Source organism: Choloepus didactylus, chromosome 5 (assembly GCF_015220235.1).
Source record: "Choloepus didactylus isolate mChoDid1 chromosome 5, mChoDid1.pri, whole genome shotgun sequence".
Classification (NCBI taxonomy): Eukaryota; Metazoa; Chordata; class Mammalia; order Pilosa; family Megalonychidae; genus Choloepus; species Choloepus didactylus.
Window position 1 is genome coordinate 47,845,358 of NC_051311.1, and position 262,593 is coordinate 48,107,950.

General features: G+C 40.6%; 3 protein-coding genes, 1 long non-coding RNA gene, 1 pseudogene and 5 gene segments (V, D, J or C); 2 read left to right on the plus strand and 8 right to left on the minus strand.

Moving 5' to 3' along the window:
• Positions 1 to 5,597: 5,597 nt before the first annotated feature.
• On the minus strand, positions 5,598 to 198,602 carry LOC119533990. The segment is given in 8 exon segments: positions 5,598 to 5,835; positions 6,120 to 6,226; positions 6,370 to 6,387; positions 6,897 to 7,283; positions 10,988 to 11,033; positions 191,004 to 191,008; positions 198,074 to 198,361; positions 198,464 to 198,602. Coding segments are annotated over 8 exon segments (921 nt in total).
• Positions 14,790 to 224,445, minus strand: LOC119533988. The segment is given in 10 exon segments: positions 14,790 to 15,049; positions 15,358 to 15,464; positions 15,607 to 15,624; positions 16,122 to 16,508; positions 19,378 to 19,425; positions 95,021 to 95,030; positions 151,209 to 151,217; positions 223,946 to 224,027; positions 224,169 to 224,241; positions 224,332 to 224,445. Coding segments are annotated over 10 exon segments (798 nt in total).
• On the minus strand, positions 28,332 to 32,176 carry LOC119533991 (anionic trypsin). Its single transcript, XM_037835984.1, has 5 exons — positions 32,137 to 32,176; positions 30,972 to 31,131; positions 29,346 to 29,599; positions 28,808 to 28,944; positions 28,332 to 28,511 (listed from the first exon to the last, which is right to left on the minus strand). Exons 1-5 carry the CDS (start codon positions 32,174 to 32,176, stop codon positions 28,359 to 28,361), a joined length of 744 nt encoding a protein of 247 aa, XP_037691912.1. The 3' UTR covers positions 28,332 to 28,358.
• LOC119534739 (trifunctional enzyme subunit beta, mitochondrial-like) lies at positions 34,207 to 36,387 on the plus strand. The gene is made up of 2 exons (XM_037837346.1): positions 34,207 to 34,224; positions 34,740 to 36,387. The coding sequence occupies exons 1-2, from the start codon at positions 34,207 to 34,209 to the stop codon at positions 36,156 to 36,158; spliced, it is 1,437 nt and encodes a 478-aa protein (XP_037693274.1). The 3' UTR covers positions 36,159 to 36,387.
• On the minus strand, positions 81,655 to 82,956 carry LOC119533995. The segment is given in 2 exon segments: positions 81,655 to 82,482; positions 82,616 to 82,956. Coding segments are annotated over 2 exon segments (453 nt in total).
• On the plus strand, positions 129,594 to 156,039 carry LOC119534001. Its single transcript, XR_005216941.1, has 3 exons — positions 129,594 to 129,838; positions 130,029 to 130,437; positions 155,215 to 156,039. It is a non-coding gene; the product is annotated as an uncharacterized LOC119534001 (long non-coding RNA).
• LOC119534000 lies at positions 160,281 to 160,953 on the minus strand. The segment is given in 2 exon segments: positions 160,281 to 160,732; positions 160,824 to 160,953. Coding segments are annotated over 2 exon segments (390 nt in total).
• Positions 162,530 to 162,936, minus strand: LOC119533999 (HIG1 domain family member 1A, mitochondrial-like). Its single transcript, XM_037835987.1, has one exon. The coding sequence runs from the start codon at positions 162,934 to 162,936 to the stop codon at positions 162,655 to 162,657; it is 282 nt and encodes a 93-aa protein (XP_037691915.1). The 3' UTR covers positions 162,530 to 162,654.
• Positions 209,017 to 209,649, minus strand: LOC119533996 (annotated as a pseudogene).
• Positions 224,446 to 231,536: 7,091 nt separating the features above from the next.
• On the minus strand, positions 231,537 to 232,397 carry LOC119533994. The segment is given in 2 exon segments: positions 231,537 to 232,000; positions 232,102 to 232,397. Coding segments are annotated over 2 exon segments (594 nt in total).
• Between the last annotated feature and the right edge of the window lie 30,196 nt (positions 232,398 to 262,593).

The window sequence follows — 262,593 nt, forward strand, 5'->3', positions numbered from 1 at the left end:
CAGGCCCATACAGCTGGGACAGAGTAGGTCCAGAAGCTAATTCTCTGCGAGGCATCTGTACTTCAGTAGCTCTTGAATTCTTAGCAAAGTTTGGGGGAATGGGGACTCTATATTGAGCTGTAATCTTGCTATAAATTTTATAAATCACTTGTACAAGGATAAGTAGGAAAAAATTATCTGGTCTGAGATGGCATGAGGCAAGAGGGATAAACTATGGTGAACCCCAGAATTAGAATCCTTAGAAAACTAAATAGGATATGAGATGAGAGATGAGCTGAAGAAATATGGTAAAATTAAATAAGCCTTCCCTGGCCCCTAAAGAGAGAAAAACATCTGTATGAACACAGGAAGGGGACTATGTGGCTCATAAGCAGTCCATATGAAAAAAGACTCAGCGTTTGAGTAAAAAGTGAGCTCTGTAAGTTAACGGTGCAATGTGGGTATAAAAGGTTGAAATGTTGCCTCAGTAGAGCTCAACTATAAGATATTTAGAACAAGGAGGTAAAACTCCTCTATCCTATATAGGTCAGAACCCACCTGGTGCTGTGTCCTGTTCTGAGCACGACGCTTCCAGAAAGATAGAAGGGATAAAAACAAACCAATGTTTTCAGAAGAGAGTGGCAGGGCTGTGGAAAATAGAAGTGCTCAAACCTGTGCTACATAAGAAACAAATTGATATAACTAGAACTGCTTAGCCTGAAAAAAAAATCCTCTGACTAATAATAATCATAATAACAGCTAATATTTATTGATGCTGTATGAAGAGCTTTACATGTTGTAAGAATTAAATAACATGAAATCACCTTATGAAGTAGGGGTTGGCTTTGAGCCCATTTTAAAGAAAAGAAAGCTAAGTCTCAGAGGTGATCACTTGCCCAAGGTCTCATAGCTGGTAAGTGGCAGAATTAAGGCTGGAATTCAGACTTCTTTGACTTAACATTCATATTCTTTGTTATCCTTCCATTCTGCAAACAAGCTTTTCAAAGGTTCTGTTTATTCTAACTCTCAGAGATTTGTGGATTCTTACCTGAAGTTAAGCACACTAGCTGAGTTATGAAGGGCTTTCATAGGTATATAATTATGGCCAAATGAGAGGCTCATCAGTAGATTTACAGATACTCAAAAAGGATGAAGCTCAGGGAGATTTCCAGTGGCAAAATGACCTACTCACTCAGGTAGGGAGTTCTCTGCCACTAGAGAGTCCAAGCATAACTGGTGGAAATTTGTCTGTTTATGCTTCTCTCTCAACCAGAGTGGCTATGATTCCAAGATCCTGTCAAGATCAAGTCCCAAGATAGGAGTGAGGGTGCGCTGGGAGGAGCTTCAATTCCTGGAATGGCTTACAGCTTGGGCAGCAGAGGTCACACCCAGAATCTCTCTTGGGTCACTATTTTAAAACTCATCTCCTTATTTCAGTGAAGAAGTTGTGGATATAGTAGGGGGCTGGGCCCATGGGTAGCTCTGGAATATAGTCTCCCTTTCACGACCACCCCTCATACTCAGAGAGGACAACTAAGATAAATTGCAGAGCAGGCTGATGGAACTTCTTTGGAAATAGTCATGGTTGTGGGCTCATTTTCACATCCTTCTTATTGACCAACAAATGCCATTTATCATCTCTGTAACTCCATACCTGCCAAGAAGCTCTCTTTGAAGTTTGTGTGTTCCAGAGGTAAGGGTTATGGATAGGAACAGAAGAGAAAGATACACAGTTGGGACTCCAGGGGAAGGGTGTGGTGGTTTGAGAATATGTTATCTGTCAGAAGGTGTTGGTTCAGGGCAAGACTAAGTACTGTCAAAATAAATCTTAAGGAGAGGCAGAAAGATAGGATGTATTAAGTCATTCAGGGACTTCAAGATCTACAGACACACCCATGCAAGAAAAGAAAGGTTTCAAGTTGAGAGGGAATAATATCTAAACTGAGGCCTCAAAATCTTTGTGTTTGGGACCCAGATAGGGGCAACAAAATCTAAGATTAGGGAGCTCCACTCCCCAGAAATAATTTTCCCAGAAACCATGGGGGATTGCTACAAGTAATGGCAACGCGTAGTAATTAAAATTGTTAGCTGGGCTTGGTGGGCTTCTTATCATGAGTTGAGCATGGGAATGGGGATAGGGTATTTTCCATGGATATGATAAAAGTGAACTTGGTGATGAAAATTTAAGGAAGAGGTCAGTGGGGAAGCAGAAGACAGGGTCATCCATAGGTCAGTGGCAGTGCTATGGACTGACTTGGGGATTTCGGCCATCTCTGTGATCTTCATCAGCATCTCCCAATGCTCCAAAATGAAAATAAAATCAAGGTGTGAGTATGTTTTTGTTTTAGCTGTTTGACTTCAACACAGGTCTCCAAGTACCAATCCTTCATTCCCACGTCCATAAACAACGCGACTGATCTCACTAAGCTCTTCTATATGGTACATTTTGGAGCTGTTTGTCCCAGACTGTTAGGCGCTAAGATAGATCAATCTGGCTTCTCCTCTTTGGGTCACAACAGAAAGAATGGTGAAATGGCTTAGGTCAGGAAATGGTGATATTGGTATCTCTCAGGGCCCACAGCTCTTATCTCAACCTCTTTTTTTTCTAAAATCTCTTTTCCTTTCTTCTCTTCCTTACTCTCCCCTGATGTCCCCTAATCCTGGAAAAGAGCAAAGTTCTTTGTCTCATGGATGGTCCCAGCAGCCCCTCCCCTCTCCCCAGCCAACCTCATGTTGGATGAGGGCACAGTAGGAAAGGTTGCAAGATGCTATAGCAGATATTGGTGCTGACACGAAAGTTCTTTTAGGTAAGTAACAATGACTTAAGCAATGACAGTGACATGCAACCCCTTCCCACAGAAAGCCAATTCCCTGACCAGGAAGTTCCCATTACTATATGACCAGTTGGATGCTCCCTTTCACCTCTGAATATCTGTATGAATTTGTGAAGGACACAGAGTTGACATTCTTCTCTTGGGGTACTACTCATGGTGAGGACATGGATACTCTCGGCATTCTTCTAGAGATGCTTTGCTTGTAAGTGTCTTTAATAAGCAAGCTTTGTGGTTTCACTGGAGGTCACTCGTGCACTTCTCCTATATTCTGCCCACAAATTTCCTTATTGGGACAAAGCTTATGTCTACCTTGAGGTTAGAATAGGTCTACAGGTCCAGATTAATGAGGAAGCTCTTTTGAGCCTTCCATTTCAGGAATGAAAATTCTTCTAGGTAAGTGACAGTGACTCAAGCAGTGATAGGGAGCCAAGCAGCCCTTTCTAAGCTGGACTTGCAGAGTAGAGTAGTAAGTCAGAAACTGCCCCCTGAGCTCCTTTATCTGGAGTGGCCGTGTGTCCTGGTTCACCAGGATGATCCCACTTTGTCTCCTGTCTAGGTGTCCCATTGAGTTATCACCCCCTTTTACTCTCAATAGTATCCTGATTTGTATTAAAATACAATATTACCCTATTTTTAACCCATATTTGCTTGGTTTAACATGAGTAAAAGTGGATTGCAGGAATTGGTCCAGGAGGATGCTCTTAAATTCTAGAGAAAGGCTGAGGCAGAAGAGATTAACTTCCCAATGCCTGTGAGGTGAATGTTGGGAGCAATGTTGTTTGGGAAAGACCAGGAAATGGCTGAAAAGACATGAGGAGAGGGGCTTTCCCCCAGTCAAGTTGAGGGTGGGTGCCACACGGAGTTTGTAACTGTCTCCTTCTCTATTACTCCCCTGGATAGAGAGAGTGAAATGCTTCTAATAATTTATCCTCCAGATGAGAGTCTTTCTTTCTTTGCCTTGGCCTGCTTGCAGATTCTAGGTACCGACAAGTAACTCTCACATCCTCCCCACCTGCTAATGCCAATGCTTTCAGCATCCCAAAGATGACAATTTTCAAATCTGCAGACCCTATTTCCCTTTGGGAGTGGTTACCTTCTCCCCACCTTGACCTTCATCTTTGCCCTACAGTTGCTCAGCTCCCTCCCCACAGCTCTATTGTTGTCCTTCAATACCACACTCCGGTCTGGTCTGTTTCCTCTGGCCAAACAACACCCTGTTTTCGCCCAGGCATTTACTTATCCCTTAAGCTGCATCTCATCCTGTGGGAAACCACCAGAATGTGTCAGTTGCTTCCACAAAGTCTAATGAATGGGAAAATCTTGTGTGGGTGGTGGTCTAGGGCCTAAAATCTGTCCCCTAAAGCCCCACCCAGTTTTGGGGCTTTCTTTTAGCTATTATAAAAGCAAACAGCAACAACAAAAAATAATAAAACTACTGCAGTTTGAGAAATCTAGAGATAGATATGACTGGCAGGAAATGACAGGCATGTGATGTGTTTCATAGGTCACCCCGGCCCTGGGCCCTGTCCTTTCCTGGCCTGTGAGAGTCGGGTCTGGGGAACTCTCAGCTTCAGTTCCTGGACCTTCGGGAATTAAGGCCTTTTCAGCCTGTCACTCTAGGTCCTACCCTGGGGTTCAGGAGCAGCTGCTATAGGGTCACCCCATGACGTTATAAGCCAGCACATCTTTCTGGTTGCTGACCAGAAAAAGCTTCCTGAATTGTCATCTTTCAGGAGAACATGCATGAAGAAAAGAGTATGGGCTTGGCAGCCACAGTTTCATGGCATTCCAGTAAGTTGCTTTATGAACTGGAGTTTCTTCACCTATAAAATCGGGAGATACTACCTGCTCCTAAGGGCACTGTGGGGATTAAATAGGACAACACACATCACGCCTGGTCCTAGGCCTGGAGTCTAGCAGACTCTCATTAAGGGTCTCCTTGTCTTTCCTACCTGTCACAGCTTTCAAACTTCCTTTCTGCCTCTCTCATTGTTCTATACCTCCTTTTCTCTAATTGTATTCCTTCCTTCCCCAAGGTGCCTGAAGTAATGCTTTTCCTCCATTTGCAGTTTTCTACCACAATGAATCAAACTTCCGCGCAGCATTTACACTAGTAAGAGTAATCAATTTCCACCCAAGGGGTCACACATAATGCGCTGCATTTGAGGAGCCTTTGGAAGGGTTCCTCTGGGTCAAGTACCTCAGCCTGCACTGGATCCTGCTTCCCTTCTCCACTCTTCCCTGAGGGCCTGACCCCAAGGGCCCTGCCCTTGGGAAATTGCTCATCTCCAGGTTTCACATAGAAGTTTTCTTTAGGACTCTAAACTGGACTTGCAGAGTAGAGCTAATCTTAGGCCCAACCCCTGAAAGGCGGTAAGCTGGAGGAGTTAAATGCAACTTAAATGCATAATAAATGAAGCTTCAACTGGACTCCAGGAATGACCAGAATTCTGACCCCTAGGTCAGCCGTGCCCTCTGTCCTGTGCTGGGGTGAGGGTTATGGTTTGCCTGTGCTCACCCTTCCCTGTCCTCATTATGCTGGTTTCCCATAGCCCAGCTCCTTCCCCTTCAGACTAGTTCTACACACTGGGGACTTGGAATGACGGGCTATGGACCTGTGGGTCATGGGTTTAGGGGCCTCAATCAGGATGAATAGGAGGAAGCAACATTGCTCAAACAGGAGAATACTCTCACAAAATGCCTGCAAGGATGGTGTTATCCCAAAATCAGAAGGTAGGGCGGAGACAGACGGGCAGAATTCCATAAGACTCCTGAGACACACCAGGCCCACAAAACCATTTTTATTGGTTTAGTCTATTTCATATTCAGGGTTGGGTGAGCTCAGTCTGTGGGAAAGCAGACAGAAGGGACAGATATCCTTGTAGGAAGGAGACGAGACGTGGAAGGAGAATCATTCTACCGGAACTCAGATTGGGAACAGGTAAAAGAGAATCCAGGCTGAGGAAGAGGAGTGACTCTAGGATGCACAATTGGAGCTGCCTCAGGAATTTTTCTTCTTGACCTGGGGAAGAAAAGACATTGTCAGAGGCCCAGGGGCCATGGAGCAGTAGCAATAGGTCAGAGGAGGCCTGATTTGGGGTAGGGTTGGTTGATTTTCCCCACCCTCCATAGATGCATTCTGTAAGGCATCTACCTGCATTTTCTCCTCAGTATGGAGTCCTACTATGGTTTTGCTGAGATGATAGGATATATCAGGGCTGAGGTCTGGCTCTGAGATTACCCCTATATCCTATGTATGATGATTCCCCCCTCCCTCCAATCATCTGCCCATCCTGCACTCCTTACCATGGCCATCAGCACGAGGGCGCTGACCAGCACGGCATACACGGTGGCCTTCCCCAGCAGGATCTCATACAGGATGGTGGCAGACAGGACCCCTTGCTGATAGGACACTGTTGGGGAAAAGTGAGAGCCCCCAACCTCATGAGCCAGTAGCTCTGGCCTCTCTCATCTCCCAGTGTCCATGGGTTCTCCATGCACTGGTTCAAAGCAAACACCATGGGAGATGGAGACAGAAGAGGGGAGGCTCACTTACCTGAGGTGAAGCCACAGTCTGAAAGAAAAAGAGGTAGGAAAAGGAATGAGAAATTCCATCACTTGAGCAGACTAAGCCTGTTCATAGACTTTAAAGTCATAGTTTCATAGGCTACAAACAGATAGAAGTCAGACAGGGCAAAGTCAACCTCTGCTGACAGCTCTGATGCTATCTTTCTCTTGCTTCTCCTATCTCAAGGACATCATCATTAGGATCTTAGGAAACTAGGACCAGTGAAAGGGCTGGGGAGAGCAAACTACTCAGATGCTAAGCTGTGCAGGTCACTGGTAAGGAAAGCCTATCAGCACAGCTTTGTTGGGTTGATCATCTGGGGCAGGAGTTAGCCAGACATGTCCTGTTCATCTTCTATGCTCCATGGGGAAGAGGTGCTATCTTTAGTTTTCTGGCATTGTGGGTCTTGGTCATTCCATCCCATCCACTCTGGCATTCTAATGGATCTAGTCTGTCTTGTATTGTACCTGGATCTTTGAGTCAGTCTTGTCTAAACCCTCCCAGGCCCTGCTTACCTGCTCTGCCCCAGGCCTCAGCACTGATATTCTGGGTGATGGGTTTGTCCCAACCCTCTGTCCACTCATCTTCGACCCCGAGCCCATAGAACTGCACTTGGCAGCGGAAGTGGTTGCGGGGGTTGTGCCAGAAGGTGGCAGAGACCCTCAGGCGGCTGCTCAGGCAGTAACTGGAGTCGTTGCGGTCAGGCTTCTCCTTGTAGGGTTGTGGGTCTGTGCTGAACCCACTGTGGACCTCCTTTCCGTTCACCCACCAGCTCAGCTCCACGTGGTCAGGGTAGAAGTTTGTGGCCAGGCACACAAGTGTGGCCTTCTGGGTCCGCGCGATCTCTGCTTCTGATGGTTCAAACACGGTGACCTTGGGGGGTTTCACCTTTCTCAGGTCATCTGGAAAGCGAAGGGGGGTTGGGGCAGGGCTGGTCAGAGAGCTGTAGGGGACTGGCAGCTCTGTGTGTGTGGAGGGGAAGGTGGGGAGGTTGGGGAATGAGGTTTTTTGGGGGATCATTATCCCATTCTTTTTCTAATATTCTCTCTTCCCCCTTCCTTCCTATGGACATGCACCGTTGACTGTTTCTCTGTCTCCCTAAAGTGGCCATTATGTCTGGAACTGCCTTACATTCTGGGTAATGTCCCTTCATCTGATGTTACTTGATTTCTTCCCCACCAATAAAAGCTTATCTGTCTACTTCTTATCATTTTATACAGCAGTTATCTAAATGGAACCCTGAATTGGAATCAGAATACCTGGGTCCAAATCCTAGAACTGACTTTGTCCAGCAATGTGACTTTAGGAGATCTTCTTTAATTTCTGTGTCATTTTTTCTTCTAATGAAGTAAGAATCACAAAGAGACTTTCCAGAGTGGTTATGAAGAGGAAATGACATAAGGATGGAGAAAGCCCTGGTCCTAAGCTGGGGTATTTATATCTGAATCTAAAGGGCTAAGGAATAAAGGGAGTTTGGGGTAAGGGAGATATTTGGGGGCTGGAGGCTTTCTTCAGATGACACTATTTAGGTAGCCTGTTTTTGTGTACTCAGGTGAGGACATCCTTTCGTATCACTGTGTGTTCCCAGGAATGTGAGTCTTCTGACTTTCTTGAAGCTCATGAGATCATGCTGTGCATTCCTCTACCTCCAGAGACCACCCCAAGTTTGCTCAGCTCAGAAAAACGGTAATCTCCCCTTATTTCAAATACAGGGAATCTTTAACTTTTTTTTCCCCTTGTTTCTGTTATAAGCACATTTCCAAAATAAGCATCTGAGATCATTAGAGCAACTTGTTACTAGTTGTCTCCACATCTCCGTTGTAGATACTTAGAGAGCCTCTGCTGAATGCATTCAGTTCAATTCCCATGTAGCCTTCTCGTTTGGCTGACTCATTTCTTCAGGGCCTGTTCTCCATTCATTTCACCCTGCTCTGGGCTTTCCATTGATTGTTTTTGTTTCTAAGCAATTTTGTTAAAATGAAGAAACCTCATTACTATGAGAGCCTACTTTAGCCTGGAAAATAGACGAAAGATTGTTCTGTCACCCTCACCTGTCTATGTAGGTGACTTCCTTCAAGTGCTGGTTTATGAGAGTTCCACAGGACCCCAGCTTAGAAGGGCCCTGTGCTTGGTTTAATGCTCTGCTGTCACCATCTTGAAACTCTAAATAACTTTTAAACAAGGACACCCTGCATTTCTATTTTGCACTGGGTCTGCAAATTCTGTAGAGGGTCCTGCCTATCATGTCAGCACCCCCAGCCCTCTCCTCCCAGCTCCTACCTTGCTGAATACTACTGTGCTTCGATGTCTTAACTGGCTGAAGAGGGGCTGAAAGGGTAATTTCCTAATTTCCTTCTTCAGTACTTGGCTCCATCAATCTTTCTGCTCTCAGCCTGCTTATTTTACTCCAGTCTGAAAGACCCTGGCTCCGAGATTCTACCAGCTCTTCAGGAGCAATATAGAATTTACTCCCTGTGACTTCCTCACCCAGCAAATACTCAGTCCTTATTGTAAAGATTAAGATGGTCCCCCGAACCCTGTGCGTAGCTTCTTTTAATGCTTATTGATGCAATTGGCAGGACAAACAGAAACAGGACGTAGCTATACTCTGAAGCACTGCCTACCTCCTCCTCCACTGACAGGCCAGGGCCAGTTACCCTTCTGTGTTTTTGTGTCCCTGTGGGGTGTTGGTGGGCTTGACCAGGTAGGTGTTACTGTGTATACTAGTGAGTTTCTGTTTGTATGTGCTCTGCTTGGGGTTGAACTAGCCTCAGGCAATATTGTGAAGCTTATCTTTCTTCTTCCTCACCTACTTTTAACACATATACAGCCTTCCACTCCACTTTGCACAAAATCCTGTCCTTCCTTTGGCAATGGGCCCACCCTCTCCCCACTGACCTTGTAGGGGAGAAGGTGTAAAAGCAGAGCACTCATTTACCACTCTGATCCACCATTTGCTAGATACCCCATAGGCAGCTTCTCTTTTAATCCTCAGAGCAATTTTAAGTGGTAGACATGGTTAATTATATTTTATAGTTGAGGGGACTGAGCTTCATACAGATGAATTTATTCAAGCCCACTTAATCATGAAAAAGCCAGGTTTGGGACCCAGGTTTATCTGGCTCCAAAGTTCTGGTCTTTTCTCACACCAGCTGATTACAGGAACCCAGCATTTCCTCTGGGCCTTACATGCTTTTCTCTAGCTGAGCCCCAATGGATTCCTTCTTAATGACAAACCAACTGCTAATGGTGCCTGTTGTTGTTATCCTTGTTGTTTATCAAATTATCTGGATTAATATATAAGTATTGTTAATTGGGAGTTATTTACCTTCTCTGGTCTCAATTCTCTCATCATTAGGTGATGTTTACATCCCTTTCCAGTTCTAAAATTCTAAGATCTTCTAGAGAACTCTCTTCTCACAGACCAAATATCTGTATTTTGATGTGCATTTGCCAAAAAATGGGCTTCCTGTGTCAACTGGGCTGTTTAATCTAGAGTACTTAGTTTGATGGTGGAGATTTCAGGCCAGTGGACATATATATATATTGGGGGTATAGAGCCCCCTAAATTTACCCCAGTGGTGGAGGCTAGTGTCCCTGCTGCAGGGCCAGCACAGTCTTTGCTGACTGGCCCACGCTGTACACCCTTCCCTAGCCCTCAGGGATTTGAAGGTTAGGAGGAGAGAGGCTGAGAGGTTTTAAATTTACATGTCTAAACAGTAAATCAACAAATTCAAGCTTATTTTGATTCTTTTCTTTACTGATTCATGTCTGTCTATCTCTTTGGCCTCCCTGTTATACACTTTGTTCCTCATCCTTGTTTGTCTCCTTCCCTATTCACCTGCATCCTCCCCCTATATAATTTGTGTCCCCATAAACTCACAGGGAGCTGGGTTCCCCAGAGGGTCTGCCATCCTGCACTCCTGCCTGCTTTTCCCAGCCCACCCAGCTCTTTTCTTCTCTATGTAGCAGCTATACGCTCCTCCTAACCTTTTCCCAAGACAGGTTTTCCCTTTTCTCCAGTTAAGCGGCTTCCAGAATCCTCATAAATCCTCTCCTCCACTGCTCACCCTGACCCTAAATACCTCAGGGAAAAGAAGACCAAAAACTGCCCTAGTCCTCTGCGCGTGTTCCCGGACGGTGAGCAGCCCCCACCCCGCAAAGTCCTTCGCGAAGCCGGGAGGCGCGGAAGGTGCAATTGCAGAGCTGACCCCGCGGAACACCAGCTCCCCGCGGGTCCCTAGCTTCGCGTCTCATCCCCAACCTCTCCGGACTAACCGCGTGGGCTCAGCAGGCTGGGGGCGAGGGGCTGGAAGGTGGAAGGTGGGGAGAAGTCCGAATCTCACCTGTAACCGTGAGCCGGGTGCCGGGGCCGAAATACTGTTCGTAGGAGCACAGAGGCACAGCCTCGCATACAAACCCCGCAGCGCGCGCCCCTCGGCTCCGAGCTACCTCCCACTCCCAGGTTCCCAGCCCGGGTCTCGGATCTCGAGGGCCGGTCGTGGAGAGAACCAGGGCGCAAAGAAGAGGGAACGCCCCCCCCCCTCCACCCCCCGACTTCTATCGGGACCCGGCCGCTGGGTCTGCTGGTGCCGCGGAAACTCACCCAGAACCGTCAATCGGCTGCCGGCTCCAAAAATCTGGGTGGCTCCAGAGCACAGCCCCAGGGCTCCTCACCAAAACCGGATCCCGAGCCGCCCCGCGCCCCGCATCCCGGACCCCCTCACGCTCACCTAATACCAGCAGCCGGGTGCCTGGCCCGAAGTACTGAGTCTCTTGGTTCACGGCCCCCGAGCCCAGCACAAAAACGTGCGCGGCGACTCCCTCCCTCCCCGCCGCGGCTCTCAGGCTCGCCCGGGTGGTTCCTGCTTACCTAGCACCGACAGCCGGGTGCCCGGGCCGAAGTACTGAGGGTTTTGGCTCACAGCCTCCGGACGTGGCACAGTAACAGGCCCCACCATCTCCGCCCTCCGCTCCCCAGCCGCTGATCGCCGGCTCTTCTGGACGTCCCCGCTTACCTAGCACGGTCAGCCGGGTGCCTGGGCCGAAATACTGAGTATCTGTGCTCACAGCCTCGAGGCTTAGGTCAAAAACCCCGGCGCTGCCCTCTCCTAATGTCGGGTAATCAGTCCTGGTCCCCATCAGTCCTGAGCGCTCCCTTGCTCATTAGGCGCCTAGAAACAGGCGCTAGGCAGCTGCCCACCTCTCTCCATCCCGCCCCTCCAGGATTCCCAATTGCTTCTCTCCTTACCCAGCACGGTCAGCTTAGTCCCATTTCCGAAGTACAGCTGGGCGGTGTTTGCACAGCCCTAGGGACCCCCGCGCAAACCTGAGACAGAGGAGCATAGCTTCTGTCCCAGCTCGCCCCCTTCTTCCCGGACGCAGGGCCCTGGATGGCCCAGCGCCCCTTCCCCCAGGGCCAGGGTTCAGGGGTTTCTCCAGGGTGAGCAGCTCAGCCTCCCTCCCACCTGCAATAGCCGTCTTACCTAGCACGGTGAGCCGAGTCCCTGGCCCAAAGTACTGCTCACTGTAGGAGCACGGTGGGAAGGGACTGGCAAGAATTCCTCCTGACTCCCCATTGTCCTTTGCCACAGATTGAGGGTGGGGTGCACCCTCTCCTTCCTGGACTTTTCTTTTCCCACCCTCCAGAATCATCAGGACACAGTAAATGGGATATCACAGCAGGTCACCTCCAATTGCAGAGGAGCATCAGCTGGACTTGGGGATGAAACAGTGGACTTGAAATTGGAAGGGGTGTGGGTGGTGATGGTTGGGGAGGGGATGGGAAGTGTTCCAGGCTATGGCCTTTAGCCTCTCTGGCCTGATTCTTCATCTGAAAAAGTGGGATAATCTCTTTTCCACAGGGTTGTTGTGAGGGTTAATAAATAACAAGTGTACACATTTCTTTATCAAAGGGCAAGCTCTGTGGAAAGCCCTGGATGATGATTCCACCTTGATGCCTGACACCTTCACATTCATGAGAAGCTGAGTTTGGAGGATGGAGACACAGAGCCATACACTGAGTCCAGGCCTGGGCAAGGCCACATCAGGGACCAGTTCCAGAGACCCATCCCAGCTTCTCTTCCCTCTTGCAGCTGCAATCCCTCATCTGAGTGGGGATATTTTCTGAGACAAGGCTTTTTGTAAAAGCACCTCCTTGACCTGAATCATTGTGCCCCCCCCCAGTCCCCACAATGTTACATCATGATACAAAAATGTCCCCTCCTTTTTGCCTCCCTCCCCCAACAACAGGGCAGAGGCAGGAAGCACAGGTGGCAGAGGTTGATCTGACTGAGTGGGGCAGGGAAGAGACAATTCAGGGTAAATCTGAAGTGGGGAGGGGCTTGGGGAAAGTCATGGTGCTAGTGGTGAGGGGGAGCAGAGAGGCCCCTCCTGGAAGACACACCACCCTAAAGAGACCATCTGTCATTAGCTCTCCCCTCTGGGTCTCCTGTGCCTACCTGTTCAGACTGGCTTTTATAGTGAAATAGGGTGGGAGGGACAAAGGGGGAAAGGACAGCTCTGACAGGGGAATCCACAGAGCCAGAGATGGCAACTTGTGGCATGATGACAACAGCTCAGAAACCTCTACAATTCCCCACTGCTTCCTGAACAAAGTCCAAACTCCTTATCAGTCCTTCATTCATTCCACAAGTATTTAAGTGCCAGACCCCATACTAGTTGCTAGGGATATGAGTTTATCCTCAGAGTGGCATGCACCGACCTGCCTTTCCAGACTTACTTTTGATTACTCTTTTCTCTGAACCTTGCAGCCCAACTAAACAGAAGTACCTACAAGTCTCCAACCTCTCTTTTTGCTTTACCTCTTTGGGCTTTTGCTTATGCCTATGACTGGCATGACCATTCTCTGGGTGGACATTGGAGAGCAACACTTCCTTGAAAGTTTGCCACCTCCTCAGATGCTTCCATGAACGTCTCTGCAGACTCTTTGACTGCATTTTAGTAGACAGCTCACATTGCTATTTCAAGGCATTGCCTTGTATTTTGGCTATTTCAGTACATGATGTATCTGCCTTAGGAACAGTTATGCTTCTTGGGGACACTAACTTGAATATCTTTGCTTTTTGAAGATCAATAGTAATCCATTGCAATGATATGTGTTCAGTGAGCGTGTCTGTGGAAATATATATACATGTGAATGCATGAATTTATTGCCGTAGAGAGGGGAAGCTGTATGGTGGAAGGGTACATGGCTATTTCAGGCAGATTTTATAGTGCTGACTGCTCTGGAATTGGGTTACCTTGGGTTTGCGCATTTATCAAAGTTCATTTATTGTGTATTGATTGACACTGAACCAGGTACTATGCTATATCCTGTCAATAATATAATAAAATGCATCCCTGTTATCCAGGAATTCACAGTTGGATTGCAGAGGAGTGGGGGTTTCCATCAACTGTGATAAGTATCATGAAGAAGGTGTACACAGGGCAATATGACAGCAAAATAGAGGCTGTATGTAATCCAGCCTTAGGAGAGTAGAAATGGAGAAGTGGCAGGGAAGGACCAGGGAAGGCTTCTTGGAGGGGTAGATATCAGAGCTCAATCATTAAGGACAAGTTGGGGTTAACAGGAGAAGACGAGTGTCATTACAGGTGGAGGAGTAGCACGTGCAACGGGACCTGAAAGCAAGTAGTTCAGGAGGTTTAATGGGATGAAAGGAGTGAGAAGAGTGTGGAATAAGGAAGTAGAAGTCAGCCATGATGTCTTATATGCCATCTAAGTACTTTGAACCATATCACCATAGTGGTAATGAGGCAATGGAGTGCTATTGAAAGGTTTCTAGAAATAAAAAAAGTACTGATTCTTGGTTGTAGAGAACTTTCTTCCAATCCTTCTAGGAGTGACAGAAGACTTTTTCATACCTATCTAATTATCTAGAGAGAAATTTATAAACTGATTTGAAACTTAGGCTGGAAGACACATCTGTCTTTAAGAATACACTTCCAAAACAATGTATTCTCTTCTTCTTTACTGGGAAATCTACTTGGTGAACAAATGAAGATAAGTAGTGTACTCAGTGAGATGGCTTAAAGAAATGTGAGTGTATATAAAACCAAGCTTTGTTCCCCAGAGGGACATGGCCAGTTGGCAGGTGGACCCACTAGAGCACCCTGGTTCTGGGCAGGACAGGAAATACCCGTTTCCACATCACTATTTCTCTAAGCTGTCCTTGGAGTAACCTTTTTAGCTCCCATCACCACCTTATGCATTTAATTAACTTTTCATAACAAGAAATAACTGTGTCAGTCCAGGGCTGGGGCCCTTACTCCTTGTAACTGAGAGGACTGCACATTCATTGAACACCTCTTTTTTCTCTTCTGCTTGAAAAAGAAGAATCGCAAGGGAATTAAGAGATAGGCAGAAGAGATATCCAGACACTCACAAGTCAGAATCAAGTCATTTTTATTGGTTTAATCTAATTAGGATTCAGGCATGTTAAGGTCCCTTGTGGGTTAGGGAAATTCCAGCCATGAGTGTATATGCATAGAGGGGTTAAATCCTGGGATGAGTAGAGAAATGAGAGCAGCTGGTTTAGAAACACTGGCTGGGAATGGGGAAAAAAAGAAGCCATGGTGGGAGTGATGAAAGGACTGGAAACTCCTGGCTCCACCTTCAGAGCTGGCTTCAGGAATCCTTTTTCTTGATCTGAAGAAGACAAAGTTTTGGGATTTACCAGGAACCAGAAGTTGTGGAGATGGAGAAAAGTAGGAGGTCCCACTTGGCAAGACATATAGTAAGGCTCCCCCCAAAGCCAACTTGGTTTTCAGGTGAGGCCCATCCACTTTGATCCCATAGAGATGCAAGTTGTCTCTGGGCTGTCTGAAACGTAGGTGAAACTCCCTCCTCCACTATTGCCACCTCTGACATTGGAAGCATCTCTATATTCCTGGCTCTGAGTTGCTGTGTCTTATGTGTCACCTCCAACCTGTCAGCCCACCTGCGCTCCTCCTTACCCTGGCCATCAGCACGAGGGCGCTGACCAGCACGGCATACACAGTGGCCTTCCCCAGCAGGATCTCATAGAGGATGGTGGCAGACAGGACTCCTTGCTGATAGGACACTATTGGGGGAAAAGGAGAGCCCCCAACCTTGTGAGCCAGTAGCTCTGGCCTCTCTCATCTCCCAGTGTCCATGGTTCTCCATGCACTGGTTCAAAGCAAACCCCATGGAAGATGGAGACAGAAAAGAAGAGGCTCACTTACCTGAGGTGAAGCCACAGTCTAAAAGAAAAAAAGGGGAGGAAAATCAATGAGAGACTCTATCTTCTTAAGTAGATTAAGCATTAAGTTAGCCTTGTAGTTAGCACAGAAACCCCCCCTCCCCACTGCCCCAGGCCCAGGCCAGTCTCTTCAGACAGTCCTAGCTAACACCCTTTTTTTTTCTGCTTTGCTAATGTCAACCACATCATCCTTAAAATCTGCAGAGTGGAAGCACTGAAGGGTGTGGGGAGGGCATACTACCCAGATGCTAGGGAAGGAATTGGCCAGATGTGCCCTGTTCACCTCCATGGTGGACTTCATTTCTCTGCCCCCCTCCTTTTTGTATCTAGTATTCCTGGTCTTCTATCTGATCTTCCCCTTTCTCTCTGGTGACTGTCAACCCTACTGTCCTGTGCCTGTGTCCCATCTGTGTCTCTAACCCTCCTGTCAACCCTACTGTCCTGTGCCTGTGTCCCACCTGTGTCTCTAACCCTCCTGTGTCTCTAGGCCCTGCTTACTTGCTCTGCCCCAGGCCTCAGCACTGATGTTCTGGGTGATGGGTTTGGCCCAATCCTCGTCCCACTCATCTTCGACCCCGAGCCCATAGAACTGCACTTGGCAGCGGAAGTGGTTGCGGGGGTTGTGCCAGAAGGCGGCAGAGACCCTCAGGCGGCTGCTCAGGCAGTAACTGGAATCGTTGCGGTCAGGCTTCTCCTTGTAGGGTTGTGGGTCTGTGCTGAACCCACTGTGGACCTCCTTTCCGTTCACCCACCAGCTCAGCTCCACGTGGTCAGGGTAGAAGTTTGTGGCCAGGCACACAAGCGTGGCCTTCTGGGTCCGCGCAATCTCTGCTTCTGATGGTTCAAACACGGTGACCTTGGGGGGTTTCACCTTTCTCAGGTCGTCTGGAAAGCAAAGGGGGATTGGGGCAGGGCTGGTCAGAGAGCTGTAGGGGACTGGCAGCTCTGTGTGTGTGGAGGGTGGGAATTAGGGTCACATTAAAGCAGGATAATATATTTTAGGTTCTGTTTGTTTGGGGGTCATCATTCCATTTCTCTGTTGTTGCTCTCCCTCAACTTTGCCATTATCTCTCAGTTATCCTATGATTCATACTTCCTACTACCTCCATATCTCCCTAAGGTGACATTATGCCCTGATTTTCTTGGCTTTTTCTGCAATATCTCATTCTCTGGGCTTTGTTTAATTCTCTGTCTCTCTTCCTCATTCAAAGCCCTTTTGAGTGCATAGCTAGTGAATCATTTAGGCTTACATGCCATTGTGGAAGAGTTGAATGAGCATTGGATTTGGAGTTAGAAGATTCTCATTAGCAATATGATTCTAGCAGCTAAATTTATGTTTTCTAATTATTTTCCATTTTGCAAGGTGTATGTGTTTTTCTGCTTTGGTCGTATCCCATATTAAAATTAGCCTTTCTTGCCAGAAGTAACACTTCGGCCATTACATGTGACTACATTTTTTACCATATATTCTACCTGATTCACATATTTTTACATATAACCTGTTTTGAGGAGTTAGGGTGCCTCTGGCTCTATCATGCTATCAGATATCCCGCATTTATTCCTAAACTTGTCTCCATGGGGTGTGCGGTAGCCTGCCCAGGCTGGCTGTAATCCTCTCTTCTTTCCAGGGCCCAACAAGTCTCCTGGGCCAGCTTTGGAGTCCTAGCCCACAGCAAAACCTTGCATTCTCAACAGCAGTAAAAGCTGGTTGCCGGGTTTGAACAGATCCCAAAATCCAAGGGCCGTTTCAGCAGAAGGTTCACGTTGTCAAGTCCTGGGCCCTTTTACATGCCTGATGAATGTGAGAGAAAGAATTGCTGAGATTGTTGGGAGGCATGTCCTCATCTGAAAGCATGCGAGGGGGTGGAAGGAACCACGTCCATCATTTGAGCAGGCACCCTCCATTTGCCTCTGTTTTGACCATGGGAGTGAGTTTTTGGAGCGGAAATGTGGCAAACCCAGGCATCTCCACTTTGTATATTTGGGAAACGTTTCTGATGGGAAAATTGAAACACAGGCCTGGAAAGAGGAAAACCACGTGACTCAGTAATGATAAACAACTATCAGAAAAGCAGGGCCAAAGTACCCTAAGTCCTTTCCAAAGTTTCTTCTCATATTGGTCCATTACTATTGAAGGATACTCAGAGTGTGGTATTGTTATCTCCATTTTTTATGTCTTAGATATGCTGAGACAGCTTAAGCAGCTTATCACGTTATGTGGGTAAATGACAGAGTCCCTCTTGAACCCAAGCCTTCTGAATCCTGGTGATTTGTACTTTCCATTTTACTTCCCGGCTTGTGCCCCCACCTGCAGAACAAAGCCTGCCCAAGACCACCAAACCTGGCCAAACCCATGTGCTCCATTCCTTAGTCCCTTGCTTATATCTCCAGCCCAGGCTCCTTCCCATCTTAACTCTACTCCCCCCACCTGCCATCTTCCTTGCAATCATGGTATTGGTTCATGGTGAGCTCCCTACCCTGGGGTAAAAGCCGCTCAGCCTATTATTCCAGCAGAGATCCTGAAGTTAGAAAATGGGGTCTCCTATCTATTGTCCCTTCTTAAACCTGTGTGTTAATGAGATGGTGTGAGTTTCCAGTTGAAACGTCTTATTCAGACCTGTCTCCCCTGACACCCACCAAGCACAGTGAACCACAGAGACTCACCTGCAGCTCCTGCGATGCTGTTACACGGATCTCTGCCCTCAGGCCTTGGGAGCACCCTACGGGTCTCACCAACCTGATCCCCCACTGCATCCTAATCCCTCAAACCACCTCAGGATGACTAAAATGGACCTTAGGTGATTAGAAGAGATGCACAGAGGAGAAAGATGAAGGCAAGGAGAGTTCCAAGCTGGAGGTAGATATTGAGAAGGGTTTTAAAATAGAAGACAGAGAGCTAGTCACCAAAAAGCAATCAACAATGCTTAATTGGTGTCAGAACAGAAAGGGAAAAATGGAGATCTAAAACAAAACAAAACAAAAAAAGAAAAGGAAAGTGAAGTAAAACAACACACCCTCTAAAAAGTAGAGATGAGAGGAATCCTGAAGAACAGCAAAGAAAGAGAACTCACAAAGCCCTGAAGACTAAGCAAGGAGCTCTGTGGCCGAGGAGGCTCAACAAACATAGCAGAACAACACAGTGGAGAAGCTTTGGAGAAGGTAGGAGAGGGCGACAGGGCTTCAGGTGAGAGGGGGGACTCAGATTTATATCTTTACACCCAATTCCCTTTCTAGGAACTGATCATTGCACCCCTCTTACCACTTCCCAGTCAGGAGTGGAGCCCCAGTACTGTCACAGTGAGCCTGGTGCTGATCCCACAGTGGAGGGGCTCAATTATTGGAACAAAGCCACCGATGCCCATGGTAAAATCCACACTGGGCCTCAAGTCAGAGGGGAGGACCACTTTTCTCTCCCTGGATTCATGGACCTGGACCCAAGAAAATCTATTAGTTGAAATACCTAACTATACTATGGGGAAAGAGGGGGAAGAGTGTGAGGCTGAGGAAGGGCAGAACCACACACATAAGAAAGATGAACAGAGAAAGCAGTGAGGAGGCAGATTATAGAGATGAAGACTTAGGAAGATATAGAGTCCATCAAGCCGCACTAAGAGTTTTGGCAGACAAAACTCCATGGATCCCGCACAGGGATAGGAGTGTTTATTCAACCCCATTCTGCCAGAGCCTGAGTAGGGAATCACAGGCTCCAGCTCTAAGAGACATTCGCCCCTCCACATTTAGTCCTGTACCTTACCTAGGACAGTGAGCCGAGTCCCGTCTCCAAAGTGCAGTGGCTGATTGTTACACAGTACAACATGAGAGTGGAAAACCCCAGAACAGCTGGTATAGGCTACTCTTCCTTCCACAGGCTACATTTCACACCGATCTCCTGGGAGCTGTACCGTATACCCCACTCACCCATATTCTGAGTCTTTTCTCGACTGTGTTCTCAGTCCCTGCCATTCTCTAAGGAGTCCTTCTGGAACTCCAACCTCATCCCAAGAGAAACCATTTTACTTAACTTAAGATAGAGAGCTTGGTTCTGCTGCTGAAAATAGTTTTTCATTAGTTGCACAACATTAAAGCCTGGGAGGAAAACCGCCATCTGCTGCCTTTTGTCCCCTTTTCCCCCAAGTCTGCCTGCCAGTTCTCCTCTCCATTACCTTAGCTGAATTTAATTTGGGGGTAGGGCGGGGAGGGTGGACAACTCTGCAGCCTGTAATGTTGTGGTCAGAGGACCAATCCTGCCCTGTGTGATTCCCTGGCCCCACTCCCCCTGTGGCCATCTCTTCTTTGGGTGAGGGAGAAAAACGCAAGAGCCATGAGCAGCTCTGAGGCCAGAAGCTTTCCCATCTCTCATGGCAATCATGATGGGACATACTCCTTGGAGTTAGTATTTGGACAAGGTGACCCTGGATTATCTGTTTCTCCACACAGTAAGCCAGGGTGGGCACAGCCAGTCCATGAAATTATTGGAGATAGAGGCTGCCCCTCTAGTCTGCATCAAAACCAGAATTCAGATTTTCCTGGGAAAAATGCTTGTTCATCAAAACACCCTCAATCCCTGCTCCTCCTGGCAGGTTTCTAGTCCTCTAGTGCTGATTCACTCACTTACAACAGTGAGCCGGGTTCCCTCCCCAAAATGGAGAATGTTTCCAGAGCACAGTCTCCTGGATCCACTTCAAAACCCCCCCATGCCTGTTTAGCACGAACAGCAGAGCTGGGATTCAGGGAGAGATTGTGACGGTTATAGACCTCTTCCCAGACCTGCCTCAAATACTCCATATACCCTTCCAGAGCTTGCCTAGGACCCAGAACAGCTTGGGGCTGGGGGTAGAGGTGGGGTGGGGTGGAGGACGGGACATACAGCTTGGCTGCCTGTGAAATCCAGAGCAAGGGAAGGCATGAAGCCCTGATAGAAAGCCTATGCCAGTGAGGTAAGATGGACCTCCATGGCTCATCTAATTATCCTCCAAGCTTTCTCTCAGCTACCCTATTTCAGGTAACAGCTCGGAGGGGACAGCACCATCTCTTTTCCCATCTCTGCTCTAATTCCAGAGGCTCATCTTACACCCAGCCTCCCCTGAACTTGTTTCCCACAGATAGAGACGACATCTCCCTCAAGCTGGACCAAGGAGCTGGGTCTCTCTCCCTTCCAGTTTTCCCGAGAGAGAGTCCTCTCTCATTGTACCTACCCTAGAGACCCCCAGACTTACCTACAACCGTTAGCTTGGTCCCTGAGCCAAAGGTGTAGTCATAGCACATCCAAATACAGCCACTCTAAAATGGACCCTTTGGAACAGCTTCCCCCATGAGGAGCCTGGAAATAAAGCTGGAAGATGTCTTACCTATAACAGTGAGTCTGGTGCCTTCTCCAAAGAAGACTTCAGTGTTCACACAGTGTCACGGGGCAAGAAGGAAAACAAATGTAAAGCATGGGGAGAGGGGGGCCCTGGCTTAGTGTCTAGAGGACCCTGTAATAAGAAATTGCCTCCTGTGCTCTAGAAGTTCTCTGCAGAAGAACACTTTCAACTTTTGACTTCTTGAGGCTATGACGCGTGGCCTGAGTCCATCCAGAGGGCCCATTCCTCTTTCTCGAAGGATTCTTCATACAAATGCTCCCTCTCAAGGGTCCATCAAAGGGGCATGGGGCTTGGAGAGGAGGGCAGGGCCCCAGAACCTGACTCCATTCATTGAGAGCCAGGATACCTCTGGCTTCCTCCTGACTCCTTCAGTAGAACCGGTCCCCTTCCACTCGCCTTCCTGCGTTTCACTGGGGGTTGGGATTAAGGAGTCTCCTTGAGTCCTTCACCTGTAAGGTGACCTGTGAGGTCACAAAGACATTCTTCTCAATCTGGCTCTGTCTGCCTGGAAGCCTGAGTTCTCATCCAGGGCCTGTCCTTATCCATGGCCTTGGACTGATATGTGGACAGGACAAGGCAGAAGCAGTCCGGACAGACCCAAACCACCCATGGGTCTATGTCCCAGGAGAAAAGTGGGGCACTGTGGGCTGTGGAACAGGCAGAAAGGTTTTTGTAAAGATTTCCCATAGGGTTGAATCACTGTGGCCCCCTGTCCCCACAATGTTACAGCTTAGTACAAAAACAGCTCCTCCCATGGGCCCGCCCCTCAGAGTCTGAAAGAAACCACCAGAGGTGCTGCTCCCTGGAGGGTAGTGGAGGGTGGGGGTGGGGGTGCCTGTGAGGTGGTGGCTGAGTGTGAACAGGGCCACGGCGTTCCCTCCTCATCCCCAGTGTCATTTCTTCAGGATGTTCTCAGCTCCTCAGAGCGGTGTGTATTTGAAAGGCTGTATGCAGAAGGGGCTGGTTTTCCCCATGGTGGCTGCCCCTCTCCAAGCTGTCGTCATCGTGGGGAACCACCACGGGAAGAACCCTCCCCTTTCTATCATGGCCCCGCCCCTGAGAGTGGCAGGGGAGACTGTGCGTCACTCAGAGGCCACACCTACTTTTCACTGAGAATCAGAGCCCTCAATACCGAGCCTCTGTCCCTTAGGCCCAACTCTGAGTCTTTAGGGTGGTTAATTGGGTCTGGAGGTCCCTAGGGAATTGGCCATGAGCTAGATGGAGCTAGGGTTTTTCTGGATGCGGACAAAATGATAGCTGAGAGCTTGGCTGCATTTTTTATTTGTTTTTTTTTTGTTTTGTTTTTTAGTTTTATTTTTTATATACAATTTATTGAGATATATTCGCATAGCATACAATCCTCCAAATCGGCTGTATTTTTAGAAGTGAGGATGGGCTGAGGGAAAACTACATGTATTGTCAGCCGTCTCATTTCACATTGTAGCTCTGTAGTCCTGTGCCTCAGAAATCACAGAAAAAAATGGAGTTGGGGAATTGGCTAAACAGAGGAAACCTCAAAAGCATTCTTCACGTACAATTGAATGGTCACGTGATCATGGTCACAGTCTTCTCCCTCTCTTCCCTGTAGGGTAGGAGATATGAAGTTGTTTGTAGAGATTTTGTTTTCCCTCTACAAGATGACTTTGAAGTTTAACCTCCAAGTGAGTGGCCTAGATATCATTTCACCAGATGGTGCTTCCTTTTATTGTAATTGGTTTGTGAACATGCTTTCATTTCTGCTAGAGTAAAGACATTGTGAGGGCAGGGATGATGAAGTAAACATGCTTGCGTCTCTGTTTTTGCTTGCCCTCAGCTTTGTTTGAGATTTTCCATGTAAGCATCCCGTTGTCTTGGGACATGGGACAGCCCGGGTGGTGAAGTGGCTGCAGGTGCTCGGTGCCGAGGGTCACAGTCGTGAGTGGTTCTGACAGTGAGGGAAACGTGTCAAAAACCTTCACTACCAATCACTCCACTGCAAGGTCTGAAGGGTGGGATCCAAAGCACGAAGATATCCAGGTCATTTCTTTCCTTCCCTTTCCATGCCTCCAGTCCCCAAGTCCCTGAAGGCCTTCCTTCATTATTCTTTTAGTACCAGAAACCAAGGACCTGTATTTTATGAAGTTAAAGTTGGGGAAAATTAAGTATAAAGGTTTTTCTTTGTCGCTATTAGAGTCATCAGGGTCACCCCTGGGACCTTGTAGAATTTGTTTCACTCTAATCGAGATGCTTAAAGGAGGGAAAGCTGAATGCCATGTCACATCTTTCCAAGCTCTATTCTTGAGGTGGCTGGATTCATGACAGTGCCTCATCTCAAAGTCCTTTACCAAAAGGCAGAAGCTCTGCCGGATGGAATGATTCGCTGAAGATCTGACCAAGGGATATTATTTTACTACCGCTTGCCATGACAGAAAAGCTATTTATTTGGAGAAACTATTAGATAGTTTTATTTATTTATTTTAGTTGGCAAAATGCCAATAAATTTTTCTTTCCTTCCTTCATATTTGATTCTAAATTCATGAGGAAATGTATACAAATAATGCACAGTCAAGAACATTCTAAAGAAGAAAAGCAATTGGAAAGAGTAGAGACTTGTTCTACTATGTATTAAAGCATTCTAAAGCTTCAGTGATTAAAGCCACACAGAACTGGTATTTGAATAAACAAGCAATGTGGCAAATTAGAAAGCCTAGAAAGAGACCAAAAAGATACTGAAATTTAGAATATGTTAGAGACATTATCAATAAGGTTAGACTGGACTTTTAAAATAAATTGTGTTTATAAAACCAGGTAGCCCCGAAGAAAGACAAAGTTGGATCAATTCCACATATACACGTGTATCTCTCTCATAGATCAAAGATTTGAATGTTGAAAGACAAAACCATGGAAGTGCTGAAAGAAAATATGGGAAAATCCCTCTATCACCATGGAATAGGATGAACTTTTGATTTATGCTTTAAAATCTAGAATTAAAAAGAAAGCAAACTTGACTACATACGGTGACACGCTTTAGTGGGAATTATAAACAAAATCGAAAGTCAAGTCTCAATGTGGGAAAAATATTTGCAATTCACATCCTGAGGGCTAATCTCCCTAACATGATGAAGTCCTAGAAAAGTGAGAAAATAATCCAGAAATCCGATAAAAATGGGCAAAGAACAATGGTTCAGAGAAAAAGAAACCCAAATGACACTTAACAATAGGGGGAAAATACTCACAATGATAAATGCAAAGTAAAACCACTTTTCCCTACTTTTCACCAATCTGATCAACAAAATCTCAAAATAAGGATGGATCATTCTACTGGCAAGTTTGTAGTGAAATAAGCACTTGTACGCATTGATTGCTGGTAAGCATGGAAAATCATATAAACTTTATTGGGAGCAATTTGGAAATGTGTAGAAAAATAACAAATGCATTTACTTTTAGTAATTCCACTTATGAGAACATATCTCTGTAAATACTTATGCAAAGAAATGAGAAAAAGTGTGCAAAATATTTGCATTATTTGAAATAACAAAACAGTGGAAACAGCTCAAGTGTCCATCAGTGGGAGACTGGATAAAAAATTGTGATATACCCACACAATGGAATATTATTCAGTGCTAAAAAAGAATGAGGATGTTTTCTGTTGCTGTAGAAAGATTTCTAAGATATATTGTTAAATGGAAAAAAGGCAAATTGCAGAAGAGCATATTCTGCATGCTACTTTTTGTATAACAAAGGGAGGAAATAAGAATATATACTTTTGTTCACTTGCTTTTGATTTTTAAAAAAAGCACTGAAAGAGTACAAAAGGAACTGATAAAAGTGACTACCTAATGGGGATAAGAAGAGTAGACAGTATTCCTGGAAGTAAAAGTAACATTTCTCAATCCTAACTTTATTATATTGCTTCAATTTTTGAGTGATATGAATAAATTATCTATTTAAAATTAAAACTTAAGTTCATAAAATAGAAAGAGGAAAATACAAAATAGTGTTTAAATAATATTCCAAAATCCACTGCTTAAAAAAAACTACTTGCTTAATTTACAAAGTCACTTTATTTCCAAAGATCAACTTATTTTAGAAACTATTTTATATTCCTGAATTTGCTCATTGGTTCCAAATAGGGTGCTTGTTAAAAATGCAGATTGCTGAGTAGTTCCCATAGCCTTCAAGAACTAGGTCTATTAATTTGTGTTTAAACGAACAAACAAACAAGCAAACAAAAATTACACTAGGTCTTTCTGTCACAGAGCTAGGCTTCAGACTCTGCTTGTCTACGGACTAGAAAAAGGGCACGTAGATCGTGGAAGCCATGGAGAACACTCGAGTGCTGACTAGTGGTGCCATAAGCTGGGTGTAAGGGCATGCCTCTTAGAATTTTGAGGGAAAAAAAGAAAAAAGGAGATGGTCTGTCTAATTAATGATAACAGATCTTACAATACACTACCACAAGTCTGAAAATAGGTCATCAAGTGCTTTGATCTATTATTAGAATGTGACACGGCCTCATCTTTATTATATTTTCACATTGAGACACACCATCATCAATTTAATCAATTATTTTGACCTATTTCTTTATGTTTTTTCTGTCTTAGTCACCTCTTTTACCTTTCAATAATGTGTCTTCTAGGTAAAATTTCCTTCTGATCATATAGCTGGGGACCAGGTTTACTTTGAATAGAAGCCTGACATTCATCCCCACTGGCTTTACAAAACATAATACCACCTTGTTTTGGTATTACAGCTACTTTTAATCCCGATGGGGTTTGTTGCAGTTTTGCCACCCTGGTCAGTATGCCCAAATGCAGTCAGCAGTTTTCTGTAAAAGGTGAGAACATGTATACGGTAGGGGGTCATTCATCATCTTGGACAGCAGGGGGCAGCCTTTCCTTACTTTTTTTTAGACCTAAGTAATTGCAATCTCAGCTTGGACCCTTGAGGCAGAGAGAACAATGTGCATAGTGCTTATTCAAACAGGAGGGGGAAGCAGAGTTGTTTATGTATCTTTTTCAAGGTATGTGTTGGTGTGGGAGAGACCCACAGATAACAGTTTATATATGTGTATTCCTTGAAACCTTCCAAGGCATGGTAATACACTCTCTAAAAATTTTCTCACAATTTCCTCAAATGAGAAACGGAGAATTGAAGAGGCTGAATGAGTTGACCGAAGTCATACATCATGAAAAGGAAGAGCTGGAACCAGAACCCAGGACTCCTTAGTCAGGTTCTGTGGCTTTGGTAGACGCCATAGCTTGCAGCCGAGGCTCGGTCATGCCCACCTCCCGGAGCCAGATTAATCTGCCCAAATTCCAATGCAGGCTCTCCAATTCCGTCTGAGACCTCAGGCAAGCTACTAACCTTTAAGCCCCAATCTCCTCATCTTTAAGTGGGAATAATAATAATACCTACATTAAGGGATTGTTGGGAGAACTAAGTGAGATAACACATGTAAAGGTTTATCATGTACTTGAGTTTGGTTAGCAAAAGTTAGTTACTATCATTTTCACAGTACATATTTGTCAGGTTATTTCTCAAATTTTCGCATGCATCAGAAGGACCTGGACAACTTGTTAAAATGCAGGATTCTAGGTCTTCTCAGAATTTCTTATTTACTCGTTCTGGGGTGTGGCCCAAGAATTTGCATTTCTCATAAATTCCCAGGATTCTGATGCTGTTGGTCTAGGGATCATACTGGGAGAATCAGTCTTCTAGAAGCTCATTCTTTTCTCACTACATTGCTCTCCACTCCTACCTGACCTTTTCTTTGTTCAATCCATGGGCATTCACCGAGTCCCTGTTATATTCCAGGCATTGTTTTAAGCACTGGGGACTACTGGAATGAACAAGACTAGATTTCTTCCTTTAACGAGCTCAAGTGGAAAACCCAGATAGACATGCCCAGTGCTATCAAGCAACATGGACGGTGCTCTGACGGAAGGAAGCATGGGCAGAAGGAGGATTGCCAACTCAGACCAGAGGGTGAATGTCCTCAGCACATGGTGGGGCAAGGAAGATGGGGAGCAGATGAGTCAGAAAAGACTTTCCTGAAGAGGGTAAAGAGGAGGGTGGGAAGTGCATCAAATCTGACAAGACCCTTGTGTTTAGAGCCAGATGTCCAAGGTGCGCGGCGTGTTGGACAGAGCACCAGGACTCCTGGTCATTGGAGCATGGCAGAGAGGAGAGGAGTGGAGAAGTGCAAGGCTGGAAACACAGGTGGAAGCTGGGCATGAAGGACCTCATGTTTTTACAATAAGGAGCTTGGATGCTATATTGAAAGCTGTGGGAGGTCATGAAAGGCATTAAAAGGGAAGCAATGCCATGTGAAGGACCTCGAGGAGCAGTATTGGACATGGTTAGGGGAGTGGATATGCTGCATGGAAGGAGCCATTGGGAGCAACCCTCCAAGAAGGGCAGTTGAGGCAGGGAATAGAGTGGAAGTAAGAGTGGACTGGAAAGATGCCGAAGAGCAGACTTGGTGGGCCACATTATCATCCCAGACCACAACCTTACGTTGTAGCAGGAGAGGCCAGGAGGCAGCAGAGAGAGAACATGGGCTTTGGAGTCAGGCAAATGAGGAATCAAACCCCAGATCTACCATTTGCTGGACATGGGACATGGGTAAACTAATAATCTTCTCTTAACCTCTATTTTCTTGCCTGTGCCACTGGAATAAAAACTACCTCTGAGGGTTGAGGGAATTAAATGTGAGAATGCCTATAAAGCAGTTAGTATGGTGTATATTATTGGTAGTATTCTGTGGGATGAACAAAACAGATATCTCAGGAGACTGAGGGAGGGGAGACCCAGGGAGCTCTCTTTTCCCCTTCAGACATACTAGCAGGTTGTTACAAAATTGGGGTCAGTGGAGTCTTCTCTAAGTGGGACATCTGCCACTAGGAGGGAATCCAAGCTGGATTAGCGAGAACAGATGTAGAAGGTGGATCAGAAGAGGTCACAGTGATCGGTATAGATGTTTCCCTAGATGTGTTTGCTCTTGCTATAGGAAGGCTCACTCCAAGTCAAGGGAGGTAGTAGAGTCCTGCAAACCATGCCCAGTGCGCACATATGAGCACATTTGAGACCCAGAGGAGGACTACGGTGGAGTCACATTGAGTCAAGCTTGTTTTCCTCTAGAAAACACCCCCTCCTGCCCCCCTACTCTGCTTTTAAAAAAATTCACCTCTTATCATGCTGCTGAATTAGTATTTCTTGACACACATTTTTGGAACTGGGGAACTCTACTCATCTCTAAGGGGTAGAAGCCTTTCTGAACTCAGACTGGATGTTTCCCAGAGTGATGGGGGAGGAAAAGTAGACAGACACAGGTGGTGAGAGCAGAATCACTTTATTAGCATCATCATGTCAGTGGGACTTAGGGGGGCTTTTAGCTATTGGCAGAAATGGTCTCCTTAATCCAGCTCACGTAGTTGCAGACTTTGGTGTAGACTCCAGGCTTGTTCTTTTGGGCACAGCCATAGCCCCAGGAGACGATTCCCTGGAGCTTTCCATTGCAGACCACAGGACCACCAGAGTCACCCTGGGGAGCGACAAGGCAGGCCGAATTGTATAAAGAGGGAGACAAGGGAGAATAGAGCCACAATCTTAAAACACCCTGTTCCTGGCCAGCTCTGTGGGCCCACATCCTCCTCATCATGGCCCATTCTCTGTTGTTACTAAGGAGACAACATGCCACACAAATGAGCCTTCTTCCTTCTCTATGGGGAACTGCAAGGAGCCCTCCTCTCACAGCCCCACAGGCTTGGGGGTTCAAATCCCACTCTCATGTGGGGTCTGTGTTGGGCTGGGGCCTCAGCATGCAAGGGGTTAACTCACCTGGCAGGAATCCTTGCCACCCTCAAGGAAGCCAGCGCAGACCATGTTACTGGTGATCTCTCCAGGGTAAGAGGATTTACACTGGCTGTCACTTAACAGGGGAGCATCCAGGCACTGCAGCTGCTCTGGGTAGTTGGCTTTGAGGAGCAGGAAGAGATAAAGGAAAGGAGAAATGTGGGTGAGGTCAGGCTGAGGGATGGTAAATCAAAGCTGAACACTGAGGGCAACCCCAGGGAGATGGAACCCCAAGAATGTAAGCACCAGCATGGAAGAGTGGTTTTCATCCCCTTCTCCAGAATGATCATTGCTGAACCCCTCCCTAGAAGTGATAATAGCAAATTCTGTACTTGTTTTATCTTTTGACTATAGGAGTCATCTCCTTGAGACTTTGCACCTCTTGGTATCTTGTATTGAGCCTTGAATGTAGTGCGAGCTTGAAATGAAGCTGCAGGCTGGAAGCAAAGGGGCTCAAACCAGGGGCATCCTTGGTTATGGAAGATGTGGGGACAGCAGAAAGTATGAGGGTGAAGGTTCTTACTGCCAGAGCTCAGGGTGTTGCCCCAGCCGGAGATGAGGCAGACGGTGCCAGCAGATGCACAGGAGGAGGGCAGAGACACAGTGGACACCCGGCTGTTGAGGGCGGCAGCTGAGGAGAGCTTGATCAGCATGATGTCATTGTTCAGGGTTGAGCTGCTGTAGCTGGGGTGGCGGATGACCTTGGACGATTCGATGAACTGCTCACCCCCCTCGAGGACGTCGATGTTGTGCTCTCCCAGTCTCACCTCGATGCGGCTGTTGGGAAGGAAAGCAGGATGAAGGCATCTGTCCTCGGGTCAAAGCGCTGATGCCTGCTCTCCTCTGGGGATCTCGAGCTCACTGCTCATGGGTGATTCCAGAGGCCTAGGGTAGGGTTGTGGCCCTATCCTGTGGGTTAGTATCGGTGGGTGGCCGGGACCGAGGGTGGTGGTGGAGTTGGGGAATGAGGTAAAGGGATCCAGCTGGGGAACTGTTTCTCAGTCTGTTTTTCCAGACTCTTTTCCCAATCCCACCTCCCCCCATCATGCATCCAGTATCAGGGGCACAAAAGAGCTACTTAAAGTTTCCCAAGCATTCTTCATCCTCTGTGCCTTTGCTAACTACATGCAATGGCTTTTACTTCTTCCCTTTGCCTGATAAGCATCGTCATTCTATATGATCTAACTTAATGGTCTCAAAGCGGGACCCCAAGGTCTGGACTTCAAGGCTGCCCCAGACCCCAGGAGCAGCACCTCAGAACTTGAAGAGATACAAATTTTCCAGGCCCACACCAGACTGACTGAAACAGACACTCTAGGGACTGTGTTTTAACAAGCTTTTCAGATGATTCTGATGGACACTCAGGTTTAAGAACTTCTGGTCTAGGGGTTCTCAGCCTTAGCTATGCAGTAGAATCAGCTGAGGTGGAGAGCATTAAGAAACACACTGATATTCAGAGCCCACTCCTGAAAATTTGAGTTAATTATTCTGAAATAGGACCCAGTCATCAGTATATATTACATTTTTAAATTAGAGGTTGTAGGTTTACAAACAATCATGCATAAAATACCACCCTATTATTAATACCTTGCTTTACTGTGGTACATTTGTTACAATTCATGAAAGAACATAGTGCATCATTTACAAAATAGTTCACTGTGTTGTATGCTTGTTTTTTAAAAAATTTTATTCTAGTAACATATATACAATTTAAAATTTCCCCTCTTCACCACAAATATATAATTTACTGCTGTTAATTATGTTCACAATGGTGTGCTACCATCACCATCATCCATGATCAAACATTTCCTAGGTGGTTTTAATGTCTAGTCAACTGGAAAAGGTCACTTTGTGAAGTCTTTGCCTGCCTTTTCCACCAGGCCTTATCACCTACTCAAAAATAATTAATACCTGCTGTTATAACCCATAGACTTACTGCTTTATGTATTTGTTTTGGGCTTGAGACTTCTTATTGTGTGCCCCTCTTCATCCTCAGTTCCTACAAGTCAATTGCTGTTGACAATTTCTCTTCTCCATCATCTTAATTTCCCATCCATCTCACCCAACTTCAGCACTGCCCTTGGCTATACCCAAGCTCTCTGAGAGAGCACTAGGCTGTGAGCTCTGCAGTCAGGGGCCCAGCACTTACGACTTGTAGCAGTGAGCAGCAGACACCACCCACTGACTTTCGATGAGGGAACCTCCGCAGAAGTGGTAGCCAGAGTTCAGGGACACCTGATACGGGACAGAATTCCTCTCACAGGTGTAGCCCCCAACGATCTTGTCATCGTCATCAATGGGGAAAGCAACTTGAGTGGAGATAAGAAAGGAGAAGCCATTTCAGAAGGATGTTGGAGGGTGGAACCCAGAGCTCTGTGACTGATTCATGCTAATTAGGATTCTTTAACAAGCACAGTGATAATACGCAAGCGAAGGAGCACTGACAACCCCAATAGGTATCACAGGCTGTGGGTCCCCTGAGCCTTTGGGTCTCCAGCACACATAGTAGGAACTTTTCAGGAGCTCAGGCCCAGTCCTCTTTCGGGGGCACCAGGTGAGGACACAAGAAATGCCTTCACAATGAATTCAGTGGGAGGCAGATGGGAATGTGGTTTTCTAATCCACTGAGTGATTCTCTATTTTTCAGTATTGGTCTACTTCCCGAGGTTATTGGAACTTCAGATTGTCAGGATGGTTTGGTCTAACTAAGGAAATATTCTGGTTGGGTAGCCCTGCCTATACCCTACTGCTCCCATTGCTGAAACCTGGGCATTCAGGCCAGGGTGGTGACCAGCCCCTAGACCCATGTAGGCAGGACAAGGTAGGCTCTGTTATTGGCCAATAGGACAGTGATTTTCAACCTTGGTTTCACAGCTGGGAATCTTAAAATCACCCGGGAAGCTTCGAAGTCCTATGCTCAGGCTGAACCCCTCACCAATTAAAGTCATAATTTCTAGAGGTAGAGCTCTGAGCGCAGTGCTTTTTCAGTCTCCCCAGGTGATTGCATTGGGCAGCCATGATTAACTCAACTATAGAGGGGCTATCCCAGAGTTGTCACGGCTACACCTCGAGCTTCCTGGTTCATTTCACAGACCACCTTCACCTGGTCTTCCTTTCCAGCCCGATGTGGATGAGACATGGTGGAGGGAATGGAGTCAGAAGGTGAGAGAGGTGAGAGCCCCCCAAAATGGGAAGGAGGGGTGCTAGACAGGGACAACAGAATATCAGAGCATGGGTACAAGAGGAGAGGCAGCAGAAGGCTAGGGCAAGTGTTTCTGCCAGGAGAAGGAAGGGGAACAATCCATGCAACTCACCAGCAGCTCCCACAAAGGCGAGAATCAGGAAAGGATTCATGGTAGCAGAAGTGTAATTGGGTGGTTGAGAATCCGTCTTTATACCTTCCAAGGGGAGCGAGAGGAGGGGTATGTGAGGTTGGAGGATTACTGTTCCTCCCAGTACAAACACCTGCAGCTTTCCCCTTCCCAGGGTCTTGCATCACCTCTGCTGTTTGGACTTTCTGTGGATGCATGACTTACAGGTGATAAGGGAACTTTCCTTCTGGGTGCAGCTGATTTCTGGAAAGGGGAAAAATGGGGAGGCCAAGCCCACACATAGCCCAGCTGGGCTTCCAGGAGGGGAGAATGACCTGAGCCCTTAGAAATCCTCTTCCCTCTTGGGGATTTATCTAACTTACTTTAAGGAGTAGTTGGTATTGGTAGCAAACTTGGCTACTCAGTGTCCTGGATCCACCATGAGGGGAAAGAAGTCTTGTCTAAGCTTTCTACCTGTAAGCATGAAGGCCGTTCTCTCAAGTCTAATCCACTGGGCAGGGAGATCAAATTTAGGGCTTTGAAGAACCAGAATCTCAACATAAAATTTCCCAGGGAATCTGCGTTTTCAGCTGGTTCTCCTTTCTACCAAAGTTTGTGCATGGGAGTAGGGAGTGTTTGGAAGCATGAAGGCTCAGGGGTTATATAGGAGTTTATCTGATGCATTTGGAAAATAGAAGACCAATACCACATTCTTCTCTTCCTCACTGTGAAGACACTGGTCTCTCACTCACACGGCCATGGGTTCTCTTTAAGCAGTCTCTTAGTTACCCTGTGTCGAACGTGATGAGAATTGCCCCCATCTATGGAGAGCTGGCAGCCTGATCTAGAAGCACATGCACCAGATCAGACATTAGGAGGGGACTGGACAATGGATAAATTTGGGTTCTGATCATAGAATTAGCCCCAGGAAGAGAGATTAACACATAGGAAAGGGGTTGAGTGTTAGGTTCATTAACAGAGACGTGGAGGGGAATTCCTGGAATTTTCTATTTTAGATGTAGTGCGACTATCATTGTGCTGGGCTTCCTAGCTACAGAGTGAAATTCTCTAATCTTCCCGGAGAGGATCCTAATTTGGAACTTTCCATGGCCACCAAGACACAGCCCTGCATTTTACTGAAGCACATCCTTGCCAGAAGGTGTGTCAAGATGGAGCTGGTATCTGTGCTTAGTCTAATTATATGAGCCAATTGGAGGAGGCTTCTTATGAGGTGGCTTCTATTCTGCTCCTCTGAGCACAGGGTTGGTGAGGAACAGGAGTAGGCAGAGGCCACATTTGAATTCTCTGAAAGCTAGAAAAGGAGAAAATTTTCTGGAGACGGTGAATGACATGGGAAAAGCTCAGGAATTGGGTAGTAGTACTGGAGACAGCAAGCAGGCTAGTGGGAGGGAGTAATTGGGAAGCTAGAGTGGATTGGGGAAAGTGCTGACATAAGGTTCACGGTTTGGAAGGGACACTAGGTGACTTTTGGTGTGGTCCCTAGTGTGGCTGCCAAGCCAGCTTCTCCACAACCACTTCTCAGCTTTTTTACTTCTCACTGCATTTCCTCCAATCCCTAAAGGGTCGCATACCTAGATGTGAATAGCGGTATATCTGTACAATGCCTGACAAATTTAAAGAGATTTCTCACACAGACACACAGACACACAACAGCAGTACACAGATTTTCTTTTGTGTTAAGTTTTACAGTCTAACTTTTCACAAATATTTTTATTCTGAGATGTGCATAATGAAATCATTTCCATTTACAGAAGAAGAGACTAAGACTCAGAAAGATTCTGTCTTTCCCCAGACTGCAGAACTAAAAATCACAGAGCTGGCTTCAAGTATGTAGAAGGCTTGGAAAGTGTTGTAAGTTGTGGGAATCACTGCAGGTGGCATCTAAGAGAAGGTTTATTGGAAAATCAAGGCCCAAGGTCCTTTGAGGGAAAGCTGTACATCCTGCCCCTCCTGGCAGTTGTGTCCCTGGAAGAAATGGAAGATTGGATTGATCTTTTACCTGCCACCTGGTCTTAGAACCTTACCTTGGCATGGCCCCGTCCTATCCAGGCCATGTCCAAGGCTTGGAGGGTAAATCTCCCTGGGCCTCACCTGTAGCTGTGTGAGTCTGTGGGAGCCAGGTTGCAGGCCATCAAAAATAGGGACTTTTTCTGTGATGTGACTAAACACCCTGATTTTCCCCTCTGGTCATGGGATCTTTATTGAGTTTCTATGATGTTCCAGAAGTTATTCTAGGCTCTATTAAACAGCAATGAAGAAGGTAGAAAAGGTGCTTGCTCTCAAATGCGCTTACCTGCATGTGTGTTTGTGTGTTTATGTGAAATTTAGAGATGGGAGGCAGACAATAAATAAGATTGCGTAGTATATATACATGTCATAGTAGTATATAATAGTATAGTGTAGTATAGAGTACAGTATATTATAGTACAGTAAATATAGTACATATATAGTATATATGTCATTCTACCTCATTTTAGACAATGATTAGGTATTATTAAATAAGGTAAGGTATGTAGTGACTGGTGGGTGGGTTGATAAATGCTATGTTAGGTAGAGGGTCAGGAAAGTTCTCTCTGAGGTGACAGTATTTGACTTATACCTTTAAAAATTTTCCCACTACATCAAAATGTGCCCTCAGATTTTCCATCAGACCTCTGAGCTGTTCCTCCCGGCTACAGGCTGCCCCAGCTGCCCAGACTAAATCGAAGAAGACCTTGGCCAAGCCCAACATAAGGAATGTCGTGGTGGTAGATGGTGTTCGCACCCCATTTTTGCTGTCAGGCACTTTATATAAAGACTTGATGCCCCATGATTTGGCTAGAGCAGCACTTAGGGGATTGCTTCATCGGACCAGTGTCCCAAAGGAAACTATTGATTATATCGTCTTTGGTACAGTGATTCAGGAGGTGAAAACAAGCAATGTGGCCAGAGAGGCTGCCGTTGGAGCCGGCTTCTCCAACAAGACTCCTGCCCACACCGTCACCATGGCCTGCATCTCTGCCAACCAAGCCATGACCACAGGTGTTGGCTTAATTGCTTCCAGCCAGTGTGACGCGGTCGTGGCCGGTGGTGTGGAGTTAATGTCTGACGTCCCTATTCGACATTCAAGGAAAATGAGGAAGATGATGCTCAATTTCAATAAGGCCAAGACTCTGGGTCAGCGCCTGTCTTTAATCTCTCAATTCAGATTGAATTTTCTATCACCCGAGCTCCCTGCCGTGGCCGAGTTCTCCACCAGCGAGACCATGGGCCACTCCGCAGACCGACTGGCTGCTGCCTTTGCCGTGCCCCGACGGGAACAGGATGAGGACGCGCTGTGCTCCCACAGCCTGGCCAAGAAGGCACAGGATGAAGGGCTCCTGTCGGACGTGGTGCCCTTCAAAGTGCCAGGAAAAGATACAGTTACCAAAGATAATGGCATTCGTCCTTCCTCCCTGGAGCAGATGGCCAAGCTGAGGCCCGCATTCATCAAGCCCTATGGCACGGTGACGGCTGCAAATTCTTCATTCCTGACTGATGGTGCCTCTGCCGTGCTGATGATGGCCGAGGAAAAGGCTCTGGCCATGGGCTACAAGCCCAAGGCCTATCTGAGGGATTTTGTATATGTATCTCAGGATCCAAAAGATCAACTTTTACTTGGACCAACATATGCTACTCCAAAAGTTCTAGAGGGAGCAGGATTAACAATGAATGATGTTGATGCTTTCGAATTTCACGAAGCTTTCTCCGGTCAGATTTTGGCTAATTTTAAAGCTATGGATTCTGATTGGTTTGTGCAAAACTACATGGGCAGAAAAACCAAGGTTGGCCTGCCTCCCATGGAGAAGTTTAACACCTGGGGTGGATCGCTGTCCCTGGGGCACCCGTTTGGAGCCACTGGCTGCCGGCTGGTCATGGCCGCTGCCAACAGGTTACGGAAGGAAGGCGGCCAGTACGGCCTGGTGGCCGCCTGCGCGGCTGGAGGGCAGGGCCATGCTATGATAGTGGAAGCTTATCCAAAATAATAAATCAAGAAGAGGTGACCTGAAATTTTTGTGAAACACTCACACTAGGCAATGCCATTTCAATGCATTACTAAGTGACATCTATAGTTCCCAGCTTCTCTTAAGAAAGCAAAATTTGGGGCCTTCTGTTAAATATTTTCCAGTTAAGCCTTGCCAGTGTTCTGAGCTTTTCAGTAATCATGGCTTACTGCTCTTTCAGGGATTTCTTACTCACCAGAATCTTACCCATCGATATACTCAAGCTTCTTCTCTTTCTTCTTCTTCTTTTTTTTTTTTTTTTCTTCTCTATTTTCATTAATGACTAAATGAGCAGTTGCAATTTGGGAAAGAAGTTGGCTAAGATTTGGAATCATCTTTTATAACATTTGCAAATTATACTCAGTCCTATTTGTGTCCTAAAGATAAGTGTTTTCTGTAAAATACAAACCAATGTGCCTAAATTAACTTAAAATAGAAAGATAATTCAGAATCTAAACCACACTGAAAACTAACAGTAAATGTATAGCTATATAAATGTCATCTTGGTCAACTTCAATAAAGTGGAGAAGTATAAGAAAAAAAAAGAAAGACCCAGGAATGTGAAGGGGGGAGTGGTTACGAGGGCTTTCATTATTCTCTACTGAGTTTGTAACAGAAATAAATCAACACACACAACCTCTGGCCTTCTGGAAGTGAACCCATTTGTGAATAGAATCTTTGAAGATGTTATTAGTTAAAGTTTGTCTGTATCAGTCAGGGTTCTCTAGGGAGAAAGAACTGACAGGAGATATGTGTGTATGTGTGTGTATATGTGTGTGTGTGTGTGTGTGTGTGTGTGTGTGTGTGTATAATATGAACATTTTGAGATTTTTTTATAGGAATTGGCTCACAGGACTGTGGGGATGGGCAAGTCCAAATTCCACACGTCAGGCCAAAAGCTAGTAACTTCAGTGATGGTTTTTGATGAATTCCCCGGGAGAAGCTGGCTGGCTGAAGTAGAGACGGAAATTCTCCCTTCTCTTCTGGTTCCACTGATGTTCTGCTACTTGCTTCCTGTGACCTTCTCTCTCTCTCTGTTTGAATTTCATTTCACTTATAAAAGAGTCTAGTAATAGGATTAAGATCCAGCCTGATTGAGGTGGGCTACACCTTACATGAGGTAACCTCATTAAAAATTCTTACAATGGATTCACACCTGCAGAAATAGATTCAGTTTAAGAACATGTCTTTCTGGGGTACATACAAGTTCAAACCACCATACCTCACCCACTGGCCCCCCAAAAAACATGTACTTTCTACATGCAAAATACATTCAGTCCATCACAATATCCCAAAATCCTTAGTCATTTCAGAAACGATGCTAAGTACAGAGTCTCATCAAAATCGGTTATGGGTGTTGTCCTCCCTGGGGCACAGTTCTCTGTCTGTGGACCTATGAAACCTAGAGAATAAGTTGTCTGCTTCTAATATATAATGGAGGTACAGGCATAAGATAAACATTCCCATTCTATTAGGGAGAAACTGGGAGGAAAACAGGGGTCGTGGTCCCAAACCATTCTGAAACCCAGCAGGGCAAAGCCCGTTAGATTTCAAGGTCTGGGAGTCATGTATAGATCAATGTTTTGTCCTCCAGGTCGGATGGAGCAGCTTGTCCACTCCTTCTAAGTGCTGAGCAGCAGCTGTGTTTTCCGTGAACACTGGGATAAAGGTTCCCTCTTCTCCAAGCATCTGGATGGTGACCAGGCTCTCTGCAAACCCAGGGGCACAGGCTCTGGTCTCTGCAGCCACTGAGGGGATTCAATATTATTTTTGGTTTACTTTTTGGAGTGAGGGTAGTTCTGTGACAGGCTGAAAAATGTACTTGCAAAATATATCCTTGTCTTTATCTTTAGAACATGTGAACATTACCTTATATGGGTGGGGATGGGGGTGGGTCTTTTCTGAGGTGATTAAGTTGAGGGTCTTGAGATGGGAGATTATCTTGGATTATCTGATGGACCCTAAATGCAGTCACGGATATCCTTATGAAAGGAAGGTAGAGGGAGATTTTACACCCACAAAGACAATGTGAAGACAGAGCAGAGAGATTTGAAGATGCTTGCCGGAGTGATGAAACCACAAGTCAAGGAATGCTGGCAGCCATCAGAAGCTGGAAGAGTTAAGGGACCAATTTCCCCTAGAGCCTCTAGAGGGAGCAAGGCCCTGTCAAAGTGCCCTTGATTTGGGGCAAGATACTAATTTCTAAATTGAGGCTTATGTTGTTTTAAGCCACTAAGCATGTGGTAATTTGTTACAGCAGCCACAATGAAAGTTCCAAGAATTTTCATTGGACCCTCTTATGATTCCAGCTTTCACATCAAGAGTTGGTGTATTAGCTTTGGGTTTAGTTTTCTAAATGACTTAGATTTTGGCTTCTTCTGCCATGAACATTAGTAAAATCTGCATTCTAGCTATTAGTGCCTATATTTAGTTCAGAGATCACAGTGGCCTCCTTCTTATTTAGGGCCTTCTCATTTTATTTTACTTCTAGCATTTAGATGTTTTTTTGTTTGTCTTGAGCTCAACTAGGTCTTTTAAAATTTATTTTGATATATTTTATCTAGAATTCCTATTTGCTTTAAAAGAGTGGGGTCTCCTACTCCATTAGATAGATCCCTTAATTACTGGAAACCTGTTAGAGATTTAAGAGGGGAAACAAAAAAATTAAGATCTTTGCTTCAATAAGACATAACATTTCCGGAATTTTGACAAAAGAATTATCAATTAGAGAAATGTCCTGGGCATCTATCTATCTATCTATCTATCTATCTATCTATCTATCTGTCTGTCTATTTCATCTACTTCTGTGTAATATTTCCACCTCATCTATGTGTAAAAGTACATTTTCCCTCTGTGGTAATCAAATCCAAGAGTCATCACCAATGTTGAACTCCCAGAATTAAAGTGTGGATGTGACCTTGCTGATAATGTCCTCCAAAACGTCATAAAGGCTGTTAATCACGTGTATCCTTAATGATTGGATCAAAATATTTAGTTCCAGGTTTATAACTGTGTTTTTGTAGAAATAAAACTGCTTACATTCCCTTTTTTAGCTTTTAAAGCATTGTTGCTTAAAAAAGCAATATTTTGAATAGCTAATACTGTGCTACATTTGATATCCATTTTTTAAAAATAGGTGCATTAGGAGCATCAATGTCTCTATGGAGTGTTTTTAAACACTCTTCTGGAAATAATTTACCCTCAGCCTCCCAGAAGCTTGTTTTCTCATCTGTGGTTGGAGTGCACCACCTATTTCTTAGTGTTTTCCAGTTCGAGTCCCAGCCCCATATAGATCTCTCCCCAACCCAGTCCACACATTCACACCAACACACAGGCACACAGTCCCCAACACACAGGCACACAAACAGCTGCCTCTGCCCCGGAGCTGTGGTTTTCCTCCCTTCAGCCCACCTTGCAGGGTCCTTGGGCTCCTCTGGGTAGGAACTGGCTAGGAGAGGACTGAGGTTCTTGCTCAGGTGTTTGATCTGTGCCCAGCACTGTGCCTCCAGAGCTGCAGAGGTATAAGCCACTGTCTTCGTGACTGGCATTGCTCACAGTCAGAGTGGAGAATGTCAGGTTCGGACGGCTGATGGGATACTTGGCATTGGTAAATCCACTCTCATATGTGGCCTTGGAGTCCTGATTTGCAGCTGCAACCATTAGCAAGCTCTGTCCTGGTGGCTGAAGGTACCAGAACATGAAGGTATCTTGACGATCGACCTGATGACACTGGATGGTCACAGAGGTCCTGCTTTTACAGATGTCCCTGCTTGGCCTTTGAGAGAGGAGAACACCGGACACAAAGCCTAGTTCCAGACAAATCAGAGAGACCCATGAGGGCTGAGAAGCTTGAGGTCAGAATGTACCCAGGCAGGAAGGTCACTACACTATTTGCTCCAATATTTCCTGGCTCCCACAGAACCCCGTAGCACTGCCTCCCTTTTGTTTTGCCAACTGGTATTCTGTGAGAATCCTCCCATCCAACAAATCTTCCTCATCCCCTGACTAGTGGCCTCAGGCCCTCTGGAGAGAAAGCCATACCTCCCCTCCCTTCTGCTCAGCGTTAAGGCTAACCCCAAATCCCCCCACGTGACAGGCTCATACCTAGTCCCAGGAGAAATAACAGGAGACCCAGCATCTTTAGTGGATGGCCTCTCTCCTCCCCTAAGGAAAGTCACTAAGTAGTCAAACTCAAGTTTGTCTTTCTTCCCCACTGTGTAGTTCCTTTTGTGCTCTCTGTTTCTGTCCTCAGGATGGTGGGTTTCTGCAGACTGTGGAAAAACTAATCAGCCCCCTAGTGGAGCTGTGTGGCCCTTCACTTAAGATGGATCTTCATTCAGAAGTCATCCCAGCATACAACTGCCACCCACCCACCTTTTATCCGCCACTTCCCCATCAGTCATTGAACACCATAAATATGCTACCCTTTGGGAATATAAACAAGAATGGGATGCAGTATTGACCTCAAATAAATTTTAGAATTGAAAATTTTAGAATAGGAGGGAGTCTTATAACTCAGAATTTCAAGTCTATGCAGGGTCCTCATCCAGGCTGTCCCATCAGCCCAATAGAAGTAAATCCCAAACTGAACTCACTACCCCTTCCCCAACACACACACAAGCAAACTGGTTCCTACACCTGAATTCCCCTTTCCCAATAAATGGCCTGCCTTCTCTTCTTATTTGCTAGGCTCAGAAATTCATCTTTATTGCCTCTTTTCTACTCCTCTGCCTTTTTATCAATTCAAAATTTAAATGCATTATATCTATGTATTGTCTCTCATATCTCTTCCCTCCCTTCAGTAATCACAGTCATAACTACTTTTTTCCTCTTACTTAATCCTTGGACTTTTATGATAAGGTTTCTTCTATTCTAATTAAACCCAATATGAGCTATGGAACAGATTATCCCTCTGTAAAATGTGACCAAAGTTCTATGACCCTTTTCCATCATCCAATTGATTTATTCTATCACGTAACTACTGAAAATAGATGGGTTTTTTTTTTTTTTTTTTTTTTTTTTTTGTACTAAAGTTGAGCTAATTTTCTGGAGCTCTTTGTGCTTTACATGCATTAGTTCAGTCTAACTATGGGAAAGGCCAGGTGGATGACAATTATCACCCCATTTTTACAGTTTAGGAAATTCTGCAGAGAAGACCTACTCAAATTCCTACCCAAATCACATATCCAAGAGTGACATAGCCAAAACCCAAATCCATGTCTATGTGACCCCAAAGCTCAAACTGTATTATCAATATTATTAAAGATTGCCTCACTTTTGCAGTTGCCTGTGCATTAGTAGAGTAGAATCTAGTGGATGAATGAGAATTGTATGCCTAACATCTGAAAGGAAGCCAGGGACCTCTAGAAAGCAAGCCTTGCCAAACTAGCCCACCTGCCTTATTTCTTTGCTTCTGAGATTCCATCCATTATAAAATGCACCATTAAGTACATATTGTTATATTTGGGAGTGGTGGTTAACACTACCACATTAAAGGTGTACATTTCATATGATTTAATTTATATTTTAGAATAATAAAATTATGAAAAACAATTTACCTTATAATAAAGGAAATGTAGCACATAAGCAATAACAATATTCTAGTAACACTTTCACATGGTGTGTATGTGTATGATTATGTGTGTGTAAAGCCTCTGTATCTGTGGTAAGTGACAGAGGTACCCTGCTAAGTAGTCTAACTTGTAAAAGGTATAGACTATCCCAATTTTCCTTGACATGTAAGGATACTTTGAAATTTTCATTTAGTCAAATATATCAAACTTTCTGCCAAAATAACCATGAATCTTTTTCTATTTCATTAATATTAAATCCTTCTGAAAAGTAGCAAATGATCCCTATCCTTCAAAAAATTCTAACTTGTTCCCATCTCATCAATATTCTCTTTGTTTAGAACAACAGCAAGGATATTTCTCTCCCTTTTCAAGTTCTTCAAACTTCAGTGATTGGAGGGGAAGTCAAAGACATACTCAGTGACCATCTCGCTGTCCTTGCCTATCCCCTCCTTGCCCTTTTTTGGCTTGTTTGCATGCAGGTGTATGGTATGTTTCTATTTAGCGTCCTGGGAAGCCATTAAATCTTTAATCAGACCCAGCTGCTTTCCAGGGCACAAAGGTTGCTTATTGGCAGATCCCCTTTCTCATGGAGTGTATTAAAGCGCAGTACTCAGTCAGTGCAGGTGTTCCTCATCTCCGACCCAAAGAAGGGCATGCGGAGCTGCTATTAGCCAACCTTCACCCAAGCAGTTGGCTCCTCCAGGGGACTGGCTAAAGTAGAATATTTCCCCCTGCACTTTTGGGTCCTTTTTGCTGTGCCAGCAATAAGGCAGTCAGTTGCTGGGAGCCTGTGTTCCTATGATGCACCATGTAGTAACTAGCTCCACAGTGGTTTCTCTAGACTTTTCTTTCCTGGGATATCATGGACCTTAAATTATCACATAACTTTAAAGTATTTACTTATTGGAATTAATAATTGCTTCTACTTGGTTAAACACTCAAAAAGAACAAAATTGAGCGGAGAGCAAAAAGTGAGTTATCCTCTCCAGAAGTAACCATTCTTAATAAGTTTCTTATATATGGTCCTAGAAATATTCCTTGCTTGTACAAGTTTACACATATCTGACTCCTTATTCTTTTACACAAATAGTAGCTCATTGCCCACTTTTTCTACACCTCACTTCTTCTTTTTCTTAGCAATATATTCTTTTTTTTTTGTTTTGTTTTGTTTTTTGTTTTTTTTTTTAGCAATAAGAAAAAATGTTAAAAAGAAAAATAACATGTCATACAATACAATATACTACTAAGGACAGCAAATAACACCACTACCAAGAATCCCATATTACTCCCCTATATCCCTTTCTCATATACATTTAGCAATGGCATATTGCCTTTGTTACATTTAATGGAGGTATATTACAATGTTACTGTTGACCATAGACTCCAGTTTGCTTTGATTATGTTTTTTCCTGAATACCATCCCTTTTTCAAATTTCTACATGGTTGACATTCATTTGCTTTCCCACATGCAAAAACATTTTTATATTTGTATATTTAGTAACAGTCATTGGCCACTCCAGTTTTTGCCACGTTATACAGTCCCAGTCTTTATCATCTATCGTTACCTCTGGTGTCATACATTCTCCTATCCCACCTCTTTCAGCTTTACTCACAGACATCTTTGTTCAGTGTACTTACAATACCGTGCTACCATCACACAGCATTATGCTATCTATTTCTGGATCTATGCGATCAATCCTAAACATTCTGTAGTCCTTCAGCATCAAATGGCTGATCTCTGCCCTCTTTCTATCTCCTGGTCGCCTGTTTGTCAGCTTTTAACTCCCAAAGTTTGTTCATTAATATCTGTTCATATTAGTGAGACCATACAGAATCTGTCCTTTTGTTTCTGGCTAACTTCACTCAACATAATGTCCTCAAGGTTCAGCCACATTATTACATGATCCATGTCTTTGTTCTGTCTTACAGCTGCATAATATTCCATCATGTGTATATACCACAGTTTGTTTATCCACTCGTCCTTTGATGGACATTTGGGCTGTTTCCATCTCTTGGCAATTGTGAATAATGCTGCAATAAACATTGGTCTACAAATGTCTGTTTGTGTCTTAAGTTTCAGTTCCTCTGAGTATATACCCAGCAATGGAATAGCTGGGTCATATGGCAAATCTATATTTAGCTTCCTGAGGAACCTCCATACTGTCTTCCAGAGTGGTTGCACCATTCTACATTCCCACCAACAATGAATAAGTGTGCCTCTTTCTCCACATCCTCTCCAGCACTTGTCATTTTCTGTTTTTTGGATAAGGGCCATTCTGGTAGGTGTGAGATGATATCTCATTGTGGTTTTGATTTGCATTTCCTTAATAGCCAGTGAAGTTGAGCATTTTTTCATATGCTTTTGAGCCATTTGTATTTCCTCTTCAGAAAAATGTCTGTTCATGTCTTTTGCCCATTTTTTAATTGGATTGTTTGTCTTTCTGGTATTGAGATGCAGGATTCCTTTATATATTCGGGATATTAAACCCTTATCTGATATGTGGTTTCCAAATATCATCTCCCATTGTGTAGGTTGCCTTTTGACTTTTCTGACAAAGTCCTTTGATGTACAAAAGTGTTTAATTTTGAGGAGATCCCATTTGTCTATTTGTTCTTTGGTTGCTCGTGCCTTGGGTGTGAGGTCTAAGAAACCACCTCCTTTCACAAGATCTCTAAGATACTGTCCTACATTTTCTTCTAAGAGTTTTATGGTCTTGGTGCTAATGTTTAGGTCTTTGATCCACTTTGAGTTAATTTTGGAATAAGGTGTGAGATGGACATCCTCTTTCATTCTTTTGGAAATGGATATCCAGTTCTCCAAACACCATTTATTGAACAGGCTGCTCTTTCCCAGTTGCTTTGGCTTCACTGCCTTATCAAAGATCAGTTGTCCATAGATGTGAGGGTCTACTTCTGAACACTCAATTCGATTCCATTGATCAGTATATCTGTCCTTATGCCAGTACCATGCTGTTTTGAGCACTGTAGCTTTGTAATATGCTTCAAAGTCAGGTAGTGTGAGACCTCCCACTTCATTCCTCTTTCTCAAGACATTTTTGGCTATTCGGGGCACCTTACCCTTCCAAATAAATTTAGTTATTGGTTTTTCTGTTTCTGTAAAGTAAGTTGTTGGGATTTGAATTGGTATTGCATTGAATCTGTAAATCAGTTTAGGTAAAATTGCCATCTTAACTATATTTAGTCTTCCAATCCATGAACATGGTATGTTCTTCCATTTTTTCAGGTCTTGTTCAATTTCTTTTAGCAGTTTCTTATAGTTTTCGATGTAAAGGTCTTTTGTGTCCTTGGTTAAGTTTATTCCTAAATACTTGATTCTTTTGGTTGCTATTGTAAATGGGATTTTTTTCTTGATTTCCTCCTCTTGTTGCACATTACTTGTGTATAGGAACACTACAGATTTTTGTGTGTTGATCTTGTAGCCTGCTACTTTGCTGTATTCATTGACTAGTTGTAGTAGCTTTGCTGTAGATTTTTCCGGATTTCCTACATATAGAATCATGTCATCTGCAAATAGTGAAAGTTTTACTTCTTCCTCTCCAATTTGGATGCCTTTTATTTCTTTTTCTTGCCTAATTGCTCTAGCTAGAACTTCCAGCACAATGTTGAATAGCAATGGTGATAGTGGGCATCCCTGTCTTGTTCCTGTTCTTAGAGGAAAAGCTTTCAGTCTCTCCCCATTGAGTGTGATGTTAGCTGTGGGTTTTTCATATATTGCCTTTATCATGTTGAAAAAGTTCCCTTCTATTCCTATCCTTTGAAGTGTTTTCATCAGGAAAGGATGTTGAATTTTGTCAAATGCCTTTTCTGCATCAATCGAGATGATCATGTGGTTCTTCTGCTTTGATTTATTGATGTGGTGTATTACATTAATTGATTTTCTTGTGTTGAACCAGCCTTGCATACCTGGAATAAATCCCACCTGGTCGTGGTGTATAATTCTTTTAATGTGCTGCTGGATTCGATTTGCGAGTATTTTGTTGAGGATTTTTGCATCTATATTCATTAAAGAAATTGGTCTATAATTTTCTTTTTTTGTAGTGTCTTTGCCTGGTTTTGGTATTAGGGTGATGTTGGCTTCATAGAAAGAGTTAGGTAGCTTTCCCTCTTCTTCAATTTTTTTGAAGAGATTGAGCAGGATTGGTACTAATTCGTTCTTGAATGCTTGGTAGAATTCACATGTGAAACCATCTGGTCCTGGGCTTTTCCTTTTTGGGAGCTTTTTGATGACTGACTCAATCTCTTTACTTGTGATTGGTTTGTTGAGGTCATCTATTTCTTCTTGAGTTAATGTTGGTTGTTTATGCTTTTCTAGGAAGTTGTCCATTTCATCTAAGTTGTCTAGTTTATTAGCATATAGTTGCTCATAGTATCTTCTCATTATCTCCTTAATTTCTGCAGGGTCGGTAGTTATATTTCCTTTACCATTTCTGATTGCATTTATTTGCATCTGCTCTCTCTTTTTTTTTGTTAGCCTAGCCAGTGGTCCATCGATTTTATTGATTTTCTCAAAGAACCAACTTCTGGTTTTGTTGATTCTCTCTATTGTTTTCCTGTTCTCAATTGCATTTATTTCTGCTCTAGTATTTGTTATTTCTTCCCTTCTGCTTGCTTTGGGGTTAGTTTGCTGTTCTTTCTCTAATTCCTCCAGGTGAGCAGTTAACTCTTCAATTTTTGCTCTCTCTTCTCTTTTAATATAGGCATTTAGGGCAATAAATTTCCCTCTCAGCACTGCCTTTGCTGCATCCCATAAGTTTTGATAAGTTGTGTTTTCATTGTCATTTGCCTCGAGGTATTTACTAATTTCTCTTGTAATTTCTTCCTTTACCCACTGGTTTTCTAAGAGGGTGTTGTTTAGCCTCCATATGTTTGTGAATTTTATGACCTTCTGCCTTTTATTTATTTCCAACTTCATTCCATTGTGGTCTGAGAGCAATATATTCTTATCAATGTACTTAAAAGTTTATTTCATATCAGTACATACAGATTTGCCTCATTTTTTCATATTGATGAAAATTTTCAAACATCTGAAAAAGTTGAAAGAATTGTCTTGTGAACATGTATGTACCCACCACCTAGATTCTAACACTTAGATAAAGCAATTATTGCTTTATCACATAACTGTCCATTTATTCATCATCCTATTCAACTATCAATCCATTTAATTTTTTATCACATTTAAAAGCTGAAGACATACTTTACCCCTAAACCGTTCAATGTGCATATAATTAACTAGAGTTTCATACTTGTTTATGGTTCTTTTTTATGTAGGCAAAAATTATGTAGAGTAGAATGCAAAAATATTATAAATACCATTAAATAAGTTTTGACAGATGCATCCACTTGTGTAATCTACTAGGCTATAGAATATTACCGTTATCGCCTAAAGTTTCCTCAAGCTCCTTCTTAGTTGGCCTCAACCTGTATTCCCCTTAGATGCAGCCAGTGTTTTGATATCCTCACTATAAATTATATTTTGTTTTCTAGAATATCATATAAATGGAATAACAAAGTGTATACTCTTCTGTGTCTTCTTTCACTCAGAATAATGTTTTTGAGATTTATCCATGTTGTATATTTCTGTACTTCATTGCTGTTTAATGCATGATATTAATATATCATTGTTTAGCCATTCCTCTGTAGATGGACACTTGAATCATGGCCTCCAGGTTTTGGCTATTATGAATAAAATTCCTATAAGCATTTTAATTCAAGTCATTTTTTTGGTAGATACATACTGTCATTTCTCTTGAGTAAATACTTAGGAGTAGGATTGTGAGACCATAGGAGTAGTTGCATGTTCAGTTTTATAGGAAACTGCCAGATCTCTTTCCAAAGTGGTTGTATCATTTTCCACTTTCACCATCAAAATATGAGAGTTCTGTTTGCTCCAAATTGTTACCAGCATTTGGTGTTTCCAGGCTGTTTAATTTTAATGGGTGTGTGGTTATTTAGTGGTACCTCATTGAGGTTTTAGTGTACAGTTCCCTAGTAACTAAAAATGTTGAACACCTTTTTATGTGCTTATTGGCCATCTGCGTATCTTCATTTTAAAACTATCCATACAATTTTTCCCATTTTGTAAAAATTAGACTGTTTTAAAAATTGATTTGTTGTTAGACATCTTTATATACTCTTGATACCAGTCTCCTGTCAGATATATCTTATAAGTCTGTGGCTTGCCTATGCATTTTCTTAAAGGCATCTTTTGTTGAGTAGAAGTTTTTAATTTTAATGAAAACTACTATATCACTTTTTCTTTTATGGCTATTTTCTGCATACTGTTTAAAAAATCTTTGCATAATAGAGCAGTTTTTTTATGTTTAGCTTTAATGTTTTGGTCTATGATCCTTCTCATATTAATTTTTGGGTATGGTATCATTTAGGGTCAGAGTTCTTTTTTTTTTTTTCCTATATGGATATCAAGTTGTTCCAACACCATTAGCTGAAAAGTCTTCCCTTTTCCCAATATATTTCTTCAGTGCCTTATCAAAAGTAAAATGACTCTATAAGTGTGTGTCTGTTTCTTCAACTGTATTCCATTCCAATTTTCTATTTGTCTATCCTTATTCTAGTACCTCTCTGCCTTGATTACTATACTACCTTTATAGTAAGTCTTGAAGTCATATAGTCACAGTATTCCAACTATGTCATTCTCTTTAAATATTCCTTTGGATATTGTAGTGCCTATACAATATACATTTTAGAATCAGCTTCCCAGTTTCTAAAAAAAAAAAAGTCCAGTTGGGATAATAACTAGGATTTCATTGAATCTATAGGTCAATTTGGGGAGAATACTAATTTAAAAAATATTTAGTCTTCCAATCCATGAAGATGGTAAATAGCTCCACTTATTTAAATCATTTTTAATTCCTCTTAGCACTGTTTATTCAATTTTCAGTATACAGGTCTTGTGTAGCTTGTCAAATTTATTCCTAAATATTTTATTTGCTTTTTAAACTATTATAAATTCAAGCTTTAAAATTTCATTTTCTAATTGTTTGCCATTAGTATATAAAATGCAATTGACTTTTGTATGTTAATGTTTTAACCCATGACTTTGATAAATTCATTTGTTAGTCTTCATGGTTATTATATAGATTTCTTTTATTATTTAAATGTAAACCATTATTTTGTCTCTTATTGGAGAAAATTTTATCTTGTATTTTGCTTGTTAGCCTTTCATTATTTTTCTTATCTTAATGCACTGCCTAGGAACTCCAGCACAACGTGTAATAGAAGTAGTGAGGGTGAATATTATTGACTTGTTCATAATCTTAGAGGGAAAGTGTTTAATATTTCTACCATTCAGTAGGATGCTAGTTGCTTGTTTTTGTGGATTCCCTTATTTAATTGAACAAGTTTCCTTCTTTTTTTTCTGAGTGTTTTTGTCATGAATGGGTGTAGAATTTTATCAAATGCTTTTTATGCCTCTATAGAGATAATCATATAGCTTTTTTAATGTGTTGATAAGTCAAATTACATTGATTGTTTTTTAAATGTTAAACCAAACTTGTTCCTGAGATAGACCCTACTTAGCCATTAATATATTCATGAATTAAATTTGCTGATATTTATTAAGGATTTTTGCATCTGTTACCATGAGGAATTTTTTTTTATTAGAATGTCCTTGTCAGGTTTTGGTGTCAGGGTTATGCTGGTCTCTTTAAACCAGCTGGGGCATTTTCATTCTCCCTGTATTTTTTAAAATAGTTTGTATGAAATTAACATGCTTTATAAACTTTACTAGAGAAATCATCTGGTCTGGGAATTATCTTTGTGGGAATTTAGTTTGATAAAAAATACAATCTAACAGATGTAGGGCTATTCATATTTGTTATTTCACTTTTTTTTTTTTTTTTTTTTTAAATACTGAAGATTATGTAGGGGAGATGAGGAAGGGCTTTACATCTCACCCACCATAGCAAATTACTTAATGTTTCTTTCCAGAACTCCCCTTCCCTGCTAACCTGCCACAGGAGTGAATGAGGTGAGGTGAGGTGGTGATTTGAGCTCTCTCTCTCCATCTCCCTTTCTTTGCCCCAACTTCATACGTTCTTAGCCTTCAGTCTCATCCTTTTCCCTTCAAGATCTTCCACCCCTAGCAACTCCATCATACTTTTATTTCATACTACTTTGGCTCTGAGACAGCTCTGAATTCTGGACTCATAAACTTGACACCCTGCTCGGCAAATGAAGGTTCCTCCAGTTATTTTACCAGGACCCACTATTTTGGTTATCTATTACTGCATAACAAACTGCCCCAAAAACTTGCTGGCTTAAAATAACAACACACATTTATTATCTCTCACAGTTCTATAGGTTTACTAAGTTCGGTCAGATGGTTCATCTGCTCCACGTGGCGTCAGCTGGGTTGCCGTCATCAGGAGGCTTGACTGGGCTGGAATGTCCAGGACAGATTATTCACTTGTCTGGCAGCTGAGGCAGGCTCTCTGCTGGGAATTCAACGGCAGCAACTCTATTCTCCAAATGATCTCTCCACTGGCTTGGGTTTCTCAGAGCATGGTATGGTAGATTGAATTATGTACCCCCTCAAAAGTCATGTTCTTTATCTTCATCTGAGCCTTGTGGGTGTGAAACCATTGTAAATAGGATCTTTTAAAGATGTTACTTTTAGTTAAGATGTGATTCTTAATTTGTATTACTGGAGGCCTTATGTAGAGAAGTCAGAGAATGCCACAGGGAGGAGCCAGAAGCTGGAAGTCAGCAGAGAAACGAAGAGCAGACACCAGGAGAGAGGGATGGCCATGTGAAGGGGAGACAAGAGATGCAAGCAAGGAGTCCCAAGGATTGCAGCAAGCCAGCACCAGAATGCTACAGAATCTGGACAGAAAGGATGGCCTTGCTGGCAACTTAATTTTGGACTTCTAGCCTTCTAAATTGTGAGCCAATAAATTCCTGTTGTTAAGTCAACCTGTTGTGTGGTATTTGTTATAGCAGCCCGGAAACTAAGACATGTGGCAACTGGGTTCCAAGCACTTGAAAACTTAAAAATGAAGTAGAAGGTATCTTAAGGCACAGACTTGGGAGTTCCACAGTAAAATCTTCCACCACTTTCTATTGGTCAAAGCCACAGAAGCAGCTTGGAGTAGCAAAATATTTGTGGCCACTTTTAATTCACCACATGCATCGTATTGTAAAAGGGTTATTAACAACAAAAATATTTTTCTGTTACCTACTCCAGTATTTGGCATACCAATGCCACAATGAAGTTTTCTGAATTTTTCTGTTTCTTGCAATGAAATGTGAGCATTGGTAGGTTATAGTGGTAGGAATGCAAAGGATGGAAAGCATTGTCTAGGAATTTTCATATCTGAATATAAGTGCCTTCTTTTGCTAAATATTATGCCATAAACTCTAAAACATTTAAGACCATGTTTATAGACAGCCCTTCGTTATCTCCTCTCCATCTATGGGGAATTGTTCATCCCTTCATCCACCCTAGAGTGGGCCAGAGTTGGGGGAGATACCCCTACATCTGCTGGGCTCCCAGCTCCCGGGGGCAGCAAAACCAGCATCACACCCATGTACAAATCTCTGTGCCAGGACACTGATTTGCTCTTCTTTTCTTCATTTGCAGATGAAGTTTATTATCACCTGAATTGTTAATAAACATTTTTTAGCATAAAATACTCTTTTTTAGCATAAATACTTTCATTTCTTTATAGTCAGCACAGGGCTCGTATTCTATTTCATTTCGTGACAGTTTTGGTAAGTTGAATTTTTAATGAATTTTATAAGTTGTTGAATTTTATGCATAAAGTTTTTTATACTATCCCATTATTTCTCTCTTAATGGCTTTAGGACCTGAATCATGCCCCTTCTTTCATTCCTGATATTGGTAATTTCATTTTGTTCTTTTTTTTCTTCTTGATCACATAGTCAGAGTTCTATCTTTTAAAAGAACAAACTTTTGGTGTTGTTAATTTCCTCTATTTTTTGCTTTCTATTTCATTTGTTTTTTTTTCTTACCTTTATTAGCCCCCTCATTCTACTTAATTTTGATTTACTTTACTCTTTTCTAGATGGTTAAGGGGAAAACTTGGTCATTTAAATTAGACCTTTCTCAGTTTCAGTACAGAAATTTAAGGCTCTAAGTTTCCCTCTAAACATTGCTTTAACCACATCACAGAAATTTAAATATATTGTATTTTCATTATCATTTAATTTGATATGTTTTTGCATTTTCCTTGTGATTTCTAATTTGATTCATGGATTTTTTGAGTATTTTATTGTTAGAGATTTCTATTTAATTCCTTTTTTCCCCCAAGAACATGCTCTGTAAGATTTCAATAGTTTGAAGTTTTTGAGACTTGTTTTATATCCCAGCATATTGTCTATCTTGAATGTGCCACTATTCTTGAAAAGAATGTGCAATGTGCAGAAGTAGGGTTTGTAAATGTTAATTATTTCTAAGCACTTGATAGTTATATTCAGATATTCTAGATATTTATTGATTTTTTTTTTGTTTAGCTTTTTTATTAGTTGCTGAGAGAGGGATGTTAAACTCTTCAGGTATGATTGCAAATTTGTGTATTTGTCCTTTTAATTTTGTAAATTTTGCTTCATGAATTTGAGAATCTGTTATTAGTTACAGACATTTATGATTGCCATGTTTTCCTGATGACTAGATTCTTTATGATTATAAAATGTCCTTTTTTATATCTTTATCTTGAAATCTACTTGGTATATTATTGATAAAGACACTCCAGACTTCTTATTCCATTTTTATTCTTATTCCATTCTTATTCTGTTTGCATTATATATTTTTCCATCATTTTACAATAAATATATTGGTCTGTAAATTTAAAGTGCATCTGTGGCAGACAGCACTTGGTGGAGTTGGATTTTTAACCCACTATAATACTCTTTCTCTTTTATTTGGAGTACATAGTACATTTACATTTAATGTAATTATTGATCTGGTTATATTTAGGTCTACACTTTAATAATTGATCATCAAATTATCCCATCTGTGCCAGTTTGCCTATATTATGTCCCCCAAGAAAAAGCCATGATCTTTTAAACCAATTTCTTGGGATACTGGAATTGGGTTGTTTCCATGGAGATGTGACCCACCCAACTGTGAGTGATACCTTTGGTTAGGGTGTGACCTCTGATTGAATGTTTCCATGGAGGTGTGGCCCTGCTCGTTCAGCATGGGTCTTGATTAAATCACTGGGGTACTTTAGAAAGAGCCACACAGGCTTAGAAGTGTGCTGCAGCTGAGAGACACATTTTGAAGATGGCTGTTGGAAGTTGACAGTGACGTTTTGGAGAACACCATTTTGAAATGGAACCTGGGAGCAAGCAGACACCAGCCACGTGCCTTCCAAGCTAACAGAGGTTTTCCAGATGCCATTGGCCATCCTTCAATGGAGGTACCCTATTGTTGATGCCGTAGCTTGGACACTTTTATGGCCTTAAGACTGTAATTTTGTAGCCAAATAAACCTCCTTTATAAAAGCCAATCCACTTCTGGTATTTTGCATAATGGCAGCATTAGCAAACCAGACACCATCCTTTTCTTTGGGTGGGAAGGTTGTTGTTACGCTTCTATTTCTTTTATCCTGCCTCCTTTTGGTTTATTTAACTATCATTTGGATTCTATTTTGATTTTTATCTATTGGCTTTTTGGCTATACCTCTTTAATTTTTTAGTAATTGCTCTAGAAATTATAATACACATCTTTAAATTTTTATAATCAATTTACAATTAATATAATATCACTTCACTTACTTAAAATATAAGAACTTTGCAACTAAGTCTGCTTTCCCAACCCTCATCTCTATAGTTGTCCTCTGTATTATATGTATCTGTTACATACCCCACAATGTGATGCTAAAGTTTTTGCTTTAAATAGTCTTATCTGTTATGAAGAATTTGAGAAATAGCTTTAATACCGATCCACATTTCATCATTGCTTCCTCATAATCCAAGCTTCCAATTGGTATCATTTCATTTTCACCTGAAGAAATTCCCTGTAGTTCAGGTCTGCTGTTAACGAATATTTTAGTTTTAATTTATCTGAAAATGTCTTTCTTCTGTCTTCATTTTTTTTGTGAATATTTTCACTGTATATCAAATTATGGGTTAACTTTTTTCCTGGTAACACTTTAAAAGCTGCCATTATCATATTTGATTTTCAGCAATTTGACTGTAATGAGCTAAGTGGATTTTCCTTATATATTTTTCTTCTTGGCATTTTCTGAAATCATAAATTTATTGCTTTCAATAATTTGGGAGAAATTAGGCTATTATTTCTTCAAACAATGTTTTCCATCAATGCAGCAATTCTTTCTACCAGGGGCTCAGTTGAGGTGATGACGAATGCTATGTTTGTCCCACAGAGCACTGGGAATGAACTAGCAGTGCTAGTATCCATTCCTCATTTTGAGCTGGGACAGTGCTTACTGTGGGAAATAAAACAGTCGTGGGAAACTGTAGGATTGTCAGACATCCTGAAGGCTTACTAAAGAAAAAAGTTTATAGACGTGGAATTCTTGTTATTTAATGTTATTTCTATGAAGGTGTGCTTTCTCTTTCTGGATGTTGATCTCAGCCAGGAGAACGGTGATTCTTGCCTTTTTTCAGGGAAAGACTCAGTCCCTTGTCCCTTGTTCCACTGGGATCTCTCACAAAACATTACATGGTATTTCTCTCTTTTGATACTTCCTGTTTCCTTGTTAGATTTTATCCAAAATCAGCTTGCCATATTTCTTATGAAATTAATCCTGAATATTGTAATATGTATTGATTTGCCTTTTCTCTGAATTGCTCTACATAAAAATTTAGCACTGAATCAAAATCTATTTTCATATGTTTCTATTGTCTCATTAATAGCTTTGCAAATTCCCTGAAGTTTGGGATTTCTAATACACTTTAGCCTCTTTTGTATTCCTAAAGCAGAAAAGGTTCTATCAATATTTGTTGACAGGATAGTATATGTTTTATTCTTAAAAACAAACTAACAGACACTTTCACCAGATGATTGTGTGGTGTAGGTACAGCCTGACTCAATTTTACCACTTTCTGCATCATATTTTACTCCTACCCTGGCCAGAGTTTCCTTAAAACTTGATTGATCTTTAAGAGAACTTGGAAAAGGAATTTTTAATTGATTTTTTAAAATTGACGTACAGAATTCACAGTCTACCAGCGTTTTCTTGCATCAGCAAGAGGGCAATAAATTTTATCTAAGGAAAGAGTTTAGAATATGATAGTGCCCTCTAGTGAAATATCAACCAAATGAAAAAACACTGAGTAAAGTAGAAAACTTAAAATAAGAGGGACTATCATAGGAAAGGAAAGGAAATATTTTTATTATTTTTTTTAAAGGCAGAACAGGGCTTCAATGTGAACATGTGTGGGTAACTTTATGTTGGGGTAGTCTCATGAATTCAGGTTTGGGATAGCACATAACTTTGGACAGGGTAACTTTAGAATGTGGTTGACTTGGAAAGAGGATGGTCAGTGGGACCTGAAACATATCCCATGTTCTGCTTGCCAATATGTGCATTTGTTGGGGTCAGTTTCCCCTTAGTGGTCTTTTTCTAATTGACCCAATTATACCATAGGAGCCTACATCAGACCTGAATAAGATTTCCTTCCCCCTCATATCTGCCCTTTTTTGTGCAGAGAGGATGTGGTCGTGCAACACTGTGGATAAACTGCTGGTGCAGAAGTACACAGATGTCTGGTTGGTGCTGGGAGACTCCAGGGTCAGGGTGAATTCCTCCCTCTTCTTCCTAGAAACGCTGTACCCATTAGGGACATCTCCTTTCTCCTTACTGTCAACATCATATGAGGAGTAGATCAGCCGTAGTCCCTGGGCTGGATCTTGTCGATACCAGAACATTCTTTCATGACCCATGTGCTGCACACATTCCAATGAAACTTTGTTTCCTATCCTTGTGATCAGATAACTTGGTGTCTGGGTCACTTTCGCATTCATGAGGCCTGTGAGAGAATAGAGGAGGTGAAGAAAGAGGCCACCAGGAAGACTGATGAGGGAAAAGCTGTGTTCAGAACCTAGAAGTAATAGAATAGGGTTTTTTCTGTAGACTCCCAGGACTCACCTACTCCCAGGAAACAAAAGGCCACACCATAGAGGAGCCTGCTACCCATAGCAGTGTCAAGGACAGAATGGATCTTCTCCCCCAGGCTATAGGTTCATTGTCTGTGATGTCATTGTCCCAGCCCATTCATCTAGACTCTATAGAGGCAAGAGAGGTGAGAGAGGCGAGGCGAGAGAGTGAAGGCCATCCCCTTTCATCATGGATATCACTGTATGTGTGTGCTTGCATGCAGCAAAGAGTTAACATGGCAGATCCGAGGCTGCTGTCCTTCGAAAGCCCTGCTTGCAAGGTTGGCTATAAGCTGGCACCTGGGAACTTGTATTTTGGGAGTGTTGCCACCATTTAGTAACTGATAAGGGTGGTTCATTGGACCTAGACTGTTTGCGCAAATAATGTGGTTTATGCCAAGCACCTGCTTCACTTCTTTGAGTCAGGAATTTTGATATGTTCTAGGCCGTCAGTGCCTATGTGAAAAGTCTCCCCCCAAAAAGTTGTGGGCTCTGAGTCTCCATTGGGTGTCTGCGGGCAGAAGCATCACACACATGTTGTTGCATTTTGCTGCTTGGAGAAGAGTTCTCTCCCTCTTGGGAGGGAGAATGCATAAGGAATTCTCACATGGATTCTGCTGGACTCCATCTGTGTCTTTTTGCCTTATGATTGAAGTATATCCTTACTATATCTCTGTAATAAATCTTAGCTGTTAGTACAGCCATATGCTGAGTCCCATGAGCCCTTCTAGTGACTCTCTAAAAGTGAATCTCCAAAAGTAGAGATGATTTTTTCCTGAACAACTCTGATTAGGGAAACTTTACCATTTTCTGGGTGTCCATGTGCATGTGTGTATGTATTCATACATTGTTTTCCTTCACATCAGTTTTAGTTTTTCATACAACATTATTTAATAACAATAGTTTCTGCAATTAGTGTATTGGTTAGAAGGGCAGACTTTAAAGATAGACCATCTGGTTTGAATCCTGGTTCTGTTGCTTATTGGCTGTATAACTGGGCAAATTTGGGGCCAGTGTCCTTAAATGTAAAAAGGGATAATAAAAGCACCTGCCTTACAGGGTTATTGTGAGACTGGAACAAGTTGATAATCTAAATTGGTTAGAACCATGCTGGCTCAATAAATATAGCTATTAAAAGCATTGGCTGTTATCACTGCAACAATCATTTATCAAATACTGTTTTTTTTTTTTTTTTTTTCCAAGAAGTATGTTAAAACACTACCCCAACAGAAGATTTCTTTTATTCAGTATCCTATGTCAGACTTTCAGGGAAGTCTTTGTCTTTTCAGATTTGTCTTCCCAGTATTTCTGCAAGCATTGTTTCTCAATGAATTTTAATCTACAGAACTAAAACTAATATGCCTTCTCCAGCACTGTGGATTTTAAAATGCCATCCATTACCATGCATCCTGTGCCATCTCCATTCCTTCTGTAAGCTTTGCAATACTTTAATAATAATTACTTTGCCCAAGCAGCATCAGGCCCTACTTACCTGCCAAGAAGAAGAAGCTACAAACTCCAGTGTAATTTTGACATTAACCATCAAGTCCATTACCCTGAATTCCTGGAATCTCTTTACCACAGTGGTCAGAAGAAATATGCCTGGGTTTATATTCTGGCCCAAATTCTGTCTTCCTGTTCTGCTGTTCTCTGTTTTCAGAATGGATTTGCTTTAGCATTATTGGATTCCCAGCAGTTCCCTGCCATTCTTGAGCACATCCTTGCATCCAGGATGGCATCTTGCATTGCAAATTATCACCAGCCCCTCAGTCCTAATTCCCACCTGTCTGTCCTTAAGCACACATTGCTGAAAATATTGAGTTCTAACTATTTGAGTTCCAGTTGTTACAGAGTTGCTTCCACAGGAAAAGGTTCTTAGGGAGATGTGATTCTTCCAGTGGGCAAGAGGCTAATTCCTTTTACAAAACACCTTCCTTTTCTGTGCTGCAGCTTTAGTGATGCTGATAGCAATGGTGTAAGTGGCCACATGTGTCCAGGTTCACCTGGCAGAGGCAGGAGGTGGAGACATGGGTGTATAAAGTGACAGGAGTTATGGAGCGGCTCAGCCCTGGGTGCAAGCAATAAGGGGTTTTATTGTCTGCAGAGAATTTAAAAGCAATTCTAAAACCTGGTTAAAATATGTTCTCCTTTTATTGTCAGCATGTGGCTGCAATTCAAAAACACATTGTTAATAAAAGACTCCTAGAAAAAACATCTTTTGCTGGTCCAAGACCTAATCAGTTGCCACATATATGTATAGTTACATATGTAAAAGACTGTATCTATGTATAACGTTTATTACATATACTTTAATAAGCATTGTTTCAACATAGAAATTAATTTGAAGAGCCCCCAGTTTAACAGTAGGCCCCTGACACTCCTGGGCTCAGCTACAAGCATTTTTTTCTAGTGTAAGTTCCTCAAAGTTTAGAATCACTCACTCCCTTCAGGTGCAGTTGCTGTCCCCAACCCCTGTAGTACTATTTATTTCTGCATTTAAACATTCAATTCAAAATAAGGTTGAGGATTATAAACACAAAGAAACAGAAATTAGGTCATTTCAATTCTGTCACCATAGTATGTGACCACTTGAAGATTTTATGCATGTTTAAAATGCAAAACAGTGAAACAGAGGGTTTTCTCTGAGACGTAATATTTTTGTTTGGTAAATACAAATTTTGGTTCATACATGAGATACTTTACCAAATTTGAATAAGATTTTTAGCATTTAAATGTATTCTTTTTTTGTAATTGTTAATTGTATTTTTAATCTAAAGAACAAATCAAGAATATGCTGATTATTAGTGATTATCACCTGATTATTAATAAAATGTTTTTGTTGTATACAGGAAGGAGATCCTAAAAAGTTATTTGTGCTGGCTATCAAATTGACTAGGTAAACCATGGGTGGGGGGCAAAGTGTTATGGACTTTCCCATTATTTGTTATGAAGAAGAGAAATTCCAAACTGAGAGCTGCTCAGAAAAGGGTTACTTGGAGCATCCCTTTGTAACAACCCCTTTCTCTTCCTCACAGCAGCAGCTTGGCAGCACCGTGTTATGGGCAGAGAGTCGGCACCCCGCTGCCAGGCCAGTGACTGGCAGTTCCTGAGAAAAGCTTCTTCCCAGGAGAGCTTCCCATGGTTGCCATGGGTCCACTCTGGGGCAGAAGATGCCTGGGGAGTCCCTTGCTGGAAAGTTCTGTCTCTGAACCTGTGGAGGGGTGACTTTTGCAGAAATGGGATAGATCTGGAGCAGAAATTGGCAGCATCTATGCTTAAAAATAACATCATCCAAGTAAAAAATATGCCTCTTCTTAGACTCCATCTCTCAGAGACTTAATTGAGCTTCCTTCTCTTGGCTACCTAAACAAAGGCCCTTGGCTGGGAAAGAGAAAAGATTGGATCTTTTAAGAAAACATAAAATTTTGCTGGTGTTGGGGGAGTCTTTCTAAGGCCTCTTAAAATCCTTGATAAATATTTCTCCATCACCTGCTGTATGCCAGGGCCTGGGCGTACGTCATGTACCACATGAAGTTATATTCAAATTGTCATCCAATATATCAGGCAAAATGACGGTTTGGTGATACAAGGTGGACATGTGCATGACCTTAAATCAAGAAATAAACAGCCTGAAGGGAGAGTTATGTGAAATGAAAACTAAGGACAGTTAGACTGTTGTAAAACTGAAGTGTGAAAGAGGCGTTGTGTGTGCACAGGAAGTGATCAGAGACCTCCCAGGAAACCTGGGATGCAATCACGAGATCTGTGGGGCAAGAATGGGTTTGCCAGGTAGACTGGGCAAAGGGAGTGGCATGTGCAATTGGAAGTTACCTTGGGGGGTAGGTGGCAGTAGTCACTGAAACACAGTTATACAGTCATTCACAATAAGATGTTAAGTCCTCAAAGAGTGATATCCATGGACCAACATCTGAAATTTGAAGGCAGTTTGAATGGGACATAGTAGGGCTGGACAAAATGCTGTTGGGGTGAGGGTGGTGAGGAACAGGGAAACACAATCCTATGGGTCCTTGGAGAGAGAGAGAGTCTGAAGCCACATTATGTCCAAGTTAAAATGAAGCTCCCTCTAGGAGATGGTGTGAGGCTGGGTATGACTCAGGTCAATCCTGTTAAAGAGCCTGGTCTTAGGAAGCCCCATTGAAACAGCAAAAGATACAAAGTGAGGGAGAGAGAGGATGGGGACAGCACATTTAGAGGTGCTGACCTCTACCCTGACCTGGAGATGGACTCCGATGGATTGGGGGTCCGCAGAGCACAGTGTGGGGGCAGTAGCTTCCTCTAGTAGGGGCAGGCCTCAGGAATGTGGGGCCACCCCTCCACTTGTGCACCTCTTCTGTGCAGACAGGAAATAGCTGTGCTGTGTCATGGGCTAAGTGCTGGCAGAAATGGCTGAGAAGGGTAGGATGTCTGAGGGTTGGGAGAAATTCTGTTTTATTTTGAGAGATACTATATCATTTATCGGTATTCCTGGCAGCAACTGTGTAATAGAATAATTGCAGCCTCATTCCTGGCTCTTTTCTAGATCTGCACAAATAGGTCATGGTATATAATCTGATCACACCTCATTGTCACCTTCTTTTCCGATCTGAAAACCTGATGTGCTGAGGTATCAATGACACAGCATCTGTGGGCCTTGTGGATAAGAAGAGATGGAATGTGGTGAAAGAGCTGAGGAGGGATCCTTGTATATAACCACCAGAGAAAGGCTTAAAGTAGGAATCTGGCAAATCAAACTCAAGGAAATCCAGTGCCCTTGGCAGGTGAGGCCAGATATTGGGGGATATCTGGATATTAGTGTTAGCTCTGATGTTAGTGAAACAAGACCTGAGTGCCAGACAGTCAGTCTATTACATTGTCATGTCTTGACAATTACTTGTGACCAGAAGCACCTTTTGGAGACAGATACTAAGCCTATTGACTCCATTGGGTCTAACATGTACTACTGGTAAACTCAGAGTGAAAAGTATTTGGTGGTCTCTATCTACCTAAGGCCTATAATGGTATATTCTTATCTTTGTTCTCTTTAGAAACCTCTTCTTATCTATGTATATTATTGTTGTAGCATAACACAATTTTTGTATGTATGGGAGTTATGGGGGTCAGATTTTCTAATTATTTCCATGGACTAGATCATTAGTCATTCCTAATGTCTCCCTGAACTCCTCTTCAAAATTGCTTTTACTAATTTGCCTAAATCTCCAAATTTTTAGTTATTCCACTGACTCTCCTGTTCCAAAAGATTTCCATCTTCAATAATTCTCCTTAGGGGAATGCCTAAGATTCCCTAGCCCTGAGCCTGCATTAGTTGTGCTCTGTTCCACTTTATTTTGATAACTGAAGCCAAAGTACTTGTCTGTGTTGTAGAAGCAGGGAAATGCCTGTAATATCCCTACCCTTCTTCTCTTTAATTCTCAGTCTCTAAAAACATATAATCATTCGGCCCACTCATTCTGCTGTGCAACCCTTGGGCTCTCTTTTTTGCCTTCTTTAATTTAATCCAAATACTGAGATGCTTTTTTTCTTCAAGTTTAACCCAGGTCTATAATATGTTTTTTATTTCATACCTTCATATTTTATTATTAGAAATTCCCTTTAACTCATTTTTACATTTGTTCATGCCTGTTTCTTACATGCAAGGAACTATTGTAGAAAACCCCAAAAAGGCTAGGAGAAAATTGTATTTTCCCCCCTTCTAAAAGGAGAGGAACTTGGATTCCTGGATGGGCAGGGAAAATGTAATATCTGATATGTATGTTTGTGTGTATGGGTATGTCCAAGTGGCTGTGTTTTTCTCTAGATATGTTTTTTTCATTTTTAAAAAAATTTTGCATTCAATTTGGCCATAACATTTGTGCCTTCTCCAAGGGAACATCAAAACTCAGTTATTTTCAGAAACCTTTTTAAAGGATTGCTGCTGAATTGGGCTCCCTAGTCATCCTCTGAAATTTACTGGTTATAGACTTGAAAAACTGGATGAATTACATTGGCTCTCATAAAAACTGGCAATGTGAGTAAGTTTGTTGAATATGACAGTGAGTTTAATTAAAGACAACAATGGAAATTCCAAGTGACATTATCATGTAGGAAGTTGTATAAATTGTGCTGGAACTCAGAGTAAATAACTGGCTAGAATTTTTGAGAGTCATTAGAATATGTATTTTTGCTAAAGTAACAAACTTGGATGTTATTGTTTAGGGAAAGTGTTTAGAATAATGAAAAAAGAGGGAAAAGGACAGAATAATGAAGAAAACAATTTTTTAAAGGAGTATTGGAATAGTAGTCTACAAAGGTTATTGGCAATGAGTGAGGCAAAAATTAAGATGGTAACAAATTGTGAATTATGTCCCAAATCTGAAAATTTACTAAATCTTGTAAATATTTCTTTAGAATATGTGAGGCTAGTTGAGGCATGACTCAGGCATTGGGGATAGATTCCATAAGGAAGACTGAGACTAGATTCCTCTAAGGAATGGTTTAGAACTCTCCTGATACTAGGAAACAAGGGACTAAAAAGTAGAGGAATCTGGTGCTTAAGGCAGGTACAAGATAATAATAAGGATATCCCAACTCAGATATCTTGATTCAAGTATAACAGAGGGCTAGCACTGTGGGATTCTACAATGTAAGTAGGGGTCCATCTATATCATCATTGTCTCACAGGACCCCATGGGATGGGGTCACTTTTGAGGATTTCCAGGAACTAAGAATAAGTCATTAGTTGGAGGATCCATTTCACAGGGAATGTAGTCTTTGGTCTTTTAAACTTCACTTACATTTAGGATTTAGTTGGTATAATTATGCATATTGAAGGATTTGATAAAAGTTATAGAGGAAACTCAGATCAGATGTAAGGAGTAGCACTCTTTGTACTCCATACATATCTGGGCAAGTCTTTCAACAAAGAAGGAACAGTTTACTGGAAGTTTATGTGTATGAAGGCCTGAGAAGCTTCCAGGCAGAGAGCTACCCAGAATAAGGGAGAAACTTGGCAAAGTGGACTGACTCAGCAACAAAGCCATAGTTTTGGGAAGGAATGGTGGATTCTGAGCAAAGCTGAGGTTTTGTTGCCAGAATTCGTATCCAGATGAAGTTCACTGCATTCTCTTATTCCATGTGCTAATGACTATTTTAGGGGTTAGTAAGGAATGTATGTAACTGAGTGAATATTTATGCTAAATTCTCCATAAGATATTGCAGATCAAGATTGAAAACTGCATCTTGGTCTTCCAATGTGGAGAAGGAAAAAGAAAAGCTTGAGCAAAAAGTCTTTCTCATGTACTTCTTTAACAGAGGTACCACTCCACAGCAAATAGCACCCACGAGGGATGAAGGAACCAGGTAGGAGAAACAATAGCATCTGCTGGATTGTATTGCTTAGAAGATGAAATGGTACAGAGCAGAAGCTTCAACAGTGGCTGGCAACACTTTAGGGTCCAGTATAAAAAAAAGAGGAGCTCATGGATGCAGTGGCACCCAAGAAAGGCAACCTCTTGTCAGGATGACAGATAGCACCGACTAACAAGGAGTAGAGTACAAGAAGAATAAAACTCTACCAGAGTATATGATTTGTCTGGTTTATAAAAACATGTGAAATCCCCAAAATATGTGTGTGGGAGGACTTTACAGACAGATTAGATCCAGGACTAGTTGGAGGGGTATTGGAGTGATGATCTAGAAGAAGACTGATTCATTCCTTAACATATATATATAGCATGCACTACTCTCTTCAGCTCTCTGGTAATTGAGGAGATGCAAAAAAACTGAGCAATATGGACATATTCTCTGTTCTCACTAAGCCCAACATCTATTAGTGTTACTTTTAAAAAGCAAGTAATTTAGTGTTAGTGCTATGAGATTAGATGTCCAGGCTGTTATAAAAGTACATAGCAGAGGCCACTAATCTGGTCAAGGATTTGAGGGGATCTTGGAAGCAGTGACTTCTAAACTGACATATGATGGCATCATTAGTTAGGTATCCAGGTGGATAGCGAGAGTAAGGGTGCTGTAGGTAGAGTAAACATGTGTGAATCAGCATATGACACATTTGGGGACATGAGAGAAGCTGACTATGGATAGAGTGCAAAGCAGTTGTGGTAACAGACAGGAAAGGGAAGTTTGTGTTAGGAAAGTGGGCATTTTTACAAAGGCCAGATCATAGAGGTCTTGAAAGTCTTGTAAATGAACATAAACTTGAGATATTAGCTGAAGTTAATGCACAGCTACTCTAGGGTTTTAAAACTGTGAGAATGGTTTGTGGGTGGGACCAAGTAGCAAGCTTGTAGTCAGAGAGACTTCTGAAGGACTGCTAGAGGATTCCCGGTGAGAGAGAACATTTGCTGAGCCATCATGTTTTTAGTGAGCTTAGATTAGTTAAATTTGCAAATAATTTAATAATTAGAAATGTGAGGGACATGGTGATTATTAGGGGTGGAAGGAGAGTGTCACAGAGATGACAAATGCATCTCTGGCTTGCGTATTTGGGTGGACGGCAAGACCATTTACTGAGATGAGAAAAGAGGTGTGGGATTTAGAATATAGCTCAGAATGTGCTATTCCCCCATATAATAAAATACCCAGGAACAGGACCTGGAATAAGGGATGCAATTTTGTTGAGAGCGATTGGTTGGAAATGGAATGTTCAGGTTGGGCAGCAATGAAACTCAATAGGGGAGAAATAAACTATACTGTGTGTAGACTCTGAGCTAGGAAAGGAATCCCTTACCCTTTGCACTAGAACTAACACAGCTTGTCCTTCCTGAACTTGGAGGATTTCACTGGTACAGCAAGTGAGACGACTGGCCCATGGGTGCTACACATTGCAGAGAGGCTGCATTGCTCAGAGTCTCTGAAGTTGAGGATTTGGGGAAGGGCTTCAATTGCTACTGGCACCCCTCCTTGGGGTGGGCTTTCCTAGGGGTGGAGCCTCTCTGCTCTTGTGGCTGCCTTTTTGTGCAGAGAGCAGCTGGCTCTGCAGCACTGTGGATAAACTGCTGGCGCAGAGGTATAGAGAGGTCTGGTTGGTGCTGGAAGACTTCAGAGTCAAGGGGAAATTTCTCTTTTCTTTTCGAGAGACATTATATCCGTCAGGGACATCTCCATCATTAATAATGTCAACATTATTTGAATAATAGATCAGCTTTAGACCCATCCCTGGGTCTTGTCGATACCAGTACATAGCCTCGTGGTTCATATCCTGAGAACAAGTAACTTTCACCTCCTTTGTAGTTCCTATGATGAGATGTCTTGGGGACTGGGTCACTTCAGCTTCTGTGGGACCTGTGAGGAAAGGAGAAAGAAGCTGGAGTCAAAGCTGAGAAGGGTACCTAATGACCAAAGGTTGCCCATGTGTTCTGGGACCCACCTGCTCCCAGGAGGAAAAGGACCACACAGCTGAGAAGCCTAGGGCCCATGGTAGGGTTAGGCAGATGTTTAAGAGCACTGGGGATTCTAGCCCATTTCTGTAATGTCGTCATCCCTCCAGCTACTTGGGCCTCAGAGACATTTCCTGGAGAGAAGCCACACCCCTTTCTCAGAAGGCTGAAGTATACAAAGGCAACACTGGCCAATTCAGAATAGAAAGTTTTTTTTTCTTTTTTAATTTTACTTGTGGGTGTTTTTGTTTGTTTGCTTGTTTTTGTTGTTATTTTTACAGAAAAATCATGCAGAAAACATAGAGTTCCCATATACCACACTATTTTTAACACTTTGCATTAGTGATACATTTGGTGAAATATTATTATAATTGTACTATTAACTATAGCCAATAGTTTAGGTTAGAGTTTCTGTTTGGGTTCTACTGTCCTAAAATTTTTTTGGAATTTTTATTTCATATATACAACCCAAAATTTACCCTTTTAATCACATTCAAATATGTATTTCAGAGCTGTTAATTTTGTTCACAATATTGTGCTACCATCACCACCATCCATTACCAAAACTATTCCATCATTCTAAATAGCAATTCTGTACAATTTAAGTATTAACTCTCAATTCCCTACCCCTACCCTGGCCCCTGATAACATATTTTCTAGTTTCTGACTCTATAAATTTGATTGTTCAATAAGTGCCTATCAGTGAGATCATGCAATATTTGTCCTTTTGTGTCTGGCTTGTTTCACTCAACATGATGTCTTCAATGTTCATGCATGTTCTCCAGAACCTGATTCCTTTTCACCTTTTATGGCTGAATAATATTCCATTGTGTGTATATACCATAACCATATTTTGTTTATCCATTTATCAGTTGAAGGACACTTGGATTGTTTCCATTTTTGGCAATTGTGAATAATGCCTTTATAAACATTGGTGTGAAAATATCTGTAACATACCAAAAATACGATAAAATAGTACTGATATTTATAATTGTCCATATGGTTACCTTACTGGATACTTTTATTGCTTTATGTCATTTCAATCCCCTGTCTAGTGTCCTTTCCTTTTAGTTTGAAGAACCTCCTTTAGCACTGTTTGTAGGGCACATCTTGTGGTGACAAATTCCCTTAGATTTTGTTTATGTAGGGATAGCCTCATCTCTCCTTCATTTTTGAAAGAGAGTCTCACTGGATATAAAATTCCCTGTTGGCAATTGTTTTCTTTAACTATTTTGTTCCACTGCCTTCTTGCCTCCATGGTTACTGATGAAAAATTGGCACTTAATCTTATTGGGACTCCCTTGTACATAACACATTGCTCTTTTCTTACAGCTTTCAGAACTCTCCTTTTCCCTGGCATTGGACAGTTTGATTGCTATGTATCTGGGAATGGTTGTCTTTGAGTTTATCCTTTTGGGGTTTGTTGGGCTTCTTAAATGTGTATATTCATGTCTGTCATTAAATTTGTGAAGTTTTCTGCCATTATTTCTTTGAATATTCCCCCTGCTCCATTCTCTCTTTAACCTCCTTTTGTGATTCCCATAATGCATATATTGGTATGCTTGATGGTGTCCCATGGGTCTCATGGGCTCTGTTCACTTTTTAAAATTATTTTTCCCTATACTCCTAAGTCTGAGTCATATCAGTTGTCTTGTCTTCAAGATCACTTGTTCTTTCTTCTGCCAGTTCCAATCTGCTTTTGAAACCCTCTAGGGAATTTTTTACTTCAGTTATTTTGGTCTTTACCTCCAATATTTCTGTTTGTTTCCTATTAAGAATCTTGCAGAGACTCTTGTTCATTAATTATTTTCCTCATATACCATAGTTCTTTCTCTATGTTTTCCTCTAACTCCTTCAGCATATTTATTCTTTGTCTAGTGTGTTCCAAGTCTGCTCGTCTTCATTGATGGTTTCTGGATTTTTATCTTCTTCCCTTGAATGGACAATCATTTCCTGTTTCTTTGTATTGTAATCATTTTTTGCATAATGTGTATTTTAATATTTTAAAGTGTTGACTCTGAGATTTAGGCCTCCCACTCTCTGTTTCTGAAGTTTGTATCCAGCTAGTGATATTACAGAGATTTTCTTGAGTGCCCAGAGCTAACAAAAACAAACAAACCAAAGCAAAAAGCACTTTTCACTGTCTTTGCAAATCACCTCTGCTTTGGCCGGTCATCTCCTTCAGAACTCAGCTCTCCTATCAAGAATATCATCCAGAGGTAAAAGTCAAGTACAGGGTCCTCTCTTTCTTATCTGAGCCTGCATGGAGCCATGGAACCTGCTTCTTTTTCTGAGCTTGTGCTTTCCAATGTCCTTAGGAATTCCTCAGTTTGCTGTTACAGGACTTTTTTTTTTTTTCTTTATGAACAAGAATATTCATTTGTGTAATCATATTAAGTGTAGTTAAGAAATTCAAGAAATTTAACATTGATATAAAGCTTACATTCTATATTTCATTTTTTTCTTATGTCCCAATTGTGTCCTTTTTGGCCTTTTCTCTCTATTCTTAGATCACATCCAGGATCATCTATGGCATTTAATTGTCATTATCTATTTACATTGTCTTTTTTTTCAATTGTGGAAACATATATACAGCATAAATCTTCCCATTCCAACCCCTCCCAAACATTCCATTTAGTGGGACTGATCACATTCACAATGTTGCAATGCCATCAACTTCCTACCATCCATTACTAGAAATTTCCCTTCACCCCAAACAGAACCCTACACCCATTTCTTAACTCACCATTGCCCCTTCCCCCACTTCTCATAACCCATACTCTACTTTTCATCTCTATGATCATATTCTCCGATACTTTCTTTGTGTTTACCATGGGGCTTAAATTTAACAACTTAAATCTATAACAATCTTGTTTTTCTTTAATACCAACTTAACTTCAATAGGACACATAAACTATGTTCCTATACTCCTCCATTCCCCCACCTTTATGTAGTTCTTGTCAAAAATTACATATTTTACATTAAGTCCAAAACCACTGATTTATCATTACACTTTATGTATTTTAGATCCTGTAGCAAGTAAATAGTGGAGTAACAAATCAAAAATACAGTAGTATTGGTATTTATATTTACCATGTTATCTTTACTGGAAATCTTTATTTCTTCATGTGGTTTCAGTCAATTGTTTAGTGTCCCTTCCTTTCAGCCTACGCAATTCCCTTTAGCATTTCTTATAGGTCTGATCTACTGGTGATGAAGTCTCATAGCTTTTGATTATCCAGGAATGTTTTCATCTCCCCTCATTTTTAACCTCCAGGTGTTTGTGAATTTTCTAAGTCTCTGATGGTTATTGACTTCTAATTGCATTCCATTGTGGTAAGAGAATGTGCTTTGAATAATTTCAATTTTTTTAAAATTTATTGAGGCTTGTTTTATGTCCCAGCATATGGTCTATTCTGGAGAAAGTTCCATGAACACTAGAGAAGAATGTGTATCCTGGTGATTTGGGATGTAATGTTCTATATATGTCTGTTAAATCAAATTCATTTATCAGATTGTTTAGGTTTTCAATTTCCTTATTGGTCTTCTGTCTGGTTGATCTATCTATAGGAGAGAGTGATGTGTTGAAGTCTCCCACAATTATTGTGGAACCATCCATTGGTTCCTTTAATTTTGCCAGTGTTTGTCTCATGTATTTTGTGGCACCATGATTGGATGGATAAACATTTATGATTGTTATTTCTTCTTGTTGAATTGCCCCTTTTATTAGTATGTAGTGGCCTTCTTTGTCTCTCCTAACATCCTTGCATTTAAAGTTTATTTTATCTGAGATGAATATTGCTACTACTGCTTTCTTTTGGCTGTAGCTTGCATGAAATATTTTTTCCATCATTTCACTTTCAATTTCTTTGTGTCCCTGTGTCTACGATGAGTCTCTTGCATGCAACATATTGATGGTTCATATTTTTTGATCCATTTTGCCAATCTTTATCTTTTAATTGGGGAGTTTAATTCATTTACATTCAATGTTATTACTGGGAAAGCATTTCTTGAATCAGCCATCCTATCCTTTGGTTTATGTTTGTCAGACATATTTTGTCCCTCGCTCTTTTATTGTCCTTTAATGAACCAATATTGAATCTCTTTAGTACTGAACCTTTCTTTTTCTCTCTCTCTCCTTTCTTTGTTTCTCTGTCAGTAGGGTTCCCTTTAGTATCTGACGTAGGGCAGGTCTTTTATTAGCAAAATCTCTCAGCATTTCTTTGTCTGTGAAAAATTTAAGTTGTCCCTCAAATTTGAAGGAGAGCTTTGCTGGATAAAGTATTCTTGGTTGGAAATTTTTCTCTCTCAGAATTGTACATATGTCATGCCACTGCCTTTTCGCCTCCATGGTGGCCACTGAGTAGTCACTACTTAGTCTTATGTTGTTTCCTTTGTATGTGGTGAGTTGCTTTTCTCTTGTTGCTCTCAGAACTTGCTCCTTCTCTTCAGTATTTGGCAGTCTGATCAGAATATGTCTTGGAATGTGTTTATTTGGCTTTATTCTATTTGGAGTTCACTGGGCATTTATGCTTTGTATATACATATTGTGTAGGTTTGGGAAGTTTTCCCCAACAATTTCTTTGAATACTATTTCTAGACCTTCACCCTTCTCTTCCCCTTCTGGGACACCAATGAGTTTTATATTTGGACATTTTATTTTATCTATCATATCCCTGAGGTCCATTTCAATTTTTTTGATTTTTTTCCCCATTCTTTCTTTTGTTCTTTCATTTTCCATTCTGTGGTCCTCAAGGTCACTGATTTGTTTTTCAGCTTCCTCTAGTCTTGTACTATGAGTATCCAGAATCTTTTTAATTTGGTCAACAATTTCTTTTATTTCCATAAGATCATCTCTTTTTTTAATTTACTCTTGCAATTTCTTCTTTATGCCTTCTAGGGTCTTCTTCATGTCCTTTATATCCTGTGCCATGCTGTCATTGTTTGTCTTTAGTTCTTTGATTAATTGTTCCAAGTACTGTGTCTCCTCTGATCTTTTGATTTGGGTGTTTTGGTTTGGGTTCTCCATATTGTCTGGTTTTATCCTATGCTTTAAAATTTTCTGTTGTTTTTGGCCTCTTGGCATTTGCTTTACTTGATAGGGTTCTTTTAGGATATGTAGGATTATTCAAAGACTAATCTCTAATTTGTCAGATCTACAGCTTGGTGGTGTACACTTTCTCTAACTAACCAAGAGATGGCATCCGCGAGTCACCTATTCCCCTCAAGTCAGTTCTCCCCAACTTTGTCTTTGTGGTGTGTAGGGGTCTGATTCTTTTGGAGTCCAATTTGTGCACCAAGTTTGGGTGTGCTGTTGGTGCTGTCCGCCCTGAATGTGGGGCATGTGTCTGAGTGGGGCAGCCTTAATAATCAAACCTCCCAGGTGTTCCTGGAGATTTAAGGCTGTTGCAAGAGTCTAAACCTTCATTTCAGTCTTACTACAGATTGTCTCTATCACTGACCCACAAGTCCTTGATATTGGCGTATGGACCCTGGGGTTTCCGAGTGAGTCCCTCTTCCAAGACGTGCCCTTCTAGGTTGTGGTACATCACAAGTGTATTCCATCCCTCAAGGGAAGGTCTGGCCCACTGGGCTGTGTAGGGGCATTCCCAGCCTGCTCTAAGGAAGCTCCACCTTCCCAACTCTGGGACAATTAACTGTAGGTGCGCAAAAAGCCACTGTCCACGCCCGATATTGTGGCATGTGCATGTGTTGCTGGAAACACTTCCTGTCACACTGGGTTTTTTGGTGTGGCTCTGGGCTGTGGCACCTGCACCTGGGCAAGAGCATTCCCAGCCGGCCAGGAAGATGGCTGTAAGGGGCATGGTTTTTTCCCCTTTTGGCTCACCTCTGCCTTCCTCGTTCTGAGACAATTAGCAGCAGGTGTGCGGAAGGCTATTTTCCATGCCAAATATTAAGGCATTCGCACAGCCCATTCCTGCTGTGCTTCACTATGCAGTTCTCACTGCCGTATCTGCAGCTGCTTTTGGGTTTTTTAAAAAAGAACTAGTCTGCCTCCAAACGCCAACCCATGGTTTCCCCACACCACAGCATGGCTGCCAGATATTCAGCAGACTTACTCATTTCAGATCACAGACTCCCGGTTTCACCAAGTGCACTGTCCCTGTGGATTTAGCAGACCTTTTCCAGCTGGTGCATCACTGGAATTGGTGTTCTGGGTCACTTTCTGGCTTTTATCTAGTATTTTTCAAGGAAGAGTTTTTTTGCCCTGTCTCTCCTAGCCACCATCTTAGGTTCTCCCTCAGTTACAGGATTTTGAGTGCCCCTTCTACTGCCTGAGAAATAGGCTTTCCCTCCCTCCTTGGTACTCCTTTAGTTTGACTTAATAAGGTAGTCCTTTGTCCCAAGCCACTTCAACTGTAAATGTCCAAACCACTTCAATTGTAACTCACTTCAGTGTAATGGCTTTAACTATTTGCAAGGTGCTTCTCTGCCTTCAGGATAAACTCTGAGAGGGCAAGCCCTAGTCAAGTTTCCTGGTTTAGTCTTTCAGATGTTCACCAGATAGATTGGCACTTACCTCAGATTGTGCACAGAGTTGACTCTGCTCCCTCTGGAACAGGGCCAGAGACCCACAGTGGGAATACAGGTTGGCTCCACATTGTGCCCTGGAGGGGGTAGGGCAGGAGCTAGCAATGGCACCATGAGCTTTGTCTGCCATTTTTCAGGCTTTTATTCTTGATTCAACACTCGCTCAGTTACTGCCACCCTTTAATGTCTTCCAGTTATAGTGGTACCTGTAAAAGAGTAAACGCTCACTCAGTTCTGGAGGAGAAAAGGATTTATTTATGATCTTGCAAGAAAGGGTGCACAACCAGAAACGTGGTGGGCTGGGCAGGAAAAAGAACATGGCGATATTAATATCCTACCTCTGATACGCAGGTCCCTCCCCTGTTTCCCCATTGGCTGGGTACTCCGAGAGAGCTAACTAGCCTGTCTTTGAGATTTTGAATTGTACAGCCTATCTGAGAGAGCTCATCAATTTAAAATTCCTGCTGGGAATTCCCACCTCCGATTATACCCCATAACCCCTTACATTTCAGTAACCCTGGTTATTTTTCCCGTATAAGGAGCTGGCACTGATTTTAGGCTCATATCATGGCTCTTTCTCTCTCCTTTCCTTTATCACAGAGTCTGTTTAAGCCAGTTCTGCCACCATTTTCCCTATTCCATGCTGCCTTTCTGTGAAAGCTAAACTTAACCCTTTCTTACAATGGCTCTGCTAGTTTTTGCTAGTTGTTCTAAGAATATGTGGGAGGATGGCACCCTGAAGCATCTTAGGCCACCATCTTGGTCAACTATAAGACTGAGAAGCATTCTTGGTCAGCATAATTTTTCTTGATTTCTTTTGAGGTTGCTTGTCTCTATGCATATGACATAACTTTTTGTTAATGCATCCTTGTAAAAAATTGGCAAATGTTTCTCTATTTTGGATCTTTGAGGTATAAATTGGCATAATATATTTGATTACCACTTTGAAATGTGAGAACATGAAGCTTACGTTATTATCAAAACTGAACTTGTATATTTTAGAAGTCCTAATTTCTACTTTTCAGGAAAAAAAATCTGAAAATACTCCTCCCTTTATCTATCTACTATAGACAAGACAAACAGATGACTTTAAAAAACATCTATCATGCAAAAACATTTGAAATTTTCCCATGTTTTGTTGGATCCAAAGTGCTCAGGGTTATGCTGGATCTCAAAGAGCCCTTCGGTATTTTGCCAAATCATTCTCATTTCCAGGAAAGAAGTGGACCCTAATCTGTTTTCAGGGCAACCCTCACACCTTAGAGATGAATTTCCCCCAAGCTGCTTCCTGGGAGGAATGCAACTTTTTACAGTTCCCATTTTGTGAAAGTGGGATAGAAGCAGTTTCTATCATGACATTAACTCTGCTCTGTGGAGGAGCACTTACTCTTTTTTATGTTCTTGTATCATTCCTATCTGGACAATGGCGAGAGAAGCAAGCCTAGTTCTCATTCAGTCATATATGGTTATCTTATCCTGGCAAATTCTCCATATCCTAGGAATTGGTAGAGATGTTCCTGAGGGAAGGAAAGCAATTTTACTTTCCAAAAACCTACCTCAAGTAAATAATTTCATATGTTTTATAAAACTCATCATCCCAAATTTTATCTTCATAAATATTTCACAGTTTACCCACACCCACAAAGCTAAAATTACTGTCTACTTCCTGTGTACTAGATTCTTATCTTCATGGATTGTCCTAGGTTCATCATTTAGTTCTATAGGTGCTTCCAAAGCTATAGAATTGCATAATTAAACCTCAAGGTATTATAGTTTATTGCAAGCACTTTTCATATTAAGTTAACCCAAGATGTAGAAGATAGCTGATTTTATATTCCTAAACCTCCACCAGCTAAGTTACTCTCCTTGGTCATATATGCTTCTCTCCATCCTCTCCTGATGACAGCAAAACTGCACTGATTTCTTCTTTCTCCGTATACCAAGGCACTAAAATGATGTTAACCTGAGTCCCCAGTATCCATACATTAGGAGCCAGATGTTTCACTTTTCCACTCTTTCTTTTCAGAATCTTCTCTCTGATCCTTTCTAGCCAAGTCCATTGCATTCAATAGTTTTTGAATGCATGATCCAGCTCATGTGTCCTTATTAAAGGGATTAGTAAAAAAACCAAATCCTCCAGATGGCCAGGAACTTCTGAAACATCCCCCATCATCTCTCACACTTTAATGTAGTGCATTTCATTTTATCCTGCCTCATTTCTTCCTCTCTTTCCCTGTGCTTTTTTAGTGTTTGCTCTCAGCCTTCTCCTTTGAGATACCACTTGGTAAATCTGCTGCATCTCTCATCCACCCATTCAGGGCAACAGGATCTAGACAAAAATATTTATGCCTGCATCTACCCAATTGAGTAGCCATTCTTTTAAAATGCCTGTAAGAGAAGATGTTTCATCCATTTAAACATATGACAATATTTTGTTCTATGGGTTATTCAGAGCCAAAATACAGACAGTAACATTTTCACCACACTTGGAATCCTATTTTACTTATTCTGAGGTCATTCAAAGTCTGAGGAAGTCACTCAACCCTGTGTATTTTCCTATTCTATATGATTAACCTTTGAAAACTCCCTATGAGGGATATTTGTACATTGAGTTTTATTTTAATAGATGATACACTATTCAAGTTCATCAAACTTTCTCTTGCATTGATATCTGAAATTTGATGTTTATATTAAAGAATATGTTAGTGCCTTGTAGTGGAATATCATTGTGGGAAGAAGAATAATGGCACCCAAAGATGACCACATCCTAATCCCCAGAAACTGTGAATATTTTATGTTATATGGCAAAAGGGAATTGAGGTTGCAGATGCTCAATTGCAGATGTTAATCAGTTGACCTTGAGATAGAGAGAACATTTCTTGATGGGCCAAGTCTAGTCATATGAGTTCTTGAAAAGAGATGCTTTCCCAACTATGGTCAAAGGAGATGTGACAACAGAAGAAGGGTCAGAAGGAGGCAACATTGCTGGCTTTGAAGATAGAGGAAGGGATCCACAGGGCAAGGAAATTGATTTTCTTCCAGAGCCTCTAGAAAGGAATGCAGCCCCACCAACATCCTGATGTTAGCCTGGTGAGACCTGTGTTAGACTTTGGCCTATAGAATGGTGAGATAATAAATTTGTGTTGTTTCAAGTCACTAAGTGTGTGGTAATTTTTTACAGCAGCAATAGGAAGATAATTTGATCACCAATATCCTGTAAAATGTAGAAAGATGTGGTAAGCAAAGGATTTGGATGGGAAAAACAAAGGCAAGAGTAATGACTGAGGGCAGGGCAGGGAGTCTGCGATCCTGGGGAAAGGAGTGCTTCTTTTCTTAGTTGGGGCAGCCTCATAAGGGCAAGGTCATTGCACACCTTGGATTTGCCATTTTTATGCATAATGTATGTGGCTGCATTGCTATGGATAAAACACTGTTGTAGCATGACTCAGATGTCTGGGTAGTGCTGGAGGATTCAAGGATCAGGGGAGCTAGATCATTTTTTTCTTGCTAGAAACACTGTATCCACCCAGGATATTTTCTTCAATGCTGTCAACTATGGGGGAGTAATGGACTAACTATACCCCCAGCCCTGGGTCTTAACTCCAGAACATTCTGTCTGTTTGACAGTCTGAAAACATTCTAATAAAACTTTCTTTCCTTTTTCTCAGAGCCTGTGTTACTATGACACTGATGAGACCTGTGGGGGAAGAATGCAGATGCTGAAGCCAGAGGTCATCAGGAAGCCCTGTGTTAAAGCCAGGAGGAAGGGCCTGATTTCCAGAGCCTGGAAACAGCAGGGCGTCAATTTCCTGTGTGCTCTCTGGATGCACCTTCTATGAGTCAGAAGGTGTTCTAGTTTGCTAATGCTGCAGAATGCAAAACACCAGAGATGGATAAGCTTTTATAAAACGGGGATTTATTTCACTACACAATTACAGTCTTAAGGCCACAAAGCGTCCAAGGTAACACCTCAGCAGTCAGGTACTTTCACTGGAGGATGGCCAATGGAGTCCGGAAAACCTCTGCTAGCTAGGAAGGCAGCTGGCATCTGCTCCAAAGCTCCGGCCTCAAAACGGCTTTCTCCCAGGACGTTCCTTTCTAGCAAGCTTGCTTCTCTTCAAAACGTCACTCACAGCTGCACTCTCTTTCTTCCCCCCCCCCCGAGTCAGCTCATTTATATAGCTCCACCGATAAGGGCCCACCCCCAATGGGCGGGGCCACGCCTCCATGGGAACATCTCATCAGAATCATCTCCCACAGCTGGGTGGGGCACATTCCAAGCAAATCTAACCAGCACCGAAACTTCTGCCCCACAAAACTACAAAGATAATGGCATTTGGGGGACACAATACATTCAAACCGGCACAGAAGGGCACACACAGAGGAGTGTCCCTGCGACCTCCCTCCAGACCAGGTCTGCCACTTTTCTCACAGAACCTCAGCAAAATATGTATTTTCTAGGCCATCTCAGGTTTAGGAAAAACGCTCTTGATCTGCTGTACTTCATATTTCTACATCTTTTGTGATACAGTTTTGTTCTCCACACAACTTTTAAATGAGTACCACTTTCATTATGGGCTAAGACAGATTCTAGAGACAGACAATATAAAGTTTGGATCCCCATTCTGGACTTACTAGTTCTGTGGGCTTGGGCAAATTACTTAACTAATCTATGCCTCAATTTCTTTATAAGTAAAATGGGGATAATGATAGTATTTACCTTATGGACCTGTTATTACAATTAACTGAGTTACTACAAATAAATTGGTTAAAACAGTGCTAGACATAGCTATTCATATTATCTCTACTTACTACTTTTATCACAACACTTTTTTGAGTATTATTTCAGTGACAGTCACTGTGTTAGACTATTCACGTACTGTCTCATTTAATCCCCACCCCAGTTCTAAGAGTCACATGTTATTTACTTCATTTTATATTTACTAAAACTGAAGTCCTAGGAAGATTCACTTCCTAAAGCTGATAAGCACCCAGATCTGTCTGATACCAAATCCTTCACTTTCAACCACTACTTTTGAATATTTCAATGTTTCTATCTTACATGCTTATGCTAGATTTAAGTGGTGAATCTTCTGTTTTTGCAGTTTGGTTTCCAACCTCTTCCTGTAGGAATTCTTTTTTAATTCACTTCAATCTTCTCACATGAAATAGACTGGGTAAATTCTCCTTTCCCTGCTTTCAAACCTCCCTCATTCCCATGTGCTCCCCACTGCCTCCGTGGACACTCCCTGTGAGCCTTGAGTGGATATCCCTGGCAGGACTGGCTCTGTGTACATGCCAGAAGTGCGATTCTTTTTTTTTTTTCTTAACATAATTTTATTGAGATATATTCATACACCATACAATCCTCCAAAGTGTACAATCAGTGGTTCACAGTATCATCACATATTTGTGTATTCATCACCATGATCATTTTTAGAACATTCACATTACTCCAGAAAAAGAAATAAACAGAAAAAAGAAGATCTCTAACATCCCATAATCTTTACCCCTCCAGAAGTGGGATTCTGATGTTAAAAAAAACCCAAAGTGTCTGCTTTCTTCTGGTGTTCTATCCTTCTTTGGTTTTGCTTTTACATTTTAAAAGCACTTCTTGCCAAACTGAACATATTCTTATATCCAGGTTGGCATCTTAAATTTCAACGAATGTCCCTCTCCATGTTTTTATTTTCTAAACATTCACTCCTTCATGTCCTCATTTTATGACCTGCTCCTGTTTGGTTTTAACTGTTTCTTTTCATAAATGCTTCCTACAGAAACAACTTCATGGGATAGAATACATTCCAGGGGCAAAAATGCCTTGCCATTTTGTGCTGCCCCTGTGGTAGTGATGATGGGTGGGTCCCAGTCTCCCCCCCCCTCCCCCTCCCCCTCTCCCTCTTGTGCATATCTGCATGAGTATGTTTATTTGTGTGGCCACCTTACAGTGGGAGAAAAGTTGGAAAGTGAATAAGTGAACGGGCTTCTCTGGTTTTGTAGGGTCCATAAAGTCTCTGTCACTGCCTCCTCCACCTCCATTTTTTAGAAATAACTCTTTAAAACTGCAAAACCCATTATTATCTCACGGGCCATACAAATACAGGCCATGACCATATTCGGCATGTAGATCATAGTTGGTCATCCCCTTCCTAGAGAAAATCAAGGGCCCAGATGGTTTCTCTGGTGAGTTTTATCAAATATTTAAAGAATAACTAATGCTAATCCTACACAAAAACTTTCAAAAGTAGAGAAGAAGGGAGCACTCACAGAGGAAGTGATTAAAGAAAGGGGGCCTAACGAAAGGAATAGATCTTGGGTTTGGGAGTAGAGACAGGAGAGGCAGGTCCTCCTCAGATGAAGGGGTACTTGATGGCAGAGGTGAACTCTCCACACCTCGGTGCCCAGTGAAGGAAAAACTTCTGCATGGTCGGCCTCTTATTGATGAAAACACTTTCACCAAAGACCACCTTTTTGGTACAGTTAGGGAAGTCTCTGGAATAGCTGCAGGACATTTCTAACTGTCAACAATCAAGGATCCAGGAATTATTAGAAATGGATATATTGGAGCCACCTTAATTCCCAGGACTTTTTATAATCTTTCCAGCATCCATGAAGTTTGTATGAGAAAGTGATAGCAATTAGAGACGTAGAACAAATTGGAGTCTTAATATTCAGCCTGGAAGGAAAGACCTGGGACCAGGGAGTGGCAGTGTTAAGACTTCTTATCATGGCAGAGGACTCACCTGTCTTCAGAGGAGGCAGAAGGAAGGAAGGTGGAGGGTCCTGGTTTCCAAAATAGGGATAGATATCTCCTGGCTCAGGGCTCTCGCTGCACATGGAATTGAGGAGATCTCTGTCATGGCCAGGAATAGTCTGTGATAATTTTCTGCTTCTATCTATTCTTGCAGGATAAGTTTGATTCCTGGAGAATTACAGACACTGACTTTGGAGCATGGTTGTTGAGCCTTTAAGCAATGATTCATGTATCTGAATCCAACACCCAGTCCTATATTGGACTTCAACACCATGCTCTCAACTGCTTCCTATACCAGTATTTGGAAATTCCAGAGGCTCTCAAATAAGCCTAACTCACCATCTTTGCTCCAGATTCTGCCTCTTGCCTGTAATATCAAAACTAGAATTCTGGGTAGAATTAGTAAGTATTACAATGAAAATATGTTTTAAAATACCCCCCATATGTGAGCATATATCTTCTGTTAAAGAGCAAAACAAATATACACACACACATCTACATCTATATATACATCCCCTTTTACATGTCTCTCTATCAAAACTCATACTCTATTAGGGAAAAGAGTTTTAATTTACCCTGCAGCATTCTCCCATGTGTGTTTGGGATTATGGCTCATTTTGCCCTGGTTCTCAGTCATTATATATATTATTATTACATACTAATATCAGAAATTAACTGTTATCTATGTCTCAGCAAATGTCTGGTCCAGGAAAACATCCTCTCTGATTCTCTAATCATATTAGACTTCTTAAGGAATTATGCTTAATAAAACACACCTTTGTTTTCAAGGGACTTGTAGGTGGAAGGCATGAAGGCATAAATACAAATGCACCAGAACCCGGAAAAACATGCTACTTGGAAGAACATGTAACTACTTGAAGACATACTTGAGTCAACTCTCATATCATTCTTCCTTCCTTGTTTTCTTCTGTTCTTTATTTTTCTCTTCAAGTCAGACATTATACTCAGTGCTAGGGGTATAAAAGTGGATGGACAGCAATCTTGAGCAAAAGAATAATATTCTTGTGAAGAGTCAGTATGAAAAAATTATGGTAACATAATAATTAGTGTAGCTTTGTAACAAGCAGTGTCACAGTAAAGAAGAGCTGAGTCTTTTCTCTTTATGGGTGTCAGAAAAGCATTTATAGACAAGCTAATCTCTGAGCTGAGAATTAAAGGATGGGAGACAGTTGGCTAGGCAGACAAGAAATGGTAGCTATTTCAGATACAGCAAAGAGCTTTTTATGCAAAGATACAGCTTTGTGATTCAATTTGGCCTATTCAGGGACATATAAAGGGTTCAGGAAAGACGAGTCTAAAGTGTTGGAGTGAATTTGGAAGATGTGGACAAATTTTTAGACAATGCTCCTGTTAGTGAAGGGCTCTGTTTGTTAAAGTAAGAACTTTAGACACAAGCTTGTGAATAGTGGAGAATTGTTGATCACACTGGTAGCAATGTATAAGACAGAGTAAAGAAGATGAGATAAGAGGCTGGTAGACCAGTGAGAGAGGCATCTCGTTTTTTTCTAGGTAATGGATGATGAGGGCATGAACTAAAGTAGAAGCAGTGAGCAAGGAAAGGAGCAGCTGCATCAAATAAATATGTGTGTTTTGAAAACTGTGATGCATCTCCTGGCTCTCCCTTTTGGAATGATGGACATTTTCCCCCAACTGCTAGCTGTGTTGCTGGCTGTCAACCTTCTTTGTGAATTGCCTTGGATGAAGAGGGCAACCCATACCCCAAGGGTATGCCCTCTTCCAGGGAGAGTAGGTATAAGGCCTGGCCTCCTCACCTCAACCTGGGATGATTCTGAAGGGCCACTCCATCTTCAGAGCTTCTGTGGGGTCAGTTCAGGTCTTTGTTAAGACTACAATGCAACCCAACTTCTCCATCTGCCCAATCCTACTTCCTTCCTTTCTTTTTCACCCAGGTTGATCACAGAGCATTTTCCAACAAGTTTCCTACATACTAATCTTCTCAAAGTTTGTTTGTGCCAGAGAACCCAAACTTTGGCAATGTGGAATAAAGAAGTAATAGATTTGGAAACCGACTTAATTTGAGGACTAATAGAAAGAGAGGAACCAAGGATGGTTAATCCAATCTTTGAGATAGAGACATAGTGTAACACCCAGATGAGTATATGTATGGGATAGGGAGATAATAAATTCATTAAAAAATTTCTTGATTTTGACTTGCCTGTGGATCAAGCAGTTGGAAGTAACCAGTAGACAGGTGAATTTACCAGTCAGGAACCTGTGGGAGAAGTTGTCATAATTGTGGATGAGAAGGTTAGGGAAGAATATTAATATTGAAAAATAAAAGCAGGGAAAAAAAACCATAAGGAAGCTTATTAGAAATGTCCAGTAAAAAGTTCAGTGAAACAGTTAATAGCTTATGAGAAAATAATTATCATTGCAGATGAGACTGTTAAAAAAAGTGTGCATAGAGAATAGGGAATGAAACTCCATAGAAAACTTTTTTTTTTTTTTTTAAAGAAAAATGAATGAGACAGAGGGGCCCATAAAGGGTCCTGAACAGGAATGGCATTATTTTTGGATGAGAACAGGTAGAAAATGAACAAGTTGCATTTTTTTTTATGTTTGAACAGCCACCAAGTCCTGTAGATTCTTTTGTTGATATACATGAGGCTTATGAGGTAAGAATACAAAGCCTTAGGAATAAGTCTGCAACTTTATTCCTAGGCAAACTTTTACATCACACAATGGCAGTCCTAGATTGAGTGTTTTTGTGCTTAGACCTCACTGGCTCCTAGGAGGATCTCCATGGCAGGGAATCCAGGAGTTTATTCCAGTGCCTGGAGAGAAGGTGTCTCCAAGCTCCTAGCTTTGTTCCTATGTTGGGGAGAGAACAAAATTTCTGAAATTCAATATATTCAATATATCGGAGAATAAGAAAAGTCTGTCCCTTCTTGCAGGTTAAGTTTAGTCTCAGCAGAGATCAAGGTGTGGGCAGAAGATAAAATGTTATTTTCATAGATCACAGTCTCTGGTACCTGAGCTTTATTTTCTAATCAGATTTAATGATAACTAAATTTATTTAGAGTGAAATTTTAAATCAAGCTAGTCAGTTTATTCTCACTATAAAGGCAACCAAGTATAGAGCTGAACAGCAGAATTGAACATGGAGGAACTTGGACGGAGAAAGGGCAGTCAGGACAAAGGGCTTCCGATTGGAACAAAATGGAGCAGGGGATGTTGCAAAGTGGGTGGAGACATCAGCAAAAGAACCCTTGAAAACCACATTATATTTGAGTTAATGAGAAACACTCCAGTTGCAAATCATAATGGGGTCGTCCAGTGCTCAGATTCATTCTCCTGAGAGGTCTATTGAGCTAGCTTCATTAGAATAGATAAAGAGAGTCAGTAGACAAGAGAATTATATTTAGTCTCAACTATGATTTCAGGGTCATCACATAGCCTGGGGACATTAACCCCAGGTGGCTCTCAGCTCAGACTGAGGCTTACACTGCCTAGGACCACACAGAGCTCTAAGGAGCCCACGTGCAGGGGAGTATGGGAAAGGCTTCTGACCCTTCTAAGGAAATAGCTCCTTTTGTGCTTTCTGTGTGGAGAGCAGGTGGCCAAGCAGCACTGTGCAAATAACTGCTGGCACAGAAGTAAAGAGCTGTCTGGTTGGGGATGGCTGTCTCTACGGACAGGGAGAATTTAGGCTGTTCCTCTCGAGAGACGCTGTACCCATCAGAGACTTCTCCTTTGTTAATGTCCTTGACATCCAGTGAGTAGTAGATGAGTCGTAACCCAAGCCCTGGGTCTTGTCGATACCAGTACATTGCATCATGACCCTTAGTCTGAGTACATTCCAGTACAATGTTCTTTCCTGTCTTTATGATCCCATTTCTTGGGGTCTGGGTAACACCAGAATCCAGAGAACCTATGGGAAAACAAACAGAAGATGGAGACAGAGCCTAGGAAGGGTCCTGTTGTTGCAACCTCAAGGAAGAAGCTTGGAATCAGGACCTGGAAAATTTAATTCAGGGATGTCCCCATCTGTTTCCCAAACTCACCTGTTCCCAGGAGACAGAGGGCCACACAGCAGAGGAGCCTGGAGTCCATACTGGCGAGGGGCACGATGAAGGTGTTTCCAGCTCTGAGTGTTGCGGGAAACAGTGCATGGAAGTAGGAAACTGGAAGGATTTAGTTAGTGATGCCACTGTCCCTCCCAATTTACTGGCCTCAGAGAAAGACAAAGCTGCACTCTCTTTATCTCAATTCAGGCAGGTAGTGCGCTTTGGTTTGCATATTGGCTATCTTACTAGTGGATGCTGATTCTCTACTGCCCCCTCGTCTTCTCATCCTGGTCCTTCACTGCCATCTATCAGAGAGTTATCTCTCTCTCTTTCTTCCCAGTTTTATCTGTTTCAGTTGTTCAATGAAGCTTCAACCTCCCCTTGAAAACAGGCCATGAAGAAAATTCAGAATTGTTTCAAATAAAGAGTCTAGACTCACTGGAAGTTTGTGAGACTTTCTCTTTTTTCTGTGTTTATTCTAACTGTGGTCTAGGTAAACTATGCAATTTGAATATATTCTCTATCAACTTTGAGGGTTTTTATTTTGTTTTGTTTTAAGAGGGGCAATGTTACTAATTTTTTCCCTCAAATTTCTACTCTTCTTTAATGGCTCCTGTTTTCCTGGTCAATGTTTTCTGGGTGCTGGATCTCTACTTAAAATATTGGCTTATTCTTTGGAAGTTATTCATTTAATGGGGATATGTATTTCAATGAAATACTTAATATCCTCACTTATACTTTGAATTAACTGAAAACAGCTCATTAAAGAGGTAATTTTAGTGTGACTATGAATGGAACAAATTGCAAATACAACACAGTCACATTTATAGTGTGAACCCTTGTCTGATATGGTAAACAAATGGCTATTTGCTGCTTCAGGTCTGTGCCTGCTCTTGGCTTTGACTCATCCGTGAATACAGTGGACATTCTACACTCATTTATCCTGCTGCATATCAAATAGGAAAAGCATTTTTTGAATATTTTTATTTTTTATTACGTAAATTTCAAGCATATGCAAAGTGTGCATAATAGTAAAATGAGGCTCCAAATGCACATTACCCAACTTCAATAATTATCAACTCATGGCCTGTGTTGTTTATCTATCCCCCCACCTACTTCTCCCTCTCCTGTGTTATTTTGAATAGTTGCTGCTTTATTTAAGAGTGCCAAGAACATTTACACTGACCTCTCCCTTTTCTCTTTTCCTGATTAGAGTTCTCCATCAGTAATACCAATACGAACGTGGATTTATTCCAGTGAATTGTTTATCCTGGGGCTCAGTTAATACAGATATGACAATGATAATTAAGATTATGATTTTGAGTTTATCCTTACTGTGAAAAACAGCATTGTTCTTATTTGCAGTTCTTAAAGTGAACATGCTGTTTTGCTGCCCTCTGCTGTAGCAGTAATTTAAGTAGAAGAGGGATCTGGGAGCTGAATATCAACTATTCTTTAGGGTCACATCAGTAGAGAGAACAAAAAACTCAGATTCGGTGGTTGAGAGTCTGTTTTCCCAGCCACGCTTGACAGGAGAGGTTTGTAGATGCATGCAGGGAGAGGAGATGCAATTATCATTCCTGGAACTAGAATCTGTGCCCGAAGAGGAATGAGAGGTTATTATCAGAGGAATGAATGGAAGACACATGGAATTGGATGTGAATGGATTTGAAAAAGACATACCAGTTTCTGGAAACCTCAAAGGGTCCTTGATGGCATGGACCAAGTATTTCCCCTATTCTTGGCCTTGCTCATATAGCTCTCAAATCCTATTTATAATCTACTTTTTCTCTGACCTATTCTCTACCACAGCCAGACACAGACCACCCACATGCCATATTCTACCAATTGTGTGCTGTGTGTGTGCATAGATTGATCCTGAGGATTGTTGAAAACTCTTTTCCTGTTTGTGAGATATTGATCACAAACATCCTCTGGCACCAAGGGTACTTAAGGAGAAACAGTTGTTTTCCTACTGTTTGTTGCTTTCCATATCTTAAGATATTTTTGCCTGTTCCAACTCACAAAGATGTTTACCCATGTTTTCTTCTAGAGGATTTTTTTATTTTAGCTTTAAAATTTAGGTCTATGATCCACTGCAAATTGATTTTTTTTTTTTTATGGTGTAAGGTAGCAATAAGGTTCAGTTTTTTTGCATGTGATTATCCAGTTGAGAAAATTCCAACCCATGAACATGATATATCTTTCCATTTTTTAGTATTTACTTTAATTTCTCTTTGTAATGTTTTGTAGTTTTTCATTGCATGTGTTTGATAAATTTATTCCTATATCTTTTATGTGATTGATGCATTGAAAATGGTTCTGTTTTCTGAAGTTTATTTTTCAATGGCTTGCAGCTAGCATAAAAACAATTGACTTTTTTTTATATTGACCTTTTGTCCTGGGATCTTGCTAAATTCACTATTTCCAGTTGCTGTTCATTGATTTCTTAAGATTTCCTATATAAGCTACCATTTAATCTGTGAGTAGAGATATTTTTCCTTCTTCATTTCCAATATTTAGGAACTATTTCATTTTCTTGTCTTATCACACTATACAATGTTGAGTAAAAGTGATGAGCCATAGCATCCTTGTCTTGTTTCCAAATTTAGGAGGAACTTGCTCAATATTCACAACTAAATAGGATGTTAGTTGGAAATTCTTAATCAATAAACTCTATCAGACTGAGAAGTTTTCCTTCTATTTCCAGATTCTTATTCCAGAGTGTTTATTTTGAATGAGTATTAGATTTTATCAAATGTTTTCCCTGTGTCATATGATTATTCTCCTTTATTCTGCTAATACAGTGAAATGCTGAAATGATTTTCCAATGCCAAACCAATGTTCGCCCTGCAATAAACCCACTTAGTCATGATGTTTTATCACTGCACATACACACACACATATTTGGATTCTGGGATTTGATTCATTAATATGTTTTGAAGAACTTTTTCATACGTGGTTTCTTCATCAACCCGTTTTCTTTTAAGATGGTTTTGTTCACACACTATATATTCCATCTTAAGTAAACAACTGTTGGTTCCCTGTATAGTCATGTATTTATGTATTCAGCACCATCGCTACTATCTATATAAGGACATCTCCATTTCTTCTCCAAAGAGGAGGAAGAGTCAAAGAAGGCAGAGAGACAATAGAAAAAGAAAAAAGAAAGAGAGAAATAAAACAACAATAACAAAAAACATGACAGCTAGAAAGCAACAAAAGGAAAGAGAGCATTAACCTGAAGTAGAATAAAGAGTTAGACCACATCACCAATGCCAGGAGTCCCATGTCCTTCCCCTATTCCACCCCACCCCCATATGAATTTAACTTTGGTATAATGCCTTTGTTGTATTAAAGGAAGCATAATACAATGTTTCCATTAATTATAGTCTTTAGTTTGCATTGATTGTATTTTCCCCCCAATCCCACCCTATTTTTAACACCTTGCAATGTTGACATTCATTTGTTGTACCTCATGTAAAAACATATTCATACCTTTTATTACAATCATTGAGCTCCCTAGGTTTCCCTGAGTTACACAGACCCAGTCTTTATCTTTTGTTTTTTGTTCTGGTGTCCCACATGGTCCCAACCTTCCTCTTTAAACCATACTCATAGTCATCTTTGAATGAAATGTGCAGGTAGTCTTATCAACCTTCCTTTGTGTGTGATGGATTGCTTTTCTCTTGCTGCTTTCAGGAGTCTCTCTTTATCTTTGATATTTGATAATATGATTATTAAGTGTCTCGGTGTGGGCCTATTTATCTTTATTCTGTTTGGGGCATGCTGCGCCTCTTGGATCCATAATTTTATGTCTTTCATAAGAGATGGGAAATTTTCATTGATTATTTCCTCTATTATTGCTTCTGCCCCTTTTCCCTACTCTTCTCCTTTGGGGACGCCAATGACATGTACATTCCTGCATTTCATTTTGTCCTTAAGTTCCCAGAGGTGTTGCTCTTTTTTTTCCATTCTTTTCTCTATCTGTTCTTTTGTGTGTAGGCTTTCACTTGCTTTGTTCTCCAGTTCCTGAGTGTTTTCTTCTGCCTCTTGAGATCTGCTGTTGTATGTTTCCATTGTGACTTTCCTCTCTTGTGTTGTGCCTTTTATTTCCATAGATTCTGCCAGTTGGTTTCTTGAACTTTCAATTTCTACCTTATGTACATCCAATGTTTTCATTATACGGTCCATCTTTTTCACCATATCCTCCCTAAACTTTTTGAATTGACTTAGTATTTGTTGTTTAAGTTCCTGTATCTCAGTTGAAGTGTAAGTTTGTTCCTTTAACTGGGCCATAACTTCGTTTCTCTTAGTGTAGGTTGTAGTTTTCTGTTGTCTAGGCACGGTTTCCTTCGTTACCCCAATCAGGTTTTCCCAGACCAAAACAGGCTACAGTCCCAGAAAGAAGATCTATTCTGTATCAAGTTTCCCTGAGGGTGTCTTAGAAAACTGGTACACACTACGAGGCCTCGGGTCACTGTGCTTTTCTGCCCAGCAGGTGGCACCTGTCAGCCTGTAACTCCAGACTGGTGTAAGGAGGTGTGGCCCGTAGCTGTTTTCCCCCAGGCTCTGGTGTCTGGTTCTGAATGGAAGACAGATATTAGATCTAGGCCCCACCCCTTTCCTCTTAGGTAAGATAGACCCCCTAGGGAGAATCCATTAACATTTCAATAGTCTCTCTCTGCCTGTGCTATCTCCACCCTTGACTGGGTCACAGCACTGGGAACTGAAAATTGCTGACACTTTCTCCACTGAGCCAAAACAGGGATAGAGAACCCCCTTCAGGGCTAGTCTGTGGTCATCCTCTGGCTCTCCAAAGTCGGTCTTCACCAAAAGCCTCTGTCTGCTTGTTAGGGATTTGTTTAGAGCAGTCCACACTCATTAATTAAAACCTCAGTTGGAGCACAGCTATGCCACATTTGCTCACCTGGAGCTGCTTTCTGGCTCCAGGAGGATTTGTAGCTCGGGTTGTGGACCGGGGCTCCCAGCTTGGATCTGCAGTCTTCACTTAAGATTTTATGCTGCGATCTCGGGCATTCACCCCAATTCCGGTTGGTGTATGATGAGTGGACGGTCATGTTTGTCCCCCTACAGTTATTCCGGATTATTTACCATCTGTTCCTGGTTGCTTATTAGTTGTTCCAGGGGGACTAACTAACTTCCACTCCTCTCTATGCCACCATTTTAGCTCATACTTCTCACCTTGTACATTTTTTATAATAGCTGTTTTAAAATCTTTGTCTGCACTTTTCAACATCTGTGTTATTTCAGGAATAGTGTCCATCACATTTATTCCCTCTGTAGGGTTTATATTTTCCTATTTCTTCTCATGTCTAATAATTTTTATTGCATTCTTGAAATTGTGGCTGCTACATTGCTGAGAATCTATTTTTTTTTTTTTTGCCTTTATTTAGACAGTGCTGAGATATTTTTCTAAAAGGCAGTTAATTTATTGGCAGATCAGCTAGATCTTTTGAGACTTAATATTAAGCTTTGGCAGGGCAAGTCTAGAGTGACTCTTACCATAGTGATTGGATAGATTTTTTCCTGTGTCATGACTCCTCTGGGGCACCAACTGTCTACCCAGCATGTTCAACAAGGTCTCTGTACTATGGTTTGTCACACTCCCATATCCCCCTGTGGGTGTGATGTATGGAATTTCCACTTTTCCCACAGCTCCCCAGCAACTGCTCCTTGCCAGGCCTTATGAAGACCTTCTTATACATCTCTGCTTAGTATTTGACCGAACACTTAAGGGCACACTATGCAGATTTTTGGAGCTCTTTTTCTGTACAGCTTCCTTCTCTACAGTAACCTACCCCTTCAATCATCAACTCCCCTCTGCAACCCTGAACTCAGATCTCTGCCTCCTGACTTCAGTGAGAATACTGTGCTCAGCTTGAGCTCCACAACCTTGCGTTTCTGTCCTGAAATGGTACTAAGGCAGACACTTAGAGCAATAATGAAGGCCCCCTTCTATGTTTCCTCTCTCCCAGGGATGACAATCCTGAATCGCTTGTTGCTTAATGTCTGAAAACAGTTTCCTTAAAAATTTTGTTAGCGTAGTTTATGAAAGTAGAACAAGACCAGTAATAGCAACTCTTCATTTTGACTTGAAGCTAAATTCCTATAATTCAGCATTTTGAAGGTTCTTGACCTGTATCATCAAATTGACACCATTATAAGTAGTTTATATAAGTTAATCTTTTGCTGTGCTCTTGATCAAGCTGGGTAATATTATTCATTTTTAAGTGAACACCGAATGGTGTTCTGGGTATCATTTACTATTTGTTTCCATAAATTTATTTCTTAGGAAATCTTTTTATCTCATCCAAAGATAAATTGCTCCCTACAGAGCATCTAACTTTCTAGTGTTTATCATAAAACAAATCTATAATTTGCCATCATTACACACATTCTTTGAAATACATTTTTATGGCTCTTTTCCTAGAGACTGAAATTCCATGTGGTGTTACTGAAAGTTTCTCAAGCCTTTTATGTCTTGGTGAATGGGAGTTGTTCTGTAAGTATTGTGGAATTAAAATGGATCAGCTGTCACATGGAGAGCTCAATTAAACTGGTGATTGCAGTGGATGGAATTTGGCACTACAAATAGGTAATGAGTGGGCAGATATTGTGGCTTTAAGAAAAATGTGTGACGTTTTACTGCCCCTTGCTGTAAGCAGACAGTGGAATCTGGTTAGAAAAAAGAAAAAAATAATAATTTGAAGCAAGCTTACCCAAAGGAACAAAAAGCACAGCTGGATGGAGTGAGGCACTTTCTCAGCATTTCTGGAGAAAGGGGGTTGTTGATGAATGATGAGGTGGTCTTTGGGGCAGTAATGGCTAGAAATTCATATAATAGGTGGGAGCAATAGTGGAGGAGACAACGCTTTGAATGCCCAGCAGGGTGAAAGTAGGAAATAAGAGTTTGATCCATGTAATGGAGAGAACATGTGCCCACATAGGGGCAGGGACCACCTGTTTCCCCCCCACACCTACTGGTTCCTTGAAGTCTGGAGCAGAATGGTACCCTGTTAGGTGACAATGTTTTCAGTGTCTCAAATTAAAAAGGGACTAATATCTAGTATGTCTAAGGAACATCTACAAATCATCAAGAAAAGTACAGAAACCCCAACAGAAAAACAGGCCAAAGCTGTGTTTAGGCCACTTTCAAAACAGAAATCCATCATCACATGAAGAAGTGCTCAAACCTTCGCAATCAGAGAAATGCAAATAAGAGAGAGGGAGGGAGAATGGGAGGACACTAAAAGCATGAAGCATGAGCCAGCCTTCCAGACTGTTGTCAGTCAGTAGCCTAAAGTGTTCTCTCTCTCTTTCTCACTCTCTCTCTCCCTCAGTGACTAGAGTTGAGTGCTCCAGGAAAAATTCATAGCTAGATTGTGACCAGTTTGTTCTTTCTCCTGGGATTTTAAACCCAGACGTTGAAAGAATCGGGCTGCTCTTTATCAAGATGATGAATGATGACAACTGAATCTGTGAGCCTTACTGACCATCTTACCCTAACCATAAAGACTGGATGAAAAGAGAAAGTGTACAGGGAGAGAAAAGCATGAAGCAGACAAAATAAGAGAAGAGAAATGAAAGCAGGAGAGGCAGCCATTCCAGGCTCTGGTCAAGTGGTGCTTTTCTCAAGTGTCTGGTCAGCACTACTTGACTTCTGCTAAAAACCTCTCTAGTCTTGTATTAAATTCCACTGTGGTTTAAGCTAGCTCTGGTTAATTTTTCTCACTTCTTTCCAACCTAATACATCACTAGTTTCTTCAGTTGGGCCCATGATGAGTTTGTGTAGTAAGAGGAACAAACATTTGAGCGCTGTGGATTGACTGTGGCACAGAAATACAAGGCTGAGTCTTCTGGTTGGGAAGACTGGATTTGCAGGGTGCAGGATGAATTTCGGGGGCAGTCTCCTGAGAGTCGCTTCTTGAGCATTTCTGCTTGATCGAGAGCTTGTTCATTCTGAAAGAAAATCAAAAACTTAAACTCTTTTTTTGGGTTCTGTTGATACCAGTAAATAAAAGTATGTCCTTCTGGGGGGAAACAATTCATCTTTGCTTTCTGTCCTTTCCCTTTGGTCAGATGACCTGGAGACTGGTAACCTTGGCATCAACGGAACCTGTGAGAAAAGGAAACAGACTCTATAACAAAGCCCAGGAGGGAGATCAATTCTGCAGACACAGGGGAAAATTCTTAGAGCTGGGGCTTGGCAAGACCAGGGCAGGGATTTTTCTTCCATGCTCAGAACTCGCCTGCTCCCAGGAGACAAAGGGCTGCAAAACAGAACAGAATTCTGTCCATGGCAGCATCAAAGTAACAAAAGGATGAAACTTTATCATCCCCCATCAGCAACCTTTTTGTGACGTGAGTCTTTTGCAGACTCATGATCATCATTTTATTGCTTCATGTTACTGGGCAAAAACACTTTATGCTATTGGAAGGAAAGGTTTTATCCTAGTTCAGTAAATATAACTAGTTTGCATTTTGTTCATTGAAAAATGTTTTATATCTATTCACTAACAAAAGCAGTAAATATTTTAGAAAGTTAGAAAATAAAGATAAACAAAATAAGGAAATAAAGACATCATATTACTGCCCAAGATTATTGCTCTTAACACTTTGGTGATATTCTTTCAGGATATTTCTCTTTTTCTTTTTCCACGTAGACATACATATGTACTTATGTACATAGACTCATTCTAAAATAAGGAATAAATGCTAGATACAAAGAGTAAAGGAACAGATCACATTGTACATGCCATTTTACAACTTTTTTCGGTTAATGATTGGACTTTTCCCTGTCACTATATTTTCATCTTACCTAACACCCAGTTTTTATTTGAAGTCTCACAATTCTCTCAAAATATCCTTTATATTTGAACTTCAACTTCCAATTCTGGGCTTGGCATTGCTTCTGAATATATCTAATGCTCTTTTAATATAATACTGATCCCAATTTTTATTCTTGTTGTTATGATGCTGAGACTAGCCTTTTACTTTGAAGAATATTTTACCTTCTAGATTTGTCTGGTGTATTTTACTTGTTCATTTCTTAGTGTTTATTTTAGATTACCTCTCTTTCCCCTCCCTGATTTTTCTCTCTATCACTACTTTAAGTAAACCACTTCTTTTTATTTCTTCCAAGGAAGTAATGTTAAAAGTGTAATGTGTATCTTTCCACAGATTTCTCCTTGCTCTTTTAATTGTTCAATGATATTGTTTTTCTTCTCATTAAAATTGGATATTGAGCATATAGACAAGAAATTGGTAATGTTGCAATAAAATGAGCACTTAAGCAAATCACTCCACTTAGGAAATAAAATATTACCAGAACATTCAAAGTCTCCTGTTCTCTTTTCCACATCCCATTCCCCTTTTCCCAGTCCTATTGAGGTGTTTGTGTTTGTTTTCCTTGCCTCTCTTTTGTTTTTTAATACCTCTGTGTATAACTAAATAAAACAGTGTTTAGGTTTTCATGCTTTTGCACTTCATATAAATTGTTCCTCAAAGTGTCCCTCTCTTGATCCAGAACACCCTACACACAACCAGGCCCATCAGATGAAGTCCTACTCATTGATGGATTTTCAACTCAAATGTGACTTCATTTTAGCCTTCTCTTACCCAACCCTACAGAATTGAGCATGTCCTCCCTGAGCTCCCAAAGAACTTCTGATTATTTTAATTACTCCATTATAATTGCTTCTCTACTAGACTTGTCAGCTCCTTGGAGAAAGGATCTCTTTTCTATTCCATTTTGTATCCTTGGTGTTCAGAAAAGTAGCAGAGCATAGTAAAAGCTCAAAAAATATATATGGATAAATATAAAAGGAATAATTAAAGTATTGAAGGCACAAATAGCAAAGTGTATCCTCCAGTGTCTGTTCTCATGAGCGCCTGATTAAGGATTCAGGGAGTGCAGGGAAGGACACTTAGTAGATGAAATTTAAAAAAATGAAAATAGGGATGTAGTGGGGACTGCGGGGCGGGGGCAGGTCTGGGTGCAGAGGGGAAGTGGCTGTGCTGCACTGTGGTGCGCGACCCGAACAGAGGTACAAAGCTGCTTGGTCAGTGTGGGCCAGCTTCACAGTGAGAGAAAACAGGGCCTTCTCCTCCGAGAGGCACCATACCCTTCAGCTATGTCTCCTCTCTGAACGTCTTTTTCAACCGTGGAGTAATAAATCAGTCTCAGGCCTTGCTCTGCGTCTTGCCGGTACCAGTACATGGCATTATACTGCAAATTCTGTTTACACTCCAGGGTCCTAGCTCGTCCAGCCCCAGAGAGCAGGAATGGTTGCCCCTGGTAGATTTCAGCGTCCGTGGGTCCTGTGGGGTAAGAAGACAAAGGCTGGAGAGAATGCTCAGAAGGGAGCCTGCTGCTGTTGTGAGAAGAGAAGGTACAGGGGTAGGGGTCTGGCAAGCCCGGGCTAGGAATCGCCAGCTGCCATCTGCTCACCTGCTCCCAGGGCACAAAAAACCACATAGCCGAGGACCCAGCCACCCATGGCAGGAGCACGGCCTCTTTAATGCTCCAGACACAGGCTGTGTGAGAGAGGCCAAGGGGAGACATGGAGATCTAGGGCTCCCTCTGGGTCAATGTGCAGAATTTGTCATTGCGATAGTATGCCTGAGTGTCAGCTGATTTGTCACATGGGGAAATTTAGGCTTAGAGAGAGCCTCCCCATCTGCCAAAGGAGTTCTCTATATCCCTCCTAAATGGCCACATGCCCTCTTGGTGAGAATACCCTCCCCCTTCCAGGCCAGAGTCATTTTCAGAATGTCATGTGCCTGTGCACTAGCTGTGAAGACAGCTAGGAAAATAAGTATCTACAGCGTTCAGGATCTATCATGAGAAACATGGATTCTTACCAATACCCTTAAGATGGAGAAGACCCCAAATATAAGGAGTTAGATGTTCAGTTGTTAAAAAGAAATACACCAAATATTCTCTGTTCTCTGCTTATAAGGAAGGAATACAATAGAGATGTGTGTGTGTGTGTTGGGGGGGGGGCTATAATTTTAGCAACAGCAAAATGCTCTAAATTCATTCTTTCCGGATTACAGCAGGGATTATGGAGCTGGACAGCCTGGGATTAAGTCCCGGTTCTGCCTCTTTTAAGCTATGTAACCTTGAATAGGCTACTTAACCTCACTTTGACTTGATTTTCCCACCTGTAAAATGGGATTAAAGAGTAGCTACCTCAAAATTTGTTGTTCACACACACATACACACACACACACATAACCATTTAAAAGGGTTCTTAACATAATAAGCACCATATTTGTGTTTGTTGTTATTATTTTCTGGACCAAAGTTTAGCTCTGGTTTTTCCAACCTATTGTTCTAATCCACAAGGGTTTAGGAAGCTAATAATGTGTCAAGAAGAATCAGGTATATACGTGACATAGGATCATGACAGCTAACTAAAATATTTCCCAGCACTGAGTTGAAATACATAGAATGAGTATAAACTCATTGTGTAACATAGGTTCTGCTCATAGAATCCCATAAAAAATGAGATCACAGACTAAGACATTCTTAATAAATGCAGTAATTTTGATAGATAAATGTTTTTCAAAAAAGTTTATCTGTACTAAAAGATATTTTCATGGTGAAACTTTTTGTTGAGAGCTGATGGCCTAGAAAGTGCTGTTGCCCCCTCCTGGAAAAAAGGCAGAAGGTTGTGTGTGTGTGTGTGTGTGTGTGTGTGTGTGAGAAAGAGAGAGAGAGAGAGAGAGAGAGAGACAATGGAGAGATGGAGAGGAGGTGAGGAGGAGAGGAGGAGGAAGAAAATGATGTAGCGATTCATAGTGAGAATCATCAACAAGTGCAGCAGGCAGCAGTGTGGGTAAAACTTTGGGAAACCATATTTGCTAATGTGGTTACTTCCAGTGACTGGGTCCAGATTTCAGGCTCTCAATCACATCTGCGAGGTTGATAGGGCTTAGAAAGGGTTCCTAACCTTGTCTGTGCCATGCGTGGACCCTTTCGGCAGTCTGGACTCCTACTCAGAATAGTATTTTAAATGCAGAAAATAGAATGTACAGTGTCACAAAGGAAACCAATAGTTTTGGAATAAAGTTATAAATCTGTGATATATTCATATATGTATATCCATAAAATTCATTTAATAAAATATATCATGGTAAGTCTGAAAAATACCATGATTTCAAAGTAGTGATGAGAGTAAATGACATTTATTCTATATCGTATGATATTAAAGTAAAGTATCTGAGATTTTCATATCAACTGTAACATGATAAGAAAATATCTGTGATTTGTATCAGTGACTGCCACAGTTGCTACTAATAATGCTTATTCCCCTACATTTATCATAGAAGGAAAAGCTATATTTGAGTTAGGGAAAATAAAGATGTATTTTTCCCATTCCCTTTTGCACCCCCTCAAGTCTATCTATGTACCTCTTGGAGATCCGGAGTTCTCAGGTTAAAAATTCCTGCCTTAAAGGGAAAATGTTTTATGATGGAGTCTATGGCCATGGAGCTCTAGGAAGTCTGGGTGTCCTTGGAAATATTTTGTGTACATGTGCAAGTCTCTCATACTGTCAAAGGTGTCCTAATTAAAAAAAAAAAAAAAGAAAGAAAGGAAAGTTTTAAAATACTTCTTTGGACTGATTTGCATACCTAAATTATGACAATGATAGGCACTTGCCATAATTGTATTCTAGTCCCTGAAATACAATTCAATTTCTATAATCTATCTTGCTATCTGCCATCTTCATTATCAGTTCTATCCATCATTATCTATATCATCAACATCATCACATCATCATTATATTATATATGTTTTTCCTGGGGAGTGTTATTGGAATATAAAATGGTAAGGCACATGAAATTATAAGACACATACTCTCTTGTGTGAAAGACTAGGGCTTTCTAAGAAAGCCTAAGAAATTCTGTAATCAGAAACAATATCCCTAAAATGGAATTATGAAAAGATATGTACAGTATCTATTTTAAATCAGTCCCTTACACTAATATATATTACTAATTCTGAGATACTTCAGGCCCTAATAAATGGTAATATAGACATTATCCTCATGCACAGAATTTTAGGAAATTCTACTGGATTTAAGATCTTTGTTGTAGTCATTGTTAAGCAAAGTCATGTTTAGAGATAGCTCAAAGGAGTAAATAATTTTTAAAAGATTATATTAATTAAATGCTTTTTCCCAGACTGCAACAGATTCCCCAGTCTGCTCTCATCCCATGCCTACTATTGTTATCATAATATTTCACATCCCATGGTGAGGGGACAGTTGATGAGCCTGAATATTTGACCTTCATCATTAATTGGTAATTCTTCATCTAAGTGCTTATGTCTTCAAAATAGACATGGAAAGATAAACTAAGAAAATAATAAAAATTATTACCTATAAGGGAAAGGAAGAAATAGGGTGGAGGGAACAGGGAAGGATATAAGATTTATATGAATATATATTTATTACAGTTGTGACTCTGGAAAGAAGTAAATATTTTACATATTCAAAAATAATATTTAATCAACAAAAGGAATTCCTTCAAATTGAGAGCAAACGAAATGATCCTGACGGTAGATCACATTGGTGAAATAACATAGAGATAAAATTATTTTAAGTGAATTTTGAACACAATATTTTTGCTATGTATCCTTAGTAGAATATATTCAAAGACAATTAAATTTCATTCAGTGATCTAATTATTATTAATAATATTGGTATTCATCTGAAACAGATACATGTATTTCCATAAAAATAGGATATTTTTTCTATTATCTGAGGTGATTGATAATGAAGCACATGGCACCACCTATGAGTCATTCTTGATGAAAAATAATAAAATCTGAATCAAAACATGCCTTTAAAACTAGTTACCTCTTGAAGAAAATGCCGTAAAAATAGGAGCAAGGTAAAGACAATACTGGAAAGCAAACAGACAAATCTAGATTGTGGGACATGCTTTAGGATATTTGATCTAGTTTATGCAACAAGTCAACTGTATTTTTGAAAAAGAGCCATGCTACTCTAGAATGAAAGAGATTTAAGTGATGTGTGGAGGTTGTCTGGATCCTGATTTACATAAAAACCAAACAGGGTCTTTCTGAGACCATTAGGAAAGTTTGATTATGGACTGAAAATTGAATAAAATGAAAAATTACTGTAATTTTGTTAAGTGAAATAGTGGCTCTGTGGTTATAAGAGGCAATGTCCCCATGTGTTTTAAAAATGTACACTGAAGAGATAGCAGTAAGATTAAATGATATCTTGGATTTATTCCAAATAATTCAGAAAAATAAATAATTTAAAGAGGAATAAATGAAGGTAACGTGATAAAGTTTTGATAATTATTGAATCTGCTGACTATAGGGGGTTTACCGTATTATTTACTTTAATATGTAATTGAATTTTTCATAATGAAAACTTGCCAAAATTAAATGTGGATTCTAAGGATTTAAGTCTCAAATTCTGGCTTAGTAGTTGTGGCTGGATCCAAGGAATTAGTATTTTTAACCTGGGGCTCCAAGGAATATGAAGGCAAGTGATGGCAGTCCATATTTTGAAAAGCATCCCATAGTTATTTCTTCCCTGCAACCTGAAAATTCTAAACTAATATATAATAGAACTGAAGAGATCATAGTAGCAGATTATTTAGATTCAGTGGGAGAACTAGATCAAAGACATAGCCCTTGGAAAATGCACTGCTTAAAGAATGATTAAGGAGAAGAAATCAGCAAGGAAATGTAAAGGAAGGGAAAGGAAAGAAGCAAACAAGTTGAAAGGCAACTGGGGTAGCCAAGGAGGAAAGAGGTTTTGGATGTCAAGAGTAATCAGCAGTGCAAATGCTGCAGAAAGATCAAACTGGATAAGAAATTAAAATAGGCATTTGGGTTTGGTAATAATGAGGTACTGGGCCATTCTGGTAAACAGGGAAAAGTGGAATTTGAAGAAACAAGGTCAGGCAAGACATTTAGTGGTAAAAGATTACCACTAAATAATCTTTAGTGTTTAGGGTTATAGATTAGTCATTAGAAGTATGCAGAAGTATATGCATGAATAGGTTTGTTTTGTTTTTGTTTGTTTTTATTTTTTTGTTTTTGTTTTTGCTTATTTATTTGCTCATGATTGGAGAATGTTAAGCATATCTGGAAGTGGAGATGAAAGAGCAGGTGAGGGAGCAACTGAGGATAAAGGACAGAGAGGTGCTAACGGATGGAATCTAGTAACGGGAGAGGTGGGAAGATGGGATGTAGGGGAAGATTACCTCATTCTATAAGAAACAAAGGAACTAAGAATGGAAGTCACAGTGAAGTAATGGCAGAGATGAGTAAATAGAGACTGGAGAGAAATTAGGACCTAACGAACAGGCCAAATTTTAAGTTATTTTGAATTATATATTTGACCTATTTGAATACAATTAATGCATTAAACTACTCCATACCCATAGTTGAATATGTCCAGGATTCATTGGTCTCCCATGATATGTTAATTGTAAACACTGAATGCTCTTCTTCTGCCATAACTTTAATTTTTTTCCACATAAAACATATTAATCTTTCTCTCTTCCTAAGCTACAAAGACTCAACCAGGGACATTTTACATTTTAAGCTGAGGCATTTGAAATCGATATATACACATTTTTTTCACCATAGGGATTATATCCATAAGGCTACCAACTCTACTTTTGGCCATGATAGAGTAACAAGGACTAGACCTAACACCCTGTTGTTAATAACTTGAAAGCTGGAAAAAATATAGAAAACAACATCTTTCAGATAGTGGACAACTGGCAGAACAGGACTATGATCCCCTAGAGGAGGAAAACAAAGTAAGTGACCCTCCAACCACCCCAGATTTTTGCTTGGGGGCAACTCTTGGACCACAGGTTCAGGGAGAAAGAATCCAATCACAACCCGGTTGCATTGCTGTTGAGGAGAGAGAGATTGGAGTTCAGGGAATTTGAGGTGCCTGGAAGCTGTGGAGCAGAATTCTGGCAAGGAGGGATCTATGGCAGAAAAAGAGCACTAGATATCTGCAGTGGGGCCCCTTAAATCAGTCGCTCTGTACAAGGCCACACATATACGAAATAAATCTCCATAAAGCTCCAAAATTAATGACTGTAAAACTGTAATTGAACAAATCCCAGATTTCACCCAAGGTGGGGAGACAAAGAACAGATGGGGCAAACAGAAAACAAAAGAAGATGGTAGAGTTTAACCCCAATATATTGACAATTAAATTAAATTAAATGTAAACAGTCTAAACAATTCAATTAAAAAACAGAAATTGTCAGTCTGTATACTGAAGCCTAAGGAACATTGAATTGTTTTGCTGGTAGAATGAATAGAAAAATGATCCTGTATTGTAGGATTGTGGATTTGATGAAGAGGACCCCAGGAGGAATAAGAGGAGAATTTACAGACTTGACCTACAGAAGTGGTCAACACCAAATTCTTTGTGTCAACACCAAATCCTTTACTTTAAATCATGTGCTTAATTATAAAACATTTCCTTTGATTATTCTTAAAGGACTCATTGGTTTGTTTTCATAAGCAAAAGGTACCTCTTCTTAAAGTGCTCTTTGCAGAAGTTTCACAACTTTTAATTAGTATATTTTACCACGAAGCAGGGCAACACCAACACTTACACGGTTCCCGTAGGAAATGAGGCTGACATTGTGTGCTCACATGTGGTTGCTGATAAACACTAACTTCTGAAAAAGGTATCTTAATGTAACATGCAGAGGCAGATACATCAGTTGAGAAATGAAAAGACCACATTGAAATAGTCTAATGTGAAATCTTGGCAAAGATTTTTTAAATAATTAAATTCTTTATGAGTATGAAAAAGTACATTCATATTAAATTTATTAAAATAAATTTAGGATAAGCTTAAGATAAATTTAATGAAATATGTGCAAGACCTGTGCAACAGAAACCACAATGCAATGCTGAGAGAAACTAATGAAGGCCTCAATTAAAGGGAACTTTTTGGAGAGATGAAAATGTTCTGGATCTTGATTTCCCTGGTCATTTCCCAGGTGTAAACATTTGTCAAAATTCATTGAAATGTATACTTAAAATGGGTGCATTTTATAGCATGTGTTATTTCTCAATAAAGTGTTTCTAAAAGTTTTATGTCTGTACTATCAACAGAAGGCAGAAGTTACTGAGAATTTCCTGCTAAGTTTCTATAGCAGGGAGAAATGTGAACAGAGTAAGAAAACTCTTAAAGAGTCTCTAAGTCTGATTCAATGAAAAGTGCTGGGCCAGATGATCAAAGTCTACGTGAAAGACATTTGTTCTAATTTCCATAATTTCTGAAGGCAGAGCTTTACCAAGTAAAAAGCACGGTTACATATTTTTATGAAGATTGTTGGAAATCCATAAAGCTCATGTAAAAAAAGAAAAAAACATATACTGCGTCTCTCCTTTGCCTGACATCCTACAAATGTGGGAATTTGAGCTCCCTCTTCCCTGGGTTTCTGTGTCCATCAGCTGTTTTAAACATCCCTTTCTGTTCATCTAGAGCTGTTGTCTACCAAATTTTCCTTCTGGTTTATGCTCTTTCAAGTTGGGTTTCTGTTATTTCCTACCAAGCTAACATACCACTTATTTCCTGAGCTGGGCCTGTGATAAGTTTCCGTTGTAGGAGCAACTAACATTTTAGCACTGTGGATTGGCTGCTTGCACAGAAATACAGTGCTGAGTCCTCTTGCTCAGTGGACTGGATCTCCAAGCTACAGTTTAAGTTTTTGGAGCACTGAGCTAAAAATTGCTCACGGGGAATTCCTGATTTATCAATAACATCTTCATTCTGGAAGTAAATCATAAGCTTTAATTCTTCTTCTAGCTTCTTACGATACCAATAAACGTAACTGTGTCCTTTGATAGGGACACAATTCATCTCTGCTGTCTGTTTTTTTCCTTTGACCAGATATCTAGGATTCTGGGTGACCTCAGTGTCCCTGGAACCTGTGGAGGAAAGAGACAGAAGCTGGAGTAAAAGGCCAAGAGGGAGCCTGATGTTGCAACCACAGGAAAAAGTCCTGAAACTGGAATCCCACAAGTTCAAAACAGGGACTTACCTGCTCCCAAGAAAAAAAGGGCCACATAACAAAGAAGTGTGAGGCACATGGTTAGGTCAGAGCAAAAGCAGTGGCAGGTGGCCTTTTCTTTAAAGCATCCTCAGCCCCATCAGCAAAGTCCTTGTGACGTGATCACTTTCTGCAGTCTTCTTGGTTGCTGTGTATATGGAACAAAAATATTTCACAGGATGAGGAGGGGAAGGTTTTATTTTTGTTGTTGAAAACAACTATACATCTAGCGTGAGTTTTAGCCTGCTTTTCTTTTTCTTCCTTAATTCTCCTCTCACTATTGTTTTTTTTTCTTTTCTTTTCTTTCTTTTTTTTTTTTTTTGTAAAATCACCCCCACGTTAATTATTTGCTCTTTTAACTTGTCCATCTCCCTCTTGCCCTTTCCCCTCCTCTCTTCCATCTCAGGTAGTGAATCATATAGCACAGTATATACCAATAAAACTTCTTTATGCATATAAAATCCTATAGCACCTTCTTTTCATTAAAAAATTAAATTAAAAAAACAATATTATGACAAAAGTGTATATAGAGAAACAGTAAAATGATTACCTTTGCCTGAACCAATAAGCTTAGGAGATAGATTACATTATAATGACCACATAAATATCTTTTCAGGGATGAGCCATGTGGTATATTCTCATTACATTTCCTTCCCAAGAAGGAAAATTACTTCTCAATACATTAAAAAATATGAAGAAATCTATCATTGTCTTTTGCATTTTATGTTTGTTGGTTTTGTTTCTTTATTTCAAAAATAGCCTTGTCTTTCTTCTCTGCATGTGCTTGCTGTATATTGTCATCTTCAAATTAATTTCCAACAACTGTTTCTTACGTAGAATCTCGTTTCTTAGATTCCATGACCTCCTCTTTTTCATATTTACTCCCTCATTTGGTGGAACACATTCACCAGCAGTTCCCTAAAATGGGGTGCATGATGGATAGACATTTGAGATATAATATATCTGAAAATATCTTTATTATAGTTTCATAATTTGTTAAATAAAATGTTTGCAAATAGAATCATTGGTCAGAAATTGCATTCCTTCAGAATTTGAAAGTTATTTCTACATTGTTTCTAGCTCGCTGTTGAGAACTCCAATGGGGTTTTGACTCCCAAATTTTTTATGTGCCTTTAAAAATTTTTTCTTTCTGGAAAAATTTGGGATTTTTCTCTTTGCCTGAAATTACACAACAATGTGCCTCAGTTTGGGTCTTTTTTCATTCATTGTGTTGGGTACTCAGTATACTCTTATCAATCTGGAAACTCTTGTCCTTTAATTTACAGAAATTTGCTTGATTTATTAATTGAAGATTTTCTTCCCTCATTTTTCTCAGCTCCCTTTCTGAAACAGCTATTGTTCAGGTTTTGGACCTTGTGAAATGAGCTCTATTTCTTTTTGTTTTCTTTTATATGTTTCTTCCTTTCGTCTTTTTTATTCTATCATATTTTTAATTTTTATAAACTTATTTTCGAACAACTCTTTTTATGTCATTTTGTAGAATCATGAATGTAATACCTTCTGTTATCTCCATGAATATGCTATCTATAGATTTTTTCCTTAAGTTTTCTTAAACTTCATGAATTGTTTCTGTTTCTGCCACATTCTTTTATCATGTGATTATTTAGGACTCTTTTTCATGTTGGTGATTTTTCTTAATAGTGTATGAGGCTTGGTCATAAACTTATAGTTAAAAAATTTTTAATTAAATAATAAAAGCAAGCTAGGAAGGGCTTCAATATAAGGTGATCTTCTCAGGATGTTTTATTTGGGGACTGAGCACCCCAACCTTCAGTGTCGTTAGAGACTTCCTCTTGGATTGGTAAATCTTCCCTGAGTGGAACATAGCAGTCTTCTGATGGAGAGGCACGGTGTATAAATATGGATATCTAAGTAGGGAAAGGGAGTTTGGATGGCTAAAATTCCAGTGTGTAGATTTTACTTAATCCATTTGTGTTCAGTATAGTTTATTTTCTTTCATCTGTTTCTGATGCTCAACTTTAAAAATACTGATACCTAGAGACTAACTTCTAGAAATTACGATTTAATTGGTATGGAGCATGTCCTTGGCATTGGAATTTTTGAAATTTTAAGGTGTAGCCAAGGATGAGACACACTGCGTCTTCTTTATCTTATCCAGAAGGCACCCAGCCACCTCCCTGGGAGCAGGGTGGAGGGTGGAGGGTGGAGGGCATCTAGGAGAAGACTAAATCTCTTCATGGAGACTGAATCGTTCACCCCCTTTTCAGTGCACCTGCACCATCAGTTTCAAAGGGAGTGCTCAGAGCCTTCAATTCCTGAAGCTTTCTTGGATCCTGAGGTATATGCATTAGCTCGTTTCTGGACTCCCCTCTGCCCCCTGCTGGCTTTGTTTCTAGCTCTCTCTGGTCAGCTATATCCGATATCACTCACTTTGTCATATGCTCTCTACCTTCCAAAATTTAATTATCGTCATCTATCCTGGTCACTTTGGCTTAAGGTTTTATGCCAATTTAAATCCCTTTGCTATACTTAAATGAGATTTTAGAAGAAACTATGAGTATTTATGTGTTTTCTACATACCATGGCTATCTAAAAATTCACATGGGGCAGTATTTTTTTTTTTTTTTTTTTTGCAGTTCAGGCATTCTGTGCCAGATTAAGTATTTTTAATCATATATATATGTGTGTGCATGTGTGTGTGTGTGTGTGTGTGTGTGTACAGAGAGAGAGAGATACTGGAAAGTTCACTAATCTTAAGTGTACAGTTCAAGGAAGTTTACATTTAACCACTACTAAGACGAAAATATAGAACATTTCCAGTATGCCTCCTCCTACTTCTTCTTACTTTGTGGTATTACATTGTATGAATATACCACTATTTATTTATCCATTCTCCAGTTGATTTACATTTGGGTTGTTTCTAATTTTTGGCTATTGTAAATAAATAAAGTAAAGGTACTATAAACAGTCTTGTTGAACATATGTACAGATTTTTCTTAGGTAGGTGCCTCAGTAGGGAGATTATTGAGTTGTAGGGCAGCCAAAGGATTAGCTCTAGTAGATGCCATTAAGGGTCTTTCAAAGCACCAACTGAAATTCCAACAGCAGTGGGAGATGGCTTCATTTCTCTATAACCTTGTCAATATAGAGTGTCTTAGACATAGAAGATTTTATAAACAATTGTGGGTTGATTATTTTACAAGAAGAAAAATCATGATTTCTTATTTTACAATAAGAAAAATTATGATTAGGCAAGGGTGTGCTATGAAGATGGAGATTGAACTACACTAAATGAATCTACAGTAAGAACTATACTGTCTACATACCTAAGACTGCCTTCCAGACTATAGTTTAAACAACTTATCTACCCATACAAGAGTTAAAGTGGTTTTCACTGCCTTCTGTGCAAAGGCCATGTTGTTTTATGTGACTTTTTCTTGAGGAAACAGATAACATGGCTGCATAACCAACATGGAGTGCTAACAGTAAGAAAACCACAAAATACCAGGTCTGTTGGTCTTTTGCAGCAATAGTGCATATGTTGACAGAGGGCCATGGTTAGTAAAATAAAATTTTACATGACTGAGAATCATACAGGATTTTCTTTGGGGAAGGGAAATTTAATAACCACTATAAAATGCCATTTTCAAATGAGTAAAAATATGCTTCCCTCTCATAAAACATTTTCAAACTATTTTTACATATTGAAAGTAGTTACTAGAAAGATTCATAAATCGGTAACATGACTACTCGGGGCTTCCATCAACTAGGGGAGGAACTGGCCGTCCAAGAAAGGGAGTAGATGTAATATTGAACTTAGTTGTACTTTAAATAGAGACAAATAGGGGATTTTTATATTTCTGGTCTAGCCCAGTTGGCCAATATCTATGTTACTCTCACCCAGCAGGACCTAAACTATTCTTCATTGATAAAACATGCCTTCAACAATCTAGTTCTTAAATGTACAAGAATCCCCTGGAGAGGATCTTCTGAATTAAAGTTTCATTATGGAATGGATATGTTTTCCTAATAAGTATATATACCTGACTAACACTTTTAATCCTATAATGATTGTCCATTTTACAGTCCCTCAGAGGGACTTTCCTAAGATTCTCCTGATAGTAACTGTGAAGCATTTTTGTTCTTTGCACAGATAGATATAATCATCACCAATTTCACATTAAGTCTTTCTTTTATACCTTCCCTGTGACTAGATGTCATAGTGTCTGGGTGACTTTGGCATCTATGGGGCCTGTGTGAAAATCAAGACAGAAGCCGAAGAGAGAGCCTAGTAGGTTGCCTAATGCAGCAGCAACAAGGGAAAGGTTTGGGGTTGAGGCCTGGTGAGCTCAAAACAGGGATTTCCTACCTATGCCTGGGATACACCTACTCAAGGGCCCTTCTCTGAGAGGACTTAGATCTTGAGATACCCACGTCCCTGCCTGGTGGATTTGCTCTTGATCTTACAGTCTCTGCCTGCTTCTAAGCCCCACGACTCCTTCTGACATGGGCTAACCTTAGCATCTCCTTTCCCATGCTCTGCACCTTTTTTTTAAATGCTATAATAGGGGCTGTTTGTGATAAATTAGGCAGATTATGAGTAAGAATGATTCCTTGCTAGGAACCCTGGCTCTTTTTCCTTAAAGATGGCTGCTTTCTCACTTTCTCCATGCTCAGGCCAGTAGGCCAGTCTCTCATCTCAGAGAAAATTTCTTACTATTCCCCCATGAGTTGCTTTCTTTTCCCAATTTGGAGACTTTGGGCACCCCTTATTCAAACATTAAGAGTCTTTTTGTCAGGGATTGAATGCCAGGGTGTTTCTCTGGGATAATGGCTTTGGTTTAGAGTAGATTCTTTCATATAACATACTTATCCCAGACTCAGCCACATATCTATCTATTCATGCTCATTCATTCATTTATTTGTATCAATTAAGTATGAATTGGACAAGCACAGCTACCAGATTTACGGTAAATGCATAGGGGATTATAAAGTAAAAGATTAGATCCTACTATTTCAAGGACCTGTTGGCATCCCAGCATATCTGCAATCCCTCTCCCAATCAGTACAATGATCTAATAACTTCTTTTTTCAGGTGACAGCCTGTGTCTGCTCTTTAGGCGCCAGCTGTATTTTACGGAAAGGCTCATACCACCCCCTAGTGGTCAAAGGGGCAAATTTCTCAGATGCCCCTTGATCTCTCACAGTCCACCCCTGAGGTGAGGGGGGAGTTGGCCAGGTGCAAACTGTGAAGCAGCAGCAAGGTGTCTCAGCACCAGGGCAGGGTTGGGAAAGAAGTGGTGCTTGGTGCAGTTACCTGCTGGCATAATCCAAAGGATTGTGTTATTATATATGCAATTATTCAGTCATTAATCTAATATAGATTGATGGTTTACCATTATACTTTGCCTTCTCAACCTTTTCTAGCCACCATTCAAGGTGAGAGTACTCCTTAAATCTTAAATCTCTATCCTAAATTCTCTGCTCTTTTCATTGTATATTCTGTCATCTAGGGATCATATGCACCTTCATTCTTCTAATTATACTAACTGTCCCAATTTTTTTTTACTTCTCATCTGGATTCATTCTCTGAATCCATAATGTGTACATCCAACTGCTTGCTGCATATTTCCAATTGGATTTCTGTCTGAAAGTCACCCCAATTTAAAAGTAAATCATCCTCTTCCTCCTACTTGGTCCTCCTAATCCAACCAGCTGTACTAGTCCTCTTTAGTACCTTCTTGTCTATTGCTTCTCATGTCAATCAATTACCAAGTTGATTGGTAATTACTTCCTAAGCATCTTTTAAGTCTCTACTTCTCTGTACTTTAATCATCACCATCATCATCCTAACTACATTATCATTTGCCTGGGTAACTGCATTGGCTAACTCTTTTTCTCTGCATCGATCTCTCCACACTGTCATTACTTCTTCACATTGTAGCCAGGGTGATTAAAAACCAAAGCTAACGAAACACATGTGTGCACATGCACACACACACACACACGAAATCAAATGCTAATCTGATTATGACAGAAGTCAACTGCTGAACCGCAGTGACTCCTATTCAACATCATGTTAAACTCCACATCATTTACCTTGATTTATAAAGTCGTGAATAGTCTGATATCTGCCTGTGTCTTCCATCTCACCTTGTACTTTTCTCCTCCTCCACACTGTCCTCCTGACACATTGCTAACTTCATTCCATTCATTAAACATGCCAATTTCTTCCTGCCTGAAAAATTTTGTACTTCTTCTTCCATCTTTCTTAAATGCTCTTCAGTTCATTCTCCTCAGTCACACTTAATTAACTCCAGCTCATCTTTAGGATGTCATCTTAAACATGATTTCTTCCGGGAAACCTGCTCTGTGAGTATATTGGGTCTTTCTGTTTAATAAGAGGTGGCAGCTGGGTTCATAAAATACCTTGGCCATGGCTGATTGATACAAGGCAGAAACACCTGATCCAAACAAATAGGCTCTCCCGTGACTCTGAAACATTAACAGAGACATAAAGGCAGAGGAAATGGTTACTGAGGCATTTTATGTCTGTACTTTGGAAAGACAATTTATGAGCTCCTGCTGCTTAGGAACATGGGGCTAGAATTTCTGCTCTCCCTAAGTTTCAGTCAACTGTCTCTTCTCTCATTCCTCTGAACTCATCTAGCATTCATACAACCAGCTCCTTTAATGCTTAAGTTAGTGTTTTAAGAAGCCCCTTTCTCCTGTATCAGGTTTGCTTCCCATTTAAACAATGAAATGAAACTTTCAGCTAGCAAGAAACTTAAAACCTTCTGAGGGATGGATATTCTGCTGGGCTTTCAATTTCTATCCAAGGCATAATAAAATAACATTCATTTTTGTCTCCCCTGGTTTCAACCTTCTGCTTGTCAGAGAAAATCTTTCAAAAGTCTGAGCCATCTGGGTATAGTGGACCCAGAGATTTTTATTTGTAACCAAGTAACTCCTTCAAAGGTGCATTTTGTTTTGATCTTTCCACAAACATTCCTGGAGTAAAAATATGACAAAGATAATATCTGACTATAATTCCATTACTTTTCTTAATTGAGTTTGTTTTATAAGACTCTCTATTCTTTCATCATGACTACAAATATGTTCTTGAAAAATAATTTAGACTAATATTTTTCACAGGATATTTTCAAGCATTTGATACCTTTTTCTCTGTTATAAAGAAAAAATTAATGTTTCTGGTGAAGGTATCAGGAATAATACTTAATATTTTTATTGTCATACTTTCCTTAAAAGAATAAAAACCATTAAATATATGGTATCGGGGCTTCAGACTCTGAAAAGGATGTTTGATCAAGAGGCTCCTGCAGTAAATTAGCCATAGTCAATTTCTGATAGTGAAAACAAAAGAATGTCAACTTGTTTTTAAAAAATTGTATCAAAGAGTAGATTGCATACCCAAGACCCTCAAATATTTATAGGGTATTTGAAATTGACTATCAGGCTAAGTTTGGTCAAAAGCAGTCAGGCTGTTTTCTATATTCCATAATGGAAAACCAGCAGAAGTATCATGCAGTACTGAAGCAGCTAATCAAATGATTACCTTTGGACACCTGAGACCTTCCATGTACCTTAGCAATTGAGCTGAGTCTCCTGGAAGCCAGTTCTGGAAATTAATTTTGTAGGATGTTGAATTATAATGCAGCTGATTTACAACATTGCAAGCTTCTTGTGTGTAAGGTAAGGTATTGAGTGAGTAATGATACTCAGAATGGCGCTATCCAGGGAGAACTTAGAAGACCCTGACTTCTTCAAAGCTTTTGAAATTCTCCCCACTGCCTCTCAGTTACTGGAGAACACAGTGCCTCCATTGACTACGTGTACATGTGTGTGTGTTTGGAGGTGGGAAATAAGACTTTATCTCTTAACCCATCAATCTCTGACTCTCAAAGTTTAGATTGCCTTTAAACATAACATAGCCTAGAGAATAGAATCAGAGCAGGGAAAGACAATGTTACACTTAAAAAGAATTACTAATTTATATCATCAAAAATCTGGAGAAAATATTCCAGGATTTTGTTTTTATGTTCTTGGTCCAAAGAGGACAAAACACAAAGTGGATTATATTCAATGCTATTGCCATACTCCCCTACAGTTTCAAATGTTGGCAGCAGGCCGTACTGCTAGTAGTCCGCTGGATTACAAAAGGCAATTCTGGATGCAGCACCAATCCTTACTAACTGACATCGGAATACTTTACCTTCAAGCTTAATAGAAAGGAAAGAAATAAATGACTGCATGAGATAGGAATGTTGTTACTTTCTCACTATGTTTCATTCCAGCCCCTAAATGCTCCTGTCATTCTCATGTTATTGGCAAAGGGAGAGGTGGAATATTTTTTAAAAACTGTTTTACTAGCTTCCTTCTCTAGGCTGAAAATGCTGATGGCATTGGGGAAAGACAATTGACTGGGTCCCTGGTTTCAGTGGAAACGACCACAGTCTGAGATAACTGAACCCAGGTGGGATAGTAAATCACCAGTAACAAAGTGAGCAGGGCCATCATGTAGCTAGAATGTGGCAGCATCTCCAGGGCTGAATCGGCTCCATCTCTTTTCTGTTCACTTTCACTTTGGTCGGGGGCAAGGCCTTATCTCCGTACTTTCATTTTCACAGTTGGTTTCCCAGCTCCCTGTTCCCTGATGCAGAAGGATTTACAAGTGTTCAGGACTATCCACTATGGTGGAATGTCCACTGTCAATGACTCAGTGAGGAAATCATATACGAGGACAGTAGAAGTTAAGTCGCTTGATTGTTCCGCTCCCTGGTTCTCACCACAGAATGCTTTTCATCCTCCTCTATCAAGGACCCTAATCCTTTAGTTTCTTTGTTTTGTTTTGTTTTCTTTTTTTTTTTTTTTTTTGATGCCACAGGATTTGATTACTCGTAAACCTTGATTCATGACACGCACTTATTATTTATCAATACCTAGATATTTATTTTTCAATGTGACAAGTACTTGTGAAACACCTCTCCCAATAGTATGCAAAATAGGCATTGACGATATTTAAATTTGGCTATGTGGTTCGCTCCCACCCCATCTGTTGCCAGTCCCCATCCAAGTCCCATATTAAACACCATTTTGAATTTTGGGTTATCATCAATTGCCAGTGGTGTGTTGCCAGCAGCTCTCTGAAGGAAAATAAAACAATCCCTGCTTTTTCATGTTTGCCTTTTCACATGGTGTGACTACTCCCACTATGGCTGAATTCACACTAGCAACATGATGTCACTGAACAGGGGGTTGGGAAGAGATGCGTAAAATCAACTCTCATTAGTAGTACAAGCTGTTCCAGCACATGATTATTCCTTGCTTTTCTTTTAATATAGTTTTATCTAACATACTTTTAGTTCTGGAAATTATTTTCTTGATTTAGTTGTTTTCAGTTGTACAAAAAGTTTATCATATTTTATGTAGTCTTTGTAAAACATCTTCACTGATAATTCACGTAACACATAGTCCACCCATTTAAATGGTTTTTAGTATATTCACAGCTATATGCAACCATCACTACAGCCCAGTCAAGTTTAGAACATTTTCATCGATGCAAAAAGAAACTCCATACCCTTTAGCTATCACCTTACACTGCCATCCTCTCCTCCTCCCAGCTCTAAAGTAACTACTATTCCTCTTTCTGTCTCTATAGATTTTCCTCTTCTGGACATTTCATATAAATGAAGTCATATAACATTTGGTCTTTTGTGACTGGCTTCTTTCACTTAGCATAAGGTTTTCAAGGTTCATCCATGTTGAATCATGTATGAGTAATTGTTTTTAAGACTGAATAATATTCCATCGTATGGATATATAACATTTTGTTTATCCACTGGGAAGTTTATGGACATTTGGGTTGTTTCCACTTTTGAGTTATTATGAATAATGCTGCTATAAACATCCATGTACAAATATTTGCATTGATGACTGTTTTCATTTCATTTGGGCATATAACTAAGAGTGGAATTGCTGGGTCATATGGTAACTCTATATTAAATCATTTGAAGAACTGCCAAACTGTTTTCCAAAGCAGTTGCACCATTTCACAGTTCCACCAGCAGTAGTTGAGTGCTTCGATTTCTCCACATTCTCATTGACACTTGTTATTTTCTGACTTCTTTATTTTAGCCATCCTATTGTGTGTGAAGTGTTATATCGTGATTTTGATTTGCATTTCCCTGATGAATAATGATATTGAGCATCTTTTCATGTCCTTATTGGCTATCTGGATAGCCTCCTTGGAGAAATAGCTATCCATATCCTTTCCCCATTTTAAAAATTGGGATGTCTTTTTATTATTGAGTTGTAAGAGTTCTTTTTATATTTTGGATACAAGTCACTGTTCACATATATGATTTGCTAATATTTTCTCCAATTTGGTGTATTGTCTTTTTATGTTCTTGATGGGGCCCTTTGAAGCACAAAAATTTTCGATTTTAATGAAGTCCAATTTATCTATTTTCCTTTTGTTGCTTTTATGCTTCTCATGTCATATGTAAGAATCTTTTGCCAAATCCAAGATCATGAAGATTTATCCCTATGGTTTTTTAAATAACAGTTTTATAGTTTTAGCTCTTACATTGAAGTCATTGATCCAGTTTGTCTTAACTTTCGTATATGGGTTGATATGAGTCTAGATTCATTCTTTTGCATGTGATTGTCCAGTTGCACCAGCATGATTTGTTGTAAAACTATTGTTTCCTCATTAGATAGTCTTGGCATCTTGTCAAAAATCAGTTCACCATAGAAAGGTGAATTTATTTTTTAGACTCTCAATTCTATTTCATTGATCTATCTTTCTGTTCTCATTCCAGCACCACGCTGTGTTGATTACCATTGCTTTGTAGTAAGCTTTGAAATCAGGAAGTGTGAGTCCTCATCTGTTCTTCTTTTTCAAGATTGTTTTGGCCTTCCGAGTCACTTGGATCTTCATATAAACTTCAGCATTATTTTGTCAATTTCTACAAAGACAGAATTCTCGGCTAGAATTCTGATGTGGATTGGGTTGAATCTGTAGATTAGTGTAGGGTATACTGCCATCTGAAAAATGTTGAGCCTTCTGATATGAACAAAGTTTTTTTTTTTACATAATCTTTTGGGATTTAATTTTGTTTTAATATTATATTGCTAAGATTAACTGCATAATGCTAAGATCATTCATTTTGACTGATATATATGGTATTCCATTGCATGAATTTACCACAGTTTATTCATTCACTCTCTTTTCAATGCATATGTGGCTTGGTACCATGTGTTGTAATTTCTAATAGTGCTGTTTAAGAAAGCTTTTGTCCTTATGCCTTCTGATATGCATATGTGAGCTTCTGCTGGGTGTAAACCTAGGAGTGGAGTTATTGGATCATGGGGTATAGAATTGTTCACCTATATGAGAAAATGCCAAACTCTTTCCAAATTGTTTGTACCACTTAACGTTCCCACCCACAATGTGAATCTATTCCCTCTCCAACATTTGTTATTGTCAAGCTTTTTATATTTTTCTAATTGAATGGATGTAAAATTTCATATCACTTTATCTTGCTCCACATTTTCCTGATCACAAATGAAGTTAAATATTTCTTCATATGTTTACTGGTCACATAGGTTTCTTCTATGAAATGTGTGTTCATATCTTTTGCACACTTTCTATTGGGTCATACAATATTTGGGGTCATATAATTTTTTAGTTTCCCCAATGAAAGTGTTTTCCTAAAGGGCTTACACTCACTGCTCCACTTATTGGCTTCTGGCTTCTGACAGAACTTTCTAGTTCCTTAGACAAGCCAAGTTGCCTGAAGTCTTGCTTATATGCTCCCTCTGCCTTTCCTTCCCTTTGATACCTTTCTCAAGAGGCAGCTCAACCAACGCCTTCTCTGTGGAAGATTTTGGTATACACCTTCTCTACCTAGGTACCTAGGAAGGGCCCATTCCTTTCTTTGTCTTCAGTCTTACCCTGTTCATTCATCAATCAAAATACCATATAGCCCGTCATCAAAATTCCATCATGAGTGAAGCTCTCTGCTTGGCTGCCTTATAATTCTCTTTTATATTGAGGATGTAGCATGATGACAAGACATGGTTGAATAATTTTGGAAAGCCAAATGCCAGAGCTTATTATGAAAATCATATAGTGTTTTACAGAAGTGGTCTTCATATCTATCTATAGGATTATGTGTTGATTTTTCCAAGAAAGCATGGCAGAACTAGGACAAAAATCCAGGTTTTATAATTTTCAGTGAAAGGATCTTTCCATGTCAGTTGGCCAGTTGGCCTCTTTATATACCCAGCTCTATTCCATTTTATTGGCTCTCAAACACTATACCCACTCTATACTCTGTACTCAGCTATTCTTTTTCCCTCTCTCTCTCTTTCTACATACAGAGAGACACACACAAACAGATGCCTCAGTCAGATAACAGAGAAGCTGTGGTTTTGCTCATCATGACCCTTCTACAGGGCTTCATAGGTTTGATGTGGTGGAGAAAGGGGAGGCTTTTGTTGAGGTTCTTGTTTAGGTCTCTGATCTCTGCCCAGCGCTGTGTCACTAGCACTACAGAAGTAGAAGCTTCTGTCTTCAGGCTGCACACTTGTCACCATCAGAGTTGAAAATGTTAGATTAGGACGGCTGATGGGAAACTTGGCCTCTGTAAAATCCTATTCATGTGTGATGCTGGAGACTCCATTGGAAGTTGCAATCAGTATGAATCTCTGTTTTGGGTACTGACGATACCAAAACACAGTTGGGACCTGAAGGCCCACCAAATGACACAGGATCTTCACAGAGGTTCCATTCTTACAAATGACCGTGCTTGGATGTTGAGAGATGAGACCACCAAGTCCAGAGCCTGGTGAAATAAAGGTCAAAAAGATGAAAGAGGCCAGCAAGACAACCCAGACCCGAAATCAGGCAGAAACTTCTCAACCTTCCCCCACTTACTTTGCTTCTAGCTCCCAGGGATCCTATTTGTTTTGTGAAAATTTTCTGTCACACTCCTAGGATCATAATCCCCAACCTTCCCTGACTTGTAATCTCTCACCTTTCCCTTTACACCTTCAGAGACCATGGATACCCTCACAGTTGATCAGCCTCTGCAATCCACAATTCCTGCCACCACATACCCCATGCCAATGCACAAACACACCCTCCCAGCTTCCCAGGTGTAATAAAGCTCATACTAGGCCAAAGAAGCAACAGAAGCATCATCATCTTCAGGTTTGGGCCTCACACCACACCTTCTCTGAAGAGAGGTGTAATCCAGCTCTTTCTTCTTCCTTTCTCCACCCCTGGAGGATGTGTGGCAGTTTCTATAATTCCAAGAATTCTCTCTTCTGCCCCCTGATGGTGATCTTCACCAATGATGCAAGATGCATCAATCTCCCTAAGTCAAAGAACCATACATTGCTGAAAGGGGCTTTAGGGATTTTTAAAATCAACTTGTAATTTTATAGAAGATAAGTGAGACCTAGAGCACTAAAATGACTTACATAAGTTTCTTAGCTTTATATAAGAAAAGGAGTGTGTCTTTGTGTAGCAGATGGAATTATAATCAATTCTTTGCTTCTGTGCTATATATTTAAAGGCAAAGATCAAGACATATTTTGTGGTGATCACTAGATTATTAGTGGTCATAAGAAATCCTAGGCTGTAAGTTCAATTTTTCTTCATGATTATCATGAAGACACTTCCTTATGTAAGTGAAGTATTTACCTCATGACTCTCTCATGACAATTTCTCTCACATATCCATGCAGTTACTTCTAAAAATATTTATTTATTATAGTCTGTATGTCTTTGTGTAAATCATTGTGGAAGCTTTGAGGATAATTAACTTAGGCTTATTTTACTATAACAGACCCTAAAATAAGTATTGGCCAATGGAAATAGGTTCTAGATTTTAGGGAATTCGTTTTGCTCTGAGCATGCTGAAATACTTGTTTTAATGGATCACTCTTGGAAATGTAGAGCAATTGCAAAGAGGCTGAAAATGTTTGTTCAAAGCACTAGACCTTCAATTTTGTAACAGTCTCCCAGTTGTGCTTTCAATTAATATTCAGTTTTATTACTCTGAGTTTATCTACCTCAGCTGAGGCAGGTGGGATTAGGACTTGATCTATCAAATTATATTTGTACTTTGGTAACAAAGGTTTCTATCAGAGCAAATATAATTATTGCATACTGTTAATGTATACATTAATATACATATTTCATATAAATATATATATATATATACATATATGTGCATATAGACATATATATGCATGTATGTATATAGGAATCTACATGCTCTTGTTGGCTGCATTTTTTCCCTGGTTGGATTGGGTTTCATTAGAATGAGGCCACCTCACTCAGTAACCATATTTTTTTCTGCAGAGTAGATGAGTACCCCTTGCTATGGATTGACTTCTGGCACAACATTATGAGCTGTCTGAGAGGAAGTGATTGGAAGCTCACTGGATCAGAAGAAAATCTTTCTAATCCTTTTTTAAAATAGTTTTGCCAGAATATAATTCACATACCCCAAAATTAATCCATTTAAAGTATACATTCAATGACTTTTAGTATAACCACAGATATGAGCAACCATTACCACAGTCAATTTTAGAACACCTTATTACCTCCTAGCCCTAAGCAACCACTAATCTACATTTATGTGATCAATAAATATCTGTAAACAAATGCCACACCAAGAATTAACACCTCTTGCCTTTGAATTCAATGGATAGGTGACATAGTAAAAAAGGGAAAAAAATACACAGAAAATATGAAGACTTTTTGAATAGTTTTACTGATCAGCTGTCTGCTGATTAGTTACCTCAATAGTTCTCCTAAGCTGACTCTCTCTTCTAAATTCAGGTGTGTATTTATAGCAGCCTACTAGGTGTTTCTATGCAAACATCCAGTGAAGGTCAACAAAACCAGAAACTCAATTTTCCTCAATAACTTCATTCCATTCATTCTTCCAAATTTTCTCCTATTGCCATATTTCAGGGATATTATTCATCTTTTTTCCTGATAGTGTGTCATCGTTGTCTTCTTTCAGTTTCCAAATCCTGTAACTCTCTTTCGGTGCTCATCCATCTAGTGAAATCCTACTCATCATTCAACTTTCATCTCACATTTCCCCTCCTGTTTGAAGCCCTTCCTGATAATATCAGACAGAATTGGCCACGTTATTGCCCTGCTCCACTACCACCTCTGATTAAAGCCCACGTCATACAATACCACAATGACAGTACTTGTCTACACATGTCTTTCTCCACTAGGCTTTTATTATTTCCCTGAAGGAAGGAACCATTTTCTGTTCATTTTTGTTTTCCAGTATTCAGTAAGTTAGAAAAAAATATACTGGGCTATAAAATCCATCTCCCCCCTACCCCCAGTGAGATCAGATAGATAAATGATATTTGTATCAACATAGATGTAGATATATAGATGTGTGTATATGTATATACATATACACTTACACTACATGTATAATTTTATTTTTTTCACCAAATTAGTGAATGATTGAAGTATCAAGCATTCCCCAGAGTGTGTTGATGGCAGCAGCAGCTGCTTTGGATGCCTGTTGAGGTGGAAGAGCAAGGTCAGGGCACAGAGCACAGAAAAGCCCTGACACCTGTGGTTGGGGGAAGCAGGGCTTGGGACATATTTATGTGCAGAGGCATCGTGGCTGTGCTCCACTGTGCCCATGCTACTGGCACAGAGATAGAGAGCCGTCTGGTTCTTGTGGGTCGACGTCACAGTTAGAGGAAAGCGTGTCTTCTTCTCCCGAGAGGCCCGGTAGCCTTCAGATAGGTCTCCTTCCTGAACATCGTTTGTAACTGGTGAGTAGTAGATCAGTCTCAACCCTTGCCCTGGGTCCTGCCGGTACCAGTACATGGCATCATTATTCAAATTCTGCTCGCATTCCAGGATCACATCCTGTCCTTCCTCTCTGAGCAAGTATTTTGGGGTCTGAGTGATTCCACCATCCATGGGGCCTGTGGGGAAAAGAGAAAGAAGCTGGAAACGCAGCCCAGGAGGTTGCCTAAGGCGGCTGTCACTGGGGGAAAGGCTCAGATCTAGAGCTTGGCAAGTTCCAGACGGTTGACTCCCCGAACCCAAGACTCACCTGCTCCCAGGAGACAAAGAGCCACGCAGCAAAGGACATGGCTGCCCATAGTGGGAACGGGATCTCGTTGTATCTCCAAGCACTCTCTGCAAGAGAAATGAGGAAAGAAGCTTAGCTCTGGGGGCCTCCTGGTTTCTATGTCCAATCTTTCAGAAGGCTAGATTGAACAGCTGGAGCTACGTAAAACCAGCTCTCATTTTACAGAGGGGGAGACCCAGAGATGCCCTCCTCTCGTGCCTCCTGTGGCTCTGCATTCCATCTGTGCTGAGAGGGTTGGCACCACCCCAAATCTTGGCCAGAGTCTCTCTCCGAGTGGCCAGTATGTTTCTGCCCTTTTGCTTATGTTAATGTTTTGGTTACCTGTAGGAGCACTGTAGACACTCTGGTCACCCAACTATGTACGATTTATTTTTAATCTTATGAACTTTCCCTGGGAAAGAGCAACTCCTGGGGGCTGTCCAAAGAGATCTGTGCAGCTACAAAAGCACCCCTCTCATTTCTCCTGCTTCCCAGGGCTTAGTTGGCCAACCCCCTGGATCCACCAGGGACCTGTTTTCATTTGGTCACTTTCTCTCTTTGTTTATATCATTTTTATTCTCTTGGTTGCTTTTGTGCCTTTCTTCAATGTCCCTGAATATATTTTCATTATAACTTACTCTCCCGTGGCACCTGTAATTTATTCTTCAGTTCTGAGACCATTTTGCCTTTTTCTATCTTATTTCCTAAGTTCATTGATTCATTTCTTTCATTTCTCCCTCTTTTTTTTTTTTTTTTTTTTTGCCATTTCTAATCTTAGTTTTTGGATTTATATTTTAAATTTGCTTATCATATCCTTAACTTCTTACCTGAGTGTATTTAATTCTGTTTGGAATGTAGACTTACATTTTCTTCTGCCTTATGGTTGTTATTTTTTGGGGGTAGAGGGTGCATATTCCTCTGTTGATTTGTAAGTTCTTTTCCTGATTTTCTACAATAGTTCTGTATGGATTTTGCTTTCCTCTTGTTCATTTTTGTGATATGGGTGTTTTACTATTTTAATGGTATGCTTTTTTGTCTTCCCAGCCAAGTCCAGATGTTTAGTAACTTTTGTTTGTTTGTTTTTGTGGTGGGGGAGGGGTTGTGAGGCTTCCTATTTCGTGATTCCTCTTCGTTTTGCAGTACTCTGAGTTTTCCCTTTTTTTTTTCCCTTTTTCTTCTCACCACCCAATTGCCAGAGGACCCTCCTTCCCTCCCTTTTGGACATATTTTTTCCTTCCTTAGAAGCTATGCATTTGAAGGCCGCTAAATTACAGTTGTTCCTTTAAACGAGTCCTTTAAATCATTGGTCCAGTCTTTTAAATGGCCCTTATTTTGAAATCCCTTTCCAGCAGTCCTGCTCAGATCTGATGATTCTGGAGTTGCTCTTCATCTTTCTTTTGGTCTTTCCAATTCCCCCTCTCTCTCCCCAGCTAGCATCCCTCTGTCTTCCTAGCAATTTTTCTGGGTCCTCCTTCCAGGTATGGGAGAAGGGAAAGGAGCAGGAGCTCATGGAGCCCTGTCTTCAAATACCGCTGAGGGTGAGGTTTTGCATAGAAATCACCATTAGTGAAACACCACGGTAATACATGTTGTAGAGAAGATCCACTGGTGGTTACTAAAATGAACGTGAGAGTTTGAGGGAAAAAACAGGAATCACATAGTCTCAAAGTAATTACACCAAGATTCTTATCAATATGGAAGGGAAGGAGTGTAATAACCCAGTGGAGAAACCCAGCAGACATCAAGCTAACCAAGAGATCAAGTCTATATCACCAATAATAAGACATATGAACATCACGAAACCCTTGTTATGATGCTCTGAGAAGGACACATCATTTTGTGGTACTCTTGCCCAAAATGCGTAACCTCGCCCAGATCGTAAAACAAAATTAGACAAACCCCAAATAACTCATCAGTGTCTTCAAAAGTGTCAAGATCCTGAAAGCCAAGGAAAGACTGAATAACCATTACAGACTGGAGGAGACTAAGGAGGAAAAACAACTAAATTCAATATGTGATACTAGATAGGATCTCGAAAGAGAAAAATGACATCAGTGGGAATTTGTGAAATTTGAGTAAGGTGTGTAATTAGTCAATATTACTATACCAATGTTAATTTTCTGTTTTGATAATTATACTATGGCTAAGTAGCCTATTAACATTAGGGGAAGTGGAGTAAAGGATAGAAAGGGATTTTGTATTATTTTCAAAGTTTTGTAAGTCAAAAATTAACTAAAAATAAACAGTTTAAAATATGTGTGTCAATCACTGACCCTATGCTTGGACACTTACTCTCATTTTATTCTGAATCAGGACCAAGAAGGCTCTATGTGATTAAGTCCTTGCCTATGTTTCATTTACTACCTTGCCACTTTCTCTAGCTTTTCAATTTTTCAAACAGGCCTAGTTTATTTTTTACCTCAAGGTTTTAGCAATTGAAGTTCTCTTTGCCCAGAATACTCTGCCTTTTGCTCTTTGCATGGTTGACTCCTTTTTGTTATTGAGAGTTCAGCTCAAATGTGACCTCATCCTGAAGGCTTCTACTTTGGGATACATAACTCATCACTTTGCCCTGTCATCTTGTTTTATATTCTTCAAAAAAAAAAAAAATCACTATTTGATCTTATTTTATATATTTATTTTCTTGCTGTATGTTTTCTTCCACTGAAAGGTAAGCCTCATGGGAACAATAACAAAGACAATTTATGTCTTGCTCAGTGGTATATTCGCAGTGCCCATCAATTCTTGTTTTTCACAGTAATGTTCTATAAAGTTGCAGCAAACACTGAATTATCAAATACTGAACCCTTGCTCCAAGAGGAAATGCAGAGTAAGATTCCTATGAGCCTCTGGTTGCATTTTCATCAACTCTTCGTATGTAACCCTGTGTGTTTCTGTTTAAAGACACCTTATTTAATACACATTGTTGATCCATTAATACTGAACTCTTTCTCCATAAGGCACACCACAGCCTTCTTGCACTTAGGAATACTAGACAGCACATCAGCACTATGATTAGGGGCCATTTTAAACAGTGAAATCACTAACAAAACACAAAATTGTGAAAAATGTGGCCCTAACTGTACTGTGGAAAGGACACTTGTTTACAGCATGAGAGCTGACACAGGAAGGGCTAGCACTGTCTTGTTCAACATCAGCTGTGAGTCTGTGCACTGAATGACACACGCACATGTCTGTCAATGACCAGGAGGGAAAGGGTTGCACGTGTTGATTGTGAGGTTACAATTACATTTTAAGGAAGAGGTAATTTCACAAATACAGAATCCATGGATAATGAGGATCAACTCTATGTATAAATACATTTTAAAAATGAATAGCAATCGCATATAGCAGCATGAATAAATGCTCTAATACCAAGTTCTAGCTTTCGACCTTACGAAGAATAACGATAACCATAAAAGACAAAAGTCTAAATTTTTAGGTAAGCACAGAGAAGAAAAAAAAAAAAAATCAGATGCTCAAAACGTAACAAAATCCTCAGATTGTGTTATTTTCTTACTGATACTACAGAGGGAAAGCAAACAACAGAAGTGGAAGCATCAGCATGTGTATCAGCATTTAATCCTTTGGACATGATAGCCTACTCCTGACAGCAGCAGAGGTCATTAATGGAATCCACTATGTCCAGCAGAACAGTGGTCTGGCAGGGCCATACATGGACGATATAGCCAGATCGCAGAAAAACTGACCAGCAGAGAAACTTGGTTCACTAGTCCAGAGTGAGGTACAGAGCTAAAATAACAACTAGAGTGATTTTGTGGTCTGAGTAAGCACTCTTTGGGACTCTTTATAAATCGTCATGGAGGAGATTGTGAGAAAAGACTTACCTTCTTATTTTTATGGTCCTTAGTGAAAGTTGCACTTTGTGTAAACACAGTGGAATACTGTGGTTTACATTCCATATTGATGGAAATGGGTTTATTTGTAACGTATGTATTTTGAAATGACTTTGCATTTGTCTGCCTTTTGATTTTCTGAAATTGTTTCATGAGTGCAAATGACAATCACTTTTCTTTAGGCTCCCAAAATTTGTTGACTTATGAGAATAAAAAAAATTCACTGAGATAACTAAAAGGTGAGGTGATACATTTTCTACTGAATATCTTTGGTTCAGACTTTCTTCTAAATTCCAGACAAATTTATCTAACTCTCTATTTCCAGATACCCTATAGCAGGAATGCTCAATATTGGCATTCATATATACCTTCCTAAGCACTAGGAGAGGAACAAAACAAGGCTTATGCCAGAAGGAATAAGTGGCAACATGGGGTGGTACAGAAATCACAACTCTTTCAGCTAGGCAGACCTGGATTGGAATTCTGTCTCTGTCACCCACTGGAATTTTTTGAATTTGAGAAGGAAAAATTAACTTCTGCAGCCATGTATTCTCATAGTAAAAATAAAGAGAACATTTCCTTTGCCTGATTATGTCAGTGATTAATTTAAATTACATATTTAAAACTTGTAATGTAGAACTTGGTAGAACTATAATGTAGTACTTGTGGAATGAAAGAAAGAGAGCTGTGTTGGTCATTACATGTTTAACCTGGCAAATGATGTCTATCTAAAAAACTCCTTACTTTTTTGGCATGACAGAGTCTTAGTTCCTTATCATCGGAACATACCATTTCTATAGACTTCACCCTATTTCCATCTTCAAACCCAAAAATGCTTTGTAGCTGACTTGTGTACTATGCAGAAACATGCCTGTTTTCCCCAGCCCACTACTGTTTCCCATGCGGGGCCTGCAGGATGTTTGTGTGCTGAGAGGGTGTGGCTCTGCACTGATGTGGATAAGGAGCTGGCACAGAAGTACACTGCCGAGTCTGCCAGCTCCGCTAGCTGGAACTTTAGGATGCTGAGTCCCTCTTTGGAAAATTCAACAGATAACCGATTTGTTGGCTTTCCGGAGTCATCTATGATTTGTTCTTTCTGGAGATAAATCATAAATTTCAAGCCTTCCTCTGGGAGCAGTCGATACCAGTAGAAATGACTGTGCCCTTCCACTGGTCTGCATCTCAGTGTTGCCTCCTGTCCTTTCCCTGTTATCAGGTGTCTTGGGTTCTGTGTGACGCCGGCATTTGTAGGACCTCAAAGGAGAAGAGACTGCATGAGACAGAGGCTTTTTGGCAGAGGAATGAGTGCCTTACCATAAAGCACTCCATAAAGAATCTTTGAAGTCTCCTGTGTTTATGTAAAAATTCACATGAATTTTGTGTTTTACTCTACAATCATTTGTTATCATAATTTATAACTATTCGTTACCTTTCAAAAAAAAATGTTTAGGTAACATGGAGGTCCAGTGTATATTTGAAACACAGCTACAGAGGGAAGACAAAGAGCCACAGAGAAAGCCCAATGATTCTGATCCATTCAGTACTGAACTCACCTACCACCAGCAGTGAAAGGAACACACAGCACAGGAGTCTGGTGCCCATGGCAGAGTCAGGCCTGAAGGTGAACCTGTAGGCAGGGCCCTTCCTGCAGTCACTCAAGGGGCTGGACCTCACAGCTGCCTCCGGTGAGGCAGGGCTTCCTGTGAGATCATTTCCAGTGATCCTGTGGTCTCTGAACTAATCCTAAATAACAATTGAATGGCAGTTCTTTTTTTCTTGACTGTGCACATGAGTTTGTGGGAGAGTTGTGTTGTGTAGGAAGAGCTGTGAAATGGGTACCAAATTCCTTCAGGGTATTTAGGCATTATTGATTCTTTGTAGTTTCTCAAACATATCTGAACATCAATTTTTACCAGTTCCCTCTCCTTCACTCTTAATTATCCTTTATTCCTTTATTTTACTTTCATTGGCTCATATCACCTTTCCTCATTCTGGTTGATGCTGGGTAGAGGTAGTGATCACGTGTGATATCAAGGCACACGGTAAGAGACAGGGAAGTGGGAGACCAAGATTTCTGGGGACAAAATTGGAGACAAAGAGTTATTTGACTCAGTTTGCTTTTCTACCTCTCCAGCCCTTACATGCTGAGCAATGCTTTCAGGCATTTTGAGGGAACCTTATTTTAAGGTTTATAATTCACTTTTCTCATCATTTATTATTCCATTTGACGTTCTTGATGTAAGTAATCCAAAGAACAAACATTAGAAAATTTATAAACTCTCCCTTTTACCTCATGTCTCTGATTCTATGTATCTGTTTGCATTATTCTCTATAACTGTGCATGGGGTACCTATGTTTGAAGGATAATCCTTCATTCCATTCTTCCACCGTTCTCAGCTACCTGAGCATTGAATAAAAACACATGCGAATGCCTACTTTGCTCCAAGCATATTGAAAGAATGATGCAAAGAAGAACAAGGCACAGACCCTCCCTAATTAAAACTTACAGACTCCCTGGAGGAGGTAGGTGTGCAACATGTACAACCAGGACCCTCCAGGCTTTGACTAATAAATTAATAAATTAACTTTCAGGGTTCAAATAAGAATGGCTAAAACTCTTGTCTTATTAATAGCAGGAACCTAAGGCCTCTCTCAAAGAGTCCTGTTGTATTGTGAAGTACACAGTAGACTTCCCCAGCTTTATACGTCAATCAAAATCCACCATCACTTAGAATCAATCCAGTTCTTTCTCTTGAAAATACTCCAAGTTGTCCACCAATGTCACTGATGAAATTCCTATCACAGAACACCCATGCCTGGCCCAGAGGGACTATCCCTGCATGTTTTCAAATACACTAATCCTCAAGCTGCCAGGATAGTGTTGGTGTTCACACACTATTGGAGGAAATGAATTGTCTCCTCATCATCTCCAAGGTGGCCATTGTCACTAAGGGCCCAAAGCAACTCTCCTTGTGTGCAGAATCTCCCTAAATAATTTGTGAACTGTTCCAACAGCTTCTGGTTACCAGTCTTATGCCTCTCAGGACTCCACTCAAATAAAAAGAATTAGATAAAGAACAGATGTCCTACCATTCATTTTTACCCTCTCCTGGTTACTACTGCATGTTCCAAACCAAACCTACCCCTTCAAACTTAGCTACCAAGTAAACATCCATGATGAGTATCAAGATATGCAAACAACAAATTTAGTTTTGGGATGGGAGGAGTTAAAAAGCAGTGGATAAGTTTTGATGCTCATGAAACTATCACCACAATCAAGATAGTGAACATATCCATCACCCCAAAAGATTCTTTGCACTACTTTGTAACTTCTCCCTCCCAACCCAACCCACCCCTGCCCCATCCCCAGGCAATCAGTGATCTGCTCTCTGGGGCTCTAACCAAGAAAGGGAGAGAGAAGGGTGCACTGAAAGGTACTGTAGCTGTTACCAGTCCACAGGTTTCCAGGAGGATCACCTTTCCTGCCTGTGCTTGTGCCTGTTCATCATATCTCAGGTTGGCTGCAGGTCTGGTGTTTGTGTTGTCAGCATGAGTGAGCAGGGTGCAAAGATTATACCGCTCAGACTCACTGAGTCCACGAATACGAAGATCCTTAACCTTGTTACATATTTTCAGTGTTGAAAGGGGATTTTCATTATGGAAGTCTTCACCAAAGTAAGAAAAATAGTGGCAATAAGACGTGCCAAGGCTAGCACAGAAGTGGTTGCTATCCTTTTGAGGAGTTGCAAGGCAGTAAGGCAAAGGTAGCTTCAAGGAGGGAATATAATAGAACAGAGAGATTTTAAGAGACTGAAATGTAGGTTTAAGTCAGAAAGGTATCAAATATGAGAGACTAAAAGCAAATTCAGTTCAAATGATGAGAATTGGCAAAGGCATGAGCTGGGCTTGCAATGAAAGTTGCAATGACTCATGAGCTCAGGACCGTGGAATACCCAGGAGCAGACAATAAAGGCACCAAAATGAAATTATGTGAGTGAAAGCACTCAGTAAATTGTAGCATGCCAGACAAATGTGAGTTATTGTTATGGCCAGTGAGAGGGTTAGCAGGAATGGGGGGGAGACTAGGAAGGAGTAAGAGAGTGTGGTTCTCTGGATGGCCTACACATGTATAGCATTTTTTCTCCCGTTTCTCTTTTTGTTACTTGTTTACCCCACTATCATTGGCATGTGGCGATCTTCATCTACTAATGAATAAGAGAAAGGTTGATACGATTTTTTTCTACAAAGAGAAAGATTGTCTGAAAAAGTTTTATTAGCAGGTAGGAGTTGCTAATGAAAGTTTTATTAGCAGGTAGGAATTGGTAAATAATTAGAGTATATTTAGAGGCACTGGGTGCTGGCCCTAGAGTCAGAGGGCAGAAGGCTAAGAAGACAAGGTGGAGTTTGTTTTGGGCTTAAAAAGCTGTGTCACTAATAGACGGCATTTTAGTTGTTGCTAAAGCAAATACCATGCTGTGGGTTGGCTTAAACAATGGGAATTTATTAGCTCATGGTTTTCGGACATCACAGGTGATGCTTTCTTCCTGAAGACTGGCTGCGGGTGAGCCTTCATCCTTGGCTCGGCTGTCACATGGCCGTGCACGTGGCGGCCTCTTCTGGTCTCTCCCTCTTCTTCCGGGTTCTACTGACTTTCCTTTGGCTGCTCCCTCGATGGCTTTTTTCTCTCTGTGTGACCTTCCCTCCAAGGCCTTCAGTAATAGGATTAAGACTCATTCTGGGCCACACATTATCTGAAGCAAACTCATTCAAAGGTCCTATTTACAAGGGTTTAAACCCACAGGGAATGGATTAAGTTTAAGAACATGTTTTTTGGGGGTACATAGCTCCAAACCACCACAGATGGATTGGGTAAATGCAGAATATAAGAAGGGGTGGGATATATTTAAGCAGTGACATGGTAAAAAGTAGATCAATGGTATTAGCTTCATGTTTACTTCTTCTGTTCTTTTAAATGAAATATATACTTTAATGAAACTGAGAAAAAGGAATAGGGTCACTACAATAAGAGAGAGCTGCTATAGTTTATATCATGATCTATGATGATCATATTGTTTATTGTCCAAACCAGGACACTTTTGTACATGAAAAAGGGTGCTATTAATAATTACGTCAGCACAACAGGCCTAAACCAGGACTGCCATGGGAAGCCAGGGTGCTTGATCACCCTGCAGAGCAGACTTTTTGCTGTGCTCATTTACTGCCATCTGGCAGCAGTGGAGGAGACTGCAGGGAATATGTAATACTGTCTTGACATGACCACATTTCAAATCAGCCTCAATGCTGAGGCATAAAAGAATGATCTATGATGTCCCTTCCTACCAGATTTCCCTGGGTCTGTGTTATGCATTTATCTACCTATCTATCTATCTATCTATCTATCTATCTATCTATCTATCTATCCTTCACAGCAATCCCCAGTGGTCACACATGCAGGGAAAATGGAGATACATCCCGAGTCAAAGGAATCATAGTCATGTCAGATCTTAGAAACCAAATGGTGCAAGTGTCTAAAGAGGAGGATGCTGGGTCATAGAGAGGTGGGGGTACTTGCCAAGGTCTCACTAATAAAAGCTAGTAAAAGCCAAAGTTGGGATTAGGAGGCAGGTTTCCTGACTCAAAGTCCAGTGTTTGTGCAAGAGAAAGAAGGGAAGAGTTGAATTTTTGAAATCATAAAGTAAAACTCTATGCTTTGTGGGCAGCTGCACAGGGACTTGAGTTTCCTAGAAGAGTGACCCTCAAAGGAGAATTATTATCAATATTTCTCTGGCATCCTGCATTCTTCTTCTCAAGAGGGTTGTGCTCGCTACAAGCTCAGAGTTATTCCTAATTAACCTCTGCCCTGGAGGAATTGTCAGTCTAATTAGAGAGAGAGACCTGTGATGAAAGGGCTATAATAAACTTACAGTAGGCAAAATAAGTTTTTCCTTAAACAAAGAAGCTATCACCTCTGGGAGGTCTGTTGATGGGGGAAGAGTTCAAAGGGCAATTATGTTGGAGGTAAAATCAGTAGGAATTTTTTAATATGTTGGTAAAGTAATATCTACCTCAGATACCTGTTCCCTACACTTAAAAATTGGTTTGTGGGCCTTTACTTCTAAGCTTGTAATCTGCAGACTGACTAATTCTGTGTAGTTTTTCAGTAGTTTCAGAAGCTCATGTCCCCAAGCATGCTTATCTTGATAATTTAAAACATAATTCATGATTGTTCTCGCTCCTGATAGCAGCTGGAGACAACACAATCCACCTGTTTCTGTTTTCTGAGGCAAGAAAACCAAAAAAGGGCATTTTCAAATGTCTCCTGAGATCTTAGGGGAGAGGAGAGAAGCCACAGGATTTGTACACTGGGGGGAACTGTCACAGCCCCCCCCCCCCCCCCCCCGTGTCACTGCTGCTGGCACAGAGATGCACGGCCAAGTCCCCAGCTCTGCGGGCTGGATCTTCAGAGTAGACATGTTCCTTCAGTCTTTCAGCAGACAACGGTTCCTTGGGCAGCCCTGACCCAAATGCAGGGTTTTGGTATTGAAAGGAAATAAAAAACTTCATTCTCTGGTTCAAATTCTATCACTACCAGGAAACAGATATGTTTCCAGAAATTGGATCACACTTGTGTCGCCCCCTGACCTATCTCTGATCTTGAGGCCAGGGGTCTGGCTGCCTCCAGGTTCTGTGTGTCCCATGGGAAAAGAAGACAGCAATCCAGGAGACAGAGGGTCTGTCACCAGCAGAAGAGCCTGGTGTCCATGGCAGTGTGGAGGCTTTCCCAGAGATGGTTTCTGAGGCTCAGAAGCCAAGAGGAATAGAAGTTCTGGGTCCCCTGACCCCACAGCTATGATCTGGCAGTGACATGATAGTTTCTTCAATATCCACAGCCTCAGGGGCACCCTCCACACAAGAAGGGGAATCCTTGGCCCTGATATTTGACTGCATCTTTATTTTACTATGTGGATGATGTAAACAAGTCTCCAAACCTACTTGAGGGTGTTTAGGAAAGTTGAAGCTCCAGGAAGACATAAGAAGAAATGGAAAAGGGAAAATGAGAGAATAAGAATAAAAAGAAAGAGCAAGAACAAAATGGTAGAACACTACAGTATATTTTATTAATCTTATAACGTCCTCTTGGCAGTGGTTCTTAAATTTAGCATGAACAAGAAATCACCAAGGACTTGGTAAAATTAATATGTATTCCTTAACCTACCTCCAGAAATTCTGAGTCTCAAATTCTGACCATGTTCCTAGAATATGTCTTTTAATCTATACCTCAGGTGATCTTGAGGCAGTTTGTCTACAGACCACAATTTTTTTAAATGATTAAACTAACAACAATTAAGTCACTAAACTAGAATGTTAAAATTTAAATAGAATAAGAGGAATTTTCTGGGGAAGAGAAATATTTAATGAACAGGTTTAAGTTCTGGAAAACACATTTTTAAAAAAGAATACACAGAAAATAAGAAAGTTGACTGTAAAGGATGTGAATTAAACTGAAGTAAAAGATTTTCAAGACTCAGGATATGGTCAATATCATTAAACACGTCGAAGAAATCAAGCAGACAAAGAAACACAAATAAGTCTGTTGGTCTGGTAAGCAGATAATTTTGATCTTGAAGAAAACAGTTTCATCAGAATCAAAGTAGATAGGTCCAAGAGAAAACTGAAGACGGCAACCAGAAGAGTGGTTCCTCTGTGATAAATGCAAAAGTATAGATCACAAAGAGTAAGGAGGGGACCAAGAATGGGACACCTAAGGAATATTAAGCAAAGGAGCTTGAAGTAAGAGGCCATAAAATTAGAAAAACCAGAAAGTGAGAGCTTCTGTTTCAAGGGGCCAGAAAGAAATTTTGCCTGAGAAAAGAAGTAAATTTGTACTTCTGGGAGTAAGACAACCAGGTTCAGTCTATGTTGAAATAAGAGCAGGTGTTGACTAGGGAGGTTATATAAACTTCTCTAAAACTGGGTGGTGGGGTGGTGTAGAAATAACCAGATTTGTGAATAGAATAGAAATATTTTGAATTCTTTAACTGCTCTGTGTAAGAGACCTAAATAAGTAGAATTAAAACGTAATGCCTTCGTATACTTTTATTGATGTTGAATGTGTTGTCCCTCGTTACCATTTGAATCACACACCTGAGGATTTTTCAATTGTCTGCACATCAAGTATCTTCCCACTGAGAATACATTAGTCTCTCCTACTCCCTCAGCTCCATGGAAACCAATTAGTGACTGCATAGTATCTGAAGTTGTTGCACCTAAAATTACCATACTTTTCTGTAACCTGATTTTAACCCCTTAAAAAGAGATTAACCAGAGTCTTCACTTGGTCTAAGATTTTTTTCTAAAAACTAAGGATTTGATCTCTTCTTTGATGCCTTCTCTTTTTCAAGGGTATCTGTATGCAGAAACTATATTAACTATCCCTCCCTCCTCACTTGATGGATACCCTTTTGGTGTCCACACCTCGAATGTGGTAATTCCTCTCCCTGAAATCCTGGCCTCTTGATCAAAGGGGCAGGCCCCCACCTGCCATATGGTTCAAAATGACTCAACTCCTTTGACTAAAGTTGAGTTTCCCCAAGAGATGTTCTTGACTAAAGTGGACCAATTTGTCTTGTTTTCTAAGTTTTGTAACTTAAGATGAGAATGTCAGGTTTGTCCTTCTCAATGTGGCTGGAGAGCAGACATCTGACTATGTAATCTTCTACTTACTATGAGATCTGAAGAAAAGGAGAAGACAGGAGAATAATGAGGCAAACAGGCAAAAAAAAAAAAAAAAAAAAAAAAAAAGTTGTTAAGCCAGCCTTGCTACAGTCCCAGGACTTCATTCCAGTTTTCTTTCTGAGAAATTCTTGTGTTTTTGTTTTGGGGTTCCAGGGAACATATATTTAGTCTTACAAATAAACTTCCTTTTAACTCACACAAGCTCTAGTTAGCTTCTGCTATTTCCTTTCAACATACTGTATTACCTGCTTCCTGAGCAGGGTCCATGATGAGTTTGTGCACTAAGACTGAGTAACATCTAGCACTGAGGATTGACTGCTGGCATGAGATACACAGCTGAGTCCTGCAGCACTGTGGGCTGGATCTCCAGGCAGCAGGGTGAGTTTGGGGGGCATTCAGCTGAAAATCTCTCCTTTGACATCTGTGTTTCATCAGAGCCATCTTTATTCTGGAAGCAGATCAGGAGGTTTAATTCTTTTGCCAGGATCTGTTGATACCAGAAAAAATAACTGCGTCTTTTTATAGGGACATAATTCACTCTTGTTTTCTGCCCTTTCCCTTTGACCAGACATCTTGGAGACCGGGAGACTTCTTCATCAAGGGAGCCTGGAAAGGAAGGAGAAAGAAGATGGAGACAGAGCTGACAAGGGAGTTTGATGACACAAGCAAAGGAAAAGCTAAGAACTAGGAGATGACAAGATCTGAGTAGGGATTTACCTGCAGCCAGGAGACAAAGGAACATAAAGCAGATGGATATTGAGTACATGACAGAGTTAGGGAAGAAACAGATGCAGGTGGCTTTCTTTGAGGCTTCCCCATCCCCCGTAAGCAGCTTCTCTGTGACGTGATCACTTCACGGAATCCAACAGACTTTGTTGTACTGCTCTGTACTTGACTCAAAAATACTTCATAGAATATGAGAAAGAGGGTTCACCCTATCTCAGTTGGGTGAACCATATGAAATTATCACTTTGTAGGTAAGTCATGTTTAGATTGCTTTTCCTTTCTTTTCTGTCTCTACCTTTCTTCCATTAAAAAGAAAAAGTCTTGGATAATATTTTAATGCTCTTCCTATCTTCCATTCCCCACCCTTTCTACTCCTCCACAACATCCTAACCTCCCCAAGTAACAAATTAACAGTTTAACGTAGATTTTCCGTGCTTCTTTCATGTTCATATAATCATGATTCACTTTTTTAAGATGTCTACTATTGAATGTATAAAAATAAATATTTTGTCATGTATATGATGTAAAAAGAATTTCAATAAAATTAACAAAAATGTACTCAAAAACAGATTCATACATATAATTTAGCAGTGTCCTGGAAGTCCAAGAGGTTTCCCTTCCTGAACCTTTCATCTCACTCTTTTCTCCTAAACCATCCTTTTCTCTCCTCTGCATAGAAATAACCGTAAATATCCCTTTTATTATTCTCTTGAATTTTTTTCTAGTTTTTGTACATCTGTGTCCCCAAAATACATCACTTTTGCATATATTTTCTTTATATAAATGGAATCACACTGTGTATGACATGTTTCTCAGTTCAAAATTATGTTTGTAATACATATCCATATTGATTCATATGTCTCAAGTTCATTCACTCTCATCATTCTTAAATATTGGTAAGACTGTAGCATTTAACCAGTTCTCTGCTAATGTTCATATTGGTAATTTCCAGTTTATTTCAAATCTTTTGAGGTATGGTTGATAATACAATAAATTGCACATGTTTGAGTACAATTTGATGCTTCAAAATATGATATGTATGCATGCTTGAAACCATCACCATAGTCAAGATAATGAACATATCCATCGCAGTGTCTTTCCCTGATCTCCCTGTTAAGCTTTTGGGTAGTCTGCCTATATCAGTGTCACATCCAGCTGTTAGCCTCCATTAATTGCTGAGTGCTTTATTGTTTACAGCAATATCCTGGGGCATTAATTGCTCTATAGTATGATCCCATTAAAGTTAGGCCTCTTTGCAGGAGTAGTCTTTGAGGTCTCTTCCTAACTGGCTGCTTTCCTGATTGGCTCTGTTAAACTTCCAGCTGGTCTACCATTTCACTTCTTGATATCATGGAGCTACCCACTTTCTCTTAATTGTTCACAATCAAAATCTCAATTTAGTTTGCCAATTATCTCCATAGTTTGCCATTTCATGCTCAAGAGTAATTTTGACTCACTACTAAACAGTGCCCTTAGGCTTGAACTTTCTCATGTTCTGTTCCAAATAAATCGGTTCCCTTAGGAAAAGTCACAGAGCCCTCTGTTCTTATGACCTGTCTCTTCTTCCCCTGGGCAGAATATTTGCAGAATATTCCAGAGCTAGGGGCATGGACACTTGCCCACTTATCTTTGAATGGCACCCCTTCTCTATGAGTGTGTCATGGATGGCACTGGTAGACGCTAGTCTGCTCAGCTTGCCTCTCAGCATAGAACCTCCACCCTAAGAGCAAGCTGGGATAGGAAGATCAGGCTCAGAACTCTTGGCCTGCTGCATCTGAGGTAGAGCTTCCACCCCTCAAGTGGGTGCTGGGAGGAGGAGAGAAGCCCCAGACCTCTGGCCATGCTTGTCTGGAATTGAGTTTATACAACACAGGGTAGGGGTGGGGAAATGGGGATGAGATATGCTGGCAGTCTACCCCTCCCAGGAAGAAACTGTAACCTTAGATTGGGAGCTGGGGGAAGAGGGAGTTCCATGTTCTTAACCATGCCCATCTGGAACAGAATTTCTGTCACACTGAGCTTGGTGTGGGTAGGGAAAGTGTCGTGGTTCAAATACTACAGATTCTTACTCTTCTTGTCAAGATTTAGTAGATTTTCTTAACTTTATGTTTCTCCATTCGCTTCATGCCCTTAATGCAATTTTCAGAGACTTTAAATGTGTGGTTTTAATTTTTTTTTGTGGTTATTGTTTTAATTTTTACCAGTTATGGTTATTTTTCTGGGGAGTGGTTCTGCTGAGTTCCACATGCCACCATTTCAAGAAGCACTTACCCCTGTCTATTAAACTTTGCAATACCAGGTAGCCAGCTTGTGGGTTGCAGTATAATAATTTCTGCTCTAAATTTGTCCCACTGCTAAAGCATGACCAGTCTGTGGATGCTGGTGAATGCTTTCTAAGTTTCCCCTCAAATGCCTTTTTAAGTTTTGCCTTATACAGATACTTTTGAAGGGAATGCCTATGTAGTTTCCTCCTCTTCCTTTCTGAGAGTCTTCCTCCAATATTCTGTCTTGCATTCTCAATACTTCAACCTCTGTCTCATTAACTCGGTGAATTTTCCACGCTCTGTTTATTTTTGTTGTTGTTTTGTGTTTTTGGTTTTTTTGGTTCTCCTTCCCTGTGTATAAAAATTGTTCTATTGGTTTCTTGCTTTTCCAGAATCACAGTCTTGTTTGCCTGTTTTCCAATGAATAACTACATTTGTTTGGTATGTTATGTCTATGTTTTTAGTTGTATATGATGGGATTCCTTTGGTTCAAAGATCCCACCAATCTTGCTGAAACTTTCTTGGAATTGTACTGCAGTTTAAGACCTTTTTTTCCTTCCTTCTTTCTTTCTTTCTTTCCCTTTTCCTTACATTTCTTCCTTCTCTTCTTCCCTTCTTCCTTATTTTCTTCCTTTCATCCTTTCTTTCTTTCCTATCTCCTTTTCAGGGATTAAATCTGCATCACCTTCTGACAGCTTTCCCAGCCTCCCACAGTTTTGTTCCCATTTTCTCTCATAGGCATTTTCGGTGATAAATCCTCCGCATGACTAAGCCAGGCTTGGCATCTACCTCTTGGAGGATCCAAACTAATGCTTCTTTTTTTCAGGACTTTGAGGCCCTCAGTAGAGTAACTGTCAATACCAGAAAATAGCTGTTCCTGTAAATCCATCTAATGACGCAGGATCTTCACAAAGGTTTGAAGGACGCCTTACAGGATGTCCTGTTTTTGGCTGTTGAAAATGAAAGCCCTGAGAAAAAATGAGAGAAATTAGAGAAGGCTGCAGCTGGCAGGAGACCCAATACCAGGCAGAAACCACTCAGTCTGCTCTCGCACACACACTCTTACCAGACTCCCAGAGCTTCCAACACCATGGCCTCCTGTTTGCCAGTTCTTTCTATCAGATTCTCTGAAGGTTTTAATTTTTCTCCTTCCCTAATGGTCACTTTTGGTGACCTTCATACCCCTAGAGAACAAGGGAATTCTCCACCCCTCTGCTTAGCAATAACAAACCATGTCCCTTTCCAATCACTTCTCCCCCATCACACCCTCCACATCCATCTGGGTATAAGACTCAAACAGGGCACCAGGAGCAGCAGAAGCATCTGCATTTGTGCCTTCAGTCCTAGTCTCACATTTTATCTGGGTCTGAAATGAGAGGAGTGTACGTTCTTCATTTCTCCCCTTCTTACAACCAGTAGGATATACAGAGTTTACATAGTACTAGAGAAATTCTAATCTGCTTCTGGTTGAATTCTGTGGCCATTTCACTCAAGATGCATCAATTTTCTAGACCATATCATGGAACCATATATTGTGGGAGGAAGTCCCAGAGATTTCTAGCCCTAACCCCTCATTTAACAGAATAAAAATCTGAGACTAGGCAGGTGAATAAACAGGCAAAAAAAAAAAAAAGCCTTAGTCATTGGTGAGGAAAGGATAGGTTTTGTTTTGTGAGGAAAAGAGGGAGGAAATGACAACATTGTAGTTAGATGGCAAATAAATCTCAGGTGACAGTTTTTAGCTTCTCTGCTACTTACTTAAAATTAGCAGAATCTGGTATGGGGTAGTACTTCTTGGCCTCTTGATTAATGGGTTGGAAGCATGTGGTAGTATCAGTCACCAGTTGTAGTAATGTAATAAAATTTCCCATAGTAGGAATATTGGTGTGTTCTTCAAAATTAAAATGAGGACACAGCCTCGTCCTTTGAGTCAGGCATCTCAAGCTAGCAGATGCCAATTCCTTCTTGTTATGATGAACCTTATTCACTCTTATATTCATTTATTCAATTATTCATCATAAATGTTTCCATCTAAAGGCTTTAGAAAGCTGTTCTAGTAGATTTCAGAAATTCGTTTTGTTCTAGTTTGCTAATGCTGCGGAATGCAAAACACCAGAGATGGATAGGCTTTTATAAAAAGGGGGTTTATTTGGCTATACAGTTAACAGTCTTAAGGCTATAAAGTGTCCAAGGTAACACATCAGTAATCAGGTACATTCACTGGAGGATGGCAAATGGCGTCCGGAAAAACCTCTGTTAGCTGGGAAGGCACGTGGCTGGTGTCTGCTCCAAAGTTCTGGTTTCAAAATGGCTTTCTCCCAGGACATTCCTCTTTAGCAAGCTTGCTCCTCTTCAAAACGTCACTCACAGCTGCACTGAGTTACATCTCTGAGTCAGCACGTTTATATGGCTCCACTGATCAAGGCCCATCCTCAATGTGTAGGGCCACGCCTCCATGGAAATATCCCATCAGTTATCATCTACAGTTGGGTGGGGCACATCTCCATGCAAACAACCTAATCCAAACGTTCCAACTTAATCCCCACTATTATGTCTGCCCCACAAGATTGCATCAAAGAATATGGCTTTTTCTGGGGTACATAATACATTCAAACCGGCGCAGGGTAGTACTTCTTGGCCTCTTGATTAATGTATTGGAAGCATGCGGTAGTATCAGTCACCAGTTGTGGTAATGTAATAAAATTTCCCATAGTAGGAATATTGGTGTGTTCTTCAAAATTAAAATGAGGACACAGCCTCGTCCTTTGAATCAGGCATCTCAAGCTAGCAGATGCCAATTCCTTCTTGTTATGATGAACCTTATTCACACTTATATTCATTTATTCAATTATTCATCATAAATGTTTCCATCTAAAGGCCTTTAGAAAGCTGTTCTAGTAGATTTCAGAAATTCCTTTTGTTCTGAACAAACTTATTATTTTTATTAGTTTATTAAAATGTAGGAAAAACTAGAATAATTTTAATATATTTTCAATGCATTGAATCTTAATGTTTAATAGTAATCCCTATTGTGTGCTACTTAAATGGCTTATATACAGAATTATATCTGGCAAAATAACTAAATACATTGTGAAAATAACTAAATACAATTTGTTTCTCATAAAATCTCACAAAGTATTGCAGTGCTAATTTTCTCTACTTTATGAGAGAACTGTAAGATTCACAAGAGTAGGGTTGCCTTTTGCCTGGGACTACCCACTAAGTGCAAAAAACTATACAGCTACATGGATTCATTACAAATCTAGAGGATCACAGTTGTCTGTCTGATTGGGTTTGTAGAGGCCAGTATTAGGGCAATATGCTTCTTTTTGTCCAGAGACCATTGTTCTTCTCAGACACACTCTTTGCTTACAACTTCCATGAAGAAGCACTTATATGGCTTGCTTATTGCCATATTCCCAGACTCTAGAACAATGTCTATCAAACAGAAGTTCCTAAATAAATATCTGTTGAGTAAATGGCATAAGAATGAACTTCATTCCAGTCTAAGTCCTGAGACTTCTTTATACCAGTGCATGCTTTTATCACTCACCTTTCCATGTCACAGACTTTTCTGTCTCTGTGACCAGAACATCCATGGAGTCTGTGGGAATGAGTGTGTGGATGGCCAGTGCCTAGAGAAGGATAGAGTATCTATGCCCAAGACTCACCCACCTTCAGGAGACAAAGAGCCTTATAGCCAAGGAGCCTGCTGCCCAAGGCAGGCTTAGGGCGGATGAGGCCTCTAGTTTTGGTTCTTGAGAATGAGGCTTATGGAAAACCCATGGCTCTGGGGCTCTGCTTCCAAATTGTGTGGCTCTTTCTATTGTATCTCTATTACTAATGGTTCACTCAAACCATATCCATATCTGATTGGCAAGAGACTGACAAGCTTAAAAGGATCAGGGAGGGAACCCTGACTCCCAGATGAAGTAACACAGAATTAGTTCTTCTAGGACTATCCATGTCAGTTCAGCACAGCAGAATACCTTAGAGATCCTGCAGGTGAAACGTTTATGTCTGAAGACTATTCTTAATGTGTAATGAATGAAGGGAGGAGGGAAGAAGATGGGGAAGGAACAGAGAGAAATAGATTTATTTTTATCAAAACTGATCAGTCTCTAGATACATGAGCTTCCTGTAGATCATGAAAATCACTTGTCCTAAATATTAGGGTCAATGCAGAAGAGGGACCTGGCATCCATGAAAAGGTCCAAGCCAAGCTCTCCAAGTCTAGGTTTTAGTCCCTGTGGTAAGAGGGCTGTACCTATAGCCCTCCTCTGTCCCAGTTGGTTGGGGAGGGGGAGAAGTGGTGGGTGTATACCTACTCTCAATCACCAAGGGTCCTCTTTGACACAGCCAGCTTCCAGCTTATTCTCATCCTTTCCACACATCTCACAGCCTTCTACAGAGCAGGTCAGGCTAGACTGGTTACAGCATGTGCCACACCTTGTCTCACCATGCTCAGAGGCAGATGGTTTTCTGTCTGCCCCTGTCCCCTGAGAATCCTGCCACCTCTTCATCCAAACTTCATCCTCATAGGTGCCCAACACCAGCCATAATCGTAATCTAGAGTTGACTGCTTGCGGGAAACTGCCCTTGCATCTGTGCAAGTTGAAGGGTCTGTGTTTAACTTCTTACTTTCTAATGGTGACATTCATCTTCAGAGGATCCCCCAGGTGGAGGAATTAAGTCCATCATTTCTAAACCCTCTCCCTCCCATGTGTATCTGAAAGACTCTCTTCACTCTATCTTAGTCTTCAGAGGAACTGAGTGCTAGCAAATGACCCATAAGTCATAGTCATGAGGACTCAGCCCTCTGGCCAAGACCCAAAGGAAAATGGCTGCAATGTTGGTGAGAAATTAGAAATCTTCCAGTTTAAAACTCTTTAGCTTCCTAACCACAGGTCTGGCTTAGAATCCATATAATCTCTTGAGCAAGAATGGGCACTGGAAGTAAATTGTCTGCTTTTGGATCCTGGCTCCACCCAAACTAGGTGTGTGATAATGGGCAAGTTAACTTGGCTTCCATGTATCACAGTTTTCTCATAGTAAAATGGGGAAGAATATAAGAGGACTTATTATGAGGCTCTTGTAAAGCTTATATGACCAAAAATATAAAGAAAATTCTAGTGTCTAGTATATAGTAAGTGTTTAGCAAATGTTAGCTATCATTATTATTAGTATCATTCAAGCAAACTAACTTGTACTATTCCTTGTAATATTTTTCCTCAATTGTTTTTATTATTTTTCAATGTACAGGATTTTACACATTTAGGTAGATAACCTTATCACTCTTTATGGTTTTTGCCTTTCTTCAGAACACCGTTCTTACCCAAGGGTATTAATTATAAGAAGACATCACATTCCTGTGTGGAAATTTACCAAATTACAGTGTTTCTTACTCAGGACATCACATAGCTTGGCCAAAGGAAGTGGGGCTCCATCTTCATCACCAAAGGAAGTGTGGGCTTCCCTCTTCCTGTTCTCAGGAGCTCTCACAGATGTCACTGGCTTTATCACCCTCTAATTTTAAGCAGGTGACTCCACAATCTATGTCTCCAAACATATTCTCTTTCCAGTCTCTTTTCTTTACATATTTGGGGTTTCTGTTTGGCCATGCCAAACAGGAATTCCAAATATGAGCAGATTAATGCAGTGGGCTTTCTTTTCGGAGATGGTTTCTCCCTAGAGGCTTTCATTTGGGATTATTGGTACTCTAGCTTTTCCACTAATGAGGAAGTTGCCTGAGTCTAGAATGAAAACACATGGATTCTCCTGGCATACCAAATATTATAGGAGTTGGTCAAATGTCAGAAACCCGAGTTCATGTAGCATTGGGTTGTCATCATCCTTAGCACAATACTTCTTTCTAAGCCTCCAACTTAGATTAAAGCAAAAAAAAAAAAAAATTAAAAATTGAAAAGACGTTTCTGTTTATCTGCTGAGGAGGATATAATGCATTAACCTCTAAATCAATGGTGCAAGAAAGAATGGGGGATTATGCTGATCCTGGGAAAATACCACAAACTGAATGTTGAGTAAGTGTAACCCCTCTTCCACTCCTGGCATAACTGTCAGTGGTTTTTATAGGTTTATGTTCAATTGCTGTCTACAAATGAGATAATGACAGCTGTAAACCCACTTCCTATTGCTGTCTTAAGAAGGGATGGGGTTCTAGTGAAGGCTCTTGGATGTGAAGAATAAGGAGGTTTATGCTAAGAGAAAAGGTACCGATGAAGCTATGTGTCTCTGCTGCTGGCACAAAGATATGTGGCTGAGTCACCCAAGCCTGGAGAGCGGATGCCAAGACTACAGAAAGAAGTGTTAGGCTGGCTGGATTGGAAGTTATCAGAGGTGTCTGCTTCCTTGTTAAACTGTGTATCATAGTAGTAGAACAGCAGCTTTGGTCCCTGGTTCAGCTTCTATTGGTACCAGTACATGACATCATGCTTCAGATTCTGAGAACAACTCAGGTTCACCGGTTTTCCCATCCTGGTGACCCGGTATCTTGGGTTCTGGGTGACCATAGCATCCACCTGACCTAGAGAAAGAAGGAAAATTTAGAGTTGGGGTCAGGAAGAAGGCTGATGTTGCCACCATAACAGAAAGGCATAGACCTGCGGACAAGATGGCCTGTTAGGGTTTCCTTTCTGACAGGGACTCACTTGCTCCGAGGACACAAAGGGCCACACAGTGGAGAAACCTGGGACCCATGGCAGGGCTGGAGCAGGAATGGGGCCTGTCTGCTCCAGGCTCTGATCTCTAGGTTTAGAGGCTGGAGTTCCGAGAATCCCTGGTCCCTGATAGGTAGGTTTGCCTGTGATGACAGTGTTGCTGTTGACGTCACCAGTGAAAAGGTCACACCTCTTTGCAATATTGTGCACAGCTTTCTGCTTGGCAGGAGAACCTGGAATTGGTCGGATCAGTGTAAAGCAGAAGTTTACCTCCTAAATCATTGACTGCTTTCTTGAGAAAGGTGTGCCCTTATTTTCCCCTGCCCCATGTTCATCCAGTCCTCTCTACCTCACTGCCCCTTTCTCACATCCCATAAGGTAGCTCAGAGGTTCCTCCATGCATGCATACCAGGCCAGTTGAGATAATAATGTCTCTGTGTTTTGCTCCCCATATCAGAGATGGATGACTGACATCTGCAAACTAGCCCCACTCTAATTCAGCAATCAAGCCTAAGAATTCCCCTATTTATATCCACTTTTCAGAGTATCACGGAAATTCTGTACAACTTTTGACTATCAGTGACACCAGAATGCCTCCTTGTGGCCAACAGAAAAATCTCTAGAAGCAGTATTACTATACTGATGCAAGAAAACTTGTGCAATCAGATCAAGTACAATGAGGCTTAGAAATCTATCTAGCTCCTAATTCTGCTCCTAGCAGATCTCTACTCCTCAGGCAAGCACAACACCATTGGGCTGAAGTGGTTAAGACTTCTCATTCCTACTCTTCTTTCTTTAGATCTGCATCAACACATACTCATTTTAGGTGTGCCTTCCTTTTCTGTTACCATGCCCAGAGCGTCTTCAAATGTTTGAGGTAATAGACCAGTATAGTACCCTAAGTAACCCCTGATACTCACGGCTGCTGATTTTACATGCAGTTTCCTATGTAATGTACTTTTTTCTTCTATATACCATAAATTTTCTTCTTGCTTCTTTCTACACCACCTCCTTCTTTGAGGTGTAAAATTCACAAACAACATCTTATAGGCCCTCTCTAGAGTCAGAAGGAAACTTAGCATCCCAAGTGGGTGTTCTTTCATATTCATGCACTTTGGTATCACTTTTGTGATATTACTTTGCAGCTTACTTTGGTAGAGTGTGAGAAAATCTTGAGGATTCTGAATGTTGCTGATAAGGCAAATTCATTTGTTATCACACTCTTCTACATATCTTACAATAATCCTCTGTCATTCAAATTCTTTGTATTTGCCTCTTTTTTAAATCTAATCCTTCTTTCAAAGATTGATGAGTTGAGAAATTGATATCAAGATGGGACTGAAAAAACTAAATATTTAGAGAACTTGTGGAACAGGATGTGGCCCTGGAGATAAAAGAACCAGACGGGGAGCAAAGATCACTTCATGCAGGTGTGCAAAGTTGTGAGCACCTGATTTGAGGTGTTGAAGAATTTTAGTGATGTTCCAACTGAATATTTTTAGATCTAGACACTAGACCCAATTCAGATGAAAGCATAGCTGGCATTTTAGAGTTTTATAAAGGGGATAAGGAATAGAAGCTTAATTTAATAGTTGGATGATTTTGATAACCTGTCATCATAAATGAAAGACTTTAGTCAGAAATAACTTTTCTCGAGACAGAGAAACACATCTCTACCCTGTGACCCTATTGCATGAAACTTTTATTTTGATAGTTGTGCCTTTCTCAGACAACTAGGAATCACTTTCATAATCTTATTGTGTACTTAGTGGTTTTACGATAGAAATTGAATTTCTGTTTACACCATGTATTAAAATAAAATAATAGTAGTGTCCAGATTCAGAAAACTGCCTACATAAAATTTGGAGAACTGAGATATGTGTGGTAAATTAGGTCTGTATCCAATCTGGTCCTGTGGCTATTCAAAATAACACTTGAAAAGAGGGATATTATACCCAAAATTTTTTGCATTAGTTAGGACTTGACCACTCAAAGTGTGGTCCAGGGGCTAGCAGCATTGTTATCATTTGGGATCTTGTTTAAAATGTATAATTTCAGGCCCTATCCCAGACCAATTGAGTCAAAATCTGCATTTTAATAAGATTACAATTTATATACACAAAAAAGTGTGAAAAAACTGGACAGAGTATTCTTGTAGGAATCAGAGAAACATTTATAGAATAGGAGATTAAAGGCAAATTATTAGAGATGAGTCAATATACGGTTGGATCAGGTACAATTGATTGCATGAGGACTTTCCTAAAGATATCATATTTTTTTTTTTTTTCCTAAAGGAAGCAATTAGGAGTTAACTATTAGAAGATTTCTGGGCTAGTTACCATGAATCTGTATATTTCAGTGGCCTGAGGAGAATAGGGATCACCAATTTCAAGTCAGATATGGTAGCAAGCTATGATACTTTGGTGATGTAGGAAATTCATAGAAGACATGTAATTATAAAGGTGTCAGATCTTCTCAAATTGATGTCTAGTTTTAATGAAAATGAAATGAATATATCTGATTAGACAAAGCTAATGATAATATTAATAAACATGAAGTCATTCAGATGATAGCCTAAATATACAGAAGAAACTATGGACGAGTAATTAATAAAAATGGAAGTATGGATGATTTGACCCAAATTGCATCCAATTGGAATTCCATAAGGATAAGAGAAAGACTGGGAAAGGAAAATATATGCAGATATGATGGTTTAAGTTTTCCCAGAAATAATAAAAATCAGCTGTCTTCATATTTGGAAAACCAACAAATCCCAAGATGGATATATTAAAGAATAAGTATTCCTAGAAACATCAGAGTGTTGAGCAGAAAATGAAAGAGCAGATCCTAAAAGCAGCCAGAGGGAAAATGCAGATAACCTACAAAGCAAAATGAGTGAGACTTCTCAATAGCAACAATGAAATTCAGAACACTGTAGGAAAAAAAAATCTTCAAAAGATCACAAAACAGTAAATTTAGAATTTTGTACACAACAAAATTCTTATAAATGAATGGAGAAAAACCTAAAATTTTATCACTAATAGCATTTTATTGACAGAAATTCTAAGGGACATACTTCAGAGAGGATGAAATTGAACCTGAAGGTAATTACTGAATTACAGGAAAGAAAAGATGACCAGGGGGAGGAATTTGAGGTAAAGAAGTAGAGACAGTGATTTGACAACTATTCTGTTACCAAATAAACTATTTTGTGGATTTATACTACAAAGTGGAGAAGAGAAATGAGGTGCTACTTAAAGGGCACATGGAGTTTAGGAAGGAATTTTTTTCTGGATGAAATCTAGTATGGTTCTGGTATGATGGAAATATGAGTATGATGCTATAAAGAGGGAGACAATAGATAACCCAAGGTTAATTTAACAAGAAAAGGTAAAAAGGTGCTTATAATTGGAGGCATTGGCTTTATGTAATACAAGTTTTAATTTGTCTAAAATAAGAGGAAGGGAAAAAAAGGATATGAGTGCTGATGCAATTACATTGGCACAGTTTGGGGGAAGGAAATAGGGAGGTTCCCTTTGATAACTTCTATTTTCTCAGTGATATCAGAAGTAAAGTTATCTGCTAAAAATGAAATGGCATGCACAGTATAGGAGGTTTGAAGAGATCATATGGAAAGTGCTGAATTCTCATTATACAAGAGAAAGCCAATTAACTAGAAAAATGTAAGATTTTTGGTCACAAATTTGAACTGGGATCAATCAACAGAGTTGTGGGATTTTGTTGTCGTTTTTTAATCAACTTTCAGTTGACTGGTTGGAAGTATGCAGTAGGCAGCAAATTTGGTTTAGCCAGAGTTCTTATTTTAGGAAGGTGAGTATGAAGGAGGAAGAGGTAGACAAGATTATTGAGGGTTTATGTAAGAGAGTGATAGAATTACAGAGAGTGAGGCAATCATGTATCATGGAATATAACCTGCCTAATTAGAATAAATGACCATCTGGTTTGTGATGGGCAATAACAAGTGACAGCTTCTATGGCTGGGCAGACTCAATAGGGTCAAGCAAATGTTGGAATGAAGACAACTAATTTAACTAAATGGAAAAGATAGAAGATTGAGATCAAAGGATGGGAGGCTTGAGATAAAGATTTTTGAAGTGGTATGAAGTGGTCTGTCAACTGATGATAACAAAATTTAGCATTTGGCCAAGGGAATAGATAGCTGAGACAAGACAGAGGAAATTGTTGAAAGTGAAGCATTAAGAAACTGAGAATTAAGATATTGAATGAATGAACTGTTGACACAGTGTGGTGAACAGTGGAGGCTATTTGAATTTGGAGGTGGCTTTTCCATGGCCTGGGGTCTCGCCTGACTTCCCTGATGGCTGAGAGCACATTACATCAGCATTCCCTGTAGCCCATTTGTAGGACACAAGTTGGAAGCTCAGTCTACAATCACAGGAGAAGTCTGCCTCCTCAGAGACGTTTTTGTCAACACCGAATGCACATTTGTCTCCCCATCCCAGAATTTCTCTGTTGAGTCCACTGCCAGCTTCCTGCTTTAGGACAAAGGAAGTAATGGACATGATGAGGCTTCCAAAGACTTTCAATTCTGTCTGATCTAATCATACATTCTGTGTGCCTGATTACAAGCCCTTAAATCCAGGCATCCATTTGTCTTAGGGATCCTGTCAGAAATATCTCAATAATTCATGCAATCTTTCTCATTTGCTGTCATGCCTGGTGGGCTGCACAGTTGCGTTTGTCATGTGTCCAGGTTTGGGATGCAATTCATATCACTCACATGGTGATGGTTAAAAGACAGATTTTACTGAGAAAAATGAAAACCAAATGTCAGCATGAGAAAACACAGGTCCCTCATCTTCCTATCACACAGAGATGAGTGCTTGGGCCAGGGAGCTGCTGGGCCTGCAGGACCTGCCTTTCCAAACCACCATGGATCTTAGTTTTTTTAGTGCTAGCATGGGTACGCAACCTTGCCAGTGCGTGAATACACAGGCTGCTCAGAATCAGACCATCTGGGTTTGGGGTGCCAGCTGTTTCCAGAAGTTGACATCTTTGACTTATTCATAATCTAAGTTAAATAGCTGTTTTTACCCCTTCTTAGAAAATGCAAAGACTTTAGAACACTTATCTCCATTTTCTCCTCCCATCTTTTGTGCTAGTGCTATCCATTATTTACAGATAATCTAAGAATGACCATTGCCTAAGAATGACATAGTTAATCAGAATAGAAATTGATGATTGGAGTGGGCTTGAAATAAGCAATACCAGAAAAAGTGATACAGATTTAAACATGTCACTTGAGCTAGCAGAACTATAAAAGGAACAATAGTCTGTCCATTGCAGGATAGAATGTTAGATGTGCATCATTTGAAATATCAGATCACTTAATTAAACTTTCACTTGTTATATTTTGGAAACCAGGCAATGCACACACTGAAAGTTTGTTTTGCCTGTTTGCCACTATTTTCAAATATAATTGAGAGACTAAGGAATAAGAATACATAAATAAATTGGTTACTTATTATGGACTTGGGTTATATAACACAATAAAAGCACAAGTTATGGATTCCCTATCTGGAGTTATGAACAGAAATTCATGTCACTTATGTGACTTTGTTTTAGAAATCAACTTCTCATTGAAGTTGTTATTATAAGGTAGGTGATGGATATGCTACAGGCAAAGTATATGATTATTGTATTTATGGCAGAAACTGAATATATGCCTCCATATTATATCTCCACATGGAAAAGGTGAAATATTGATTGTCTATAAATTGGATCTTGACAATCAGAAGAGCAAATGGATTTTGAATGGTTTGTAAAAAATTAAAATCCAGGTCCACTTATAAACATTTCCTGCTAACAATTGCCTAATCAAATTTAGGATATGAATTCAATGATTGTTTTAGTGCTAAGAACAATCAGACTAGAGAAAATGGAAATTATTATTATATTGTATTCCAGGATTGCCTACAAAACCTGGCTAAAACAAGAGAGAAACGTGTGAATCCAGGTGGTAAAGAGGACTTTTGAATCAGGTAGAATGTACTGTTCCAGCAAGCCTCACTAAGAATAACAAAGCCCTATTGCAGCAACTGCAAGTGACCTAAAAATGTTCTGGATTGGCTGACACACATCTATATATAGTGCTAAACCATGTTATTTACAATGAAAAATAAGACCCTATTAAGAAAGAAAACTTAACTGTAATCTCTGATAATAGGCCTGGCTATTCTACTCAAAAGTTAGATTTTTCAATGTATTTGGAAATATTTATATGCTAGACAAATGCAACTTAAAAGTCATCATCCATCACCACCACCACCATCATCATTGAGCAGTCTACAAATCAGTAGTAAATAAATTTTTATTCATTATTTTTATTTCCACCTAAGGAGATTTGTTTCTCTTACTATAAAAAAGGGGATATGATGATGTAGCCAGTCAGAGTCACAAAACTTGCAGATAATAACAGCAAAGTAGGAAAGAAGCCTGGTGTACTTTAACACACAGACAGACTATTTAAAAATAGAAGTACTTAGATTCAGTCCTGTGTAAGGAACCTCTGAAATTCCTCAAATCACAAATATCCACATTCAAATTTTCTTGACCTACTCTTGAAATACTATTGTACTTCTGGTTCGTATCTCTTCTCTTCCTTGGGCTGCTCTGAACTGCTTCTGAGTTGAGAGGAGAGGGGAGGGATGTGGTTTTGTACAGGAAGGGAATGATTCTGAAGCCCTGTGTCTTGACCACTGGCACAGAAGTGAACTCCTGAGTCCTTCAGCTCCACAGGCTGGATCTTCAGAGTGGAATATGTTCCTTCAATCCTTTCAGTGAAAAATCGACCTTTGGGCATCCCTGATTCATCCCGAATGACCGTTTGAAAAAAATAAACCAGAAATTCCATTCCTTGACCCACTGCACGTCGGTACCAATAAAGAGCAATATGTCCAGAAATTGGGTCACATCTCAGAGTCACAGCCTGTTCTTTCTCTAGGAGCCTGTGGCTGGGGAGCTGAGTGACTCCAGTCACTGCATGTTCTGTGGGAAGAGACAAAACATAGAACACAAGAATGAATTTGAGTTATAACTAGGAAAGGGCAAAGTAGAGATGTTCACATTTCTGAGGACTCACTTGCTCCCAGGAGACAAAGGGACACCCAGCTGAGAACCCTGGAAACCATGGCAGGGTCGAGATAAAAATGAGAACTTTTCCAGTTGAGGGAACTTGTAAGTGTGAACAGAGGTGAAAGGAAATCCCTGTCTCCTTGGTAAGGTGTGAGCTGGCAATGACATCATGTTTGCCAATGTCCACAGCCTCAGGAGCTCCCTCTAGAAGAAGTGGGAGCAGAGAAGGGGAGCAAAGTTTCTCTAGAGGAGGTTGTCTCTTCTTTATTTTAAATTCAGTTTTATTGAGATATATCCACACATCATACAATCATCTGTGTTGTACAATCAACTGTTCACAGTACCATCATATAGTTGTGCATTCATCGCCCCTATCTATTTTTTGAACATTTTCCTTATACCGGAAAATGTAAAAATAAGAATAAAAAATAAAAGGAAAAAGGAACACCCAAATCATCCCCCCTCCCACCTTATTTTTCATTTAGTTTTTGTCCCCATTTTTCTACTCATCCCTTCATACATTGGATAAAGGGAGTGCTTGATCCACAGGTTTTCACAACCACATCGTTACCCCTTGTAAGGTACATTGTTATACAATTGTCCCTTATATCCCCCTCTCATACACATTTAGCTTTGGTATATTGCCTCTGTTACATTTAATGGAAGCATATTACACTGCTACTGTTGACCATAGACTCCAGTTTGCTTTGATTACATTTTTTGCCCAATACCATACCCTTTTCAATACTCTGCATGGTTGACATTTGTTTGTTCCCCCACATGCAAGAACATTTTTATATTTGTACATTTAGTCACAATCATTGACCACTCCAGTTTTTGCTAAGGTAAACAGTCCTAGTCTTTGCCTTCTGTCTTTACCTCAGGTGTCATACATGCCCCTAGCCCACTGGAGGATGATAGAGGAGAATGGGTGTCAATGAAAATGGACCTGCTTATGCATTTAAATATGTATTAACTTCACATATGTTCAAGGAGAAGTCATCGCTTACAGCTCGAGTCCAGGGTCTGGAACCTTCCCCATCTCCCCACCCACATCTTCTCTCATGTCACACATTCCAAAAGACTGTGGGGCAGTTCAACTTTAAAGTGCTTACTGTTGCTACTCTTACTATTTCTAATGATTAGTGTTTGTTATCTCCAATTTTTTTCTTTCCATTTTCTCTTAAACACATCCCAGTCAAGCTTTTGTCCCCACCACTTTCAGACTCAACATGCTCAAAAATGAAAAATTGTCCTCAGTTCTACCCCACCCGCAGCCTTCTGGTTGATCAGTCTAAGAACCTTAGAATTGTCCTTGACTTTGCTTTCTCTATTTCACCCTATAGCCAATCCATCTGGAAGTTCAAGAGCATTTATCATCAGAATATAAACAGAATTCATCTGTTTTTCATCACACTCATTCCTAATACTCTGGACCAAACCACTATTATCTTTTGCCTATATTATTACAATAGATACATGACTGGTCTCCCTGCTTTCACCTTGCTTCCTAACAAGCTGTTGAACTGAACTTTATATATCATATCATCATATATCATATCATATCATATCATATCATATCATATCATATCATATCATTCATGAGCTCCAAATCATCTACTAGCTCCCAATTTCATTCAGAATAAGAAAGCAAAATCTCTTAAGGTCTTCAAAATCTTTTAAGGTCTTACACACCCACCCAGTTACTCTCTGAAATACTCCCACTCTCTTCAGTTACTCAGTCATACTGGCCTCCTCTTTGCTCTTTGAATATCCCTAAAGGTCTTTGTATGGTCTCCTCTGCCTGGAGAGCAGATATCTGCATGTCTTTCTCCTTCATTTCCTTGAAGGTCAACTTCTCATTGGGTCCTACTCTAAACAACATATTTACACTTTCAGTGCTCTCTTCTTAAGCACTCGTGGCCCCTTTGCCCTATTCTGCTTTTCCTCTTCTTCGTAGCATGTTACCTTCTAACATACTATACACTTCATTTATTCATTATAGTTATTCTTTAGTTTCTGTCTCTCCCTCCCCCAATAAAGTGTAAATACCATGAAGACACGAGTCTTTGTTTTCTTTTCCTTTTTTTTCTTTTTTCTCACTGATTTTACCTAAAAATTTAAAAAACAGTGCCTGAAAGTCTTTGGAGAGGAGCTAATGCTGGAGTTGAATCTTGAAAGAATATCAGGCCTTCTCAGTGACCCATGGAAGGCATTGTTAGGTCCAGAGCCATTCAGGAATCCACACAACGCAGCGAGTCATGGTTTAAGTAGAGAGTTTAAGGTTTATTAGAGGAAGAAAGCAGAGGAAAGCAAGTGGGAGCCATCAGAAAAGAAAGAAAGGAAAAATGGCTCCAGCCCTCTTTCTGAGAGCAGCATTTTTTAAAGGAAAAACCCACGTTGGGTGTTGGGGGGGAACGGTCCTGCTGAGTGTGTTCTGGGCCTCAACTGGGTGAGTGCTCATCAGTTTCTGCTGACTGGTTACTAGGGTTCTAACACACTACTCTTCTTTGATGTGCACTGTATTATCTATGTGGAGGAAGTAGGCCTTTTGGCTTATATATGGTTGTTCATCTTATGGGCATATCTGATCTTGCCTTGTCCACCCCCTGGAGTTTAGGTGCCATTGTGACTGGGATTTCTAAAACAGCCTTCAACCCTTAGTTTATGGCATACCTAGTATTTATGAGATAAGCAGCAGGGCCCCTGGATCAGACATTCCTTCTATATGTTAGACTCTTCTTTTCTGGGGTCTGACAGGCATGTCCCAGGCAGGGGGATACAAAAGTTCACTGGGATTTTGATAGCTATTGTGTTGAATCCATAGATCAACTTGGGAAAAATTACCATCTTAACAATATTGAGTCTTTTAATCCATGAACATGAAATGTCCTTCCATTTATTTAGCTGATTATTTTCTGTCAGCAATGTTTCATAGTTTTTCAGTGTACAAGTCTTGTACTTCTTTTGTGAAATTTATTCCTGTGTGGTTTTATTCTTTTTTGATCTCATTGTAAAGAAAATTGTATTCTTAATGTCATTTTTGATTGTTTTATATAGAAAAACAATTGATATTTGTATATTTTTATTTATTGATCTTATATCCTAAGGCCATATTAAAATAATTTATCTGTTAAGAAAACAAAATCAGTGCCTGGATCATAGTAGATGCTCAATAAGTATATGTTGTATGAATGACTGTGCCAGTAGCACCTCAAATTTAAGATATCAAAAGATTTACTCAATGTGTAAACTCCAAGTCAGCTTCTCATTTTTTCCCCTTTACTTTCCCACCTCCCTAGACCTTCCACTCTATTAATCACACAGGCTCGAAAGCATTTAATCATGTGGCTAGGGGGTAGAAAATTGTCTCAGATTTCTTCTGAAGGCATTTAGAATTCCCTAACATGTTCAGAGTCATAGGCTGAATTTATGTCTTGTGCACTGAACTGAATTGAGAGCTTTCATATCTTCTGTAGGTCCCAATGTACCATCATATTTCCCTTTGTTCTTAGCACAGTGACTCATATGATAGTTAATATCTACTGTAATAACAAATCCCCAGTGCCATATCCACAGAAGGAGTCTGACACTTTTTGACACTTTAAATCATTGACTTAATTACACAACAAAAAATTGCTATTGAAGTTTCTTAGGAAGTCTGACCTACATTACAAACAGTTATAATTTGCCTGTCATTTTTAACATAGCTCTTAATAGTTCTTCCATGATTTCTATAGGGCCCCCCTTCATTCGTAGAATAACTGTAGTCTCAAACTCGTTTCCTCTCATTGCAGTTTGGAAATGGGTGTTAGATAAAAACATAAGAGCAAGGTTTGCAAACAACAGGGACACGACTTTCTTGATCTAGTCTCAGATTAACTGGACATCAAGGGGCATATGTGTTTCCTGTGGCTGCTCTAACAAAATACCATAAACTCGGTGGCTTAAAACAACAGACATGATTGTTCTCTCACAGTTTTGGAGGCGAGAAGTCCAAAATCAGCAACACTAGAGAAATTAAGCTGTCATCAGGGCCAGGCTCTCTCCAGAGGCTCTAGGAGGGTGATCTGTTCCTTGCTTCTTCCAGCTTCTGGCGGCTGCCCACACTCCATTTCTGCTGCTGTGGTCAGGTTGTCTCCTGCCCTTCTGTCTGTACCAGATCTCCCTCTGGCTCTATTGTGTAAGAATGCACTTCATGCATTTAGAATCCACTCAGATAATTCAGAATAAACTTTTCTTCTCAAAATCCTTAATTTAATCACATCTGCAAAGGTCTTTTTTTCCATATAAGGTACATTAACAGGTTCAAGGGATTAGAGTATGGATAGCTCCTTGGGGCAGAGGCAAGGCACATAATTCAGTCAACCGCACAAGAAAAGATTCAAAATTTTGGTTTGGAAACTCTCATAGGTATCATTGTCCTGTAATGGTAATAAATCAACTTTAGCCCTTTGCACATAAATCTGACATTATCTTTTACTGTTCAGCCTCTCGGCCTGTACTCTCACTAGCACTAGGTAGGGTGGTGTCTGTGGCCCAGCACTTGGGAGCTGTGTGCAAAGGAGACTGGAGAGGGAGCCCCTGCCTCCCAGAAGCGTCAGAGAAGCTCTGGAGGAGGGCTTCCGCATGGTGGGCTTCTGCTCGGCTTATGCCCCACCTGATGCTTCAGAAGCAGTGGAGAGGAGGTCAAGAAGCAGCAGCAGTTGATTCGAGGTCACTCAGAGGGCTCTAGGCCTGTGACAAGCAAAATGAACAGCAATATCAGAAGTCCACCTGGTAGGGGACTCTGGTGACTCAAAGCTGCAGAATTTATGTCCCATGAGTTGTAAAGATAGTACAGAGGTCCTCAACAGCCAACTTCTTCTAATTACAATTATAAGATGCATTTATCAAAAGGAAGAAATTACCACTGATACAACTAATTAACAGATTAATTCAGGTTTTTCCAGTCTTTCTAAGAATGTCCCTTTTCTGTTCCAGGATTTATTTAATCCGGGGTCCCACGTAGCATTTAGGCATCACGTCTCCTTAGTTTCCTCCAGTCTGTGATAGATTCCAGTTCCTACTTGTTCTTTAATGATCTTGACAATTTTGAAGATTACTGTCAGGTATTTTGCAAAATGTCCTTCAGTTTGGGTTTTCTCATGATTGGACTGGGATTTGGGGGATAAATACGGCAGAGGGGAAGTCCCCTTATCATCTCATCATAACAGGGAGCGCCTGATGTTAACATGACTTGTTGTTGTTAATTAACCTTGACCACTTGGTTACTGCTCTTTCCCTTTCCCTCCTCTATTTGTTGGAATTAAATTACTAAGTCCAGCCCATACTCAAGGGGAGGGCAATTATGCTACACTTCTGGGAGGGGGGAGTATAAAATAATGTTATGTTACAACTACTGTATTAATCAATAAAAGTTTTGAGAGAGATATTTTGAGGATATGCAAATATCCTGTTCCTTCTTAACATTTTTCCCTCTAATCTGGCCTCCATCAGTGGATCTTGCCTGCAGCAATTGTTACTGGGATCTTCTAATGGTGACTGCTCTCTTTCCCGACATTCCTTTTACATATACTTGGAATTTTTCAGCAAAAAGACTTGTCCCTTCTCCTCCATTTATTTATTTTTGTAAACATTTAATTATCAGCATGGACTCATGGATTTTTAGAATTATACATTGATTTATAATCCAGTACTATTATTTATTTCATTGATAAAATTGTTCCAGCCTTGGTCATTGGCAGCTCTTTCAGGTTGTTTCCTGTGTCCTTTGACATGGCCCATTTTGTGGTTTTGTTTTGATTTTTAGAACACTGAATTATACAGGGTTCATCAGAGAAACAGAACCAACACGATAGATAGATAGATAGATACATAGATAGATAGATATACACTCACATTTATGTAAGTAATAAGAGATTTATTACAGGAATTGCTCACATAGCCATGAGGATTGGCAAGTCTGAATTCCATAGTGCAGGCCACAGGTTGGAAACTTCATTGAAGGTGAAGTTGAATTCCCTGGGAGAAGCCAAAAGTTGGAATCTCCAGGAATGTAAAATGGTACAGCCAGTCTGGAAAATAATTTGACAGTTTCTTTAAAAACTTACTACCACATGACCCAGCAATCTCACTCGTGGGCATGTACCCCAGAGAAATGAAAACTTATGTCCACACAAAAACCTGTGCAGAGCAGCTTTATTTGAAGAGCCAAAAACTAGAAACCGCCAAAATGCCTCACAATAGGTGAGCAGTTAAACAAACTGTGGCCCATCCATACCATGGAATGTCATTCAGCAATAAAAATAAATGAACTGTTGATAAACACAACACTTAGACGGATCTCAAGGGAGTTACGCTGCATTTAAAAAAGTCTTAAAAAGTTATACTGTGTGATTTCATTCATAAAACATTCTTGAAATGATATAATTATAGCAACGGATTGGTGGTTCCCAGGGGTTAGGCATGTTGATGGAGGGATGGAGATCGTCATGGTGATACAGTAGTTCTGTATCTTGAATGCGGTGGTAGTTGTATGGGTCTATGTATGTGAGAAAATGACAGAACTGAAAACTTTGCACCAGTATAAAGTTGCTGATTTTGACATTTTATTATAATTGTGTAAGAAGTACTCATTGGCAGAAGCTGGATGAAGGTACCCTCTGTACTAATTTTGCAACTTCCTGTGAATTAGCAGTGATTTTTAAATTAAAAATTTAAGAAATGAATCTGTAAATATGTAAAAGAATTATAAAAAGAATATTTCGTTACAATTAGAAAGACTATTGAGGAAAATAGAATGAGACAGGATAGAAGGAATTGGAAAGGCCTGGGTGGCTTGTGGGCTATAAACGTGGCCTCATGTAATCATTCTGATGGTGAAGGCAAAGGCAGAGGACTGCTAATCATTAACGGAGGACAATCCAGGCTGGATAACTATTCCTGTGCAGCAGCTGCTCAGTTTTAAGTTTAATTACTTGAAAGCCTCGTCTCTGACATTCACTCTCGATCCTGGACTCAGTTACCCTCTGTGAGAAATGTGTGAGGAATCCCAGTAATTAGCTTCCTATAGTCTTCCTACCAAAAGTTTTCTAACATGACAGTTCATTATATTTTCTTCATGCCTTCCCTAGGAACAGATAGAACACCAGATTCACGTCCTTCCTGCTGCTATGGAGGAGCCTAGAAAGGCTACTGGGGATTGCAGGGAGCTGGGGGGAGGAGAAGCACCAGGGTTTCTGCACAGGGAGGGGGTGATTCTGCAGCGCTGTGGCTAAGCTGCTGGCACAGAGATACACAGCTGAGTCCTCGGGTTCTGTGGGCTGGATCTTCAGAATGGAGAATGATTTCTCAGGCATCTCCGCTGAGAATCGAGGTTTGGGCATGCCTGTGTCATCTACGGGAGCCTGGTTGCGGAAGTAAATCAGCAACTGCAGTCCCTGTCCCAAGGTCTGTCTGTACCAGAAAATGGTAGTGTGGCCTGGAATTGGCTCACATCTCAGAGTTACTGCTCGCTTCATCTCTACCACCTTGTTCCTAGGTGTCTGGGTGACCCCAGCATCTGTGTGCTCTGTAGAACATAACAGAATTTGAGAACAGAATAAGAAAAATAATTGTAATCATAAAGGAGACTGTCCCCAAATCCCTGGAGACTCACCTACTCCCAGGAGATAAAGAGCCACACAGCAGAGGAGTCTGGTGGCCATGGCAGGGTCGGGCAGGAGGAGGCTTTGTCCACATGAGGCCTTTGTGGCTGTGAGCAGAGGGGGAGGGAATCCTGGGCCCCCCTGTCTCTACAGGGTAGAGAGCGGTGTGGAGCGATATCACTTCCCAGGCCACTGTCATAGGCCTGCTCATGGGACCTCCTTCCAAAGGTGACCGCTAGTCCTCTGCAGAAGATTGCCTCAAGGGGGATTGATTAAGAACAACTGGAAAAGAAGTTTTAACTATTATAGACTTATTCAAAGACTCCAAGCAGTTTCACTTGCTATCCCTTGTAGCTCCAGTGCTTCCGTAGCCACCACACCTGACATCTACCATTCTACCTTCTCTGATGTGTCACACGGAAATCTGCTGCAGGGTATTTCCAGTTGGGTGTGCTAGCAGAACCTCAAATTCTGAATATTAATTAACAACTTTTTAATTTCAAGACCTTCATCATTCTTGGCTGCCATGCTCATTACAAAGGGTCCTAAACGAATGCCCTGGGAAGAGAGAGGATTGTGAAGGCTTGATCACTAGTGAAGGCTGGAGACTGATGCTCTTGTGCTGTGTGACTTCCCCCAGCTCACAGCACACACTGCCTCCTGTATTTCTGCATCTCTGATCCTTAGGAGGTCTGAGTTACCTTCTCTATGGTAAGGTTCAAACTTGCATTAATCCTTCAGGCACTCCTGTGAATTGTGCAGGGGTAGACGGAGGCTTTTACTTTCCTCAGGGAATCACAATAAAGTACTCCCCAGTTAATTCTCATCTTCCTCTTACTTGTAGAAAAAACCCTAAAAGGTTCTTCAATGGGAACCACCTGGCAGGAGGAGGCTTTGCCCACATGACGGCAACAAGTAAAGCAACCCGTACCCACAAATTAACTACTGCTGGTGGTGGAGATGAAAAATCTGGAAAATGACCTTGTTCTTGGACTATGATAAATGACAAGACTTCTGTTTATAGAGAGGATGGAACACATTAGTTCCTCCTTAGTGTTGGCACAGGGATACACTGCTCCAACTCCTGAAACTGAGGAGTATGCAAGATGATAGAGAGAAACATGTGACCAACCAGCTTCGAACTTATGATAGTAAAAGTTTCATAACAGTAGATAATCAGGGCTCACTTCCTGGTCTGAAAACTATTGGTATCACTGTGTGTGTGTGTGTGTGTGTGTGTGTGCGTGTGTGCATGCACACGTGAGCACATATGCATGTATGATCTACATTTTATTCATATTTTGTCCTTTTCCTCCAATCAGGTGTCCTGAGGGTCTTTAGCATCCTGGGACCTGTGAGTGAAGAAGGCAGAATCTGCATACAGCGCTAGGAGGAAGATGGTAACACAGACCCAAAGAAAGCACTTTGAATCAAGGCGTAGCAATTCTGGATGGAATTTTTTGTGTTTTTGTTTTTGTATTTACTTGTATCCAGGATTTACCTTCCTGAGGATACAAAGAGTCACAGCACAGAAGAGCCATGAGCATATGGCCAGTTTAGTACCTAACTGGGATATCTTCTTCCTCAATGCTCTGAGTCTCCATGGAAAGAAAAAAAATCAGACTTTGGACCACCCAGGCCCTGGTAATTTTTTTCTGGTGATATTAATGTGCTTTTGGACTTCCAAATGTTTGAGGTCCCTCTGACTTGGAACAAAATCAGTCATCTTCCCAATGGCCCAGCCATAAAAACCTCCAACACAGAAATAGTATAGGGTCAGGCTGGGTTTCCAGGGAAGCTCATTTCAACAACTTCTCTAATGTTCCTGATATAGTAGCAATTTTCTTTCCCTATATCAGGGCATTCAGTTTTTCCTAATCAGCTTCTTCTTCCACTATACCCCATGAAGCCTCAGAGGTGCCCCACAGAGGACAGATAGATCTAGATGGCCTTTGAGATTTATTTTCTTACTGTCTTTCCAGTAACTTAAGAGAGAAATGGCTCAATGATCTGCATTAGCTTACAGATCAAGATCCTCCTTTTTAGCAAAGCCAAGAATTTTCTCTGACCAGGAAGATCCCATTATTGCATAGTCACAGAGATATACCCTGCCTTCTTGTCCCAAGAAATACATAGAAAATTCAGGACAGAGCCCTGCTCTACAAGAATGTTGGTCATGTTGTTTGCAGTCTCTCTATGCCCCACATAATCATACGTCTTTGTGGATTAATAAATCTTGGGTTCAAGGATGGAGGGGGCTGGGAATCGTGTCTGGAGTGAATGGCAAAAATAGACCTAAACTGTGGCATCTTCCTGTTGAGAACACAAGTTCTTGGGGGAGAAAATTCTACTGTTCCCTTTTACTCCAGGCCCTGCCTAGGTGGATTTGCTGGTGGTATCGTTGTGACTGGCAGCTCCCTGAGGTCCCTCTGACGTGTCCCGGGCGGTGTCTCCACTTCTCCCTGCTCTACCCCTGTGACTGTAAGTCACAACTGAACAGGTAGTGTTGGCCTGGGCTGGTTTGGGGGTCAGACTCTCTAAGTATCCTCTGACACGGTTGCTTCTGTGCTTTCCCCAACCCAGAATACATGAGTGTCACCACCCCAACTCTTGTGCCTCCACATTTAAAGCAAGCTTAGAAGCACGCCCACTGCATGCTTACCTGCCTTCAGAGCCCAATTCAAAGCTCAATTCAGAGCAAATCTCATTTAGAAAGGAATAAGGGTTGATATTTTCTTTATTCTCAGTCATCATTCCATTCAAGATCTCAGCAAGCCAACTTCCTGAATCTGGGCCCAACCCAAGGGTTTCCCTTAACCCTTTTCTCCCAGAGACCTCTCAACCACTTTTCAGTCACTCTGGATCAACTCTGGATGACAACGAAGTCACAGCGCTTCCTAGTGGCCATTGGGCAGAAACAGCGCATATGCACTCTTGCCAAGACATAAGGAGAGCTGTGCTTTATTTGGTACAGGGGATATGGAATATTATAATTTGTTGATGCTAGAGGATTAATAAATAATATTATTCTTATTTTGGCTCAAGACAGAGCACACTGAAAGATAGACATTAGAGTCAGACAGGTGGAGATAATAATGTCAGCTGTAATATTGATAAACAATGGAGCTTAGCTGTGAGAATTAGCCTGCTAATACTATGCTGTATCAGAATTTAACCCATTCTCTCTTCCCTCCAAACTTCAGGCCAACCCTGTATGGGAAGGTAAGTTCCCCACTAATACTACTGCATGTTGAGAAAGAACCAGAGAATCTACCGTCTCCCTTTGGAACCAGGAAGAAATTGAGAAGATGAACAGACAAAACTAAGATGAAGAGACTAAATAAGAAAATTTAATTCCCTTCCCATAAAGAAGTTTCAGCAGGAATAGGAAGATTGGGACAGGAGTGTTACTTTAGGAAGTCTCCCCAAATGGGGAATGCAGAATAAAGTCTTGTTCCAGGAAACTGGACGTAAGTGGGGAATGATGATTAATCACATATTAGTTCTTCCTGCAAATTCCAAACACTGCTCATTGGGTACACTCATGAAATATATTACAAATGTGCTACAACAATGTAGCAATTAAGTAGCTGACTCAATATCTGAACTCTCTGAACAAGTCTAAACATTCACTCCCTATTCTATTCCCCATCTTGCTACATAATCCAATAAAACATCAGAGGTTATACAATGAAAGTAAATAACTTAAAAACATTCCAATAATAAAATGCTAGAAACAGATGTAGTAATTTGATTATAAATCTCCTTTACATTTAAAAAATTTCTTCGGGTGTGTGGGAAGTTAAGGTTTAAAATGTACAGGAATGATGGGAATGTTTCGGTAATGGATGCTGGCTTTGGTAGCACAACATTGTGAATGCAATTAACAGCCCTGAAATATATATCTGAATATGGCTAAAAGAGGAAAATTTAGATTGTATATATGTTAATAGACTAAAATATTTTTAAAGAATCCATGGAGCTACACTACACAAACAATGAATCCTAAGTTAAACCGTGGACTGTAGCTAATAGTACAATTATAAAAATGTGCTATCATCAATTGTAACAAATATTCCACATCAATGTAAGGTGTTATTTATAGGGTGATATATGGGAATCCTACATTTTATACACAATTGTTCTGTAAACCCACAACTTCTCTAAAAAAGAAAAAAACAATTGGGTGAAATTAAATGTTAAGTATAAGATCTCTATGTCATTAAAGTTGAATATCAAAGAAATCAGACTGAGAATCCTAAAATCCAAATAAATTCCCAACAGAATTGTTTTTACCTTAATCCCAGTGTTTACAGATAAGGTCACTCAAATCGACCTTCTGTTGGTATCTAAATAATTGGATAAAGCAACACCACCTGCAAAGCCAACAATCAACAAAGGCCCCCACAATACAGTGTGGAACTGCAAGGCTGGATTCTTGGGGAGGGTAAGAGCTTCATGAGGTGAGCACAGCAGCCTCTTTCCCATGGGGAAATTTCCTGATCTGACCCAATGCTCACGAATCTGACTCACAGTCCAGGGGGACAAATGTCAAAGGCCAGAATGTACCAAATGTGGGACACTGACAAGCGACCCCCACAACTTAAACTGGGTTCCCCAAGGGCTATAGCTACACTAGAATACTAAAGATGAGCCAGGGGTAAACCTGTTCTTTAGCTGATCCAGGACACTCAATCCTTGAATTTTGGATTCAGGCGGCCCCAGATGTTTACACCACCAGGCACTTGGCAGAAGCAATAGTGCATGCTCTGCAGACGAAGATGACACCTTCCTTGATGAAAAATTATCTCTGCAAACTGAGTGCCTGGCACAAAGTCAAAGAGAATCAGGCCCAATAAGAAAAATACAAACATGACTGAGAAACAGTAGAAAAAGAGTATCTACAAAAACAGCCCCACAAAGATTTCAGGGGTTAGAATTGTCAGAGAGGCTCTGAAACAACTATGTTTCCCTATTAAAAGAAATAAAGGATAATCTTGAAAAATGGCATCAGGGAACTAGAGGCCATAAAAAGTGACATGTAACCCATGACATTCTTTGAAAATTGCTCTATGGCTACTCATTGAATTGTCCTTTGAGAGTTGTCACCTTTCTGTCTGTCTTGTATTTCACAAGGAAAGGACTGGAAGTGTGGAAATGTAACCCATAACATTCTTTGAGATTTCCTATTTAACTACTTGGGAAATCACTTATTTAACTACTTGTTAAATCATACTTTGAAAGTTGTCACTTTTCCATATATATGTTATAGTTCAAAATTAAAAATGTAAAAAAAAAAAGTGACATAGCAGGCTGGAAAAAGAAACATAAATTTTCTGGCAAGGAGATGGGAGATGGTTGTGTTCATCAAGGATCGAGGTTTCATCAGACATTTCACTGACTGGAGGTATGGCCATGTGAGTTGAGATATGCAATGAGTAAACTGATATAAATTATGACTCCATTCTAGGTTGGATAAGGAGGGATGTGAAGTCAGGAGGAGCTGAGTGACAGTGCCTTCAGGGCAGTCTCAGTAAACTACTTTCCAAATAATTCCAGTCAATGCTTCAGGATGAAATTTTCTAGTATTATTTTAAAGAACCCAGGTAGAAGTTAGAGTATAGGATATATACCTGGATACAAAGAGCTTATTCTCAGAAGAGGCAATTGGATCTGTGGAATTGATTCCTTCTTACTAAGGAATATTTTCTTGCACTATGGAATTCTTTAATGTTCCAAGGCAGACAACTGAAAATGCCCTCAACAGCTTCTGGACTGGCTGGCCCAAGCCTAGATATAGTGTTTCGCTCTGTTGATTACATTGAGGAGTTAAATTGCACAGGAAAAAGCACTTTTATTACTGAGCTATGATTTAGGACTTGTTACCAGAATATCCATTTGTGTGCATTCTTTGAAGGTGCGAAAGAGCTGAATAACATAGTTGAAGTAATCATTCTCATCAGTGTTGTCATTATTAACATATCTCCACAAAAAACAGGAAAAAAGTATGTTTCCAAGTAAAAACTAAGTTTTGAGAATATTACCGAAAACTTCTAGTGTAAAGGCATAGAAGAATCTAGGGAACAAAAGGTGTTCCCAAGGATGTCAGCTCTGATCATTCTTATGACAAAAACCACAGAGGGAGAGCCTGATGTTCCCATGCTTCTATAATCCATCATCTCTGTCACTAAAGTTTATTGTACATGTTTCATATTTGCATATTTTTATAGGAGAACAACAATCACTCTCCCCTGAAGGCTGAGTCTGTGATAAATCACTTCCAGTTTGGATTTCTTGAGTTGTCATCAAAGAGCCCTCATATCCCTGAGTCATAATTATTTCCAAACATTTTCAACGCTCATGTTTAAAGAAATAATTCCTCTATTTATACAAATAGTAGCTTAATATCTGCAAACCTGCTCCTTTCCCTTGGGTAATGAAGGACAAGGTAATGACTCTGTTTAGGATTGCTGTGAGCTGAGTAGAGAGAAAAGAGTCATCAGCTTTCATGCATGGGAAGGAAATGTCTCTGCAATGCTGTGGCTAAGCTGCTGGCACAGAAATACACAGCCGAGTCCCCCGGCTCTGCAAACTGGATCTTGAGAGTGGAGTTTACTCCTTTGGGCCTCCCTGCAAAAAATCGATCCTTGGGCAACTGTGAATCATCTACTACAGCTTCATTCTCAAAGTGAATCAGAAGTTTCAGGCCTTGTCCCAGGGTCTGTTGGTACCAGTAAAGGGTATTGTGACCAGAAATAGGATCACACCACAAAGACGCTGTCTGTCTTTTTTCTGTCATCTCATATCTGGGAGACTGGGTGACTCCAGCTTCTGTGTGCTCTGTGAGGGGGAAAAAGTCAGAATTTGAGAACAGAAGGAAGGAAATGATTGGAGTAGTTGCCGGGGAAATCTTGGTGATTTTAGGACTCACCTGTCCCCAGGAATCCGAGGGCCACCCAGCAGAGGAGCCTGATGCCCATGGCAGGGTCAGGGCTGGAACGGAGGCTCAGCAGATCAGGCAGGGTCCTTGTGAGCAGGAACAGAGGAGGAGGGACACCCACTGGCCCCACAAAGCAGGTTGTTCAGTGACATCACCGTCCCTGCAAATGCCCACAACCTCAGAAACCAGTAGTTTTCAGTGAAACATACCTGGAAGACAGTTTACCATATTCATAGGCTGTGTGTAATTTCCTTCAAGTGCCTTGCATACAGCTCCAAGGTTTGGAATCTCTAGGCCTGTCTTCAAATTCTATTTGTATATGTATCAAAGGCAACTCAAATTTGAGATATTAATTAATAACCTCTGTCTTATTTGTAATTATCCTTCTGTTTGGACTCTTTTCTTTTATTATCTTCTCCATTCTCCCAGTCATATATACTCGAAATTACCTTTAGACAGGTAGAAGCAGGGGTAATTGCCAGCTTTATCCTGAAAGCACATTTAACCAGCTGCATGCTCTAGGCTAAAAGGGATAAAATGATCCCCAGGCACAGATTCAAATTGGAAGCCTTTAGTCTGTCTGAAGGTCAAAGACCAGCTTCCTCTTTGCGTTTGTTAATCTTCATAATGCATTATGTCCCAAAGCCGTCATCATACTACTTCTGAGTCACCAACGTAGTAATAGTAGGTTTTTATATCTTCCCTAAGGAGGGTAAAAAATTCTCTTATCTCTGAAAATACCAGGTTATAAAAACAAAATTGAACAGACCTTTTGGAATCTTAATAAGCTTACACCTCTAACAAGCTTACAATTAAAGTTCACTGGTTAATATCTGGTGTTTTTTTTAATAGGCAACATCCGTCACAGACATACTCCCTCTTACTGCCTGAGGGGTGGGGTGAAGTGTTGGGGGATTGCTATGGGATTGATATACTACCACAAAGAAACTAAAAATCAATTAGTTTGATTAACTTTTTTTTTTTTTTTTTTTGGGTTTACTCACTTTAATAACAATATGTTTACCGTGTTATCACCATGGAATGTAAAGTCAGACAAGAGAATTTCACAAGTGCAACAAAGCATTCTGTAGTACGTCACGTTTGTGTATAATGTCTGGCCAAGCCAACTTGCTCGTAAATACAAAACACCGGTAATATATTTTGTTTAACATTTTTGAATCTTACAGAACTAAACTAGAATCCATAATTAAGTTATCCTCATGTTTATTTATAAATACGGTTCTACAACAAATACTACCTGTAAGCAGCTGTTACCAGGTTTTTAGGTTTAGCTTAAACACATACACACGCACACACATTTTCAGTTGTAGGAGGCATTACAATGTTATAGTCCATGCACTTTTCTGAGTTCTTTGAGACTAAACCAGCCCTATACACCAAGACACTAGACAAGTTTAGAAGGTGGGCAGAAAAAAATTGATTGGGGTAAATAGCACATAACAACCAGACAATGTGATATTCTGCAGCAACTTGAAGTACTTCAGGGTACTTTTTGGAACTAATTTCATCATGAGACTTTAAGAATGTGGACATTTTACCATTATCAAGAGAATTTGGATGACATGTTTCTTTTGTGCTAACTTGACTTCCCTGAATGACCTAGTTAGTAAACTTGTCACCAATAATTTGGTCACCAGGCAAATCAAGCCCGAAAGAAAGGAAGCCAATATTCAAAATACCATGTTGTTATCTGAACCTACTCAAATGTTTTATTTTCAGCATATATGTGTAACCTTAATTTGAGGTGTTTAAATAAAACAAATACCATCAACACCAAGATAGCACGACAGCACCTCTTCTTCTAAAGTTTAGGTTTTGCCCAGTATTCCCGATACGAGGAATAGCCCATACCAAGAGTCATTGCTCCCACAACAAAGCCTTGGGCTGCCACACACATGTGAATCAGGTGAACGGACATTTTAGTATTTCCCCTGCTCTTCAATTTGTATAATCCATATGCAACAATTGCTGCAAAACCTGTCATCCCAATCGGGACAAATGGTGCCTCTTTAGCTTTTCGGATAAGTTTAGATCCCTGATCTTCATCATATGAAGACAGAGAAACATCTCTATCGGTTGACATGACTGGTTGAAGAATCTTCCACTACCGAAGACACGTTTTCAGTTTGATTAACTTTTGAATTGTTTTCTAGATCCTTCCTTGAAGAGACCGAGGAACTCTTTATGTTTTAAAATCCTAAATTCATGTTGAAATCACAAACTCAAATCCAGAATTACAGATTTCTTTCTCATTTTTACCCATATCTTATTTGCATCTCCCTTCTCCAAGTAAGAATCCTGGCTTCCAGCAATATAAAAAATTGTGCTAATTTTCTCTCTTTTCTGTTTATTTTTAAAGTCAATATAACACTGTCAACTACAACCTCTCAAGTGAAATTCAGCCTCAACCTTACTTAGCCTCAGCCTAGTCAAACTATTAAACCTAAAGACAAAGAAAAAAATCTTAATATCAAGCAGAGATAAAAGGCATTACTTTCAAAACAGTAAAAATACTATTGACAGCTGACTTCTCCATGATGAAACCTAAAGACAATGAAAAGAGCCCAAGTTATTTGATAATTTATTTGGAAGTGCTGTCCCATGAATGGTTTTCTGTTACAGTCTTCATTTTCCTTCAAAGTGTATGATAGTTTCCATTAATCCACATTTTTTTCACATTTAGGATAATCATTCATCTAAATTTTCCAGTTTGGTAAGTTTGAAATCATAATTCATTGTTTCAGTTTGCAGCACTCGGATTCTAAGTAAGGTTGAGAATCCCTCCTCAAGTTTAGTGGTAGTTCATGTTCATTCCTGTATAAGAAATCACTTATTTACATTTATTAATACACCTTTTTATTTGGTTGTCTTTTCTTCATTTAGTTATGAGAATTCTTTACTCATCCTAGATACTAACTGTATTGGTCAGGGTTGGCTACAGAAAACAGAACAAAACAAAAACTTCAAATCTCAGTGATTTAACACTAAAAAGTTTTATTTCCCACAAATACAAACTCCAGTGTGACAGTAAAAGCTTTTTCAATGTTAGTGCAACAAATTATGACCAGGTGAACAAGGCTCCATACTATATTTCCTATAATGTGCATCTTTCAAGTTCAGCTAAGTGTGGAAAGAGAGGGTTGAAGGGTGCCTGGCAGAAAGAGTGATCATAGGAGGCCTGAGACTGCTGTGCTCAGAAAGTCCTGCTTGCAAGGCTGGCCTCTGACTGGCTGGGAACTTGACTGGTAAGCAGCTCCCTACACTGGTATAAAATTTCCCCTAACAGGTAAGTGTGGTTCATTGTGCCTAGATAGTATAGTTTATACTGAACATGGGCTTTTCTTCTGGAAGTCAGGAATTTTAGGCCATGCCAGGCAGAGGTGCTCATGTGACCAACCCCCAGTAAAACCCTTGGGTGCTGAGTCTCTAATGGGATTCACGTAGACAGAAACATCACACTCATGTTGCTGCATTTTTGTTGCTGGGGAGGAGTGTATTCCATGTGATGCCTCATGGGAGGGAGAGAGCACAGGGAGCCTGCATGTGTCCTCCCCCAGGTTCTGCCTGTGTCATTTTGCCCTATGATCTGGATGTGTATTTTTACTGTGGCACTGTAATAAGTCTTAGCTGTCAGTACAACTACATGGCAAACCCTGAGAGTCCTAGAAAACCTCCGAGCATGGGGGTGGCCGTGAGGAGGACCCTCGGACACTGTCACAGGATATTTTTAAGGGCTAGGCTTGGAATTGTTTAATAGAATTTTCACCTGCATCCCATTTTTCAAAACTAGTTATGTTTTCCCAATCCTCTAACTGCAAGGGAGGCTGGGAGCTTATACAGGAGCTCATGGGTATTTCGTTAGAATTAATGGTCTCCATCACACTAATTCTTTGTCATTTGTATGCATACCTCATGTTTTTTCCCATACTATGGCTTCTCTTTTTGGTTTTTGTGTTTTTTTATATGTTTTGGTATGTATGTTATATATAAAATTTTAATCTGATGCTGCTAAAATCATCTTTTTCTTTGTAGTCTGTATTTTCTTGTGTCTCAACTAAGAAATTCTCCTTCAAACAAATGCCTGAAATATTTTCCTTAGCTTCTTCTAGTAAATTTAGTTTTTGCAATTAAGAATGAATGTACCTGAAACGTATTTTCTTGTAAGGCATGAAGTAGAGAGCTATTATTTTTCTTTTGTCTTTGGTGGATCTTTTTAAGGATACCGGAGTCTACTAGGCACTTTGATTTTCTTCCATATGGCCTCTCAAACACAGGAGGCCAGACCAGGTTTCTTTGTATTACAGTATCAGGACAGCATTCTAAAGGGTTGAAGGAAGCTACGGCAGAGACCTCACAGGCCTAATAACTTCTGCCACATGCTGTTGTTTAAAGCAAGTCAGGAAGCCAGCCCAGATTCAAGTGGGATAGAAACAGACACACCCTTTGAAGGGAGGGCAGTAAAGCAACGTAACAAAGTGGTGGGAATACAAGGATAATAGAATTTTATTAGAGACATTTTGCAAACAATCTGCTGCAGCATCATTTACTCAAGTTTTCTCAAGTCCAATTAGATAAGCTAAACGTTTTGTTCTTTCCTCCATTTTTCTTAATTGCTATTTCATATTTTTTACCTCTGACTCTCTAAGCTTCATTCTAGGTAATTTCTTTAGTTTTATGTTTGAATCTACAAGCTTTCTTTTTCACTCTTGCAATTCAAATTAACTTGGACACTGAGGTTTTAATTTTGGTGATATTTTTAATTTCTAGTCTTCTTTAGTTATTTTTCAATATTTCTGGTCTTTTTTTTAAATGAACTTTTTATTTTAGAGCAGATTCAGAGAGAAGTTGTGACAATAGTACAGAAAATTCTCTCATATCCCACATCCAATTTCCCCCGTGATCAACATCTGTAACCAGCACCCTGCTGGTAGCAGTGCCAGGCAGAACCCCTTTCCAGGTTCAGGACTCTCACTACAGAAAGAATTCAGAAAGGAGAGAGGCCAGTAAAATTAACTAGTAGAGTTCATTAAAGAAAAAGAGAAGGAAGACACATTAAAGAGATAATGTGGCATGTTCAGGGAGAAGCATGCACTCAGTGGGAGTGAGCTGCCTTGTTATATAGGAAAGTTTTACTGTGATCTTATCTCAACTTTTGAACTTCTTGTGTCTTCTTTGTTCTAGGAGGGGACAGTTATCACAGTGATCAGAACTTATGACCTGCCCTGGCATATCTAAAATTTGTCTTTGGGCAGATGTTTAATAACTTTTATGACCCTGTGCTTTTTGTCATTAACTGAGAATTTGCTTTAGGCCTATGAATTTACAAGTGTTTATGGTTTGGGGAGCCTTCGGGGGGAAATTTTGGCTGCACAAATTCCACAGCTGAAGATTTGCAGGTTTACATCAACTTTTTTGAAGCTGAACAGAAGACCAGGGACCACAGCCTAGATGCCCTATTGTAGCCTGCCTCACATCTTACATTAGTATGGTTCATCCGTCACAGTTAATGGAACCAATGTTGATACATTATTATTAACTAAAGTCCATACTTTATTCCAATTTCCTTAGTTTTTACCTAATGTCCTTTTTCTGTTTCAGGATTCCACAGAGGATACTACATTACATTTGGCCATCATATCTTCAGGCTCCTCTTGCTGGTGACAATTTCTCAGTCTTCCCCTTTTTTTGATGACCTCAACAGTTTTGAGGAGTACTGATCAGGTATTTTGTAGAATGTGCCTTGATTGGGATTTGTCTGAGGCTTTTCCTCATGATTTGACTGCAATTACAGGATTTGGAGAAGTAAGACTGTAGTGTTAACATTTTAAATGCAACCTTAAAACTGTAAGCAAGCTTTAAATTTGATCTTTAGTCTCACAGAGGAGCAATATGTAAAGACTGCACCCAAATATGAATAGGCTTCCCTCTATCACCCCAGAGTTGGAGGCACCCTGCCCCAGGTATCACAGAGTCGGTAAATCCTCAAGGAAGTAGAAAATAACTGAGATAAGGAACTAATGAAGTTCTCCATTGTTACCTGAAATGATTTTCTTTCTTTGTCTCTAACATGTCTAAAGGCCAAGTGAAAAATCACCATGAGGAGACAGATTTGGAAAGTTCCCCTGCCCTCCTGGCAGCATAAATAAACCTCCTTTTCCTCCACAGCCCATTTGGTGTCTGTGCGTTAAGCCATGCCAAGCAATGAACCCAGATTTGGGGGGCCTCATCTGCAAGACCACAGCAGAAAATTGCCACATTCTCATCAAATCATATCAAGGGTGTGTACTACAAACATGACAGCACTGTTGACACTAACCATGACCACCTGACAGACTTAGAGCTTTTCAGGTGTCTGTAATACAAAGTCAACCTTTTCCATACTGTACTCTTTGGAAGTAAATCACTATGTGCAACTCGTGCTTAGAGTGGGGCCATGTTTTACCTCCTTGAGGGCAGAATATATGCATAAATTATTTAGAATTCTTCCACACAGGAGATTTGTTTTTCTTGCCCATTTATTGATTCATTCAGACACTTATTCATATCAGTGCGGACTCATGGATATTTGTTTTATACTTTTTGTTATAATCCAATACTTCCTCATTTTTTTGCTCAAATTGTTTCAGCTTTGATCATTGGGAGCTCTTTCAGTTGGCGCCTGTGTCCTTTTGACATATTACCGATGTTCTGGTTTTTTAGCTTGTTTGTTTGTTTGTTGAGCCCCCCTTTACTTTATGACAGTACAATAAATTTCAAGCTTTTCTCATATCAATTGTTTTTCCAAAGACCCTGGTTTTCTATATTCAAGAATGATATAAAAAAACAAACCAAGATCTGGGCACTTTGTGCCCTCATTGCTACTGGGGTGTCATTGCTTCTAGGTCCTCTCATATGACAGAGCAAGGTAATATATGTGTGTTTACTAACACGTGTGTATACACATTATCTATCTGTGTATGGTGGTCAGTCTATGTCTATATCTATCAATCATCTGCATCCATATTAAATTACATATGAGTTCAGAGTCCACACTGGTGTTTCCAACTCTAATCCTTTACCATTTGAATCATTCTAACCTTCTCCCTTCACTTGACTGTAGTGTCCCACACTAACAATGAGAAACCTGGCTCTCACTATCTGCCACCCATTTACTGTGTTGCTTAATTCTAATGTATATGTATCGTGGTTTCAGAATTGTTAACCTGTAACCCCATGGGACAATCCATACTCCCACAGGATTTATCCAAGACATCTTGGTCTAGCCCCAGGTCACAAAGATTGTCTCCTATGTTTCTTCTAAATGTTTTATAGCTTTATCTCACATTTAGATCTATAACCCGTTTTGAGTTTCATTCTGTGTTTAATCAAAATAAAACAGAAACAAAAATCAGCCAAAATGTAACAGAGTATGTTGTTTACAAGAAAGGAGGCTCTGATCCACAGACGTTTAACCAGAGCTCTGTCAATTCATTCATTCATTCACTCACTCAACAAGTATTTAATAAATTCTTCTATGTGCCTGGCACTATTCTAGGTTCTGTAGATAAAAAGATGAACAAAACAAGTACAGTTCTCCCTTATGTTGCTTATAGTTGTGGGTGGGAGGAAGGTATAAACTAAATAGTCACATAATTAAATTAAAATTGCCTCTAAGCTGTTGGGGATTGAATCATGTTCTCCATAAAAAACATGTTCAACACATGTTTAAATCCTAACCCCTGGTCCTGTGGATTGTGAACCTATCTGTAAATAAGTCCTTTGAAGTTGGTATGGTTAGTTAAGATGTGGCCAAACTGAATGAGAGTGCGCCTTAATCCAATAAAGCTAAAGTCCTTTTAAGCAAAGGAAATTGGACATGGAGGTAGAAGCCAGAAGTCAGCAGAAAATCAAGAAACAGAGACAGATCATCATGTGCTGGAGGATGGCCAGAGTGCTATAGGCCCCTGGAGAAAGCAAGTCCTGTTTTCTAGGCTCCAAAACTGTGAGACAATGAATCCCTTATTTAATCAAACCCAGGTGTGATATTTGTCACAGAAGTCCTGGTAAACTGATGTGCTAAATCCAATCAAACAAGAGGAGCATGGCTTTGTAAGAGCCTATAATAGGGGAATTCTGAGAAGAGTGGTTAATCATTTGAGGCATGATGCCTGAGTTGAAGTTACTAGAAATAAAAGGAGGAACATATGTTCAGTGCAGAATTAATAGCCTATAAAAAAATTCCCAGGATGGAAAGAAGGTGACACATAATGAGGAAATAACTGAATTACAGACAAATGTGGCTGGAGTGGAGAGAGCCAGGGGAAACTTGGTGCAAGATGATGGTGGGGAGATCAGTGGTGGTCAAACAACATGGGGCCTTATAGGCTACGGCCTCATCAAAGAAAGGCAGCCGGGAGCAGGGACCTTAGTGAAGATTAGCATCTGTAGATCGAAGGGTAGCAGAGGTAGGGGAAGGGGTGGGTGTCTTTGGACAATATCAAAGAAGATTTCAGGTATGTCAACTAAAGATACATGTTCCTTCCTGCCAGCAGAAAATAGGGCTGCAGAGGAGATAACCAGCAAGCCAGGGGTGCTGGGGTGACCTGCAGTCAGGCTGAGACTGGCATGGGGATGGACTCCAGCACTGAGGATCACATGGCACGTGGCTCAGAGGTCTCCAGGGAGGCAGGAACTTCTCATGGATGGGGCCAGGCCTAGTGAGTGCAGGACTCCTCTGACTACCCTTTATGTGCAGAGAGGAGGCAGCTGTGCAGCACTGTGGAGTCACTGCTGGCACAGAAGTAGACAGATGTCTGGGAGGGGGCAGCAAACTCCATTGTCAGGGAAAAATCCTCTATTTTTGGCCTAGAGACACTGTAGACATCATGGACTTCTCCTTTGTCAGTGATGTTAACACCAGCTGAGTAATAGATAAGCCTCAGCGCTTGTCCCAGGTCTTGCCGATACCAATACATATGTGCATGGTTCTTATTCTGGTGACATCCCAGGATCACCTCCTTTCCTGTCTTTGCGACCCTGTGTCTTGGGCTCTGGGTGATTTCAGCCTCCATGTGCCCTGAAATAGAGAATAAAGTCTAACATCACAGTCTCAAGAGAAAGGCTTGTACTGGGGCCTTGGGAATTCTAGGAAAGGAGCACACCTGTGTCCTGTACTCACCTGCCCACAGGAAACACAGGGCCACAAGTAAGAAGAGCCTGGTGCCCATTTCATTTCCAGGGCAGAATCACATGCCTCCCAGCTCTGTTTTGGGGAAAAAGAACTTGAGCTCTCAGTGGAGACACTCAGTGATGTCACCTGTCCCTGATGAATGCTTGGGTTGCAGAGCTATCCTGCCACACCCCTTCCCCACAGGAACAAATCAGTAACACAGAGCATTGAATCACTCAGAATGGAAAAAATTTGCAGCTCTGTTTTGAAAGAAAACTTACTAATGCATATGCCCTTTCCGTGACTGTTAGTGAGGAAATTTGCTCCTCTATGCATATTTTATTCCTGTTATGATACAATTCCTCATTTGTATACTGTTTTTAATTTTTCCAATTATTTTTGTAGTCTAGGGAAGATTGTCAGGGCAGTCCTGATGTCTTCTGTGACTTGTCTGCTCAAAATTCTCCTCAAAGTACATTTTATTAATTTTCTTCTTTGCTCAAACTCTGGGATAATTGGATGTCAGCCCACAGTGATCCTTTTGGTTAAAACAGCCACCAGACATTTAGAGAGTTTTCAAAGTCTGGAGGCCAAGGCCAATAGACTGTGAAGAAATGTTTTACCCTTTCTCATATCAATCCACTGACTGGTAGGAGCCCTGGCATTTAGTGGTCAGGCTTCTGCTTTTCTCCTGGGTGTGATCTTGCCCTTCCATCAGGGCAAGGCCACAGAGAACTGGACCACTTAAGCCCCTGTGACTGTGTTTTCTGTTTAAGAAAGAGGATGCTCCTCAGTGATGTGGATGAAATATTCACTCGGACATGTGCTTGTCTGATGCCTCCAGGGTCACAGGGAAATGCCCTGTCGCCATTCAGAGGGTCTTGTACCCTCCAGATGGGAGACTGTTATTGAGTTATACATTTTCTATCATTCAAAACTTACTTCTAATCAATAGCAGGACATATTGTTGTTTCTCATACAGGTGATATCTCAGCGTGAGTTTTCCCTATTTCCATGACTACTTATCCTGATGTCTGGGTATTCCTATAATTATGGTATCTCGAGAAAGGAACACAGTCAGAGTTAGAAACAAGGAGGAGGTTGATGCAGCACCAACATGCAAAGACTTGTGGCCAGGGTCTGGCGAATCCAGGAACGGTTTTCCTATTTATGCCCGTAACTCACCTCATCCCAGGAGATCAAGAGCCATGAAGAAAAGGAGCCTGTTTCCCGCAGTTGGTCATGCATGAAAGGGGAGAATTCCAGCTCAGAACTCAGATTCCTCAGGGTAGGGCACATGGATTCCCATGGCTCTGAAACATTCTCCAAATAAGCTATGATCTACTGATAATGTTAGTGTTCTCAACACTGTAACTTCTTTTGGGAGATATGCATCTACCAAGAACATCTCCTTTTCAAGACTATGAAATATTGAGTCACATCTTTGCTATTTCTGAAAACACACACCTCATCTTGAAGCTTTGTCTCTTTTTTGCACTGCTGTTTCCCAAGGCCTAGGACAGAACCTGAGCATAGTAAGTAGCCAGAGGTAGAATTGCCATAAAGTCAAAGGAGAATCACTTCAGACCTTTTCACTAGCACAGGACCTTTCCAAGACTTTGTAACTATTTATTTTCTCTTTCAAAGAGCCCCCTAAAATTTTATAAATTGCAGACCCCACATAACCTGGTCTACTCAGCACTTGCACCCAAAAGTTTGTTGAATGAGTGGTTAGCTGAGTCCAGGCAGACTCTGTATTTGTAAACACAACCCCAGACTATCCAGTTACAAATAGGTCCAGATCTTTAAGGGAGAAAATACACGTGCAGCTTTTTGGAATTCAAAATAAATCAAAGCAAACTTAGGGAAAATTAGTTCATGTATGACAGTACAAACACAAGAAATATGGTGGTTGCTTCCTGAAGGCCACCTCATTCCATCACTGTCATAGTTTAGATGGTCCCTGAAAGCAAAGGTTCAGACAGGAACTTAGTTGCAAGTAGTTTATTTGGGGAACCCAGGAAGCAGGAGTAAAAAAGCAGAGAGAATGAAACAGAGAAGGAAAAAAACAAAAAAAGGGTAAGTGTGAAAAATCGAGGTTGTGCTGTGGCTACAGGAGATTGATTCCCCTGGGACCTTCTGAGGAGCACCCAGAATGTCCCCCAAATTGTCCACCTAAATAAAGAGGTGGAGCTTTCATCCCCTGCTTCTGTCTTACCATTTGAGAGTTCCCTGACTGCCCTTGTGGACTGGCCATGTGGGATTGGAGAAAGCACAGAGAGCACAGAGTAAAGAAAGCAGAGAGACTCCAAGCATGCTTTTGAGCTGAGGCACTGTCAACAAGAGAGGAATGCAGGTGTGCAAGTAACAGTCCACTACAGCTGTGGCCCAGATCAGAGATGCACAGAGGATGCGCTGCAGGACACTGCAGTTCTCTCTTAAAATGTATCTGTCCCTTATTATATCAGACATTTTGTGTGATTGCCAATTGCCCTGAAGCCACAGCTTTCTAAGAGGACCATATCTTCCTGCATACTACAGGAAGTATCAAACAGAAGTGCTGTGATTGGTAACATTTTCATTTTCCCCTAACAGGCAGCTCTTTGTAGTAAATTCCACATAATAAATTATGAGACTACTGTATTTGCATTTCAGATGACTTTTGTGTCTGGAACATAGATGACTCAGACAAATGTAATCAGTGTCAGCCTTTAATCCCAGTATTGCACAAGTGAAATAATTGTGCCAGACTAGAAATTTGTCAGAGTTAATAAGGAAAAAAGATGTCTTGAGCCTATAGTTTGTATTAGATATTTTGCTTTGAAATCTCCATAAGACAGATATCATTAGTATCAGTTTACAGATGAGAAAACTGTGCCAAATATTTTTCAATTCACCAGCCCAAGGCAGAGCTGACCGAAGGCTCCCTGTCTCTGAGATCAGAGCCCTTTCCTCTTCAGCACACAGCCTCCCAGGCGAAATGGTGTTTTTTAGTTTGCTAAAGCTGACTAAATGCAACATGCCAGACAAGGGTTGGCTTTTCCAATGAGGATTTATTAACTCACAAGTTTATAGTTCTGAGGCCATGAAAATGTCCAAACGAGGCATCAATAGGCAATGCTTTCTCCCGGTAGACTGACTACCAGCCATCCTCCAACTCAGGCACATGGCAATGCCTGCTTGTCTTTCCCTTCTTCTCCTGGGTTCCATTGCTTCCAGCTTCTGGCTTCAGTGGCTTTGTCTGTGTGTCCTTCTCTCTCAGTTTCTCTGGCTTTCTTAGCTTCTCTGGGGCTTTTTTCTTTGTTTTCTCTCCGTCTTTTATCTTCATATATAGGGCTCCAGTAAGAGGATTAAGACCCATCCTCAAGGAGGTGGGTCACATCTCAACCTAAGTTAAGATCCTACTAACCAAAAGATCCTGCTTACAATGTGTCCACACCCACAGGAATGGATCAGCTTTAAGAACAAGTTCTTTTCTGTGGTACACACAGCTTTAACCATCACACAGTGTTATGTGGATATTTGCATCACAGCCAGGGTTTCTGAAAGGGATGCTTTAATTAGTGTTGCAATTTTGAAAATGTCTCCCTATACCAAAATATACAAGGGTATAGTGAATTAAAATGGGTTTACAGTCAGTATGGCCTATGTTTGTGTCCCAGTTCTGATATGTTAGCCTTATGTTAGTTATACCCTTAAGCCATCACTTTTTTCATCTATAAAATATGGGTAAAAATATGTTTCAAAATTCATTGAAACAATACCCTCAAAGCACTTAACAAATATGTGGCACAGATAAAATAAGCAATAAGAGAATTTTCTGTAAGTTTTCACAAAAGGGGTAGGACTGAAGCAGTCTAGATTAACTAATAAACAACTACAGAATCTGCAAATAGCCAGACCATACATTTGGTAGCTGTGTGCAAGTTGTTCTCTATTTGCACCCCACCCTTGACCCCAATCCACTCTCTGACCTCCCCTACCCTGCCCTGGGCTCTACAGACAGCACTGCCCAGCATTTTAGCTGGGTTTGCCAAGGGGAGGCACTTGCAAGAGGCAGTGGCTGAGTCCCTCCTTTTGGGCAGCCTCCCCGCAAGGCTCTCATCAGGCTCCAATAATACAGCTCCCTCCTCTTTCCCCTTTAGACTTAGGAGTAGCCCAGTAGCACTGTTTTCCCACTGTGCTTCCCCTTGGTACCCTCAACCTCTTCTTCCTGAACCCCATCCACCCCTCTGAATGTCATCTTTGATTAAATTGTTTTCACTTAAACCCTTTAGAATATGTCATCTGTTCCCTGCCAGGAGACTGCCTGATTTACGTGGTTTCCATAAGTTATAAATGCATATTTGAATAATTCAGGTCATCTTATACTGCTGGGTCTTAAGGACAAGAGGTGTGTGTTTTAAATTAAATCTCATTTCCCGTACTCCAATGATTTTTTTTACTATTAGATTTTCCTGAAATATTTTTTCAATCAACTAACAAATGAGTAACAATGATTTTACAGCTAAACTACAAGAGATTTTCATGGACAAGATGAAAGAAAATGCAAAATTTACTCTCATACAATACATTTTCTACTCTGTATAGTGTAGTGTAGTAAATGTATCTTGGCACAGGTATCCTTAAATGCCCCCAATACTCTTCCTTTTTGCAAGCCTTGAAACTACATTTCCCAGATTTTCTTGACAGCAAATTCTCAGTTTAGCATCTTTCAATACACTATCCTGGTAGAAATTTTGGATGACAGAAGAATGGCTTTTCCATCCAACAGCAGTAGCAGTAGACTGGCAGATTTGCAGTGGCCTCTGGACACTTCCCTTTGAAGCACCCCCAGAACACTATGACCCCAACAATAGCAGGGACACAACAGCAGCTTCAGATTTTCTAATCGCTAGTGGTGAACCTGAGAGCAAGCTGTAGCCTTCCAAGACCCTCTCTCCTCCAGCCCTTTCAGTGGGTTATAAACATGATTGCCCTCTATTAACTCTCATTCTACTTGACATTCCTAGACAGTTCTTATTTTTCTGGCTGAACCCTCTGGTGGCAAATCAGAGAATTTACCAGGAAATCCCCCTCATAACTTAGCTCCTGTATTAAGAGGATATCATGGCCCAGCTTCATATGGAACTATGACAGGACAAGCAAATATTCTCTGGCTTGAAGGAATATGCCCTGGAAGTTGACAGACAATTAACTATAGCAACCGCATTCCATGATGTGTGTCTTTCCCACCTGTGCCCAGCTGGTCTTGAAATGGAAGAGCAAGTGCTCTGTTATATCATATTGACCAGGACTCAGGGAACACTATGGAATTGTAGGAAACATTTGACTTTGGAGCCATGGAAATAGAGGTTTGAATCATGATTCTATTATTTTAAAATTTGAAATATCAGGAATTTCCATGAGCTATCACGTCCACTCTATGAAATGATATAATGATATCTTCCTCATCTAAAAAATGCACACAATAATGTCTATCTTGGCATTAAACCATATAATGTATACGCACACTCTTGCAGTGTAGGCGCTCTTACCATTTTCAGGGAATTTGAAGGTACCGACAGAGATGCGAGAATGTTGGTGAATCTGGGGCCTGAATGTTCAGGAGTGCTCCTGCTAAGCTCAGTGGGGCAGAGACAGTGTTAAAAAAAAAAAAAAAAAAAAAAAAAAAGAACTATAAGCATCCCTGGGAGTTGGCTAGGGCTGTGAGGCAGCCCCCACTTCCTCTCCCTATTGCATCCTTAGCTGGGACAGGAAGGTTTGAGTACAGAAAGCCAATAACTCTGCAGGGCTGTGCCCAAGCTGCTGGCCCAGAGATACAAGGCTGAGTCTTCCACCTCCAAGGAGCTCATGTTTAGTTCAGAGCTATAGTCACCAAACTGTTGAACTGAGAATCAATCAGGGATATTTCCTTTGTCTCTCTGCGTCTTTTCAAAATACTCAACAAGGAACCGGGGGCCCTGACCCAGGTCCTGCTTGTACCAGTATACACTGTGGTGTCCAGCCATGGGATAGCATTTCAGAATGGCTTTTCCAGGCTTTCTCTTGATTAGGTATCTTGGGGACTGGATGACACCAGCATCCACTGAACCTGTGGAGACAGGAGACAAGAGCTATGATGTAGCCCAGGAGGGAGTTTGATACTCCAGCAACAATTGAAAACTTTGTATTCAAGGGATGCCCTATCTGTGCTCAGAACTCACCTGCTCCCAGGAGCCAAAGGATCACACAGCACAGGAGCCCGATGCCCCTGGCAGAGTAAGGCAGGACAAAGCTGGGCATCTCCCTACTCAGGGCTCTTCTCTCATATGCTGAGAAAGCAGAAGTTTTGGTACTTCCTTTGATCTGATTGGAGGGTTTGCCTGTGGAAACATGGTTCTGATGTCACCATCCCTGTAGATTGCTACAAGCACCCTGCACACCAGGCTCAATGGATCCAGACCTCCCCCCAACACCACCCCACCCACCCCCGCCCTCTGTCCAGCCTCCTATAGAGCAGGTAGAGCACGGCTGTGCTGAAGGCTTTGGGCAAAGGACCATCGCCCATAGCTTCTCTAATTTTCCCCTGAGACAGTTGCTCCTATGTCTACACCTGGCATTAGTTATCCAGGCTGGCCCATTGAAGCCCCCCTCAGACTCTGCATCCAATGCGGGCTCTGAGACAGGACTGCCCTGTGCATTACTGCAGTCCGTGGATACCCGCTGTGATAAACACACCTGCATGCCAGTTGGTGGAAGAAGCCTATGACTAACCCCTCACATCTCACCCAGCACTGCCTCTAGTTCATCAGATAATCTCCCTGATGCAGGGACCAAGTCAAGCTGTTTCCCTTAACCCTCCCTCTACCAGACCGCACTGTCTGCACTTCACAGTGGATCCACAGTGCCCCCACGTGGACAGGAGCACAGTTACTGGGAGGAGTTAGGGTTCTACTGGTACTGCCCAAGGAGGAGGGTGTTGCTAAGTGTAAGAATCTCCCGGGACACAGCATAGTTCTTGCCAATTTGATGTTTACCAGCCTCAAGCTCATCCTTTCCATGTGGTAACAAAGGAGGCAAGAAGCAAGCATTCTGCAAAAAAAAGGGGGTGAAAATTCTAAATCTTATTCATTAATGTTCCAGGGAGGTAGCAGCCAGTCATGTGACAAGGGCTGCCCTGGGAAGGGGGCGGGACCTTGGGCAAAGCTGCTGCCTTTCACCAAAGCTAATTCCTGAAAAGGGCTGGCCGCGGAGTTCTCTCAACCGAAATATCTTCTAAGCAGCTGGGAGAATAAATCTGTCAGTCCTGAAGGGGAAACTGCATACTTATATATCTTCCTTTGGGAAGACCCCGAATTGATTTTATAGATCCAGAAATAGATAGCACAATATTGTGTAATGGTAGCACAGTATTTTAAACGCACCATACAAAGATGCTTGTGAGTAAAGTTGAAAGGGGAGGGTTAGGGGCATGTATTGTACCAGAAGGAAAGAAAAATGATAAAGACTGGGACTGGTATAAGTTAGTGAAACCTAGAGTGTTCAATAATGGTGACTAAATGTACAAATGTAAAAATGTTTTTACATGTAAGAGAACAAATGAATATTAACCTTGCAAGGTGTTGAAAAGGGGATGGTATTGGGGAAAAAATATAATCAATGTAATCTGGAATCTATGGTTAATGGTAACATCATCATATGCTTCCATTAAATATAACGAAGGCAACGTACCAAAGCTAAATGTCTATGAGAAGGGGTTGTAAGGGAGGGTATGTGATCCTTGGTGGTGGTGGTGTTGTCTGGGCTTATTATTGTATTGTATTGTATTTTTATTTTTTTCTTTTAGCTTTTTTATTATTGTTTTTTTAAACTTTTTTTGGAGTAGAGAATATGTTCAAGTGCTGATTGTGGTGATGAATGCACAATTATACGATGATGCGGTGAACAATTGATTGTATACTGTAGATAATTGTATGGTATGTGAATCTATCTCCATAAAATTTTGGGGGAAAAATAAACTGAGCAATACAAGTGCAGGAGAAAATGTGGGGAGAGAGATATACCTATTAACTGCTGGTGGGGAAGTAGAATAGTGCAGCTTACCTGGAGGACAGCATGGTGGTTCCACAAGAAGCTAAGTATGTGGATGCCACAAGGTCCTGCTACCTTATTGTTGGCATATATTTGGAAGATCTGAGATCAGTGGAACGAATGGACATTTGCAAAATGGTGGCAGTATTCACAATTTGCAATGGATGGTGGTGGCCATTGATGAACAGAATGGTAAACTGTGGTGTATGCATCCAACAGAATACTGAGCAGCTGCAAGAAGGAATGAAGTTGTGAGCACACAGCTAGGTGAATGGATCTTGGGGACAGCATTTTGAGTGAAGTATGCCAGAAATGAAAAGACAAACATTATAATGCCTCACTACTATGTGCTAATTATGATGTATAAACTCTGAGAATTGAATCTTAAAGCACAGGTTATCAGCGGAATACTTATTGTAAAAGTCCCTAGATTGTATGCTCTTACAGCAGTCACATCTGTTCTTGAGTTGTAATGGTTATCTCTAAATTTTGAGATGCTGAGCTCTTTGTGTATAACCCAGTCAGTCTCTGGAAATTTGGGTATCTATGTGACACCTGAACTCAGAGCTAGAGCTCAGCAGCTATGAATGTTAGCAAAGGAGAGGCTAAGCCTGCTTATAATTGTGTCTAAGAGTCTGCCCCAGAGAACCTCTTTGTTTCTCAGATGTGGCCTCTCTCTCTCTAAGCCAACTCGGCAGGTACTCTCACTGACCTCCCATTACGTGGTCCATGACTCCCAAGGGTGAGCCTGACCCAGCATCATGGGATTGAGATAATCTCATTGACCAAATAGGGGAAGCAAAAAGAAACAAAATAAAGTTTCAGTGGCTAAGAGATTTCAAATGGAGTTGAGACGTCACTCTGGAGGGTATTCTTATGTGCTATATAGATATCCCTTTTTAGTTTTTAGTGTATTGGGTTAGCTAGAAGGAAATACCTGAAACTGTTGAACTGCAACCCAGTAGCCTTGATTCTTGAAGATGATTGTATAGCTATGTAGCTTACACGATGGGACTGTGATTGTGAAAACCTGTGGCTCACACTCCCTTTATCCAGTGTACAGACAGATGAGTAGTAAAACAGGGGTAACAGTTAAATGAAAAATAGGGTGGGATGAGGGGAATGTAATGCTTTCAGTTCTCTTTTTTACTTTTATTTTTATTTATTTAATTGTTCAAAAATTGTATTTATTTTATTGTTCAAAAATTGTGGTGATGAATGCACACCTATATGATGGTAATGTGAACAACTGAATGTATATTCTGGATGATGGTATGGTATGTGACTATAACTCAATAAAACTGAATTTAAAAATTGCTTATTAACAACATTTAGATACATCTTATAAAGAGGATTTAAATTTTTTTCTGAATTTATAAAATCTCAGAGGACTCTGTCATCTATAATTAAGGTAGATGCAGCTGGACATGACGTTTGCTATCACTCCCCTGAAATGGCCATGAGCTCTACTCAGTGACCTTTTTTTTTTCTTAATTCCGTTTTATTGAGATACATTCACATACCATACAATCATCTGTGGTGTACTACCAACTGTTCACAGTACCATTATATAGTTGTGCATTCATCATTTTTTTTTCTCAGTGACATTTTGTCTCATAATAAATGGAACCCAAAGAGAGACTGTTTCTATTGGGTGAGGCTCCACAAGAAAGCACACAAATGTGCACACACACACACATAATTATCATTTAGTTGATAAAAAAGTTCCATTACTGAGCATAGCTAATGTTTCTTTATCAGTTTTCCAGGTTCACCTCTGAAAAACACCTTTGAGGGTGACAAGAAATATGGTGGTTGATTAGGGAAATTTTTGCTAGAAAATTATGAGACTGTATTAATTATTACTGTAACATAACTACCAAGAAAATATGTATTTTCTCTCCTCCAAAGAACATAGGCAAATTTCAGTTTTAGAAAAAATTAGGATGCTTTACATCACCGGACATCAGTCCTCCCCATGAAAACATAATTGCTCAGAATATTGCATAGGTTTTATGGAAAACTGAGATGATCCATAATGACTATCCATTATATTTCAGGTAAGAGGAGAACCTTGAGAAGACAAAATCGTTAGTGGTTAATATATTCCATGGTTCTATATAAGTGCGTGTTAATTTCTTCCTTTTACACTTTTCAAAGAATATTAATTACGCACCTGGTTTTTCCTATGAAAGGAAAGATAGCAATATAGTATAATGCCTTGGAATGTCAGAGCAAGAAGGAAAAGGAAGACATGTTTGAGCCAGTCCCTAAATATGAGTAGTATTTGACCATGTTATGAGAGAAGGCAGGGAAATTTTGGGTTGTGGAAATAGCAAGAGCAAATGCAGGGGATTTAAAATACATCTTAGTTTTAGGAAATTACATGAAGAACTGCTCAGTCAGAGAGTAAGATGCATCCTAAGGCTGAAAAGACTGATTCTATGAAGGTAAATTGAATCTAGATTTTGAAGTGTTAGGAAGCCGTTTCAGGGAAGCAGAATTTTATTTGAATTACAGTTTTTATTGTGAAAGTTAACACATATACAGAACAGTGATAGAGTACAATTTAACAAGCAGTTGGAGAGCAAATTTCAAAGAATGTTATGTTACAGTGCACAATTTCTGTTCTTATAGTGATGTATAACATATATACAGAAAGGTGATAACTTCAAAGTATGATTTAACAAGTAGTCATATAGGTAATTTCGAAGAATGTTATAGGGTAGATTTCCACAGTTTCAGTTATTTCCTTATTGTGAGATACAAGATACGTACAGAAGGGTGATGCTTCAAACTAAAATTTAATGAGTAGCTATAGAGCAAATTTGAAAGAATTTTATAACATTTCGGTTATTTACCTCTAGCTATTTTAATACCATAGCATATCTATCTATAGCTGTAGTTATAGCTATAAAGATTCAGTATTTGTAATCCTTTGTTAAATCCTATCTTATCTGTTGCTACCCCTTCCTCTTGTTTAATCACTTTCTCAATCTTCAGGGGTGTCTAGGCAGTGACCACCCTAACTTGTACATATTACATAGGGGTGTTGACATTATGGTGAAACGGGCTGCATCGGGTTGATGTTCTTAAAGAGGCTCTTGCCTCTTTAAGGGTTTTAGGACTTGTCTGTCATAGGAACACACCAATGGATTTAAGTTTTTGAAAAATAAACTTCATGAGCGAAACTTTTATAATGTCTCAAATAGGGACCTAGGTATTTTGGGACTACTGTTGGTTAGGGCTTGGCGTACTGTGGCCATTTGGGATATCTAGCTGGAGCTTGTATAAATATAACCTCCAGGATAGCCTCTTCACTCTATTTGAAATTTCTTAGCAACTGAACCTTGTTTTGTTACCTTTCTTTCCCCACTTTTGCTCAAGAAGGCATTTTCAATCCCTCAACGCCAGGGCCAGGCTCATTCCTGGGAGTTGTGTCTCATATTGCCAGGGAGATACACTCCCCTGGGTGTCATGTTCCACCTAAGGGGGAGGTTAATAAATTTATTTGCTGAGTTGGACTTAGAGAGAGAAAAGCCACATTGGAACAACTAGAGAGGTGCTCTGGAGGTGCCTCTCAGGGATAATAATAGGAAGGCTTAGCCTCCCTTTTGTAGCCCTAAGTCTCAAAAGCAAGCCTCAAGATTAAGGGATTGACTTATTAAGTACGGGTTCCTAATTTCACATAGCATATATTCTGTCCAAAGTAAACAATCTGTATCTCACATTATGTTTACTTAGTTGTACAATTATGATCATTCCTGATTTTAAACAATTATCGTAACACAAAATATTCTAAAGCTCTTATCCCCTAAATATTCATCCCTACTATTAGTATAGTACCAAAGAGGTATTCCTATTAAATATAGTCTATAATATGTAACGGGTGATTTTTCCAAATACAACCTGTTTCAAACCTTAGAAGTGTATCATACAAACATGTATTTGTATTTGTAGCGCTAATCTGTGAGATATGTGCCTTTAAACAAGCACTTTCGATCATGTTCACCTTAAAGCACCACTGATACTTATACTCCCAGTATTGATTATTTTGGGGGGGAGCAGAATTTATTTGGTAGGAAATCAGAAAGCCTTAGACTGTTTATCAACAGGTGACATAACCTGATCTGTGTTTTGGAAAGTTCATGACTGTGCCCTGAGGAGGCAAGATTGGAGTGAGGACAGGAAGAAGAGGGACCTGTGAACTCCAGGGTTCTCACCCTGGACAACTGACAGCTGGATGTCCCAATCTGCGCTGGCTGACCGCCGCTGGCAAAGCCTAGCTGTTATAAGCCCTCATTTTATATTTTGGGGTTATTACAGATTTCAGGAGAGGGGAGAAGAGAACTCATGTTGCAAAGAGCACAGTAAGTTTACAGTCTGATAGTTCTAGTAATTTTCATTCATTTTTATTCATGCATTCTCCTCTTGAAGTTCTAAAAATCTCAATTCCTTCTCCCTCAGTTATAAACAAGACAGCCTCTGTGATTCTATCTTTTACACTAGGTATCTACCAAATAATTTTGACCCTAAACTAAATCTACTCCCACCTCTGAAAAAACACGGTACCAGCTAACAATTTTTTATTAGCACATACTGCCAGGCAAATAAGATACTTTTTGGAGTGAACCTGAAGATATTGCAACTTCTCTGAAAAAGGTGTTACTTTCCAGTACCATTAAGCCATTGCTGTTTCTTTCTTACTGCAGTCTCTAGATTCTCACAGATATGTCAGTCTGAGGTTGCTCTATGCTGAGGGAGGGAGGTTTGTACACAGAACATTGATGACTCTGCAGGGCTGTGCCCAAGCTGTTGGCACAGAGATACAGCGCTGAGTCATCCAGCTGCAGGAGCTCATATTGAGTACAGAGCAATAGTCACTGAACTGCTGAGCTGAGAACTGATCTGGGAAGTTTCCTTTTTCACTCTCCTCCCCATTAAAATATTGAACAAGGAACTGGGGGTATCGCCCAGGAACTGTTGGTACCAGAACACATTGTTGTGCCCAGACATAGGGGAACATTTCAGTGTCACTTGCTGTCCTTTTGCTTTAATCATGTGTCTTGGTTTGGGTGACTCCAGAATCCACAGGACCTAAGAGGTAGGAGACAGAAGCTAAGGACAGATCACAGGAAGAAGCTCTCGCTGCTGCCATCATTGGCAGTCCAGTACTTTGGTGGGCAAGGGGGTTAAAAACAGATGAGGGGCTTTCAAGTTTTCCCATGGCTCACCTGACCTAGAGAAAGAAGGAAAATTCAGAGTTGGGGTCAGGAAGAAGACTGATGTTGCCACCATAACAGAAAGGCATAGACCTGTGAACAAGATGGCCTGTTAGGGTTTCCTTTCTGACAGGGACTCACTTGCTCCCAGGACACAAAGGGCCACACAGTGGAGAAACCTGGGACCCATGGCAGGGCCAGAGCAGGAATGCAGCTTGTCTGCTCCAGGCTCTGATCTCTGGGTTTAGAGGCGGGAGTTCTGAGAATCCCTGGTCCCTGATAGGTAGGTTTGCCTGTGATGACAGTGTTGCTGTTGATGTCACCAGTGAAAAGGTCACACCTCTTTGCAATATTGTACACAGCTTTCTGCTTGGCAGGAGAACCTGGAATTGGTGTAAAGCAGTTTATCTCCCAAATCACTGACTGCTTTCTTGAGAAAGTTGTTCCCTTATTTCCCCTACCCCATGTTCATCCAGACCTCTCCACCTCACTCCCCGTAAGGCAGCTCAGAGGATCCTCCGTGCATGTATAGCAGGCCAGTTGAGATAATAATGTCTTTGTGTTTTGCTCCCCATATCACAGATGTATGACTGGCATCTGCAAATTAGCCCCACCCTAATTCAGCAATCAAGCCTAAGAATTCCCCTATTTACATGCACTTTTCAGAGAATTTCAAGGAAATTCTCTACAGCTTTTGACTATCAGTGACATCAGAATGCCTCCTTGTGGCCAACAGAAAAATCTCTAAAAGCAGTATTCCTATATTGGTGCAAGGAAACTTGTAGAATCAGATGAGGTACAATGAGGCTTAGAAATCTATCTAGCTCCTAGCATATATCTTCTCCTCAGGCAACCACAACACCATTGGGTTGAAGTGGTTAAGACTTCTCATTCCTAGTCTTCTTTCTTTAGATCTGCATCAATACATACAAATTTTAGGTGTACCTTCCTTTTCTGTTACCATGCCCAGAGCCTCTTGAAATGTTTGAGATAATAGACCAGTATAGTACCCTAAGTAACCCCTGATACTCATGGGTGCTGATTTTACATGCAGTTTCCTATGCAATGTGCTTTTTTCTTCCGTATACCATAAATTTTCTTCTTGCTTCTTTCTACACCACCTCCTTCTTAGAGGTCTATAATTCATACACAACATCTTATAGGCCCTCTAGAGTTGGAAGGAAACTTAGCATCCTCAAGTGGGTGTTCTTTCATATTCATGCCCTTTGGTATTACTTTGTGATATTACTTTGTGGTATTAGTTTGGTGCTTACTTTGGTAGAGTGTGAGAAAATCTTGAGGATTCTGAATGCTGCTGCTAAGGCAAATTCATTTGTTATCACACTCTTTTTTTTTTAATCATCATTTTATTGAGATATATTCACATACCACGCAGTCATACAAAACAAATTGTACTTTCGATTGTTTACAGTACCATTACATAGTTGTACATTCATCACCTAAATCAATCCCTGACACCTTCATTAGCACACACACAAAAATAACAAGAATAATAATCAGAGTGAAAAAGAGCAATTGAAGTAAAAAAGAACACTGGGTACCTTTGTCTGTTTGTTTCCTTCCCCTACTTTTCTACACATCCATCCATAAACTAGACAAAGTGGAGTTTGGTCCTTTTGGCTTTCCCAATCCCATTGTCACCCCTCATAAGCTACATTTTTATACAACTGTCTTCGAGATTCATGGGTTCTGGGTTGTAGTTTGATAGTTTCAGGTATCCACCACCAGCCACCCCAATTCTTTAGAACCTAGAAAGGGTTGTCTAAAGTGTGCGTAAGAGTGCCCACCAGAGTGATCTCTCGGCTCGTCTTGGAATCTCTCTGCCACCGAAGCCCATCCCATCTCCCTTCACATCCCCCCCTTGGTCAAGAAGATGCTCTCCGTCCCACGATGCCGGGTCTACATTCCTCCCCGGGAGTCATATTCTACGCTGCCAGGGAGATTCACTCCCCTGGGTGTCTGATCCCACGTAGCGGGGAGGGCATGTTATCACACTCTTTTACATATCCTACAATAATCCTGTCATTCAAGGTATTTGTATTTGCCTCTTCTTTAAATTCTACCTTCTTTCAAAGATTGATGAGTTGAGAAATTGATATCAAGATTGGATTGAAAAAAATAAATATTTAGAGAACTTGTGGAACAGGATGTGTCCCTGGAGATAAAAGAACCAGACGGGGAGCAAAGATCACTTCATGCAGGTGTGCAAAGTTGTGAGCACCTGATTTGAGGTGTTGAATTTTAGTGATGTTCCAACTGAATAGTTTTAGATCTACACACTATACCCAATTAAGATGAAAGCATAGCTGGCATTTTAGAGTTTTATAAAGGGGATAAGGAATAGAAGCTTGATTTAATAGTTGGATGATTTTGATAACCTGTCATCTTAAATGAAAGACTTTAGTCAGAAATAACTTTTCTAGAGACAGAGAAACATATCTCTACCCTGTGACCCTATTGCATGAAACTTTTATTCTGATAGTTGTGCCTTTCTTAGACAACTAGGAATAAGTTTCATAATCTTATTATATACCTAGTGGGTTTACCATACAAACTGAATTTCTGTTTACACCATGTATTAAAATAAAATAATAGTAGTGTCCAGATTCAGAAAAACTGACTACATAAAATTTGGAGAACTGTGATGTGTGTAGTAAATAGGGCCTGTATCCAATCTGGTCCCATGGCTATTCAAAATAACCCTTGAAAAGAGGGCTATTATACCCAAAATCTATTGCGTTACTTTGGACTTGACCACTCAAAGTGTGGTCCAGGGGCTAGCAGCATTGTTATCACTTGGGATCTTGTTTAAAATGTATAATCTCAGGCCCTATCCCAGACCAATTGAGTCAAAATCTGCATTTTATTAAGATTATGATTTATATACACAATAAAGTGTGAGAAAAACTGGACGGAGTATTCTTGCAGGAATCAGAGAAACATTTATAGAACAGGAGATTAAAGGCAAATCATTAGAGATGAGTCAATATACAGTTGGATCAGGTAGAGTTGATTGCATGAGGACCTTCCTAAAGATATCATTTATATTTTTTTTGTCCTAAAGGAAGCAATTAGGAGTTAACTATTTCAAGATCTCTGGGCTAGTTACCATGAATTTGTATATTTCAGTGGCCTGAGGAGAATAGGGATCACCAATTTCAAGTCAGATATGATAGCAAGCTATGATACTTTGGTGATCTAGGAACTTCATAGAAGACATGTAATTATAAAGGTGTCAGTTCTTCTCAAATTGATGGCTAGTTTTAAAGAAAATGAAATCAATATATCGGATTAGACAAAGATACTGATAATATTAATTAATATGAAAAGTCATTCATATTATAGCCTAGATATACAGAAGAAGCTATGGAAGAGTATTTAATAAAAATGGAAGTATGGATGATCTGACCCAAATTGCATCCACTTGGAATTCCATAAGATAAGAGAAAGACTGGGAAAGGAAAATATATGCAGATATGATGGCTAAAGTTTTTCCAGAATTAATAAAAATCAGCTGTCTTCATATTCAAAAAACACAATAAATCCCAAGATGGATATATTAAATATATTAAATATATTTAATATATATATTAAATATATTAAATATATTTAATATATATATTAAATATATATATTTAATATATATATTAAATATTTAATATATATATTAAATATATATATATTTATAATATATATATTAACAGATATATTAAATGTTTCCTAGAAACATCAGAGTGTTGAGCAGAAAATGAAAGAGCAGATCCTAAAAGCAGCTGGAGGGAAAATACAGATAATGTACAAAACAAAACTAGTGAGACTTCTCAATAGCAACAATAAAATTCAGAACACTGCAGGGAAAAAAAATCTTCAAAAGATCACAATACAGCAAAAATTTAGAATTTTATACACAACAAAATTCTTATAAATGAATGGAGAAAAACCCAAAAGTTTATCACCAATAGCATCTTATTGACAGAAATTCTAAGGGACATACTTCAGAGAGGATGAAATTGAACCTGGAGGTAATTACTGAGTTACAGAAAGAAAAGATGACCAAGAGGAGTAATTTAAGGTAAAGAAGTAGAGACAGTGATTTGACAACTATTCTGTTACCAAATAAACTATTTTGTGGATTTGTGCTACAAAGTGGAAAAGAGAAATGAGGTGCTACTTAAAGGGCACATGGAGTTTAGGAAGGAATTTTTTTCTGGATGAAATCTAGTATGGTTCTGGTATGATGGAAATATGAGAATGACACAATAAAGAGGGAGGCAATAGATAACCCAAGGTTAATTTAACAAGAAAAGATAGAAACTTGCTCATAATTGGAGGCATTGGCTTTATGCAATACAAGTTTTAATTTGTCTAAAATAAGAGGAAGGAAAAATATATGAGTGCTGATGCAATTACATTGGCACAGTTTGTGGGAAGGAAATGGGGAGGTTCCCTTTGATAACTTCTATTTTCTCAGTGATATCAGAAGTAAAGTTATCTGCTAAAAATGAAATGGCATGCACACTATAGGAGGTTTGAAGAGATCATATGGAAAGTGCTGAATTCTCCTTATACAAGAGAAAACCAATTAACTAGAAAAATGTAATAACATTGCTAAGATTTTTGGCCACAAATTTGAACTGGGATCAATCAACAGAGTTGTGGGATTTTATTACTGCTTTTTAATCAACTTTCAGTTGACTGGTTGGAAGCATGCAGTGGGCAACAAATTTGGTTTAGCCAGAGTTCTTGTTTGGGAAGGTGAGTATGAAGGAGGAAGAGGTAGGCAAGATTATTGAGGGTTTATGTAAGAGAGTGATAGAATTATGGAGTGAGGTAATTATGTATCATGGAATATAACCTGCCTAAGTAAGAATACATGACCATCTGGGTTGTGATGGGCAGTAACAAGTGATAGTTCCTATAGCTGGGCAGATTCAATAAGGTCAAGCAAATGTTGGAATGAAGATGACTAATTTAAGTAAATGGAAAAGATATAAGATTGAGATCAAAGGATGGGAGGCTTGAGATGAAGATTTTTGAAGTCATATGAAGTGGTCTGTCAACTGATAATAATTTAGCATTTGGCCAAGGGAGTAGATTGTTGAGACAAGACAGAGGAAATTGTCATTGAAAGTGAAGCATTAAGAAACTGAGAATTAAGATATTGAATGAATGAACTGTGGACACAGTGTGGTAAACAGTGGAGGATATTTGAATTTGGAGGTGGCTTTTCCATGGCCTGGGGTCTTGCCTGACTTCCCTGATGGCTGAGAGGACATTGTATCAGCATTCCCTGCAGCCCATTTGTAGGACACGAGTTGGAAGCTCTGTCTACAATCACAGGAGAAGTCTGCCTCCTCATAGACATTTTTGTCAACACCGTATGCACATTTGTCTCCCCATCCCAGAATTTCTCTGTTGAGTCCACTGCCAGCTTCCTGCTTTAGTACAAAGGAAGTAATGGACATGATGAGGCTTCCAAAGACTTTCAATTCTGTTTGATCTAATCACACATTCTGTGTGCCTGATTACAGGCCCTTAAATCCAGGCATCCATTTGTCTTAGGGATTCTGTCAGAAATATCTCAATAATTCATGCAATTTTTCTGTCATGTCTGGTGGGCTGCACAATTGTGTTTGTCACATGTCCAGGTTTGGGATGCAATTCATATCACACGGTGACGGTTAAAAGATTTTTTTGAGAAAAATAAAAACATAAAAGCTAAATGTCAGCATGGGAAAAGAAGACACAGGTCCCTCATCTTCCTATCACACAGAGATGAGTGCTCAGGCCAGGGAGCTGCTGGGCCTGCAGTGTGGACCTGACTTTCCAAACCACCATGGGATCTTACTTTTTATAGTGGAAGCATGGGCATGCAACCTTGCCAGTGAGTGGATACACAGGCTGCTCAGAATCAGACAATCTGGGTTTGGGGTGCCAGCTGTTTCCAGGAGTTGACTTCTTTGACTTATTCATAATCTAAATTAAATAGCCGTTTTTACCACTTCTTAGAAAATGCAAAGACTTTAGAACACTTATCTCCATTTACTCCTCCCGTCTTTTGTGCTAGTGTTATGCATTACAGATAATCTAAGAATGACCATTGTCTAACAATGACATGTTTAATCAGAATAGAAATTAGTGATTGGTGCGGGCTTGAAATAAGCAATACCAGAAAAAGTGATACAGATTTAAACATGTCACTTGAGCTAGCAGAACTATAAAAGGAACAACAGTCTGTCCATTACAGGATAGAATGCTAGATGTCCATCATTTGAAATGTCAAATCAATTAAACTTTCACTTGTTACACTTTGGAAACCAGACAATGCACCCACTGAAAGTTTGTTTTGCCTGTTCGCCACTATTTTCAAATATAATTGAGAGATTAAGGAATGCAAGAATACATAAATAAATTGGTTACTTATTATGGACTTGGGTTATACAGCACAGTAAAAGGCACAAGTTATGAATTTCCTATCTGGAGCTATGAACAGAAACTCATGTCCCTTATGTGACTTTGTTTTAGAAATCAAATTCTCATTGAAGTTGTTATTATAAGGCAGGTGATGGACATGTTATAGGCAAAGTAAATGACTATTGTGTTTATGGCAGAAACTGAATATATGCTTCCATATTATATGTCCATATGGAAAGGTGCAATATTGTCTATAAATTGGATCTTGACAATCAGAAGAGCAAATGGATTTTGAATGGTTTGCAAAAATTAAAATCCAGGCCCACTTAGAATCATTTCTAGCTAACAATTACCTAATCAATATTAGAGTGTGAATTCAATGATTGTTTTAGGTGCTAAGAACAATCAGACTAGAGAAAATGGAAATTATTATTATATTATATTCCAGGATTGCCTACAAAAACCTGGCTAAAACAAGAGGGAAATATGTGTGACTCCAGGTTGTAAAGAGGACCTTTGAATCAGGTAGAATGTACTGTTCCAGCAAGCCTCACTAAGAATAACAAAGCCCTATTGCAGCAACTGCAAGTGACCTAAAAATGTTCTGGATTGGCTGACACACATCTACAAAGAGTGCTAAACCATGTTATTTACAATAAAAATTAAGACCCTATTAAGAAAGAAAACTTAACTTCAATCTCTGATAATGGACCTGGCTATTCTACTCAAAAATTAGATTTTTCAATGTATTTGGAAATATTTATATGCTAGACAAATGTGATTTAAAAATCATCATCCATCACCACCACCACCATCATTATCATTGAGCAGTCTACAAATCAGTAGTAAATGAATTTTTATTCATTATTTTTATTTCTATCTAAGGAGATTTGTTTATCTTACTATAAAAAGGGATATGATGATGTAGCCACAATCAGAGTCACAAATAATAACAGCAAAGTAGGAAAGAAGCCTGGTGTATTTTAACACACAGACACACTAATTTAAAAATAGAAGGGCTTAGATTCAGCTCTCTGTAAGGAACTTCTGAAATTCCTCAAATCACAAATATCCACATCCAAATTTTCTTGAAATACTCTTGACATACTGTTTTACTTCTGGTTCTTTTCTCTTCCTTGGGCTGCTTTGGGCTGCTTCTGAGTTGAGAGGAGAGGGGAGGGATGTGGTTTTGTACAGGAAGGGAATGATTCTGAAGCAGTGTCTTGACCACTGGCACAGACGTGAACTCCTGAGTCCTTCAGCTCCGCAGGTTGGATCTTCAGAGTGGAATATGTTCCTTCAATCCTTTCAGCTGAGAATCTAACTTTGGGCAGCCCTAATTCATCCTGAATATCCATGTGAAGAAAAGAAACCACAAATTCCATTCCTTGACCCATTGCATGTCGATACCAATAAAGAGCATTGTGTCCAGAAATTGGGTCACCTCTCAGAGTCACAACCTGTTCTTTCTCTCTGACCCCATGGCTGGGGAGCTGAGTGACTCCAGCACTACATGTTCTGTGGGAAGAGACAAAAACATAGAACACAAGATAAGAAGGGACTGGAGTTATGACCAGGAAAGGACAAAGGGGATATGTTCAAATTTCTGAGGACTCACTTGCTCCCAGGAGTCAAAGGGACACCCAGATGAGAACCCTGGAAACCATGGCAGGGTCAAGATAAAAATGAGAACATTTCCAGTTGAGGGAACTTGTAAATGTGCACAGAGGTGAAAGGAAATCTGTGTCTCCTTGGCCCTATAAGGTGTGAGCTGACAATGACACCATTTGTCAATGTCCACAGCCTCAGGAGCTCCCTCTAGAGGAAGTGGGAGCAGAGAAGGGGGAGCAAAGTTTCTCTGGAGGAAGTCATCTCTTGAAGGGAAGATAGAAAAGAATGAATGTCAATTAAAATGGAACTGCTTATGCATTTAAATATGTATTAACTTCATGTATGTTCAAGAAGAAGTCAACACTTACAACTCTTGAGTCCAGTATCTGGATCCTACCCCATGTCCCCATACATATCTTCTCTTCTGTCTCACATTCCAAAAGACTGTGGGGCAGTTCGACTTTAAAGTGTCTATTGTTGCTATTCTTGCTCTTTCTAATGATCAATGTTTGTTGTCTCTGAATTCTTTCTTCCCATTTTCTCTCAAACACATCCCAGTCAAGCTTTTGTCCCTACCACTCTCAAACTCAGCATGCTCAAAAATGAAAAATTGTCCTTAGTTCTGCCCCACCAGCAGCCTTCTGATTGATCAGGCTAAAAACCTCAGAGTTGTCCTTGACTTTGCTTTCTCTATTTCACCCTATAGCCAATCCATCTGGAATTTCAAGAGCATTTACCATCAGAATATAAGCAGAATTCATCTATTTTTCATCATACTCATTCCTAATACTCTGGACCAAACCACCATTATATTTTTCCTGTATTATTACAATAGATACTTGACTGAGCTCTCTTTCACCTTACTTCCTAACAAGCTGTTGAAATCAATTTTCTAGAATTTGTTATACCATATCATTCATGTGCTCCAAATAATCTACTAGCTCCCAATTTCATTCAGAATAAGGAAGCAAAATCTCTTAAGGTCTTCAAAATCTCTTAAGGTCTTACATGATATACACCCAACCAGTTACTCTCTGACATAATCTCCGAGCACTCTCTTCAGTTACTCAGTCATAGTGGTCTCCTCTTTGCTCTTAGAATATCCCTTAAGGTCTTTGTATGGTCTTCTCTGTCTGAAATGCTTTCCCCCCAATATCTGCATGTCTCTCCTTCATTTCCTTGAACTCTCTGTTCAAAAGTCAGCTTCTCATTGTGTCCTACTCAAAACAACTATTTATAGTTTCAATGCTCTCTGCTTAAGCACCTGTGGTCCCCTTGCCCTAGTCTGGTTTTCCTCTTCTCTATAGCTCATTTCAGCTTCTAACATACTATGCACTTCATTTATTCATTATGATGATTCTTTAGTTTCTGTCTCTCCCTCCCCTGATAAAATGTAAGCAAGCACCTTGGAGACATGAGTCTTTGTTTCCTTTTCCTTTTTTTTTTTTAACTGATTTACACTAAAAACTAAAACAGTGCCTGAAATTCTTTGGAGAGGAGCTAATGCTGGAGTTGAATCTTGAAAGAATATTAGGCCTTCTCAATGGCCTACAGAAGGCACATCCCAGGCAGGAGGTTAAAAGAGCCTACTGGGATTTTGATAGGGATTATGTTGAATCTATAGATCACCTTGGGAAAGTTGCTGTCTTAGCAATATTGAGTCTTTTAATCCATGAACAGGAAATATCCCTCCATTTATTTAGCTCTTTATTTTCTGTCAGTAATGTTTTATAGTTTTTCAGTGTACAACTCATACGCCTTTTGTGAAATTTATTCCTAAGTGATTTATTCTTTTTTGATGCTATTGTAAAGAAAATTGTTTTCTTAATTTCATTTTCAGATTGTTTGTTGTACATAAAGAAAGAATTGTTATTTGTATATTTTTATTTATCTTGTATCCTAAGGCCATATTAAAATCATTTATCTGTTAAAAAAACAAAATCAGTACCTGGAGCATAGTAGATGCTCAATAAGTATATGTTGTATGAATGACTGTGCCAGTAGCACCTCAAATATAAAATATCAAAAGACTAAATGTGTAAACTCCAAGCCAACTTCTCATTTCTTCCCCTTTCCTTCCTGCCTCCCTAGACCTTCCATTCTATTAATCACACAGGCTCAAAATCATTTAATCATGTGGATAGGAGGTGGAAAATTGTCTCGGATTTCTTCTGAAGGCACTTGAAATTCCCTAACATCTTCAGAGTCACAGGCTGAATTCATGTCTTCTGCACTGAGCTGAATTGGGAGCTTCCATTTTTTCTGTAGGTCCCAATGTACCATCATAATTCCCTTTATCCTTAGCACAGTGACTCATGTGATAGTTAATATCTACTGTAATAACAACTCTCTAGAGCCATTTCCACAGAAGGAATCTGACACTTATTGACACTTTAAACTATGGAATTCATTACACAACAAAAAGTTGTTATTGAAGTTTCTTAGGAAGTCTGGCCTACATTAAAATAGATATAATTAGAGACATTTTGAAAACAATCTGCTGCAGCATCATTTACTCAATTTTTCTCAAGTCCAGTTAGGCTAAATGTTTTGTTCTTTCCTCCATTTTTCTTAATTGCTGTTTCATATTTTTTTGCCTCTGACTCTCTAAGCTTCATTCTAGGTAATTTCTTTAGTTTTATGTTTGAATCTACAAGCTTTCTTTTTCACTCTTGCAATTCAAATGTTTAACTTGGACATTGAGGTTTTAATTTTGGTGATATTTTTAATTTCTAGTCTTCTTTAGTTATTTTTCAAGATTTCTGGTCTTTTTTTAAAATGAACTTTTTATTTTAGAGCAGATTCAGAGACAAGTTGTGACAATAGTGCAGAGAATTCTCTCGTATCCCACATCCAATTTCCCCTGTGACTAATATCTGTAACTGGTGCCCTGCTGATAGTAGTGCCAGGCAGAACCCTGTTCCAGGTTTGGGACTCTCAGTATAGAAAGAATTCAGAAAGGAGAGGGGCCCGTAAAACTAACTAGTAGAGTTCATTAAAGAGAAAGAGAAGGAAGACACGTTAAAGAGATAACGTGGCATGTTCAGGGAGAAGCATGCACTGAGTGTGAGTGAGCTGCCTTGTTATATAGGAAAGTTTTACTGTGATCTTATCTCGACTTTTGAACATCTTGTGTCTTCTTTGTTCTAGGAGGGGACAGTTATCACAGTGATCAGAACTTATGACCTGCCCTGGCATATCTAAAATTTGTCTTTGGGCAGATGTTTAATAACTTTTATGACCCCATGCTTTTTGTCATTAACTGAGAATTTGCTTTGGGCCCATGATTTTACAAGTGTTTACGGTTTGGGGAGACTTCAGGGGAAATTTTGGCTGCACAAATTCTACAGTTGAAGCTTTGCAGGTTTACATTAATTCTTTTGAAGCTGAATAGAAGACCAGGGACCACAGCCTAGATGCCCTATTGTAGCCTGCTTCACATCTTGCATTAGTATGGTTCTTTGGTCACAGTTAATGGAACCAATGTTGATACATTATTATTAACTAAAGTCCATACTTTATTCCAATTTCCTCAGTTTTTACCTAATGTCTTTTTTTCTGTTTCAGGATTGCACAGAGGATACTGCATTACATTTGGCCATATATCTTCAGGCTCTTTTTGCTGGTGACAATTTCTCAGTCTTCCCCCTTTTTTTGATGACCTCAACAGTTTTGAGGAGTACTGGTCAGGTATTTTGTAGAATGTGCCTTGATTGGGATTCATCTGAAGCTTTTCCTCATGATTTGACTGCAATTACAGGATTTGGAGAAGTAAGGCTGTAGTGTTAACATTTTAAATGTAACCTTTAAACTGTAAGCAAGCTTTAATTTGATCTTTAGTCTCACAGAGGAGAAATATGTAAAGACTGCACCCAGATATGAATAGGCTTCCATCTATCACTCCAGACGTCAAGGCACCCTGCCCCAGGTATCACACAGTCAGTATATCCTCAAGGAAGTAGAAAATATCTGAGGTAAAGAACTAATGAAGTTCTCCATTGTTACCTGAAATGATTTTCTTTCTTTGTCTCTAACATGTCTAAAAGCCAAGTGAAAAATCACCATGAGGAGACAGATTTGGAAAGTTTCCCCTGCCCTCCTGGCAGCATAAATAAACCTCATTTTCCTCTGCAGCCCATTTGTTGTCTGTGCATTAAGCCATGCCAAACAATGAACCCAGATTTGGGGGGCCTCATCTGCAAGACCACAGCAGAAAAGTGCCACATTCTCATCAAATCATATCAAGGGTGTTTACTACAAACATGACAGCACTGTTGACACTAACCATGACCACCTGACAGACTTAGAGCTTTTCAGGTGTCTGTAATATAAAGTCAACCTTTTCCATACTGTACTCTTTGGAAGTAAATCACTATGTGCAACTCATGCTTAGAGTGGGGCCATGTTTTACCTCCTTGAGGGCAGAATATATGCATAAATTATTTAGAATTCTTCCACACAGGAGATTTGTTTTTCTTGCCCATTTATTGATTCATTCAGACACTTATTCATATCAGTGCGGACTCATGGATATTTGTTTTATACTTTTTGTTATAATCCAATACTACTTTATTTATTTTTTTGCTCAAATTGTTCCAGCTTTGGTCATTGGGAGCTCTTTCAATTGGCACCTGTGTCCTTTTGACTCATTTCCAATGTTCTGGTTTTTTAGCTTGTTTGTTTGTTGAGCCCCCCTTTACTTTATGACAATACAATAAATTTCAAGTTTTTCTCAAATCATCAATTGTTTCTCCAAAGACCGTGGTTTTCTTTATTCAAGAATGATATAAAAAACAAACCAAGATCTGAGCACTTTGTGCCTTCATTGCTACCGGGGTGTCATTGCTTCTAGGCCCTCTCATGTGACAGAGCAAGGTAATATATATGTGTTTACTAACACGTGTGTATACGCATTATCTATCTGTGTATGGTGGCGTATGTCTATATCTATCAATCATCTGCATCCATATTAAATTAAAATGAGTTCAGAGTCCACACTGGTGTTTCCAACTCTAATCCTTTACCATTTGAATCATTCTAACCTTCTCCCTTCACTTGACTGTAGCCTCCCACACCAACAGTGAGAAACCTGGCTCTCACTATCTGCCACCCATTTACTGTGTTGCTTAATTCTAATATATACACATAGTGGTTTCAGAATTGTTAACCTGTAACTCCATGGAACAATCCATATTCCCACAGGATTTATCCAAGACATCTTGGTCTAGCCCCAGGTCACAAAGATTGTCTCCTATGTTTCTTCTAAATGTTTTATAGCTTTATCTCACATTTAGATCTATAACCCATTTTGAGTTTCATTCATGTTTAATCAAAATAAAACAGAAACAAAAATCAGCCATAATGTAATACAGTATGTTGTTTACAAGAAAGGAGTTTCTGATCCACGGATGTTTAAACAGAGCTCCATCAATTCATTCATTTATTCACTCACTCAACAAGTATCTAATAAATTCTTCTATGTGCCTGGCACTATTCTAGGTTCTGTAGGTAAAAAGATGAACAAAACAAGTACAGTTCTCCCTTATGTTGCTTATAGTTGTTGGTGGGAGGAAGGTATAAACTAAATAGTCACATAATTAAATTAAAATTGCATCTAAGCTGTTGGGGATTGAATCATGTTCCTCATAAAAAACATGTTGAAGACATGTTCAACTCCTAACCCCTGGTCCTGTGGATTGTGAAACTATCTGCAAGCAAGTCCTTTGAAGATGTTATGATTAGTTAAGATGTGGCCAAACTGAATGAGGGTGGGCCTTAATCCAATAAAGCTAAAGTCCTTTTAAGCAAAGGAAATTGGACATGGAGGTAGAAGCCAGAAGTCAGCAGAAAATAGAGGAGCAGAGACAGATCACCATGTGCTGGAGGATGGCCAGAATGCTACAGGCCCTGGAGAAAGCAAGCCCTGTTTTCTAGGCTCCAAAACTGTGAGACAATGAATCCCTTCTTTAATCAAACCCAGGTGTGATATTTGTCACAGAAGTCCTGGTAAACTGATGTGCTAAATCCAGTCAAACAAGAGGAGCATGGCTTTGTAAGAGCCTATAATAGGGGAATTCTGAGAAGAGTGGTTATTCATTCAAGGCATGATGCCTGAGTTGAAGTTACTAGAAATAAAAGAAGGAACATATATTCAGTGCATAATAAATAGCCTATAAAAAAATTCCCAGGGTGGAAAGAAGGTGATACATAATGAGGAAATAACTGAATTATAGACAAATGTGGCTGGAGTGGAGAGAGCCAGGGGAAACTTGGTGCAAGATGATGGTGGGGAGATCAGTGGTAGGCAAACAAGATGGGGTCTTATACAGCTATGACCTCACTGAAGAAAGGCAGCCGGGAGCAGGGACCTTAGTGAAGATTAGCATCTGTAGATCGAAGGGTAGCAGAGGTAGGGGAAGGCTGGGTGTCTTTGGAGAATATCAAAGAAGACTTCAGGTATCTCAACTAAAGATACATGTTCCTTCCTGCCAGCAGAAAACAGAGCTGCAGAAGAGATAACCAGCAAGCCAGGGGTGCTGGGGTGACCTGCAGTCAGCCTGAGACTGGCATGGGGATGGACTCCAGCACTGAGGATCACATGGCACATGGCTTAGAGGTCTCCAGGGAGGCAGGAACTTCTCATGGATGGGGCCAGGCCTAGTGAGTGCAGGACTCCTCTGACTACCCTTTATGTGCAGAGAGGAGGCAGCTGTGCAGCACTGTGGAGTCACTGCAGGCACAGAAGTACACAGATGTCTGGGAGGGGGCAGCAGACTCCATTGTCAGGGAAAAATCCTCTGTTTTTGACCTAGAGACACCATAGCCATCATGGATTTCTCCTTTGTCAGTGATGTTAACACCAGTTGAGTAATAGATAAGCCTCAGCGCTTGTCCCAGGTCATGCCGATACCAATACATATAGTCGTGGTTCTTATTCTGGTGACATCTCAGGATCACCTCCTTTCCTGTCTTTGCGACCCTGTGTCTTGGGCTCTGGGTGATTTCAGCCTCCATGTGCCCTGAAATAGAGAAGAAAGTCTAACATCACAGTCTCAAGAGAAAGGCTTGTACTGGGTTCTTGGGAATTCTAGGAAAGGAGCACACCTGTGTCCTGTACTCACCTGCCCACAGGAAACACAGGGCCACAAATAAGAAGAGCCTGGTGCCCATTTCATGTCCGGGGCAGAATCACATGCCTCCCAGCTCTGTTTTGGGGAAAAAGAACTTGAGCTCTCAGTGGAGACACTCAGTGATGTCACCTGTCCCTGATGAATGCTTGGGCTGCAGAGCTATCCTGCCACACCCCTTCCCCACGGGAACAAATCAGTAACACAGAGAGTTGAATCATTCAGAATGGAAAGAATTTGCAGGTCTGTTTTGAAAGACAACTTATGAATGTATATGCCCTTTCGCTGACTGTTAGTGAGGAAATTTGCTCCTCTATGCATCTTTTATTCCTGTTATGATACAATTCCTCATTTGTATACTGTTTTTAATTTTTCCAAATATTTTTGCAGTCTAGGGAAGATTGTCAGGGCAGCCCTGATGCCTTCTGTGACTTGTCTGCTCAAAATTGTCCTCCAAGTACATTTTATTAATTTTCTTCTTTGCCCAAACTCTGGGATAATTGGATGTCAGCCCATAGTGATCCTTTTGGTTAAAACAGCCACCAGACATTCAGAGAGTTTTCGAAGTCTGGGGGACAGGGCCAATAGACTGTGAAGAAATGTTTTACACTTTCTCACCTCAATCCACTGACTGGTAGGAGCCCTGGCATTCAGTGGTCAGGCTTCTGCTTTTCTCCTGGGTGTGATCTCGCCCTTCCATCAGGGCAAGGCCACAGAGAACTGGACCATTTAAGTCCCTATGACTGTGCTTTCTGTTTAAGAAAGAGGATGCTCCTCAGTGATGTGGATGAAAGAGTCACTCAGACATGTGCTTGTCTGATGCCTCCAGGGTCACAGGGTCTCATACCCTCCAAATAGGAGACCATTATTGAGTTATACATTTTCTATCATTCAAAACTTACTTCTAGTCAATAGCAGGACATATTGTTGTTTCTCATACAGGTCATATCTCAGCATGAGGTTTCCCTATTTCCATGGATACTTATCCTGATGTCTGGGTAATTCCTATAATTATGGGATCTCGAGAAAGGAACACAGTCAGAGTTAGAAACAAGGAGGAGGTTGATGCAGCAGCCACATGCAAAGACTTGTGGCCAGGGCCTGGCGAACCCAGGAAGGGTTTTCCTATTCATGCCCAGAACTCACCTCATCCCAGGAGATCAAGAACCATGCTGAAAAGGAGCCTCTTTCCCACGGTTGGTCAGGCATGAAAGGGGAGAATTCCAGCTCAGGACTCAGATTCCTCGGGGTAGGGCACATGGATTCCCATGGCTCTGAAACTTTCTCCAAATAAGCTATGATCTACTGCTAATGTTAGTGTTCTCAACACTGTAACTTCTTTTGGGAGATATGCATCTACCAAGAACATCTCCTTTTCAAGACTATGAAATATTGAGTCACATCTTCACTATTTCTGAAAACACACACCTCATCTTGAAGCTTTGTCTCTTTTTTGCACTGCTGTTTCCCAAGGCCTAGGACAGAACCTGAACATAGTAAGTAGCCAGAGGTAGAATTGCCATGAAGTCAAAGGACAATAACTTCAGACCTTTTCATTAGCACAGGACCTTTCCAAGACATTGTAACTATATAGTTTCCCTTTCAAAGAGCCCCATAAAATTTTATAAATTGCAAACCCCACATAACCTGGTCTATTCAGCCCCTGCACTCAAAAGTTTGTTGAATGAGTGGTTAGCTGAGTCCAGGCAGACTCTGTATTTGTAAACACAACCCCAGACTATCCAGTTACAAATAGGTTCAGATCTTAAGGGAGAAAGGACACGTGCAACTTTTTGAATTCAAAATAAATCAAAGCAAACTTAGGGAAAATTAGTTCACGTACAACAGTACAAATACAAGAAACATGGTGGTCACTTCCTGAAGGCTACCTCATTCCATCACTGTCATAGTTTAGATGGTCCCTGAAAGCAAAGTTTCAGACAGGAACTTATTTGCAAGTAGTTTATTTGGGGAATCCAGGAAGCAGGAGTAAAAAAAGAAGAGAGAATGAAACAGAATGAAAAAAAAAAAAAAAAAAAAACAGGGTAAGTGTGAAAAATTGAGGTTGTGCTGAGGCTACAGGAGATTGATTCCCCTGGGACCTTCTGAGGAGCCCTCAGAATGCCTCCCAAATGTCCATCTACACAAAGAGTTAGAGCTTTCATCCCCTGTTTCTGTCTTACCATTTGAGAATTCCCTGACTGCCTTTGTGGACTGGCCATGTAGGATCAGAGAAAGCACAGAGAGCACAGAGTACAGAAAGCAGAGAGGCTCCAAGCATGCATTTGAGCTGAGGCACTGTCAACAAGAGAGGAATGCAGGTTTGCAAGTAACAGTCCACTGCAGCTATGGCCCAAATCAGAGTTGGGCAGAGGATGGGCTGCAGGACACTGCAGTTCTCTCTTAAAATGAAACTGTCCCTTACTATATCAGACATTTTGTGTGATTGCCAATTGCCCTGAAGCCACAGCTTTCTAAGAGGACCATATCTTCTTGCATATTACAGAAAGTATCAAACAGAAGTGCTGCAATTGGTAACATTTTCATTTTCCCCTAACAGGCAGCTCTTCGTAGTAAATTCCACATAATAAATTATGAGACTACTGTATTTGCATTTCAGATGACTTTTGTGTCTGGAACATAGATGACTCAGACAAAAATAATCAGTGTGTCTGCCTTTAATCCCAATATTGCACACATGAAATAATTGTGGTAGACTAGAAATTTGTCAGAGTTAATAAGGAAAAAAGATGTCTTGATCCTATACTTTGTATTAGATATTTTGCTGTGAAATCTCCATAAGACATATATCATTAGTCTCAGTTACAGATGGGAAAACTGTGCCAAATATTTTTCAATTCACCAGCCCAAGGCAGAACTGACCCAAGGCTCCTTGTCTCTGAGATCAGAGCCCTTTCCTCTTCAGCACGCAGCCTCCCAGGTGAAATGGTGTGTTTTAGTTTGCTAAAGCTGACTAAATGCAACACACCAGACAAGGGTTGGCTTTCCAAAGAGGATTTATTAACTTACAAGTTTATAGTTCTGAGGCCATGAAAATGTCCAAATCGAGGCATCAGTAGGTGATGCTTTCTCCCTGTAGACTGGCTACCAGCCATCCTCCAACTCGGGCACATGGCAATGTCTGCTTGACTTTCCCTTCTTCTCCTGGGTTCCATTGCTTCCAGGTTTGGCTTCAGTGGCTTCCTCTGTATGTCCTTCTCTCTCAGTTTCTCTGGCTCTCTTAGCTTCTCTGGGGCTTTTTTCTTTGTTTTCTCTCTGTCTTTTATCTTCATATACAGGGCTTCAGTAAGAGGATTAAGACACATCGTCAAGGAGATCACATCTCAACTTAAGTTAAGATCCTACTAACCAAAAGATCCTACTTACAATGTGTCCACATCCACAGGAATGGATCAGCTTTAAGAACAAGTTCTTTTCTTTGGTACATACAGCTTTAACCATCACATGGTGTTATGTGGATATTTGCATCAGAGCCAGGGTTTCTGAAAGAGATGCTTTAATTAGTGTTCCAATTTTGAAAATGTCTCCCTATCCCAAAATGTACAAGGGTATAGTGAATTAAAATGGGTTTACAGTCAGTATGGCCTATGTTTGTGTCCCAGTTTTGATATGTTAGCCTCTTTCCTTTCAGCTGATCATCTATACCCTTAAACAATCACTTTTTTCATCTGTAAAATATGAGTAAAAATAGTTCTGCTTCATAGGGTTCTTACAAAATTCATCGAAACAATGCACTCAAAGCACTTAACAAATACGTGGCACAGATAAAATAAGCAATAAGAGAATTTTCTATAAGTTTTCACAAAAGTGGTAGGACTGAAGCAGTCTAGATTCACTAATAAACTAGCCCAGAATCTGCAAATAGCCATACCACACATTTGGTAGCTGTGTGCAGGTTATTCTCTATTTGCACCCCACCCTTGACCCCAATCCACTCTCTGACCTCCCCTACCCTGCCCTGGGCTCTACAGACAGCACTGCCCAGCAATTTAGCTGGGTTTGCTAAGGGGATGCACTTGCAAGAGGCAGTGGCTGAGTCCCTCCTTTTGGGCAGCCTCCCCGCAAGGCTCTCATCAGGCTCCAATAATACAGCTCCCTCCTCTTTCCCCTTTAGACTTAGGAGTAGCCCAGTAGCACTGTTTTCCCACTGTGCTTCCCCTTGGTACCCTCAACCTCTTCTTCCTGAACCCCATCCACCCCTCTGAATGTCATCTTTGATTAAATTGTTTTCACTTAAACCCTTTAGAATATATCATCTGTTCCCTGCCCGGAGACAGCCTGATTTATGTGGTTTCCGTAAGTTATAAATGCATATTTGAATAATTTGGGTCATCTTATACTGCTGGGTCTTAAGGACAAGAGGTGTGTGTTTTAAATTAAATCTCATTTCCCATACTCCATGATTTTTTTACTATTAGATTTTCCTGAAATATTTTTTCAATCAACTAACAAATGAGTAACAATGATTTTACAGCTAAACTACAAGAGATTTTCATGGACAAGATTACAGAAAATGTAAAATTTACTCTCACACAATACATTTTCTGCTCTGTATAGTGGAGTGCAGTAAATGTATCTTGGCACAGGTATGCTTAAATGCCCCCAATACTCTTCCTTTTGGCAAGCCTTGAAACTACATTTCCCAGATTTTCTTGACAGCATATTCTCAGTTTAGCATCTTCCAATACACTATCCTTGGAGAAATTTTGGATGACAGAAGAATGGCTTTTCCATCCAACAGCAGTAGCAGTAGACTGGCAGATTTGCAGTGGCCTCTGGACACTCCCTTTGAAGCACCCCCAGAACACTGTGACCCCAACAATAGCAGGGACACAACAGCAACTTCAGATTTTCTAATTACTAGTGGTGAACCTGAGAGCAAGCTGTAGCCTTCCAAGATTCTCCCTCCTCCAGCCCTTCCAGTGGGTTATAAGCATGATTGCCCTCTATTAACTCTCATTCTACTTGAAATTTTTAGAGAATTCTTATTTTTCTGGCTGAACTCTCACTGGAAAATCAGAGAATTTACCAGGAAATCCCCCTCATAACTTAGCCCCTATATTAAGAGGCCCAGCTTCATATGGAACTATGACAGGACAAGCAAATATTCTCTGGCTTGAAGGAATATGCCCTGGAAGTTGACAGACAATTAGCTATAGTAACTGCATTCCATGATGTGTGGCCTTCCCACCAGTGCCCAGCTGGTCTTGAAATGGAAAAGCCAGTGCTGTGTTACATCATATTGACCAGGACTCAGGAAACACTATGGAATTGTAGGAAACATTTGACTTTGGAGCCATGGAAATGTAGGTTTGAATCATGATTCTATTATTTTAAAATTTGAAATATCAGGAATTTCCATGAGCTATCACTTCCACTCTGTGAAATGATACAATGATATCTTTCTCATCTAAAAAATGCACACAATAATGTCTATCTTGGCATTAAACCATATAATGTATACACACACTCTTATAGTGTAGGAGCTCTTACCATTTTCAGGGAATTGGAAGGTACCGATAGAGATGTGAGAATGTTGGTGAATCTGGGGCCTGAATGTTCAGGAGTGCTCCTGCTAAGCTCAGTGGGGCAGAGACAGTGTTAAAAAAAAAAAAAAATAGAACTATAAGCTTCCCTGGGACTTGGCTAGGGCTGTGAGGCAGCCCCCACTTCCTCTCCCTATTGCATCCTTAGCTGGGACAGGAAGGTTTGAGTACAGAAAGCCAATAACTCTGCAGGGCTGTGCCCAAGCTGCTGGCACAGAGATACAAGGCTGAGTCTTCCACCTCCAAGGAGCTCATGTTTAGTTCAGAGCTATAGTCATCGAACTGTTGAACTGAGAATCGATCAGCTATATTTCCTTTGCTTCTCTGCATCTTTTCAAAATACTGAACGAGGAACTGGAGGCCCTGACCCAGGTCCTGCTTGTACCAGTATACACTGCGGTGTCCAGCCATGGGATAGCATTTCAGAATGGTTTTTCCAGGCTTTCCCTTGATTAGGTATCTTGGGGACTGGATGACACCAGCATCCACTGAACCTGTGGAGACAGGAGACAAGAGCTGATGACGTAGCCCAGGAGCGAGTTTGATACTCCAGCAACAATTGAAAACTTTGGATTCAAGGGATGCCCTAACTGTGCTTAGAACTTACCTGGTCCCAGGAGCCAAAGGATCACACAGCACAGGAGCCCGATGCCCCTGGCAGAGTAAGGCAGGACAAAACTGTGCATCTCCCTACTCAGGGCTCTTGTCTCCTATGCTGAGAAAGCAAAAGTTTTGGTACTTCCTTTGATCTTATTGGAGGGTTTGCCTGTGGAAACACAGTTCTGATGTCACCATCCCTGTAGATTGCTACAAACACCCTGCACACCAGGCTCAAAGGATCCAGACCTCCCACCCAACACCACCCCACCCACCCCCACCTGCTGTCCAGCCTCCTATAGAGCAGGTAGAGAATGGCTGTGCTGAGGCTTTGGGCAAACGACCATCACCCATAGCTCCTCTAATTTTCCCCTGAGACAGTTGCTCCTTTGACTACACCTGGCATTAGTTATCCAGGCTGGCCCACTGAAGCCCCCTCAGACTCTGCATCCAATGGAGGCTCTGAGAGAGGACTGCTCTGTGCATTGCTGCAGTCCGTGGATCCCCGCTGTGATAAACACACCTGCATGTCAGTTGGTGGGAGAAGCCTATGACCAACCCCTCAAATCCCAGCACTGCCTCTGGTTCATCAGATAATCTCCCTGAAGCTAGGACCAAGTCAAGCTGTTTCCCTTAACCCTCCCTCTACCAGACTGCACTGTGTGCACCTCACTGTGGATCCACAGTGCCCCCATGTGGCCAGGAGCACAGTTACTAGGAGGAGTTAGGGTTCTGCTGGTACTGCCCAAGGAGGAGGGTGTTTCTAAGTGTAAGAATCTCCCGGGACACAGCATAGTTCTTGCCAATTTGATGTTGACCTGCCTCAAGCTCATCCTTTCCGTGTGCTAGCAAGGGAGGCAAGAAGCAAGCATTCTGCCAAAAATGGGATGAAAATTCCAAATCTTATTCATTAATGTTCCAGGGAGGTAGCAGCCAGTCATGAGACAAGGGCTGCCCTGGGAAGTGGGTGGGACCTTGGGCAAAGCTGCTGCCTTTCACCAAAGCTAATTCCTGAAAAGAGCTGCCTGTGGAGTTCTGTCAACCGAAGTATCTTCTAAGCAGCTGGGAGAATAAATCCGTCAGTCCTGAAGGGGAACCTGCATACTTATATATCCTCTTTTGGGAAGACCCTGTTCAACAATTTTACTCTTTTTTATTGAATTGCTTGACTTTTTGTGTTTGATTTGTTGGAATTCTTTATATTAGGAATAGAAGTCCTTTTCAGATATCAGATACATATCAATGTGTGTGTGTATATATATATGCACAAATTAATTTTCTTAATGTTATCTTTTGATGATAAGGTTTTATTAAATTTTGATAAGGGACAATTTCTTACTTTGTTATGGTTAGAACATTGCTCTCTCTAAGAAATCTTTCCCTACCAAAAGTCATGAAGAAATTCTGCTATGTTTTCTTCCAGAAGCTTTATAGTTCTAGCTTTTAATTCATCGAAGCGTTGAACCTTCTCAAGTTTTGTTTATGGCAGGGGTCAGCAAAATTTTTCTGTAAAGACCATATTTTAGGTTTTGAAGGCCATGCAGATTCTTTCACAGCTACTCAACTCGGGTGATGTCCTTGAAAAGCCTCCAGAAACAATATGCAAATAAGTAAGCATGACCGTGTTCCAATAAAACTTTAATTATGGCTACAGAAATTTAAATTTCACATACTATTCATATGACACAAAATAATTTAATTTTTCAGCCATTTAAAAATGCAAAAACCATTGTTAACTGCTGCCCCCCCACCCCCACATATAAAATAGGTGGAGGCTGAATTTGGCTCATGGGCCACAGTTTGCCAAACCCTGATTTATGGAGTAACGTAAAGATAGAGATTCATTCATTTTCCATGTTCATGTATAGTTTTTATAGCATCATTTGTTGAAAAGACTATTTTTTCCTTCCTGTGCTATTTTTAGTGTTTGAACCAGATATTACATTATGCACCTTAACTTAATCACAGTCTAATTGCATAAATATTCTACTACTTAGCTGTGGATTTTTCATAAATGCCCTTTATTAGGTAAAGGAAGTTTCCTGTTACTCCTAGTTTTGCTGAGAATTTTTATTAGGAATGGATGTTGGATTTTGTCAAATGTCTTTTAGATATTTATAGAGCTGAACAAATGTTTTTTTTTTCCTTTTTTTGTATTTGATGTAAATTGCATAGACTTTTTTTCTCTGAATGTTAAACCACTGTGTATTGCTGAGTTGTAAACCATTTGGTCTTGGTGTATCATCCTTTCAAGATATTATTGAAATTAATTTGCTGAGATTTTAAAGGAATTAGTGAATCTGTGTTTGTGAGGAATATTGGTCTATAGTTTTATTTTCTTGAAATATCTTTGTTTGATTTTGCAATCAGGGTAATGGTGGCCTAAAAATGAGTTGGGAATTATTCCTTATTCTTCAGTTTGCCCCCTAAATAATGTTTTAGTAATTCCCACCAATTTTGATATGCTATATTTTCATTTTTATTCAGTTTCAAATACTTTCTTATTTCTCATTTGATTTTCTTTTTGACCCATGGGTTATTAAGAAGATTGTTATTTAGTTTGCAAATATTTGGAATTTTTCCAGAGAACTGTCTGTTACTGATTTCCAATATAGCTCCACTGTAGTCAAAGAACATACGATGAATAGTTCTATTTTTACTAATAGTTATTTTATGTGACAATATTGTCTATCCTGGTAAATGATCAGTGTGCACTTGAAAATAATGTATGTTTTCTGCTTTGGGGGTGGAGTGTTTTAAAGATTTTAATTAGGACAAGTTGGTTGATGATATTCATTTTTTAAATCCTTACTGATTTTCTGTCTACTTACTTTATCAATTAATGAGAGAGGAGTACTGAAATCTCTGAACTATAATTGTGGATTTGTTTATTTCTCTTTGCAGTTCTATCAGTTTTTACTTGAGTATTTTGAAAATCTGTTACTAGGTGCATAAATATTTCTGATCACTATGTTCTCATGATAGACTGTTACTTTTATCATTAGGATATGAACTTCTTTATACAAATGATATTCTTGCTCTCAAATTTACTTTGTCTGGAACTAATATAGCTACTCATTTGATTATTGTGAGCATAGTACATTTTTTCTACCCTTTTGCTTTTAACATACTGTGTCTTTATATTTATAGCATATTTCTGGTAGGCAGCATATTGTTAGGTTTTTACTTTTTATTCAACATCATAATCTGTGCTTTTCAGTTGTAGCATTTATACTCTTTAGATTTTATAGGATAATGATCTGGTTATGTTTGTGTCTATTGTTTTGCTATTTTTTCTAAATTAGTTCTCTCTCTTATTTGTTCCCATTGTCCTCTTTATATACCTTCTTATGGATAGATTATTTTCATAATTCCATCTTTTCTTTTTTCTTGCCTTATTAGCCATAACTCTGCTTTGTTATTTTAATGTTTGCTCTAGTGTTTGTAGTTGCATCTTTCCTTTAACACTGTCTGCTTCAAGTGCTGTTATTCCTCTTCATGTACTATGTAAAACCTTTCAGTGCTAACCAAAAAGGGGGTGGTGGTGAGATAAATTGAATGAGTTTGCATTAAGGACTTCATTTTTCAAAAGACACCATGAATAGAGTGAAAAAGTGACCTACAGAGTATACACACACGCACACACACACACACACATACATGTACAGACACAAACACATATATGTATATATGCATATACATCAACCCAAACTCTCATATACTTCTGGCAGGAGTATAAATTGTACAACTACTCTGGAATCTGAAAGAATTCTAAATGCTTTGATAAAACTCTTATCTGGGTTGTCTTTGAACTACTTCCTTTAAATACCTTCCCATACAGGGTTATGATTTATGAAACCAAACTAAATTTGAGTTTGTATTAAAAAATCAGGCTAGGGAAGAATAAAGCAAGCAAGTGACTTCAGGATTATCTTGGGAAATACAAAAAGGCAGTATATGGACAAGGATATTAAATGTGCATTATTGTGGATGACAGTTGCTTCCGAATAACTGATTTCAGTGGTAATTCTTATTAAGGATTCTAATTAAATCTTTTTAAGGCTGGTAGCTGCCTGCTGTCTTAACAGTGTTTTCCACCGGTGGCCCACACCTGGGCACAGTGTAGGGCTGAACTAGTGACACTCGTAGGTGAGTTTACTATAAATGTGTGGAAAATTATGTATTTACAAGAGAATAATGACTTGGTCACTAGCCGTGAGGGCTGAGGCTCTGGTATTCACTCCCAGTTTAGAATCTTGAACTGACTATAAGGAATCCCAGAAATCCATAAGCCATAATTATTACCATCCAATAGTTTCTGTTCTAATATTTCAAAGGTTATTTCCCAATCTCTTATGATCAGAAGAACAACTGAAGCCCCCAAACCACTTATTCCCCTTGGTGAGGGAAGAACAGGGCAACTCTTTTGTTCAGGGCTTGAGAACTACGAGGAGAGGTGAGAACATGACAGTTTGTGAACAGGAAGGAAGTGACAGCACCGCACTGTGGCTTCGCTGCTGGCACAGAGATACACAGCTGAGTCCCTCAGCTCTGCGGGCTGGATCTTCAGAACAGAGTCAGATCCATCAGTCTTCTCAGCAGAGAATCGATCCTCAGGCATCCCTGATTTGTCTAGTGCTTCATTGTATCATAAGTAGGTCAAAAACTCCAGGCCCTGCCCCGGGATCTTTCGGTACCAGTAGAGATAGATGTGTCCAGAAATTGGATCACAGCTGAGATTCACAGCCTGTCCACTCTCTATGACCCTGTGCCTGGGGGACTGGGAGACTCCAGCACCTGTGTGACCTGCAGAGACAGAATTTGGGATCAGAATGAGCACAGCAATTGGAATCATACCTTGCACACAAGAGCGTGCGCGCACGTGCTCACGCACACGCGCACACACTGAAATTGGTTTCCTGGACTCACCTGTCCCCAGGAAACTGAGGGCCACCCAGCAGAGGAACCTTGTGCCCATGGCAGCATCAAGGTAAGGCTGGGAGGTTTAGCAGCTCAGGGTCCCTGTGAGCAGGAGCCAAGCAGGAGGGAGGTCCCTTGGCCCCATCAGACAAGTCCCACAGTGATGTCACTGAGCCTTGGGTTGGTATTAATTAATTAAATCTAAGATATACCACTCTATTATACACAATTAAAAAATATTATTGTCAATTATATTCAGAAATGTTTAAAGGTGAGCAATCGTGACACACAGAATTAATGAAAAATGGTAACTCAAAAGATTTAAATATACACAGACTTGGTAAAGTCCATTTGATTCTCACCAATCAGGGAGCCAATGTTCCGTTGCCAGAGAGCACAATCCGTCTCTAGCCAATCTGTCCACTTGTCTAGGTCTTTTCACATTGTTGCCTGGACATTTCCACCTGGGTGTTTTAATAGCATTTCAAATTTGAGATATAAAGTGATTTGTAACTGTGGCAAAATGTTAAAATTGGAGAATCTAGATATCTGGGGTGGGGAGGTAGGAGATGGGGATATTGGGGCTCTCTGTATGGAGTTTGTATTAGTTTTGTAACTTTTCTCTAAGTCTGAAAGCATTTTAAAATATAAAGTATAAAATAAAATAAAGTAGAGATACATCCCGACAGCCTTGCTGGTGATTCTGAGTTGTGCTTCCTGCACACGTCTCTGGGTATGGGTATCAGTTGGGGAAGGGCCCCTGGGTAGGCATCTTAGCACATCTCCCTCTGTAGCTAACAGAATCAGAGATCTCTTCCTCCCAGGTTTTGATGCGATTCAAAGCTCATCACGGGTCCCAAAACATGTGCACATCTTTCAATAGTGAGGATTCGGGTTTGACAACTCACATTCAGCAAAACTCAGTATTGCAAACCATCCACCCCTCATTCAGGAATACAGCAAAGTCTTTCTGTTACCCACTGTCTTCCTAGGAAACTCTCAGTCCTTGCCCAAGCTGCTTGGTGTAGTCTTAGGTCTTCTGGTTATAAAGTCTTGGCCGTCCAACCATAGGGACTGAGGGAGACCTGGGGTTTCACTCCTCAACACATACATCTATCCGAAATATTCTTCACTCAACCCTATTATTTCATTTACAGTTTTTTCTACCCTCACCCCGTCTGCTCTCTCGTAATCCTGTCCCTTCCATAGCCAGTAACCAGCAGCACTTCATAAGCACTCAGTGACTAGAGTAACCCCAATCCCTGTCCCTATAAGAAGGGATCCACATAACAGGCTAATGTCAAATGTATCTGTACTCCCTAGAAAGCAAAACTGCTCATGGGAATGATTAATGGCCCAGATTTTGAAAATTGCCAGAGATCCAATGTAAAGTCATTTTAGCTCTGGAGCACCAGCCCATCATAAATGAAGGTGACTCATCCCAACAATCTTCTGGGAGAATTTGACTCACAATTCTTCAGGTGCTTTGTAAACTCTCCTCCAGATTTTCTCATCTGTTTTCTGAGCTCATCAGCTACTCCTTAGTGTCAGCAGGCTCTAGACGCAGCCCCAGCACTATTCTGCCAGGCTTTTCTGTTTAGAGTCAAGTAGCAGGGGTTGGTTCCCTCCCACCCGCCATATCCAGGGCTCCTTAATTATGGGGAAGTTGGGGATGGGGATGACAGAAGACAGAAGAAAGTAGGAGCTATCGTTCTTCTCAGACTCTGATAGATGCTCAGTGCAATATGCCTGCTGATGGGGCATCACAGGACTCCTCACTTGCTGATCAGCACCTTTTTCCCCACATTGTGCAAGATGAAGCAGCTAATAGGTACTAGTTAGATCTATTTCTGGCAATCCGGAAAAAGAAAGTCCCAAACACATTAAGGGTATAAAGAATGCCTGTGCCAGATAATGTATACAGTGGGGCCCCAGTTTTATGGGTGTGCTTTGGGTAGACAGGTTTGCAGGTGCATAGAGAAGAGGTGTAAGAAACACACCAAAGTGTTAATGTTGGTTACCAAAAGAAGGTGGAAATAGACAGGGGAGTGTGTGGAGAGAGATTATTAACATTCTTTATATTTCTTTGAATTAATTTTAATAAAAAATATTTTAGCCACAAGAGAGCTTTGAGTTCAGACCCTTGATCAAGTTGTAGAGTTAGTATTAGCTAAATGAGCAAAGTACAGAGAGGTTCTGGCCATGGAACATCTTATAAAGGTCTATTTTCTGTGAACAAACTATTCTGTAAAAGATTCCAAGCTCCTAGTACACAAAGTTGGTTTCTGCCTGGTGGGGAGGGTAAGGCCAGTATGTTTGATGTTGACTTAGAATGTGCTGACTATGAACTAATCTGCCCCTATTTCAAAGACTCATCAGTGCTCTGACCCCTCATTCTGGAACCGGCTTTGAATAATCCCCTTATTTGAAAAAGAAGGCAAATGGGTACCTTCCAATGCCTGCATTTTCAAAATCAATGAATAAAATTCCATTTTTACATTTTTACAGGTTCTGGAAATGCTTAATTTTGTTTCTAATTCAATCATTACACTGTTGACTGAAATGTTATTCCAGTGCCCATCAATGGGTCATAGCTTTTCCAAATGTGTTTTTAGCAAATGGGTGGAAAGAGATACTGTCCTAGGAAAGATGTTCTAACTTTGATCTTTTTAAGCTTCATCTCTTTGAAAGAAGTGGTATATTTTTGGTTTTGCCTACCTAAGGAAACACAATGGCTTTCATCTTTAAGTAAAATTGGGGTTTTGGTCTGTCTTTGGACAATCCTAGGGGACTGTATAATTGATTATTTCCTCCCAGAATGACTCTCATCATTCTTCTAGGACTAATAGATGGCCTCACTCTATAAATGGAGCTTCTGCTTCACAAATAGCCTCTCCTTTCTGGCAAAGGAGTGGGAACCAGCAAATGGCCTTGTGCAGTGCACCTGGAAATCGCAGTGTGGGCTGGAGGAAGCTGAGGTTCAGACAAAGTGACCCTCACCTTAAGGTCTCTGTTGCTGAGCCGGAGATCTCAGGGATATCCCACCAACACATGGAAGTAGACACCCATGATATATTTTGAGGTATTAGCCCTTGTGGCTTCCAAGTTATCTGAGAAACAATTGTGCCTGGAGAAAACTCTCCCTAACACAATAGAGAAGCCATTTTGCTTCCTTCCTCACTCCAGCTCACACCAGTGTTTAACACTGAGCTTTGAATTACTCTGCTAGTGATTAGGTGGTCAATGTCTGGGAGACTCCAAGACCCATGGGGCCTGTGAGAGAAGGATATTGAGGGAAGAAACAGAACCCAGGAGATTATAAGATGAAGTCCCATGACACAAGCCCATTATAGGGATTTCCCAACTGTTCCCACAAATCACCTGATCCCAGGAGACAGAGGGTTGGAAGTTTTCCAGTTAATGCATCCAGACCTCTGGGATGGACCCAGTGGGAACCTAGGAAGTCTTCTGTTATTCATTCATTCATTCAAGGTTGTCCACTAGTTCCCAGAACTGCTATTGGTACTGGCAATAAATTGGAGAACAAAAACACCCACAAACCCTTTAATGATAAGACTTCCAGAATAGACATAAAGAGGGATTTCCATTAAATAATTACATAAGTTCATGAAAAATGAAAACTGTTAAATACTAAAGAATTTTATAAGCTATGAGCATTTATAACAAGGATATTTGACCTAGTAATAAAGGTGAAGAGCAGCTTTCCTAAAGAAGTGGTGGTGATCAAGGGGAGGTCTGAGGCAAGGGAACAAGAAGAGAGAGACCTGAGTAACCACAGACAGTAGAGTCTGGGAGGAAAAAGCCTTTTGGTGGGAGGAAGAAGGTGCACATGGGGAGCTAAATGAGTGTAGGCCAAGATGATGGAAGAAGAGATGAGGGAGGGGAGGGCAAGCGGGAGCAGATGACTCCACGGAGGAGGGCTTGTGACTGAAATGGGAATGGAGGCAGGGAAGAGCTGTCCTGTGCTGTCAGGTGTCTAAGTGTCTAATATCAAAGAAACTTGCTTCTCTGTGAGCTGGTGAGAATTTGCACATTTCTTAGAGGAGTATGTGCTCTTTTGGAACTTTAGGTATATTATTACTTCCTTAAGAAACAATTTCTCAAATAAATGAAACAACTTCTCATCAGCACACTTGTCGTGATCAAACAATCCTGTAATCTAGATGCCTGGGTAAATCCATATGGCACTTACCCAAAATGTTCCTCCTGAAACTTCCAAAGCCAGTGCCCTTACTTCAATGCTATTGCCCAGAGAAGCTGATGCATGATGAATATTTTTAATAGTGCACGATTACAGACAAGTCTCTCCTTTTATAGAAATGCAATACAGTGTGGTCTTTAAGAACAATGGGCTTAAAAATTAGACAGCCCAGGATTCACACACCTGTCCTCCCATTTGCAAGCTATGTGAGCTTCTGTTAGTTACTGAACTGCTCAACAAAACGGTGTTCTCACCTTAAAGGTGAGTAACAACAGCACCCTCTTCAACAGGTTGTTGTGAAAATCATTTGCGTTACTGCACATAAAGGACTTAGCAGAGTGGTGCACAGTGACTGCTTGTTAAATTGGAGCTATTATTACTGTTTCTGAGTCCTCTGCTGGACACACGAAGGTCTGACTGGAGCCCTGTTCTTCCAGACCAGTACACAGAGGCTTATGATGAGATGGTGGAGCAGCTGGGCATGTGGAAATTCAGATCCCATAAACCCAGTGCGGCGGGTTGAATGGTGGCCTCCCCCAAAGGAGACGTCCACCCAGAAAGGGTGGCTGTGATCTTATTTGGATGAAGGGCCTTTGCAGATGTCTTTAAGGTAAGGATCTCAAGAAAACATCATCCTGGATTAACCAGGTGAACTCTGAATCCAATGACACTTGTCTTTGTAAGAGACAGAAGAGAAGACACAAACACACAGGGGGCAAAGGCAGAGATTGGAGCGACGAGTCTACAATCCAAGGAATGCCAAAGATTGCCAGCAGTCCCCCAGCAGCTAGGAGAGAGGCAGAGGATGGTTTCTCTCAGATCCTCCAGAAGGAATCAACACTGCTGACATGTTGATTTTGGCCTCCCGGCCTCCAGAACTGCAAGCAAATAAATTTCTGTAATTTTTAAGCCAGTAGGTTTATCACAATTTGTTACAACAGCCACAGGAAACTAATAGACACTGTTGGACTCCAGGCTTTGCTTCTTATAAACCATGAGACATTGAGGAAATGACTTAATGTTCCTGATTTTTTTTATTTGTAAACTGGGTTTAGGAATATTTTATTTGCTGTAAAGCTTTAAAATATAAGGTATACCAAGAGTCTAGCACGCATCAGGGGTGCGGTTATCAAGTTATCATTTTTCTACCAAAGAAACGTGGGACTTGCCCATCTGCTGGAAGAAGCTGGTAGAGAAGTGAAAACATTCCATGAATGCAGGAACTAAGGCTCGGTGTGTTGGGGTGCTCCCGGCTCAGCAGGACACAGGAAGTGTCTATTAAAAAGCACCCTGATGAACTAAATTCATGAGCTAAGCAGGGTGGAAGCCTGCAGCATGCCCTCTGGCTCATGTTTTCTGAGTCAGGGAAAGTTTATGCACAGGATGTTGGTGACCCCGCAGGGCTGTGCCCAAGCTGCTGGCACAGAGATACAGTGCTGAGTCCTCCAGCTGCAAGGAGCTCACGTTGAGCTCAGAGCTATAGTCACGGAACTGTTCAGCTGAGAATCGATCAGGAACATCTCCTTTTGCTCTCTGCAAATTTTCATAAAATTGAAAGAGAAACTGGGGGGTCTTGCTTAGGGTCTGTTGGTACCAAAACACACTGATATGACCAGAGATAGGGAAACATCTCAAGATCACTTTCTGTCCTCTTGTTTTAAAGAGATGTCTTGGAGTTTGGGTGACTCCAGAATCCACTAGGCCTGTGAGAAAAACAGAAGGAGAATGAGCACAGGAGAAAGCCTGGTAGTGCATCCCCAAGGTAAAGCAGAGGATTCAGCAAGCTCGGAATGATATGCTTTGCTTCACCACAGGACTCACCTGCTCCCAGGAGACAAAGCATCACCCAGCAGAGGGACCTGGAGACCATGGCAAGGCTGGGGCCAGGCAGCTCCATGCCTTTTGCACTTGGGGTAAGAGAGGTAGAGTTCTTGGCCTCTCTTTTCCTGATTGGCAGATGAACCTGTGATGTCATTCCTGTCGGTTCCCAAGGTCTTTTTCCCTGATCCCCCACCATCACCCCAACACACACACCACAGGCTCCTTCCCCTGTTCTGCAAGACCATCTTACAGGGCAGCAGGGCTAGGTTAGGACAAAAGTCCATCCCCACACAGATCCTCTGATGTTTCTGAGGCAGTTTCTCTTCTGCCTATACCTGTCCCTGGACAACTAGGATGCCCCAATCTCCCTGTTTCCCTCCTCACCCCACGGAGGTATAGAGAGGGGCACCGACTCATCGCGGTGCCCTGTGCTGGAATCTACTCGCCTGCACATTGGCTGAGGGAAAGGAGTCAATTCTAGCTCTGCCTAGGCGTCCTGCAAGTGTCTCTCTGATGCTGCGTTCAAGCCAAGGTTTTTCTTTCTATTTGCCTTTTCCAGGAAGCATTTTGAGTGGCCAGTGATGTGGAGTCACCAAATTTAGTGCATTTGATCAGGTCCAAAGGAACTGTCTCTAAATTATTAGGAATGAAGATTGTCCATAAATGACTCTACAATTTTATCAGCTCATAGCACAGGGGTTTATGGCCCTCAAGCCCTTCCTCTGTGTAGTGTTCTGGATAGTTTTATGTTTACCCTCCCTGATCCATCTACTCTAGCCTTGAGAGCTGATCCCATGTAATATAATATGGGTTATATTAACTGGGCTCCTTTCTTCTCTACCTCCCTATTAAGTTTGATTCATGGGAGACAATGGCAGCACATCTGGCTAACCTGGGACTGAGGGGTTCCCTGGGGTGCAGGACTTTCAGTGCTAAAACCAAGACAGTGCAGGTAAACCAGGACATTTGATCACCCTAGTGAGAAGAGGGAGTGGCTGTGGTATCTATGCCCCTGGCTTCCGTCTTGCTGGACTACATTGCGTAGTGGCTGCTTTTCTCTACCAAGGGCTACAGCCAGTGCTCAACTGCCCAGGGACTCCCTGTCCTCCCCTGTTCAGGCCACACCAGGTAAGAGCCACCCACTTGTGCTAGCCCCAGGGTGAGTGCGCTTCTAACCTTGTCCAGTTCCCTCTAACCCCGCGGCACCTTTGTAAACAGTCCCTCATTGTCAATCCTGCCAGGGCCCTGACAAACAGAGCAAGGGACAAATGAGGCTGGCAGAATGTATTTTTGCCTTTAAAAGTAACAAAAGTTCTAACATTCCATAATTAGCAGTAACAAAAATTCTAAGGTTCTGCAATTAGCTGTAACAAAACTTCTAACATTCTGCAATTAGCATTGCTGAGAGAGTCAGCAGAAGCACAGAGAAAGATGTGATGTGAAAATAAACTGTGACACTTAGGGAGATAGAATCACTCTGTGTCCCCTCCTACTCATCGCTCTGGAAGCCCTGAGCTTCAGAGACCCAGTGACACTGCTGTGCTCGGTTCAGCTGCCCTCACTGTGCATTGCCCCGGGCCACAGGGCTCTGCCTCACCTAAGGTTACATTCTCTCCCTGGGGACAGCTTATGCAAGCCAGGTGCTTGCAGAGATACAAAGTCCTTAATTCCCAACAATTCTGAGGGGCCACCCCAGGTGCAGAACTCCCTGAAGGATGGCGAAGCCTTGGTTGGGAACTCCTTGCAGGTCCACTTCCCCCTCTGCCCAGTCCACCTCCCTCCTCCCTTCCCTACAGGTGTCTTTCACACGCAGAGACCCACCTGCCTGCAGCTCTCCAGCTCAGAGACTGTCTCCAGGGAACCCAATAAGGCAGTGCCCCTTATGGCTTTTGAAAATCCCAAGATTAAACAACCCTGTCAGATTTCATAAGGACAAATCCCTGAACAATCTGGACTATCATTTCCCTGATGTACCAAGAAGTTATACTCAGAAATCAACATCTTTTACAAAATGCCACATAAGGTATTAATTTCCCATTTAGGAGAGTTTCCTCATAAAAATTAAGTAGCATAATGATCTCAAGCCCAGAATAACAAGGTTCTTTTTCTAGGAACAGAAAGTTAAAATTTCCTTACTAGCTGTAATGGTTCATGACTCAACTACATATTTTCTAACATTAACTGATTGGTCTGAAGATGCGTGTAATGATGTGTCTTAATGGCAGAAGAGAGGTGCTTTTACTATGAGACTATCAGAGCAAAATACACCAACATAAAAGCATTGCAAAGGCAGATAACATTTTTCTCCCTTTCACAAGGAGCATCTGGAGACTTCCAGTTTTGGAAGCAGTTAGGTGCATGTGAATGGACTGATTATCGCTAATCCCTCACTGAAAAAGTACAGTCACTCTGACTGTTTGCAGAGGTCACTGGGAAAAGCAAGGATTCAATAATAATCATAATATTTCAGACAAGGGGAGGCCTGTGTTGTTGTTTAACGAGTAAACGGTATGAATTAAGTGAATCTAATTAAGTGGACATTTGTGTGGGGTTTTTTTTCTTTCTTCCCACATTAAATATAGTTGGGTAATAGATAATTTTCTATGGAGTAAAGAAAAGAGATCAATTTACTGCCATGGAAAAAGCCAAGGTCAGATTCAAAGTGGTTGAAACATTTAAGCTGGACCTTGACAGATGAGTAAAATTTGAACTTGTAGAAGAAGAAGAAAAAATAGATATTTGGCTCCAGGAGCACCAAAAGCACATATTGAGGTCTAAAATACATTACGGTTTCAGTAAGTGGAGTACAGAGCTCTTTGGACAGAGAGTAAGGTATGTCATGAGATCAACAGCAATGATAACAACAAAACAGACTGAAAAGGTAAATTTGTTCTAGATTGTGGAGTGTTAGAATGCCATTCTTGGGGGTTCAGACTTCTATTTTGGCAAAAATGGGAGCCATTGTCTTATTGGCATGAGGGACATGACTTTACCTGTATAAGAGGAAGAAAGAAATCACCTTCCTATACTGAGAGGAGATTGGAGGCAAGAAGGTGAAGAAGTAATAGAAATTAGAATCATTTCCAAGGTTATTAAATTGGAAGACTGGTTATATGCTCATGACTTACTGATTGGACAGCTGATAACGTCAGTTGAGAGTAAGGTCCTGATTCTTAATTGTCTATATTACAATCTCTTTTAGAAATTCATTCATTGCTTCAACATATATTTATTGAACACCTACTATGTGATCAGTATAGCATTGTTTGCTAGATAAGTGCAAAGGATGTTATATGCCAGGCACTGTCCTATTTCATATGTAACTTATCCTCATAACAGCCCTATGAGATAGGTGCATTATCCCCATTTTACAGATAATGAATGGGGACACAGGGAGGTTAATTAACTTGCCCAAATCCACACAGCTAATAAGTAGAAGAGTTGAGATTTAACCTAAAAAGTCAAACTCCAGAGTTCCTATGCTTCAAAACTATGATTTAGTAAACAAGACTGAGGTGGTGCTGCTTTAAGGGGTTTTATTATCTTCCAGTGAAAGAGACAGACTAACAAAATTACACATTCAATTAGAATTATAACCATTGCAATAAAGGGATGTGCAGGTTACTTTGAGAATTTATTTCTTGGAGGCTTGCTTTATTTTGGGATTTCAGGAAGGCTTCCCCGAGAAAGTGACCTTTACATGGAATCCCAAATGATGAGCAGGAATTAGCTGGGTAAAAGGGGTGGCAGAGGACAGACATTCCAGGCAGAGAAGACAGAGGAGAGAGAAGAGTCTGAGTGCCAGCTCAGGCAACATGTTAATGTACTGACGGGCAAATTGTAGCCAGATGAACCTCTGATTTTAGAGACCAGAAGGAAAGAAGGGGTGAAGTTTAAGGAAAGTGGAAACACTTATAAACATTCAAAATACTATTTCTGGGGAATGAGAAAGTGAGATGCTAATAAGAGACACAAACTAGAATCTTAAAAGCAGGGATGAGAAGGTAGATTTATCCCAGTTTCAGCTTGTGCAGATGTGAGACATTCCAAAAACACTCAGCTACTGCCGTGAAAAAGGATGGCCACTGCATTCACACTTGTTTGGGTTTGTGTAATATAAAAACAGCCTAAGAAAGTGGTGGTAAAAGAATGAAAGCTATTTGCAAGATGGAATTAAAAGAATATAATATCATTAATTCTACTCTAGATAGGAAGGTGATGAAAATATGGAAGGATCCGGAAGAATAGGAAGAAAGAATAGCTATAGATGGATAGACGATCTCAAAAATGTTAAAAGAAAAAAATACACACAGAGATGTGGTGTGACAGGAAATGTACATAGATGGTGGGATGTTTAAGTTGTGATTTGTAGGTGGAACATTCTCAGCTGATGGCAAAGAACAAGAAATACATCTAGGAAAACGGAGAGGCAGAACAAGTAATAGAAAGAAAGACTCATAATTTCAGAATAGGCAAAAATGTCTTAGGATGCTATAGACTGGGAGAAGATAGAAGCTTAGTTTCCAGTCTTTATGTGATAATTCTACTAATTGATATCTTCAAATTTAACGCTGCTGGTTGGTGCCCGTGCTAGCATTTTCCCTAGGTGGTTTGTTTCTGCATGTGTCTTATAATATGCAGTTGAGATTTTTTTCTCTCCAGAGAAATTTTTTTGGATACTCAATGGTACTAATGCCCAAGGCGACTTTATATAATAGCTTTAGACATGGAGAATCCCAGGTCACTCAGGGAGTTTAAAGCTGCTTGGCTGCCACTTGGTTTGTTCTTCCTCCTTGAAAAGAAAACAAATTATAAATTTCAAGTTGGGAGCTTCTGTGCCTCTGCTGTACTCAATTACCCAGAATATCCCAAATTGACTAAAATAGCATTAAATGTTATTTGCAATTTCACACACGCACATACACACACACACACCATGGTGACAAACCTCGACTCACACTAAACTTCATGCTACACAAGTCCCCTCAGACTGACAGCCCATTGCTGGAAAATCTTCAGTGCCTTCAGTAAGGCAGTTGTTTCTCCTTGTTGAGTCCGGGGCCTCATGAAGCGGCGCCCACCTCAAACCTGTCACTCCCTTTTTTGTGCAGAGAGCAGCTGGCTCTGCAATGCTGTGGATAAACTGCTGGCACAGAGGTAAAAAGAGGTCTGATTGGTGCTGGCTGACTCCAGGGTCAGGGGGAAACGATCCTTTTTCTTTCGGGAGACACTGTACCCGTCCGGGACATCTCCATTGTCAGTGCTGTCAGTACCACCTGAATAATGGATCAGCCACAGCCCCTGCCCTGGGTTTTGTAGATACCAGTACATGGCCAGATGGTCCATATCCTGAAAGCACTGCAGGACCGTCTTCTTTCCTGTTTGTATAATATGGTATCGTGGAGTCTGAGTGATTCCAGCATCCACAGGAGCTGTTGGAGAGGAGACATAAGGTAAAGATGAGGCCTGAATCTGCAGATGAAAGAGAAAAGCTGAGAGGCAGGGCTTTGCAAACCCAGTTCAGGGCTTTTCTAGCTGAGGCCAGAACTCACCTGTTCCCAGGAGACAAAGGACCACACAGAAGAGCTTGGGGCCCATGACAGGTTCAGTGCAAGAGGAGGGCTATCCCAGCTAAAATCTTGTCCTCAAGACTGAGAGATGTTGTTCTGAGCCTCTTCTCTAATGGACAGATGGATCTGCTTGCAAATGTCAATTCCTTCACGCACCCTCCCTGGCCCAGGATCCCTTCTGACTTGGCTGAGGCAGGATCAGCCACTTCATTCATTGAAGTTGCACAGCACAGCCTGCAGGGAAAATGGGGTGTAGCTGCAATGCACGAGTTTAGGGTAGACATGTCCCCTGTCCCCTCTCAGTGGTTTCCATCTTCCTCTGAAGCAGTTGCTTCTCTTGTCTGCACCTGCCTCTGGCATCAAGGCCTCCCTGCCCAAATTCTTCAGCTTTGGATCTCATCTCCCATCTCCCACATAGCTGTAGGCAGCCTAGCAGTGACTGAAAACATCCTCAAACCTCTGCCTAATATTGGATCCAAGCCTAGATTTTTCTTAACCCTTCCCCTCCAAGGCTGCCATCCCTACTGCCCAGAGCTCTTTAGATCTCACTGGCACCACAGTGCCATCTTGTGGCCAATAAGTGAATTTTCATCATTGTTTAGCCTTCTGCAATGGCAGGAGGGATGCTGGAAAGTGTCTGCATACTCAGCAGGGAGAATATTCCAGAAGTAATATTCTGGCAATTTTATGATCAACTTCCTTAAATCCCAGTCCACACTAACCTTAATCCTAATTCTATTCCTTTGAGTTGCCATGCTTAATATTGCCCCTTCATTCCATTTAACTCTCTGGCATACCTGGCAATTATAGTGTAACTGGGATTTTCTCCCTTAAAAATATCCTCTGAAAGGGAGAGGAATAAGAGGAATAAAAGAAAATGATATCTAGTCTAAAATAGGAAGAAAACACAGAACCTGAAGTGAAGTTTTCTCCATTAATGAAGATATACAAAAATACCTCACCCCTCCCCCCAAAAAAGACACTGAAACCCCAATAAATATAGACCAGCAGAGGGCTGGGAGGATAATTAGATTTCCTTCAAGATGGGGTGAAATGTGCATGAACAAAAAGTAAAATTGAAATATAAGAAAAATATAGGCAATGTTACAGAGCAGTGAACAGTGATGGAGGAAACAATATCTAATGGCGGGGGAGAGAAGGGGGGAATTAAGATCAGCAAAGGGTGTTATCCACTAGATGAATAACTTGTACAATGCACATCTGCTGATTTGAGCAACGAGAAGGGAAGAGATGATTCTGGAAGAAGCAGAAGAGTTGTGAGAGATAAGGAAACTGGTGAAAAACAGTATTAATAGGAAGCTCAATCTGCCAGGGGATTGTGGGCTGAATTACCTAATTTCTCTTTTACAGTCTTATGTGTCAGCCCAAATGCACCATTTCCATTTCCAAGGATTTTCTCCCCCAATCCTCTCTCTGGTCCCAGCTAAACTCACTAAAAGACATTCTCTGCTCTTCCTCCTAGCGCCCCGTGGACACACTGCTCCTTCCTGTTTAGCACTCTTTGAAGCAAAAGTGATGTCTCCCTCTTTTGAAATCCCACAATAATTGGCATAGATCTTTCTCATGGATTGATCACATACCCTCTAATTTTGTGCCTTTTCATTCCAACTAGACTAAAATTTAGGCGATGGCAATGAACAAACCTTATTCCATAAAAAAAAAAAGAAAAAGTTCTTCACAACACCCTAATCAGTGCCCTGACATAAGAATTGTGCAGTGACTGCTTTTAAAAGCCTGTCAATTATTGCTATTTCTCTTTTTGTAGCAGGTTGTATCTGAGCAGAATAGTTGAAGTGAAATGATTTCTGGATATAATTTAAAAATAAAAACCTTCCCAAGTGCCAACATAACCACAAAGAAATTGCTCTTTTAATTGGTAAGATTGTAGAGTGAAGCAGAAACCAAAGAAAATTCTGTGAAAAATTTGAAAGGAATCCCATAAACCCATATCCCACCATCATTCCTAGGCAAACATAATTGTATGGACTCTGTCTCCCTTGGGACAGTAACAGCCCCTCAACTGAAGGCTGTGGGGTGCTGGAAGAAAGGAACCGGTGTGTTTGCCCCCAGAGCAGGTGGTTCTCCCTGTGCTTGGACAAGTTCCTGTGACTGTGATCCAGGGGAGGAGCAGTGGAAGAATGAAAACAACATAAAGTAAATGAGTGGCTTAAGCTAGACAGAGGAAATAAAATCTTATTGTTCTCTTTATTGTATTTATCTCTTAACTGCCATGAAAGTAGTATAGGCCTTTATTTGAAACAGGACGACAGGTTTCATACCATGTTGCAGAAAATTTTCTGGGTGACAGGAACAGAAGAGGCTTGAGAAAATAGAATGTGCCCCAAGCTTTTCAGATGCTGTCAGCAAATGCAGAGGAGGCACTGTTGACTTCACAGATCCAGAGCTGGTATACGTGGGCAGCAACCTCGCAGTCCTTCAGAAGACTGCTTTTTCCAGCCCCAGGAAGCTGAGTCTAGGACATTCAGTCCTTGCCTTGGAGCACGGAGCTGCTCTGAGAACTCCTCGGAATCCAGGGAGCCATGATTATTTCCAACAACCCAACATTTACAGCCACAGAATTTCCGGAGTTAATTTATGGTTTCTTTCTACCCAAAGGACAGTTGATGTCCAAATCTACTTCTTTCCCTTGGGGAGTGGAGGGCAAAGAAAGACCTCTGTTTACAGTTTCTAGGAACTGCAAGGAGAGAGAAGTATGAGGTTTGTGAACGGGAAGGAAGTGACAGCACCGCACTGTGGCTTTGCTGCTGGCGCAGAGATACACGGCCGAGTCTTCCCGCTTTGCAGGCTGGATCTTCAGAGTGGAGTTAGATCCTTCATTCCTCAAAGCAGAGAATCGATCATTAGGCATCCCTGATTTGTCTAGTTCTTCACTGTTTTGGAAGTAAGTCAAAAACTCCAGGCCTTGCCCCAGGGTCTGACGGTACCAAAAAAGGGCAAGATGACCAGAAACTGGATCACACCTGAGCTCCACAGCCTGTCCACTCCCTGTGACCCTGTGCCTGGGGGACTGGGAGACTCCAGCACCTGTGTGGCCTGTGGAGACAGAATTTGGGAACAGAATAAGTACGGCACATGCACATGCTCACACACACGCTGGAACTGATTGGTTTCCTGAGCACTCACCTGCCCCCAGGAGACTGAGGGTCACCCAGCAGAGAAGCCTCATACCCACTGCAGTGTCGAGGCAAGACTGGGAGGTTTACCAGCTCAGGGTGCCTGTGAGCAGGAGCCAAGCAGGAAGGAGGTCCCTTGGCCCCACAAGGCAGGTCCCTCAGTGATGTCACTATATCTGTCAATTCCCATGGCCTCAGGAGCACATCAGTTATAACATACTTAGGTGACTGACTTAAATATTTGTAAGCTCCATTTTAAAAAATGTCAATTCACGGGTCAACACTCACACCTCCGGTGCTGTCTGGATATACAGATCTCACATTGCACCTCTAAATTTATCTTTGCATTCACTAATCACTCCCCTATCTGCTGGGCATTTTTACTAAGCCGCGTCAACAGCTTCTCAAATACAAGATGCTAATGGATGATCTCATTGTCTTAAACTGCAAGTTAGCATCTCCTATGAATGTTCCTATTTCTGTCAGTCTCCTCCATTCTCCCAGTCACACCTGCTCAATATTTTCCATTTCTTAGGCCAGGAAGGGCATTGGGAGGTAGACTCAGGCTTGCCTTTAAAATAGCCTGAATGTACTAAAATATTCTAATTACAAGAGATAGAATGATACCCTGGAAAAATATCTGAGTGGGAAGTCCCTATTCCTTCTTCAGGTAAAAGACCAAAGCACTCTTTGTGTTCATTAATCTCCATGCAGTATTATGTCCCCCATTCATGGCAAAGCTCCCTGTTATTCTAAGTCACCATTGAATAAAAAGTACATTCATTTCTTATTTATGGAAGATGACTCAACTTCCTTGACCTTTAAAACTTACACTGGAATGTAATGTACAAAAGTAAATTTCACTGTCTTTCTGGAAACCTAAGGTGACTCAGTTCTCCCTTTCCCTGAAATCAGAAGGCTCAATTATTCTATAGTTATTTCTGTCTGGCCATTTGTATAAATTGTATAAATTGTCCAACTGTAGCTAAAACTTCCTTTCCTTCCAGGGGGAGAATGGGAGTGGATTTGAAGACCCTGTTGGGAAAAAAGGCATGGGGACAGGGCGGAGGGCACCCTGTAGCTCTGTGTCTTTGTTGTTAGCCCAAGAAACATGTCTGAGTAGGAAGACCATGCAAATGCAGAGAGGACAATGTTTAACTGTCTTGTTGGAATGTTCTCAGATGTGTCTGCTTTGTGATTTCACCACTCTTGTTTAAGTGTTACTACTCCTTCCATTCTTGTGTCTGGGTGTCAAGGAGACTGGATGATTTCAGCATCCATGGATCCCCTGGTTAGGGTGATGGAAACTGGAGACGGTCCTACAAGTCTACATGGGAAATGATTGGAGTCTAAGCAAAGCGAATTCAGGCACAAAACCTTTTCCTGTATTCCTGGAATTGTCTGCTTTTGGGATTCAGTGAGTCAAAAAAAATGGAAGCTATGGCAGGGTCAGCTCAGGACTAGGGCATCTACATGTCCCTGCTCAGCACCCTGAGTTCTGGGCAATACTGAGTTCTGGGCAGCCTCAATAACTGGTAAGTGGTCTGGAGAGTTTCTGCAGCAATTTCAGTCCTGGAATTCTGTGCAAGCCTAGACCAGCAATCTGTTCTCTGTCTGCCTCCACAACTTCCTACAAAGCAGCTGGGGCACACTGAAATAGGCTGGGTTTGGGCAAAGATTCATCCTACAGCTTCTCTGATGTTCCTCTGAAGCAACTGACTTTCTACTCAACCTGACTCTGGACCTCCAAACCAGTACTGTCTAGCTATTTCTGTCTCAATCCCACATTGGCTCTGCAGGACCTCTTCACCCATCACTGCTGTGAATCCAGGCTGGTGAACTAAAGGCACATGCACATCAGAGGAGGAAGAGTCTCTCTTTAACCCCTCACATTCTGGTGGTCCCAAGAGGTGTTGAAAACAAGTGTGGTTGGAGCTTGTATTTCCTTAAACTGCAGTTTCTTTTTGGCAGCTCTCTCAGCCCCTCCACCAGAAAACCTCTGTATCCCAGTTGATTCCAAGGTGCAACTGACTTGGCCGAGGCCCTTTTGCCATGGCCCCAGAGGACTTGTGTACCATCTGCGTTAGAATTGGAGCAAGTAGGAGAGAGCGGGAGCTGGGGGCAGATTTATTCTTACTGCTGCCCCTTCTGCTCCTTCCTGCAACAGAGTCCCTCTTTTCAAACCATAAACTGGGGGAAATTCCCTGTTCTATTTTTTCTTTAACAACCCCCCCACCCCCGTCAGCCACACCCAGCATTTGATTTTCTTCCTCCCTTGCATCATGCTGAGAGTTTCTTCCCATATTTTGAGAAAACTGCCCATTACATTCACTTGCAGGACTCCAGACTGTGACAAAGGTGAGGAGTCTTTACTATGATCATTCCTTTAACCTTGATCCCTCTGTCACGAGTCTTACAGCATATCTCCCGTATCCTTTGGTTAAAATCACACTGTGGAGCTGGAAGAACCCTACCTGGAAACTTTTATGTTTATAATATTTCAAATGTATGGTAAAATGCAAGGAACAATATAACAAACTTCGAATTACTCACCCCCAGATGGATTAAATGTCAGTATTTTGTCATATTTATTTTAAATGCTTTTACAGGAAATGCAGGGGTATAAAAGTTAACGTCTGTCCTGATACATTGTGTTTTCTTCCCGTTCATAAATGTGGCAGGACTTTCTATTTGCTTAGGTCTTTCAGTTAGCTTAATAAACATTTTTAAATGTGGGCATAAATTCTTCTGAATTTTCAATTTCAGCATTATTCCTAAGTGCTTTATAGTTTTTGTTTGTGTAAATAATAGTTTTTGTTTCTTTAATTGTCAATGGCATATATGAATACAAACAATTTCTCTGGGAGGATTTTTTTTTTATTATTTTCCAGGATTCTGTATGTGCTTATTAATTCTAATAGTGTATCGGTTAATTTTCTTGTGTTTCCCTCTTTTCCAATTATTAAAATTCATTTACTTACTAGCTTGGTGACCTTGAAAAGTCACTCAATGACTCCATGCCTCAGTTAATTTATCTGTAAAATGGGAGTAATAATAATGTGTACCCTATAGGGATGTTGTCAGGATTCAATATGTCATGTGTAAATTTCTTAGAAGAGTGTCTTGCATGGAGTAACTACTATATAAAAAGGAACCATTGTAAATATTTTAATAATAGAACCTTCTTATTGGAGCTTTAATTAACTTAATATTAAAATATATTCATATACTTATATGTTAAAAACATTAATAGCTTTTATGATAAACAGTCATCTTTGTGTTGCTAGAAAACATCTTACCTGTTCACAGCATATTATATTTAAAAAATGCATGTTTTGAAATGCTACTATTTTATGAAGGATGTAATGTCAATGTTAATGGAAACTAGCTTGCAATTTTCCTTTATTATAGTGCCTTTTTCAGTGTTTATTGTCAACTTTATAAGAGCCTCATAAAATGAATTGAAAAGCTGTCCTTTTTCTATACTCTGGAATATTTTGTATAAAATTGAAATTCCCTGTTATTTGACTATTTGGTAAAGCTCAACTGTAAAACTGTTTGTGCCTATTGTTGGGGGGGGCGGATAGGTAGACATTGACTTTTGATTGGTACATTAATATTATGTATATGCTCATTTTTTTAATTTAATGGCATAAGATTCTCATATAGTTTTCTTATAGTTTGAGCTCTATTTTAATTATGTCTTCATTTTAATTCCTAATAATATTTATTTTGCCATCTTTTTTTGTCCTGATCAGTCCTGCCTAAAAGTATGTATATTTCATTAGTTTTCAAAACAACTCTTCACTGTAAAGACTCCTTAATGCATTTTAGTTATTATTCCATCTATTTGTGTTATTTATACTCAGGATTTGATTTCTATTGCCCTTTTATCCTTTTACCTTTTTGAAGATGTTATTCTGTACTTATTTTAGGTCCTAAGCTTGACATTTAGATTATTAACTTCCTGAGCTTATTAGCCTTTTACACTTATAACTTTCTCTCAAAGCACAGCTTTAGATGCAGCTTTTATTTTTTTCTGTAGTACATTGATTATATTTCATTTCCAAGCATTTAAAAACTACTATTAAGATTCCTTATAACACTCAGGATTTGCAAGCATGCACTTAACATTTATAAATGTGAGAGTTTTTTCTTTCTTTTTTTTAAAGCTATCCTTTGCTTTTTCATTTCTACTTAAATGCATTATTGCTAGAGAGAGTTATCTTTTTGATACCAGGGCTTTAAACCTGATTTAAACCTCCTTCCTGGAATAATTTATAGTCATTTTCAATATATAATTGAGTTGAATATTTATTCTCTTATTTGGGGTCCAGGATTCTATCTGTATCCCTTACAAAGCTGTAATTAAGTGTGCTGTTCAAATGTTGTTTATCTTTACTACTTGTCTATTGATCTATTTCTTATGAAGGGACTCTTGTTAAAATCTTCCATCACAAAGGTAAATTTGTCAATTTGTAAACTTTATATTGTCATTATGTATCTGCAGCAATATTATTATTTACATACATGTTTAGAGTTTTAATATTCTAGTGTGAAGTACAACTTGCCCATTTTGCAACTGTTAGAATAACAGAATCAAGTGTTAATATTTTTCCATCTATGAAAAACAATAATAATGCTTTTTACTTTACGTATAATTTTTAATATTAAAATGGCTACACCAGATTTCTTCTGTTTAGATTTTTTTGCTAGGCTGTGTCCTTAAAATTTAGGTATTTCTCTTGTTAATACTATATATTTGATGCTGCTTTTAACTCAATCATATAATTTTAAACTGGCAAGTTTTTAATTGACAAGGCCTTTTGATATTGATTTTGAATAATGATACTTTTATATATATTTCTTGCAACTTCTTTTGTGCTTTATATGTGTTCTGTTTCTCTTTCTCTTCTCTTTTCTCCTTCCCTGCCTTTTTTGAATTGGTTTTGCTTTTTTAATATTCCCTTTTCTACCTTTCCCTTTTTCTGCAAACTTTGTCTCTGCCATTTTTATGGTTACATTTATTTTTTAAAAACATACAAAATGGATAGTCTGTTAAATATACTTTCATACCAAAGAAGAAAATATGAACATATTTCAATTCAATTAATAAGTTCCATCTTGTATGCTATAATTATTTGAATATTTTATTTTTAGCACCCATATTAGACATTATTAATATTATTAGTCAGTTGTTTAGATCTGTGTAGAGGATTATTAAATTAAATCAATTACATCACCGTATTGCCTTTCACACCTTTTTGTGAGATGATTTTCCATCTTTCTAAATATAATTTTGAGAAGTTCTCTTGATCACAATCTCTCAGTCTTTTTCTTTTTCTCCCCCTGAAAATGTTTCTTATCACTCTCATGTTTAAATGAATGAAGACTGATTCTGAGTACATGGTTATTTTTAACTCCTCTCTTGAAACTGTTGCTCTCAGTCTAATTATACGAGTGGGAGATATGTATTTCGTTTCTTCCTACCTGCTTTTAAAATCTTCTCTGTCATGCATATTCTACAATGTCACTAAGTCATATCTATTAATCCTTCGTGTGACTCATTTCTCTTCCTTGTGCTTTATTTGGGTTCTGGAAACTGAGGATTATGTCTTTAATCAGCTCTGAAAAATTCTCAGCTAACATCTCATACAATATACCTTCATTCCATTTTCCCTATTTTCTTTTTCTGATACTTCAATTATATGTAAGAAAAAATGGGAGGTTCTAATAAAATATTATGCATAAATTCTTATATACTAGAAAACCTTGGGATGGAATTCTGGAACTTGTTCTCTGACCTGACTAGATTTATTGTGGAGGAAGAACCTGAAGGAGAGAACAGGGAACTGAGGGGAGTTTGGTGCAGCAGCCACCAAAGAAGCCTTAAAACCAGGACTGACAACCCATGATAGCAATTTCCCGTCACTTCCCAAGACCTACCTGAGTCCAGAATCAAAGGGATAAGACGTCTTCCAATCAGTGCTATGTCACATGGGATCTAGGGACATTTCTGTAATTCTTTCATCCAATTCATTCATTCATTCATTCATTCATCTATCCATCCATTCATCCATATGAAGTAAGTGTTTGCTGTGTGCCAGGCTCTATTGCTAGAACTGTGAATAAAATGGTGAATAAAAAGTCACAGCTTTTGCTCTTGTGGGGTTAAAAATCTAGTTGGGCAGATCAGACAAGTAACTGTAAAATTACAAATGTGGTAAAATTCTACTGGTTAACAGGCACATTCCAACTTGAGAGCTTATAGAAGGGAATTGACCTAGGCAGGGAGGGGAGGGCACGGTTTCCTCAGGAGGCGATGATTTGAAGCACAAGTTGATGCAGCCCTGATGAAAAAGAAGGGCCGGTGCAGAGTGTGGAGGAAATAACTTTAAAAAGTCTCTGTGATGGTGTTGGGGATTGAATCACATCCCCTGCAAAAGACACATTCAAGTCCTAACCCCTGGTCCTATGGGTGCAAACCCATGTGTAAATGGGGCCTTTGAAGATGTTATTAGCTAAGGGGAGGCCAAACCAAACAAGGGTGGGCTCTGATCCACTCCAACTGGAGTCCTTATGAGGAGGTGGCTGAGTAGGAAAGCAGAGGAGGAGACAGAAGGAGACAGGCAGAATGGGACAGGAAGAGCTTGAGCCAGCTCCAGACCACTACAAACTTCAGAGAAAGCATGGCCTGCCAGTACCCTGATGTTGAACTTCTAGTTTTCAAAACTGAATTCCTGTGATTTAAGCTAACTCAGTCTGTGGTACCTGATGGCAGTCCTGGCAAACTAAGAAAGATGGGAAGGGCTGTGGCAGATACAAGACACCAGCAATGTGGCTGCAGTGGAGGGGGCTGGGCAGCATGTGTGAGGTGGGGCTAGGGGAGTGGGGAGGAGAGACCCTGCAGGACCTTGTGGGTGCTGTGGGAAAAGGCAAGCAGCAGCAAAGACCACAGGAGGGGCAGGCTAGGGTGAAACCTAGAGAAGACAAAAAAAAATGCGGTGCCCAGGCAGAGAAAAAGGGGTCTGGAAATGTCTGAATGGCAGATTAATTTCCATCCTAAATGTGAGAGTCAGGGCTGATCCCTGGAAAAGTTAGAGCTGAGGAGGCACTTCCCCACCCCAACAGGAAGGCTGCAGAATAAAGACAAGAGCAAAGAATGATGTCCTTCCAGCCTGTGGCCCTAGACATGGGTCCAGACCTGGCTGAGGCTGACCTGGAGATGAAACTCAGCACAGACAGGTTCCACCTGCACAGGGCCACTCAGGCCTCCGAGGTCCCCCGTGCTGTGAAGGCTGCAAAGGGCTTTGCTGAGTTTCTGGGAGAGCAGTGCCTGCCCTGCCTTTTTTGTGGAGAGAGGAGGCAGCTGTGCAGTGCTGTGGAGTCACTGCTGGCACAGAAGTACACAGACGTCTGGGAGGGGGTAGCAGACTCCAGCAAGAGGGGGAAATGCTCCTTATTTGTTCTAGAGACATTGTACTTATCAGGAACTTCTCCTTTATCAGTGAAACCAACACCAACAGAGTAATGCATCAGCCGCAGCCCCAGCCCTGGATCTTGTCGGTACCAGAACATGGAGTCATGATTCATATCCTGGGTACATGTCAGCGTCATGCTCTGTCCTGTCCACATGACGTGGTACTTTGGGGTCTGAGTAATGCCAGCATCCACTGGACCTGTGCAGAAGGACAAAAACAGCTGATGCTAAAGTCACAAGGGAAAGGCTTGGTTCTGGGGTCTTAAAACCCCCCTGAAAGGGATCCCTCTCAGGACTTACCTGTCTTCAGGAGACAAAAGGCCACACCGCAGAGGAGGCTGATGCTCATGGCAGGGGTGGGGGTGGGCAGCTGGGGCAGCCTCTGAGTCTGTGTCGATGAAAAAGGAATGGCGGTGGGGTCTCTGAAAGGGCTCATTCCGAGGTGGCATCCCCCCAACCGCTGCCTGGGCCCCAGAGCCATCCTGTCAAGAGTGGACACACCCTTTCCCCCAAACTGTCAAATCAGAAATAAATGTGCAAGTGAACAGCTTAGAATGGGAAGAAAGCATTGGTCTGAATTGACCCAGGTCTTACAAGGAAATGTTTCTTTCCTGACCTCTTTTGTAAAACCTTTTGTAATTCTTTGTCTATTTTATTCCCATGGTAATATAATTCCTCATCACCCTACTAGTTTTTCTCTACCTAAATACTTCCGTAGTCTGAAGTTGCAGGGGAACTCCTTATGGTTTCTGGCACCTTCTTTCACCGTTGTGTCCCAAATATACCTTCAAGTATCCTTCTGTAATTTGCCTAATTGACCACAGTCCTGTTAATCTCCTTCCACCTACAAGGATACTCTCTGGTATCAGGTTTCCAAATCTCAGGGGAAGGACCATCCACATTTGAGGACTCCCTTCACTCTGTTACTTACCAATTCACTGACAGATGGGACAGCTGTGAAAGTCTGGCTAGAGCACCTTCAGACTCACCCAGGGCACTTGGGTGGGACAGCAGCAGGCGGGACCATCTCACCCCTGTGGCTGACCTTCCACATGGGACGATGAAGACTCTTCACTCCAGATGACCCCCTGGCACAAAGGGGTACAGGTGTGTGAGGCAGAAGGGGGAGGTGGCAGACTGCAGGATACGTGAAAAATGCTCTGTTTTTATTTGAGGTGTCATATTTCATGGCGGAACATCTGGCTTTGTAGGAGCTCCAAAACCCTATCTTATTGCATAGAGACTGTGCTCAGAATGACCCTGTGTTTGCTTTAATGCTCTGCTGCTCAGTCTTCAAATTCTTAATAAATTGTTTACAAAGGTCCTCACATTTGCATTTTGCACTGGGTCATGCAAATTATGAAGCTGGTCCTGAGTACATGATTTTGTGTTTCAGATTCTGGTCATTCTGTACTGGCTTCCTTTTTTTTAAAATTGCAATTTTATTGAGATGAAGTCACACACCATACAAACCATCTGAAGTATACAATCAATGGCTCAGAGTATCATCACATAGTTGTGTATACATCACCATGATCAATTTGCTGGCTTCCTTTTGCCACAGCTAGATGTCAGGGTCTGGGTGACTCAGCTTTCATAGGGTCTAGAAGAGGACACAGAAAGTACAGTCAGAGCCAAAGGGAAGCCTGATGCTGTAACCATGACAGGAAGGTGTGAGGCTGGGCCTGACAAGCCCATGAATGGGGCTCATATCATTTCATCACGTTATCTACCTCCAGATAGAATTGTCCCAAAGGTGGATCAGGTATCTTACATAGTTTCGAATTCTCCTTAAGCCATACAACTTTCCAGAAGATTTCACTTTCTTGGATATTGAACTACAACTAAAGAGGAAGTGCTTTAATGGGTAGAAACTTTAAATTTCTATTTAAAAAGATGCCTGAGCAAAACCAATGTATAGCAATAGAAATCAAATTGCCTCTTGTGGAGGTTGGAGAAGGGATTGTATAGGGGCATGAGGTAACTTTCTAGGTGATGGAGATGGTCTGTATCTTAAGAAGGGTAATGCTATCATGGATGTGTATACACACACACACACACACACATGCACACAGGCTAAAAATCACCAGCCTGTACATTTTAAATATGCAATTATTATTGAATATAAGTTATATGTCAATCAAGTTGTTTCTTAAAATGCTTGAGGTGAGATGTATGCTGCTTTTTTTAGGTAATTTTACATAGTGAATCATTAGGCATATGTATTTCCATTTCTGTGACTTCTGAGTCCACAACTATGGGTATCAAGGCAAAATGTGTTCATATCTGCATTTGCACATAATAAGAAATGGTGGAAGAAGCTCTCTGATATTAACAAAGGGAATCAAGATACCCAGAATTCCTGTTATAGGCTAGGTATTTTATGCTGATTAAAATTTTTCTTACAACCTTGTAATGTAGAAGTTATTAGTCCTATTTTGTAGATGAAAAAAACTAAGCCTAACATGTCAGGAAACTGACCTCAGGTCTTGACTAGCTAGTGTCAGAACCGAAATCACAGCCAGGTTTACAGGGCACCAAGCCAGAGCTTTTTCCCTAAACCATGTGTTCTCCCAGGTAAACAAATCTTTTATGAATGATTTCATTAGAGCCAGCAAATCTGAGAGAAGTACAGGGGACAGCATTCCAATTCTGAAGACAGGCATCTTCCTTTGTGAAATGCCTTATAGCATGAGGTTATAAATGTGGGGCTTTGAGTCAGACAGACCAGGCTCTGAGTTCCAGGTCTGCATCTTAATAGCTACTTAATTTTGTTAAGTTATTTGATCTATGATCTGATTTCCTCATATGCAAAATAAGAATAATAGCACCTGCCTCATGTTTTTTTTTTTGTGAGAACTAACTGAAATTATGCAAAAGAAGTGCCTAGAACAGTATTTGGCACATGACACATTATCAATAAATGACTGCATTATTATTTTTTCTATGAATTGTCTACATGGAGCAGAATGGAACCACATATGTGCATTAATGTACTCAGTACTAGAAGCTCAGTAAGTGTGTCTACCATTCATGTAACAGATGGTTTTCATAGAAGCATTCAAATATTTAAGGTAAATATTGCACATTTAATATTGCAGCCTTTAAAATTATCAAAGGCAGGAAATGTATTTTCATTTTTAAGTTTCCTTTTCTATTTTAGGTAATACAAATGTCTTGTACTAAGTAGGCAACCCAGAAATGCTTGTTGAATAAATTAATGAATAACAATTATTCATGTTCCTTTCTCACATGGTAGATGCGATCACGAACAAGAAGACTACAAGTTACTTAGCAAATATCCCGTTCCCTTTATTGGACAGCTGGCAAAACAAATCAGGAACTTCCCCTACTTAGGCAGCCTTCACAAAAGGCCTAGGACCCTAGAACTGCCACAGTACAAAAATTGCACCTTTCATTTCTGTCACAGTGTTGAATGCCTTGAAGTCCAGTGTTCCTTGAAGTTGTCAGGGAAGAGGTTATGATAATCACGTATGATGTATGACCATCCACTCCTGCTAATCTGAAAGAAAGGAGCAGCCACAAAGGGGACAATTCTACAGAGTGGGGATGGGTGTAAACAACAGGGGTTAGAGGAAAAGACTTAAGTTTGATTCCTTTCTCTGCCATTTATTAAATATGAGACCCAAGAAAGTTGTTTCCCTCGTACCCATAAACAGGTAAAATAATACTTAGCTTGTATGATTTCCATAATCTTTAAAACATAACATATGTAAACAGCACAAAGAGCCTCAGTGAAAGGCCTATCAGCTTACCATGGTCTGAGCTATGTCTGGGTGGCAGCCAACATTTTCTCTCACGGTCATTTCCTGAACAGGGACAGGAATGTTTTTGTACAGAAAGTTGCTGCTCATACAGGGCTGTGCCTAAGCTGCTGGCACAGAGATACAGTGCCGAGTCCTCCAGCTGCAAGGAGCTCATATTGAGCTCTGAGCGATAGTCACCAAACTGCTGAGCTGAAAATCGATTCAGGATGTTTCCTTTTTCTCTCTCTTTCCTATCATAAAATTGAATGAGGAACTGGAGGCCCTGACCCAGGACCCGTTGGTACCAGAATAAACCAAGGTGCCCAGTCATAGGGGAACATTTCAGTGTCACTTGCTGTCCTTTAGCTTTAATCAGATGTCTTGGTGTTTGGGTGACTCCAGAATCCACAGGACCTAAGGGGTAGGAGGCAGAAGCTAAGGACAGATCACAGGAAGAAGCTTCCTGCTGCTGCCATCATTGGTAGTCCTGTACTTTGTTGTGGGGTGGGGGGTGAGAGGTGCACAAGCAGATGAGGGGCTTTGATGCTTTCCCAGGGCTCACCTGTTCCTAGGAGACAAAGGGTCACCCAGCAGAGGATCCTGGAGCTCATGGCAGCCTTGGGCTGAGGACAGGACTGTGAATCTGCTTGCTCAATTGGGTTCTCCTGGGGTAAGCATTCTGAAGACTTAGCCTCCCTTTCTCCTGATAGGAGGATTTGCCTGTGATGTCACAGGCTGTGGTCCTACCCTCCCTGCAGGCCAGCCAGGCCCAATGCACCCTTTGACAGGACACAGGCTCAGCCACTCAATGTGCCCCACCTGCTCTGCATAGCCCCTTAACAAAAGTTGGGGCTGGTTGAGCACAGTCCCTGTACACTCACAATCTATCTTCTTTCCTTCATAGTATTTGCACCTCTCTAGCCAAGTCTCTGCTCTGGCCTTGACACTAATTGTCCAGCCTTTTCTGCCCCAATCCCCTCACTCTCCACTTCCCATGGAGGCCCAGAGAAATCTCTGCTTGGTGCATGTTGACTTCAGGGAACACCTATGCTTTTCTGGACAGTGGAGAATCTGTGTTGAACTCCACATGTCCCAGGACCCACTCAATGAACTCAAACCACCTCCCTGATGCAAGCGTGTAGCCCAGCTGTCTCTTCTAGGCCCTTCCTAGTGTACCTTCCACCTCTATGGATCCACAGTGCCTCCAAGTGGCCAATGATCCACACTCTCATGGATTTACACCTCCTGATGGGACAAAGAGACCAGAGGTTGTGTCTAAGTCAAGAACAGAGATTCCCTAGGCTCCCTTAGTGACCCAACTCCTACCACCTATAAGACACCCTCTCACACACACCCGTTTTACTGCTTTCACAGCAGACATTGTGGCCTGGCCAATTGCAGTTGATCTTCAAATCTGCCCTTCTACTGTGGCGTCTAAAGGATACATGAAGAAACCTTTAGATTAAAAAAGAAACAATTGTTACAACACTGCAATCAGCCAGCTGTGATGGAAGACATACCAGAATGAAATGGGACATAAAAATAAACAGTGTGACAGACTCAAGAGGATCCAAACTAGAAACACTGTATTCCATCACTCTTCCTGATGTGACAGATCCAAAACTTTTCGTATTTTGTTTTTAAATTCTTATTACTTGGGGTGGAGCAAGAAAGCAGAGCAGTGAGGTGTAAAATTTAGTGGCATCTATAGGGAAGCTGGTAAATAGCCAGGAACTGTATGGAACAGCAGTTTTGGGGACTTCTGTGACTGGACACCCAATGTACGCCACTCTGGAATAGGTGAAATGACTGAGACCACAGCAAGGAAGTGTAAATTTTCCTGGTGACTGTCTTGGAGCTAGTTCCCTGAGGGGAAAAAAAAAAAATTTGTGCTGGGATCAAGGAGGTGGGCTCAACCAGGCACCAATTATGGAATTAATTAAAAAATTCAGACTGCTGAATAAAAGCTCTAAGCACAGATAAACCAAGAGGAGGCAGGAAAGAAACCAGGAGGATTGGGTCACATGGAGAGAAAGAGGGGCTAACAACAAAAACAAAAATAACAGAGACTTTGGAATTGGAGGTGTTCAGAGTGCTGGAAAAGGCTTAGCGCCAAAAAAAAGGGGGACATAGAAATTAGTACCAACTACAGCTCTTGCTTCCAAACCCAGGGAGCTGGGGTCTGGCTCTGAAAAGCATTTTGTTTGTTTGTTTGTTTTCCTCCTTCTTCTTTTCTTTTCTTTCTCTCCAACAGACCTACTCAAAGACACTTACTGATCAGATTGTCCAATGTCAAAGACAAAGAGAGAATTCTGAAAGCAGGAAGAGAAAAGCAATCCATCACAGAGGGGACGCTCAATAAGACTATCTATGGATTTCTCTGTAGAAACCATGGAGGCAAGAAGGCAGTGGTATGATATATTTAAGGTACCGAAGGAGAAAAACTGCCAACCAAGAATTATATATCTGGCAAAACTGACCTTCAAATATGAGGGAGAGATTAAAATATATTTAGACAAACAGACACTGAGAGAGTTTATGAATAAGAGACCTGCACTACCAAAAATACGAAAGGGAGTTCAACAGGCTGATAGGAAAAGACAGGAGAGACAAGAGAGACAGGTTTGGAGAAAAGTGTAGAAATAAAGACTATCAGAAAGGGTAAAAGGAGAGAGGAAAAAATTGAGATACAACATATAAAACCCAAAAGACAAAATGGTAGAAGAAAGTACTGCCCTTACAATAATAACACTAAATGTTAATGGATTAAACTCACTGATAAAAAAACACAGACCAGAAGACTGGATTAAAAAACAGGCTCCATCTATATGATGTCTACAAGAAACTCACTTTAGACACAGGGACAAAAATAGGTTGAAAGTGAATGGTGGGGACATTTCACTTCCAAAGAGAGCAGCTTGTGAAGGACTGCAAATTCCACATGAGCTGGGGACCCCTCATCTGTTGTGCTTAAATGCAATCCTGCCTCAGTTAAGGAGCAATTTCTGGGGTCTAATAGCCATAATGTACAATTTTGTTGAAAGATAATCTTTGAGCTTAGAATGTCTGGACTGAAAGGGTCTTTAGAATGTAGGTGGTAGCACTAGGGGCAAGATGACAGAGTGGTGAGGTGTAGGTTTTAGTTACTCCTCCAGGGCAGTAGGTAGAAATCCAGGAACTGTGTGGGCCAGACACCGGACAGCAATTTGACTTTGGACATACTTCATACAACACTCAGGAACGCATGTCACAGTTGAGATCAGTGAAATTTGTAAGTTCTCTTGGCCAGGGGACCTGTGCCCCTCCCTGCCAGGCTCAGTCCCATGGGAGGAGGGGCTGTTGGTTCTGGGAACCAGGAAGGAGAACTACAGTCATCGCTCTTATTGAAAACTCAGATTGCTGATCCAAACTCCAAAGATAGATAGACTGAGACTAGACACCAGAGAATCTGGGAGAAGTCAGCCCAGCAGAGAGGAGATAGGGCTAGAAAAAAATAATAATAAAAAAAAAAAATAAAAATAAAAATAAAAACAGAGACATTTTGGAGTTCTGGTGAACAAAGAACGGAGAAGGGCAGGGCTCAAACAGAGTCAGGCTTATATGCAAATCGAGAGGGAGTATTTCCTTGTCTGAAGAGCTGGTTTCTCTGCTTTCTTGTTTGTTCCATAATGACCCTAATATCCTTGTCTCTTAGCATTTCAATAGCCCATTAGATCTGCAAAGAGGGCCCTTTTTTTTTCTCTTTTTCTAAAACAATTACTCTAAGAAGCCCATTACAGAAAGCCTCAAAGACTTGCAATTTGGGCCCAGACAAGAGCAGAGCTAAGAGGGTTCTGGGACACAAAGCAATAAGACTCACACCCCCACTCAACACAAAGACAAAGTGAGGGAGAACTGGCTTGAGGAGAATAGGTGGTCACAGACACCAAATGCTGGTTAGTTAAAGTGTGCTCCACGAAGCTGTAGATCTGTCAAATTAGAAGGGTTTGAATCAGTCTACATGTCCTAAACGAACACTATCAAGTTAAGCAAATGCCAAGAGGCCAAAAACAACAGAAAATTTTAAAGCATATGAAAAAACCAGATGATATGGATAACCCAAGCCCAAACACCCAACTCAAAAGATCAGAGGAGACACAGTACTTGGAGCAATTAATCAAAGAACTAAAGATGAACAATGAGAGCATGGCACAGAATGTAAAGGACATGAAGAAGACTGTAGAAGACCATAAAGAAGAAATTGCAAGAGTAAATTAAAAAAAAAGACAATCTTATGTAAATAAAAAAAAGTGTTGACCAAATTAAAAAGATTCTGGATACTCATAGTACAAGACTAGGGGAAGCTGCACAGCAAATCACTGACCTAGAGGATGACAGAATGGAAAATGAAAGAACAAGAGAAAGAATGGGGAAAAAAATCAAAAAAATTGAAATGGACCTCAGGGATATGATAGAAAGTGAATGGTGGGGAGAGATATTCATGCAAAGAACAAGCAGAAAAAAGTGCGAGGAGCTATATTAATATCAAAAAAATTATACTTCAAATGTAAAACAACTAAAAGAGACAAAGAAGAACACATTATGTTAATCAAAGGGACAATTCATCAAGAAGGCATAAGAGTCGTGAATATTTATTCACTGAACCAGAGTACCCCAAAGTACATGAGAGAAACACTGGTAACACTGAAGGGAGAAGTAGATACCTCTACAACAACAGTTGGAGATGTCAACTTTCTCAATGAACAGAATACCTAGACAGAGGATCAGTTAGGAAACAGAGATGTTGAATTATATGATACATGAACTAGACTTGACAGACATTCATAGAATATGCATCCAACAACAGCAGAATAAACATTTTTCTCAAGTGCTCGTGGATCATTCTCTAGGACAGATCACATGTTGGGTCACAAAGGAAGTCTCAACAAATTTTAAAATATTGATATTATACAAAACCTTTCTTGGATCATAATGGAATGAAGTTGGAAATCAATAACAGACAGCAGGTCATAAAATTCACAAATATATTGAAGCTAATCAACACCCTCTTAAACAACCACTGGGTATAAGAAGAAATTACAAGATAAATTAGTAAATACCTCAAGGCAAATGAAAATGAAAACACAACATATCAAAACTATGGGATACAGCAAAGGAGATGCTGAGAGGGAAATTTATTGCCCTAATTGTCTATATTAAATAGAAGAAAGAGCAAAAATTGAGGAATTAACTGTTCACCTGGAGGAACTAGAGAAAGAAGAGCAAACTAGCCTGAAAGCAAACAGAAGGAAAGAAATAACAGACTAGAACTAGAAATAAGTGAAATTGAGAACAGGAAAACAATGGAGAAAATTAACAAAACCAGAAACTTGTTCTTGGAGAAAATCAATAAAGCTGATGGACGCTTAGCTAAGCTAGAGAGAGAGAGAGAGAGAGAGAGAGAGAGAGAGAGAGAGACGGAGAGAGAGAGAGAGAAACAGGAAAGGGGACATAACTGCTGACCCTGAAGAAATAAAGGAGATAATGAAAAGATACTACAAGCAACTCTATACCAATAAACTATACAACTTAGATGAAATGGACAACTATCTAGAAAAGATTGAACAACCAATATTGACTCAAGAAGAAATAGATGACCTCAACAAATCATTCACAACTAAAGTGATTGAGTCAGTCATCAAAAAGCTTCCAAAAAAGAAATGCCCAGAACAAGATGGCTTCACATGTGAATTTTACCAAGCATTCAAGAAAGAATTAGTACAGTAGGGCAAGATGGCAGCATAGAGAAGAGTGGAATTTAGTCAGTCCCCTGGAACTAAACAACATGGAACAACTAGTAAATAATTTGCAATAACTGCTGGGGACAACTCTGACTGCCCACATATCATACAACAACCTGGATTGGGAGGAATGCCTGAGATCACAGCATAGAATCTTTAAGTAAAAGCTGCAAAACTGTGCTGAGAGCCCCCTCCTCCATGGCAGGCTGAGCTGCAAAACCTTACCATGGTAGAAATGAGCAGCATTCTCCTGAACAAACAACTATAGCTCAGCTGAGCTCCAACTGGGGCTTTAATTAACAAATGTGGAAGGCTGAATACAAGCTACAAACCCCCAACAAGCAGACAGAGGCTTTTAGTGATGACTGACCTTAAAGAGCTAGAGGACTCCTCTGTCCTGGGAGGGGGAGCCCAAAAGACCAGGTGTTACCTCTGGCCAATGAGTGAAAATGGGAGGCCATATATGGGCTCCAAAAGGGGGCTTTCTGTCCCTTTTTATCTTTCTAACCTGAGGGGCTTTGAAGAGAGAGCCACAGCCATTTTCAGTTCTCAGTGCTCTGACCCAGACAGGGGTGGAGATAACAGAGTCAGAGACACTATTCAAATGCAGATGATAAATCCCTAGGGGACGCATCTTCCCTAAGAGTAAGGAGGTGGATCCCAGCTTTCCTTTCAGAACCCATACCCCAGAACCTGGGGGAAATAGTCAAAACAGAAACTAAGGAGGCCACATTTCCTTACACCAGTCAGGAGTGACAGGCTGACAGGCACCACCTGCTGGGCAGGTTATAAAAATCACAGCAACTGGAAACCTCACAGGAAAGTCTGTCACTCCTCTAAGATACACCCTGAATATAATCCCATTCTGAGACCTGAACCTGTTCTGGTCTGGGAAAATCTGACTGGGGTAACCAAGGAAAACAGATGCCCAGACAACAGAAAACTGCAATCTATACTAGAGAAAAATGAAGATATGGCTCAGTCAAAGGAACAAATTTACACCTCAATCAAGATAGAGTTGAGCTATTGTTTCACTTTAATGAAACAATCTATGAAAGATTTTCAAAGAAATACACTAAATCAAATAAAAAACTAAATCAACGAGTTCAGGGAAGACATAACAAAAGAGATGAAGGCTATAAAGAAAACACTGGGTGAACATAAGGTAGAAGTTGAAAGTTTGAAAAAACAACTGGGAGAATCTATGGAAATGAAAGGCACAACCCAAGAGATGAAAAACACAATGGAGACATACAACAGCAGATCTCAAGAGGCAGAAGAAAACACTCAGGAACTGGAGAACAAGACACCTAAAATCCTACACACAGAAGAACAGATGGGGAAAAGAATGGTAAAATATGAGCAATGTCTCAGGGAATTAAATGATAACACGAAGCACATGAATGTACATGTCATGGTTGTTCCAGAAGGAGAAGAGAAGGGAGAAGGGGCAGAAGCAATAATTGAGGAAATAGTCAATAAAAATTTCCCATCTCTTATAAAAGACATAAAATTGCAGACCCAATAAGAGCAGTGTACCACAAACAGAACAGATCTGAATAGACCTACACCAAGATACTTAATAATAAGATTATCAAACATCAAAGACAAAGAGAGAATCCTGAAAACAGCAAGAGAAAGGTGATCTATCACATACAAAGGAAGCTTGATAAGACTATGTGCAGATTTCTCAGTAGAAACCATGGAGGCAAGAAGGAAGTGGAGTGATATATTTAAGATACTGAAAGAGAAAAACAGCCAACCGAGAATCCTATATCTGGAAAAACTGTCCTTCAAAAATGAGGGAGAGTTTAAAATATTCTCTGACAAACAGACAATGAGAGAGTTCGTGAACAAGGTACCTGCCTTACAGGAAATACTAAAGGGAGCACTACAGACAAATAGGAAAAGACAAGAGTGAGAGGTTTGGAAAATGATTTTTGGTGACAGTAGCACAGCAATGTAAGTATACTGAACAGAGATGACTGTGAGTATGTTGAAAGAGGAAGGTTAGGAGCATGTGGGACACCAGAAGGAAAGAGGAAAGATAGACTGGGACTGTATAACTCTGTGAAACCTAGAGTGCTCAACAATTGTCATAAAAGAGTGCTCAACAATTGTGATAAAATGTACAAATATATTTTTACATGAAGGAGAACAAATGAATGTCAGCCTTGCAATGTGTTAAAAATAGGGTGTTATTGGGGAAAAATACAATCAATGCAAACTAGAGACTATAATTAACAGAAACTTTGCATTATGCTTCCTTTAGTGTAACAAAGGCAATATATCAAAGCTAAATGCCTTTAAGAGGAGGACATAAGGGAGGGGTGTGGGACTCTTGGCATTGGTGATGCTGTCTGACTCTTTTATTCTACTTTAGTTTAATTTTATCTTTCCTTTCATTGCTTTCAGGCTGTCATGTGTTTTTTTCTTTCTTTCTTTTTCTTTTTCTTTTGTCTCTCTAACTTCTTTGATTCTTTCTCCTTCTTTGTGAAAGAAATGGAGATGTTCTTAAGTAGAAAGTGATGAATACATAAATATGTAAGTATACACTGAACCATCAATTGTTTACTTAGGATGGAAAGTACGGTGGGTGAACAAAACTGTCTTAAAAAAAAAAAGGGTTGATGAAGAAATCCTGAGAGCACTACATTGAGTGAAATAAGTCAGACACATAAGGACAAATATCACATGGTCTCCCTGATATGAACCACTTATAATATGTAAACACATAGACATGAAATATAAGTTAACAGGATATAGAACGAGGCTGAAGAATGGGAAGCAATTGCTTATTATGAACAGAATGTTCAACTAGGTTGAACCTAAGTGTTTGGAAGTGGATAGAGTATTACGTTATTGTGAGAATAACTAACAGTGCTGAATGGTGCATGAATGTGATGGAAAGGTTAAGCTTAGAGTCACGTATGTCACCAGAAGGAAAGTTGGAGGTTAAAAGATGGGAATGTATAAAACAGTGAATCTTGTGGTGGACAATGTCTGTGATTAACTGTACAAGTATTAGAAATCTCTTTCATGAACAAGAACAAATGTATGACACTGTAACTAAAAGCTAATAATATAGGGGTATATAGGGAAAAATATATACATATTGTAAATTATGTACTACACTTAGCAGTCTTTTAACATTCTTTCATCAGCAGTAAAAAATATACTGTACCAATACTATGAGTCAATAATGGAGGGGGGGTGGTCAGGGGTAGGGGAAGAATTGAGTCTTTTTTGTCTTTCTTTTCTGGAGTAATGAAAATGTTCTAAAAATTGGGAAAAAAAATAACGGTGGTGATGGATGCACAGCTGTATTATGGTACCATGGGCAGATGATTGTGCACTTTGGATCCTTGGATAATTGTATGGCATGTGAACAATCTCAAAATAGTTTTTTTTTTTTTAAACAAGAAAGAATTAGTACCTATCTTGCTCAAATTCTTCAAAAAGATTGAAGAGGAGGGAAAGAGCTACCTAACTCATTCTGTGAAGCCAACATCACCCTAATATCAAAGCCAGACAAAGATGCTACAAAAAAAGAAAATTATAGACCAATCTCTGTAATGAATATAGATGCAAAAATCCTGAACAAAATACTCACAGATTGAATCCAGCAGCACATTTAAAGAATTATATAACTTGACCAAGTGAAATTTATTCCAGTTATGCAAGGCTGGCTCAACACAAGAAAATCAATTAATGTAATACACCACGTCAGTAAATCAAAGTGGAAGAACCACATGATCATCCTGATCGATGTAGAAAAGGCATTTGACAGAATTCAACATCCTTTCTTGATGAAAACACTCAAAAGTTTAGGAAGAGAAAGAAAAATTTCTCAATATGATAGAGGCAATATATGAAAAACCCACAGCTAACATCATACTCAATGGAGAAAGACTGAACACTTTTCCTCTAAGATCAGGAACAAGACAGGGATGTCCACGGTCAACATTGTCATTCAACTTTGTGCTGGAAGTCATAGCTAAAGCAATCAGGTAAGAAAAAGGCATCCATATTGGAGAGGGAGAACTAAAACTTTTAGTGTGTGCAGATGACATGATCCTATATGTAGAGCATCCTGAAAAATCTACAGCAAAGCTACTAGAGCTAATCAATGAATACAGCAAAGTGGCAGAGTACAAGATCAACATGCAAAAAAACAGTAGTGTTCCTATACGCAAGTAATGAACAACAGGAGGAGGAAACCAAGAAAAAAATTCCATTTACAATAGCAACCGAAAAATCAAGTATTTAGGAATAAACCTAACCAAGGCCCCAAAAGATATATAAACAGAAAACTATAAGAAACTGCTAAAAGTAATCATACAGGACCTAAAAAAATGGAAGAACATACCATGTTCACAGATTGGAAGACTAAATATAGTTAAGATGTCAATTCTACCTAAACTGATTTATAGCTTCAATGCAATAACAACTAAAATCCCAACAACTTACTTTGCAGAAATAGAAAAACCAATAGCCTAATTTATTTGGAAGACAAAATGCCCCAAAAAGCCAAAAAAAGATCTTAAGAAAGAGGAATGAAGTGGGAGATCTCACACTAACTGACTTTAAAGCATACTACAAAACTACACTGGTCAAAACAGCATGGTACTGACATAAAGATGGATATACCAACCAATGGAATCAAGTTGAGTATTCAGAAATAGACCCTTTAATCCATGGACAGTTGATCTTTGATAAGGCAGTCAAACCAATGCAACTGGGACACAGCAGCCTCTTTAATAAATGGTGTTTGCAGAACTGGATATCCATATACAAAAGAATGAAAGAGGACTCCTATTTCACAAGTTATACCAAAATTAACTTGAAATATATCAAACATGTACACATTAGTGCTAAGACCATAAGACTTTTAGAAGAAAATGTGGAAAATACCTTGAAAATCTTGTGGTAGGAGGTGGTTTCCCTAGACCTTTCACCCAAAGCATGAGCAATGAAAGAAAAGTAGATAGAAAGGATCTTCTCAAAATTAAGCACCTTTATACATCCAAGGATTTTGCCAGAAAAGTAAAAAGGCAGCCTTCACAATGGGAGACAATATTTGGAAACCACATATCAAATAATGGTTTAATATCCAGAATATATAAAGAGATCCTACAACTCAACAACAGAAAGACAAAGAACTCAATTTAAATATGGGCAAAATACATGGACAGACACTTCTCTGAAGAGGAAATAAAAATGGTGCAAAAACATATGAAAAGATGCTCAACTTCACTGGCTAGTAGGGAAATGCAAATCAAAACCACAATGAGCTATCATCTCACACCTACCAGAAGGGCCATTATCAAAAAACCAGAAAATTACAAGTGCTGGAGAGGATGTGGAGAGAGAAGCACACTTATTTCCTGTTGGTGGGAATGTGGAATGGTGCAGCCTCTCTGGAAGGCAGCGTGGCAGTTCCTCAGGAGCCAGCAATTCCATTACTAGGTTTATCTTCAGAGGAACTGAAAGCTACGACAGAAACGGACATTTGTAAACCGATGTTTATAGCAGCATTTTTCACAATTGCCAAGAGATGGAAACAGCCCAAATGTCCAACAATGGTCAAGTGGATAAACAAATTGTGGTATATACATATGATGGAAAATTATACAACTGTAAGACAGAACAAAGTCACAGAACATATAATAACATGGATGAAACTTGAGGACATTATGTTGAGTGAAGTTAGCCATAAACAGAAGGACAAACACTTCATTCTCTCATTAATATGAACTAACATAAATAAGTAAACATTGAAAGTTAAAGCTGAAAACACGGGTTATCAGGAGATAGAAAGAGGGTAGAGATTGGGCATTTGATGCTGAAGGAGTATAGATTGTTCAACCGAATTGATTTTATAGATCCAGAAATAGATAGCACAATATTGTGTAATGGTAGCAGAGTATTTTAAACGCACCAAACAAAGATGTCTGTGAGTAAAGTTGAAAGGGGAGGGTTAGGGGCATGTATTATACCAGAAGGAAAGAAAGATGCTAAAGACTGGGACTGGTATAACTTAGTGAAACCTAGAGTGTTCAATAATGGTGACTAAATGTACAAATATAAAAATGTTTTTACATGCAGGAGAACAAATGACTGTTAACCTTGCAAGGTGTTGAAAAGGGGATGGTATTGGGGAAAAAATATAATCAATGTAATCTGGAGTCTATGGTTAATGGTAACATCACCATATGCTTCCATTAAATGTAACAAAGGCAACATACCAAAGCTAAATGTCTATGAGAAGGGGTTGTAAGGGAAGGTATGTGATCCTTGGTGGCGATGGTGTTGTCTGACCTTATTATTGTATTGTATTGTATTTTTATTTTTTCTTTTAGCTTTTTTATTATTCTTTTTTAAAACTTTTTTTGGAGTAAAGAATATGTTCAAGTGCTGATTGTGGTGATGAATGCACAATTATACTATGATGCTGTGAACAATTGATTGTATACTGTAGATGATTATATGGTATGTGAATCTATCTCCATAAAATTTTGGGTGAAAAAGAAACTGAGGGATACAAGTGAAGGAGAAAATGTGGGCAGAGGGATGTACCTATTAACTGTTGGTGGGGAAGTAGAATATTACAGCTTGTCTGGAGGACAGTGTGGTGGTTCCACAAGAAGCTAAGTATGTGGGTGCCACAAGGTCCTGCAACCTTATTGTTGGTATATATATGGAAGATCTGAGATCAGGGGCATGAATGGACATTTGCACAATGGTGGCAGTATTCACGATTTGCAATGGATGGAGGTGGCCTAAGGGTACATCGATTGATGAACAGAATGGTGAACTGTGGTGTATGCATCCAATAGAATATTGAGCAGCTGCAAGAAGGCATGAAGTAGTGAGCACACACTAGGTGAATGGATCTTGGGGACAGCATTTTGAGTGAAATATGCCAGAAATGAAAAGACAAACATTATAATGCCTCACTACTATGGACTAATTATGATGTATAAACTCTGAGAATTGAATCTTAAAGCACAGGATATCAGGAGAATGCTTATTGTAAAAGTCCCTAGATTGTATGTTTTTACAGCAGTCACATCTATTCTTGAGTTGTAATGGTTATCTCTAAACTCTGAGATGCTGAGCTCTTTGTGTATAACCCAGTCAGTCTCTGGAAATTTGGGTATCTATGTGACACCTGAACTCAGAGCTAGAGCTCAGCAGCTATGAATGTTAGCAAAGGAGAGGCTAAGCCTGCTTATAATTGTGTCTAAGAGGCTGCCCCAGAAAACCTCTTTGTTGCTCAGATGTGGCCTCTCTCTCTCTAAGCCAACTCGGCAGGTAAACTCCCCATTACTTGGTCCATGACTCCCAGGGGTGAGCCTGACCTGGCATCATGGGGTTGAGAAAATCTCATTGACCAAATAGGGGAAGCAAAAAGAAACAAAATAAAGTTTCAGTGGCTGAGAGGTTTCAAATGGAGTTGAGAGGTCACTCTGGAGGGTATTCTTATGTGCTATATAGATATCCCTTTTTAGTTTTTAGTGTATTGGATTAGCTAGAAGGAAATACCTGAAACTGTTGTACTGCAACCCAGTAGCCTTGATTCTTGAAGATGATTGTATAACTATGTAGCTTACACCATGTGACTGTGATTGTGAAAACCTGTGGCTCACACTCCCTTTATCCAGTGTATGGACAGATGAGTAGTAAAACAGGGACAAAAGTTAAATGAAAAATAGGGTGGGATGGGAGGATGGAATGCCTTCAGTTCTCCTTTTTACTTTTATTTTTATTTATTTAATTGTTCAAAAATTGTATTATTTTATTGTTCAAAAATTGTGGTGATGAATGCACACTTATATGATGGTAATGTGAACAATTGATTGTATATTCTAGATGATTGTATGGTATGTGAATATAACTCAATAAAACTGAATTTAAAAATTACTTATTAACAACATTTAGATAACACATCTTATAAAGAGGATTTAAATTTTTTTCTGAATTTACAAAATCTCAGAGGACTCTGTCATCTATAATTAAGGTAGATGTAGCTGGATATGACATTTGCTGTCACTACCCTGAAATGGCCATGAACTCTACTCAGTGACCTTTTTTTTTTAAATTCAGTTTTATTGAGATATATTCACATACCATACAATCATCCATGGTGTACAATCAGCTGTTCACAGTACCATTATATAGTTGTGCATTCATCTTTTTTTTTTCTCAGTGATCTTTTGTCTCATAACAAATGGAACCCAAAGAGAGACTGTTTCTACTGGGTGAGGTTCCACAAGAAAGCACACAAATGTGCGTGCACACACACACACACAATTATCATTTAGTTGATAAAAATGTTCCATTACTGAGCATAGCTAATCTTTCTTTACCAGTTTTCCAGGTTCACTTCTGAAAAACACCTTTGAGGGTGACAAGCAATACAGTGGTTGATTAGGGAAATTTTTGATAAAGAATTATGAGACCATTAATTATTACTGTAACATAACTACCAAGAAAATATAAATTTTCTCTCTTCCAAAGAACGTAGGCAAATTTCAGTTTTAGATAAAATTAGGATGCTTTATATCTGTGGCCATCAATCCTGCCCATGAAAACATAATTGCTCAAAATATTGCATAATTTTATGGAAAAATGAGATGATCTATAATGACTATCCATTATATTTCAGGTAAGAGGGGAAACTTGTGAAGACAAAATAGTTAGTGGTTAACAGATTCCATGGTTCTATATAAGTGCACTTTAATTTATTCCTTTTACACTTATCAAAGAATATTAATTATGTACCTGGTTTTTCCTATGAAAGGAAAGAGAGCAATACAGTATAGTGCCTTAGAATGTCAGAGCAGGAAGGAAAAGGAAGACATGTTTGAGCCAGTCCCTAAATATGAGTAGTATTTGGCCATGTCATGAGAGAAGGCAGGGAAATTTGGGGTTGTGGAAATAGCAAGAGCAAATGCAGAGGATTCAAAATACATCTTAGTTTTAGGAAAATATATGAAGAACTGCTTGGTCAGAGAGTAAGATGCATCCGAAGGCTGAAAAGATTGATGCTATGAATGTAAATTGAATCTGGATTTTGAAGTGTTAGGAAGCCATTTCAGGGAAGCAGAATTTTATTTGAATTACAGTTTTTATTGTGAAATTTAACACATATACAGAACAGTGATAAAGTACAATTTAACAAGTAGTTGGAGAGCAAATTTCAAGAATGTTATGTTACAGTGCACAATTTCTGTTATTATTGTGATATATAACATATATACAGAAAGGTGATAACTTCAAAGTATGATTTAACAAGTAGTTGTATAGGTAATTTCAAAGAATGTTTTGGGTAGAGTTCCATAGTTTCAGTTATTTCCTTATTGTGAGATATAAGATATGTACAAAAAGGTGATGTTTCAAACTAAAATTTAATGAGTAGCTATAGAGCAAATTTCAAAGAACTTTATGGGTTATATTTCCAACATTTCAGTTATTACCCTCTAGCTATTTTAATACCCTAGCATATCTATCTAAATCTATATCTATATCTATACCTATATCTATATCTATATCTAAGATCCAGTATTTGTAATCCTTTCTTAAATCCTATCTTATTTGTTGCTACCCCTTCCTCTTGTTTAATCACTTTCTCAAGCTTCAGGGGTGTCTAGGCAGTGACCACTCTAACTTGTACAAATTAAATAAGGGTGTTGACATTATGGTGAAACGGGCTGCATCTGGTTGATGTTCTTAAAGAGGCTGTTGCCTCTTTAAGGGTTTTAGGACTTGTCTGTCATAGGAACACACCAATGGTTTTAAGTTTCTGAAAAACAAACTTCGTGAGCGAAACTTTTATCAAGTCTCAAATAGAGACCTAGGTATTCTGGGACTACTGTTGGTTAGGGCTTGGCATACTGTGGCCATTTGGGATATCTAGCTGGAGCCTGTACAAATATAACCCCCAGGATAGCCTCTTCACTCTATTTGAAATTTCTTAGCCACTGTAACCTTATTTTGTTACTTTTCTTTCCCCCCTTTTGCCCAAGAAGGCATTTTCAATCCCTCAACACCAGGGCCAGGCTCATTCCTGGGAGTTGTGTCTCATATCGCCGGGGAGATACACTCCCCTGGGAGTCATGTTCCACCTAAGGGGGAGGTTCATAAATTTATTTGCTGAGTTGGACTTAGAGAGAGAAAAGTCACATCTGAACAGCTAGAGAGGTGCTCTGGATGTGCCTCTCAGGCATGATTATAGGAAGGCTTAGCCTCCCTTTTTTTTTTTTTTTTAATCATCATTTTATTGAGATATATTCACATACCACGCAGTCATACAAAACAAATCGTACTTTCGATTGTTTACAGTACCATTACATAGTTGTACATTCATCACCTAAATCAATCCCTGACACCTTCATTAGCACACACACAAAAATAACAAGAATAATAATTAGAGTGAAAAAGAGCAATTGAAGTAAAAAAGAACACTGGGTACCTTTGTCTGTTTGTTTCCTTCCCCTATTTTTCTACTCATCCATCCATAAACTAGACAAAGTGGAGTGTGGTCCTTATGGCTTTCCCAATCCCATTGTCACCCCTCATAAGCTACATTTTTATGCAACTGTCTTCGAGATTCATGGGTTCTGGGTTGTAGTTTGATAGTTTCAGGTATCCACCACCAGCTACCCCAATTCTTTAGAACCTAAAAAGGGTTGTCTAAAGTGTGCGTAAGAGTGCCCTCCAGAGTGACCTCTCGGCTCGTTTTGGAATCTCTCTGCCACTGAAGCTTATTTCATTTCCTTTCACATCCCCCTTTTGGTCAAGAAGATGTTCTCCGTCCCACGATGCTGGGTCTACATTCCTCCCCGGGAGTCATATTCTACGTTGCCAGGGAGATTCACTCCCCTGGGTGTCTGATCCCATGTAGGGGGGAGGGCAGTGATTTCACCTTTCAAGTTGGCTTAGCCAGAGAGAGAGGGCCACATCTGAGCAACAAAGAGGCATTCAGGAGGAGACTCTTAGGCACAAATACAGGGAGGCCTAGCCTCTCCTTTGCAGCAACCATCTTCCCAAGGGTAGCCTCCCTTTTATAGCCCTAAGTTTCTCAAAAGCACGCCTCAAGATCAAGGGATTGACTTATTAAGTAGGGGGTTCCTAATTTCACATAGCATATATTCTGTCCAAAGTAAACAATCTGTATCTCATTATGTTTACTTAGTTGTACAATTATCATTCTCGATTTTAAACAATTACTGTAACACAAAATATTCCAAAGCTCTTATCATCCCCTAAATATTCATCTCTATTATTAGTATAGTTCTAAGGAGGTATTCCTATTAAATATAGTCTATAATATGTAATGGGTGTTTTTTCCATAGACAACTCTGTTGTTAACTCTTTGAACCTGTTTCAAACCTTAGAAGTATATCAAACACTTGTATTTGTAGCACTAATCTGTGAGATACGTGCCTTTAAACAAGCACTTTCAATCATGTTCACCTGAATGCACCACTGATACTTACACTCACAGTATTGATTATTTTGGGGGGGACAGAATTTATTTGGTAGGAAATCAGAAAGCCTTAGCCTGTTTATCAACAGGGTGACATAACCTGATCTGTGTTTTGAAAAGTTCATGACTGTGCCCTGAGGAGGCAAGATTGGAGTGAGAGGACAGGACGGAAGAGGGACCTGTGAACTCCAGGGTTCTCACCCTGGACAACTGACAGCTAGATGTCCCAATCTGTGCTGGCTGACTGCCACTGGAAAAGCCCAGCTGTTATAAGCCCTCATTTTATATTTTGGGGTTTCTTCTAGTTTGCTAAGTCTGCCGGGATGCAAAACACAAGAAATGGATTGGATTTTAAAAGGGGATTTATTTGGTTACACAGTTACAGTCTTAAGGCCATAAAGTGTCCAAGGTAACACATCAGCAATCGGGTACCTTCACTGGAGGATGGCCAATGGTGTCCGGAAAACCTCTGTTAGCTGGGAAGGCACGTGGCTGGTGTCTGATCCAAAGTTCTGGTTTCAAAACAGCTTTCTCCCAGGACGTTCCTCTCTAGGCTGCAGTTCCTCAAAAATGTCACTCTTAGTTGCACTTGGGATATTTGTCCTCTGTCAGCTTCTCCGTAGCAAGAGTCTGCTTTCAATGGCTGTCTTCAAGCTGTCTCTCATCTGCAGCTCCTGTGCTTTCTTCAAAGTGTCGCTCTTGGCTTTAGCAAGCTCCCTCCTTCTGTCTGTCAGGTCATTGATGTGGCTCCAGTGACTCAACTTAGACCCACCCTGAATGGGCAGAGCAACACCTCCATGGAAATTATCCAGTCAGAGTCATCACTCACAGCTGGGTGGGGCACATTCCAAAGAAACACTCAAAGAATTACAGTCTAATCAACACTGATATCATCTGCCCACACAAGATTACATCAAAGATAATGGCATTTGGGGGGACATAATACATTCAAAGTGGCACAGGGTTATTACAGATTTCAGGAGAGGGGAGAAGAGAACTCATGTTGCAAAGAGCACAGTACTTTTACAGTCTGATAGCTCTAGTAATTTTCATTCATTTTTATTCATGAAATCTCCTCTTGAAGTTCTAAAAATCTCAATTCCTTCTCCCTCAGTTATAAAAAGACAGCCTCTGTGATTCTACCTTCTACATTAGGTATTTACCAAATAATTTTGACCCTAAACTAAATCTACTCCCACCCCTAAAAAAACAGGGTACCAGCTAACAATTTTTTCTCACCCTTGTAGCACATGCTGCCAGGCAAATAAGATACTTTTTGGATTGAACCTGATGGTATTGCAACTTCTCTGAAAAAGATGTTACTTTCCAGTACCATTAAGCTGTTGTTGTTTCTTTCTCACTGCAGTCTCTAGATTCTCACAGATATGTCAGTCTGAGGTTGCTCTATGCTGAGGGAGGGAGGTTTGTACACAGAACATTGATGACTCTGCAGAGCTGTGCCCAAGCTGTTGGCACAGAGATACAGCGCCAAGTCCTCCAGCTGCAGGGAGCTCATATTGAGTACAGAGCGATAGTCACTGAACTGCTGAGCTGAAAATTGATCTGGGAAGTTTCCTTTTTCACTCTCCTCCCCATTATAATATTGAACAAGGAACTGGGGGCCTTGGCCCAGGAACTGTTGATACCAGAACACACGTTTGTGCCCAGACATAGGGGAACATTTCAGTGTCACTTGCTGTCCTTTCGCTTTAATCATGTGTCTTGGTTTGGGTGACTCCAGAATCCACAGGACCTAAGAGGTAGGAGACAGAAGCTAAGGACAGATCACAGGAAGAAGCGCCCTGCTGCCACCATCATTGGCAGTCCAGCACTTTGGCGGGCAAGGGGGTTAAAAACAGATGAGGGGCTTTCAAGTTTTCCCATGGCTCACCTGATCCAGAGAGACAAAAGGGTGACCCAGCAGAGGATCCTGGAGCCCATGGCAGCCTTGGGCAGGACAGGACTGTGAATCTGTGTGCTCAGCTTGGGCTCTCCTGGGGTGAGCATTCTGAAGACTTAACCTCCCTTTCTCCTGATTGGAGGATTTGCCTGTGATGTCACTGCTGTGGTCTTACTCTCCCTGCAGGACCCCAGACCCAATGCACCCTTTGACAAGACCCAGGCTCAGCTACCTTATGACCCCTCCCTGCTCTGCACAGCCCCTAAACAAAAGTTGGGATGTATTGAGCACAGTTCCTGTACACTCACAATGTATCTTCTTTTCCTTCTTTTCCTTCATGGTATTTGCACCGCTCTTGCCAAGTCCCTGCTCCAGCCTTGAGACTAATTATCCAGCCTCTTCCACTCCAACCACTTTACCCTCACCTTCCTATGGAGGCTCACAGAAATCCGTGCTACTGACTTCATGGAACAACCACACTTTTCTGGATGGTGGGGAATCTGTGTTGAACTCCACATGTCCCAGGACCCCCACTCAGTGAGCTCAAACCACCTCCCTGATGCAGGCATGTAGCCCAGCTGTCTCTTCTAGGCCCTTCCCAGGGCACCTTCCACCTCTGAGTATCCACAGTGCCTCCACGTAGCCAATGGTTCACAGTCTCATGGATTTACACCTCCTGATGGCCAAACAGACCAGATTTTGTGTCTAAATCAAGAACAGAGTTTCCCCATCTCCTTCCCAGCCCCAAGGCCTAGCACCCTCACCACCCGCTCTCATATACACCCATACTAGTGCTTTCCCAGCAGACACTGCTGCCTGGCCAATTGCAGTTATCTTCAAATCCACCCTTATTCTTGGAGACTAAAAGATCCAAAAAGAAATCTTTTGATTAAAAATATACAATTGTTACAGCATTGTAATTAGCCGACTATGATGGAAGAGACACCAGAATAATATGGGACATAAAAATAAACAGTTTGATGGCCTCAAGAGGATCCAAACTAGAAACACTATATTGCATCGCTCCTCCCGATGAATCAGTTCCATAACTTTTTCATATTTTGTTTTTAAGTTGCTTATTACCAACATTTAGATAACACATCTTATTAAGAGTATTTATATTAATCACGTTTTTTTTTCTAAATTTATAAAATCTCAGAGAACTCTGTCATTTATAATTAACGTGGAAGTAGCTGGATATGGCATTTGCTATCACTACCCTAAAATGGCCATGAGCTCTACTCAGTGGCCTTTTGTCTCCTAATAAATGCCACCCAGAGAGAGACTGTTTTCATTGGGTGAGGCTTCAGAAGAAAGCACACAAACGTGCAGACACAATTATCATTTAATTGGCAAGAATTGCAAAGCTCTATCATTGAGCATAGCTAATATTTCTTTATCCGTTTCCCAGGTTCACTTCAGAAAAACACCTTTGCAGTGACAGGAGATATTTCTAAAGATGTGGTGGTTGATGAGGAAAAATTTTGTTATATGATAATGACACTGTATAAATATTAGTATAACATAACTACCAAGAAAATATATTTTCTCTCTTCCAAAAGAACATTGGCAAATTTCAGCTTTAGATATAATTAGGATGATTTACAGTACTGGGCATCAGTCCTGCCTATGAAAACATAAGTGCTCAGAATATTGCATAAGTTTTATGGAAAATCAAGACCATTCATAATGATTATTCATTATATTTCAGATAAGGGGGGGGGCCTTGTGAAGACAAAATAGTTCCTGGTTAGTAGTATTCCATAGTTCTATATATGTGCTCATTATTTTATTCCTTTTACAAGTATAAAAGAGTATTAATAACACACCTGGTTTTTCCTAAGAAAGAAAGGAGAACAATATAGTAGAGTGCCTTGGAATATCAGAGTAAGAAGTAAAAGGAAGACATGTTTGATCCTGTCTTTGAAATATGAGTAGTATTTGGCAATGTTATGAGAGAAGGCAGGGAAATTTCAGGCCATGGAAATAGCAAGAACAAATGCAGGGGATTTAAAATGCATCTTAATTTTAGGAAATATATGAAGAGCTGCTCGGTCACAGAGTACGATGCATCCTGAGGCTGACAAGACTGATGCTAGGCAGGTGAATTGAATCTGGATGGTGAAGTGTTAGAAAGCTATTTCAGGGCAGCAGAATTTATTTGGTGGGAAATCAAAGAGCCTTAGCCTGTTTGCCATCAGGGTGAAATACTCTGATCTGTGTTTTGGAAAGTACATGACTGTACCCTGAGGAGGCAAGATTGGAGTGAGAAGACAGTAAGGAAGAGGGACCTGTGAACTCCAGGGTTCTCATCCTGGACAACTGACTGCTTGATGTCCCCATCTGCACTGACCAATAGCTGCTGGATGAGCCTATCTGCTAAGGTCCTCATTTTATATTTTGGGGTATTACAGACTTTGGGAGAAGGGAAACAAGTACTCATGTTGCAGAGAGCACAATACTTTTACATTGTTATAGCTCTATTTATTTTCAATCATTTTTAGTCATGCAATCTCTCCTTGACATCTCAAAATCTCAGTTCCTTCTCTCTCAGTTATACAAAGACAGCCTCTGTGATTTTACCTTCTACACTAGGTATTTATCAAATAATTTTGACCCTAAACTAAATCTACCCCACCCCTGAAAAAAAAATGGTTATCAGTTATTAATTTCTCTCCCCCCTCCCCACCCCTTGTAGCATATAGTGCCAGGCAAAGGATGTACTGTTGGAGTGAGCCTGTTGCTATTGCACCATTCTCTGAATAATGTATTACTTTCCAGCACCATCAAGCAATTGTTGTTTCATACTGCAGTCTATAGATTCTCACAGATAAGTCAGATCTGAGGTTGCTCCTTGCTGGAGCTGGGAGGTTTGTACAAAGTAGGTTGATGACTCTGCAGGGCTGTGCCAAACCTGCTGGCACAGAGATACAGCGCCGAGTCCTCCAGCTGCAAGGAGCTCATGTTGAGCTCTGAGCGATAGTCACTGAACTGCTTAGCTGAGAATCGATCTGGGAATTTTCCTCTTTCACTCTCTTCCTCACGATAATGTTGAATGAGGAACTGGAGGCCTTGGCCCAGGGCCTGTTGGTACCAGAACACATTATCATGCCCAGACATAGGGGAACATTTCAGTGTCACTTGCTGTCCTTTTGCTTTAATCAGGTGTCTTGGTGTTTGGATAACTCCAGAATCTGCAGGACCTAAGAGGTAAGAGGCAGAAGTTAAAGACAGAGCACAGGAGGAAGCCTCCTGCTGTGACCATCATTGGCAGGCCTGTTCTTCATGGGTAGCAACACAGAACAGAGGCTTCCAAGATTTCCGAGAGCTCACCTGCTCCTAGGAGACAAAGGGTCACCCAGCAGAGGATCCTGGAGCCCATGGCAGCACTGGGTCAGGGTGAATCTGTATCCTTAGTGTTGGCTCTCCTGGGTGAGCATTCTGAAGATCTGAATCTCCCATCTCCCTGATAGGAGAATTTGCTGTGATGTCACTGCTGTGGTCTTACTCTCCCTGCAGGCCACCCAGGCCCAATGCACCCTTTGACAGGACACAGGCTCAGCTACTCTATGCCCCCTCCCTACTCTACATATCCCCAAATAAAAGTTGGGACCGGTTAAGCACAGTCCCGTACACTCACAGTCTCTCTTCCTTTCCTTCATGGTATTTGCACTTCTCTTGGCAAGTCCCTGCTCCATCCTTGACACTAATTTTCCAGCCTTTTCTGCACCAATCCCCTCACCCTCACCTTCCCATACAGGTTCAGAGAAATTCCTGCTTGGTGCATGTTGATTTCAGGGCACACATACACTTCCCTGAATGCTGTGACATATGTGTTGTCTCCACGTGTCCCAGGACCCACTCAGTGAACTCAAACCACCTCCCTGATGCAAGCTTGTAGCCCAGCTGTCTCTCCCAGTTCCCTCCCAGGGTAACTTTCAGCTGTGTGGATCCACAGTGCCTCCAAGTGGCCAATGATCCACACTCTCATGGATTTACACCTGATGGAACAAATAGAACAGAAGTTGTGTCTAAATCAAGAACAGAGATTCCTCATCTCCTTCCCAACTCCCAGGGTGGGCACCTTCACAACATCCTCTCACACACACCCATTCTCCTGCTTTCCCAGCAGGCATTGCTGCCTGGCCAATTGCAGTTCAGCTTCAAATCCACACTCATTTTCTGGAGACTGAAGGATGCATGAAGAAATCTTTTGATTAAAAGAAACAACTGTTACAATATTGCAATTAGCTGGCAATGATGGAAGAGACACCAGAATAAGATGGGACATAAAAATAAAGAGTGTGACAGTCTCAAGAGGATCCAAACTAGAAACACTGTGTTCCATTGCTCTTCCTGATGAATCAGAACCATAACTTTTCATAATTTGTTATTAAATTACTTATTACCAACATTTAGATAGTGAACCTTATAAAAAGCATATATAGTTTTTAGAAAATTTTTTCAGAATTTATAGAATCTCAGAGAACTCTGTCGTTTATAGTTACGGTAGATGCAGCTGGATCTGATATTTGCTATCACTACTCTGAGATGGCTATGAGCTCTACTCAGTGTCCTTTTGTCTCTTAATAAATGTCAACCTAAGAGAGAATGTTTCTATTGGGTGAGTCTCTACAAGAAAGCACACAAACATGGAAACACACATGCAATTACCATTTAATTGCAAGGATGGTAAAGTTCTATTACTGCAAATAGGTAATGTTTCTATATCAGTTTTTTAGGTTCACTTCTGAAAAACCTCTTTGAGGGTGACAGGAGATGTGGTGGTTGATTAGGGAAAATTTTGTTAGATAATCTTGAGAGTGTATAAGTATTATTATAACATAACTAACAATAATATATATATCCTCTCTCTTCCAAAAGAACATTGACAAATTTCAGCTTAGACACAATTAAGATGTCTTACCTTTTGGCCATCTCCTGCCTATGAAAACATAATTGCTCAGAATATTGCATAAGTTTTATGGAAAACTGAGACTATCTGTAGTTATTATCCATTATATTTCAGATAAAGGAGGTCCTTGTGAAGAGGAAATATTGGTTAATAATATTCCACAGTATTATATAAGTACCCATTAATTTATTCCATTTAAAAGTATCAAAGACTACTAATTATGCACTTGGCTTTTCTTATTAAAGAAAAGAGAGCATTATAGTATAGTGCCTTGGAATGTCAGAGTAAGAAGTAAAAGGAAGACATGTCTGAACCAGTTCTTGAAATATGAGTAGTATTTGGCAATGTTATGGGAGAAGGCAGGGAAATTTCAGGCCATGGAAATAGCAAGAACAAATGCAGGGGATTTAAAATGTATCATACTTTTAGGAAATTATGTGAAGAGCTGCTCATTCACAAATTATGATGTATCCTGAGGCTGACAAGACTGATGCTAGGAAGATAAATTGAATCTGGGTGGTGAGGTGTTAGAAAGCTATTTCAGGGCAGCAGAATTTACTTGGTGGGAAATCAAAGAGACTTTGCCTGTTTATCATCAGGGTGAAATAACCTGCTCTGTGTTTTGGAAAGTACATGACTGTGCCCTGAGGAGGCAAGATTGGGGTGAGAAGACAGGAAAGAAGAGGGACCTGTGTACTCCAGGGTTTTCACCCTGGACAACTCACTGCTCAGTGTCCCATCTGCGTTGACTGACCATTGCTGGAGAAGCCCAGCTGCTATAAGTTCTCAGTTTATATTTTGGGAGAATTGCAAAATTTAGGAGAAGGGAGAAGAGAACTCATATTTCAAAGTGCACAGTACATTTACAATTTCATAGCTCTATCTATTTTCAATCATTTTTAGTCATGTGATATCTACTTGACATTCTCAAAATCTCAGTTCCTTTTCCCTCAATTACATAAAGCAAACCTCTGTTTCTACTTTCTACAGTAGGTATTTACCAAATAATTTTGACCCTAAACTAATTATAACCCTCTTCCCACAAAAAAAAGACGGTATCAGCTGTTAAATTTGTCTCCACCCTTGTAGCATATTGTGCCAGGCAAAGAGGGTACTTTTGGAGTGAACCTGTTGATATTGCACAATTCTCTGAAAAAGGTGTTAATTTGCAGTGTTATTAAGCCGCTGTTGTTTCTTTCATACTGCCGTCTCAAGATTGTCACAGATAAGTCAGTCTGAGGTTGCTCCTTGCTGGGGAGGGAAGGTTTGTACACAGAAGGTTGATGACTCTGCAGGGCTGTGCCTAAGCTGCTGGCACAGAGATACAGCGCCGAGTCCTCCAGCTGTAAGGAGCTCACGTTGAGCTCAGAGCTAAAGTCACTGAACTGTTGAGCTGAGAATCGATCCGAGAAGTTTCCTCTTTCACTCTCCTCCCCATTATAATATCGACCAAGGAACCGGGGGCCTTGGCCCAGGGCCTGTTGGTACCAAAACAAATTGTCGTGCCCAGACATAGGGGAACATTTCAGTGTCACTCGCTGTCCTTTTGCTTTAATCAGGTGTCTTGGTGTTTGGATAACTCCAGAATCCACACGACCTAAGAGGTAGGAGGCAGAAGTTAAAAGAGCACAGGAAGAAGCCTTGTGCTGTGCCCATCATTGGCATTCCTGGACTTCAGTGGTGGCAACAAATTTCAGAGGCTTCCAAGATTTCCCAGGGCTCACCTGCTCCAAGGAATACAAGGGTGACCCAGCAGAGGATCCTGGAGCCCATGGCAGCCTTGGGCAGGACAGGACTGTGAATCTGTGTGCTCAGCTTGGGCTCTCCTGGGGTGAGCATTCTGAAGACTTAACCTCCCTTTCTCCTGATTGGAGGATTTGCCTGTGATGTCACTGCTGTGGTCTTACTCTCCCTGCAGGACCCCAGACCCAATGCACCCTTTGACAAGACCCAGGCTCAGCTACCTTATGACCCCTCCCTGCTCTGCACAGCCCCTAAACAAAAGTTGGGAATGATTGAGCACAGTCCTTGTACGCTCAAAATTTATCTTCTTTTCTTCCATGGTATTTGCATCTCTCTTGCGAAGTCCCTGCCCTGGCCTTTACAGTAATTATCCAGCCTTTTCCAAACCAACTCCTTTACTCTCACCTTCCTGTGCAGATTTAGGTAAATCCTGCTTGGTGCAATGTTGACTTCAGGGCACACCTACACTTCCATGGATGGTATGGCATATGTGTTGAACTCCGCATGTCCAGGACCCACTCAGTGAACTCAAACCAACTCCCTGATGCAAGCTTGTAGCCCGGCTGTCTCTTCTAGGCCCTTCCCAGGGTACCCTCCACCTCTGAGTATCCACAGCGCCTCCAAGTGGCCAATGGTTCACTGTATCATGGATTTACACCTCCTGATGGGATAAAGAGAACAGAATTTGTGTCTAAACCAAGAACAGAGATTCCCCACACTCCTTCCCAACCCCCTAGGCTTAGCACCTTCACTACCCCCTCACACACACCCATTCTAGTGCTTTCTCAGCAGACATTGCTGACTGGCCAATTGCAGTTGATCTTCAAATCCACCCTTTTTCTTGGAGACTAGAGGATGCATGAAGAAACCTTTTGACTAAAAAGAAACAATTGTTTCAGCATTGCAATTAGCCAGCCATGATGGAAGAGAGGCGGGAATAATATGGGACATAAAAATAAAGTGTGACGGCCTCAGGAGGATCCAAATTAGAAACACCATATTGCATTGCTCCTGCTGATGTGTCAGATCCATAGCTTTTCATATTTTGTTTTGAAATTACTTATTACCAACATTAGATAGTGCATCTTATAAAGGGGATTTATATTTTTACAACTTTTTCCTAAATGTATAAAATCTCAGAGAACTCTGTCATCTGTAATTAAGGTGGATGTAGGTGGATATGACATTTGCTA

Bases quoted from the DNA above. Each gene is read 5' to 3' on its own strand.
- LOC119533991 (XM_037835984.1), bottom strand. From the start codon at position 32,176: ATGAATCCTTTCCTGATTCTCGCCTTTGTGGGAGCTGCTG. The intron at 31,132-32,136 runs GTGAGTTGCATG...TCTCCACTCAAG, and splicing joins CGCCTTTGTGGGAGCTGCTG to TTGCTTTCCCCATTGATGAC. The intron at 29,600-30,971 runs GTAAGTGCTGGG...CCTTCCCAACAG, and splicing joins GCTGCTCACTGCTACAAGTC to CCGCATCGAGGTGAGACTGG.
- LOC119533999 (XM_037835987.1), bottom strand. From the start codon at position 162,936: ATGTCAACCGATAGAGATGTTTCTCTGTCTTCATATGATGAAGATCAG.